Here is a 233,249-nt window from a genome sequence, read left to right as displayed (position 1 = left end):
CCCTGTGCAGCCTATGCAGAAAAGCCAAAGCCGGGAGTACAAAACTCTACTGGACCGTGAACTTCCCACGGGAACCTTCCCCCTGTGGGTTCCTTCAGCCTCTTCCCCACAAGGCTGTTAGCCCCCCCCCTGCAACTGAGCCCCCCAACGAGGCTGGGGGAGGGGGGACCAGAGAGAGGCCTTATTGTTGTCATAGTCCGTTTTATTGTATGGTCATATCAGTCCAAATAATGAATCCATGAAATGGGTCTATACCTTTTTAATCTACTTTCAGTCACCTTGGAATGACTTTTTAAAGGGTTTTCCTGTTATCTGTGTTAAATATAAAATTGTGATTTTATCAATTCCCCCTGATGACTCTGCATCATAGTCTGGTCCTCCACCTTTGGACCTTTTTGCCTCGTTGTTCTGTTGATCCCTTGCTAGGTGCAGCCCGTGTCTTCTTTATCCTGGGGGGGGGAGCCAAATGCCCCCCCAGGGGTCTTCCCATCCTCCTCTTTGCACGGGATCTCCAGTCGTGATTCACTTCCCCTCTGCCTTCCCCCTGGGGACCAACTTCCCAGCAATGTCAAGGAACGCCTTTTCCTTCCTCTTGCAGGGCGGGGTCTCCTTCGAGGAGGTGGCCGTGTATTTCACCTGGGGGGAGTGGGCCCTGCTGCACCCAGCCCAGAGAGCACTCTACAAGGAAGTCATGCGGGAGAACTTTGGGATCGTGGCCTCCCTGGGCGAGCGTCGTTGTCTTCTTCTTCTTCTGGCCCGTCTCCTGCATGCTCCAAGAGGTCCCTGATGCCCTCTCCCAGCAGGCATGCCGGTAGAACCCGGAGTCATAGATATGGCCCAGATTACTGGAGTGCTGGGTCGGGATAGACGTGAACTGGCACACAAGCCAGAATTCGGGCTGAACTCGTGCTGGTTTGGAGCTGTGTCTTGCAGGCCCTGTGGGAATGATCAACAAGGCTTATTGCTGTATTATCGCCCGCTGTTTATTCCGAGAGTTTAATCAGCTCTGCCGTAACATTTATGCACAAATATTATTTCATGGTAATTCAGAGTAACAGCTCTGCATAGATCAGGTATCAAAAGGGGAACACTGAGGGGTAGTCAAATTGTGGCCCTCCAGATGTCCATGGACTACAATTCCCAGGAGCCCCTGCCAGCATTCGCTGGCAGGGGCTCCTGGGAATTGTAGTCCATGGACATCTGGAGGGCCGCAGTTTGACTACCCCTGGTATAGACAGTTATGAAATTGTCATGCAATAACTTCTGATTCTAAGCTGTTTTTAAACCCGTTTCTCCCTCTTGATGTGACTACCGTTCTTCCAGGAGTCTCCATCTTGCCTCACACTGCGGAGTCGACCTGCTTTTCAAATCTGATGTTGGTCTGGCCGCAGCTGCAGGCTCCTCCCAGCCGGGAGGTTCTTCAGGGCAGGCTCACGTCTGACTCGGGCGGGACCAGCGACATCTCTGGGAAGGGAGCGGCACAGAAATGCCAATGCCCAGTGGAGGAATCTTGGTCCTTCCGCATTGTGTATTTGCAGAGGGGCCCAGTCAGGCTGGCCTGGAAGGGGTGGATTTTGGTGTACGTGGAAGAATGATGGTCTTGTGTTTTGTTTTCCCCCCTGACAAAAGGGCCTCTGACTGTCAAACCGGACCTTATATCGTGGCTGGAGGAAGAGAAAGAACTCTTTTTCTGTGGCTGTGAGGAACTGGAGGAAATGCCAGGTAGCTGTTCAGATCCGTCATGGGGCTGTGTGTGTCGCCCGCATTTCCTTCCAAGGATTTATCTCGTCTTGGTTATGTTTAGAGCTTCTCCTCGACATGCCTGAACTATGAATTCCAAAATGGCACCTGTAGATCTTGAACATAGAAGAAGAAGAGCTGTTTTTTATATACCACTTTTCACTACCTGTAGGAGTCCCAAAGTGATTTACAAACACCTTCCCCTTCCTCTCCCCACAACAAACACCCTGTGAGGTCAGGGAGGTTGAGCGAGCTCTAAGAGAACTGCTCTGTGAAAACACTCTTAAGAGAACTGTGACTAGTCCTAAATCACCCAGCTGGCTGCAAGTGGAGGAGGTGTAAATAATTGAACCTGGTTCTCCAGATTAGAGTCTGCTGCTTTTTAACCACGAACCACTCTGGGTCTGGGGATGTTGGCTTGTTCTCAACTGGTGTGGTGCCTTCCAGTCAAACTTAGGAACCAAAAGGTTGTGTGAGAGAAAACAAATTTTGAAGAAATAGATTTAACACCCCCCCGCCACAAATTATTACCCAGTCAACTAAAATTATATATCAAAAACAGTGGCCCATACCACCTTTAAAGTGGTGAATGTTGAAACTAGAAGGTCCTGAATCTATATTGCTTAATACATCTACATGATATTGGGGTAAACCCTTCAATCAATAACACAGGACCAATGAATCAATATATCCAGGCTGATCACCTTAAGCACTGAGTCATGTCTGACCCTTGGGGTGACGCCCTCCAGCGTTTTCATGGCAGACTCAATACGGGGTGGTTTGCCAGTGCCTTCCCCAGTCATTGCCGTTTACCCCCCAGCAGCAAGCTGGGTACTCATTTTACCCACCTCGGAAGGATGGAAGGCTGAGTCAACCTTGAGCCAGCTGCTGGGATCGAACTCCCAGCCTCATGGGCAGAGCTTCAGACAGCATAGCTGCCTTACCACTCTGCGCCACAAGAGGCTCTGATCACCTTAAACTGCATCAAACCAGACCAAAGGCCTTTCGACCTTCAAGGTCTTCCTTTGTGGCCAAACTTTTCTTTATGCATGCCCACGAGAACGTACCAACCTGTAGTAAAGCCAAGGCGGGTAGATTAGGAGGCATTCTGGAGATTTTGTGTGGCAAAAGAGTTGAGTTTTGTGAGAGCTCTCTTGACCTTTTTTAAGCACACCTATCCAAGGAAGGCAAGCTCATTCGTCCCTTCAGACCATGGCTGCTACAGCCATTTAGGCCCACCCTCGGCCTAGATCTGTCCACTTTTCACTGTCTGTTGAATGCCTCTTGTGATTCTTAGCATTGTTGGTCTTAGAGGTGCCTCCTTTGGTGCCAAATACCCCAGAGGAAAAGACTCCCATTCAAGGAAATCAGGATAGACTGGAAAATGAATTTTAATAGGGAGAAGCATCAAGTATTACATTTGGGCAATCACAGTGTGATGCATAAATCGGGGGGATGCCTGGCTTGACAGCAGCGCATGTGAAAGGGGCGGAGGAGTCCTGGTGGGCAACCAGCTGCACCTGAGCCAAGCGGGCAATAGGGCTCAGGTGATCTCAGGCTGCAATGCTAGGAGCATAGGATCCAGGGCAAGGAGAGTTAGAACACTCCTCTGTGCTGCATTGGCTAGGCCTCCTTTGGGAGAGTGTGTCCAGTTCTGGGCACTGCAGTTCAGGAAGGATCTTGACAAGTGGGAACGTGTCCAGGGAAGGGCCAGAAGGGTAGCTGAAGGGTGAGGCCCGTGCCTTGCAAGGAGAGCTTGACAGAGTTGGGTAAACGTAGCCCAGAGAAGAGGAGGGCAAGAAGGGATGGGGTAGCTGTGTATAACTACCTGTTGAAGAGGGAGTCCAGGACTAGTGGCCGTGAGTTCAAATTACTGGAAAGAAGGTTCTACTTAAATACTAGAAAGCCACCTGATGGAGAAGGCTGTTCGTAGATGGAATATGCTGGAGTCTCATTCACTGGAAGAGGTTGGATGAGCACCTGTCAGGAAGGTGTGGTTTTTAAGACCCTGAGAAGGGGGGGGGGCTAGACTGGATGGCCCTTTGTGGTCTCTTCCAGCTTTGTGTGTGGTTCTGATTCTGGACTCAAACTTCGTTCTGCCACTTCAGGCCACAGGGCTTGCTGTTCATGGGTTTGGTGAAGCAGTTAATTTTGCTCATTCCCTGATTTCAGGCTCTGGGGTTTGTGTTTGTGTGTGTTCATGTCGGGTTTCTTTTTCTTTCAGCAGGAAGTGTGCAGGAATCAGGGAATGACACAAAGGAGCATCCAGTGGCAGAGAAAGAAGACACATCTCCAAATGTGGAAGAGAATGCTGACTATTGCAATGCCCTGAGGGTGGAGGACAGAAAACACCCACCTGCTCGGAGGAGTAATTGTGGTCTTTTAAAGGGCAGTGACTCTCGTGAAATTCCACCCATTCCAGTAATATACCAAGGAGAGATTAGGCATGAGGGAGCTATAAGTGAGGAAAGGTTTTCTGAAATATCAGACCTCAATGTGCAATGGAATGCCTTTGAAAGAGAGAAGATATTTCAGTGTCTCAAGTATGGAAAAACATTTGGGTGGAAGAACCGCTTTACTTCCCATCAAACAATTCACACAGTGGAGAAACCATATAAATGTCTGGAGTGTGGGAAACACTTTGGGAGGAAGTACAGCCTTACTATCCACCAAAGAATCCACACAGGGGAGAAACCTTATAAATGCCTAGAGTGTGGGAAAAGCTTCAGTCAGAATGGAAAACTTACTATCCACCGCAGAATCCACACAGGGGAGAAGCCATATAAATGCCTGGAGTGTGGAAAAAACTTCTATCACAGAGGAAAGCTTACTCACCATCAGAGAATTCATACAGGGGAGAAGCCATATAAATGCCTTCAGTGTGGAAAAACCTTCAATCACAGTGGGAGCCTTACTTACCATGAAAGAATTCACACAGGGGAGATGAAATACAAATGCCAGGATTGTGGGAAAAGCTTCAATCACTGTGGAAGCCTCATTTCTCATCAAAGGATTCACACAGGGGAGAAACCATATAAATGCCTAGAGTGTGGGAAATGCTTCCGTAGGACTGGAAACCTTACAACTCATAAGAGAATTCACACAGGGAAGAAACCATATAAATGCCTGGAGTGTGGAAGAAGCTTCACTCATAGTGGAAACCTTACTTCCCATCAAAGAATTCATACAGGGGAGAAAAAATATCAGTGCCTGGAATGTGGAAAAAGGTTCAGTCAGAGTGGAAGCCTTACTTCCCATCAAAGAATTCACACAGGGGAGAAGCCATATCAATGCCAGAATTGTGGGAAAACGTTTAGTAAGAGTGGAAACCTTACTTCACATCAGAAAATTCATACAGGGGAGAAACCATATAAATGCCTGGAGAGTGGAAAGAACTTCAATAAGTGTGGAAACTTGACTCTACATCAAAGTATATATATGGAAGAAAGGACATGAGGCAGGGGGGAACCAGAGACAGGGCTTTATCAGTGGTGGTGCCTTGCCAGTGGAATGTTCTGACCACTGCTCACCTGTTGTCTATGTTATTCTTTTAGTTAACTGTAGAAGAGTTTTTTATACATATACCCCGTTTTTCAGTACCCAAAGGACTCCCAAAGTGGCTTACAAACACCGTTCCCTTCCTCTCTCCACAACAAACACCCTGTGAGGTAAGTGAGGCTGAGAAAGTTCTAAGAGACCTGTTCTGTAAGAACAGCTCAAAGAGAACTGTGACTGGCCCAAGGTCTCCCAGATGGCTGCATGTGGAGGAGTGGGTAATAATTTTTTCATTGTATTATTTCATAAATCATTCAAAAAGTCAGACACATGACATGTATATCCATACAAAGGGAATAAATATTTAATGTATAAATAAACAAAAAGCATATGAAGTACTTGATGAATAAGCCTCATCAGGGGAGGGGGAAGGAAGATGGAACAGGTCAGATCCTCAGACTCGGCCCACCCGGGAATATAATTTTTATTTCTTATTTCCATAGATATCCTACTTTGCAAACAGAAACCTATAGAATCTTATACCCCGCTTTTTAGTACCTGAAGGAGTCTCAAAGCATATCCCGAATGCCACTTTGTTGGTCTTAAAGGTGCTACAGAATGCCAACTTGGTTCTGCCGCTTCAGATCAACATGGCCACCCACTGGAGTCTATTAATAATAATGCGATTCCTCCCAAGTAAGTCATAACAAAATATTAATTTCCCTCCAAAAAACCATTCAGAGCTCGATTGGTTTCTCAAATGATTGTATTTCCGTTGTGGCATATATACAGTCGTCCTGAATCAAAAGGGGCCTTAGAGACTGTCAATTTTCCTGCTATTTTGCAAAGGATAGCGCCTGATTACCACAAAGTGTGTCAGTACAGGGTGATCAAGAACCCTGGCTCCAAAGGCCTGTGTTTCCCAGGTCCTCCTATCCACCAGCAGGGTGTTTTGTTTTTTTTCAGATCCAGGTTAGGAAACTCCTGGAGATTTGGGGATGAAACCTAGGGAGGAGGAAGGCCCACAGGAAGTTGGGTAAAGGCCAAAGGCGCCTCCAACATCTTACTATGAACTCCGCACATGCTCTGAGGAACCTGCTACAGCCTAGATGATGTGTGTTTAGCTTAGCTAGTTCAGCTGTGTTGCTTCTTATTTGAACATCTCTGGGCTGTGTTGCCTTTTCCCCCATCTCACCATTTTAAATACATACACACTTCCCCCCTTTTTTGCCTTTCTTTTATAATAAACTTTTTTCTGAAGACATATTTGGCTTTGTTGTTTTATTGTTTGGCTTAGTACAATGTATTTCCCTGGAATATTTCTCTGTTCCCCGTGTGCTAGAAGGAGAAGAAGAAGAGCGTTTTTTCTTTTCCCTATTATCTACTGCTCTCTGTCCAAAGCCTTTGGACCAAAGGAGTCCCAACGCAGCTTACAAGGCCCTTTCCCTTCCTCTCCCCACAACAGACACCCTGCAAGGTCGGTGGGGCTGAGAGAGGTCTAAGAAAACAGCTCTAAGAGAACTGTGACTAGCCCAAGGTCACCCAGCTGCCTGCATGTGGAGGAGGAGTGGGGAGTCAGCCCCAGTTCTCCAAATTAGGGGCTGCTGCTCTTTAATCCCATTCTGCTGAAGGTCTCAGCCTCTCTGCTCAGCTGTCAGCCCTCCATGTTAACTGGTTGGCCACTGTGTGAGTCAGGATGCTGGGCTAGAAGGATCACTGGTCTCAGGCCATTCCTAAACTTCCTCACCTAAAAGGAAGGTAAACTCTCTTGCCTTCTGGCTTTTTCTCAAGCTTTCTCAGCTCCATAACAATATCATTTTGTACATCATGTTTGAATGACGTGCAGTAATGGGCTTAAACTACAAGTACAACGATATAGGCTAGATATCAGGGAAAAAATGTTCACGGTCAGAGTAGTTCAGCAGTGGAATAGGCTGCCTAAGGAGGTGGTGAGCTCCCCCTCACTGGCCGTCTTCAAGCAAAGGCTGGAGACACACTTGTCTTGGATGCTTTAGGATGCTTAGGGCTGATCCTGCATTGAGCAGGGAGTTGGACTAGATGGCCTGTATGGCCCCTTCCAACTCTGATTCTGTGATTCTATGATTCTATGAATTCAACATTGTTTTCCCAGCCTCAACTCTGTTATACGTGATGCTGCCTTGTGCTGAATCAGCCCAGCAGTGGTTCTCCAGGGTCTCAGGCAGAGGTCTCTCACACCAGGCCTGCCTCGTCATTTTCCAGGGGCCATGAACCTGAGACCTTCTGTCTCTTCCACTGAGCCACAGATGACTCAAATGCATCTCCATCTTTGTCTTGTTTGCCTCTGTCGACTTCCTTTTAAAGCTCTGGTACCAAGCCAGCTAGTTTGCTTGAGGCCCCTGCCCCTCTGAGGCCTCAGCATCTACAATATACCTGATTAAACTTAACTGCATTCTTTCTGGTGACACTTCTGTGAGGGATGGCACTTACAAAGCAAGACTCAAAGGAACCGAGAACCAGGAGGTGGAGGTCCTCACTGAGCCAGAGGCTGCCCCAATCACTCCTTAGTCCGCAGCTGCTGAGTGGGAAGACTTATGAAGAGAGTAAACTGAGGGATTTGAGATTCCGACACGGAGACCTGCATTGCCTTAGGCCTTAGCTGTTGAACATCTACTCTGAGGTGATTTTGGGCAGGAAACAGTTTTGACTAATGAGTCTGGGGTGCAGACTAAGATGAGAGCAGTTCTGCACAGATGGGAGAACTGGGTGATTTGGGTAGTGGATCAAGACTCCCAGTCAGACCAAAGGAAGGGGAGGTATCTTTTAGGGAAATTTCCCAGGGAAATTAGCTGTGAAACCTCACTGCTTCAGATACCTCAGGAGTTAAAGTGAAACTGGTGTTTCAAAATAAGGGAGATTGGGTACTGGTAGAGGGATAGAGGCTTCAGAAAACTAGGGAAGTTCAAAGAACAAAGAAGAATACTGAAGTGTTTAAGAAAACACAGATATAAAAAATATCTCATTAATAACTAAGGAACTGAAGGGCAAAGCAAAGAAACCCCATTACTTGGTTGGTTCACTCTAGCAGTTATTGGCACAAAGATGGCTCTCTGACCTGAAAAGGTTCCCCAAAAGGTAGCCACGGATGCTGTGCCCTGATTATTCGCTCTTCTGGGGGGGGGAGAAGCAGGGAATGATGGAATTGTTGCACTCTTAAAGGGGTGGATCAAGACAGTCCGTCTGTAACAGCAGAGAGGAGTCCAGGAGCACTTTAAGGACTAGCAAAGTCTGTGGCAGTGAGTTTCTGCTCTCTGCTACCAGACAGAGTGAGCAGGGCCTGGCAAAAGCTCCTGCCTGGCCACACAGACTGTAGGGGGTGGCTGAGCCTTCCGGGAGGGCGGTATATAAATATAAATAAATAAATAAATAAATAAATAAATAAATAAAGTGTGGCGGATTCTAATCCGAAGACCCGGACTCAATCTCCCTCGCCTCTTCCATATGCAGCCGGCTGGGTTGCCAACCTCCGGGGGTGGGGAGGCTGGAGATCTCCACAAATTACAACTGATCTCCAGGCATCAATCCCCCTGCAGAAAACAGCTGCGGTGGAGGGAGACCGGTCTCCCACTGGACGGAGGCTGGGAAGGCAGGGAAGAGTGCGCACTGCAGTGGCAGGCTCTCTGCCACTACTCTCCCCCCCCCAACATTCATGGGCAACATGCATATTATTATTATTATTATTATTATTATTATTATTATTATTATTATTATTAGCAATATAACACAATACAGATCAGGGCGTTGCTTTGCAATCTCATGCGAATGCCTTCCTCTGCTTCCTCTTCATCAGCAGCCGCAGTGCCAAGGCTGCTGGAACCTCCGGCCTCGCACAACCCGGGGGCCTCCTCCCTCTGCCGGAGGGGTTAACACCAAAGAGCTGCCTTCCTAGAGCGGCGAGAATGACCCTGGGGCGGCCGCGGGGGCTCTCACTTCCGGTCCCTCCCCCGCCCGTGGGAAAGGCGCCCTGGCGGGATCCGGTGAGCAGCCTGGGAGGGGCGGGGCGGGGGTGCCGCAGGTGGGCGGGGCCGGGCGGGGAGGGGCGGGGCCGGGAGGGGAGGGGCCTCGGGGTCGCGCGGAAAGCCTGGCCCGGATCCGGAGAAGTCGCGGAAGGGCGGCCGGGAGGGGCGGGCGAGGGGGGAGGCGGGAGTCCGGCGTGGAGCCCTCCGGGGCCCCGTCTGTTTCCTTCCTTCCCCCCCCGGCTTAGGGCATTTGGTCGGTCCCTCCTCCCCTCTTGCTCGGTCCATTCCAGGGCCTCTGAGGATCCGCTCCTGGTTTTCCTGGCGCCGCTGCCCATCAGCTGGCGGTCCGGCCGCCCATTGTTCGAAGGGGTCCGTCCGGGCTGCTGCCCAGCTGATCTGTAGGGCGGGCAGGGGAGGGGCAGCGGCAGGGGGGGCCTGGGCAGAGCTCTGGAGGCCGGCACATGCATGCATGGCGAACTGGTAAGATGCTTGCAAAACGATGCATGGGCCGGAGAAGGCAGAGGAAGGAGCCCGGGGCCCATTCCGCACACAGAGGATAATGCACTTCCAATGTGCTCCAGCAACTGGACTGTCCTGTGAAGAACAGGAAAATCTATTTCTATAAAGTGCTTTGAAAGTGCATTATCTATCATGTGCAGAATAGGCCCTGGTCTCCCTGACTCCCAAGGCGAGAACTCGCGGGCGCTCCGCGCAGGAGGCTTGGAACGAGCAGGAGGAAGTCCTGCTTCATTCACCCCAAGTGTACTTAACGTGTGGAACTCCCCGCCACAACACCTGGCTGCAGCTGCAAGCACAGACAGCCCTAGGGGGGGATTGGATAAACCGCTGGAGCAGAGGGCCAGCAGTGGCCCTGAGCCACAAGGTCTAGATCAGGGGTGGGCAAACTGTGGCCCTCCAGATGTCCATGGACTACAAGTCCCAGCTGGCAGGGGGTCATGGGAATTGTAGTCCATAGACATCTGGAGGGCCACAGTTTGCCCACCCCTAATCTAGATGCAACACTCTGTGTGGGGCAGTCTTCTTGGTGTTTGCGGGAGTCAAAGTGGGAGGGCGTCCAGAGTTCTGGCCCTGCTGGTGGACCTCCTGATGGCCGCTGGGGTTTGGCCAGTGCATGACACAGATTTTGGGGCAGGATGGGGCATTGGCTGGACCCAGTGTGGCTTCTCTTCTGTTCTTATGTCTGGGGCAGGGATGCTGTGTTTCCTGAGAGCTTGGGGGGCATCAGTGGGAGGGCTTCTGGAGTTCTGGCCCTCCTGATGGCCCCTGGGTTTTGGCCACTGTGTGACACAGATTTTGGGGCTGGACCCAACATGGCTTCTCCTGTGTCATTATGTTCTCCTTAGGATGAAAGGCAAGAGGTTTTTTTTTTTAATTCACTTTGTGTTTATGGCCTTCCTTTCTCACTAGGACTCAAGGTAGATTTCAAAGTAGAGAAAGAAGTGTAATCCTGTACTACAGAACATCCAACGAACAATGCAACAGGACTAGGAATTTTTGTACAATTAAATGATGTGGACAGTAAACGGCCCGGCTTTGTACAGTGTGAGCAGCGCCCCCTGTGCCTAATCAAGTGTTTGTTTTGTTTTTTTAAATTTGGTTTTGACCAGCAGAGCAAAAGGAACTCTTTGGATTTCCTCTGAAACTGCCGGAACACCGATAAGAGATGGAAGAACAAGATGCGACTGAGCCTGGATCAGGAAGAGCTCCTGATGCCATCTTGGCCGGAAACAGCAAGGAACTCTGGGAAATATCAGCACAGAAAATCCCGGGAGAGGATGTCTGGGGCCCAGAAGCACAGTGCCAGCAGCAATTCAGGCAGTTCTCCTACCAAGAAGCCGACGGCCCCCGAGAGGTCTGCAGCCGGCTCCACGGTCTTTGCCGCCGGTGGCTGAAGCCAGAAAGACACACCAAGAAGCAGATGCTGGACCTGGTGATCCTGGAGCAGTTCCTGGCCGTCCTGCCCCCGGAGATGCAGGGCTGGGTGCGGGAGTGCCGGCCGGAGAGCAGCGCCCAGGCGGTGGCCCTGGCCGAAGGCTTCCTCCTGAGCCAGGCAGAGAATGTCAAGCAGGTGAGCCCTGGGGAGAGCTGAGGGCCCTGACAGAACTTTCCCAGTTCTGCAGAGTCTGTAAAACGGAGCTTTTCCATCAGGTCTTTAGTTGAGGCCAGGGTGAGTAAGATCTGTGATAGCCAGGTCATCAGCCGCCGGGTGCTCTTCTGGCCGTCACAGGAACTCTTAACCAGTAGATCATGCTGGCTCTGTAGGACGAATTTATACGACATTACAAATACAAAACGAACTATAAATTATTTCCATTATAAAAGAATGTAAAATATCCTAATCTCTTGACATCTCAAGGCTCAGAATCATAGAGTTGGAAGGGACCTCCTGGGTCATCTAGTCCAACCCCCTACACTATGCAGGACACTCACAACTCTGTCGCTCATCCATTGTCACCTGCCACCCCCTTGAGCCTTCACAGAATCAGCCTCTCCGTCAGATGGCTCTCCAGCCTCTGTTTGAAAATGTCCAAAGACGGAGAACCCACCACCCCCTGAGGAAGCCTGTTCCACTGAGAAACCACTCTGACTGTCAGGAACTTTTTCCGGATGTTTAGACGGGATTTCTTTTGAATTAATTTTATCAGGTTCAGCTGTGAAGTTCCTTTCCAGGTGCCCAGGCATCAGCCAGTCCGAGCAGATGAGACGGAGGTTAAGGGTCCAGTGGTCTGATTTAGCATGTGAGGAAGAGATGGTTTTATAACAACCTACTTTCCATGACCTGAAGGAGCCCCAAAGCGTCTTACAAACAGTTTTTCTTTCTTCTCCCATTAACGAACACCCTGTGAGGTAGGTGGGGCTGACAGGACTCTTAAGGGAACTGCTTTGTGAGAAAAGCTCTTGGAGAACTATAATTAGCCCAAGGTCACCCTGCTGGCTACACGTGGAGAAGTGGGGAATCGAACCTGGCTCTCCAGATTAGAGGCCACTGTTCTTTTACCACTGTGCCATGCTAGATCTCTGCTTCCGTGCGTCCATGAATAGATCTCATCCTTCTTACTCCAAATAGCCCAACCTTTTTCTAAAATGCTCCCCAGAGGGGTCTTCTAATCCCTTGTGGTTATTGTCTTCCCCATTCTGTTCCTTCTTTTACTTCCTTCTCCTTCCTGTTCTTCCAGGCACAGAATCTATCGGAAGTGGCCGGTGATTTCCCCAAGGTAGACAGAACTGGGAGAGACAGCGGGATGAGCCCAATTCCAAAAGAAATCACCTGGGAGGTTTCGTCTGCGGGTAAGGGCGAATGGGATTTATTTCCACTCCCAAATGTACCTGGAGCCTGTGGGCTCTGCCCCCTTGAGACTGTGTCCGAGGCCCTTGTCTCCAGCTGAAAGGTTCAAACCAACCAGCACTGGAACTTACTGCAACAAAAACCCCCTTGGCCAGCACACAACATTGTCAGGCCCTGCACTGGACAGCCCGATGCAGCCCAAGAGGCACATGGGCAGGCATTCTCCCACCATACACCCTGCCCCATCCTCTTAGGTCTTGTTGAGCACCCCGTGACCACCTGCGTTCTGAAGAGCAAGCCAGCCTTTTCAGTGGGGGCCCTTCAATCCCAGCATGCCTTCCCTGGGGAATCTGTTTTAGCAGGTTTTGCTTTTGACCACAGACTTAAGAAGACACTAGAGGCAAAGCCCACTGCACCCAGGAATACACCGGGCGCTAGCACATGCATCTGCACCGTGGCCTTTCTGCTTCTGTGTCAAATCAATTCGAGCTTTATTATGTTTAATGATGAGCCCTCTGGATCCGAACAGTAGCCCTCTGATTCCAGCCTCCTGTCTCGCACAGTGACCAACCAGTTCCTCTGCCTGCCCAAAAACAGGACTTAGAGGTTGAGGCCTTCATAAGAATGTAAGAAGAGCCCTGCTGGATCTGACCAGGGAGGGTCCATCTAGTCCAGCAGCCTGACTCACATGGGGGCCAGCCAGTTCCCCTGGAGGGCCAGCCACAGGGCAGGGAGGCCGAGGCCTTCCCAATGTTGCCTCCTGGCTCAGAGGCTTGGGGTGTCTCTCATTGTGGAGGTTCTGCTCAGTCCCCCCGTGGCCAGGAGCCATTAACGTCCCTAAATCTGTCATGGATTCCTGGCTCTCGAAGGCGGCTGATGCTGTCCTGCTTGAACTGAGCAAGCTCGCTTCTTGGCTTCTTCCTGGCATTGGTGATTGTTGTTGTTGTTGTGTGTTGGCTGTCTGCTAGCCCCAGTTTCCTTCCGGGCGTCCATGAGAGAGTCCATCTGCTCTCAAGTGTGCAGTTTTCAGGCCCCCCTGGGAGTCTCGGGGCTTTAAGAAGTGGATTCTTTCATTGGGCCCAGGCAGGCAATGTGTGTCCTCCTCTGTTTTGCCCCCCTTCCAGGTGAGGGAATGACTCCGGTGGTCTGTTCTGGGCCTTCCCTGCTTTGTGGCGGAACAGAAAGAGCTTCTGTCCAACCAGATCCGGTAGGAGCAGAGCTGTGAGCTGGGTGGCTGGAGGCCCCTTTCCCCTGTGCCAGAAAGAATCTTCTCTTTCCCCCCAGCCTCTCCTCTAAGCTGCCTGCGAGGAAGGCTTTGAGTGCCGCTATGTGCACGGAGGGAGTGCGGCTCAAGGGCCAACCTCTGCTTTGCATGCGCAAGGTCCCGGGTCCACTCCCTGGGGTAGGGATGTCAGCCTTCAGGTGGGACCTGGGGATCCTCCGGAATTATCTCCAGGCCCTCAGTGGACCCAGGATCCTTGAAAGGCAGCTCCCCGTGTGCTCAGAATGCTTCTTTTCCCCTCCTTTTCAGGACCTGGTGACCTTGGAGGACGTGGCTGTGGGTTTCTCGGAGGAGGAGTGGGCTCTGCTGGATCCGGGCCAGAGGAGGCTTCACCAGGAAGTCACGGAGGAGAACGGCCAGAATGTGGCCTCTCTGGGTACGGCTTCCTGGCGGAGATGAGGAGGGGAGGATTTCGGATCCCGGGGCACAATTTTCTCCCCTACCGCCTTGAATGTTGCCCCAACAAAATGTTTCCAGGAGGGGGGGGGGCTGCACTTTGGAAGCTCTAGAGGGCGGGCAGAAGCAAGGAAGTCAGCTGCCCCAGAGGAAGCATTTCTACAGGGGGATCCAGTCCCCCTTTTCTCACCTCGGGGTGCTGCCATGGTCTGCCTGCACCAGTTTTCTGGAGGAATGCCCTGAGGCCCACTGAGGCTGGCCCTTGCTTACGTAAGGGCAGCAGAAGAGCCCGCCTTGGATCTCCTGGCTGCACTGCCCATGCTGAGTATGACAGTGGTGTGACGGCTTCTAATCTGGCCAGCCAGAGTCACTTCTCATGCAGCCAGCTGGGTGATCTGTTTTCGCAAAGCAGTTCTGTCAGAGCTCTCTTAGCCTCACCTACCTCCCAGGGTGTCTGTTGTGGGAAGAGGAAGGGAAGACCATTGTAAACCACTGCTTTTGGGCGGTGAAAAATGGGGTATAAAAACCTGCTCTTCTTCACCCAAAGATACATATAAATATCATAAGGGAGTTCCTGGGGGTACGCCAAGCGAAGTGAAGCCGTCTTTGCCCTTGGACAGAAGACAGGGACAGAGGGAGTTGTACGGATGTCCCTGGTGAGGGGGTGCTAGCCTGTCAGTGGGTCACCTGATGTGGGGACTCTGAAGGCGAGCAGAGCGGATGGGTGGTTCAGAGCATTGCTCAGAACGGAGAGTTGGGTGAGGGCCAGCAGTATTAGGGGTGGGGATTTGGAGGGTGGGCTCTATGCCCTCGTACCCCCCGAAGGTCCCTTACCTCCCCAGGCTCCATCCCTAAATCTCCAGGTGTTTCCCCACCTGGATCTGGCAACCCCTCCTCCCCTCCCAGTGACCAGTGGGGCCTGGGACCCGTCGGCATGAGGGGTCTTAATGTGATCTTCTCCTCCTCTTCGTCCCTCACAGCAAGTGCCTTGCAGAGCAGAGAAAACTCTAGCGAGCACTATGCGGTGTCACCGGCCAGAAACGAGCATGAGGGGTGGGAAGAGGCCGTCTCCGGATATCAAATTGTCACCGCAAGGAAGGAGGATCGCCAGGTTAAGGAGAAACCCTACAAATGCCTGGAGTGTGGAAAGTGTTTTTCTGTGAAATCGAGCCATAAGAGGCATCAAGACGTTCACATCACAGACAAGCCACATAAATGCTTGGAGTGCGGAAAGAGCTTTCGGAAGAAGGACCAGCTAACTTCCCATCAAAGGGTTCACACGGGTGAGAAGCCACACAAATGCCTGGACTGTGGGAAGAGTTACAGTCGGAAGATAAGTCTTACTTTCCACAGAAGCATCCACACAGGGGAGAAACCGTATAAATGCTCCGAGTGTGGGAAAAGCTTTGGTCATAGTAGGCAACTGACTTCCCACGAAAGAATCCACAAGGGGGAGAAGCCCTACAAATGCCTGGTGTGCGGAAAGTGCTTTACTGCAAGTTCCACTCTGAATTCCCATCAGAGAATCCACACTGGGGAAAGACCGTATAAATGCCCCGAATGTGGGAAAAGCTTCAACCGGAAGGGAAACTTTGTTTGCCATCAGACGGTCCACACCGGGGAGAAACCATACAAATGCTCCGAGTGCGGAAAGAGCTTCAGTTACAACCGGAGACTTATCACCCATCAAAGGATTCACACAGGGGAGAAGCCTTTTAAGTGCTCTGAGTGCGAAATGGGCTTCAGGAACTACTCCTGCCTGACTTACCACCAGAGAACGCACACAGGGGAGAAACCCTTCAAGTGCTTGGAATGTGGGAAAGGCTTCAGTCGGAATTACTCCCTGGTTTTGCATAACACCGTCCACACAGGGGAGAAGCTGCACAAATGCTTCCAGTGCGGGAAGAGCTTCAGCCGCAAGCCCGACCTTATCCGGCACCATGAAGTCCACGCAGGGGAGCAGCCTTGCTTCCCGTCAAAGGGACCAGAAGAAGGGGAAGCCGTAGAAATGTTCACTCAGTGGCTGGAGTTTCTGTATTAACCAGGCCGGGATTATACAGCCCTTGAAGCCGTTCTGGTTAAGACGCGTTTGGTTCCCAGAGCAGACTCATTAGAATTCAAGAAGGATAGCTGTGTTAGTTTGTCTGCAGCAAGAGAAAAGGGCAAAAGGCCAGGAGCATGTGAAAGACCAATCCAATTAGTGGCACGGGTGGAGTTTTTTGAATCACTGTGCACTCCTTCGGGTAAATGCTCCTCCCCTGCCACAAATTTTGTTAGTCTTTTGTTCTTTTCTACTGCAGGAGTGCAAAGGGTTAAACAATGCTAAGGTAGATCAAGATGGGTAGGCATTTTATTTATTATTTTTATTTATTTTAATATATTTATATACCACCTTCCCTTGCGGCTCAGGGAGGTTTTGGTCTGTGTTGGCAGAAAAGAGCAAGGTTTCCGTAGCGCTTGAAAAACAACATTTGTGGCAGGGAAGGAGCTTTTGGGAGCCCCTGCTCACTTCTTCAGAGTTCAGGAACACCTGAAAGAATTACAAAATTTGTGGCAGGGGATGAATTTTTATGAGTCCCTGTTCACTTCTTCAGATACTGCGACTCACGAAAACTCCTCCCTTGCCACCAGTCTTTTGTGACGTTAAGGTGCTCCTGGACTCCGGCTCTTTCCTACTGCTGTAGGCAGACCATGGGCCTTCATGAGTCCTGCTCCCTTCTTCCTTTAGATCCAGGTAGGTTAGTCTGTCTACCAGTAGAAAAGAGCAAGCACCTGAAAGACTAGCCAAATTGTGGCAGCTTTTCTGAATTCCTGGTACCTGAAGAAGTTAGCAGGGCCTCCCACAGGCTCCTCCCATGGCCCAAATCTGGTCAGTCTTCAAGGGGCTTCTGCCCTCTGAAGAAGGGAGCAGGGTCTCCCCAACGCTTCCCCCCTGCCCCAATTTTCTTCTCCTTGAAGGTGCTTCCGGAGTCTTGCTCTTTTCTACTGCATTAGAATTCAGTGTGCTATAAACTGGGGATTCAGCCCTGTGGGTCTGAAGCAGCAGAACAAAATTGGAGTCCCACAAAGTTTCGTCCGAGGTGTGAGCTTTCGTGTGCAGGCACACTTCCTCAGGCAAGAGAGTAAATCCTTGTGGGTCCCAAAGGGGGCCTTGGACTCAAGTCTTGTTCTTTATCAAATGTGGGTGATTTGTCCTGTCTCTTTTCCACATGGCATGAGGGGAATTCTGTCCTATTCACAGTGTGACTTGAAAGGGGGAAAATCTTAACAGTTCTGAGATTCGGCGTCTCTTTGGCCTCCCCATTTGGTCTCCCCATTTCCGTGACTCCCTGGGAGCCCTTCTGCTATCCTGGCCGTGGGTTCCATGGTCTTCTTGTGGGGTGAGGTGAATGAGGAAGCGAATAGCCTTTCATAGGTCTGGTGGAACCTCCTTGTTCAGGAACAGTAGCCTTCGAAATCCCTCTGCCAGGGGACAGTGATTGGGGGAGTCTCTAGCTTCCGTGTTTGGCTTACAGGCATTCTGGGGGAGGGGACTGGGCTGTCTAACTGCATATTGGGCCAGATGGACCACTGGTTCTGGACATCCGTATCCAGACATCTGTATCTAAATCAGGCAGGGAGTTTGCAGCAGCGAGTGTAGCAGGAGCCCAGGGGCATTTTGGAGCCTAACCCGTATTTCTTCCAGCGTGAAAATGTACACAGGAGTAAATTTTGTTTGTTTCTCAAGCCTCCCTCGACTGCTGTGTATCTGCCCCATTTTCAGAAGTCTTCTATTCAGCCCTTAACTCCTCCCGCCCCCCCCCATTTTTTCTGCTAATGCTTCCCTTTCAGTTTGCTTTCAAGCTTGTGTAAGTCATATTTGTTTTCCCTTTTGCAGGATGGAGCCCCAATGAATAGGCTAGAGTTGAGTTCTGAGTAGGCCTGTTTAGGACCGCCCTCTTTGTTGTTCAGTTGTATATCAGGAAAACCTGATAGGACTCTGCATGCCTTGAAATCGTCGTGAAAAAAGCATATGAAAGCTCTTGCATGATTTCAAATAAAAATTACTGTGTATGAATTTCTTTTGGGGTTGGTGCCACAACTACGCACTCAGCCTCTGTCTCCGTATTCTGCGGATGCGCCCCCTTTTTCCAGCCCACCCTCCCCGCCCAGCCTTCTCTCTGTTCCTTCCTGAGGCTTCATCGCCCCCCCCCCCACTTTCCTTCCATGACTGGCAACCTCCTGGCCTCTGTTAATCACAGTCCACTTGAGCAACCTTTCCCAAGTGTGTCTCCTCATCTCACACAGTGAAATCCAGATATAAAGTGCATTGGAAGTGGATTGGAAGTGGATTATTTGGTGCTTTGGCGCATTCACATGCTAAATTATGCACTTTCGGTGCCCTTGACAACTGGACTTTACTGTGTGAAATAGTAAATCAGTTATTCTAATTTCCAGGTGTTAGAAAAATATTCACTGATTTATTTAGAGAATTTATATGCCACCTCTTTTCCCAGGTGACAGCAAGATTGTGGCTGCCCCACAAGCAGAGGGGCCCTGGCTCCATCAAAGATCCATCTAGTACAGCATCCCTCCTTGTACAACTGCCGGCCGCTTCTCTGGTTCCTCACCCAGCAATGGGGCACCGAGGCTGAGGCCGTCCCTGGGGTGTTGTACTAACATGAAGGAGCTGCTGTAATCTCCCGATCACCTGTTTACTTTGGGACACTCCAGGTGTGGTGCATCTCCTGCACTTCAGCACCTGGGTTTTGGCCACTGTGTGACACCAATTGTTGGACTGGACGGGCCACGGACCTGATCCAACATGGCTTCTCCTATACTTTTAACTGCACAGTGTGGATTGCCTTCAGTACAAACTGAGTGAGGGATCTCAATTCAGTAGACTCCCGGCTGATCTAGGAGGTTTGGCTGCCCTCCTGCAGAGCACAGCTGCCATGGAGCCCACAGTGGACACTGGATAGCTAAAACTGCCTTAATTGACAGCTCTGTTTCCAGAAACACAACTACCTGCATATTGGATTATATTAGTTAGCTCCCAATTGCTCCTGACAGGTAGGGATGCCACTCTATAGGTAGAACCTGGGGATCCCCTAGAATTATATCTTGGGCGGCAGAGAACAGTTCCCCTGCAGAAAAGAGCTACTTGGGAGAGTGGAGCGAGGGATGCCAGGCTCCAGGTAGGGCCTGGGGATCACCCGGAATTACAGCACTCTGCAGGGGGTTGGACTAGGTGACCCTAGAGGTACCTTCCCATTCCATGATTCTATGCCAGCCTCCGGGTGGGACCTGGGGACCCCCCCCCACTGGAATCAGAGCTCCTCTCCAGGCGGCAGAGAACTGGTCCCCTGCAGAAAAGGGCTGCTTGGTAGGAGGGTCTTCCCTTGGCGTCCTGCCCAGCCCCAAATCCACCCCCTCCCCAGGTCCCCCGGACTTTCCAGTGCAGGACTGGCCACCCTCCTTCCAGCAGCTGCTCCAGAGGAGTCGATCCAGCGAAAAGCGTCAACAGACACTTGGAGGAGCGGGTCCCTTTGGGCGGCCTAGAGGGGCTCCCTGCAAGGGTTAACTGGAAGGCGTCCCCATTCCTAGAGGGGCACCAAGGAAGGGGGCCACGTGGCTTTTTGCATCACTTCCCCTCCTGACTCCGTCCCAGGGAAAAGGTGAGAAAGAGGCCATTCCAGGAAGGGGAGGGGAGGGGACCTGCTGGCACAGGATAACACCCCCCCCCAAAAAAAAAGATGCATAAGCAAGAATGACATCCCCTTTGCCACATCTCTCCTTGCTTTGACAGGCCAGGCTCAGCACGAGCTCCCAGCTCCAAGCCGTCCCTATCCAAAAGAGCCTGGCAGGGGAGGGGGGCGCAGGGGGGGTCCAGGGGAGGCTTCTTTGGAGAGGGAGGGAGATGAGGGGAGAGCCGGGCTCACCTGCCCCTGGAGCAGGGGAAGGAGAAGGCCCTGATGCCACCCACCCTGGCAGCAGAAAGGAGCGGTGGGCAGGAACTGGGCAGCAGAGCCTCGGAGACGACGGCCTCCCTCCAGATGTGCAGCGCCAGCGGTTCAGGGAGTTCCGCTACGAGGAGGTGGAGGGGCCGCGGGAGGTGTGCAGCCGGCTCCACCGTCTGTGCTGCTGCTGGCTGGAGCCGGAGAGGAGCACCAAGAGGCAGATGCTGGACAGGGTGACCCTGGAGCAGTTCCTGGCCGTCCTGCCCCCGGAGATGCAGGGCTGGGTGCGGGAGTGCCGGCCGGAGAGCAGCGCCCAGGCGGTGGCCCTGGCCGAAGGCTTCCTCCTCAGCCAGGCCCAGCCGCAGGAGGACCACGAGCGGCAGGTGAGGGGGATTCCTCTGTGTTTGAGTCCTGATGCCCGGCCTTCTTGTACCTTGAAGGAAGGGCCACAGTGGGAGGGCTTCTGGAGTTGTGGCCCCTGAACTGGATGGCCACTGCCTTGATCCAGCAGGGCTTTTCTTACGTTCTTATGCCTGCTCTGTTCTCTTGCTGTTGGGGGTGGGGGAACACGGTGAGGGTTTCTGGACTTCTGGCCCTACTGACGGACCTTCTGACGGCCTCTGGGGTTTTGGCCACTGTGTGACAGAGTGTTGGACCAGGTGGGCCTGATCCAAAATGGCTTCTCTTGTGCTCTTATCTCGGCACTGATCAGGAACAAAGTTGCCCTCGGAATCTCCACGGCTCGCCCAAACATTTTCAAACCCCTCCCCAGTCTGCTTTCCTGTTCCTTGTCTCATTAGCCATGTCTTTCCGGGGTCCCCACTTCTGTTTCAGGTGCAGGAGGAGGGGATCGCGCAGGAGCGTTACCCTGGAGCAGCCTTTCCTGGTAAGATCAAAAGGGGTGTTGTTCCCACGAGGGGTTTTTCTGCAGTGTGCTTGAAAACCGTGGTGCTTTTTGGGAAAGACCATTCAGCCTCTCAGTTTAAGCATTACTTTGAATGAGCCTCTTCTTAGCTGAGCCATGGCCTTCCCAGGATAGGTCCCAGCCATGGTCTCCTCCCCCCCCCCCCAAGAAACAGAATTGCTGAACACGGGGGAATGATTGAGCACCTTCCAAATATTCTTTTGTCCTTCACAGGAAGTGCCGTGAATCCAGCGAGATGCTTTTTGCCATCTCCTTGTGGCAGAGAGGAAGGAGCTTTTGTCCAGTCAGATGAGGTAAGTGTGGAACCACGGATGATGCCCCTGTGTATCTACCCCCCCCCCGTCCTCCTAGATTGGGGACACAGTTTTTCTCTTTTGTTGGCATTTTTCACTGTGTCTGCCCCATTGTTCTTGCAGTGGTTAAGAGTGAAAACCTCTTAAGCTGGAGAACCAGGTTTGGTCCTCCATTCTTCCTCCAGGTGCCACCAGCTGGGTGACCTTGGGCCAGTCCCAGTTCTTTCCACCCCACCACCATCCCAAGGTGATAGTTGTGGGGAGAGGAAAGGAAGGCAATTGTAAGGTAGAGAAAAGTGAGACATAAAATCAACTCTCCTCCTGCACCATCTCCTTCTCTTCCTTGTCCTTCTCCTCCTCCTCCTCCTCCTCCTCCTCCTCCTCCTCCTCCTCTCTCTCCCTCTTGGCTGCTAACTGTGGTGCTCATTTGATAGGAATTTTGAAAATAAACATGTAATGATAGTCCTTTTGGGTTGCTCTTAGAAGGGGAAGGGGAAGAATTGTCCCATCACCTGTGTTGTTTTTCAGGGCCGGGTGACCTTGGAGGAGGTGTCTGTCCGTTTCTCGGAGGAGGAGTGGGCTCTGCTGGATCCGGGCCAGAGGAGGCTTCACCAGGAAGTCATGGAGGAGAACGGCCAGTGTGTGGCCTCTCTGGGTGAGGCCCTCCTTGCTTTCAATTCACAGATGCTGAAGGCAGAAATCACTTTCTCTAAAAAAGGACCCTGATAGAGCCAGCCTAATGTAATATTTAAAGAGCACCAGACCGCTAATCTGGAGGGCCAGATTTGATTCCCTGCTCCTTTCCCACATGCAGCCAGCTGGGTGATCCTGAGCCAGTCATGGTTCTCTGCAAACTGTTTCAGCCCCACCTCCCTCACAGGGTGTCTGTTGTGGGGAGAGGAAGGAAAAGGTGTTTGTAAGCTGCTTTATATTGAGGTATAAAAGTGGGGTATAAAATGCCAGCTCTTCTATCTTTGATTCTGGTTTTGCTTTGAGATCTTACTAGTCTTTGCTCTTTATTCCAGAGGCAGGAGGTCCCCAGAACAAGTTGGAGGCAGAAACACAACAGCTGTTATTGAAAGGGAAGAAGCAGAGAGGAGACCCTGAAACAAAACAAAAGAGGGGGAATGAAGCCCGGGAGATCCTGCCAGACCATGGAAGAATCAATTGTCCTGTGTGTGGAAAAACATTCAGTTATCAATCAGTATTTGATACACATTGGAGAATCCACACTGGGGAGAAACCGCATAAATGCTTGAAGTGTGGAAAGAGCTTTGGTCAGAAGGCACACCTTGAGCAACACCAAACAGTTCACACAGGGGACAAACCCCACAAATGCTTTCAGTGTGGGAAGAGTTTTGCTCGAAGGAACAGCCTTATTGCTCATCAAAGAATCCACACTGGGGAGAAACCCTATGTCTGCTTGGAGTGTGGAAAGAGCTTTGCTAGGAATATAGCCCTCACAGACCATCAGCGAATCCACACTGGGGAGAAACCATATCAATGTTTGGAGTGTGGAAAGAGCTTTGCTCAGAGAGGTAATCTGATTGTCCATCGACGTATCCACACTGCAGAGAAACCGTATAAATGCTTGGAGTGCAGAAAGGGCTTTGCTCGAAATACAGAGCTGACTACCCATCGACGTATCCACCAAGGGGAGAAACCATATAAATGTCTGGAATGCGGGAAGTCCTTCGTTGCGAGACCAGGCCTCCTTGTCCATCGACGAATTCACACCGGGGAGAAACCATATAAATGCTTGGAATGTGGGAAGACCTTTACTGGAAGTCCAGGCCTTATTGTCCACCGACGAATTCACACAGGGGAGAAACCATATAAATGCCTGGAATGCGGAAAGTCCTTTGTTGCAAGCCCAGGCCTTATTGCTCATCGGCGTATCCACACAGGAGAGAAACCATATAAATGCTAAAAATGTGGCCAAAGCTTTGCTCGAATAGCCAAAGGATTTCCTTTAAATCAGTGGTGGCCAAACTGGCTCTCCAGATGTCCAGACGTCCATGCTGGCAGTGGATTATGGTAATTGCAGTGCATGGACATCTTTACTCATGTTCTTATTTCACTATTTGTTAGGGAATTATTTATTAATTTCTTTAGAGAATTTACATGCCACTTCTTCATTCCTGGTAAAAGGAGGATAGAATCCAGCCCAGAAGCAAGAATGTCTGATGGACCTGGATTTTGACGACTGCGTGGTGCAGAATGTTGGGCTGGATGGACCATTGGCCTGATCCAACATGGCTTCTCTTGCGTTCTTATGTCGGAAGCAGTGATTTTTCTGTCTTCTTGGTGTTGGGGGGGGGGCAAGAGTGAAGTTCTAGCTCCACTGGTAGGCCTCCTGAAGGCCCCTGGGTTTTGTTCACCATGACCGTTTATGCACAGGACACTTTACTGCCCCAGTTCTCATGCAGGAGCACAAATAGGGGGCAGATGAGGTGCACTGGGCCAAATGCTCCCCCATGTGGGTGCAGGAAGAGGTGGGGCAACCTGCCATGACTAAAACCCCAGCCTGTAACCCAGCATGAAACCTCCAGTGCATAAACGGTCCATGTGACACAATTCTGGATAGAATGGGCTACTAGCCTGATCCAACATGGCTTCTGTTATGTTCTTATGTCTGGGGCAGTGATGCTCTGTATTCTTGGTGCTTGGGGGGCAACAGTGAGAAGGGTTCTGGAATTTCAGTCCTGTTGGTGGACTTCCTGATGGCCCTTGGGTTTTGGCCACTATGTGGCCCATAGCGTTGAATCAGGTGGGCCACTGGCTTCTCTTCCATTCTTAAGAATCTGAACATTCTTTTTAATGCTTCAAAGACTGGTTGTTCCGACTGACTCTGGTCAGGCCTGATTTAGATACAGGCCAGACTGTATGAAGCCTTAGCTTTTATCCGTCAGAGCCTTCACCTCCTGGCAAAAGGCAGACCTCCAAAATAGTTTTGTTCTTGGCAGAGTACAGAACTGAGAATTCTACAAGAGAAACTTTGCCCCCATTTCATCTTTTCGTGGAGAAGGAGGAGACGGCAGCTGAATCCTTGCATTGACTGAGCCGGCTAGAGAGTACCTGCTGTCTTCAGCTCTTCACTTATTTGCTGGCTTCACACAAGAAAACGGCACACCCCATGCTCGAATAAAAGAATAACATAAACTCAAACATTGTTCTTCTACTTCAGACCAAGCCAGCTACTCACTTCAGTTCATCCGAAGGTCACCCAAAACATCCTGTGAGTGACCCTAATACAGTGCTTCTCAGCCTGGGGGACGGGACCTCTTTGGGGGTCGAACGGCCCTTTCACGGCGGTCTTGGCAGAGCAAGCAGCTTGGCCGAGGGTGGGGGGTGCTGCTAATGTTGCCGCTCCTCCTGCACGTGGAAAAGAGTGAGATCGGCATGGTGGGACAAGAGGCAGAACTGAACTGGAAAAAAAAACAGTTTCTATACAATCCTGAACAATGGATCTTCATGCTATTGGTCAGTTTCGGTTCAATTTCTGCGAAAGAACCCTTGCCTAATTCTATGGTTGGGGGGTCACCACAACACGAGGAACTGTGTTAAAGAATTACAGCATTAGGAAAGTTGAGACCCACTGCCCTAATACGTTGTTTGTTAGGCTTTTTCATTTGTGTTTGACGTTCAACAATGTCATGCAATGCCTCTTGGGTAATTTTTCACATTCATGTTTTTTGTGAGTAGCTGTTGGCCTTTCTTGTATCTTGATGCATATATTCTTTCCCTGTAATAGTGGATGCTTTCCCAGCAGAGAGCCAGTGTGTTGTCATGGCACCCTTTAATCTGGAGAGTCGGGCTGGATAGCCGACTCCTCTTCCACATGCAGGCAGCTGGGTGATCTTGGGCCAGTCACAGTTCTCTGAGAGCTCTCTCAGTCACCCCTGCCTCACAGGGTGTCTGTTGCAGGAAGATGAAGGGGAAAGTGTTCATAAGCTACTTTGAGACTCCTTCAGGTAATAAAAAGCAGGATACAAAAAAACAGCTCTTGTTCAATAGAGTTTCCATAGATTTTCCATTGTTAAATAACGGTAGCAGTTTCTCTCCCTTGGTGCTATTGTACTTTTGATGAGATGTCCTTCCATTAAACATAATTGTTTATGCTTTTAACATAGATTGACTTAAGATAACGCTCTACGTTTATTTTACATAAATATACATGTAATAAAATAAAAATAAAATGGATAATTCTAAAGGAGAACAATTAACCAAGCCCATTAAAATGGCTGGACCGGATGCTGGCAAGGAATCTCTTGCCATGCTCTAGATGAGTTTCCCACAGTTATGCATTTTCAAACTCCTCTTCTAACCTCCTCAGCTCGCCCGTCTACCCAATGGGGTTCACAGTCTGGGTTAACTAATCAATGCAGCTCAATCTCAGTGTGGCCAAAATTGTGAAGGCCACAGACTGGGGGCCGTGAACAGACAAGACAGATCCTTCTGACTGCAGGTTCCTGAGGTCTCAAGCAATTCACATCAACTGCCCTCTAAAAATACGAGTATTGTTGTCTGTGATTATTTACAGTGCTTGCTGATACACCATCACTGATACAGGAACCCTCTCTGGCAGGGGCGGGGCTAGGAGGACGTCCCCTTTCTGCCTTCTGTAGAGACAGTCCATTTAAGGGTTAAAGGGACAGAGTCTCCTTTTCCTTGATTCCTAGAGTGACCCGAAGAGACATGAGAAGCTACACATGTATATATGTATGTAATGTGTGATGATGATGGTGTTATCCGTTCAGTCGTGTCCGACCACTTCTTTTAATTGGTTCATGGTCATCCCTGTATCGTCTTTGATCGTGTCCAGCCAGCGGATCCTTTGGTGACCACAGCAGGGGCTCATGGGTAGTGTAGTCCACGGACACTGGAGAGGCACTGTTTGGCCACCCCTGCCATAGAGCTGGCCTTCTGTAGGAGCTGCTTTCTCTAGGAGAACTGATCCTTGTCTGGGGATCAGTTGTCATGCCCCTTAACCTCCAGTCCCCACCTGGAGCTTGGCAACCCTTGAACAAGCAGGGAATGGCCGGTGGGCAGGAGCCTTCTCCCCCCCCCCTTTTCCCACCGTCTGCAGTTACTCCCGAGTAGTGACACTGGACTGGCTGCTTGCAGGGGAGATGCTTCAAGAGCCGAGGCAGGGAGCGCGTCCTGGCGGCGTCCTGGAGTGGCTCCCTCAAAGGGTTAAAGGGAAAGAGTTCCCATTCCTAGAGAGGCTGCCGCCAGGAAGGTCATGTGACTGGCCAGAGGCTTCCGGGGGGGGGAGCTGCCTGCCTGTTCCCCAGGCGGAGAGTCCAACCGGTTCAGTCGGAGGCGTCGCTGGATGGAGGGCCGGCGAGGGAGCCCCTGCGAAGGAGGCAGGCAAGGGGGTGGCCAGGGGGGGATTCAGGGAAGGCGCCTGGGGGGGGGGACGGGGACCTCCGTGGGGCACAAGGCCACAGAGCCCCCCCGCTCAGCAGCCCTTTTTCCCAGGGGGAGGGGAGATGGGCAGTCATTCCGGGGGATCCCCAGGTCCCCCCTGGAGGCTGGCATCCTGGCAGAGTCCCCCTCCCAAGCAGCCCTTCTCTCCAGGGGAACTGGTGTCTGCAGTCTGCAGAAGAGCTCCAATTCCGGGGCTCTCCAGGTCCAGCCTGTGGACTGGCAGCCCTAAGTCCCCCCTCCCTTTTCTCCAGGGGAACTGATCTCTTTAATCTGGAGATGTTATTAATCCCGGGGATCCCCAGGGCCCACCTGGAGATTGGCATCCCTGAGTCCCCCCTCCCAAGCAGCCATTTCCTCCAGGGGAACTGATCTGGCAAGGCTGGCATCCTAGCCTGCCCTCCAAGCAGCCAATTCCTCCAACTACCCTTCCTGTCTTTGTAAATAATATTGTTAAGCAGTTGGTTGGCAAAAACCCATCCGTGCCATTCCGACAAAGGGTTTTATTTCAGAAAGGATAGTGCTACAACTTCCCAAAAAGTTCCAGGGCTGAATAAAGCCAAAAAGCAGTGACAGGGTGGGGCAGGGGGCTTCATTTATTGAAAAAGAAAAACACACGACTAGGCTAACACAATCTCTGAGGAAGCAACATTTCTTTTTCCAGGAAAAATCTAATTCAGAGTGAGGATGGATTGGTTTTTTTTTTAACTTGAATTTGCTCTCCATGGAGGTCTTACTATTCTTTCTTTTACTCTAGAGGCTGATTGACCCCAGGACAAGGTCAAGGGAGACCCACAACACCATATGCTTGAGAAAAACAGCAGAAAAGTATCATTGGAACAAAATGGAAAAAGAGAGATTGAATCCAGTTCCCAGAATTCTAAATAGTTTGGTGCTTGATAGACACCAAAGGGTTGACGTAGAGGAGAATCAGGGAGTGTAAGGAGAGCTCTGCTGAGAATTGCATCCTTGCTGTTCATTAACAAATCCACACAGTGGAAAAAACATATAATAGCTTAATGTGTGGAAAGGACTTTTCTCAGAGTGACATCCATCTACTCATGAACAAATCCATACTGGGAAGAAAGCATATAAATCCTTGGAGTGTAAAATGAGCTTCCCTCAGAATTCAGAGGATACCTATCAACGTGTCCATGTAGAAGAGAAACCATATAAATGCTTGGAGTGTGGAAAGAGCTTTTCTCGGAGTTCAGACTTTACTACCCATCAACGCATCCACACTGGGGAGAAACCATATGAATGCTTAGAGTGCAGAAAGAGCTTTGCTCATAGTTCACAACTTAGATCCCATCAACGTATCCACACTGGGGAGAAACCATATGAATGTTTGGAGTGTGGAAAGAGTTTTACTCAAAGTTCACATCTTAAAGCCCATCAACGTATCCACACAGGGGAGAAACCATATAAATGCTTAGTTTGTGCAAAGAGCTATGCACAGAGTTCAGAGCTCAAAGCCCATCAACGGATCCATACTGGGGAGAAACCATATAAATGCCTGAACTGTGAAAAGAGTTTTACTCAGAGTTCACACCTTACAAAACATCAACGAACCCACACAGCGGAGAAAGTGTATAAAAGTTTTACCTGGAGTTCACAGATTGCTAAAAATAAATGTACTCTCACAGAGGAAAAACCACATAAATGCTTGGATTGTGCAAAGAGCTTCGCTCAAAGCTCAGAACTTATTACCCATCAACATATCCACCTTGGGGAGAAACCATATAAGTGCTTGGAATGTGGAAAGAGCTTTGCTCGGAGTTCAGAGTTTACTAAACATCAACGCATCCACACTGGGGAGAAACCATATAAATGCTTGGAGTGTGGAAAGAACTTTGCTCAGAGTGCACATGTTACCGTCCATCGACGAATCCACACAGGGGAGAAACCATATAAATGTCTGGATTGTAAAAAGAGCTTTGCTTGGAGTTCACAGCTTACTAAACATCAACGTATCCACACTGGGGAGAAACCATATGAATGCTTGGAGTGTGGAAAGAACTTTGCTCATAGTTCACAACTTAAATCTCATCAGCGTACCCACACGGGGGAGAAACCCTATGAATGCTTGGAGTGTGGAAGAAGCTTTGCTCAGAGTTCACATCTAAAATCTCATCAATCTGTCCACACTGGGGAGAAGCCATATAAATGCCTGACTTGTGCAAAGAGCTATGCTCGGAGTTCAAAACTTATATCTCATCAATGTATCCACACTGGGGAAAAACCATAAAATATGCTTGGATTTTGAAAAGACCTTTGCTCAGAGGTCAGAACTTACTACTCATCAACAACTCAACACTAGGGAGATTCTCTGTAAATGCCTGGAGTGTGGAAAGAGCTTTGCTTAGTGTTCACTGCATACTCCCCATCATTGAGCCCACACTGGGGTTGGGGGGAACCACCTAAACCCTTGGAATGTAGAATGAACTTTGCGCAAAACAGTTCTTGAGGTATGCCTAAGAACCCACTGAACATAGAAGTCATATAAGTGCTAGACCATATTTTGTATCAGAGAATTCACACAGATGAGGAACCATAGAAATATTTCCAGTGTTGCAAGATCTTCAGCTTCAACACCTATTTTACCAGACATCTGGAGCTTTTAAGCCAAATTAGGCCTCTATTCTACAGCTGTTAAACTGGTATAGGATAAGGCAGGGGTGTCAAATGTGAGGCCCAGGGGCCAGAACTGGCCTGTGCAGGGCTCTTACCTGGCTCACAAGCAACTGGTATGTATGGAAATATAAGGGATAATATAAGTTTTAATATAATACCTTTGGAGAAAACTTAGTCTTGCATACGATTAAATTATTGGGGCTTTTTATGAACTCCGCAGTAAATCAGTTGCTTTCACTGCTAGGAATCCATTGCTTTTGTTTGTATTTTGAGTAAAAAAATATATCATTAATCGGGTTTGTCTGTTCTTTATAAAGTTTATATCTCTGGTATCGGGTATTGCATTTCCTGGCACACAGCCTGGCCTGACAAAATGATATTTTTGGCCCTGAGCCTTCGGGGAGGGCGGTAAATCTAAATAAATAAATAAATAAATAAATATGTCTGATCTGGCCCTCGTAACAAAGAAATTAAGGCATGTTTTGTTTTCAACTAAAATATCTGAGATACAAGTTTTTTATAATGAGAAGACATCCTTAGAAGTGGAGTCGCAGACCTTGAAGATTAATAGATGAGCTCATCTCAGCTACCTGGTGACGAGTTGTAATCCGTGGCCATTTCCAGCCAGCACCTGGAGGATGGCAAGTGGACCTGATGAATAGGAAATTCTCTAAATCAGGGGTAGTCAACCTGTGGTCCTCCAGATGTCCATGGACTACAATTCCCAGGAGCCCCTGCCAGCAAACGCTGGCAGGGGCTCCTGCGAATTGTAGTCCATGGACATCTGGAGAACCACAGGTTGACTATCCCTGCTCTAAGTCAATCAAGGCAGTGAGCCAAACTAGAAGCAAGGCTAAGGGTAGATGCCTAGGAACTGGTTTAGGTGGCTCAAACCAGCTAGTCCAGCCAGAACCCACCCACCTCCCCAGCTTGATTCTAAGGGGACAGAAGATGGCCCCTTTTGAACCCAGGGCTGACTTCTTAGAACACCTGTAACCAATCACAAATGCTGAGGTGTGCCTCTTGTCTGGAAAAAGGACCTCAGAAGAGCCCTGCTGGATCAGGCCAGTGACGATCCATCTAGTCCGTAGCCACCAACTAGTTCCTTTGGATGGCCCACAACAGGGCAGAGAGGCAAAGCGAACCCCAAGACGGCCGTGGAACAGGAGTAGCGCTCGCTGGGCATTGAGTTTCTTGCAGGGTTAAAGGGGAGGTGTCTCTCCTCCCCTCCTAGGCAGGCTCCACAAAGCGGAGGTGTGTCCCAGTGGGCTGCGAGGGGCTAGGGACCCCCCGGGAGGATGGATGGTTTTAACAGGAGGGAAGAAAGAGAAGAATGTTTTCCTTTACAAAATCCTCTCCCTGCAAATGATGTTAAATTACCAAACTGTCATAATATCCAAATTAAGCCATATGATGCCATATGATAACCATTTGCTTTTGCCTTCTCTCTCTAGTGTCATGACCAGGGGTAGTCAAACTGCGGCCCTCCAGATGTCCATGGACTACAATTCCCATGAGCCCCTGCCAGAATTCGCTGGCAGGGGGCTCGTGGGAATTGTAGTCCATGGACATCTGGAGGGCCGCAGTTTGACTACCCCTGGTCATGATGGTTGTTCATGAGTCCGAGGAAGAGAATCGATCCTGGTTGGTCTTCCAGGAGCCTGACCGGACTCTGTTTCTGTTGGGCCCTTCAGGCCCACACGGCGACCCCCTTGAACATGACTCCCCGCTCGGGCTGGGCAAGGAGCCGCGCAGCCGGTGCCCGAGGAGCTCGAGCCAGGGAGCTCGGCCAGAAGCGTCTCTCCACGCAGTTCTGAGGGCGCAAGAGAAGCGTCTGCGGCGGAGGGTCCTCCTGGGCGGGGGGCTTCCTCCCTCCTGCAGACAGGGAGAGAGAGGGTTAAAGGGACAGAGTCTGCGTGCCTAGAGCGGCGCCCGTCCCGAAGGGCTCGTGACGTCACTTCCTCTGGCCCGCCCTTCCCAGGAGCCCCGGGCGTGCTCGGGAGAGGCGGGGCGGCGCCAGGTGAGGCCAGGTGAGCGAGGGCTCCTTTGTGAGATGCGCCGGTGGGGGGGGCTGCGCTGACCGCCCGCCCGTCGTCCTCTTGTTAGCCGGGAGACGCCGCTCTCCCCGGAGCCCTCCGCAGCTCTCCCCGAACTCCCTCTTCGGCACCTTCCCGTCCTTCTGGCCCTCCGCTGCGGCGCAGAAACCTGGACGGCGGGGCGGCTCTCCTCTCCCCTCCGCTGTGGCTCTCCGTCGTTTTGCTCCCTATTTGGGCGAGCTTTCCCTAAAGCGCCAGCTGTCCTGGCTGAGATCATGTGTGCCCCACTTTTCTCCCCACGGGGGCCCTTGGCGGGTTGCCGCGTTCTTCCCTCACCGGTTTGCCCCAAGAAGAGCCCTGCGAGGTGTGATTCGAATGCGTGGCCGTGTTGGTCTGAAGTCGTGCAGTGGAACCAGAGTCCAATTGGGCACCTTGAAGACCAGCCAAGCTTTCTTCGGGGCGTGAGTTGGGCTTGAAGGTGCTGCTGGACTCTGACTTTATCCTGCCAGGCATGTTAGCCTGAGGCTGTGCGTCTGGCCCAAGGCCCTGCAGCCAGCTGTTGTGGTAGGGAGGGGGCTCCAGCCTGGGCCTCCCAGGTCTAATTGGACCTTCTAATCTGGACAGGTCTTGCTGCCCCCTGATGGTTATTCACTCATTTCAGTTGAGGTCTGTTGTTGCAAAACAAAACAGAAATCCGGAAGGCTCACACCCTCGGTTCTCGTAGGAACTGTCATGACTCAGAGCTCATTGTTTTCTTTTCCAGATGTCACATATATGCATGTGTGTGTGGCAACATGCACGCCTACATGCACACATAAAATGTCAATCCAGAGCCCAGTCTTGGCTTTGCAGGAGCTCACGGGCCTGGCACATGGCTTTACAGAAGAATCTGGCAGAGTACGGAAGCAGCCCAGCGGTCCCGGGAAAGGCTGTTTGGAGAGGAAGGGAGGATGAGGAGAGAGTCAGACTCAGCCAGCTTTAAATCAGGAAACGGTTTTAATGCTGAAGAGGTTGGAAGCAGAAGGGAGTTGTGGGAAGGAACTGGGCAGAAGAAGACAGGAGACGACATCTTCCTTCCAGATGTGCAGTGCCAGCAATCCCGACAGTTCAGCTACCAGGAGGCTGAGGGGCCCCAAGATGCATGCAGTCAACTCCACCATCTCTGCTGCCAGTGGCTGAAGCCAGAGAGACACAGCAAGGAGCAGATGCTGGACCTGGTGATCCTGGAGCAGTTCCTGGCTGTCCTGCCCCCGGAGGTGGAGAGCTGGGTCTGGGAGTGCCGGCCGGAGAGCAGTTCCCAGGCTCTGGCCCTGGCCAAAGGCTTTTTCCTGAGCCAGGTGGAGGAGAAGAACCAGAACCTGCAGGTGAGAGGGATTCATCTTGGTACTCTGGGTGTGAGGGGTGGGGGCATGGGATATGATCAAGGTTACCATTGAAATTCACACTGATTACCCCAACTTTTTAAAACCCACCCTACTCGTTTCCTGTCCCCCCCCCCAATAACTCTCCCCTTTCTGTGATCCCCACCTCTGTTTCAGGCTCAGGAGATGTTTGCAAAGGAATATTACCATGGAGCAGCTTTTCCAGGTGAGATTGAAAGGGATGATGTTCCCTGTTGGTGGTCTCCTTGAGTGTAAGGGGGCTGCTTTTATGCTCCTCTATGGGAAAGAGGCTGTGCTTCAGCTTCTCAGTTTAGTCAGGTGCTTTCAAAATTATGATTGATCTTACTAGGTATTCAGTGCCAGGGTAGGAAAAATTTTGTCAGATAATAGGATTGGGTCATCCCCTATAAATGCCCATGTTTGGCAGTATTTACAGAAGCAGAAGGATGGGACCAGTGAAAAATACAGAATGGTCATGAAAGCAAAGGGGCACCTGTCTGGTCGTCCAATTCTAGCGTGGTCAGTAGATACACAAGGAGTCTTCAATCTTCAGATATCCTTTCTTTAACGAGCAGTATTCTTTCATGATTCCCAACACGTTTTGCTAGATAGCACTTTCTCTTGGGATTCCAACAAAAATAAACAAAACAATGGCTAGTACTAAAGCATAAACAATATTTGTAGTAAAAAAAAATTAAGCCATGTGATGAATACATACTGAAAATCAATACAATAGGATATTCAATTCTAGTAGAATATTTCTGCAGCCAACCACTGTAAACACAAACAAATATGTTAGGAAAATTATAGCTGTTAAAATCCAAGAGACCGCAAAAATGTAACATCTGATCTGATCCTGTTAGAAACGTACAAGGCTAATGAAAAACATGTTGAGCATTTGAAGTCTGGGGGTCAGATTGAGCCTCAGTGGTTGGGGTGTAAAGCTCTGCACCTAACGCCTTGTCCAGTGAATACAGTTCAGTTGTGTCCCTGAATGCAGGAAGCTGTTTGGGAGACACCTTCTAGTCCAGCTTCTCGTTCCCTGAGAGCCAGTTTGGTGTAGTGGTTAGGAGTGCGGACTTCTAATCTGGCATGCCGGGTTCGATTCTGCGCTCCCCCACATGCAACCAGCTGGGTGACCTTGGGCTCGCCACGGCACTGATAAAACTGTTCTGACCGGGCAGTGATATCAGGGCTCTCTCAGCCTTACCCACCTCACAGGGTGTCTGTTGTGGGGAGAGGAATGGGAAGGCGACTGTAAGCCGCTTTGAGCCTCCTTCGGGTAGGGAAAAGCGGCATATAAGAACCAACTCTTCTTCTTCTTCTTCTTCCCCACAGTTAGCTACCTAGAGTCCCTAGAAGGTTCACAAGGAGAGGACCAGATCCAAAGCATCACTCCGTAGAAAAATGTGTCTACACAAGGAGGTTCCACTGGAACACCTTGTCTGTGATGGAACCTCCATCCAAGGAAGAATCTAGAATGGCTTAATAACAGGGCAGGTCTGTTTCCTCATGAAGTGATTTCTGTCCTGTCAAGCAGCTAATGGCCTTATTTACTTGGCTGTGCTTTTGCCTTCCAATTTTTCCCCTTTATTCTAGAGGCTGAGGGTCCCCAGAAAAAGTCTGAGGGAGAAACGCAACACCATGTACTTGAGGAAACACAGCAGAAGAGATTCAGTAAAACAGAATGGAAGAGGGGGGATGAATCCTCTCCTCAAGGTCCTGAATGCCAGGTGTTTGAAAGTCATCACAGAATCAGCATAGGGGAGGAGCCTCATAAATGCTTGGAGAACGGAAGTAGCTTTGCTCCAAATTGCATGCTTGTTGTTCATCAGCAAATCCACACAGAGGAGAAGTCATATGAATGCTTAGAGTGTGGAAAGGGCTTTTCCCGCCGTGACACCCTATTTTCTCATCGACGAATCCACACTGGGGAGAAACCATACAAGTGCCTGGAGTGTGGAAAGCGTTTTGTCCGGAGTTCAGATCTTAAATCCCACCAACGTACCCATACAGGGGAAAAACCCTATGAATGCTTGCAGTGTGGAAAGAGCTTTGCTCAGAGCTCACACCTTTCTATCCATCAACGTACCCACACAGGAGAAAAACCATATAAGTGCTGGGAGTGTAGAAAGACTTTTGCTTACAGTACACATCTTATTATCCATCAACGTATCCACACTGGGGAGAAACCATATAAATGCTTAGATTGTGAAAAGAGCTTTACACAGAGTTCACAGCTTACAAAACATCAACGTATCCACACTGGGGAGAAACCATATCAATGCTTGGAGTGTGGAAAGCGCTTTGTTCGGACTTCAGATCTTAAATCCCATCAACGTACCCACACAGGGGAGAAACCATATGAATGTCTGGAGTGTGGAAAGAGGTTTTCTCAGAGTTCACAGCTTACAACTCATCAGCGTATCCACACAGGGGAAAAACCATATAAATGCTTGGTATGTGGAAAGAGCTTTATTCTGAGTTCAAAGCTTACTCTCCATCAACGTGTCCACACTGGGGAGAAACCATATAAATGCTTGGAGTGTGGAAAATGCTTTCCTCGGAGTGACAGCCTAAATGTTCATCAACGAATCCACATGGGGACAGGGAAGTGTCCAAATAAACAATTGGAATATATCTAAGAATTCACACATGGGAGGAAACCATATTAACGCTAAGCCATGTTTAGCATCAAAAATTCTCAGAAGAGAGAAAGCATACATAGTTCTAGCATTGGTAGATCTTCATCCTCAAAGCCAAACTTGAGGACATCATCATCGGTAGTTGTTTTGTTGGGCAGCGGTTGAACTGGTACTGCCTAAGGCACATTCAATTCTGTGTTAAAATATTTTGAATACAGTTTGCTATAAAATGTGAGTTATTTGTCCTGTCCTGTGAATCCATCTTATGGAGTCATGTCACAGACTCTAGTCACTAAGCCACCCTGGTTCTACTACCTCTGTGAGACCTTTAAATCTCCTTTGTTTTGTAAAGAAGGAGGTATCTTTCATTTTACGATTCTGGCAGCTGCAGTGCACATATCGTAACAGATCAGGGAAATGGTTAATATTTTATGGAATTGCTGTCCTTTCATGATCAATGTGACAGCAACAGAGGGTATAGTTTTCTTTTGTCTTAGTCATTGTTCTAACTGTTTTTAGGTAGAGGGCCCGCTTGGTGTCTGGAGAACTGGATTTGATTCTGCACTCCTCCACGTATAGTCAGCTGGCTGATCTTGTGCCTGTCACAGTTCTTTCAGAGTTCTCTCAGCCCCACCTATCTCACAGGCTGTCTGTTGTGGGGAGAGGAAAGATTGGTCATTGTACATCGCTTTGACACTGCTTTGAGTAGTAAAAAGTGGGGTACCAAACTAATCTCGTTAAACACAGTGGGGAACCTTATTGGGTGGAAAAGTGGTATATAAATGTTTTAGATACAATAATATCTAAAGGCTTCATGAAGGTTGCATTCACATTTGTCTTTCAGATGTACTGTTAGAACAACCTGCCAAGAAGAAATTGTAGGTAAAAAAGAACTAGCTCAATGTAGCATTTGCTTCAGAAAGGGGGGCATGGGTTCTTGTGGATAGTGTCCTCCTTGTGTCAGTGATTAGGGGAAGAGTTGCTGGCTTTGACCAGAAAGATCCTGGAGGATGTTTCTGCTGTCCAGAATCCAAACTGGCCTAATTTCTCAAGTAAAGATGCCAGTAAGGGGGACCCAGAATAGAACAGCTTTGGATAGGAGGAAAATCACACGGCCTCTTTGTCATGGACCAGCCAAGCCTAGGAGAGCACAGAGATACGGAAAACTCCTTGGAGGAAGAGGCAGCCAGCAGGCCTGTCCTCAGTCCTAAATGATTTGGTCCCCAGTTATTTGAAGGAGTGCCTTCTCCCATTCAGACCTGCCCAAGCACTGAGATTTCAAGGAGAGAGGCCTTCTTGGAGTTCTGTCTCTCTCAGAGGTGCAAGGGGAGGTGCCTTGCAGGAGGGCCTTTTCTGTGGTGGCCCCTGGACTGTGGCACAGCCACGCTTGGGTGACTTGCCAGGCACCTTCATTATATGGTTTTTGGCACCTGGTAAATACACACCTCTTCATCCAGGTCTTTGATATCCAGTTCCCTCGGTGAGCTGTCCTGCCAGGGTGTGAAAGAGGGAGGGGGTTATGTTTTAAATGTTTATAATGTAATTTAAATTATTTAATTCTGTATTGTGTGGTGCCCTGGGACCTTTGAGTGAAGGTTTGGGTATAAATTCCTATATAAAATAAACCCACAGACGCAATGCAGTCTCGGAGGGGCCAGACATAGATCCTCAGCCAGGAATCAGCACACTGGATCCTCAGCCTTCCAGCGTTATCAGTTCGCCCTCTGCCATTACCAGAGCCTTGGGAATTCTGTCAGAGAAAGATGAGGTGCAGCACAGCACCAGCCCAGCATCAACAGTGAGGATGAGTGCTTGCAGGAGCAGGACTGAGGTAGCCGGCAGGTGCAGGATGCAACACGTGACTGACGGGCGGGCGTGGCTGTGAGGAAGCAACTGTTAGCAACTGATCTGGCAACTGTTAGCAACTGATCTGGCTGCCGGAGTGGCTTCTTTTCCTTGACACTGGCTTGTACCTTTGTGACCTTGTTCTTGGATTTCTCTTTGGATCCAAAGCTGTGAGTGTCACCTGACCTGTGTCTGAACCTTGGAACTTATTTTGACATCAGACCCTGGAATTGCTGTACAAACTCTGATGTCTAGAAACCGCTTTTTGGTGCCAGCAAACAGGACACGCTTGTAGACTAGAAACAGCCTAACCCATATTAAAGAATATTATTCTAGAGACCAGCCAGGAAAACATCTGGTCATGGCAAGAATGTCCAGACTTCACAGAAGGAAGGATACAGTTCAAAGATGGGAGGTGAGTATCGGTTGAGGGCCAAGAGATATTCATAGATAGGAGAACCGCATAATAACTGTTTTTAGATAGACGTGGTTATGGTAAGAAGCTATAGGAATGAAAAAAACAGGTTTTATGTATTTTATGATGATGAAGACATTCATGTCTAGATAACTCTGCATGGGGCTTGAAGTTTTAAGATAGTATTAACCAAGAATGTGAACCTTTATTAAGGGAGACAGTGAAACGAAAAGTATTTGTTAGGTGGTGTTAACAATCTGTAAGTATGAGAAATGGAATGTATTGGGAACGTCTCCTTAAAAAGGACACCTTGAATGTCTCCAGCTTATATTTGGATAAGATTAGATGATTTTATGAGCTCATCCTGTACCAATGTAGCAGTAATGGACAGGAGAGTTTTCTTTTGAGTGGATTGTAATTAAAGATGCAAATAGTTATCTTGCAATAAAAGATCAAGTGGAAGCAAAGATCTAATAGTCTCACTTGTAATGTGAAGTAGGCATGCAACAGACAGAGTATTGGTGAGGCGTACCTCGTTCTGGGAATAAAATCATTTGATACAGGAAAGATAATGGGAAATGTAGAATTTCATAAGAATCAACCTACAGCTGACTCAGGCCTGAAGAGAAACTCACATAAAGGGAGGGAAGGGTGTATTAACACAGGATATGTTCCCCCAACCAAGGCTAGAAGACCATCAGCAGCTCCACTGGTCCCCACCTTACCAGAGATTTGGTCTTTCAGGGGCCATGACACCCTCCTTGGGCAAGGGATGCTCTGGGGAAGAGAACATTCCTCCACAGGACAAGCTGTTGTCGGTTCTCCAAAGTCCCTCCCTCTTGACTAGCCATTGGCCCATCCTTCTGCTTCAGAGTCAGAATCACACACAGAGCTGGAAGAGACCCCCAAGGACTATCCAGTCCACCCCTCTTCTCGGGGACTTGGAAACCACATCCTCCTAGCAGGTGTGCATCCAGTATCCTCCTAGAAACTTACAAGGAAGGAGACTCCTCCACCCTCCGAGGCAGCCCATCCCACCCACAAACAGCTCTCACCCTCAGAAAACGCTTCCTAATATTTAAGCAGAACCTCCTTTCTCATCATTCGAACCTATGGCGCTTAGTCCTTATGGCTAAAGATGCAGCAAACCAGTTGGCCCCCGCTTGGACATGGCCACCTTTAATGTAATTGAACGCAGCTAGCCTATCGCCCCCTCCCTGCCTCTTCTCCAAGTGATGCCCACCCAACCCTTCCCTCCCAAGGGGGAAATCAGATTTTAAAAGAACTCCAAACCCCACTAGCCTAGTTGGGGGTGCTACTCCTAGCCAGTAGAACCCACAACTGCTCATGGTATTATTTTATAACTAGGGACCAATCCCGTTGCATCCAGGAATACAACAGGCGCTAAATTGGGGATGGGGGGTGGTGGAAGAATTCGGTGGGTGGCCACTCCCTCCCCCCCCCCTTGCAGGGGCAGCTCCAGCAGGGATCTGCAGCCTCTGAGCCTCGGAGGAAGGTGGAAGGAGGAGGGGGTGGTCAGGGGTGGGGCATGGAAGGCAATTGGCTGGCCACTGGACAAACTAGGAAGCTGGTTGGAGGAGGGGGCACTCAGGGGCGGGACAGCTGCCCTGAGTGGCTGTTGAGCCCTGAGTGGCACTTAAGAAGTGACACCAGCTCCTCCTCCAAGCCCTTGCCAGAAACATGTTTTCATCATTTTAACTTTGTACAAGTCCTTGTAAGAGCCTCTTGTGGCGCAGAGTGGTAAGGCAGCGATATGCTGTCTGAATCTGTCTGCCCATGAGGTTGGGAGTTCGATCCCAGCAGCCGGCTCAAGGTCGACTCAGCCTTCCATCCTTCCGAGGTCGGTAAAATGAGTACCCAGCTTGCTGCTGGGGGGTAAAACGGTAATGACTGGGGAAGGCACTGGCAAACCACCCCGTATTGAGTCTGCCATGAAAACGCTGGAGGGCGTCACCCCAAGGGTCAGACATGACTCGGTGCTTGCACAGGGGATACCTTTACCTTTACCTTTACAAGTCCTGTAAGAGGCAAGCCACCCGAGCCTGCTCTGCACGCAGGGGCGGCCTAGAACGGAGATAACAACAACAACAACAATGGTTTTATTCTGATTTTATGCTGTAATGTAAACGGCCACGAGCTGGCTGGGCTGAGTGCGGCAGTCTATAAATAAATATGAGGAAATAATAATTAATAACAATCATCAAAGTGTAAGCTCCGGTTTCCACGCCCGCTTTGCCAGGCGCCCCTCTGAGGCAGGGTCCCCACCACAGGGAGGCCGTGGCCACCGAAGGGTTAAGGGCACCGAGCCGCCGCTCCTAGAGAGGCCTGGGCCGAGGGGGGCACGTGACCGGGCGCCTTCCGGGTCTGGCTGAAGCCGCGGCGGGGCGGGCTTGGCTGGCTGGCTGGCGGACTCCGGGAGGCAGGTGAGCAGGTGAGCAAGGAGGCGGGGCGGGGGCGTCTTGGGCCGGGGGGGGGGTCGCCGGGGGTCCGGCTGGTGCCTGCCTCGCTCGCCCCCCGGTTTGGGACCGTCCCTTCCGGAAGGCGGTAAGCAGAGCCCCGTCCTGCCTGCGCGGCTGAGCGGCGGGAGGAGCCCAGCAGGAGCCCCAGTCCCAGCGTCGGCCTTCAGGAGCCACAGCGCGCTTCTTCCACCCGCTGCCCGTGTCGGAGAGAGGCGTGCACACACACACACACACACACACACACACACACACACACACACACACACACCGCCCTCACCTAAACAGCAGTCTTGGCTTTGCAGAAAGCAGGTCGCCGAGGGGGCCCTTTCCTTTTTGCACTTTTTATTTTTTAAAAAAAGAAGAAACAGGCGTACAGAAAAGAAGCGGGGAAGAGGTTGTTTGTGGCAAACTGTTTGCGCTGTGTGTTATAATTAAAAGGTAGGTTGGTAAGCAGCAGATTTCCTCCTCCTCCAACTCCTCATCAGTCAAATGTTTAACATAATTCTCTCTGCTTCCTTATCTAAATCAGTACTTGTTGATACTGAATAGAATGAGTTGGTTTATATGCCGCTTTTCTCTACCCGAAGGAGTCTCAAAGCGGCTTACATTTGCCTTCCCTTGGACCTGGCTTGCCAGATTAGAAGTCCACACTCCTAGCCGTTACACCAAGCTGGCTCTCAGTTTACCAAATCTGTAACTTCTAATTCTTTATGAGATTATCTCTTAAATATATATATATGTTTCTCATTGTAAACAGGCACTTGCCTTTGTCAGGCAGCAGAAGAAGGTGATCCAGGTGAAGCCTGTTTGGAGAGGAAGGGAGGATGAGGAGGGAGCCCGACTCTTCTGTCCCTGACATGAGAAAAGGCCTGGCTGACACCAAGGCCAGAAGTAGAAGAGAGTTGTGGGGAGGAATTGAGCAGAAGAGCACAGGAGATGATGTCTTCCCTCCAGATGTGCATTGCCAGCAATTCCGGCAGTTCAGTTATGAGGCTGCCCAGCGGCCCCGGGAGGTCTGCAGCCGACTCCACCATCTGTGCCGCCACTGGCTGGAGCCGGAGAGGAGCACCAAGAGGCAGATGCTGGACCGGGTGACCCTGGAGCAATTCCTGGCCGTCCTGCCCCCGGAGATGCAGGGCTGGGTCAGAGGATGCGGGCCAGAGAACAGCTCCCAGGCAGTGGCCCTGGCCGAAGGCTTCCTCCTGAGCCAAGTGGAGAAGGAACAGGAACAGCAGGTGAGAGGGATTTATGACATAGGGGCGGCGGGGGGGGGGGAGAAAACAGAAAACAAACAAGAATACCCTTTAAATCCACACAGCTTTTTTAGACTCCCCCCCCCCCCGTGTGTGTTTCCTCTTCCTTTTCAGTCTCCCCTACTTCTTTTTCAGGCACAGGAAAAGGCCATGTGGGAGCATTTCTGCGGAGCCACTTTTCTGGGTAAGACGGGAAAAGGTGTCGTTCCCACTAGACGGCCTCCTGACGGTCTGTGGGCCACCTTGATGTCCCACAAAAGACACTCCCCTCCACGTTGTCCATTCAGAGGTTCCGTTTGGGGAAGTAAAAAGCCTGAGTCAACTTAAAATCCCTGCAAGATGATGGGACGAATCCAGTAAAAGAAGTGAAAACAAATAGGTCATATGGTGATAGCTAATGTCACAAATGGGGGGGGGGGAGTGTGTAGGGCTGATAAAGGGATACAAAATCCTCAGTTTTTAGGATCTCCTATTTCGGGGAGCCACCAGCTCCTGCCAGTCATTGTTTGACCAGAGTCCCAGAATTCCCTATGGAGAATTGCTCAACTCATCTCCCCAGCTTTCTGTTCCCATGCTCTGGGCAAGATGGCCTCCCATCACACCTTTGGATGGTTTGGTTATTTCCTTCCCGCCTAGAGGGATTAGCTGTAAAGGGTCCTATCCTTTGAAAATAAGAACTGTCCTGTGTGAACCTAAATTGGGCATAGGCGTGGGGGGGGGAGGGGATTGGACTTGCCTCTATCATGGCCTTTTGATCCCTGTTGCTTTTGTCCTCAGTGTCCCAGGAGTCCTATGATGCTGTGGGTTCTCTTCTGAAATAAACTATTGAGTTTTTTTATTGCCCAAGCTCTGAGTCTGCCTGTTTAGGGGAGGTTTACCACAGTGTACGACACCTTGCGGCATAGTCATGTTTGATGCTTGTAAGTCAAGAGCCTTTTGCTACCCAGATTTTGACATGGCATGTCCAGGATTGCTAAACCTCCAAAGGATGTTGGTGGAGGGGGGCAGTTGGGTGCTTTCAAAACAGTTTTCTCTGACTAGGTGTTAAATGCCAGGGCCAGAAAAGTTCTCAGATGATCTCGTAAATGCCTCTGACTTGGCACTCACTGGCCTCATCACTCCCTTTGAAAGTATGATTCTTAGAAGCAATTGTTATATATTATGAATAGTTTTAACAATGTTTTAATTTATACTCTCTTTCCAACTGGAATTCAAGGCAGAATATATATGTATGATAAAATAGAACCTTCAGACGGTCAGTGAGCAGATTAGAGGATAACGCCAGGCAGCCAGCCGATTACAAAACAGGATAACCCTCTTACCCCCTCCCCACCTCCTCCCGAGGAACTGAAATGCGAAGAGCCCCAGAAGTACAGGATGGCTTCCATGCCCCTTCTTTTACTTTCAGGTGGTGCCAGGCATTCTTTGCCGTCTCTGTGGGGCATAGAAGAAGTAGCTTTTGTGCAGCCTGATCGAGTAAGTGTGGAACTCTGGATCATGCCCCTGGGTGCCTCTCCTCACCTTCCCTTTATCAGGGAGAATCTCCTTCTGTCTGTTTTCTGTGCTTCTCGCTAGATAGCTACAAGTGCCCTATCTGGCCCAGGAACATCATGCCACAGTGATCCATGCAATGTTCCCCTCCAGGCTTGATTAACTCTCTCCACGTGGACCTTCCCTTGACCCTGCTCTGGAAACTACAGCTGGTCCAGACAGCCTATAAAAGGCCAGTCTTGTGGCAGAATTTCAGATCCAGTTCAAGGTTTTGGTACGAACCTTCAAGGCCATTTGCGTCCAGGCCCCACATATCTGAGAGACCACTTAACTAAACATGGAGAGCATTACAGTCAGCCAACGTGAACCGGCTGAGGCTCCCTGGCCCTAAGGAAGTAAGCTGGACCTTTTTGGCCCTGGCTCCTACCTGGTGGAATGAGCTCCCAGAAGAGACCAGGGTCCAGAACTAAGTTCTGCAGGGCCTGCCAGATGGAGCTCTTCTGCCAGGCCTACTGTTGAGGCCAGCTGAACACACTTAAGTCAACTGATTGCCCCCCCCCCCCCGTCCATCATATCTGCGGAAGACCCTAACTTCATCGGTGTTGATATTTTGTTAACTTTGTTTTTGATTTGTTAATTCTAAACTATTTAAGGTTATTATGGATTTGATGTAATTAAATGTCTTCAGCCTCTGTTATGCGCCACCCTGAGACAGCTACTTCAAGAGGGGCGGTATAAAAGTTGAAATATAAATAAATACAAATTAAAATGGAGGTTTGAATGCTGAAAGAGCCTCTTGTGGCGCAGAGTGGTAAGGCAGCCGCCTGAAAGCTTTGCTCATGAGGTTGGGAGTTCGATCCCAGCAGCCGGCTCAAGGTTGACTCAGCCTTCCATCCTTCCGAGGTCGGTAAAATGAGTACCCAGCTTGCTGCTGGGGGGTAAACGGTCGTGACTGGGGAAGGCACTGGCAAACCACCCCGTATTGAGTCTGCCATGAAAACGCTAGAGGGCGTCACCCCAAGGGTCAGACATGACTCGGTGCTTGCACAGGGGATACCTTTACCTTTACCTTGAATGCTGAACATCATCAGTTTATAATAGGCCTTAGAAGGGGAAGAATTCTTCCATCATCTGTGACGATAGAGGAGCTTGTTAAGTAATTTGTTTCTCTTTCCAGGGCCGGGTGACTTTGGAGGAGGTGTCTGTCCGTTTCTCGGAGGAGGAGTGGGCTCTGCTGGATCCGGACCAGAGGAGGCTTCACCAGGAAGTCATGGCGGAGAACGGCCAGAACGTGGCCGCTCTTGGTAAGGCTCCCCTGGCTCTCCATCGGCAGAGGCTGACGTCATTGCTGCCAAGAAGGACCCCAGCCCTGACGTGGCTGCCCTGGCCTCTCTGAGATGTGAAGCAGGCTGGTCCTGGTTAGCACATTTGATGGGAGACCACCAAGGAAGTCCAGGGTTACGGTGCAGAGGAAAGCAATGGCCAAACACCTTGACAGCCCTACAGGGCCGCCAACAGGCAGCAAAGTCTTGACAGCCCTTCCCACTGCCACTTTTTTTGTCACCAGGAGTGGCTGGTTTGAAAGTCTGAAGGTTGTTTATGGTTGGACTGTCTGGAAGTCACTGGTCTGCTTCTTTCCCCAAAGGAGGAGGAGCTCTGGTTCCCAAACGTGATCCTGTTTCCCTCTTGGAAGAAGCAGGCGATCCACCCATCCAAGAAGCAGAAGAAACAGAGAAATCTGCCGGTATCAGTTTATTCTGGGGTAGGAGTGGGTGTGACTCCTCTTGCGCTGAGGCAGCTGGTGGGGGGAGGGGAGGGGATTTCTCAAGAAGCACAGCCCACAAATGGCCAGGGAAGCTCTCTCAAATGTTAGTCAAACCAGGGAACAAAATGCTGTCTTGTTTGTGCCTCACCTTGGCGGGAAATATTTCTGTGCTGCTCGGCTGTAGTCCACATAATTTACTCCTCTCCTGCCTCTCCGTGGACCTGCTCAGCTTGGCTCAAAAATCAAAGCATCAGTGATCAATTTTTAAAGCCAGGGGCAGATAAAAGAAGAGTGACAAACGTCCTCTGTGTGGCCTCAAAACTGTCCCGAGAAAGACCACGAGACAGCTAAAAAGATAACCCTGTGAGAACAAGCTTGGCTGGAAAGGCCTGTTTTGGCCTGATTTTGAAATGAGAGGAAGGTGCCCTCCACGTGACCTTCAATGGGGACATGTTCCTGGGATGAGGGGCCACCACCCAAAATGCCCAGTCTCTGGTCTCCAACTGCTCCAGCCCTGCAGGCAGGGCCACAAAATGCAGGGTTTGGAAGGCCAAAATTATTGGCAGTATGAGGAAGAGCAAGGTGAGCTTTATAAGTTTGGATCTCGGAACTGGCCTTCATGCTTCAGGTGTAAACCTTTGCTCCAACCATGCTGTCTAGTGTATGCAGTTCTATGAGACACTTTCTAGTCCAGCCTCCCATCTCCCAAATCGGCCACCTAGAGTCCCCGGAAGGTTCACAAGAAGAGCAGATCACAGAGGCAAGGAGATTCCAGTGGCCCCCTCCCTGTCTGGCATGGGAATATCCTCCAAGAAAGAATCTGTACCTCATTAAGAGAGTATATGAAAGGCAGCCCAAGGTGACCTCTGCACACTAAGGAAAGCAACGTTAGTAAATGAGTTATTCAAATGCAGTATGTTTTAGATTTGGTTTTGTGAATGTTTCTAACGTTCTAACAAGAGAAAATTAGTCTAATTTTTATAAAGAAGATTTCTTTATGAAAGAGGATGAGAAACAATTATATTTAAACAGTTCTAGTAAGCCAAGTAATGGTAACAATGTATTGAATGAAAACAATTTTTGGAAAAGTTATCAGGTTAATACAAAATACATTATAGTCATGCTCCATTTTTTTTTAATCACATTTGCATTATGATCAGGCTCTGAAACAAATACCACTTTTCATATGTCCGTGAAAACATGACATAAAAAGCCAGGCAGGAGTTGTCTCCCCTCCAGGTGATTTCTGTCCTGTCATAACAAAGAGTCTTCTTTGTTTGAGACTGCTTTTGCATGAAACTCTTTGCCATCTTTTTGTCTTTATTCTAGAAGCTGCTGCTATCCACACCAAGTCTGAGGGAGAACCACAGCAGCCTCAGCTGGACAACAAACAGCAGGACAAAAACGCTGGAAAGAAGTGGAAAAGAGAGAAGGAATGCTCTGTTTTCCAGGGTGCGGAAACTGAGGTGTTGGGGACACATCAAGGAATTAATGCAAGGGAGAAACATTGTGAATGCTTGGGGTGTGGAAGAAGCTATGCATGGAGGGGAGGCCTTCCTGACTGTCAGCAAATCCATGGAGGAGAGACAGATAACTATTTGAAATGTGGAAAGAGCTTTGCTCAGAATTCCATGCTTGATGCTCAAGAAACCCACACCGAGGAGAAGTCATATAAATGCTTGGAATGTGGAAAAAGCTTTTCTCGAAGTTACACCCTAGCTACTCATCAACGAATCCACACTGGGGAGAAACCATATCAATGCTTGGAGTGTGAAAAGAAGTTTACTTACAGTTCACATCTTACTAAGCATCAACGTATCCATACGGGGGAGAAACCATATAAATGCTTGGAGTGTGGAAAGAGCTTTGCTCAGAGTTCACACCTTACAGCCCATCAACGTACCCACACTGGGGAGAAACCATATGAATGCCTGAAGTGTGGCAAAAGCTTTGCTTGGAGTTCACATCTTACTAAACATCAACATATGCACACAGGGGAGAAACCATATGGCTGCTTGGCTTGTGGTAAAAGTTTTGCTTGGAGTTCACAGCTTACGAACCATCAACATATTCACACAGGGGAGAAACCTTATGAATGCTTGGAGTGTGGGAAAAGCTTTACTTATAGTTCAGATCTTACTAAACATCAACGTATCCACACTGGAGAAAAACCGTATAAATGCTTGGACTGTGGAAAAGGCTTTTCTCAGAGCTCACACCTTATGGCTCATCAAAATATCCACACTGGGGAGAAACCATACGAATGCCTGGAGTGTGGAAAAAGCTTTGCTCAGAGTCCACAGCTTACTAAACATCAACGAATCCATACTGGGGAGAAACCGTACAATTGTTTGGTATGTGGAAAGAGCTTTGCTCAAAGTTCCAGTCTCGGTAAACATCAACGTATCCACACAGGACAGAAACCATATAAATGCTTGGAGTGTGAAAAAAACTTTGCTCAGAGTTCGCACCTTATGGCCCATCAACGTATCCACACTGGGGAGAAACCTTATGAATGCCTCGAGTGTGGAGAAAGCTTTGCTTGGAGTTTACAGCTTACTAAACATCGCAAAATGCACACAGGGGAGAAACCATATAAATGCTTGGATTGTCAAAAGAGCTTTGCTCGGGGTTCACAATATACTAAACATCAATATAGTCACTCAAGAGAAACCATGTAAATGCTTGTCTATATGGGAGAAGCTGTATAAATCCCTTGAAATGTGGAAAAGCTGCTGTTTTCATTGAATAACAATTAGAATCTAAAATTTTTGGTAAAGAAGAACATCCAAAGTATAAAAGACTGGTTTCAGGAGATTCATTGGCTTATGTAAAAGAGAAGCGTTAAAAGTTTAAGGCTTGAATCCCATTAAGTAGACAAGAATGCTTGAAATGCTTTATTTCATGAAGCAATTATGGAACTGCCTTCATCCTCGGAGCCCATCTTTGAACTTTTATAGTTTAGATGTTCTTTTATGTATAGAGTTTCAGTATTTAATTGTTATTCAGTAAAAACACTGAGGAGATTACATTTTGTAATGTTTTGGGCCTCTTGTGGCGCAAAGAGCCTCTTGTGGCGCAGAGTGATAAGGCAGCCGCCTGAAAGCTTTGCCCATGAGGTTGGGAGTTCAATCCCAGCAGCCGGCTCAAGGTTGACTCAGCCTTCCATCCTTCCGAGGTCGGTAAAATGAGTACCCAGCTTGCTGGGGGGTAAACGGTAATGACTGGGGAAGGCACTGGCAAACCACCCCGTATTGAGTCTGCCATGAAAACGCTAGAGGGCGTCACCCCAAGGGTCAGACATGACTCGGTGCTTGCACAGGGGATACCTTTACCTTTAATGTTTTGGGAAGGGCTGTAGCATCCTCACCTAACACATAATTATGTTTTTGTAATGTTTAAAATATCAACAGCCTCTTGTGGCGCAGAATGGTAAGGCAGCAGATATGCAGTCTAAAGTTCTGACCATGAGGCTGGGAGTTCAATCCCAGCAGCTCGCTCAAGATTGACACAGCCTTCCATCCTTCCGAGGTTGGTAAAATGAGTACCCAGCTTGCTGCTGGGAGGGTAAACGGTAATGACTGGAGAAGGCACCGGCAAACCACCCCGTATTGAGTCTGCCATGAAAACGCTAGAGGGCATCACCCCGAGGGTCAGACATGACCCAGTGCTTGAGTTCCCCTGGTCATGCCCCTTCCACACCCCAGAAGTCACACATTTACAGTGTCCAAAGTGTCACTAATAAAATAAAATGCTTATTAAATAAGAAGTCAGTCTCATTTTTGTGTGTGCAGTACCTTGCCTGAGCAAAACGAGGAAGCATCTTAACACTGAAACAAGGAAATATCGGAACCTTACCCAGCAGTTCTCGAGTGATATATTTGTGCGGCATTGCTTGCTGGAAATATTTTTTTCACTGAATAATCTCTGGATTATTCTCATTTCATAGCAAGATTTAAACAGGAAAGAAACAAGACTTTTAAAATTACTATGGACTCCGGGGAATGGGAGAGGACAGGAAGGCCTGCAGGGTCATTGTCCACAGGGTTGCGATGGGTCGGACACGACTTCGCACCTAACAACAACAACGCTTTATTGTATAAACAGACTTTGGCCATGCACAGATCGTTGGTTCCTTTCTGTCATATCGTCTGAAGGAGCACAATAAAACCAGAGTCCAGGAGCACCTTTAGGCCCAACCAGGATTTATTCAGGGCGTGAGCTTTGGAGGGCAAGCACCCTTCGTCAGACTAAGAACTGACCATCATGACAGTGAGAATAACTGTCATGATGGTCAGTTCTTAGTCTGAAGAAGAGTGCTTGCCCTCGAAAGCTCACGCCCTGAATAAATCCTGGTTGGGCCTAAAGGTGCTCCTGGACTCTGATTCTATTGAATTGACTGAGGACCCCTTCTTAGCAAGGGCTCCTTGCTTCTGACCTCCTTTCCCCTTCGTAATACCCCCTTTGCACTGATTAAAATGTTGTCTACTAGGGGTGTCCAAACTGTGGCTCTCCAGGTGGCAGGGGCTCATGGGAACTGTAGTCCACGGACCTCTGGAGAGCTGCAGTTTGGTCATCCCTAGACCATGTCACCCGTCTTGAGTGTCAAACAAACAATTGATACCTAATTGATACATAAAGAATAAAGTGTCAATAAATAGCGATGGGCTGGCCCCCCCTGTCCCCATTCCTCCCCCCAGTAAAAACCGTCTGGCCATGGGCCCGCCCTGACGCCCCCTCCCAGCCAGGCTCCGCCCCCCCCACCCCAAATTCAAGCCACGCTTCCCTGGGGAGGGAGCCGCGCAGCCGGGGCCTGAGGAGCTCGAGCCAGGGAGCTCGGCCAGAAGCGTCTCTCCACGCAGTTCTGAGGGCGCAAGAGAAGCGTCTGCGGCGGAGGGTCCTCCTGGGCGGGGGGCTTCCTCCCTCCTGCAGACGGGGAGAGAGAGGGACGGGGTGGGACTCCAAGGGTTAAAGCAGGGGTAGTCAAACTGCGGCCCTCCAGATATCCATGGACTACAATTCCCATGAGCCCCTGCCAGCGAATGCTGGCAGGGGCTCGTGGGAATTGTAGTCCATGGACATCTGGAGGGCCGCAGTTTGACTACCCCTGGTTAAAGAGACAGAGTCTGCGTGCCTAGAGCGGCGCCCGCCCCGAAGGGCCCGGGGCTCGTGACGTCACTTCCTCTGGCCCGCCCTTCCCACGAGCCCCGGGCGTGCTCGGGAGAGGCGGGGCGGCGCCGGCGGAGCTCTTAAGAGGCCAGGTGAGCGAGGCAGGTGCCCTCAGGTGGGCCCTTGTGCAGCAGTGCGGAGGCCCCATTTGCAGGCAGCAGTTGCAGAATTCCTCCGGGGATGGATGGATGGATGGATGGATGGATGGAGAGGCGTTTAAAACCTTCCCTCCCTCCCTGGCAGGAGCAGCACACCCGGGGGAAAGGAAGGGGCAGCGGCCTGGGGGCGCAGGTGGGTTTTCGCCAGGTGCCCCAAACGGTGCCATGTCGGTGCCTGGCTCCAAAGCCTGAGGACCCCCCCAGAACAGGCTCCCCGGCGTGCGTCTGGGGCCTGCCGCTCTCTCCAAAGCCTGGCAAAATGGCCCATTGGATGGCGTTTCTGGGTCACTCTTGCCCCTGCCTGGCCTTGCTGTGGGGTGGGGGTGGCCTGGAAGGGCAGACTTGGATTTCTGGAGGGTTCCTCCCCCCCCCCCCACTCTGCTGTGGCTCTCTGGAGACACAATTCGGGTTTGGGGAGTTTAAAAAAAATTCCTGCCAGTAAATCATTTCTGGATGCCTTTTGTACCTTGGTATACTTTGGTGGCCTTTCCTTTCTAATATTTATTTTATTTAGATTTCTATACTGCCCTTCCATACAGCCGTATGGGTGGTCTACATTATATATCATTTACACCCCCACTTTTGGGCCCCTGGTAGTTTACTGCATTTGATTCTCATATCAGCTTTCATTCATCAGAGCTCACTCCTTCCATTGCAGATAGATATATATACACACACACACACAACATTGTGGTCTTGGTTTTGCAGGAGGTCACAGGTCCAGCACTTGTGCATAGAGAAGAATCTGGCAGAGGAGGAAGGCGATCTGCTGTTCCGGGTGAAGCCTATTTGGAGAGGACGGAGGGATGAGGGGAGAGCTGGACTCAGCTGTCCCTGAATCAGGAAAAGGCATCAGTGCCACCCAGGCTGGGGGAAGAAAGGAGTTCTTGGGAGGGACCATGCAAAGGAGCCCGGGTGACGACATCCTCCCTCCAAATGTGCAGCGCCAGCAATTCCGACAGTTCCGCTACGAAGATGCCCAGGGGCCCCGGGAGGTGTGCAGCCGGCTCCACCGTCTGTGCCGCCGCTGGCTGGAGCCGGAGAGGAGCACCAAGAGGCAGATGCTGGACCGGGTGACCCTGGAGCAGTTCCTGGCCCTCCTGCCCCCGGAGATGCAGGGCTGGGTGAGAGGATGCGGGCCGGAGAGCAGCGCCCAGGCGGTGGCCCTGGCTGAAGGCTTCCTCCTCAGCCAGGCGGAGGAGAAGAGGCAGGCCGAGCAGGTGAGGGGGATTCATTGTGGTACAGTGTGCATATGGGGAGGGGGGCACTGAATGTGAACATAGATACTCCTGAATGCTACACAGATTTCCTCAGCTTTTTTAGCTACTTAAGTTTCTATATCTCCCCCCCCCCCTCGCAAACAAGCTCGGGACAGTTTACAATATACAATGGAAACCTCTATAAAAATATCAACCAAACGGCAGGCCCTGACTGATAACCTCTCATCCCCCAGCCATTTCCATTCACCATAAGGCTGCTCATTTTGTGGTGGGAGTTATTGGGTGCGGGAGGGAAGACAGAATGGGAGAGAAGAAGGGAGGGGAAAGAAAGGAAAGCAGGAGGCCCATCTGGTTCTAGGCCACCATGACCTCAACCGTAGGCCTGCTGGAAGAGTGCCGTTTTGCAGGCCTGCCTCTTGACTAGTGACTCGTTCCAGGCCCACAAAGACCGGGACTCCGGTCGAAACCAGCCGGGCTTCCTTGGGGCTGGGGATCCCCAGCATGTTGGCGCTTGCCAAGCGCAATGCCCTCCAGATAACACATTGGGAGAGACCGTCCCTCAGGCCCAAACAATGTAGGGCCTCAAAGGTCAACCCCAAGAGCTTGAATCTGATCTGGGTCTCCACCAGCAACCAATGCAGCTGGTTGGAGGGCAGGTTTAATATCAGCTCTTCTTGGGATCCCCATGAGCACCTTAGGGCAGGGGTAGTCAACCTGTGGTCCTCCAGATGTCCATGGACTACAATTCCCAGGAGCCCCTGCCAGCAGTTGCTGGCAGGGGCTCCTGGGAATTGTAGTCCCTGGACATCTGGAGGACCACAGGTTGACTATCCCTGCCTTAGGGGCATTCTGGACCAGCTGTAAGTTTGAGATCGGGATCAAGGGTAACCCAGCCTAGAACGGTGACCTTTGCATGGATGACTGGGGCTAGGGGTTCTGGGGCTAGGTTGCGTGGTCTTAGCTTCTCCTGACGAAGAAAGTAAAATGCCTGACGAGCTACAGTTGTGACCCAAGAGGGAGGCGTTGAAGGTCACACCCACGTTCCTGACAGTGAGCAAGGGTATTAACTGCTCCCTACCTAGACAGGCAGGCCACGCTTCCTCACCTGGTCCTTTCTCCCCCAGCCACAGGTCTTCGTAGGGTTAAGGCTCTAGCAGCTCTTTCGGAGCCCCCCAGGCATTTCTCATCAGTCTCCCCTTTCTGGGATCCCCTCTTCTGTTTCAGAGACAGGAGAAGATCGTGCAGGAGCCCTCCCACGGAGCCACTTTCCTGGGTAAGATGGAAAAGGGTTTTGTTCCCCATGGAGGACTGCCTTCATGCCCAGCAAAAGATGCTCCACTCCAGGTTCCCGGTTTAGAAATTCTGCCTTCTTCCTCCCTCCCTTTCAAATGTATTAAAATATATTATATGGGCATTCCACCCCGTGTCAAGGGGTGCATAGAGCGAGTTGCAGTAGTCTAATCCGGATCACCGTGGCCAGGTTAGCTGTCGACGGATAAGGGCACTGACTGCCGTGTCTGGCCTAGATGGTGAACCGCCTGGCGGGCAGTGCTTGTGGCCTGGGCCTCCACAGAGAAGGTAGCGTCCAGGATTGTGGGCAGGCTCCTGACTGTTGTGGGGAAAGGAAAGTGTTTATAAGCTACTTTGAGACTCCTTCTGGTAGTGAAAAGCAGAGTATAAAAACCAACTCTTCCTCTTCTCCCCCCTCCCCCCGCAAGGAATCACAGTGCAAAGGTCTTGGAAGTACAGAATGTTTCCCATTTTCCTTCTCATACTTATTATTTAACTTACTTGAATAATAATTGAATTGAATAATAATACTTACTTTCTTATACTTCCAGGTTGTTCTATATGTCCTTTGCCATCTCTTTGTGGCAGAGAGAAAACAGCTTCTGTGCAGTCTGACTGGGTAAGTGTGGAACTCTGGATCTTGCCCCAGGGTACCTCCCCTCACCTTCCCTAGGCCAGGGCGAGACTCCCTCCGTCTCCTCCCCGTGGCTGTTTTCTGTGCCACTCTTTAGTTAGAAAATGAAAGTGGAAGTTTGAACCCTGATTGTCAGCATCTTTCTATAGATCTTCTGGATCCAGCCCCTCTCAGGCTCTTGTCACCCTCCCTTGATCAAGGATAATCTTTCCCTCACCTGTTACCTGTGCTGCCTAATGGATACACCATTAAAACAGAGGCATGACTCTTGAACCTATAATATCCTATAATTTCTTCCATCTTTCTCTTTTCAGGGCCGGGTGACCTTGGAGGAGGTGTCTGTCCATTTCACGGAGGAGGAGTGGGCTCTGCTGGATCCGGGCCAAAGGAGGCTTCACCGGGAAGTCATGGAGGAGAACGGTCAGAACGTGGCCTCTCTGGGTAAGGCTCCCCTGGCTCTCGATTAGGAGATGCTGAAGGCGGAAGTCGTTCCTGCCAAGAAGGGCCCCGGTTAGTCCAGGCTTTTCCACTCTCAGGAGTTAAGCAAGGTCAGTCCTGGTTAGTACACGGGTGGGAGACCACCAAGGAGGTCCAGGGGTTGTGATGCAGAGAGACACGATGGCAAGCAACCTCGGTCCCTCTCTTGCCTTGACAACCCTTCAGCAGATGTTAGTTGCAACTTGATAGACTTCCCACCCCTACCAATAAGATCCCTGGCAGGGATCTTCCAATGGAGACTCTCAGTAGGGGAGTGGAGTGGAGTGGGTGGGCACCCAGGCAAAGGAGAAGGTTCCCCATAGTTCTTGGTGTCTGTGAGTATTAGCATGGAAGCTAAAATATTGGTTTCTAAACCAAAACGACATGGCTGAGATTTCAAAATTTTGTTGAAAAGAAATACCTTGCCTTGGCTCTGTAGAAAAGTAAACTTCAGGTGAGCTTCAAATGGGAGACGTTCCCCAGCCAATGGGCCACAGCTGAAAATACACTCTCCAGTTGCCACAGCTCTGTAGTCAGGACCAAGAACTTGGGGGCCGGATCTTCCTTGGGCGTGGAAAGTGCAGAAAGGTTTGTATATTTGGAGCTCAGACTGGCTTTCTGTTGTGAGAGTCCAAAGCTCTCTGCCTAACCCCCCTTGTCCAAGGAATGCGGTTCAGTTCTGTCCCTGAAGACTGGGAGCCATTTTGGAGGCAATTTCTAGTCCAGCCTCCTGTTTCCCACAGTGGCCACCTATCTTAATGGGGATTTTATTGGGGCAAGCAGTGGTATAGAAAATGAATGAATGAATGAATGAATGAATGAATGAATGAATGAATGAATGAATGAAATGAAATGAAATGAAATGAAATGAAATGAAATGAAATGAAATGAAATGAAATGAAATGAAATGAAATGAAATGAAATGAAATGAAATGAAATGAAATGAAACGAAACGAAACCCCTGGAAAGTTCTCAAGAACTGCAGGAGGTTATTCTGGGCTATTTCTGTGATGGAGCCACCCTCCAGAGAAGAATTGAGAGTTCATTTGTACAGGCCAGGATTTGTTTCCCTGTCAAGCGATTTCTGTCCTGTCATTTTCAAGAGCAGTTAATGGCCTTTAGTTGATTCTGCTTTTGACAAAACATTTTACCTGTCTTTCCTGTTTATTATAGAGGCTAATGGACTGAAGAAGTCCATGAAAGAACCAGGACTCCACGAACGTGAGAACAAAAAGCAGAAAATTGATGGAACAAAACAGAAGAATGGCAATGAATCAGCTCCTCAGGGTACTGAATTCAAAGTGTTTGATAGACACGAAAGAATTAACACAGGAGAAGAACCTCATAAATGCTTGGAGGATGGAAGTAGCTTTGCTCAGAATTTCATCCCTGCTGTTCATCAACCAATTTACAGAGAAGATAAATCATATAAATGCTTAGCATGTGGAAAGGGCTTTTCTAGGAGTGATACCTTATCTGCTCATCAACGAATCCACATTTGGGGGAAACCACATAAATGTTCAGAGTGCGGAAAGTGCTTTGGTCTGAGTTCACAACTTAAATCACATCAACGTATCCATGCAGGTGGAAAACCATATGAATGCTTGGACTGTGGAAAGAGCTTCGCTCAGAGCTCAAATTTTAAGTCCCATCAACGTATCCATACAGGAGAGAAACCATATAAATGCCTGGAGTGTGAGAAGAGCTTTGCTTACAACTCAGTCCTTACTACCCATAAACGCATCCACACTGGGGAGAAACCGTTTCAATGCCTGGAGTGTGGAAAGAGCTTTGCACGGAGTTCGCAACTTAAATCCCATCAAAGCATCCACACAGGGGAGAAACCATTTATATGCCTGCAGTGTGGAAAGAGCTTTGCTCAGAGCTCACGGCTTAATATCCATCAACATATCCACACAGGGGAGAAACCATATGAATGCTTACAGTGTGGAAAGAGTTTTGCTCAGAGCTCACGGCTTAATATCCATCAACGTATCCACACAGGGGAGAAACCATATGAATGCTTGAAGTGTGAAAAGACCTTTGCTCGCAGTTCACAGCTCAAATCCCATCAGCGTATCCACACAGGGGGGAAACCATATGAATGTTTGGAATGTGGAAAGAACTATGCTTGGAATTCACTGCTTACTAAACATCAACTGACCCATACAGGGGAGAAACCATACAAATGCTTAGATTGTGAAAAGAGCTTTGCTTACAGCTCAGACCTTACCACCCATCAACGTATCCACACTGGGGAAAAACCATATGAATGCTTGGAGTGTGGAAAGAGTTTTGCTCAGAGTTCACATCTTAAATCCCATCAGCGTATCCACACAGGGGGGAAGCCATATGAATGTTTGGAATGTGGAAAGAGCTATGCTTGGAATTCACTGCTTACTAAACATCAGCTGACCCACACAGGGGAGAAACCATATAAGTGCTTGGAGTGTGGAAATAGCTTTGCTCGAAGCTCAGACTTGAAATCCCATCAACGAAGTCCCCCATGGCGGGAACCGTACTGCCCATTGATGTATCCACACTGGCAAGAGAGCGGATAAATCCTTGGAGTATTCAAAGACCTTTCCTTGTAGTGGCAGCTTAACTGCTCATCAATGACTTCACACCAAGGGAGAAGGAACCATATAAACAATTGGAATGTGGAAGAAGTTTCACTCAAAAGCCATATCTTAAGATACAACTAAGATATAGGTATTTGCTTGGATAGCCCAGGCAAGTCTGATCCTGTCAGATCTTGGAAGCTGACCACGGTTGACCCTGTCTAGTATTTGTATGGGTGATCTCCCAAGGATTTGAGTTGAAACACTTGGGGGTATGACACAGAGGCACACAATGGCAAATAATCTCTGAGCATCCCTTGCCTTGCTGCCACCCAATCCTCGGATAAGTAATACTCAGGGGATAAATAAAATAAATGCTAACATTTTGCATCAAAGAATTCACAAAGGAGGTAAACCTTGCAAATATTTCTAGTGGTGCAAGATCTCCAGCCTCAACACCTACCCTACTGTTAAATCAGGCCTGTATTGTACAGCTCTTGTAGTCCTAGAATCCCAGGGTGGGAAGGGGCCATCCTGGCCATCTAGTTCAACCCCGTGCTCAATGCAGGATAAACCTCAAGCATCCAGAGTAAGTCTCTGTCCAGCCGCTGCTTGAAGGCCACCTCCTTAGGCAGCCCATTCCAGTGCTTAACTACTCTGACTGTAATTTCCCCCTGATCCCCAGCCAATATCATTCTACACGTAGTTTAAACCTATTACTGCAGGTCCTGCCCTCTGCTGCCAACAGGAACCTTTCCCCGCCATAGTGGTGTGGGTTAAAACATATTCAGTTCACAGCTGAAATATTTGGAAATATTATTTATTGTAAAATGTGAGTTATTTGTCCTACCCTATGAACACATCCGTTACAGGCTTTTAGGATTAATAGAATATGTTGCTCGGTTATGTTCTCTGCCCTGCCTGTTCCTCTCGTGGTATTTAATAATGGTCTGAGTACTGAATGAGCCGTTCTGCCTCTTGCCTTAAGGGCAGCCGTTATACTGGAAAAAGCAATTACCCTGGACACAAAATCGCAGGCCAGTTTTTATTTATAGTAAACATAACAGACCACTTTTATCCCCACCCAGCACAGACCCAAAGCAGCTTAAATGTTGTTGTCTCCTAACAACAGCATGTGTTCCGAGAGGTAGGTTACCTGGAGAATGAGTGACCGGCCCAGACTTAGCCTGCAGTTAGTCAGTCAGATTTATTGCATGGAGCCAAAAGCTACTGCAAGTAAAAATAGATGCAGATAAATGTAACAAAGAGTCATTTCCCTCCAGGTATCAAACTTAACACACTACAGTTAAAAAACATGTCATTTAGATCTAGGTTAAATTTGATATTTGTAGACAATGAGAATGATAAGACATCATAAAACCCAAGAGCCAGATGGTATGCCTTCAGAAGAAGTAAATTTTTCCTGAATTTCGTAGCAGCCAAGGGAAAAAGCGACATGTTGTCAGTGACTGAAGAGTTAATGTTAGAAAGCAAGGAAACCAATTTGTCCAAATTGGATAATGAATTGCAGCCTATTCGAATCTTGTCCACGAATTTGGGTCTTGGATCTGAATACAAAGGACAGAATAAAATGTACCAAATCCTCCACTGTGGGTTCTCCACAAAAACAAAAATTAATAATGACTGATAAAATTGTAACTGTGGGAACCCCATTCTAAGATTTTGATGTGAAATATGTACTAAATAAGAAATAAAATCTTTCATGAACTCTTTGGAAGAAACTTAAACCAGAGGGGCAAGTTTGACTGTGGTGTTGCATGTTTATCCATTGATTAAAGCATATTCCAGATCCAGTCATGTAAGACCGACCCTTCTGTCGGAGTCCTCAGTGAACCGTCTGGTGCCCAAGTCCGCTTGCAGATTTCATGGGCAGAAGTGGGACTCGAACCTGGACCTTCTAGAGCAGGGGTAGTCAAACTGCGGCCCTCCAGATGTCCATGGACTACAATTCCCAGGAGCCCCTGCCAGCATTCGCTGGCAGGGGCTCCTGGGAATTGTAGTCCACAGACATCTGGAGGGCCGCAGTTTGACTACCCCTGCTCTGGAGTCTAGTCAGGAACTCTTCAGTACTACACCATCCTGACTCTGCCCCCTGTAGGGGTGTAGAAGCAGCTCGTTGTTACAAATAGAGGAATTTGTTGATAAAGTTTGTCGCTACTGGGAGGTTTCCAATTCCCCTACTTTTTGTCACTGCACCTGCCTCTATTGTGCCGAAGCCAGTTCCACATTATATACAGAACTACATGATCCATGTAGATCAATGGTGTGTCCTCATCTGGAACACTGTGTGCAGGTCTGGTCACCTTAACCCCAGGAGGACAAAAGGCTGTTGGGGACTTCTCAGTTTAGAACAAAGAGGTCTAAGGGGGAACCCGGGAGAGATTTCTACAATTAGGGCCAATTTTGCATCTCTCCCTTCTGGAAGTTTCTATTTCTTCCATTGGCCATCGTCTCCCGGCAACAGTCACCTGAAGCCATGCTCAATTTCCCGTTTGTTTGGGGGTTATTTAGGGAATTTATATGCTGCTGCTTTAATCCCCTGAAGAGCAAGATCGTGTCTGAAAAATACAGGCTTCTGAGGAGGCTCATGGAGTGAGGCTGCCTCTCCCCCTTGCCCTAAGTTCAGTCTGTCACCACCCAAACTGGAATAGTGCCCTTCTGTTTATCTGCAGATTGGGGCACATGAAGGGTCTCTCTCTCTCTCTCTCTCTCTCTCTCTCTCTCTCTCTGCAGGCACCCACAAACGACAGAACAACTTGAGAGGAGCACTCTGAGCGCGGTCTGAGTTCTCAAAAGTGACCAGGTCTTTTTAAATTGGTACACAGCTTTAGAATCTAGAACATCTGCCTACAGGGAAAGACTATCACCACCTAAAGGCCTATGACATATCTAAGGAATGAAAACAAAACCTATGATCCTTCTTCCCAGTCATAACTCTGCATCCCATCTGCAGGCTGAACATCTCCGCTCATGAACCCCTGCACGAAGCTAGAGCAGGCAGCTAGCAGAGTGGGCAGGACCCCGATGCTTCCGCCTTCCTTTGCTGATCCTAGCTGAGCAGGAGACCCTTGCCCAGTGCTGAGATTCTAAAGGGAGACCCTTGTAGGACCCCGACACTCAGCCTCAGAGTCACATTAGAGCAGGGGTAGTCAAACTACGGCCCTCCAGATGTCCATGGACTACAATTCCCACAAGCCCCTGCCAGCATTCGCTGGCAGGGGCTCGTGGGAATTGTAGTCCATGGACATCTGGAGGGCCGCAGTTTGACTACCCCTGCATTAGAGCATGCCTCTTACTATTTTATTGTCTTGCTCCAGCAATGTGACTTGAGTACCCGGAAAGCATTCAGACTCATTCAGCATTTTGGAGATCTAGAAATGGGTGAAGGCATCTCAACTATTTGTTCCATTGTGAGTGGCTTGCATTAGCCAATGGGCTTGCTCTCAGGGTATCGAAAAACAGCTCTTCTTCCCCTACTCCAGTATTTCAGTTCGAGTATTTGTTGCTGTTTTGGAGATGAAAGGAATTGAACCTGTGACCTTCTGCAGGCCATGCAGATGCTCTTATTGCTGAGTCATGGGCCTAGGTCTATGAGAGAGGCAGAATGGGGCTGCCATTGAGGTCTCTGGGAACGTCTGCAGGAAACAGCGCTGCATTCCACGTGAGAAAAGTATTCTACAAGATGTGAAGTAATGACAGACACAAGGCCTGCTTCTCTCCCTGGGCTGGCTTGCTCAGCGCGATCTTTCTCCTGAGCTTTTTATTCAGTTTTACAGCTCAGAAAAAAAGCTTCACAATACTTATAGCTATGTACACGTTCCGTTGTTATCATCAGAGTACAAGATGCTGTATCCCTTAATCTTCACACAGGCAACTGACCCTGGAGGTCAGCTGATTGCAGGAGCCCTGTCCTTCTGGTGATTGCACAGAGACCAGAGATGGAACCTTTTGACCCTGCCCGGCCTGGGTGTGCCCAACAGCAAAGAGCAGAGACCAAATTTGGCAAATCTCTACAGAGATGAGGAAAAAAGAGATGCGCAATCAGCCCCTTGTTTGCAGTTGGAGTCCAGTGGCACCTTCAAGACCAACAACATTTTATGCAAGGTATGTGCATGCACATTTTGTCAGGTACAAATATCTGATGAAGTGGGCCTGCACACGAAAGCTGATACCTGGAAGTAAACTTTGCTGGTCTTAAAGGCACCCCTGGATTCAAACTGAAATGAAGCGGCCAGAAAATAGAGATGACAAAGGAAGACAGAGAGCTCAGGGGGGTGGGCATCACACTACAGCCACGTAGCACACAGCGACACTTGCCAGTTGCCTGCACAGGAACCAAGACCAGAACTATGGGGACACCACAGAACTGTGAGCCCAAATGTCCAAATCATGGCAAATGTGGTTCTAAAATATCTATTCCAGGCCAGGCAGGTTGCGCATTGGATGTCTGGTAAGTTCTCCCCACTCTGGCATGGCTTTCCAAAGGGGCAGTCCTGCCACCCCAAATCCACCCTCCCCACCCTCCCCCGGGCAAAGTCGCCTCTCAGGAAGGAGCAGCACAGCCCATGTCTGGGTAATGCTCTGTGGGGCTCAAGCCAGTGAGCCCAGCCACAAACCCCCCTGCTGCCTCCTGGGGGTTCTCAGGGATCACAAGACAGCCTCTCCCAGCACAGAGTCAGGGATCGCTCCGCATCCCCTCAGCTTCCCTTTCCGGACCGTTCTCCTCCGCAGTGAGGCTGGCTGGGCAAAGAGACCCCTCGGGGAGGGTGAAGCCCCCTGCAGAAGGAGGCAGCCCATCTCCCTGGCCTTCCCTGGGCAGCTTGGCCTTTGGATACATGGGGGAGGGGGGCAGGAAGGAGGCAAAACCTCACAGCCTGCCCTTTGGGAGATGGGGGAGGATGGAAAGGAGGTAGCCCATTCCCTGTCGCCTTCCCTGAGCAGCCTTGCCTTTGGGAGATCCGAGGGGAAGGAAGGGGGCAACCCACCCCCACAGCCTTCCTGGCCTGATATCTGGAAGATTTGGGGGGTGGGAAGGTGGCGGCCCACCTGTCCATGGCCTGGCCTTCAGAAGATGTGGGGTTGGATGGAAAGGTGGGGACAGTGGTGATGACCATGTAGACCTGTTGCATGGGGGTGGGAGTAGGAAGGACAGTGCCCCTCCAAAACAGCTATTCTCCCCAGTTGAACTGAGGCTTTCTTTCCCCCCCTCCTTCCCCTCCCCCTCTATCTTTCTCTGTCTCTTTCTCTGTCTTTCATGTTCCTGATGGTTTCCAGGCCCCCACCTGGAGGTTGGCAACCCAGCCGGCTCCCCATATGGAGGAGGAGTCACAATTTAAAACAAGCTCTTGTGATTGGAGTGTGCTCCTCTTTCACCTCTTTGCCACCCTGGATCTGGAGCAGGGAGGGGAGGGGAGGGGAGGGGAGGAGGGTCACGGTGCAGGCGCAAGGGTTCGCGCCCCTCGTATTCCTGGGTGCAACTCACTTTGCCTCCAGGATTTAATAATAATTGAAATGCTGAATGAGCTGTTCTGTATTCAGTGAGAAAAAGCAGATACTGTCACACAACTGTGTTCTCCCTTTTTGTGTGTGTGTGTGTGTGTGTGAGTGTGTGCGCCCCATGGTTGGTTTTAACTTTTGGGTTAGTTTCAAGCAGGGCGGGTATTCGTTTAAATTGTAAGGAACGATTCAATCAGCTGCATTTACTGTTGGGTGGCCATCCTGCTGGCTGTTAGGTGCTGCTCCCCTGCATGCCCCCCCCCCCCCCGCATATGCTGTCGCCTCATTTTCACCAAGGATCTTTGTCTCTGAAGGCTGCTTGTCCTTTTGCTGGGTTTGATTCTGCACTCCCCCACATGCAGCCAGCTGGGTGACCTTGGGCTCGCCAGGGCACTGATAAAACTGTTCTGACCGAGCAGGAATCTCAGGGCTCTCTCAGCCTCACCCACCTCACAGGGTGTCTGTTGTGGGGAGAGGATAGGGAAGGCGACTGTAATCCGCTTTGAGCCTCCTTTGGGTAGAGAAAAGTGGCATATAAGAACCAACTCTTCTCCATTAATATCAGGGCTCTCTCAGCCTCACCTCCCTCACAGGGTGTCTGTTGTGGGGAGAGGAAAGGGAAGGCGACTGGAATCCACTTTGAGACTTCTTCTTTTTGTGGCTGCCCACCAATAATTCTCCTTTTCAAACTTTCCACAATCTTCTAAGGCAGCGGTCCCCAACCTTTTCCAGGTTGAGGACCGCTTCCGGGGGTGGGGGAGAGCTGGTTGACGACCCACCGCCTTGAGGAATCCAGACACTAAGGTGGAATATTTTTTACTAAGGAGGAATATTTTTACCCTCATTGGTGCTCTTCCATCACTCTTGTCCTCATCATGTCTCTGCGTTTATTAAAGTCTGCCCTACCAAACTCTAACATACTGTCCTTGTAATGCAGTAAAAGTTACTAGAAAACAGGTTAACACAAAACTCAGGCAAAAGATTCTGAAGTTTATTTCCAGGACAGGAATATTCAGGAACACAGCATCTTAGGTGACTCTTGAGAAACTTTGAACAAGGCTTACAATGTTCAAAGATACTTTATAGAAATTCCACCCACCTCCAGCAACAGAATGTTCAAGACACAAAGTTCACACAAGAATAGAGTGATCTTCAAAGGAAAAAATATAGCTCATAATTCATAGCTCAAGATGAGAATAAAGATCCTGAGTTAGTGAGACCATCTGGCCTTCTGCCACGAGAACATACAGAGTGTGTGTAAGGGAGAAGGAATATTCATGAGCATTCAGTGAGGAGGACCCAGGGAATATGGTGCAGCAGGCCTGCAAAACATCCTGGCAGGGAGCCAAGGAGACAACGTACACGTATGTGTCTGACTGAACTTCCTTGACCCCCCAATCACAAAAGGAATTCTAGCAGGACATAGTCACTTCCCCCCACCTCCTTCATCCCGTCCTCCCAGCCACTGGTGTGTTGATCAGTATTGAGTCGAGTATGGCCAAGCCCCTCGTAGGTTCCCCTACCATTTGATGGTTTCTGCCATGTGTGGCTTTGTTGATGGTCAGTAAGCTGTGAACTCTGAAGACTTTCCACACTCCAGGCATGTATGCAGTTCATATCCAGCGTGGAATATCCCTCTGTGGATATGCTGATGGGATAGAAGATCTGAACACGGAACAAAGCTTCTTCCACACTCCAAACATGGTACTGGTTTCTCCCGTGTAGATACATTGATGTTTAGTGAGCTGAGAATTAAAAACAAAGCTCATTCCAAACTCCAAACATTCATATGGTTCTCCCGTGTGGATATGATAGTGGGATTTTTGGTCTGAACAAAGATACAGCTCTTTCCACACTCCAAGCATTTATGGGGTTTCTCCCGTGTGGATATGTAGATGGTATTTAATTTGTGAACTCTGAGCAAAGCTCTTTCCTCACTCCAAACATTTATGGCTTGTCCCCTGTATGGATACATTGATGGGGTATAAGTTGTGAACTCCAAGGAGAGATCTTCCCACATTCCAGAAATTTATATGGTTTGTCCCATGTGGATACGTAGATGGGATTTAATATCTGAATTCTGAGCAAAGCTCTTTCCACACTCAAAGCATTTATATGGTTTCTCCCCTGTGTGGATACGTTGATGAGCTTTAAGTTGTGAACTTCGAACAAAGCTCTTTCCACACTCAAAGCATTTATGTGGTTTCTCCCCTGTGTGGATACGTTGATGAGCTTTAAGTTGTGAACTTCGAACAAAGCTCTTTCCACACTCAAAGCATTTATGTGGTTTCTCCCCTGTGTGGATACGTTGATGGGCTTTAAGATGTGAACTCCAAGCAAAATTCTTTCCACACTCCAGACATTTATGGGGTTTCTCCCCTGTGTGGATATGTTGATGAGCTTTAAATTGTGAACTTCGAACAAAGCTCTTTCCACACTCAAAGCATTTATGTGGTTTCTCCCCTGTGTGGATACGTTGATGGGCTTTAAGATTTGAACTCCAAGCAAAATTCTTTCCACACTCAAAGCATTTATGTGGTTTCTCCCCTGTGTGGATACGTTGATGAGCTTTAAGTTGTGAACTTTGAACAAAGCTCTTTCCACACTCAAAGCATTTATGTGGTTTCTCCCCTGTGTGGATACGTTGATGAGCTTTAAGTTGTGAACTTCGAACAAAGCTCTTTCCACACTCAAAGCATTTATGTGGTTTCTCCCCTGTGTGGATACGTTGATGAGCTTTAAGTTGTGACCTTCGAACAAAGCTCTTTCCACACTCAAAGCATTTATGTGGTTTCTCCCCTGTGTGGATACGTTGATGGGCTTTAAGATGTGAACTCCAAGCAAAATTCTTTCCACACTCCAGACATTTATGGGGTTTCTCCCCTGTGTGGATATGTTGATGGGATTTAAGTTCTGAACTCCGAGCAAAGCTCTTTCCACACACCAGGCATTTATGCGGTTTCTCCCCTGTGTGGATATGTTGATGGGAGTTAAGTTGTGAACTCCGAGCAAAGCTCTTTCCACACTCCAAACATTTATATGGTTTCTCACCTGTGTGGACATGTTGATGGGATTTAAGTTCTGAACTCCAAGCAAATCTCTTTCCACACTCCAAGCAGACAAATGGTTTCTCCCCTGTGTGGATACGTTGATGGGATTTAAGGTGTGAACTCCGAACAAAGTTATTTCCACATTCCAAGCATTTATATGGTTTCTCCCCTGTGTGGATATGTTGATGGGATATTATTTGTGTCCTCCAAGCAAACCTCTTTCCACATTCCAAGCATTCATATGGTTTCTCCCCTGAGTGGATACGTTGATGGGATTTAAGCTCTGAATTCCCAGCAAAGCTCTTTCCACACTCAAAGCATTTATGTGGTTTCTCCCCTGTGTGGATACGTTGGTGGGATTTAAGGTGTGAACTTTGAGCAAAGTTCTTTCCACATTCCAAGCATTCATATGGTTTTTCACCTGTGTGGATACGTTGATGGATTATTATGTGTGAACTCCAAGCAAAGCTCTTTTCACATTCAAAACATTTATATGGTTTCTCTCTTTGAAGTGGTTTCTTTTCAATGTGGATGCAATGATGTCTAAGATTTGAAGTACAAGAAAAATGCTTTGTGCCAGATATGCATTTATATGATTTCTCCCTAGTATGGATACACTGATGTCCTATAAGGTCTGAATCATGTCCACACTCTAAGCATTCATACGGTTTCTCCCCAGTGCTGATTCCTTGATCAGGAAATAGGGTGTCACTCTGGGAAAGGTCCTTTCCACAATCTAAGCATTGATATGTCTTCTCCTTTATGCTGATTTGTTGATGAACAGCAGAGATGCCATTCTGAGCAGAACTCCTTCCAGACTGCATCCAGTGATTAGTTTTGTCCCCTGCATTAATTGTTCTGTGTCTATCAAAGACTTGGGATTCAGGACCCTGCGGAGGCCATTCATTCCCCCCCTTCCATTTTGTTGCATTGATTCTTTTCTCATCTTGTATTTCAAGTAGGTGATGCTGTGGTTCTTCCTGGGACTTGTCCTGTGGTCCATCAGCTTCTAGAAGAGAAAAGGCAAGTAAGACCTTCTGGATACAGCAGAATCAAGCAAAGGAGGACTTTTATACATAGGTATTTTCCTTTGCTTTCACCATGCGTATCTGTCAGATTTTCTTTGTCATTCTGCATTGACTTTCCTCCTTTCAATGCTCAATTTGCTTGTTGGTTGCTGTTTCCCTGGGTTATCTGAGAGTGTTTTTGTGTCAGTTTGTCTGTTAGAATCATAGTACTGATGGAGTGAGGGGTGAAATAATATTTTCTTAATTATACCTTGGTGTACCAGACTGTTTCGTAAGAGAAGGCCCAGGAATTTGTTCTTGACTGTATTTTGGAATACGGCCAATGTCAAGCCAACCTGTTCTCAGGGAAAGCAGTGATTGTCTATATGAATCATTTGAGCTTTACAGGAAGCTGGCATGGATACTATGTTGTGATCCTGTGGGATGTGCAAGGGGGTGGAGAACCTAAGTTATGTGTTTGACCTGAAAAGCAACATCTTTCCCTACCTTCAATGGATTATTATAAAGCCTCATGTATCCTATTGTTCCGCCTACAGATTTGGGAACTCCCCTGTGTCTATATTGCTGCTGCACTAACAATATACAAGAGGTTCTTTTTCTCTCAGCGTGATTTATTGGGGATGGGCAAAAGGTACCCTCACACACACAATACCTTTATTGGCATAAAGCAGATTAGCAAAAGTAGGCCCTGGGCTATCAGAATCATAGAGCTGGAAGGGACCTCCTGGGTCATCTAGTTCAACCCCCTGCATAATGCAGGACACTCACCCACTGTAACCGGTCACCCTCTTGAACCTTCAAAGAATCAGCCTCTCCGTCAGATGGCTCTCCAGCCTCTGTTTTAAAATTTCCAACGATGGAGAACCCACCACCTCCCGAGGAAGCCTGTTCCACTGAGGAAACGCTCTCACTGTCAGGAACTTCTTTACATTTGTTCCTATTGAATTTCAATTTATTCTGTTTAGCCCATTTCTCGAGCCTATCAAGATCATCCTGTATCCTTATTCCGTCTTATGTGTTTGCTATCCCTCCCAGGTTAGTATCGTCTGCAAATTTAATAAGCACCCCCTCTATTACCTCATCCAGATCATTTAGAAATATGCTGAACAACACAGGCCCCAGGACAGATCCCTGGGGCACTCCACTTGTCACTTCTCCAAGATGATGCTGAACCATTAACATGCACTCTTTGGGTATGATCTGTCAACCAGTTATGTGGAACTTTATCAAAAGGTTTACTGAAAAACAGATAAACTATGTCCACAGCATTCCCCTGATCCAGCAAAGTAGTCACTTTCTCAAAAAAAGAGATAAGGTTGGTCTGACATTACTTGTTCTTGCAAAACCCATGATGAGTCTTAGAAATTACAGCTCTCAGTTCCAGCCGCTCAAGGACCAGATGTTTGATGTTGTTCAAAAATTTTCCCAGTCACAGATGTCAAGCTTACGGGTCAATAGTTACCCATATCCTCCTTTTTCCCTTTCTTGAAGATGGGGACAACATTTGCCCGCCTCCAATCATCTGGCACCTCACCTGTTCTCCAAGAAGTGTCACAAATAATGGACAGAGGTTCAGAGGTGACATCTGGTCGGGGGGGGGGGGGTTGAAGAACTTGGAAGCACAGGTTGCATTTTCCTGAGTTATTCCTGTTAAGGGCCAAATGCAAGTCCAGCTTGCTTGCATTACTAGGAAAAGGGAGGTTCGGACTGCGCAGTCTCCTGTCTTCATAGGAAGCAAGACAAACCCTGCTTAGATCCCCATGAGACCCAGAGGCACCCACTCCTCAACTGAGAGGCTCCACTGGCAGACCCCCATCAGGGCCCTTATTGGCGATTGGGCTGGCCTGGGAACCACACTGAGCAGCAAGGACTTCTGCCTTCAGCATCCCTCAATCGAGAGCCAGGGGAGCCTTACCCAGAGAGGCCACGTTCTGGCTGTTCTCCTCCATGACTTCCTGGTGAAGCCTCCTCTGGCCCGGATCCAGCAGAGCCCACTCCTCCTCCGGGAAATGGACAGACACCTCCTCCAGGGTCACCCGGCCCTGGAAAGAGGGGGGGACACCCACTGTTTCCACAGGTAATGCCAGAATCCTTCCCTTTCTTAGGGCAAGGTAATAAGACACAGAGGCTCAGGACAACCCCGTCAGATGCTTCCTCCTTCGACCCAGTGAGCAGCTGAGGAAAAGAGACATGGGGGCAGGGGGGGGGGTGCGTCTCCCTTGCCTAGGGAGGGCGCAATCCAAAGTTAACCACTTACCCCATCAGGCTGCTCAGGAGCAGCTTCCTCTTGGGCAGAAGGGGGTGGCCAAGAACGCATCCCGAGTTTTAGGGAGTCACCTGGAAGGATTAAAAGGTCATTGTCCAGCAGTCTGTAGTTTCCAAATATGCGGCAGTTCAGTTCCAAGTGGGGAAAATGAGCTGATGGCTGCAACTACCCTTGTGTCCCTCTTTTAGATAAGACTTTTGCTTCCACACTTTTGACAAATCCAGATCGTTGTTGTATACAAAGCAGAGGTCTGTTTCTCTACAATTCACAGAATTAGGAAGGAAAGATGCAAGAAGGTGACAGAAACCCCCAGGCCAGAAATGCAACTCCCAAATCCCAGAATCCCTGAGCAGAACACCTAGAGAAAGCCCCCTTGTTCTGGGTGGAGAAACCGGTTACCGTCTTGACGTCGTACTGATGTGACACTGGGGGAAATGCCACCGACACATCCTCTTTGTTCTAGCTGGGTTTTGACCCTGATCCAGAATCCAATCTTTGCCACAGAGGCATAGGGGAGCACAGAAGGAGCCCCCCCTCTTATTCTGAGGGGAAAAGACCCCTTTGGCTCTTACCTGGAACACCTGCGTGGTGGTCCTGCTCCTGTGCAATCTTCTCCTGCAGCTGAAAGAGCAATGAAGTGGATCAGTCCAGACAGCGGGAAGCAGTGAGAAAGTGAGGAGGGGACGGGCTCCGAGGGGTTCTCCCCCTGCCCCCCCCCCACCTGCCGCTCGTGGTCCTCCTTTGGCTGGGCCTGGCTGAGGAGGAAGCCTTCGGCCAGGGCCACCGCCTGGGCGCTGCTCTCCGGCCCGCATCCTCTCACCCAGCCCTGCATCTCCGGGGGCAGGACGGCCAGGAATTGCTCCAGGATCACCCGGTCCAGCATCTGCCTCTTGGTGCTCCTCTCTGGCTCCAGCCAGCGGCAGCACAGACGGTGGAGCCGGCTGCACACCTCCCGGGGCCCCCCTGCCGCCGCTGCCTCCCCGTAGCGGAAGCCCCGGAACTGCCGGCGCTGCCTGTCTGCAGGGGGGCCCTCGTCGTCTCCCAGCCTCTCTCGCCCTGTGGCCCCACCGGCCTCGGGCCCTCCCCTCATAGCCCTGCTCGGTCCACAGCCTCCCTCCCTCCTGCAGAGCCCGCTCGGCCTCCGGGGCACCCAAGGGGGCAGGGAGCTCCGGGCCCAGGGAAGGAAGGAAGGAAGGAAGGAAGGAAGGAAGGAAGGAAGGAAGGAAGGAAGGAAGGAAGGAAGGAAGGAAGGAAGGAAGGAAGGAAGGAAGGAAAGAGAAGAAGAGTTGGTTCTTATATGCCGCTTTTCTTTACTCAAAGCGGCTTACGGTCGCCTTCCCTTTCCTCTCCCCACAACAGACACCCTGTGTGGTGGGTGAGGCTGAGAGAGCTCTGAGAGAACTGCTCAATCAGAACAGTTTTATCAGTGCCATGGCGAGCCCAAGGTCACCCAGCTGGCTGCATGTGGGGGAGCGCAGAATTGAACCTGGCATGCCAGATTAGAAGTCCTAACCGCTACAGGAAGATATGGTGGATAGGAAGAAAGGAAGGAAGGGAAGGAAGGAATGAAGCGTCCTGCAGGGTGGGCGGAGCGACGGGGCCCAACACTGGTCCTCCTCGACCGGGCAGCCTCCCCTCCCCTCCCCTCCCCTCCCTCCTGCTGCACCGGTTGGATGGCCCGCCTGGGAGGCCCAGCCAGAAGCCGCAAGTCCCTCTGGCCACGCCCCCGGCCTTCCTGTCGGAGGCCGCTCTAGGAACAGGGACTCGGTCTCCTTAACCCTTTCGGGGAGCTGCTTTAGGACGCCGCCAGGGAGGATGACTTGAACGGATCCTCCTTTCCTAGGTGGCTGCAGAATCTCTTTCAGATTTGTGGCACCTCCAGGTGGAGACGGGAGATCTCCCGGCATAAGTGATCTCCAGACCGCAGAGATCCACTCCCCTGGAGGAAGCAGCTCCCATGGAAGGGAGTTTCTATCCCCCCCAGGTCCCTCCCCGAGCTCCAGAAACCCCCCCCCCCTTCTCAGAGTTGGCAACTATACTTTCTTGCCTCTATGGAGTGATGCTAACCTTTGTACGTCCTATATTCTGTTCCACTGGGTTGCCTTGAAGATGAAGATTTATATCCTGCTTTTCAACACCTGGAGGAGTATCAAAGCAGCTTATAATTACGTACTTTCCCTTCCTTTCCCCACAATAGATACCTTGTGAAGTAGGTTTATTATCTATATTATTATTATTTATATTTCACCCTCCCCTGAGGCTCAGGGCTAAGAGAGCTCTGATAGAACTGCTCAGCAAGAAAAAAAGGAGATCATTAGATCGTGGAAACTCAGGGGAGCTTTTCCTTCTGCATCCCCTTCTAAACCCTGGGATCAGACCTGGTGGAATGGAAATGGAGAAGAGTTGGGTTTTATACCCTGCTTTTCACTACCCAAAGTAGCTCCAAAGCGACTTACAATTGCCTTTCCTCTCCCTGTGACAACAGCACTAACAGGACTGTGACTAGCCCAAGGTCATCCAGCTGGCCGCCTGTGGAGGAGCAGGGAATCAAATCCAACTCTCCAGAAGAGAAGCTGCCACTCTTAAGCCCCACCCCAAGCAGGAAGGGTGCACCAATGGCTCCTCCAGGGGGAAGGGACTGTCCCAAGCAGTAGCCCTCTCCTCCCAGGAGACCAAAGACTCTGGTGAAGAAGCTGACATCCCTGTAGCCCGGCTGAGGGGAACATACCCCATTCAAAGGCCCGATTCAGATTATTTTCTTCTTCTTGTGCAGTTCTGACAGTACAACGGGGCAACCAATCCTGTCACCACCTTTCTGAAGCTCAAGGACCGCTGTGACGGTTGCCTTTTGACACGTCCCCCCTCGGAAGTCCATTTCCCCTCCAAAATGGACGCTGTTCCCTCAGAGACTGAGACACTTTGCATCATGGTTGCCTCCGTTAGAAAAGGAAGCTCACCCGGCCTCTGTTGGTTCTTCTGGGCTTCATCCAGCCCCAGAACCTTCTGGGAATGTGGAAAGCCATCTTCTCTTTTTTAAAAGAAGAAACCCACCAATGGTCAGAATGGAACAAAGGCAAACAAACTGAAGACTTTATTGACAAAGAGGCCAAGGGTCACTGGCATTGAAGGACCAGCTTTCCTTCTTATTTATTAGAATCATAGAGTTGGAAGGGGCCATACAGGCCATCTAGTCCAACCCCCTGCTCAACGCAGGATCAGCCTCAAGCATCCTAAAGCATCCAAGAAAAGTGTGCATCCAACCTTTGCTTGAAGACTGCCAGTGAGGGGGAGCTCACCACCTCCTTAGGTAGCCTATTCCACTGCTGAACTACTCGGACTGTGAAATTTTTTTCCTGATATCTAGCCTATATCGTTGTATTTGTAGTTTAAACCCATTACTGCGTGTCCTCTCCTCTGCAGCCAACGGGAACAGCATCCTGCCCTCCTCCAAGTGACAACCTTTCAAATACTTAAAGAGGGCTATCATGTCCCCTCTCAACCTCCTTTTCTCCAGGCTGAACATTCCCAAGTCCCTCAACCTATCTTCATAGGGCTTGGTCCCTTGGCCCCAGATCATCTCCGTCGCTCTCCTCTGTACCCTTTCAATTTTATCTACGTCCTTCTTGAAGTGAGGCCTCCAGAACTGCACACAGTACTCCAGGTGTGGTCTGACCAGTGCCGTATACAATGGGACTATGACATCTTGTGATTTTGATACAGTCCCTGTTGATACAGCCCAAAATGGCATTTGCCTTTTTTACCGCTGCATCACACTGCCTGCTCATGTTTAGTTTACAATCCATAAGTACCCCAAGGTCTCCTTCACACACAGTGTAACCTAGAAGCGTATCCCCCATCCAGTAGGCATGCTTTGCATTTTTCTGACCCAGATGCAGAACTTTACACTTATCTTTATTAAATTGCATCATGTTCTCATTTACCCATTTTTCATTGTGTTCAGATCTCGTTGAACTCTGTCTCTATCTTCCGGAGTATTTGCCAGTCCTCCCAATTTGGTGTCATCTGCAAACTTGATGAGTAGTCCCTCCACCCCCTCATCTAGATCATTAATAAATATGTTAAAAAGTACCGGGCCGAGCACTGAGCCCTGAGGCACCCTGCTACTCACCTCTCTCCAGTCTGATGACAGGCAAGATTGAAGAGGATACCACTTGTCCTGCATAGTGCAGGGGGTTGGACTAGTGGTAGTTCCTTCCAACTCTATGATTCTATGAAACCCCAAATTCATCTGATTTATTAACAGTACAGATTATCTAATAGCCTGAGGTTGGTGACTAAGTACTTTGAAATGAAGAATTAAAACAATTCAAAATAAGCAAAAAGTTTGTTTTAAAATACAGTGGGAACAACTAATTCAGGTAACAGAAACAACTAAGACAATTTTGGGCATTAGTATCAAAAGCATTTAAAAACAAATCTATCCTATACGTGAACTGTCCCATAATACACTATTTCATGTAGGCAGGAAATGCTTTGGATAGTCAAGATTTTATTCTCGACTAGAGGCAAAGTCCGTTGCATCCAGGAATGCAATAGATGCTAGGCCACACCTGCACTGTGGCCCTCCTGGGTGCTGGCCCTCCTACCCCTCTAGAGCAAGAAATAGGGGGGAGGAGCACAGATCTCATTGGGTCACATGGAGCTGGCAGCCAGTCTTTTCTCCTTTTCCCAGCCCACCCCCAGGCCCCATCTCCAAACCTCAGGGAACATTCATAAACCAGGGGGTTAGGATGTCTGGGAATATCTTGGAATTGTTTGTATGTAGATTATAGCAATCCGCTCCCCAGGGGAAATTGGTTGTTTTGAGGGGGGCCTCTCCAATGACAGCTTATCTCTAGGCAATAGAGATCAGTCCCACTGATTTTCCTTGAGGTAAGAATTTTTTTGAGACAATACTACACATCGAGGTATGCATAAATGGAAATCTTTATTCTGATTTCACTTATTATGTTATACACGTTTGATGCTGTGTTTATATTTACATTATAGAGAGCCATTGAGGAAGAACTTATAGAAAAGGAGCAACTAGGGGCTCATTCTGGCTGACTACATGCTCAAACAGCTTTCACTATTAAAGTCACCATCGTCAGCTGAATAGTAATAAATATTTATATTTTTACATTTAGTTTATTCAGCTGCTCATGATCCTGGCCACCAGAATCACCAGAGACAGTCAGACCTTTAATTGATCTGTCAAAACTTTAAAAAGCAGCAGGTTCATGTGCCAGGCCCCCTGAAATCTTGAAGGCTTTCCCAGATTGGTGGTCCACACTTCTTGTAGCTTTACTTACAGTGATCAATAGATCCAGCCTGATGCCTAGTTCTGGTTCCAAGCTATAAAAAAGTGGAACATTCACTACCAAGCAACTATTGCCTCATTAGTCTGCTCTCAATATCCCGGAAGATAAGTGCCAGATTCTTAGCAAACAGACTTCTTGGGTGGTGAAACAAAAGATCTTAAACCCTAAACAAGCTGGGCTTTGCAAAGGGAAATCTATAATAGACAAGTGTGCAATTCTCTCTCACCTTGTCAATAAGACTCACAATGGTAAAGGTACCAAATTATATGCAGCCTTCCTAGATTTGCAAAACGTTTTTGATTGTATATCATGAGAGCTTTTTTGGGAAAAACTAATGAAAAAGGAAACTGGAGACTGCTATACATTATTAGGAAGCTTAATCGTTGATCAAACCGCATCAGTTTGATCAAATACACTGACACGCCCAAATTTTGCAGGGCTTTCCACAATTTGATGCGATCCACACAATCAAAAGCTTTCTTGTAGTCAGTAAAGCAGGTGTAGACAGCCTTTGGATATTCCCGTGACTTTTCCAAAATCAAGTGCAGGTTTGCTATCTGGTCCCATGCTCCCGTCGAAAGCCATCTTGAACATCTGGTAATTCTCTTTCAATGATTATTGATATGCATTGTTGTATGACTTTAAGCAGGATCTTACTAACATGAGAAATGAGGCCTATTATACGGTAATTGGAACAGTATTTTTAGTCACCCTTTTTTTGGTAGTGGGATAAACACAGATCATTTCCACTCATCTGGCCAGTTATTAGTTTCCCAGATTTTCTGGCACAAAGCTGTAAGGGTTCTGACTGATGCACATCTCAGCAGGTTATGATGTCAATGCCTGGGGCAAGGCCCATTCTCAAGGCCCATTCCACTTCCTCCTCAAGAATGCCCAGTTAAAGTTCTATTCCTTTTTCATTTTGAAGAGAACAAACTTCCATTCTACATGTGAACAGTTATTCTGTGTATTTCCACTACCAGTTCTTGATGCTCTGTTGTTTATCTGCGTATCCCTTTTTGTGATCTTCTTCTAACTGCTAGCATTTCTGATTCCAGCAAGCTTCACTGTCTATTCTTGCTGCCCTTTGAAAATGCACATTTAATTTTCTTGCTTCCTCCCTTCTGCCTGTAGTTTTTGCTGCTTTTCTATATTCAGCTATTCTTATAGTTTCATGTGAGACCCATTTTGATCTTTTCTGGCTTCCTTTGTGGTATTGCATTTAACTGCTGTTTCAACAACAGTCGAATGACTTTCCTGCCACAGTTCATCAGGCATCTTCTCTGCTGCGTCCAATAGCTGAAATTGATTAACTCCACGATATATGTGAGCAGAATTTTATTTACATAAATTTCCTTAACCCATCTGTCTTCTTGATAGCGGTAAGAGTACCCAACTAGGCTCTAGGAGATGCAGGTTCAAATCCCATTTCCAGCAATGTAATCTGCAGGCTACCTCTGGACCAGTCGCGCATTCTCAGTCGAACCTCCCTTTCAGCATGGATATTGTTAGGATAAAATGGAGGGAACCAGAACAACAGTAACTGCTTTCGAAGCATGCTGGGAGAAAGGCATGCTAAGATATAATCACAGAATAATATAGTTGGAAGGGACCTCAAGGGTCATCTAGTCCAGCCCCCTACACAATGCAGGATGCTTGCCAGAAATGTTGGATGCAGTATGGCATAAAGAATGACTGCTCTTGCTGTTAGCTTAAGTAGTGTAATGGCTGCTCTTTTTGCAGAAGGGAGAACAGCTAATCCAGTAGTCAAACTATTATTAAATACGGTGAATGGAGCAAGCAGAGAAGAGAGCCAAGTCCTGAACAGCATCATCTGGTAATCCTAAAAGTCCATGATACCCCTCCATAAGATGGGTAGAAAAATAGCTCCTCACATTTTATAGTAACATGGTATATATTCCAAATATGCCTTAACCAGTACACAGTCAACATCTGTACAGTACAGTCTTGATCTAACCCAAAATCTCCACATTATGATATCCATAATGCTAGGCAGAAGGCTGAAGCTCTTGCAACACTGGAAACAGGCATTCAAATGGTTTCTCCACAAAGTGGATAAGTTGATGTTTAGTAAGCTGTGAATTGAGAGCAAAGCTCCTTCCACACTCCAAACATTCGTATCGTTTCTCCCCAGTGTGTATAAATTGATGGGATTTCAGTTGTGAATGCTGAGCAAAGCTCTCTCCACACACTAAGCATTTATATGGTTTCTCCCCAGTGTGGATACGTTCATGGATTGTAAGGTCTGACTTCCAAGCATAGCTCTTTCCACACTCCAAGCATTCATTTGGTTTCTTCTCAGTGTGGATAACTTGATGTTTAGTAAGCTGTGAATTAACAGCAAAACCCTTTCCACACTCCAAGCATTCATATGGTTTCTCCCCAGTGTGGATAAGTTGATGGTATTTAAGCCTTGACTTCTCAGCAAAGCTCTTTCCACACTCCACACATTCATATGGTTTCACCCCAGTGTGGATACGCTGGTGAGTTTTAAGGTTTGAACTCTGTGAAAAGCTCTTTCCACACTCCAAGCATTTATATGGTTTCTCCCCAGTGTGGATACGTTGATGGGATTTAAGTTGTGAGCCCTGAGCAAAGCTCTTTCCACATTCCAAGCATTTATAGGGTTTCTCTCCAGTGTGGACAGGTTGATGTGATTTAAGGCCTGAACTGTGAGCAAAGCTCTTTCCACACTCCAAGCATTCATATGGTTTCTCCCCAGTGTACATATGTTGATGGATAGTAGGCTGTGATCTCCAAGCAAAGCTCTTTCCACTCTCTATGCATTCATATCGTTTCTCTCTAGTGTGGATATCCTCATGGGATTTAAGGTGTGAACTCTGAGCAAAGATCTTTCCACACTCCAAGCATTTACATGATTTCTCCGCTGTATGAATTTCTGGATGAATATTAAGCATGCAGTTCTGAGAAGAATTCCTTCCATGCTCCAACCATTGATGAGGTGTCTCCTCTATGTCCATTCCGCAGAATCTGCCTAGCATCTGGGATTCACCACTGAGAGGGGAGGATTTAGACTCCTCTCTTTTCCATTTTGCTGTCCCAGTTCTTTTCTGCTCTTTTTTCTCCAGGACGGAGTGTTCTGGTTCTTCCACAGACTTCATTTGGGGTCCTTCAGCTGCTTGAATAAAGAGGAGAGACAGATATGACCTTGAGGCAAAAGGAGAATCAAGTAAAGAAGGATATTAACTGCTCTGGATAATGACTAGATATCACTTGAAAGGGAATCATAGAGTTGGAAAGGGCCATACAGGCCATCTAGTCCCACCTCCTGCTCAATGCTGGATCACCCTAAAGCGTCCTTGGTCAGTATTTGTCCAGCCGCTAATTGAAGACAGCCAATGACTCATCATTTCCTAAAGGCACTCGATTCCACTGCTGAACTACTCTCTCTGTGAAACATTTCTTCCGCATATCTAGTCAATATCCTTCCTCACGTACTTTCAACAGGAACTTTCCCTGCCCTCCTCCAAATGACAATTTAGCAATTTAGTCCCCTCTCAACATTTCACCCTCTGTCTATAAACTCTTGATTTTTCTTGGATGAACTTCCATCACAAACAAGGCGGACCAGTGGAATCTCCTTGTGCAGAGGCAGTTCTCTCTCTGAGGAGTGATAGCCTTCGATCTGCTCTTCTTCTTGCATATCTTCCAGGGGCTCGGGGGGGGGGGATGGGAAGGTGGACTAGAAGGTGACTTCCCAAATCCAAGGACAGAACTGAACCGAATTCATGAGACACCCAAACGACAGAGATCCAATTTGGCCTCCCAACGTAGAAAGCTGACCATACTTTCCACTCCTTGCGTGTCCAGCCTCCCAAGGGCTGTGCTCTGGGGTCTGGACTGCAGACATACGCCAGGTGGAGAGAAGGGAGTGTGTGGGGGACCCTGAACTGAGGATATCCGCTGCCCCAGAAGGGTCACTTGGTGCTTACCCTTCTATAGAGCCAGGCCAAAACATTGCTCTCCTACTGGCCTTGAAATTGCAGGGCTATTTTTTGTTTAGCTTTCTTATGCTCTTCTAAACTAAGGATTGTTTTCGGAAATTCCTCGGGCAACTCAGCAGCTGTTTTACCGTGTCCTCCTGCCCTGTGGCTTTTTAAACAGATTTTTGGCAGTATTTAGGATTTTCTGGGATAGTTTAGATTTTTTGAACAAACTTGAGTTTTTCTGTGGTGAGGTAGCATATAAATTACTTCTTATTTAAAGCCAAGCGCTCTATAAACACCCACCCAATGCCCCATGAGCACAAAGAAGCCAGCAGTTTTGGGCAGGGGGAGGGGAGATGCCTCCTGTCTCTGCTGTGTTCGTTGACATTTGAAAACAAAATTTTCGCTTACACATGAATACTTATGGAGTCGGTTTGCAGAAACCCCACCCTTGCATGGGTAGGAGTCCACTCTACTCCCTCACCGAGAGTCTCCATTAGAAATCCACCTCAGGGCCCCTAGTGGTGGCAGTGGGAAGTGCTGCCAAGTCATAGCCCACTGATGGAGACCCCAAAGCAGGGGTAGTCAAACTGCGGCCCTCCAGATGTCCATGGACTACAATTCCCAGGAGCCCCTGCCAGTATTTGCTGGCAGGGGCTCCTGGGAATTGTAGTCCATGGACATCTGGAGGGCCGCAGTTTGACTATCCCTGCCCCAAAGGTTAGTTGAGGCAAGAAACGGATAGAGGTCGTTTGCTATTGCTCTGCAGGATGACCCTGGACTTCCTTGGTGGTCTCCCGTCCATGGACTGACCTGGACCAACCCCACTGAACTTCCAAGGCTGGAAGAGACTGGACCAGCCTGGGCCACCCAGGTCAAACCTGAGGTGCTTCTTGGCAGGAACGAGTTCTGTCTTCAGCATCCATCAATCATGAACCAGCAGAGCCTTACCCAGAGAGGCCATGTTCTGGCCATTCTCCTCCATGACTTCCTGGTGAAGCCTCCTCTGGTCCGGATCCAGCAGAGCCCACTCCTCCTCCGTGAAATGGACAGACACCTCCTCCAATGTCACCCGGCCCTGAAAAGAAGAACACACAAATTCCTCTATCTTTCCCTTCTAAAGGCACCTCAAAAGTTCTGTAAAATGCTGACATTCAGGATTCAACCCCCATTTTCATTTTCTATCTAATGAGCAGCACAATAAACAGCCAAGGGAAGGAGTCTGAAGGCGAGGGAAGAAACCCAAGGGCAACATCCACACTTACCCCATCAGGCTGAACGGGGACTGCTCCCTCTGAGCCACAAAGAGATGGCAAAGAATGTTTGGCAACATCTGGAAGCATAAGAAGTGGAAAAGAAGGCATTTGGTACTTCCAGGGTTCTTTGCACTTCAGTTCCAGGGGGACAGCAGGATAAGATTCTCCCTGTCTTGCTTCTTGATTGGAACTATCCTTGCATCTTTATTACAGACTAGTAATCAAGCCCATTGCAGTTCTAAATGCAATGGGCGCTAGCAGTGAGTGTGGGTTGGGGGGTGCTGGCAGGGGCCCGTGGAAGCGGACGTGCAGCCATAAATGACTAAACTAATTATCTAGTAGCAGGCATAACTGAATCATTCAAAGGGGTAATTAGCAATCAGACATAATGAGTACTGCTCCCATTTCTTGTCATCCTGAATTTAGCTCCATTGCAGCCTAGAGGATCTGAATTTTTTCCTCTCTTTTTCTGAAGGCATTACTGCTATATTGAGTGCATCAGCCCATATTATTACTCCCAATAGTTTAATTCTTCAGTGGACTGCAGACTTCTGATTTCTCCTGTCAAAGTCTCTCCAGGTCCCTTGGATCCTTTTAAACAGATATCTTCTTTTTTTATACCCCTCCCTCAAAAAACATAAACCCTTTATTCAGTGTAAATACAAACTTCATGATAGAACAGTGTAGCATTGCAGTTAAGCTCACCATACTATTGAGTACATAGATATGCCATACAATTAATATTCTGTAGGATTATAAGAAACAATCCCCCCCCCAAACAAAGCAGTAAAAATATTTACACGGAGTACTGTGATATTGCATCAATTATTTGCAAGGGAGATCCCACCCCCCTAAAGTGTAAAGTCTACTGTCGAAGCTAAAGTTTAAATTACTCTCCTCAAATTGTTCCATCATGATACAGTTGGCAAGCAAATGTTATTAAGTGCTTGCAGTTTGTCAGAAGTCTTCTGATTGTTTGGTAGTGGAGCAGCACTCAGGGTCTACTACCTGGCAAATAACTTCCTTGTTTGAACTTGTGCTCTGTCAGGCTCCTCTCAAGGCTTGATGTGGGTAAGACAGCGTTATTTATTGAATCCAAGTAATCCTTGTCCTGTCTTCCAACTTTAAAAAAACGAACAGCATCTAGTTTTTATCTTGAAGGCTTCTGAATCAATAATGCAGCTTGTTGTGCGGCGTGCTGCCCAATTAGGCAGAAAGAGGCGAGGGAGCTTACCGTCCAGAGGGGCCATTTTTGAGGATGGGGTGCAGCTACGCGGCGCCATTCTGCTTGCATTGGCAAGCAGGGTGTGGGCTCCTGTGGTGGCTGGTCATTGGGGCGCAGTGTTTTGGCAACGAAGTTGGGCCGACTGGTCAACGGGGCGAACTGAGATCGGGCGGCGGCTCTTCGGCGCGTTCGCCGCTCCGGCAGCCAGAAGGCCGGCGGCCCCCGCCCCCCAGGCTCTCTGAAGCCCTGCCCGGCCGCCCCCCCACCCCACCCGATGCTCTCTGAAGCCCTCTCCTGGCTGCTGGAGCGGCTGCGCAGCGTCTCCGATGCTGCGAAGCTGCTCCAGCAGCCAGGAGAAGGCCGGCCGCCCCCCCACCCCACCCGACGCTCTCTGAAGCCCTCTCCTGGCTGCTGGAGCGGCTGCGCAGCGTCTCCGATGCTGCGAAGCCGCTCCAGCAGCCAGGAGAGGGCCGGCCGCCCCCCCACCCCACCCCACCCCACCCCACCCTAGGCTCTCTGGAGCCTTCCTCTGGCCTGACGCAGCTTCAGGCCAGCGGCAAAGGAGCAACTGCGAGCCGCGCTGCGAGCCGCTGCGAGCCGCGCTGCTTCGCGCCTGCCGATTGGTCCCTCTGATTGTCTGTCATGAGGAAGGGTCCAATCTGGACCCTTCCTCATCCCGGACACATCCCGCCCCAGAACCCCTTACTGTCTTATTTAGTCCGTGGCGCCCGCGGCGCCACGGGCGGTTTACAGATAATTGTCCACTTCCAAACTTAAAAAGGAGAAACTCTGAAAGGCAGGGAACAGGCAGCTTCCACAGCCCAAAATATCTTTGCAGCTAGGCGACAGGGTGAGAGACGCCACTGACACGTCCCCTTCATTAGACCTCCATGCCTTCTTGACGGGCCAAGCAGACTTTTAAAAGAGGATCTTAGGTTATTTTGGACAATACTGTCCCTTCCTTGGCCCTTAAAAGAACGCAGTTTTGTGACCATCTGATGGCCACCTTCCCCTAATGTTGGTCAACTCTGGACATTCCCTGACGTCAGAGTCTCAGAAATTTCTATGGAAAAAAAGCTCCTCAAATCTTGTGCTTTTGTCATCCTTTTTATTAAACCAATGCAATGATTCCCCAATTTTTGACATTAATAATTTTCACTAGATTTTGGAAGCCAACTGGAATTCGTTACTGCATTTGTCCAGTTACCTTGCAGTGAATTGAAGCCAACCTCATATTTTTACTCCCCCAAACGGAATTTCTGAACTGAGAAGCCCAAAGGGACCATCTTTCTTGGGGCATTGAGGCAGCCCACTGACAGTCAGGAAAAACACCCTTTTCGCTCTTACCCAGAAAAGTGGCTCCAGGGTAATGCTCTTGTGTGACTGTTTCCGGTGCCTGAAAAAGAAATGGGGATCCCGTTCAGGGGACAGGGATGAAAAATGGAAGAGGAAACTGACAGAGGAGAGGTATGTATGAAAACAGCAGGGCTATTTGTGTGGATTGTATTTTTGTTCGCCTTTTGTGCCCCAACCCCAAACTAGATGAATCCCTCTCACCTGCTGGTCCTGATTCTGGTCCTCCGCCTGGCTCAGGAGGAAGCCTTCAGCCAGGGCCACCGCCTGGGAACTGGTCTTTGGCTGGCATTCCCAGACCCAGCTTTTCATCTCTGTGGGCAGGACAGCGAGGAACTTTTCCAAGATCACCAGGTCCTGCATCTCCCACTTGCTGTGCCTCTCCGGCTTCAGCCACTGGTGGCAAAGATGATGAAGTCGGCTGCAGACCTCTCGGGGCCCCTCAGCCTCTTGGTAGCTGAACCGCAGGAATTGCTGGTGCTGCACATCTGGAGGGAAGATGTTTCCCAGGATATTCCGTAGGATTCCTTCCCACAGCTCCCTTCTGCTCCTGGCTTCGGTGCCATCCAGGCCTTTTCCTGATTCAGGGGCAGCTGAGTCCGGCTCTGCCCTCATCCTCCCTTCCTCTCCAAGCAGCCTTCACCTGGACTGCTGGATCACCTGGACTCCTCTGTCAGGTTTTTCTATGAAGGCAAGTATCAGCTCTGTGACCTCCTGCAAAGCCAAGACTGATGTTTGGATTCAAATTTTACATATGTAAATATACACATACTTGCATGTATATGACATCGGCAACAGAGGAAGTGAGCTTTGATTCATGACCACTGAAAGCAGAACTAAGGATTTTTGTCTTCCATATTGCTGGTTTATTTTGCCACACTAAACACACACACTGACCCTGGCCCCACCAGGAAGGAAGGGCAATAAAAATATTTCTTTCTTCATTTATTTTAAATGAGTGATTCAACAGCAGGAGGGAGCTAGTCATGTTGTCGGATTAAATCTGGGAGCCCCAGGGCAGAACGTGGCAAACCCCCAGGGGAAGAAAAGTGGGGTCTAGATATTGAAAACATGGAATCAAGATGAAGAGCAAGTTCCAGAAAGCCCCATCGGCTCACAGAGCATAAAGTGTTGGTTGAAAATCCACTTCACGTCCAATTTGGGAAGCTTGACAGGTGACCTCCTAAGCGATCCTTCTGTCTCTACTTGGCACAACAGAATTCAGTCTAAGCTTAAAACAAATGGTTTAGACATGGTGTGTCAGGATGAAAAATATACACTTAAGACAATTTCACGGAGATTAGTGGACATGGAAATGAAAATGTCAAACTTCACCGCATGTAACGCTCGTTTCCCCTCTGCTCTGGGAGATCCTGCCAAGCCCTTCCCAGCATACTCGGGTGTCTATCAAGAAGAAGGGCCTTCTCACTGGCCAACCCTTTCCTCTCCACTGTGGGTCAGGCTTCAGCACGATGGGGGAGCGCGGCACGCGAGGAAGAATGAGAACGTGAAAGGGGCCTTTTCATCGAGGGCGCTTGATCTTCAAGGGGGGCTTCTGGAGTGGAAACCTCGTTTGAAACGGCTCCCGCTCATTGGGTGCGTGTTTCAATGGGGGCTTCTACTCTCGTGCAAGGGGATTCAGGGTTGCTTCTGCAGCCCGCTCAGGCAGGCGCCCCGCAGAGGCAGCAGCCCAGTTCCCCCCAGGAACAAAACAGCCTTTTGGTCCCGCCTCCAGAGCTTCGTGGCCGCCTCTTCTTCCCGGCCCCCGAGGAGGAGGAGGAGGAGGAGGATCCGCGCTCGGGATCCCAGGGAGAGATCCCAGGGAGAGCCCCCCAACCCCAACCCCCCCCTCCCCCGGGGACTGGAGCCAGGCCAGGCCAGGCCAGGGGGGCGGGAGGGGGGAGGGGATTGCCCAGGAAGGGGAGGGGTCCCTCCACGCCCCCCCCCCCCAGCGCCAAGGGAGGAGCCCTTCCGCGGCCTTACCGGTGGGACTGCGGGCCCCTTCCGACCACGGCGGCCCCAACAGGCATGGCCGGAAGCGGCGGGGCGGGGCGGCCGGAAGTCACGGGGCCGCTCTAGGCAGGGCGACTCCGTCCCCTTAACCCTTCCGCTGACTCTGCGCCAACCCCCAGGGAGCTCCGCCCGGCCGGCCTCGCTGCCTCTTGCCTGGGCGGCCCCCGGGGTGGGGGGGGGGGGGTGGGAGGGGCTTCTGGCCGGGCTCGCTGGCTCGAGCCGCGCCCCCCCCCCCCGCCGCTGCGCCCGCCCAAGAGGAGAGTTTTGTCACGTGCGGTGCTTCGGTGGGCCACACGTGCTCCTAAAGTGGGGTCCTCATCAGCCTATTTAGCCTATAAGAATAAACAAGAATGACAGACAGTCAAGTGTGGGGCTGGATCTTGGAGGGAAGGGGGGCAGGCCCTGCCTGGGGAACATGGAGTGGTCTGGTGGGATCTCACGGGGCCCCAGGTCGCAGGTACTCTAGGGCAGGGGTCCCCCACCGCCGGTCCAGGGACCAGTCCGGTCCTTAGATTAGTCGGTACCGGGCTGCAGCTCCTCCTCGTCCTCCACCCCGGCTGCTGCCTCGGGGGCTGCCCTGTCACTCTGCTGCCGGCTCACCTTGGGGGCTCTCCAGCGGCCACCATGGCTGGGGCTCCCCCTCGGCATGGCACTGCACAGATGCTGCTGGCAGAGCCCCCCAGCAGGAAGTCTGGGGCACCGGCGGGAAAGCAAGTGCAGCAGGGGCTCAGCCAGTGGCGACATCCCTCGGCAAAAGACTACCCCCCTCCCAGGCCTCAGTAAAATTGTCAAGCGTTGACTGGTCCCCGGTGATAAAAAGGTTGGGGACCACTGCTCTTGGGGGCAGCCTGGAGCCTTAAGAAATACAATAACCTCAGAGTCCAGACCAACAAAGATTTATTCAAGGCGTGAGCTTTCGAGGGCAGGCCCTCTTCCTCAGACTAAGTGCTTGCCCTCCATAGCTCCCGCCTTGAACTGAGCTCTGAGTTTATTGTGACCAATAGGCGACCTTGCTTGGGTTTTCGCAATTGACTGTGAGGCCCTGTGAAGGCCGGCTTGGCTTCAAAACAGAACAATTGTGCGTAGCCTAAACTGCTGGGAAGGAGGATGGAGAGTGTCTTCAACAAGGTTTCTCCTCCTCCCTCCCATGATCTACCCTTCTGTCATTCTAGCCCCCATGGGCTCCCTGGGTACACGGGGCCTGGCCTCTAGTCTACTAAGAGAGAGACCCCGCTCTGGAGTTTCTGTTTTTGCCTGGGCTGATTTAGTCATTTCCTCAGGGTAGACTCATCACATGGAGAACTAAAAACACGGCTGACTTAGGGGTTCACACGAAGAAAGATTTCAAGGAAAAGATACATTTACCTCCAAGAACCCACAGATGTGCGAACTGTCAGGCAGGTACTGGTTTTAATTGTGAGAAATCAGATTCTCAGGTCAACCTCAAGGATTCTATTAAATGTAACATTGCAAACGTCATTTATTTAATCTAGTGCCCCTGATGGTTGCTTTACCTTAGGCAATCTACCCGTGCACTAAAAATGAGAGTAATGCAGCATATTATTATTATAAATATACTAAAGCCCATTGTATATGCCAATAAAATGGGTGCTAGCATGCTAGCCGGTGGGCCCAGCCCCCTTCCCAGCAGCCCTCTTGGTGGCCTCCCCCCCACTGCCCCCGCCGGTGCTCCCCCCCCTCCCCGGCTTCACCTGCTCTTTTCCCCGCGGCGAAGTCTCTCATCCCTGCCCCCTCCTCCCCGGCTTCGGCACGGGGAAAGGAGCAGGGTTCCGCCCACATACCCGTTACTCTATTATTTAAACCGCTCCCACAGGAGCGGTTTACAGATGTCAGCAATAAAGAGCAAGTTGGTTTCATGTCGCTTTTCTCTACCAGGAGTCTCAATACGGCTTACAATAGTTCTTTTTGCGAGCTATTATACAAAGAATGCCAGTTTATTTTGTTATTGAATATAATCCACAACGTGAAAAATGAAGATCACAATTTTTCATTAAGCATTGTCACTGAATAGTTTTCTGGAAGTGTTTAAGGAACTGAGCAACGCTCTGGAAGTCTTTTGCTAGCATTAAAAGACATTAAGATACTCGAATTCTGCAGTGTTTGTGTTCTAGTTTCTTTCTCATTTCTGTAACTTTTGAACTGGATTGCCTTTGTGCATCTGCACACTGGGAACATTGGCATGGTTGTTCTCCTGTGTCAATTATTTCATCTGAATACAGGCAAGCATATATGTGATGTCTCACCTGGGTTAATTCTTAGGCGTACACTAAGATTTCTCTTTTGAATGAAGCTCTTCCACATTCTAAGAATTTATGTCATTCCCGCCCAGTACACTGTGGGTTTCTTGAGGGAGGGTAGACTGTGAAAAGTGAGCAAAGCTCTTTTCTTACTACAGGCATCAATGTCGTTAAAGAAGTGAACTCTGAGGAAAAGCCTTCCCAGCCTCTAGACATTCATATGGATTCACTCCAGTGTGGATACGTTGATGGGAATTAAGGTGTGATGAACTCTGAGCAAAGCTCTTTCCACACTCCAAGCACTCATGGTTTCTCCCCACTGTGTTTCCGTTGATGCGATTTAAGTTGTGAATTCAGAGAAAAGCTCTCTCCACACTTCAAGCATTCATATGGTTTCTCTCCAGTGTGGATACGTCGATGGAAATTAAGATGTGAACTCTGACCAAAGCTCTTTCCACATTTAAAGCACACATATGGTTTCTCCCCTGTGTGCATACGTTGATGGGATTTAAGTTGTGAAATGCAAGCAAAGCTTTTTCCACAGTGCAAGCATTCATATGGTTTATCACCAGTGTGGCTATGTTGATGGTATGTAAGTTGTGAACTTTGAGCAAAGCTCCTTCCGCACTCCAAACATTCATAGGGTTTCTCTCCAGTGTGGATACGTTGATGGCGTTTAAGGAGTGAACTCCAAGCAAAGCTCTTCCCACACTCCAAGCACTCATGTGGTTTCTCCCCAGTGTGGGTACGTTGATGGCATTTAAGGTGTGACCTCCTAGCAAAGCTCTTCCCACACTCCAAGCATTCATATGGTTTCTCTCCAGTGTGTGTACGTTGATGGGATTTAAGTTCTGAACTCTGAGTAAAACTCTTTCCACACTCCAAGCATTCATATGGTTTCTCTCCTGTGTGGATACGTTGATGGGATTTAAGTTCTGAACTCTGAGCAAAGCTCTTTCCACACTCCAAGCATTCATATGGTTTCTCCCCAGTGTGGGTAAATTGATGGTATTTAAGGTGTGAACTCCTAGCAAAGCTCTTTCGACACTCCGAACACTCATATGGTTTCTCCCCAGTGTGTACACGTTGATGGGATTTAAGATCTGAACTCTGAGCAAAACTCTTTCCACACTTCAAGCATTCAAATGGTTTCTCCCCTGTGTGGATACGCTTATGGGATTTAAGGTCTGAACTCCAACCAAAGCTCTTTCCACACTGCAGGCATTCATATGGCTTATCTCCAGTGTGGCTATTTTGGTGGTATATAAGGTGTGAACTCTGAGCAAAGCTCCTTCCACACTCCAAGCATTTATAGGGTTTCTCCCCAGTGTGGATACGTTTATGGTTACTAAGCTGTGCACTCTGACGAAAGCTCTTTCCACACTCCAAGCATTCATAGGGTTTCTCCCCAGTGTGGATACGCTCATGACATTTAAGGGATGAACTCTCAGTAAAATTCTTTCCACACTCCAAGCATTCATAGGGTTTCTCCCCAGTGTGCGTACGTTGATGGGATTTAAGATGTGAACTCCTAGCGAAGCTTTTTCCACACTCCAAGCACTCATATGTTTTATCCTCAGTGTGGATACGTTGATGGGATTTATGGTGTGACCTCCGAGCATAGCTCTTTCCACACTCCAAGCATTTACATGATTTACCTACTGTGTGTATTTGTGGATGAATGGCAAGCATACAGTTCTGAGAATCATTCCTTCCAGCATCCTGAAGAGAGGATTTAGTTTCTTTTTTCCATTTTGTTCCCTTGATTCTTTTCTGCTGTTTCTTCTCCAGGAGGTGGTGGTGTGGTTCTTCCACAAATGTCATTTCGGATCCTTCAGCCTCTAGAATTAAGATGAAAGACAGGTATGGCCTTCAGGGAAAAGGAGAATCAAGTGAAGAAGGAAATGTAGAGCTCTGGATAATGGCAAGATAGAAATTATTTGACCCTGTACTGATTAGCTCTTGATTTTTTCTTGCATTAAATTCCATCACAAACAAAGTGCACCAGTGGGATGCAACAGAATCCCTCTGGTGATCCTGATGGTAGCCGAAATTGGAGAAGAAGAAGGGAGCAGGGAAGCTCAGCGCAGGAAAGGAAAGCCTGGAGCCACCAGGAAACAGTATCTATGACCCCCTCCCCAGGCAAGCAGGGCCTGACATCCCAGCATGAAATTCTGATCAAGTGTTCCTCCCCCTTTGAAGAGTCCCTTTCAGGACAGGTGGCGATGGATAGCAGAAGGAGCCGATTCATCCCTTTCTTCCTTCCCTGCCCCACACTAACCCTCCTCAAGGACCATAGGGGGATGTGAAGTCTTCAGACAAGGAAACGTCTTTTCAAACTTTGGAAAATGCATGTTGAGTGTCTATAAATAGTCCCTATAAATAGTATTCTTGGTATTCTCTTTGTTATTGCCATTCTTTAGAACAGGGGTAGTCAACCTGTGGTCCTCCAGATGTCCATGGACTACAATTCCCATGAGCCCCTGCCAGCAAAAGCTCATGGGAATTGTAGTCCATGGACATCTGGAGTACCACAGGTTGACTACCCCGGCTTTGAGACACTCTATTCTGTGGCTGCTCTGAAAGACTCAAGAAGAGGCTGCTGTTGACATTCCATAATCTATGGAAGTCCTTCCCCCTCCTGCCTCACCCAGAGAGGCCACGTTCTGGCCATTCTCCGCCATGACTTCCTGGTGAAGCCTCCTCTGGCCCGGATCCAGCAGAGCCCACTCCTCCTCCGTGAAATGGACAGACACCTCCTCCAGGGTCACCCGGCCCTGGAAAGAGAAGCACACAAACACTCTTCTCAGGAAATGTCAGAAATCTTCCCCGGCTGAGGACAATTAAAGAGTCCATAATAACTCTGCTGACAGTCAGGATTCAAACCTCCATTCTCATTTTCTATCCAGTGAGCAGCCCAGAAAACAGCCAAGGGAAGGAGACAGAAGGAGACTCGCCCTAGCCAAGGGAAGGTGAGGAGAGGCACCCAAGGCCACGATCCAGAGCTCCACGCTTACCCAAGTAGGCTGCATGGAGGCTGCTTCCTCTCTGTCACAAAGGGAAGGCAAAGAATGTTTGGCACCACCTGGAAGAAGTAAGAGGGCAAACGGAAGGAGTTCTGACTCCCAGGCCTCCTGGCATCTCAGTGCAGAGGGGAAGGCGGGATAAGATTCTCCCTGCCGTGGCTCCTAACTGGAACCGTCCCGCAATCCCCACTTCAGAGCTTTTTGCTTCCACAATTCTGACTGATCCGAAGGTGAAACAATTCTCACAGGTGGAGCCGTGGTCTGTTTGTCCAGTGGAGTTGAGGAGGAGGGGCACCTTTCTTGGGGCATCAAGACAGCCCACCTCCCGTTATGAAAAACACCCTTTTCAATCTTACCCAGAAAAATGGCTCCAGGGTAAAGGTCCTGCATGGTCATGCCCTGAAAAAGAAAGGAGAATCCCATTAAGGGGACAGAAAAGAGAAACAGGAAACAGACCGGAGGGCAGGGGGGGAGGGTATTAAGGGCAGGGTCTATTTCTGTGGATTTTGAGAGTATTGTTCATATTTCCCACCCCACCGCTGTACCTAGATGAATCCCCCTCACCTGCCGCTCGTGGTCCTCCTGCGGCTGGGCCTGGCTGAGGAGGAAGCCTTCGGCCAGGGCCACCGCCTGGGCGCTGCTCTCCGGCCCGCATCCTCTCACCCAGCCCTGCATCTCCCGGGGCAGGACGGCCAGGAACTGCTCCAGGATCACCAGGTCCAGCATCTCCCGCTTGGTGCTCCTCTCCGGCTCCAGCCAGCGGCGGCACGGACGGTGGAGCCGGCTGCACACCTCCCGGGGTCCCTGGGCACCCTCATAACGGAACTGCCAGAACTGCTGGTGCCACACATGGGAAGGGAGGACATCGTCTCCCGGGCTCTCCTGCACAGTTCCTGGCCACAGCTCCTTTCTGCTCCCAACCTCGGTGCCGTCCAGACCTTTTCCTGATCCAGGGACAGGTGAGTCCGGCTCCTCCCTCATCCTCCCTTTGTCTCCAAACACGCTTCACCTGGAGCGCTTCATCACCTTCCTCCTCTGCCAGATTTATTTATTATTTGGCTTCTAAACCACCACTCCCAAATGGCTCATGGTGGTTTACAATTAAAATATAACCCCCAAAAACAATGTTAAAATTCTCAGTTATTCCCAACCTTTAAATTCTCAGTTATTCCCAATACAGGCAGGGGCCGGGGCAGTGACCTCCTGCGAAGAAGAAGAAGAAGAGGAAGGGTTGGCTCTTCTATGCCAGTCTTCTCTCCCAGAAGGAGTCTCAAAGCAGAGAGCCCTGATATGACTGCTGGGTCCAGACAGCTTCATCGGGGCCGTGGCAAGGCCAGGGCTGACTGCATGTGGGGGAATCTTACCCGACCCACCAGCAGGTAGATGACCTGCAACAGAAGAGGAAAGTTGTGATTCCTGACGGCTGGCTGGCTGGCGTAAGAATGGAGGGCTTCTGTCTTGCTCCAAGAGTCCCGTCCTGACCCCGGGCCAGCTGGGAAGGCAGGGCCATGGCACAGGGGCAGTTGACACAACCCTTGGGAGCCGGGAGTGGGAAAGAAGCCGGAGCCAACTGGGAGCCCGGGGGTGGGGGTGGGGGCGAGGGGGGGCTGGATGGCCCAGTCCTGCCGGGAGGAGGGGAGGCCTCTGAGGGGACTTGGAGGGGCCAAGATGGGCAAATGAGGGCTGGGAACCGCGTGGCCATCCGAGGGACAGAGAGCCCTGCAGGCCCAGCCCGAGGGAGGACGGGGGAGCCGCCCCGGAGCGCTCCGCAAAGGGCCAGGATGGGCTCTCACGGGGCGTGGTCCTCCTCCTCCTCCTCCTGCGCGGCTCCTGCCCTCGGGCCGCCTCCTTCTGCCGCTCCCCGCACAGGCCGCCCCCCCAGGAGCCCAGCCGAGCGGAGGTGGCCGGAGGAAGGGAGGGAGGGGGCTCTCCAAGACCCCCCCCACAGGCCGCCCCCCTCCCCGCTCCAAGGACAAAGACGGAGCCCCCCCCCCGTGCGCCTTACCGGTTGGACTGGCGGCCCCTTCCCCCTCGGCCTGACTCCTGCCTGGCTGGCTGGCTGGGCCGGGCGGAGGCTGCCCCGAGCCGGCAGGCGGAGGGAGACCGGGGCCGCCCCTCGCCCCAGCCCCAGCCCCGCGGCGCCCGCCCCTCCCCTCCCCTCCCCTCGGGCGGCTGGAGGGGGCGCTGCGCAGGGGCTGGGCGGGCCCTGGAGGAGGCTTGGGGGGGCGGGGCTCTCCCGGGGACTCAGATACTTTTATTTCTTATAGAACATAATACACAGAGGAAAAACTTCTTTTGTTGATGAAGTTTACTATTTTTCATTTAAACATCACTGAAGAACTTGTTTTCTGAAGATGATTGTGGGACTGGCAAGTCTCCTACCAGTTTACTAGCATTAAAAGACATGACGAGATTCTAATGGTGCAGTGTTGTGTTTCCGTTATTTTCTCATTTGTGCAACGTTTGTACCGGACTGCCTTTGTGTATCTGCACACTGGGAACATTGGCATGGTTGCTCTCCTGTGTCAGCTACCTGATGTTGTAGGGATTTGTCTAATCTTGTCTCTGCTCCTAGCTGTTGGGCACACCCGCGGCTGGGGCAGGGTCAGGAAAGGTCAGTCTCTGGTCTCTGTGTAATCATCAGGAAGGCAGGGTTTCTGTAAACAGCTAATCTGGAGAAACCTTCCTGGGTGAAGATTAAGCCATGTCTTGCACTCTGATAACAATGTACTGTGTACAGAAACAAACTCTTCTGTAAACTTTCATGGCTAACATGTATATTGAAAAGTCTGCTTTCCTGGGCTGAAAATAAAATCAAAGGCTAACCTGCTGGAGAAGGCGGGGAAGCTTCAAGCCAAGCTTCTACCAAGCTTAAGACCAACCTTCTTCAGAGCAAGCTAGCACAGAGAGAGAAGCAAGCCTTGTGTCCGTCATTACTTCATGTGTCAATGATTTGAGACATATCTTGAGATTTGTCTTTTGAGTTAAGCGTTTCCACACTCCAATAATTTATGTGAAGCCCACCCAACAAAGCGTGGGTTTCTTGAATGATAGTAGGGTGTAAAAAGTGACCAAGGCTCTTATCTCACTACAGGCATCAATATAGTTTAAGACGTGAACTCAAAGGAAAACCCTTCCCAACTTCTGGGCATTCATGTGGATTATCTCCAGTGTGGATACGTTGATGGGATTTAAGTTGTGAACTCTGGGCAAAGCCCCTTCCACACTCCAAGCATTTATAGGGTTTCTCCCCAGTGTGACGTTGATGGGATTTCAGGTGTGAACTCCAACCAAAGCTCTTTCCACACTCAAAGCATTCATATGGTTTCTCCCCTGTGTGGACAGGTTGATGGGATTTAAGTTGTGAGGACCAAGCAAAGCTTTTTCCACACTCCAAGCATTTAAATGGTTTATCCCCAGTGTGGATACGTTGATGAGATTTAAGGTGTGATCTCCGAGCATAGCTATTTCCACACTCCAAGCATTCATATAGTTTCAATCTAAGGTGGATATCCTGATGGGATTTATAGTGTGACCTCTGAGCATCGTTCTTTCCACACTCCAGGCATTTACATGATTTGCCTGCTGTGTGTATTTGTGGATGAATGACAAGGATACCGTTCCGAGAATCCTTCCTTCTACCTTCCAACCATTGATGAGGTCTTTCCCCTGTGTTCATTCTGTGGTATCTTTCTAGCACCTGGGATGAGGCATCCTGAAGAGAGGATTTATTTTCTCTTTTCCATTTTGTTTCCTTGATTCTTTTCTGCTGTTTCCTCTCCAGGAGGTGGTGGTGTGGCTCTTCCACGGACGTCAATTGGGGTCCTTCAGCCTCTTGAAAATATAGAGAAAAGACAGGCATGACATTCAGGGAAAAGGAGAATCAAGTAAAGAAGGAATGAACAGCTCTGGATAAAGGCAAGATAGAAATTATTTGAGAGGGACTAATCCTAACCCTGTGCTGATCAGCTGTTGATTTTTCTTGCATTAAATTCCATCACAAACAAAGTGGACCAGTGGGGTGCATAAGAATCCCTCTGGTGATCCTGATGGTAGCCCAAAGTAGAGAAGAAGAAGGGAGCAGGGAAACTCTGCCTGGAACCACCGGAAAAGAGTGTCTTTGACCCCCTCCCATGTCCTTCAAGGCCCGACATCCCAGCATGACATTCTAACCAAGGGCTCCTCCCCCTTTAAAGAGTCCCTTTCAGGAGGGGAGAAGGTGGCAATGGGTCCTGCAAGACGCCTAATAACAATGTGAAATGTCATTTTCAGGCATAAATCTGTTTTCTGTATTTAAGACACGTTTTATACCCATCAACCCGAAATGAGCTGAGAACTGCATGCATTCCCTTGCCTCCCCCTCCACCAAGGAACCAGAAGGATGTCCCAGCCCCTCTGATTCCAAGGGCAGCACATCAAGCAGAAATTCACCCGGGAAAACTCACCCACGTCTATCTTTCTTGGTTTGCCCTTCAGGGCTGTGCACATTTTTCTAAAATTCCGAGCCATACCAAGGCCAACATTGGTATGAGCAGACCGAAAACAGCAGAAGGACCCCACTCATCCCTTTCTTCCCTGTCTGCCCCACAGTGAACAGGCCATGCTGGTCAGGACTGACGTCCTTCGTGGGAGGAATGAGTTCTGCCTTCAGCCTCTGCCGATTGAGAGCCAGGGGAGCCTCACCCAGAGAGGCCACGTTCTGGCCGTTCTCCGCCATGACTTCCTGGTGAAGGTTTCTCTGGTCCGGATCCAGCAGAGCCCACTCCTCCTCCGAGAAATGGACAGACACCTCCTCCAAGGTCACCTGGCCCTGGAAAGAGAAGCACACAAACAAACTCTTCTCAGGAAACGTCAGAAATCTTCCCCGGCTGAGGACAATTAAAGAGTCTATAATAGCATGCTGACAGTCAGGATTCAAACCTCCATTCTCATTTTCTATCCAATGAGCAGCCCAGAAAACAGCCAAGGGAAGGTGAGGAGAGGCACCCACGGCCACGATCCAGAGCTCCACGCTTACCCAAGTAGGCCGCGTGGAGGCTGCTTCCTCTCTGTCACAAAGAGAAGGCGAAGAATGTTTGGCACCACCTGGAAGAAGTAAGAGGGCAAACGGAAGGAGTTCTGACTCCCAGGCCTCCTGGCATCTCAGTGCAGAGGGGAAGGTGGGATAAGATTCTCCCTCTCTTGGCTCCTAACTGGAACCGTCCCGCAATCCCCACTTCAGAGCTTTTTGCTTCCACAATTCTGACTGATCCGAAGGTGAAACAATTCTCACAGGTGGAGCCGTGGTCTGTTTGTCCAGTGGAGTTGAGGAGGAGGGGCACCTTTCTTGGGGCATCAAGACAGCCCACCTCCCGTTATGAAAAACACCCTTTTCAATCTTACCCAGAAAAATGGCTCCAGGGTGAAGGTCCTGCATGGTCATGCCCTGAAAAAGAAAGGAGAATCCCATTAAGGGGACAGAAAAGAGAAACAGGAAACAGACCGGAGGGCAGGGGGGGAGGGTATTAAGGGCAGGGTCTATTTCTGTGGATTTTGAGAGTATTGTTCATATTTCCCACCCCACTACTGTACCTAGATGAATCCCCCTCACCTGCCGCTCGTGGTCCTCCTGCGGCTGGGCCTGGCTGAGGAGGAAGCCTTCGGCCAGGGCCACCGCCTGGGCGCTGCTCTCCGGCCCGCATCCTCTCACCCAGCCCTGCATCTCCCGGTTCAGGAGGGCCAGGAACTGCTCCAGGATCACCCGGTCCAGCATCTGCTTCTTGGTGCTCCTCTCCGGCTCCAGCCAGCGGCGGCACGGACGGTGGAGCCGGCTGCACACCTCCCGGGGCCCCCCCGCCGCCTCCCTGTAGCGGAACTGCCGGAATTGCTGGTGCCACACATGGGAAAGGAGGACATTGTCTCCCGGGCTCTCCTGCACAGTTCCTGCCCACCGCTCTTTCCTGCTCCCAACCTCGGTGCCTTCCAGACCTTTTCCTGATCCAGGGGCAGGTGAGTCCGGCTCCTCCCTCATCCTCCCTTTGTCTCCAAACACGCTTCACCTGGAGCGCTTTATCACCTTCCTCCTCTGCCAGATTCTTCTGTGTTTATTTATTAGTTGGCATCTACACTCCCAAAAGGCTCATGGTGGTTTATAATTAGAACAGAACCCGATAAAACAATGTTAAAAATCTCAGTTATTCCCAACGTTTAAATTCTCAGTTATTCCCAATACAGGCAAATGCCGGGGAAGTGACCTCCTGCGAAGAAGAAGAAGAAGAAGAAGAAGAAGAAGAAGAAGAAGAAGAAGAAGAAGAAGAAGAAGAAGAAGAAGAAGAAGAAGAAGAAGAAGAAGAAGAAGAAGAAGAAGAAGAAGAAGAAGAAGAAGAAGAAGAAGAAGAAGAAGAAGAAGAAGAAGAAGAAGAAGAAGAAGAAGAAGAAGAAGAAGAAGAAGAAGAAGAAGAAGAAGAAGAAGAAGAAGAAGAGTTGGTTCTTCTATGCCGCTTTCCTCTTCCTGAAGGAGGCTCAAAGCAGCTTCCAGTCGCCTTCCCTTCCTCTCCTCCCCCAAGGGACACCTGAAAGCCGCCCCGGAGCGCTGCGCAAAGGGCCAGGATGGGCTCTCAGGGGGCGTGGTCCTCCTCCTCCTGCGCGGCTCCTGCCCTCGGGCCGCCTCCTTCAGGCCACGACTTCTGCCGCTCCCCGCACAGGCCGCCCCCCCCCCGGGAGCCCAGCCGAGCCCAGGCGGGCGGAGGTGGCCGGAGGAAGGGGGGGAGGGGGAGGGAGGGGTCTCTCCAAGACCCCCCCCCCGCAGGCCGCCCCCCGCCCCCCTCCCCGCTCCAAGGGACAAAGGCGGAGCCCCCCCCCCCCGTGCGCCTTACCGGTTGGACTGGCGGCCCCTTCCCCCTCGGCCTGACTCCTGCCTGGCTGGCTGGCTGGGCCGGGCGGAGGCTGCCCCGAGCCGGCAGGCGGAGGGAGACCGGGCCGCCCCTCGCCCCAGCCCCAGCCCCGCGGCGCCCTCCCCTCCCCTCCCCTCCCCTCCCCTCGGGCGGCTGGACGGGCCCTGGAGGAGCCCCCGGAAGGCCAGCCAGGCGCAGGGGGACGCGGGGGGGGGGCGGGCAGGGACTGGTCTGCCCGCCCCCGACCTTACCCTGCCCTGCCCTGCCCTGCCCTAGGCCGCAGGGGGTGGGAGAGGCTCTCGGGGAGGGCGGGGGTCATGGACCTTCCCCCCCCACCCCCCCCGGCCTCCTGGCCCTTCTCCCCAGGGGCCTCTCCCCCCCCTCCCGCAGAAGAGGCGAGGGGCTGCTTGGCCATAGGCGGTCTGGGCCCAGGATCCCTGAGGGGCCGCCTCCCCACCTCCCCTCCTGAGAGAGCCCCGCGCTCTGCCACCTCCAGCCTCCTGGCGGTCCCTGGCCCCGAGGAAGCCCGCCTGGCCTCCACCGGGGCCAGAGCCTTCTCCATCCTGCCCCCCCCCCCCCCGGTGGAAGGAGCTCCCAGAGGGGATCGGGGCCACGAGGGAACCCAAACAGATTCCTCCCGGAGGGAGCTCCTCTGCCAGGCATTGGGTTGAGGTCGACCAAACCATTGCTTCCAGTTGGCCCCCAAGCCCCCCCCCCCCTACGACCAACACTAATCGGTTTAACCCACTGGGTCCCAGTAAGAGTTGAGCTGAGGCTCTCACAATTTCTATTTTATGTATCATTGTTATTATCATGTTAAATTATTATTGTTATATTACTGCTATTATTGTTACTTGTTACCATGTGTTAATTGTATCCTCCCTGTTTTCTGGAAACTGCCCTGAGCCCTTGAGGAAGGCAGTATATAAATATAATAAACAAATAAATAATAAATAAATATTGCAGAAGGATGTGCTTACAGTATTCTGGAGTTGCCATGGGAAGCCCCCGAGACCCCACCGTTACCAACGTGTTTAGGATTGCCCTGGAGAGACCCGACGGGGGAAGGGAAGGAGAGCCAGACCCTCTCCCTCTCCCCTTTCCTGTCTTACTGCTGCCTCCCCCCTCCCTTCCCCCCTCCCAGGGTCTACCCTTCTGTCAGGTAGCCAGCACCCAGGAAGCCCCCCCCCCCGTGCAGGTGTGCATTCTAGCCCCCTTGGGTTCCCTCAGGCTTGGCCTCTAGTCTGCTAAGAGAGGGACCCCGCTCTGGAGTTTGTTCTCTGTCTAGCTCACTTAATCATTCCCTTAGGGTAGACTCCTTTCCTCACAGTAAAAACACGGCTGACTTGGGGGTTCACACAAAGAAATATTTCAAGGAAAAGACACATTTTCCACCAAGAACCCCCAGGTGTCCAAAGTGTCAGGCCGGTACACGTTTTAAATGTGAGACATCAGATTCTGAAGTCAAAATCGAGGCCTTTATTAAGTGTAACATAGCAAACGTCATTTACTTAATCCAGTGCCCCTGCTGGTTGCTGTACCTTGGGCAATCTACCCGTGCGATAAAAACGAGAGTGATGCGGCATATTATTATTATAAATATATATCAGCAATCAAGTCGGTTTCACGTCACTTTTCTCTACCAGGAGTCTCAATGTGGCTTACCGTAGTTCCTTTTGAGAACTATGATTCAAAGAATGTCAGTTTATTTTGTTACTGAATATAATCCACAAAGGGGAAAACTTCTTTTCTTAATGAAGTTTACAATTTTTCAATAAGACTTGTCACTGAATAGTTTTCTGAAAGTGTTTGTGGAACTGAGGAACACTCTGGAAGTCGTATACTTGTTTACTAGCATTAAAAGACTTGAAGAAAGTCTAATGGTGCAGTGCTGTGCTCCGGTTTCTTTCTCATTTCTGTAACTTTTGAAGTGGACTGCCTTTGTACATCTGCACACTGGGAACATTGGCATGGTTGTTCTCCTGTGTCAATTATTTCATCTGAATATAGGCAAGCATATATGTGATTTCTCACCTGGGTTAATTCTTAAAAAGGTATCTCTTGGGCAAGCACCAGGTCATGTCTGACCCTTGGAGTGACGCCCTCTGTCGTTTTCATGGCAGACTCAATACGGGGTGGTTGGCCAGTGCCTTCCCCAGTCATGACCGTTTACCCCCCAGCAAGCTGGGTCCTCATTTTACTGACCTCGGAAGGATGGAAGGCTGAGTCAACCTCGAGCCAGCTGCTGGGATTGAACTCCCAGCCTCATGGGCAGACAGCTTCAGACAGCATTTCTGCTGCCTTACCACCCTGCGCCACAAGAGGCTCATGGGTTAATTCTTAGGCATACATTAAGATTTCTCTTTGGAATGAAGCTCTTCCACATTCTAAGAATTTATGTGATTCCCGCCCAGTACACTGTGGGTTTCTTGAGGGTGAGTAAGCTGTGATAAGTGAGCAAAGCTCTTTTCTTACTACAGGCATCAATGTCGTTAAAGAAGTGGACTCTGAGGAAAACCCTTCCCAACCTCTAGACATTCATATGGATTCACTCCAGTGTGGATACGTTGATGGAAATTAAGCTGTGATGAACTCTGAGCAAAGCTCTTTCCACACTCCAAGCACTCATGGTTTCTCCCCACTGTGTTTCCGTTGATGCGATTTAAGTTGTGAATTCTGAGCAAAGCTCTCTCCACACTCCAAGCATTCATATGGTTTCTCCCCAGTGTGGATACGTTGATGTGAATTAAGGTGTGAACTCTGACCAAAGCTCTTTCCACACTTCAAGCATACATATGGTTTCTCCCCTGTGTGCATACGTTGATGTGATTTAAGTTGTGAACTGCATGCAAAGCTCTTTCCACAGTGCAAGCATTCATATGGCTTGTCCCCAGTGTGGCTATGTTGATGGTATGTAAGTTGTGAACTTTGAGCAAAGCTCCTTCCACACTCCAAGCATTCATAGGGTTTCTCTCCAGTGTGGATACGTTGATGGCATTTAAGGTGTGAACTCCAAGCAAAGCTCTTCCCACATTCCAAGCAGTCATATGGTTTCTCCCCAGTGTGTGTACGTTGATGGCATTTAAGCTGTGAATTCTGAGCAAAGCTCTCTCCACACTCCAAGCATTCATATGGTTTCTCCCCCGTGTGGATACGTTGATGGGATTTAAGTTGTGAACTCTGAGCAAAGCTCTTTCCACACTTCAAACACTCATACGGTTTTTCCCCTGTATGGATACGTTGATGGGATTTAAGTTGTGAACTCCAAGTAAAGCTCTTTCCACACTCCAAGCATTCATATGGTTTATCCCCAGTGTGGCTGTGTTGATGGTATATAAGGTGTGAACTCTGAGCAAAGCTCCTTCCACACTCCAAGCATTCATAGGGCTTCTCCCCAGTGTGAATAACTTGATGTTTATTAAGCTGTGCACTCTGAGTAAAGTTCTTTCCACACTCCAAGCATTTGTAGGGTTTCTCCCCAGTGTGGATACGTTGATGGGATTTAAGGGTTGAACCATGAGCAAAGCTCTTTCCACACTCCAGACATTCATAGGGTTTCTCCCCAGTGTGGATAACTTGATGTTTAGTAAGCTGTGAATTAAAAGCAAAGCTCTTTCTGCATACCAAACATTCATATGATTTCTCCTCAGTATGGATAAGTTGATGTTTAGTAAGCTGTGAATTAAAAGCAAAGCTCAATCCACACTCCAAGCATTTATAGGGTTTCTCCCCAGTGTGAACACGTTTATGCGATTTAAGATATGAATTCTCAGCAAAGCTCTTTCCACACTCTACACATTTATATGGTTTTTCCCCAGTGTGGATACGTTGATGAGATTTAAGGTGTGAACGCCAACCAAAGCTTTTTCCACATTCCAAGCATTCATATGGTTTCTCGCCAGTGTGGATACGTTGATGGGATTTAAGGTGTGAACACCAAGCAAAACTCTTTCCACACTCCAAGCATTCATATGGTTTCTTCCCAGCATGAATAAGTTGATGTTTAGTAAACTGTGAATTAAAAACAAAGCTCAATCCACACTCCAAGCATTTATATGTTTTCTCCTCAGTGTGGATACGTTGATGATGTGTCTTTTGAGCATCGTTATTTCCACACTCCAGGCATTTACATGACTTGCCTGCTGTGTGTATTTGTGGATGAATGACAAGGATACCGTTCCGAGAATCCTTCCTTCTAGCTTCCAACCATTGATGAGGTCTTTCTCCTGTGTTCATTCTGTGGTATCTTTCTAGCACCAGGCATGAGGCATTCTGAAGACAGGATCTTGTCCATTTTGTTCCCTTGATTCTTTTCTGCTGTTTCTTCTCCAGGAGGTGGTGGTGGTGTGGTTCTTCCACAGATGTCATTTGAGCTTCAGACTCTAGAAAAAATAGACAAGCAATAGTCAGCAAGAATAGCAACTATCAAAATGAATGTTGTTCCTAAAATCAATTTCTTATTTCACGTATTACCTATAGATATTAAAGACAGAACCCAGCAGCAGTGGAAAAGCTGCCTGAGCCAGTTTATTGGGAATGATTACAGAAGACCTTGGATTGCCTTTAAAGCTCTCCGAGACGAGAGGAGGTTTGTGAGTACCAAATGCAAAGCTGTATTTTCATGCATCTGCTCTAACTAGGATTACAGATTGGATTAAGAACCCTAAAATTAGAGACTTGCCTTATGAAAAGTATGATTTGGAAGAAGGATTGCACAGCTGATGTGGCCATTGATTTGAGCCCTTAAAAAAACAGATACACATCTCTGGAGGAATGTGCTTTTAAAAGAATGGTTGAAATATAAAAGAATAAATCCTAGGGTGTCTATGCTGAAATCTCCAGCTGAGGCTTAAGAAGGGAGGAGGGAAGCTCAGTGCAGGAAAGGGAAGGCCTCGCCCACATGGAGCCTCCGGGAAACCGTATCTCTGACCCCCTCCCAAGGCCATCAAGCCCCGACATCCCAGCATGGCATTCTGATCCATGGCTCCTCCCCCTTTAAAGAGTCCCTTTCAGGAGGGGAGAAGGTGGCGATGGGTCCTGCAAGACGCCTAATAACAATGTGAAACGTCATTTTCAGACATAAATCTGTTTTCTGTATTTAAGACACGTTTTATACAAATCAACTCAAAATGAGCTGAGAACTGCATTCATTCCCTTGCCTCCCCTTCCACCGAGGAACCGGAAGGATGTCCCAGCCCCTCTGATTCCAAGGGCAGCACGGCAAGCAGAAATTCACCCGGGAAAACTCACCCACGTCTATCTTTCTTGGTTTGACCTTCAGGGCTGTGCCACATTTTTCTAAAATTCCGAGGCACACCTAGGCCTACACTGGTGTGAGTAGACCGAAGACAGCAGAAGGACCTGATTCATCCCTTTCTTCTCTCCCTGCCCCACACTGACCCTCCTCAAGGACCATGGGGGGATGTGAAGTCTTCAGACAAGGAAATGTCTTTTCAAACTTTGGAAAATGCATGATGAGTGTCTATAAATAGTCTCTAGAAATAGTATTCTTGGTATTCTCTTTGTTATTGCCATTCTTTAAAAGAGTCGTTTCTTTGGCTGCTCTGAAAGGCCCAACAAGAGGCTGCTGTTCACATTCCGTAATCTATGGAAGTCCATCCCCCTCCTGCCCTCCGGCCTATGGATTTTCACCTCCACACATGATTCTGTTGCCCCTGAAAAACAATGAGCCTGTTCAGTCCTCCATGGGGAATTGGGGAGGGGTTTGCCTCCCATCTCTGCTGTGTTCCTTGACATGAATACTCAGGGGGCAGCTATGCAGAAGGCCCCTCCCTTGCCCCTTGGAAGACCCATACTAGTGGGGGTGGGTAAGAAGCACCATCAAGTCACAGCCACTGATGGTGACCCCGTAGGTTTGTGAAGGCACGAAATGGATAGAGATGGTTTGCCCTTGCTTGCCTCTGCATAGCGATCCCAGATTCCTTCGCGGTCTCCCATCCATAGGCTAACCTGGACCGACCCTGCTGAACTACTGAGTGCGGAAAAGACCGAACAAGCCCAGGCCATGCTGGTCAGTACTGACGTCCTTCGTGGGAGGAATGAGTTCTGCCTTCAGCCTCTGCAGATTGAGAGCCAGGGGAGCCTTACCAAGAGAGGCCACGTTCTGGCCGTTCTCCGCCATGACTTCCTGGTGAAGCCTCCTCTGGCCCGGATCCAGCAGAGCCCACTCCTCCTCCGTGAAATGGACAGACACCTCCTCCAAGGTCACCCGGCCCTGGAAAGAGAAGCACACAAACAAACTCTTCTCAGGAAATGTCAGAAATCTTCCCCGGCTGAGGACAATTAAAGAGTCCATAATAACTCTGCTGACAGTCAGGATTCAAACCTCCATTCTCATTTTCCATCCAATGAGCAGCCCAGAAAACAGCCAAGGGAAGGAGACAGAAGGAGACTCGCCCTGGCCAAGGGAAGGTGAGGAGAGGCACCCAAGGCCACGATCCAGAGCTCCACGCTTACCCAAGTAGGCCGCATGGAGGCTGCTTCCTCTCTGTCACAAAGGGAAGGCGAAGAATGTTTGGCACCACCTGGAAGAAGTAAGAGGGGAAACGGAAGGAGTTCTGACTCCCAGGCCTCCTGGCATCTCAGTGCAGAGGGGAAGGCGGAATAAGATTCTCCCTGCCGTGGCTCCTAACTGGAACTATCCTTCCATCCATATTTGCCTGATCCAAAAGTGATCCAATTCTTATATAGGAAACAGTGGTCTGTTTGTTCAATGGTATGGAATTCCGTGAACTGAGGAGGAGGAACCCTGAAACGTAGGGAACAGGCAATTCTCAGCGCATGGCTCCCATATCCCAGAATTCTTTACAGCCAGGCAACATGGTGAGACACGCCACAGACAAGAACCTAAAAAGGTCAACACAAGTGAAATGAACTTAAGCCTATACCCGGTGGAGCAGAATTAAAAAAAAAATATATCAGTATTTATTATTAATCAAGCTAAAAACTCAAAGCTTTTAGCATAGGCTCAATAAAATCAGGGCATGCCTACATACTAAAGCGCCCACTGACCAGACCTGCATCCTATTTGGGATTGGGAATGTTCCTTGAGCCATTCTCCCCTGCAGTCCAAAGATAAGCACTCTGAGACACGCATGGGTGCATGTGAAGCTCTCCTGTGTGTGTGAAAACCATGATTTACCCTTTTGCCATGTGGCCAGCACCCAGGAAGGCCACAGGGCTGGTGTGGGGGCTACTGCCCACGGGATCCCTGGGAGCAACAGGCTTTGCCTCTAGTAACAGATACTGATGGGTTACTGATTATAATAATCCCAGAATATCCTAGAGAATGAGGAGGCCAGTGATGTGAGCGGGCCAAACAGGGTATTTTCAGGATGATCCTCCTAGATCATTTTTGGACAACACTCTTACCTTAACAGAACAGTTTTTTTAACCACCTGATGGCCACCTTCAGCCAAAGTCCTTTTGAGGTCTGCCAGCACTGGGCATTCCTTGACGTAAGGCGTGTCGAAGCTTACGATACTTTCATTCTTTGTACTAAACCACTGCAGCGTTCGCCCAACTTCTGACATTAATCATCATCATGGGATTCTGGAGGCCGATTCAACTACCTTTGCTCTATTTGTCCTGTCATCTTGCAGTGAATTGAAACTGCTTTTTGGTTTTACTTTCCCAAACGGAATTTCTGAACTGAGAAGACAGCGGGGAGCATCTCTCTTGGGGCATCAAGACAGCCCACCTACAGTTATGAAAAACACCCTTTTCAATCTTACCCAGAAAAATGGCTCCAGGATAAAGCTCCTGCGTGATCGTCCCCCATGCCTGAAAAGGAAATCAAAATCCCATTAGGGGAAAGTAAAGAGAAACAGAAGACGAAACAGACTGGGGGGGGGGGGGGGGGAATTAAAGACAGGGTTAATTTGTGTGGATGTTGAGAGTATTGTTCATATTTTGCACCCCACCACCAAACCTAGATGAATTCTCCTCACCTGCTGGTCCTGATCCTTTTCCTCCACCTGGCTCAGGAGGAAGCCTTCAGCCAGGGCCACCGCCTGGGAACTGGTTTCCGGCCGGCACTCCTGGACCCAATTCTCCACCTCCGGGGGCAGGACGGCCAGGAACTGCTCCAGGGTCACCAGGTCCAGCATCTCCTGCTTGCTGTGCCTCTCCGGCTTCAGCCACTGGCTGCAAAGATGGTGGAGTCGGCTGCAGACCTCTCGGGGCCCCTCAGCCTCCTGGTAGCCGAACCGCCGGAATTGCAGGCACTGCACAGCTGGAGGGAGGACATCTTCTCCCGAGCTCTCCTGCACAGTTCCTGCCCACAGCTCTTTCCTGCTCCCAGCCTTGGTGCCGTCCAGACCTTTTCCTGATCCAGGGGCAGGTGAGTCTGGCTCCTCCCTCATCCTCCCTTTGTCTCCAAACACGCTTCACCTGGACCACTGGATCACCTTCCTCCCCTGCCAGATCCTTCTATACTTATTAATTATTCAGCTTCTATACCGGCACTCCCGAAAGGCTCATGGTGGTTTACAATTGAAATATAATCCCATAAAACAAGGTGGACATTCCCAATGATTCCCAATACAGGCAGGTGCTGGAACTGTGACCGCCTGCAAAGAAGAAGAGCCGGTTCTTATCTGCCGCTTTTCTCTTTCAGGGGGAGTCTCAAAGGGGCTTCCAATGGCCCTCCCGTTCCCCTGAATGCTCTGTCGAGCGAGCCCGGGGTCACCCAGACGGCGGCACGTGGGGGGGGGGGGAGGCGCGGGGAATCAGCCCGCCCCCCCCCGCAGGCAAGGCTGAGCGGCTCCAGGCCGCTCCCCGCAGAGGCCGCAGACCCGGCCCTCAGCCGCCCACCCCCCACCCCCCGGGAGCCCAGCCGAGCCCAGGCGGGCGGAGGTGGCCGCAGGAAGGGGGGGGGAGGGAGGGGGCTCTCCAAGACCCCCCCCCCGCAGGCCGCCCCCCGCCCCCCGCCCCCCGCCCCCCGTGCGCCTTACCGGTTGGACTGGCGGCCCCTTCCAGGCACGGCCGCAGGAAGTCCGCCCACCGGCCGCTCTAGGCGGGCCGCCTCCGTCTCGCTCCCCCTGGGACGGACTCCCCCGAGCGCTCCCTCCTGCGCCGCCCGCGGAGGCCGCCAGGGGGCGGGGAGGAGTCGGGGCGTTCCTTATAAGGAAGAAAAGGCGCCAAGCCAGGCAGGAGGAGGAGGAGGAGGAGGCGCTGCTGAGGAGGCGCTCCGGGCCCGGCTGCCCCCTTGGCGGAGGCCGCCCCATTTCTCCCCCTCTTGGCCTTGCCCAGCCCCCGAGCCCTTCGGCCGCGGGCCAGGGGCGGGCGGCGTCCACCCGGGCGCCCTTTTCGGGGCCTCTGCCCCCTCCAGATGCAGAGGAGCCCCTCGGAGGTCCCGGGCCTCCAGCCCGCCTCCCTCCCTCGCCCACATCGCCCGACTCCGGGCAAGAGGCTCGCCTCCAGAACAGCTGCAAGAAGTGAGGCTGGCTTCGCTTTCACTTTATCTTTTATTGCGAGCTGTCCTTGACAGTCACGGCAGCCTTTGCAGCCACACGCAGACAACGGAAAGGCATCCGTGACACGAACTCTCTTCCCCAAAGGGAAGCCGGTCACAAGCGAGGGCCCTTTCTGAGAGGCCCCCAATCACTCCCCTTTAGAGGTTTTTACAATCAGCTCCTAAAACCGCTCGCTCTCCCCCTGGGTCACGACACACACAAAGTTCTCTGCTTTTGAATATTGTCTTAAAATACATAAAAAATGAGGGATTGCTACTTTTTATCATTACAAAGAGTATCTAAAATCGTTATTACAAGTTTCTGTTGGGCCTCAACCAGTACACCTCACCTTTGAACTTTGGCTTCACTTCTGTGCTGTTTAGACATTCTTATCAGCCTCAGATGCCCACCCTCTTGGGCTTCAACAAATATCTATCAAATAAAAAGAGTTGGTATTTTTACCCCACAAAGAGTCTCAGAGCGGCTTACAATCACCTTCCCTTCCTCTCTCCACAACAGAACCTGTGAGGAAGGTGAGGCTGAGAGAGCTCTGAGAGAGACCTCTCTAGGAGAACAGCTTCTAATAGGACTGTGACTAGCCCAAGGTCACCCAGCTGGCTGCACACGGAGGAGCAGGGAAACAAACCCAGCTCACCAATTAGAAGCCTAACCACTACACCAAGCTGGCCCTTGGTACAAGTTAAATGGTTTCCAGTCCACGGGAAGCTCGACTCCCTTGCTGGCATATTCTGTGTGGTTCAAGGCCAGCAGCTTGGACTGTGCTCAAATAATTTGAACCAAGTGCCTGGTTCACACACAGGGTTGGAGCCCCTTCCCTCTGGGATCCATGGGGTGGAGAGAGTTGACAAAGAGCTTTTTCTCCCTCTCGTAGAAGACAGATCAGAGGCATCCAGTGAAGATGGTGGGCCAGAGATTCAGGATGGAGAAAAAATCACACAGAGATTGATTAAGAAGTGGAATTCACTACAAGACGATGGAGTTCTGGCTACAGGAAAGAGCTTTAAAGGGGGATCAGGTAGATTCAAGGAGGATAAGCCTATTGATGGCTACTAGCCCCAGTGGCTAAGCAGAACCTCCACATTCAGAGGTGTGAAATCCAGTTCTCCAGGATCAGCTGGGTCTATCGGGATTGAAGGGGAAGTTATGGCCCTATTCATTGTGCCAAGCACATAACTGCCACTGAGCAGCAGCCCCTGGAGAAAAGGGCTACTCTAGGCAGTGGGCCTTTGGAAAACTCATATGAAGCCATCCCAGGGAGGGATATTCACCTCACAATAACAAGAAGGGAGAACATCCCTCACTAGGAAAGACCAGATACTCCAGTAGAATAGGGATCTATTGTTGGAAACATATCCCCCTGTCAAAACATATTCCTTTTTATTAATGGGATTTATGCCGAGAAGAATTAGGATTATTTTGTGGTCCCTGTCCCCCCCCCCCTGCTGTGGATTCTTTGATGGCCAGTAAGCTCTTTCCACCCTCCAAGCATTTGCATGCCTCTCTCCCAGTATGGATTTATCAAAGGGCTTTAAGACTGTCCCTCCAACCAAAGCTCTTTGAGCAATCCAAGCTTTTATATGGCTTTTCCCCAGTGTGAATACGTTGATGGGATTTAAGATGTGAACTCTGAGCAAAGCTCTTTGCACAATCTAAGCATTTATAGGGTTTCTCCCCTGTGTGGATTCTTCGATGGGCAGTGATCTGTGAATTCTGAGCAAAGCTCTTACCACACTCTAAGCATTTATATGGTTTCTCCCCTGTGTGGATTCGTTGATGGGCAGTCAGCTGTGACCGCTGAGCAAAGCTCTTTGAACAATCCAAGCATCTATATGGTTTTTCCAGTGTGTGGAATCGCCGATGTGCTGTAAGGCTGTGACTCCAAGCAAAGCTCTTTCCACAATCCAAGCATTTGTATGGTTTCTCTCCTGTGTGAACATGCTGATGTCTAGTAAGATGTGAACTTGAAGAAAAGCTCTTTCCACACTCAAGGCATTTATATGGTTTCTCCCCGGTGTGGATACGTTGATGGGTCGTAAGTTGTGAACTTTGAGCAAAGTTCTTTTCACACTCCAAGCATTTATACGGTTTTTCTCCTGTGTGAATACGCTGATGTTTAGTAAGATCCGAACTCCGAGCAAAGGTCTTTCCACACTCCAAGCATTTATACGGTTTCTCACCTGTGTGAATATGTTGATGTTCAGTAAGATGTGAACTGCAAGTAAAACTCTTCTCACATTCCATGCATTTATATGGTTTCTCCACAGTGTGGATACGTTGATGGACCGTCAGGTGTGAACTCTGAGCAAAGTTCTTTTTACAATCCAAGCATTTATACGGTTTCTCCCCAGTGTGGATACGTTGATGATATGTAAGCTGTTTGTTCAAAACAAAGCGCTTTCCACAGTCTGAACATTTATATGGTTTCTGCCCTGTATGGATACGCTGATGTTTAGTTAGATCAGAACTCCAAGCAAAACTCTTTTCACAATCCAAGCATTTATATGGTTTCTCCCCTGTGTGGATTTGTTGATGGGCAATAAGGCTGTCCCTCCAAGCAAAGCTTTTTCCACATTCCAAGCATTTATATGGTTTCTCCCCAGTGTGGATTCGTCGATGGCTAGTAAGCTGTGAACTCTGAGCAAATCTCTTTTCACAATACAAGCATTTATAGGGTTTCTCCCCAGTGTGGATACGTTTATGTTTAATAAGTTCAGAATTCCAAGCAAAGCTCTTTTCACAATCCATGCATTTATATGGTTTCCCCTCTGTGTTATTTCTTTGGTGTGTATCAAACACCACAGCTTCAGCACCCTGAGAAGCAGAGCACTCATCCCTCCTCTTCCATTTTCTTCCAGTGTTTCTCTTCTGTTTTGTGTCAGGCAGATGACATTCTGGCTCTCCCTCAGATTTGTTCTGGGGACTGTGTGCATCTAGAAGAGAAAATAATAGTAATCCTTTTAAACAAAAGCAGAATGCAATATAGAAGGTATATAAATGACCTGGCATAAACCACTTGACTGAGAAAGAAATCCTGCCCAGTATTAATTGCTTACAGAGTTTTCCTTAGAGGGTAGTTCAGAATCATAATCACAGAGCGCTGGAAGATCCTATAAACGGCCACCTAGTCCTGCTCCACTTTCTCAGGGATTTAAAAATCACACTCTCCTGGCAGATGCTCATCCAATCTCCTCCTAAAAACTGCAGTGAAGGAGACTCCTCCACCTTCCGAGTTAGCATCTTTCAACTACGAACAGCTCTCACCTTCAGAAAATGCTTCCTAATATTTAAGTGGAAGCTCCTTTCCCATAATTTGAACCCATGGCTCCTAGTCCTCGTCTCGGAAGCTGCAGACTATCACATACAATATGGACCAGGTGGAACCTGGCAGTTATCTCTCTGAAAAGGGATGCTTTGGCTCTGGCTCCTCTTCTTGTGACTCTTCCAGGGATTCTAGGTGGCCACTGCGGGAAATGGGAGGTTGGACTAGATGGCTTTTGCCAAGTCTCTTCCAAAAATAACATCCACAGTCGTAGCTGGCCTCACCACTAGGGGAGAAAGGAGAGATGGGAGACCTGCTCCTGTCAGGCCTCCCCCACCTGGGGCTTAGTTTACTTATTGGACAGTGCATTTGAGCAGAGCTTCACACCTGAACTGGAGACCTGATATGACCTCCAAACTTATCAAAATTGACCGTACACCACCCACTATACAAGAGTAGCTTCCCAAGCCCTGCAATCTATGTCCCTCCCTGCAGGGCTGAGACAGGAGGAGACTGGCGACTGGGCATTTTCAGTGGTGGCCCCTCATCTGAGGAAGAATGTTTCCTGGAACATTCTTATCATTTCGGAACCGGGCCAAAACAATTATTCCCAGCCAGGCATTCTCTTAGTTGATAATTTTTTCATTTCTGCTAGGTTCTTCTTCTAACCAGAGGAGAGTTCTCGGGAGATTTTTGAGGTAACTCAAGGGTTATTTTATAACCTTCTTGTGCCCCTTGCTTTTAAAATTGATTACAGTTGTGAGCCAATTTGAAGAGGCCTGTGGCAAGGCAGGATGGAAAAAGCACAGTTGAGTTTTATACCCCGCTTTTCAGTGTCCAAAGGACTCTCAATGCAGCTTACAATTGCCTTCCCTTTCCTCTCCCCACAACAGACATCCTCTGTGAGGCTGAGAGAGCTCCGACAGACCTAGCAAGAGCAAGGTCACCCAGCTGGCTGCATGTGCGGGAGTGGGGAATCAAACCCAGCTCACCAGATTAGAAGCTCCTGGCTTTATGTAAATCAACGTGTACTATATTTGAGCACTGTGTAAAGATTCCCCACCAAGCTGAGGTACAAACAAGCCAGCATTTGTTTCTGAGTTAATTCACAATTTTCCTATTGTAGTGGTGTTTCCTCCTGAGAAATCCCTCCTCTCTCCATGTGGTGGCATTAAGCCCAAGAGGGGGTGTCTCTGCTTCCACCTCACAAGGAAAACTACGCCTGAAGATCTCACTGGTTCTTTTACTTCTTGGGCTGGCAGATCGCCTCCTTCTTCTATTAGCAAAATGGAATTTGGTTTGGGAGCCAGAAGTTTTCCTCTGGAGGAAAGAAACAGACCCGTGACTCCTAGACATTCCAGCCCTAAGAAGCATTCAGATTTTGGACCCAGGCTGTCTGAACCACAGCTGCTCACTGGCAAAAAGGAGAACTCAAACATCTGAAAGAGCCACGCAATGGGAAGGGGAGGGGGGCTCCGGCTGGAATCCAGAAGGATCCCGTTGCTGATCCTGATAGCGACCCAAAGTGGTGGAGAAACGAGGAGGGAACTTCAGGACTTCTAGTGAGTCCTTGAGCCAGGCCTAAGCCATGACACAGGTGTAAGTAGGATGAACACTGCAGGGGGGTCCCAATTCATCCTTCTGCCCCTTTGGCCCACAGCTATCCTCTTATAGTGCGATGGGTCTCTATACAAACAGAGACACTATTGTCATTATTTTAAAGGCTCATTTCCACGGCTAAGAGGAAGCACAGTTGATGTCCCACAAGGCATTATTGGAGGCCCAGTCCCCTCCTGTCTGGCCTTCTATGGTTTTTCATCCAAATGAAGATGATGTGGTCCAGAAGAAGAATGAGCCCCTCCAGCCTTCAGGAGATGGGTCTAAAACCCCGTCTCATGTTCCCTTTAATTGACATTTTTTGGCTGGCAATCTTTTGGCTGGCACACAAATAAGTTCAGGTTCCCTTCCCTGCCTGGGCTTGCAGGCACTGCTGAGAGTCTCCAGGGGCCTCCAGGGGCTGTGGTGGGAAGGGCCAAAACTCACAGCTGACATGGCCACCCTGTCGGGTTGTCAAGCAAGAGGAGCTTGCCATTGTTTGCCTCTAGTGACCCTGGAGTTCCTTAGAGGTCCCCCTTCCATGTCGTAACCAGGATCAACCCTTCTTAGCTTCTGAGAGCAGAAGAGACCGACTAGGCAAGCTATCCAGCCAGGAATGACTTCTGCCTTCCCTCTGGGCCTTACCCAGAGAGGCCACGTTCTGACTGTTCTCCTCCATGACTTCCTGGTGAAGCCTCCTTTGGCCCGGATCCAGCAGAGCCCACTCCTCCTCCGAGAAATGGACAGACACCTCCTCCAAGGTCACCCGGCCCTGGAAAGAGAGGGGGGAAACACCCTGTAACTTCCCAATCATGTAAGAACCCTTCTTTTTCTAAGGCAATCTAAAAAGATGCTGAGGGTCAAGGCCGAGTCCTTGAAAATGCTTTCAATTTCTACTCTGCACAGAGAACAGCTGAGGGGAAGAGAGAGAGGATCTCCCCGGCCTTCGGAGGGGGGGGAGCACCCAGCAGCACGATCCACTTACCCCATCTGGCTGGCAAAAAGTGGCTTCCACTATGCCACCAAAACAGAGTAGAGAATCCCTGGCACCCCCTGGAAGGACAAGAAGGGAAATGGTTGGCATTCTGTACTTTCCAAGTACTCTGCATCTTAAATATTTGTGTGTGTTTTTGGGGGTGGGGTGGGATATGGTTCTCCCTGTCTTGGCTCATAGCCAGCACTATCCTTGCATCCTTATTTTGGATATTTTTGGCTCTTCACAAATCTTGATACAGTTGCCATATGTGAAATAGTGGTCTGTTTGTCCTGTAGTTCAGAATTCATATAAATAAGTAGGAAGAGCTCTGAAATGCAAGGAACAGGCAGTTCTAAACCCACCGATAGGACCGCAGCTCCCATATCCAATATCTGACATATCCCACGTCCACAAATCTCTTTGAAGTTAAGCCACCCAATGAGAGAGGAGGCTTTCCCCTCCATTCTACAATCCCAGCGCAACGGTGTCATTTCAGCTTTCCAGGAATCTTGGTTCTTATACTCAAATATTCATATCCTATCTGATCAAGGTCTCTCTATCCCAATCTGAATTTCTAAAGGAAGAAGCTGGAGGGGAGCATCTATTGTGAGGCATCAAGGCAGCCCCCCCCCCCCGGCAGACAAGAGGCAGTTTGGCAGGAACGACACCCTTTCCCATCTTACCCAGAAAAGCTGCTCTGTGGCAACGCTCCTGAACGCTCTTTTCCCATGCCTGAAAAAGAAGCAGGGACTCCTGTCAGGGAGCACTGACAAGGAAAGGAAGAGGAAACAGGCTGATGGGGGAGGAGAGCATCAACAAAAGCTGGGGGAATCTCTGTGGATTTCAAAGGCCTGTTGTCCATATTCTTTGCCCCCCGCCCAACCTGGATGAATCCCCCTCACCTGCCGCTCGTGGTCCTCCTGCGGCTGGGCCTGGCTGAGGAGGAAGCCTTCGGCCAGGGCCACCGCCTGGGCGCTGCTCTCCGGCCGGCACTCCCGCACCCAGCCCTGCATCTCCGGGGGCAGGACGGCCAGGAACTGCTCCAGGGTCACCCGGTCCAGCATCTCCCGCTTGCTGCGCCTCTCCGGCTCCAGCCAGCGGCGGCACAGACGGTGGAGCCGGCTGCACACCTCCCGGGGCCCCTGGGCATCTTCGTAGCTGAACTGCCGGAATTGCTGGTGCTGCACATCTGGAGGGGGGCTGTTGCCTCCAGAGCTCTCCTGCAGGGCTCCTCCCCAGAGCTGCCCTCTGCTCCTAGCCTCGCTGGCATCAGGGTCTTTCTCTGCTTCGGGTTCAGCTGGGTTCGGCTCTGCCCTCATCCTCTCTCCCTCTCCCAACAACCTTCACCTGGACCAAGGGATCACCTTCCTCCTCTTCTAGATTCTTCTGTAAAGGAACTGGCAGATCTGCGACCTCCTGCAAGATTGAATCAAGATTGTGTGTGTGTATACACATAAATGGATATATATGGCATCTGCATCCAATGGGGTCAATTCCGGGCTCCTGGGAAGGGCAGACCAGAGGAAGTGATGTCAGCGAGCCCTCTCTAGGCACGCAGACTCCGTCCCTTTAACACTTAAGAGTCCGACTCTCTTTCTCTCCCTCTGCAGAAGGCAACCTCCCCCTTCCCTTGGGCTTTGCCTCATTTAGAAGGCAGAGGAGAAGGCAGGATCCGCCCCCCCCTTCCCCTCCCATCTGCTGCAGCCCCTTCCTTCCTGTGGGAGTCTCAGGAGGGACCCTCCACTGCAGAATTGGGGGCAGTCCCTGGAGGCAAACGAGGCACCCTCTGTGTCTCTTGGGGAAACGCTGCCTTCTGTTCCCTAAGAACTGCGTGGAGGATCCGAAGAAGTTTCTAGCTGGGCTTACTGGCTTGAACTACTCGGGCATCAGCTGGGCTGCTCCTTCCCAAGAGTTTGTTCTGGGGTGTGTGGCTTGATTTGGGGCAAGGGGGAGGAGGTGCATGGGAGGGAGTCTGGCTTCACGGTCTGGTGCCCACATCATCTAGGGTTACCAACTCCCGGTTGAGAAATTCCTGGAGATTTGGGGGCGGGGTCTTGGGAAAGCAGGGTTAGAGGAGGACAGGGACCCCACAATGGGATGCTATGTAATAGAATGTGACCTAAAAAGCTGTCATTTTATCCAGGACAACCGACTTCATTATTCTGGAGCCCATTTGCAATTCCAAAGGAATTTTAAAATTTGTTACCTGTTTATCAGTGATAAGGCCATATATGGTCCTGTCAACCATCCCTCCTCCCAAAATTGTCAGTAATGGGCCAGGAGGGGGGGGCGGGGGGGCCTGAATAGAGCTAGGCTTTCCTCTGCATGGGAGCAAAGCCTGGACCTTGGCCAGCTCAGCTCCTCTTCTGTCCACCAACTGAGATGGAGCCAATGTACCTACTTGTAGGTTTTGCCTTCTATTTCCTTTTCAATAAAATCCTGCCCAGGTGAACATCTGCAGAGTTTATTCTGCAAGTTCTCTTAAAGGAAAAATCCTGGCACACGTCGGTGGCAGTCCCAGTTTCCTGTCTCTTGCTCTGTCTCCTTAAGCTATTCCATTAAATAGGAAAATAGCTTTTGGGGCAACAAAGGCGGCATGAAAATTGTCTACATGAAGCAACGTGTGACTTCCTAGCCAATAAGGAAATCAGAACATGAATACAAGCTTGGCTAAAAGGTAGAATGAAAGAATCAACAGAGGGCCTCAGTGGGGGGGGGGGGGGAGAGCGTAGAATTAGTGAAAGAAGGTCAATCAAATCAAAGTAACATCCAAGGTGATCTTTTCAGTACATACTTGTGGCAGGAACTGAAAACAATTTTATAGGCTGGACACTATTGAAAGCATGAAAAATCACAGTAGGATTTGAGTTTCCTGATGACATTAGACAACAGAGACAGCAATTCTGTGGGTCTGCTAAAAAAAAACCTACGTAAGTTTATTCAACAGGAAAGAAAAAACAGCATTTTCAGAGGTTGGAGTGCAATCTGAATGATATGCACGGGCCCCTCCCCCCCCCTAGGCCTTCTTATGCCCTCCAGAAACACCCCCATCTCCCCCCACCCAGGCTTCTATCTAAGGGACTCCATTCATTTTTGCATTGCTTATAACTGCTTATTGGGTTTTCTTCTTTGAGTTGCACAGTTTCCTGTGGAGCTTTCCACAAGGAATGGGGAGGCGACTGTAAGCCGCTTTGAGCCTCCTTCGGGTAGGGAAAAGCGGCATATAAGAACCAACTCTTCTTCTTCTTCTTCTTCCAGAGAAGAGGCATAGCTGTCCTCTACATGAAGTCATACTTTCCTACTGAGTGGGGATATCGCAGCGCACCTGCAGGTGGCTAGCAGACACAAGGGGAGTCTGAGCAGGGGACGGGGAGGGGAATGGTGGAAGAATTAAACTCCCAGAAGAAACAGTGATGAGGTGAAGGAGGAGCGGGCTGGAAGGAGAGAAAGAGGGCACACAGGACAAAAAATAACAGCATGCTGATCTCTGAAGTTGGCCCTTGTGGAGGCAACGGCAAGGAAAGATAGATGTGGAAGACGGTCCTGGAAACCTGAGATGTGCTCATTCATGACATTTCATGCTAGTTTGGAGACAGGATGACAAGTTAGGTAAAAGGTCACCATCCTCCTGGTGAGAGATGCACAAAGCAACTGTTGTTTCTACAAGTTTATTGTTATCTCAAAACTATATATTTCTGACACCCCTTATGCTTCGGAGTTGAGATCTGTGCTCAGGTCTCTTCAACAACTAAAATACAAGAAAGAGAGAGAATCCTGGAGTGGGAAGGAGCCACACAGGCCATCTAGTCCCACCCCCTTCAGCCGCCGCCTGAAGACGGCCAGTGAGGGGGAGCCCCCCACCTCCTGAGGCAGCCCCTTCCACTGCTGGACTACTCTGGGAAAATCCTTTTCCTGATATCTAGCTGATTTCGTTCTCCACATAGTTTAAACCCATCACTGTGGATCCTCTCCTCTGCTGCCAACAGGAACCCCTCCCTGTCCCCCTCTAAGTGACAACCTTTCAAATACTTACCCCCTCTCTACTTCCTCTTCTGCCGGCTCAACAGTCCCAAGTCCCTCCGCCTTTCCTTCTAGGGCTTGGTCCCCAGGCCTGGGGTCCTCCTCGTCGCTCTCCTCTGCCCCCTCTCCCTTTCTGTTTCTGCCTGTTGTTTCCCATATATTGTTGTGTTGTTTGATCTTCCTGGTGAGGCCTGGGAATGATTTCCCCCCATGCTACAGGGCTCAGTTTCCCTGGAAGAAACAGCCTCTGGACTCAACAGCATTCAGAACAGCTGAGGCCTCTCCCCTGCCCTCCCCTCCCCTGCCCTCCCTTAGCTCCTCCCAAAATCTCCAGGGATTTCCAAACCCTCCGTTTACCACCTTGGCTCTGCCTCCTGGCAGAACAGCCTGATGAGCCACCAGCCTCAGAGATTATCCACTCCTGACAACTGGATGCAAAACCAGATAGAGAACCCACGTCAAGCTCTGCCTTTCTCCCAAAGGGGCTTCTGTTGCAAATGCATCTGGCCCAAGGGAAGGCAGCAACATTCAGTGGCAAAATCAGGATTAAAAACCGGACTGCCTTGACAGTCACTTTTGCCCACTAAGCTACACTGGCTCCAACCTGGGTTCCCTGGAAGATGACCTAGCGCAGACATTTTAAGGTTTTGGTGCGCCAATTTTCATCTTGGCACAGGGCGGATAGATCTAATCTCCAGAGGCCAGGTCTACCACTGGAGGCCTGTGCCAAGTATGCCTCTTGTTTGGAGGCCAGGTCTACCTGGTAAAAACATGGGACAGGTAAACCTTTGCCCCGTAGGATAAAACAGTGGGCAGACCCACAGCAAGAGGGCCTGTGGGAGTAACAGCTGACTTACATGAAAGTGAAATGTAGGCTTGTTCACAACTTGAAAGCTACTGGCTCTTTTGGCTCACAAAGTAAAATTTTACCCACAGCACCCCACAGCTTAGACTCAAGGGAACACTGGCTCCAGCATCTAAAGCAGTTGTTCCCCTGCATGGACCCTGTAAGATCAGGCTTAGGGTTAAAAACCTTGCATCCTGGAAGAATTTCTGCAGCTTTTCCCCTGGTGTACATCTTGTAGGGAGTAATTCTGACTGAAGCCTTTCCACACACCATGGATTTCTATGGTTTCTCCCATGTGGTTTCTTTGATGGTAACTAAGACAGGAGTAGTTGCTTAAATGCAGTTTTGCACTAAGAGCATTTATATGGTTTCTTCCCTGTCTGAAATCCTTGATGGGCAATAAGTCTTCTGCTGCAGCTACTCTGAGTCTTTCCACATTTGAGAGTATTCACTTCTCCCCAGCTGAGCTCTCTGATGGAAATAAAGGGTTGAATTCAGAGTAAAGTACATTGCAGAAACCAAGCACTCTTGATTTCTTTCACATGGATTTGCCAATAGTATTAAGGGTATGACTGAACAAAGCTCTTTCCACACTCAAAGCATTTATACTATTTCTATTGTGTGGATTCTTTGGTCTTCCACAAGATATTCCTTCTGAACAAAGGTTTTTCCTCACTCTATTTCGACAGTTCTTCCCCAGTGTGTCTACACCAATGAATAGCAGTGGTGCAATTCCAAGCAAAGCTCTTTTCACTCTCCGAACATTGATAAGATTTCTCCCTTTGGTGGATTTGTTGATGGCCAGTAAGGTCTTCCTTTCAAGCAAAGATCTTTCCTCACTCCTATCATTTATATGGTTTCTCTCCTGTATGGACTCGTCTATGCGCAGTAAGTGTGTCACTCCGAACAAAGCTCTTACCACACTCCAAACATTTAAATGGTTTCTCCCCTGTGTGCATGTGCCAATGGGCAGTAAGATGGGCACTCCGAACAAAGCTCTTTCCACAGTCCAAGCATTTATATGGTTTCTCTGCTGTGTGGATTTGTCGATGGGCACTAAGGTTGTCACTCCGAGCAAAACTCTTTCCACACTCCAAGCATTCGTATGGTTTCTCTCCCGTGTGGATTCTTCGATGGGCACTAAGGTTATCTCTCCGAGCAAACCTTTTTCCACAGTCTGAACATTCATATGGTTTCTCCCCTGTGTGAATGCGTCGATGGGCAGTAACGCTGGAACTGTGAACAAAGTTCTTTCCACAGTCCAAACATTTATATGATTTCTCCTTTGTGTGGGCTTGTTGCTGAGTGGTCAGGTCTTTATTCTGAACAAAACGCTTTCCACTCTCCACGCATTTATATGGTTTCTCTGCTCTGTGGATACGTTGATGGGCAGTAAGATTGTCACTTCGAACAAAGCTCTTTCCACAGTCCAAACATTTATAGGGTTTCTCCCCAGTGTGGATTCGTTCATGGCCAGTAAAGGCCCCCTTTGAAGCAAAGCTCTTTCCACACTCCAAGCATTTATATGGTTTCTCCCCCGTGTGGATTCGTTGATGAGCAGTAAGGTTGTAACTCCGAGCAAAGCCCTTTCCACACTCCAAGCATTTGTATGGTTTCTCATCTGAGTGGATCTGTTGGTGGGCTGTAAGGTAGTTGCTCAAAGCAAAACACTTCCCACATTCCAAACATTTATATCTCTTATCACCTGAGTGGATTCGTTGATGGGCAGTAAGGTAGTTACTCAGAGCAAAACTCTTCCCGCACTCCAAGCATTTATACGGTTTTTCCCCAGTGTGTGTATGCCAATGGGCAGTAAGATGGGCGCTCCAAACAAAGCTCTTCCCACACTCCAAGCATTTATATGGTTTCTCCCCTGAGTGGATACGCTGATGGGCGGTGAAGTTGACACTCCGAGCAAAGCTCTTTCCACAGTCCAGGCATTTATATGGTTTCTCCTCTGTATGGATTCTCCAGTGTGCATCAAATAGCTGGGATTCAGCGTCTTGAGAAGAGGATTCATTTCCAGTCTTCCATTCTGTTTCCCTGCTTCTTCTCTGCTGTCCTTCTTCCCACTCGAACTGTTGTGGCTCTCCTTCAGACATATTCTGGGGACCATCAGCCTCTGGAATAAAGAGAGGAGACTATCAAGGAAAGAACTGCATTAACTGCTCTCGATAATGTTTGGACAGCGATCACTTAAAAGGGAGAGAAAACCTTTCACAGATTAGCTTCCTTCTGATTCTTCCTTGGAGGGTAGTTCCATCTGGGGCAAGGGGACTCAGGGGAACCTCAATCTTTAAGGTTGTCAGTGGGGCTCTGCTCCTCAACCTTCCAGGGTCTATTCTGGGCCACCTTGGGAAATGGGAGGCAGGACTAGAGGGACCACTGGCCAATCTCTTCCGGGATTAAAAGACATCACAGAGCTCTTTTTGCTGGATATACAGGGGGAAGCATGGATTTACACATAACTACAGAGACCCAAGGAGACCCCCCACACACACACTGGTACAGCGTACTGCAGGGGTCTTGAGCCAATCCCACTTTTCCAGACTCTTCCGCATCACAGGGCTGTTGGTGCAGGTAAATGGAATAACCTCACCAATGGTGCTCCCATTCCTTCAAAGAGGAGGGTTAATAGAAGCCAATAAAGAAAAGGCTGGCTGCCCTGCAACACATCACCAGCCCTGGACTCTGACATGTTAGTAGATTGATGTTTTAATGGGAGTTTTAATGGGGTTAGTTGTTGTGACCCGCCTCGAGCCTGTCGGGAGAGGCGGGAAATAAATATAAATATAAATATAAATATAAATATAAATATAAATATAAATATAAATATAAATATAAATATAAATATAAATATAAATATAAATATAAATATAAATATAAATATAAATATAAATATAAATATAAATATAAATATAAATATAAATATAAATATAAATATAAATATAAATATAAATATAAATATAAATATAAATATAAATATAAATATAAATATAAATATAAATATAAATATAAATATAAATATAAATATAAATATAAATATAAACATAAACATAAATATAAATATAATAGAGAATGTGAAACCTGTGCAGGACAACATTCGGCCTTCCCAGAATGGTGACCTCAGAGCAGCTGTTTTATTACAAATCAATCAATCGATCAATCGATCGATCTTCAATAAAACTTTGTTGGTCTTAAAGGTGCCACTGGATTCCAACTTTGTATAATGTATAATTCCAATCTTAGTGGACTTTATTGCTCAGTTATTTATGCATCTTGAATCACAGAATTGGACGGAATCTCCAGCTTCATCTAGTCCAACCCCCTGCAGAATTTGCCCTTTCTGGCAACTAAATGTCCTCTAACTACATGTTATATTTGCAAATTAACGTCATTAATCCTCGTATATATATGCTAGTTTATTGCCATTATAAACTGCCTTAAAACTATTTCAACTATAATCGCCCATCCTGACTCGAACTGGCCTTTCTGTCAACACCTCCCCACTTTCCTTTAGATCACGGCTGATGAAATTCTGTTCTGCTATATCTGAAGAAGTGGGCTTGCTCACTGGCCTTACAGGTGCCCTGGACTCAAACTTTGCCCTGAAACTTTAATGCTGAGGACTAGTGCAGCGCGTACTGTTTTATGGCATAGTGAATGATCGTTTTTGTGACAAAGTCTGTATCTGGAGAGGCAGCAACTAAATAAACCCATGTTGAATGCTGAGGACTATACAAATATTTCCACCTTAGCTGAAGGACAAACAAGCCAGCCTTTTTGTCCTCATTTTTGCTCCTCTTTCACATTTCAGAACACTTTCGCAGACACTCTCTGGCTGTTTCCTCACGAGATATCACTCCTGTCTCCAGCAGGTGAAATAATCTCAAAAGAAGTCCTATCCTCTTCCTACAGAAAAGGAAGCAGATACCTGCAGGTCTCTCTCTCCCTTCTGGGCGGATTTTCCCAGAAAAGCGGATTTTCTACCTCTTCCACTGGGGATATGGAATCAGGTTGGAGAAGCAGAAGGCTTTCTTTGGGGGAAAGAAAGAGGCCTGTCACTTCCACACATTCCAGCATTAAGAGACATTCAGAGTTTAAACCAGCCTATATGGACCTCGGCCCTTTCACTGTCAAAAAGAAGGAATGCCAAATTTGTTAACTCCTGAACCATGTGTGCAACAAGAGGGAAGGCGAAGGCACTACTGCTTGGAGCCAGGAGGACCTGGTGGCCCAGCGTGAAGAGGCAGCAGCCATCTTCTGAAAAGGCCTTCATCCAGATATATCTCCAGGATATCTTAGCTCCCTACGAAGGCCCACAAGAGCTGCCACCCCAGCCTGACACCATCTCGTGTGGCTGTGACTGAGGGCTGCTGCCTAACGGCTCTTCTGCCTTGGAAGAGACACCACAATCCTACTAGGAGAGGATAAGGAGGTAAGCCATCACCAACATGCTGAACGCCACTCACAGCCACTACACCAAGCTGGCTCTCAAGCTGGGTTTTATACCCTGCTTTTCACTACCCAAAGCAGTCTCAAAGCAGCTTACAGACACCTTTCCCTTCCTCTCCCCACAAAAAACACACTGTGGCAGGTGGAGCTTAGAGAGCTCTAAGAGAACTTTTGAGAACAGTTCTAAGAGAACTGGGACTGGCCCAAGGACACCCAGCTGCCTGCCTGTGAGGGAGTGGGCAAGCAAGCCTGGTTCTCCAGCTTAGAGTCCATCAACCACTACGACATGCTCGCTCCAAGGAGACGATCGCTCCTATCATTGTTCTTACGAGGAGCCGTTTCTCCCTTCAGCCTCTTTGAATTGAGGAACCGGAGAGCCTTACCCAGGGAGGCAACATCCTGATGATTCTCCTCCATGGCTTCCTGGTGAAGGATTCTTTGGTTTGGACCCAGCAGAGCCTACTTCTCTTCCACAAGATGAACAGACACTTTGTCAAATGTCACCAGGCCCTGAAAGGAGACAAAAACAGAAGCATGTCTCTTCACACTAATGCAAGGCCGCTCACCTGGAAGGAGGACGTTGTCTCCCTGGTACTTTTATACCATTGCTCCAATCAGTTCCTTTCTGCTCCCTGCCTCAGGGCCTCTCCTGGCTGCCACATCTGCTGGGACCAGCTCCCTCCTCATCCCTAGGGTTCCCAGCTCTGGGTTGGGAGATGTCTGGAGACTTTGCTGGAGACAGGAGAGGGTGGAATTATGCACAAGGAGGGACCTCCATGGAGTATAATGCTGTGGAGTTCCCCCCTCCCAAGCAGCCCTTTTCTCCAGGGGAACTGATCTCTGTACACTGGCGATAAACTATAATTCCAGGGGATCCTCTGGACCCACCTGGAGGCTGGCATCCCTACATAGAGCCCCCCTCCAAAACAAGGATAAAGGGGAAACGTGGGTTCTACCCAGCAGTACGTCACAAAACAAAAAGGAAAAAATGTCAGATGATTAAAAAATAGATTTCACAATGTTTCTAGGTGGTTTGCCATGTAGCCATTGTCAGGGGAAATCTATACAAACACAGTTCTATATATTTAATATATACGGGACAGAGTTGCTCTGCTGGGCCTACAGCTGAGGCCTACAGATCAGCCTCGCCTCCTTAAGCAGTCATGTTGAACGCTTATAAAATATACACCTGATCCTGCCAACTACTGTTCCGCTCCAGCATTTCTGTCAAGGCAGGCAGAAGCTCCTATTCCGGAGAGGTAATATTACAGGGACGGATTTTAACCTGATGTAATAATTTTACAATTTTAATAAATCTGCTGCATTTTTATTATGTTTTATATGTAGTGCTATTTACCTCATGACTTTATTGAAAACCGCCCTGAGTCCTGGGAAGGACAGTGTAAAATATTAAAATAAAATAAACACATAACAGAAAAACCCCATAATAAAATTATACAAAAATTACGAAAAACAATACTTAAAGGACCAAATCAAGACTAAATACCTGTCACTTTCCTACACTTACACAGTGTGGTGTTGAGGTTAAGAGCGGCAGCTTCCAATCTGGTGATCCTCCACATGCAGCCAGCTGGGCGATCTGGTGCTAGTCACAGCCTGTTAGCTGTTCCTGTAGAGCAGTTCTCTCAGCCCCGCCTCCCTCCCAGGGTGTCTGTTGTGGGGAGAGGAGGGCAAGGAGACTGTAAGCCGCTTGGAGATTCCTTCGGTCAGAGAAAAGTGGGGCATAAAGGCAAACTCTTCTATGCTTTGTATGATAGATACACAATGGACATGAAACAATAAAAACATAGACTAGATATGAAGTAAACCGGCGCCCTGTCGCTACTCCTCGCCCCTCCTCCCCCAACAGTCCCCAAGGATCTCCTTCCTCCTCCCTGCAGAGGCGCCTCTGCCCATGTGCAGAGGGCGGCCGGGCTGCTCTGCGGGGGGACCCGCCAGACCTTCAGGCTGGAGGCCCCGCAGAGGGGAGGGGAGGGGGGCGGGCGGCGGGGGCGAGCCGCGCATGCCGGGAAACGGACGCCGGACCCCCCCCCCCGCACGACTCCCGGCAGGCAACTCTTCCGCCGGAAGGAGCCGCGGTGGGTCACGTGGGCACGCTCTCCCTCGCGTCCGCTCTAGGAACCGGGACTCGCTCCCTTTAACCCTTTGAGTCCCCCTCAGGCGCTGCGGGCCGCGAGAATGGGCTCGTAGGGCGGGTGCCAACCTCCCGGCAGTCAGCGGGAGAGGGAAACCAACTGCGGCGGCGCTCCAGAGGAAGGGCTCCCACGAAGGGGCTTCTGAGGTCGGGCCGGAGAGAGTTCCCGGACCCCCGCCCTGACCCTCCTGCTGCCCTCTGGTGGTCGGCCTGGGGGGGGGGGCGGGGGGGTTCTCTTTCTGCCGGGGTCTTGCTTTGCTGGGATTGCGATTTGATTCCTATATCTTTGTAACGGGGTTTTAAGGACTTGTGTGACCCACCATGAGCCGACTTCGGGAGTGGCGGGAAGTAAATATAAGAATAAAAATATATTAAAGAATAAAGTGATAAATAAATAATATGTATGGCCCTGTGGCCAGAATATATTAGGAATTTTCAATATAGAGACATATTTAATAGCCAAAAGTCCAAAATTAGTGACCCGGCCTGGCCAGAATCAAGAGGTGACCCAAAGAAGAGTGTGATCCCGACTAGGCTAAATGCGAATTATCTTTTTTCTTAATGTCCAACAATCCACACCAACCAGATTCTAGCCAACAAAAGTTTAGTGACTGATGTAACCATTTAGGTACGCTGCTGACCAAGCGACCTCGGCCAATCGGGTGTGTTGCCATCAGGAGGCGATGTTGTGGTTACCCGCCCTGAGCCTTCAGAGAAGGACGGGTTACAAATAGTTTTTAATATTATTATTATATTATTATTATTATTATTATGAACTCTGAAGCTGCCCAGGGTCCAATTCAGGAAGCACCTTCTCCCACCCATGGGCCCTGGCATTAAAAAGATGGAATAACTAGATAAATCTTTATTTGTATGGCCCATCCTTCCTAATCACCTCAGGGTGGAAACAACATGAATTAGCAGTCAGCCAAAATATAAAATCATTATATATACATTCAATAAAGCACCCTATTACAGTAGCGCCCACCCTTGGCCTTGAGACTGCTCGCCCTCGTGACTTTCCAGCCTCTGTGCTCACTACCTCAGGCTCCCAGGGAGAGGTTCTGGCTGGGCTGCAGCCTGATGGGTCGGCAAAGAGGGGAGCCCCCCCCGCCACCCCCCTGTGGAAGACCTCAGCTGGAGACTGGGGCAGGCAGACAGATCAGGGGTTCATCTGGGCAGGGAATGGGGTAATGAGAAAGGCATGTTCAGCTTTTCCCGTGAAGTTCATGACATCTTTGCTCTATTGACTGTGGTTGCCCATCCTCATAGACTGGCCAGGAGTCACCTAGGACTGCTCACCCAGCGTGTGCGTGAAGTGGTCTAGGACAGGGGTAGTCAAACTGTGGCCCTCCAGATGTCCATGGACTACAATTCCCAGGAGCCCCTGCCAGCATTCGCTGGCAGGGGCTCCTGGGAATTGTAGTCCATGGACATCTGGAGGGCCGCAGTTTGACTACCCCTGGTCTAGGAAGACACTGTGGAGTTCTTCCCCAAAGCAGAGCAGCTGCAGCACAGCTGGACTGGCCAAAAGGAAACAAAGGGGACCTAGAGGTTATGGTGGCCACCATGCTGTGCACTGGCCCACAGCCCCTCCGCCAGAGGGGAGGATGCTCTCCTGCCTTCAACTGGGGTAAACAAGGAGTGGGTAATTTTTTGAAAACCTGCAAGTCTATTTGACGGAAGGCAAGAGAAGCCAGTGAATGAGGCTGAACACAGCTGAAATAATGGCCAAGCTGGTCTTCCTTGCAGTACATATTTGTGGTGGTAGCTGAGAATATTTTAAAGGCTCTAAGCTTCATTTGAAGGCATGAAAAAGCATGTGGTCTGTTCAGTAGGTCTTAAAGACACCTTGGATATTACTGAGTTTCCTGAGAGCACAATACAAAACGAAGAAAGCAGTTCCAAGTGGGTCTACTCAAAAACAACAGGGCTTACTGCCAGGAAAGGAAAGCAAAGGAGTATTCACAGATAGCAGGGCCAAGTGGGATCAGAAGCAGGGCCGCCACCTGCTCTCTCCACCCCACCTCCACATCTGGACCTAGGCTCCTAGCAAAGGGTGCTTGGGACTTGACTATTTTAGTTGTGTCGTGTTTTGTGCAGCTTCCAAGAGAAGAGGATTATCATCAGTTTCCTAAATAAACAGCAATTTCCTTCCACATGAGGTGCCTGGGGTGGTATTCTGGTGTGCTTGAAGGAGGTCAACAAATTCAAAGAGATCCTGAGCCTTGGGGGGGGGGGGGAGGTAGGGAAGGGAAGGTCCCCGGAGGAACACAGAGATGAGGGGAGGGAGGGAGGAAGAAGTTGGGATTAGGCCAAGAGAGTGCACAGAACTGAAAGAAGGGCCAGCTGACCTCTGAAAGACCCACCTACATGGGCAACTTCAAAAAGAGCTACAGGCAGAAGAGTTTCTTTAAAACAAGAAGGCTGCCCACTCACAACACCTCAGGCCAGTTTGCACACTGAATGAGCAGTTCGGCCTAGGGTCGCCATCTTCCTGGTAGGGGCTGGAGGTCTCCTAGAATAACTGTTCTCCTTGCTACAGGGATCGATTCCCCTCAGTGAGAAACGTCAGGCCAACAATGTGTTTACCCTGAGGTAAGAGGAAAGTGGCAAAAATGGAGATTGGAAACTGGGCTTCCTAGACAGACCCCAGACCCTCTAAGGCACATCGGTTCTGATAGCCAAAGGAAGTCTTTAAATGCTCTTTGTTTTCAAAGGAAGGGGATATTTTCTAGATTTTCAAAATCTCCTAGATTTTGCTGCTTTTCTCCCCAAGAGGAACACAAGACAACTTAAATTGTTCCGCTCTCCTCAGTTTTATCTTTACACCCCCCTGAGCCTGGTAGAGCTCCTCTTCAGAGGCCAGTCTTCAGTGGTAGAGGGGAGGCGAGTTGAACCTGGATCTCCTGGACTTTAGTCTGACATCCTAACCCCTACCCCGCACTGGGTGGCATGGGTCAGGAAACTGGCTACGACCCTTGTGCTTCTGCACCAGGGAGATCTCCCTCGGTTTCAGTCAGTGCTGCTTTAACTTTTCTTGCTTCACAGGAGTACGTCTCGCCTTCCATGACAAAGAGCAGAGAAATGTTGTGTAGCTAATCTGAGTCAGGATGTTCCGATTGTGGCCTCATTTAGCACCAAAACTCCAGCCTCTGAGCAGACATTTCTATGACTGACTGTTTCTCTTGTGCATTAAACAAGAAGTATAGTCGTTCCCATCTATGTACATAATCCCCTGGAATGTCAGGCTGGTGGTTAAAGTTCTTGTACACGAAACACTTTCAGTAGCCTTTCCCCTGGCGCAGACTGCGAGGTATAAAACGAGGCAGTAATTACTGGAGGCAGTAATTCTCATGGAAGACTCTCTACCTCCGAGCATTTCAACGATGTCGCCAGCGTGGAGCCCTTGATGGTAACTGTGCCAGAAGCCCATTTCCCTCTCACAGCATATACATGGTTTCTCCCCTGCATGAAATCAGAGGTCTTCCTATGCAACTGCAGGTCTTTCCACACTTCGCTTGATAGGAATTAAAGCTTGAATTCAGAGTAAAGCATGGTAGAAAAACAAAGCATTTTTATGGTTTCTCTTAAATGGATTTGTCAATGGGTATTAAGGTTGCTCTTTACAAATTCCAAGCATTTATATCACTGATATTTTTTGGATTCTTTGTGTTTCAAGAGATGTTCCTTCAGAACAAAGGTTTTTCCATAATGGAACCATTTATATGGTTTCTCCCCAGTGTGGATACTGACAAATTCCAGGTGAAGCTCTTTCCACATTCCAGACATTTATGTCTCGTTTCTGTGTGGATTCACTGAGGCCAAGCAAAGTCCTTTCCACATTCCTAGCATGTATATGGTTTTTCTCCAGTGTGGATTCGTCTATGCGCAGTAAGCGTGTCGCTCCGAGCAAAGCTTTTTCCACACTCAAAACATTTATATGGTTTCTCCCCTGTGTGCTTATGCCAATGAGCAGTGAGATGGGTGCGCCGAACAAAGCTCTTTCCACAGTCCAAACATTTATAGGGTTTCTCTGTTGTGTGGATTTGTTGATGGGCACTAAGGTTGTCACTCCGAGCAAAGCTTTTTCCACACTCCAAGCATTTATATGGTTTCTTCCTTGTGTGGATTGGTTGATGGGCAGTAAGGTCTTTACTCTGAGCAAAGCCTTTTCCACACTCCGTGCACTTGTATGGCTTCTCTCCTGTGTGGATTCGTCGATGGGCAGTAAGGTGGGCACTCCGAGCAAAGCCCTTTCCACACTCCAGGCATTTATGGGGTTTCTCCCCTGTGTGTAATTGTTGGTGGCCACTAAGGGCTCCCTTCCATGCAAAACTCTTTCCACACTCGAAGCATTTATATGGTTTCTCCCCTGTGTGGATTCTTCGATGGGCAGTAAGGTTGTCTCTCCGAGCAAAGCTTTTTCCACAGTCCAAGCACTTATATGGTTTCTCTCCTGTGTGGATACGTTGATGGGCAGCAACACTGGCACTGTGAACAAAGCTTTTTCCACAGTCTAAGCATTTATATGGTTTTTCCTCTGTGTGGATTTGTTGATGGGTAGTAAGGTCTTTACTATATGCAAAGCTCTTTCCACACTTCAAGCATTTATATAGTTTCTGCTGTGTGTGGATTCGCCTATGGGCTGTAAGGTTGTCACACCGAACAAAGCTCTTTCCACACTCCAAGCATTTATAGGGCTTCTCGCCTGTGTGGATTCGTTGGTGGCCGGTAAATGCTCCCTTTGAAGAAAAACTTTTTTCACACTGCAAGCATTTATATGGTTTCTCCCCAGTGTGCATTCTTTGATGGGCAGTTAGGCCTCCCTTTAAGGAAAAGCTTTTTTCACACTGCAAACATTTATATGGTTTCTCCCCTGTGTGTGTATGCCAATGAGCAATAAGATGGGCACTTCGAACAAAGCTCTTTCCACACTGCAAGCATTTATATGGTTTCTCACCAGAGTGAATTTGTTGATGGGCACTAAGGTAGTTACTCAGAGCAAAACTCTTTCCACACTGCAAGCACTGATATGGTTTCTCCCCTGTGTGTATTCTCTGATGGGCAGTAAGGTTGTCACTGCGAGCAAAACTCTTTCCACAATCCAAACATTTATAACTTTTCTCATCTCTGTGGATTCGTTCATGGGTAGTAAGGTAGTTACTCAGAGCAAAACTCTTTCCACACTCCAAACATGTATACGGTTTCTCCCCAGTGTGTGTATGCCGATGAGCAATAAGGTGGGCGCTCCAAACAAAGCTCTTTCCACACTCCAAGCATTTATAGGGTTTCTTGCCTGAGTGCATTAGTCGATGGACAGTAAGGTTGTCACTACGACGAAAGCACTTTCCACACTCTAAACATCTATATGGTTTCTCCCCAGTGTGGATACGTTGATGGACAGTAAAGTTGACACTCCGAGCAAAGCTTCTTCCACAGTCTAAGCATTTATATGGTTTCTCTTCTGTGTGAACCTGGGATTCAGTACCCTGAGAAGAAGAGGATTCATTTCCAACTTCCCATTCTGTTTCAGTATTTCTCCTCTGCTCTTTTTCTTCAAAGATGAAGCGTTGTGCTTCTTCCTTGTATGTATTCTGGGGAACATCATTCTCTGCAATAAAGAGAGAAGACCATCAAGGAAAGAACTGCTCATGATAACAACTATAAGAAGAATCCTGCCCCACATCAATTGGCTTTTGATCTTTCCCTGGAGGGAAATAGAGCCTCCCTATTTGAGCAGTTTGGCTACCAGCAGGACAGTTCCAGGGAGAGGAAGTCGGCTCTACTCCTCCGATTCCAAAGCTTCCGGGGGCTGTAGCTGGCCACTCTGGGAAATATGCCAGAGTAATGGAGAGAAGGGAACAGAACCTTAGATCACAAAGCCAGGCAAGTCCCTTGTGTGACCATAATTTACAGATTGATATTCTTACTGAATAATGATTACAAACTTTTTACAACTTTTTACTGGCAGAAAGACTTTTTTAAAGTCATTCCTGTGATTTTCTACTGAAATTACAGCTGAAGGACAATGTTAGAAAAGTTCTAGGTATACTGAATACTTGGAGGCTTTTCGCACGCCTTCAAAATCGCACAATGGTCGCCAATTGAAAACGCTACTGATTTGCCATTATGCACAACGTCGTTGACAATCTGCCACACACCTGAAACCGATCCGCAAAAAGCGCTTCCTTGTAGCGCTTTCAGGGAAATCCCCAAAAGTGGATTCACCCTCCGGAAAGTGCTACACTCCTGCAACCAATCTGCAACACTAGCGGGAAAGTTCTGTGCGTTACCATTGTTGTGGTTTCTACAAAGTCCCTCCCCCTAGCTCTCTCCTCTGATCTTCTGGCGAAGCGATCGCCATTTTTTTTTCTCCGAGTGAGCGAAGTTCAACCCACCAGCAAGCCTGTTTAGAGGCTTCTCTGGCTTCAGTCCCTCCCCAGAGCTGTTTAGTCACTAAGCACAAACAACGTTTGCTGATGTATTTTCCCTTTATTTTTTACACTGTTTTCAGCCGAAAATCGGGCCCGTGAGGGGGGGGGGGGATTTTTTTTTTCACTCGGGGGGAGCATGACAACGATGAAACGACAGCTCAAACACCATCTGCTAGCTGGATGGGTCTCTCCCTTGCAATGAATCAACTCAGATTCGTTGCAATGGGTGTGTTTTTTTTTTTTAAACCCTTTCTTAAAGGGAAAGGGGCTGTTTGGGAGCATGCTAACGGCTGCCCATTGGCTGCTTGACGGCCCGGGGCGGGACGAGCTTGGCAATAGCGCTTCCTTTCTAGCGATTTTTGCTGAGACCGGAAGCTTGTGGGAAACGATAGAAACGCGACTGGATTCCACTACAAAGTCAGGTGTGCATAATGACGAATTGCACTATTTTAAATGGCGATTTTTCGTTCAGCAAACAATTTGCTACAAGGATCCCGGTGCGGAAAGCCCCTTGGAAAAACATAATGAAAAAAAGCAGCAAGGATCTAACAGAACTCTTTGCTTTTCTTATCTTTGAAGTGGCTTTTCAGCAGGGCTTTGAATTTGATTAGTCTTTATATCTCTAGCTGCTTTATGCTCTGATGCTCTCTTGAGGATGGTTCTCTGAATATTTATAGGACACCCAGTGGATGCTTCATTATGTCCTTATGCCCCTGGGTTCTTTAGAGTTCAATGCTGATGATTTATATAGGGATTGCCGTGTTTATGGCATTGTGGATTATTGTTGTGAGAGAGGGTGCTGGTCAGTCAAATTTATTGCAAGTAAAAAAAAAGGGGTAGAAACATGTAACCATAAGTAGTGATTTCTCTTCACGTTCCATACTTACACTCTAAGTTAAAATACAATTAAAATGCATTATATTAAACTGGTATTGAAAAAATTATCCTGATTTAAATGTAACTACAATCTATAAACAGTGGATACAGTTAAGCATTATAAAACTAAAGAGCCAAAAGGGATGTTTCAAAAGAAGAAAATTTAACCTGCTTGCAAGTGACCAAGGGGCTAAGGGAGAAGGGGAGGATCTATCCTGCTGCCAGGTACATTTTAGTAATTGTGGTTTTTTAAAAGTTTTCAAATTTTATCTTTGTGGGGTTTATGATTGATGGTAACCCGCTGTGAGTTTTGAATATCAAAAAACCAACCCCCCAATTTGTCCAAATCAAATCTCGAGAACAATAACCAGTAAAAAGGGCTGTCAGCATATATTGTAATTTTTACTTATTTATTTAATTTCCATTGGGTAACGGCCCTTCTGAGGTTTAGATGAGGAATCTGTACTCAATGAGAAGATCTTTAAAAACCAACAAACTGGGGACAGATTACCCAGATGAAAAACCTCCCTTTTGGACTGTCTACCCCCATGGCCATTCCACTGTACAATCCTCAATGTATCCTTAGGGCAACAGTCTTTTTAGTTTATGAACTCTCCAATTAGCTTACAAACAAATACCTAGGGAGCCCACGACTCATGCAGAAGTTTCTTCCTTGCCTGAGTGTGGACCTGATCTGCTCCACTCGCCCAGAGAGAGTCCCTGTGAGATGAGCCCTTCTAGCATCCTTCTTGGAGGGAGCCCCTTCTCCCTTCAGCCCCTGTGAATCATGGGACAGGGGAGCCTTACCCAGAGAGGCCACGTTCTGGCCATTCTCCTCCATGACTTCCTGGTGAAGGTTTCTCTGGTCCGGATCCAGCAGAGCCCACTCCTCCTCCGAGAAACGGACAGACACCTCCTCCAAGGTCACCCGGCCCTGAAAAGAGACCCCCCCCCATAAAGGATGTCCTCTCTCCTCACACTAATGTAGCAACTCTTTCCAAAAGGACTGTGTACCTTCATTTTCTACTCAGTGAGCAGGGCTGCAGTGAAAGGACAGAGGGAGAATCTCACAGACCTAGGGCAGGGGGGGGGGGGGAGGCAGCCGGGGGCATGAACTGCCGTTCCACTCTTACCTGCTCTGGCTTCATGGTAGCTATTCTGTCACAAAAAGATGGCGTCTCTCTTGTTTGATGGCATAACCTGCGAACAATGAAATGGTACTTGGAAATCTAAGTAAACAACATCAACTGGGTCACGCTGGTTTGTGTCAGGTTGAGCCAGCTTGGTGTAGTGGTTAGGAGTGGGGACTTCTAATGTGGTGAGCTGGGTCTGATTCCACACTCCCCCACATGCAACCGGCTTGGGTGACCTTGGGCTTGCCACAGCACTGAGAAAGCTGTTCTGACCAAGCAGGAATTATCAGGCCTCTCTCAGCCTCACCTTCCTCAAAAGGTGTCTGCTGTGGAGAGAGGGAAGGCGAATTTAAGCCGCTTAGAGACTCCTTCGGGTAGAGAAAAGCAGCATAGAAGATTCTTCTCCTTCCCCCCCCCCAAGAAATATAAAACATCAGTGAGACAAGATACACCTGTATTTTGAGACTATATCTTTGATCATATATCCTGTGCCTCCCTCACCTGCTGCTCCTGGTTCTTCTCCACCTGGCTGAGGAGGAAGCCTTCGGCCAGGGCCACCGCCTGGGAGCTGCTCTCCCTCCCGCATCCTCTCACCCAGCCCTGCATCTCCGGGGGCAGGAGGGCCAGGAACTGCTCCAGGATCACCCGGTCCAGCATCTCCCGCTTGCTGCGCCTCTCCGGCTCCAGCCACTGGTGGGAGAGACGGTGGAGCCGGCTGCAGACCTCCTGGGCCTCCTGGTAGCAGAACCCGCTGAGCTTCTGGCACGGCGTGTGTGGAGGGGGGCCCTCGTCTCCTCCCTGCAGCTCCCTTCTGCTCCTTGCTTCACGGGCATTGCACCCCCCCCCTTGGCTTTCGCACGTGCTGGGAGCAGCTCTCCACTCATCTCCCACCCCTTGTTGCCCAAAGAGTCCCCCTACCTGGGCTCACCTTCCTCTGCTGCCAGGTCCCTCTGTGGAGCCAAGGGCTGGGAGCCCTGCAGAGGCGCCTCTGCCCATGTGCAGAGGGGCTGGTTTGTGGCAGAGCCCTGAGAGACCCAGCAGAGATTCGGGGGGGAGGGAGGGGAGGGGGCCACAGAGCTCAAGGGAAACCTTGCAAGGGAAATACAATTTAAAGGCTTCTCTCTTCTTTGCCTCTGAGGATGCTGCACCGGCTTCCTCCCTCCCCTCCTGGCAATTTCCCCCCTGGGGCCCTTCCGGCGGAAGGCATTCCAGTGGGGCGGGGCTATGGCCAGTCACGTGGCCTTCCTCCCTGGAGGCCCTTCTAGGAAGCGGGACTCGTTCCCTTTAACCCTCCGGGGGGCCCCCCACCCCACCCGCAGGGGGACAATATTCGAAGCCCCCTTCCTCCACTGGCCCTATGGCAGGGGGGTCAAACTGCGGCCCTCCAGATGTCCATGGACTGCAATTCCAGGTATTGAATTGTAGTCCATGTACATCTGGAGGGCCGCAGTTTGACCCCCCCCTGCCCTATGGTCCCTCCTTCTCTCCTCCTCCTCCTCCTGCTGTTTCTTCCTTCCTCCCAGAGCCAGAGTAACTCTGAGTAAGGTGACCAGAGCAACTCCCAGAGTAACTCTTTGCATTCGCTTATTATTATTATTATTATTTTGGCCACAACTCCTGAAATGCACTCACCCTCCTTTGCCTTCTGAAGTTCTGCATGATTATCAGTGGGCACATTCAAGAGATAAGAACTGGAAAGGAGCAAAGAGCCCTGGGAGAAAAGGTGGTCGAAAAGAGCAATGAGTATAAACTTGGCTAGGAAAGGACAAACTTACTTGGCTTCTTGAATGTCCCCTCCTCTGCATTCCTTTCCAGACAGTCTGGGCAAAAACTGTGCACATGAAGATATATCTTCACATCGAAAAGGATAAGAGATTCACCCCCCCCCTTTTTTTTTTAAGGAAAAGGGAAACTGGGAAATCAGAGTGGAGATGTGCATACTTTCTTGTGGAACTTCAAGGTGGCTAATGGTATTAAAATATTCATTTAAACAGTGCCTTTCGGTTGGCTTCCCTTTCTCCCAGGGTAAAGAACTATTTCCTTTTGTCCTACTGCCTAACAGCTTGATTGGATGCCCTCACATTATAATATTTTGGGAGAAGCAGGAAAAATGCTCTTTATCAACTTTCTTTCCACTCCTTGCCTAATTTTATAAACTGCTCTCATGTCACTCCCCCCTCTACTTAGCCTCCCAATGTTACTGTTAATAGTTATTTATATATTATAAATGTGGTTTTGTAATCTTTGATGCTTTATTTGAAAGTTGTTAATGTTACAGTCTATATATCGTTCCATGTAAGTTATATAATGTTCAATGTAAACCGCCCAGAGCTGCAAAGAAATGGGCAGTATAGAAATCTAAATATATAAATAAATAAATACTTGTCTCTTTTCTAAGCTGAGCAATTTCAGAGTCTCCAGAAGGAAGGGGCTGCAAACTCCCCCCCCCTATAATGTTGCTCGCCTTCCTCCATCTTTTTTCCTGCCCAACGCCCTTACAGTAAGAAATGAGGCTTGCCAACTCTGCATTAGGAGAATTTTTCGGGAGGGGGGGCTGGGAGGGACCTCAGGGGCGCCTAATGCTAAAGAGTCTGCCTTCCACCCCAGCCTCTTTCTCCAGGATAACTGATCTCTGCAGTTGGGAGATGAGGTGTAATTCCGGGAGATCTCCCGGGACTGACAGGAGGTTGGCAACTGTCAATGAATGCGGGAAGCAGCCCCCCCCCCCGGTCCTTTCCCACGGCTCCCTCCGGTGGCCCCGCAGTCCTGGCCGGGGAGGGAGGCTGGCGGGGAGTTCCCTCGAAGGGTTAAGGGGAAGAAGTCCTGCTTCCTAGACAGGCCGCCAGAGGGTGGCCACGTGACGAGCCGCAGCCGCGCCCCTCCCGACTATTGGCGGAAAAGCGGGCTCGAAGGGGACCCGTGACGTCACCCGCGCGGTTGCCCGGCGAGGAGGCGGGGCCGCAGGAGCCGATCGAGCCTCCGCGGAGAAGCCCAGAAAGCGCCCAAGGACGTTATTGCCCCGCCCCGCCGCCCTCTGCACATGGGCAGAGCCGCCCCTGCAGGAGGGAGGGGGGAGGGGGGCCTCTTGCGGCATGAGCGGAGAAGCCGGGAGGGGCCCTCATGCCAACCAGGCCGGGAGCACAGGGCGGGAGAGGCCGGGAGACGACGGGGGCCCCCCACCTGCAGACAGGCGGCGCCGGCCGTTCCGCTACCAGGAGGCTGCTGGGCCCCGGGAGGTTTGCAGCCGGCTCCACGGACTCTGCAGCCGCTGGCTGGAGCCGGAGAGGAGCACCAAGAGGCAGATGCTGGACCGGGTGACCCTGGAGCAGTTCCTGGCCCTCCTGCCCCGGGAGATGCAGGGCTGGGTGAGAGGATGCGGGCCGGAGAGCAGCGCCCAGGCGGTGGCCCTGGCCGAAGGCTTCCTCCTCAGCCAGGCCCAGCCGCAGGAGGACCACGAGCGGCAGGTGAGGGGGGCACAGGAGAGGTGGTCAGGGAGAGACCCTCAACATACAGAACACACACCTTGTCCCGCCAAAGCCTCAGGTGTCTTTGTGGAGGTGAACAAATCTAGCAGGTCCAGAAAACGTGACACCCCCCCCTGCAGTTCCAGTGAGTCGGCGGCTACTGAGATTGACAAAGTTTGTTGATTTTTATGCTGTTGTTACTATTCTATTAAACCATGTTTGTAAACCGCGTTGTCTTCTACCCTGAGTTTCCCAGGAATGGCAGACTACAAAGAGTGATTGGCCGTCACGTGGCACAGAGTGTTGGACTGGATGGGACATTGGCCGGGCCCAACAGGGCTTGCCTTATTTTCTTATGTACCCCAATTTAGACATTTAGATTGGTCCCTTGCCGGCGGACTGACACTCGGAGGGCCCAATTCGGCCCTCTGAATGTCAGTCCGGAGGAAGGGGCCTATGGGCACCCTTCCTCATCACGGGCAGGGCCCACCCTCGCAGCCCTTAACCGATTATTTAATCCGCTCCGCTAGGAGCAGGACCAATCAGGGTGCAGCCAGTGTTGCTGGCTGCACCCTGATTGGCCCTATTCCAACTTGGACAGCTGGACATGTTCCACCGCCCAGGCTGTTTCACAAATATATAGAGGAACCATGGATAAGGATATAGATATACTATAATATGCAATAGGTATAATGCAAGACACAGTAGATATAATATGATACAATGTACCCCAACTTTTTTGAAATTCTTTCCCCAGCCTGTCTCCTGTTCCTTGTCTCATCATTCTCTTCTTTCTGGGGTTCCTCTTCTGTTTCAGGTGCAGGAGGAGATCACGCGGGAGCATTACGCTGGAGCAACCTTTCCAGGTGAGGTCAAAAGGGGTGTGTTTCCCAGGGGGTGTCCTCCTTGATGGCAGGTAGTCTGCTCTTCTGCCCCCCCCCCACATGCTGTTTAGGAAACATGCTCCACTCCAGCTTCTCAATGGAAAAGATTTCTTGTCAGTACAAGGAATCCTGTGTCTAAGCCAGCATCTTTCGTTATGCCCGTGGGTCAATATGCAGCGGACACGTCACCCCCAGTGGTCCAGAAACAGACATGGAAAAGACAAAACGTCTTCCAAGTACCTCTTGATCCTTCACAGATGGTGCCATGAAACTGGTGATGTTTTCTTCGCCATCTTTTTGTGACAAAGCAGCTACCGTGAAGCCGGAGCAGGTAAGCGTAGAACTGCAGATTACACCCCTGGGTGTTTCCCCCGACATCTCCCTCGGCCTATCACTGCTCTTTCCTTTCAGTGCTGTCCTGCTCAGAAAGTGAAGTTACCCCGTAAAATTTTGAATGCAATTTCGTTAGAGCATCTAACTAAATTGCTACCTTAGCTTGAGGAGAGGGACCTTTCATTTTCCCTCTTTTCAGGGCCGGGTGACTTTGGAGGAGGTGTCTGTCCATTTCACAGAGGAGGAGTGGGCTCTGCTGAATCCAGACCAAAGAATGCTTTACCAGGAAGTCATGGAGGACAATCGTCAGAACGTGGCCTTTCTGGGTAAGGCCGCCAGTCCCCTGTCCTGTGACTCGCAGGTGCTGAAGGGAGAAATGGCTCCTTCCAAGAAGGACATTGTAGGGGAGTGGAGTGGATCAGGTTCACATGCAGACAAGAGAGACGTCTGCAGGCATTGTAAGATAACAGGACAATTTGTAAACTAAAAACAATCCTAAGGGCCATGAATAGCCATGGAAAGATAAAGGCAGAGAGCCAAAAGGGAGGGTTTTCAGTTGGGCCACCTGATGGGGTCTTCTGAGCTCCTTCAAAGAAAGGTATTATGACACAGTTTACTAATTTGACACTAATTTACCTTTTCTTTATATCTGTACTCTTATGATCCTTGTCTGAGGAAGAGTGCACACACCCTTTGATTAAATCTTTGCTGGTCTTAAAGGTGCTATTGAAATGAAATTTTGTTGTGCTACTTCAGGCCAACATGACTACCCACTTTAGAAGAAGAAGAAGAAGAGTTGGTTCTTACATGCTGCTTTTCTCTACCCGAAGGAGGCTCAAAGCGGCTTACAGTCGCCTTCCCTTTCCTCTCCCCACAACAGACACCCTGTGAGGGAGGGGAGGCTGAGAGAGCCCTGATATCACTGCCCGGTCAAAACAGTTTTATCAGTGCCGTGGCGAGCCCAAGGTCACCCAGCTGGTTGCATGTGGGGGAGCGCAGAATCGAACCTGGCATGCCAGATTAGAAGTCCGCACTCCTAACCCCTACGCCAAACTGGCTCTCCACATTAATCCACATAGACAGATTTTGAAAACCTATATAGACAATGGAATTCTACTGAAAAGTTAACTTAAAAAAATAGGGATTGTTAGTAAGCATTCAGCTTTTTGTGGGCCTATCTTGTCCAGGTAGGATTGTAGCATCCTTTTAAAGGGAGAGGAGCCCTTAGTATATCTGCATTAATTCATTCATTCAATCATTCAATAGTTCAGCTTCTATGCTGCCACTCCCGAAGAGGCTCATGGCACTTTGCAACACAGATATAAAACCCCATAAAAATATTAAAATTCCCAGTTAACCCCCTCGATGGTGAAACTCCCTCCCCATTACCGGCTCACAGATCAGCTGGAAGCCTCAGGGAAATCTTCATAGGAGGAGCTGATGATCTACGTGAGGGGCCCTGATCTTCCTTGCCTCAACTGAAAAGAGCTCCATTTTGCAGGCCCTGCGGAAATGAAAACTCTGACAGGGCCCACGGCTCGCCTGGGAGCTTATTCGATCAGGTTGGGGCCAGGACCAGAAAGGCCCTGGCCCCGGTCAAAGCCGGGCAAAACCTCCCTTGGGCCAGGGGCTTCCAACAAATTCAGACCCAGGCTGCAGATGGCCTTGAAGGTTAACATCAAAACCTTGAAATTGATCTGGGCTGCAAGTGGCAACCAATAATAACAGTAATAGCAGTTATACTTTTATTTTTGTAGCCCACCTTTCTTTAGGGTGGGTAACAACAGAAAATACAAAAATAATTTAATTTACAAAAATCAATTGCTGTATAAACTTAATTTGGAATATGTTATTATAAACCACTTCCAAAAGCCTTAGGGGGGTTAATTTCAATTGGGCAGTTTTGATATTTTGTGGGTGGGGCTTCTCGGGCAGGGAGACCCTCGCTTCCTCGGTCCTGGTTTCCTGGCCTCAGCTGTAGGCCTGTCGAAACAGCTCTGTCTTCCGGGGCCTCTGGAACTACTGACGACACCTTAGGCGGTGTCCAGCGGGGAGGCTGGGTCTGGAGGCTCCGTCTGGGTTTAGCCTTTTATTTACTTATATATATATTTCCCACCTGGCAGCCAGGAGAGCCCAACTGTGTCTGGAAGCCAGGCAGGAGGGGACTGGAAGTGTTTTGCCATTGCCTGTCTCTGCCTCACACCCTTGGAGTTCGCCCGTCCGCCCGAGGTCTACCCAGGGCCGACCCTACCTAGTTTCTGAGATCTGACGGGATCAGACTGGCCTGGGCTACCCAGGCTTCCCTTCCCTATACTGAAGTTCCCTTCTTCTTCTTCTTCGCATCAGGTCCCTAGATCCTTCTGGATGCAAGCAGTAGCACCCTGCTCTCCTGGGGCGTATGTGTTTCAGGAGTTTTAAAAAATCCCATTCCTTCTTTTTGGCAGCAAGAGGGGTGGGAGTTCATATAGGCTGGATTAATATGTAAATGCTTATTAGTATTTATTGATTTATTATTTATTTAATTTGTTGACCACTGCTCTTGGGCCAGCCAGCTCGTGGCAGTTTACAACAAGTAAAATACAATAAAGTGCAATAAGACAATAATCCAATACAGATAGAACTACACTCCAGGGAAAGATCAGAAGCTGATTAATGTGATAGTATTCGTCTCCTTTTTCAGTAATTTCTGTCCTGTTGTTATTGAGAGCGCTTAGGGTACTTCTTTCCCTGACAGTCATCCCTTTAATTGCAGAGGTTGATGGTCCCCAGAGTACATCCGAGGGAGAACTACAGCAGTTCCTCCTGCAGGAAAAACAGCTGGGAAGGAACACTGAAACAGAATGGAAGATGGGAAATGAATTTATTTCCTCTCAGGGTGCTGAATCCCAAGTATTTGATGCACACAGGGGAATCCACACAGGGGAGAAACCATACAGATGCTTGGACTGCGGAAAGAGCTTCGCTCGGGGTGGCAATTTTAGTGCCCATCGACGTATTCATACTGGAGAGAAACCATATAAGTGCTTGGACTGTGGGAAGAGTTTTCGTCGGAGTGATAACCTTACTGCCCATCGACGTATCCACACAGGGGAGAAACCCTATGAGTGCTTGGAGTGTGGGAAGAACTTCGCTCGGAGTGACAACCTTACCGCCCACCTGCAAATCCACACAGGGAAGAAACCATATAGATGCTCGGCATGCGCAAAGAGCTTTGCTTCTAAGGGAGCCCTTACTGCCCACGAACGAATCCACACAGGTGAGAAACCTTTTAAATGCCTGGAGTGTGGAATGAGCTTTGTTCGGAGCACCCACGTGACTGCCCACCAACGAACTCACACCGGGGAGAAACCATATAAATGTCTGGAGTGTGGAAAGAGCTTTGCTCGGAGTGACACACTTACTACTCATCAACAAATCCACACATGGGAAAAACCATATAAATGTTTAGAATGTGGAAAGACTTTTGTTCGGAGTGATAAACTTACTGCTCATCAACGAACCCACACAGGGGAGAAACCATATAAATGCTTAGAATGTGGAAAGCGTTTTCCTCAGAGTAAAGACCTTTCTATTCATCAACTTATCCACACTGGGGAAAAACCATATTTATGTTCAGATTGTGGAAAGAGCTTTGCTCAGAGTTCACACCTTGCTGCCCATCAACGAATCCACACAGGCGAGAAACCATATGAATGCTTTGAGTGCGGAAAGGGTTTTGCTTGGAAGCGGACTCTTATTGGTCACCAGCAGATCCACACAGGGGAGAAACCATATCAGTGCTTTGAGTGTGGAAAGAACTTTTGTCGAAGTGACAACCTTATTGCCCATCGCCGAATTCACTCAGGCGAGAAACCATATAAATGCTCAGACTGTGGAAAGAGTTTTGCTCGGAGTGACAACTTTAGTGCTCATCGACAAATCCACACTGGGGAGAAACTTTATAAATGCTTGGAGTGTGGAAGGAGCTTTGTTCGGAGTGCCCGTCTTACTGCCCATTGGCATATACATACAGGAGAGAAACCATATAAATGCTTGGAGTGTGGGAAGTGCTTTGCTCGGAGTGACATGCTTATTGCTCATCGACGAATCCACACAAGAGAGAAACCATATAAATGGTAGGAATTTGAAAAGAGCTTTCCTTCAAAGGGAGACCTTAGTGTCCTTCAATCACATAAGAGTGGACTTATATAAATGCTTGGAGTGTGGAAGGAGCATTACTTGGAAGGAAGAACTTACATGCCATTAAAGAGTCTACATGGAGAAGACAAATGCCTGGAATGCTGAAAAAATTCTGTGTAGACTTATAACTGCTACTTATCAACACAGACACCCTGTGGAGAAACCATTTAAATGTTTGGGATATGGAAAAACGTTTGTTCAGAATCCACACAGTAAGCAATATAAATGCAAGAACTTTGCTCAGAATACACACTTGGTTTATTATCCATCAACAAATTCATCTGGGAGAAACCACGTGAATGCTTACCTTGTGAAGTGTGCTTTACCCTCAATTCCCATCAGAGTGTCCACGTAGGGGAGGTATTGATGCTCCAAGTGCGGGGAAACTTGCAGTTGCAGTGGAAGATTTATTTATTGTCCATCAACAATTCCATACTTGGCTGTAACCGCATCAATGTGAAATAGGGAAACAACAAAAAGTGGTGGGGAGGGGGGGGAACCCAACCTGAAAATCAGGTCAGCCTGACCCAGCTGAGCCGCACAATCTCAGCTTTGCTCTTCCCATCCAGAGCTTGGCCCATGGGCTGGACGGGGTGGGGTGGGGGTAGAACTCTTTACAAGAATTTAAGCCCCGTCAGATTAATTGTAATGTATGGGGGTTTTTAGGGGGGTTATGGTATTTTATTGTATATTGTATTTTATTTTATTATTGCTGTGAACCACTTCAAGACCGTTGGAGAGCGGCAGTATACAAATTAAATAAACCAAACAGTGGCAGCCAAGGCTGACTCATGTGAAACCCGAAATATTCAAGCAGCAGGGACCAAGAGAGGGGGAAACATTCCCATCGAATGCTTGCAGGGGCTCATGGGAATTGTAGTCCATGGACATCTGGAGGGCTGCAGTTTGACTACCCCTGGTCTAGCAGGTGGGGTAGCCCCTGTTTATAGCCCAGTTTGCACTCTGCTATCCATAAATGGCGTTTTGTTTCTTCTTTCCTGGGAGTAAGCCTTGTGGAAGCAACTTGAGTAGGTCTTTGGTTAAACCCACTTAGGGTCAGTGCTCTGAGGAAGCTCAATAGGATCCAACATGTCTTTAACTCCTACTGACCAGATCGTATGAACTTTTATGCTCTTTCTGCTTTCAATTAAAGCTAACAGCCTGTAAAACGATTTGAGGTTAATACCACAAATTCATACCGCAAAGATCAATTTGTCAAGTGTTTCAACTTTGGTTGAAGTTCTTCCACGACCTTCCCTTCCACCTGTTCCCTCCCGTGACCTTGCCAGGAGTTCCACTTGTGTCTCTTGTCGGTGAGAATCTCCAGGCCTGCCTGCCATCTGGCTCTCTGAAGGACCTGCTGGGTGAGAGTGAGAAGAGTCCAGTGACCATCGCACTACACTGACCTTGAAGAAACGCCTGACCCTGCAGGGTGGAAGGACAACGTGGGAGGCCAACAAAGCTTTATTCCAGGGACAAGCTTTCATGGGCAAGCACACTTCTAAAGATATAGCAATCTGGAGAGGCAATATCTGAATGTGTGTCTGAAGACTGGGTGCTTGCACACAAAACGTATATCTGGAATAACACTTTGTTGGCCTCAAAGGTGCCCCTGGGCTCAAGCGTTGTTCTGCTGCTTCAACAGGGCTGAACTGTGTGCCAATACGGAACTGGCTGACAGCCTGTTGGCTGTTTTTTTGAGCTTCCCTACCGTACAGGGGAAGCAGCTCTGATCCAGCCGTGCCTGATGCCCTTGCACACACTGCGGTCGCCCCGATTGCCTTTCCGCAGGACTCAGTTTCCACTGCATGTATTCCTGACCAGGTTTCTAAGCAGGGAATTCTTCAGCCAATGGCAGTCTGGAAAGGAAAGAGAGACTTGGAAGGATCTTTGGAGATCATCAAGTCCCACCCCAGTGTCAGTACTGGAGCAGGCAGCTTGTAGGGCATTCCCAAAAGGGATCCCACTAGACTCCTACTAGCTATTCCGGGGCTGGAAGATTTTCTTTCCAGTTGTATGCCTAGAGCAGGGATTCCCAACCAGGGGCCTGAGAGAGCTCCAGAGGGGGTCCGCGGCCTTTCCCCTCCTGCCTTAATGGACTTGGCCACCTCGGCCCAGAGGGCTCAATGGGTAGGCCACGGGAGTAAGAATCAAAGGGGGGAGCTGCTTGGGCATGGTAGGGGGTGGGGGGGGGGTTCAGGCTGCCCCTCAGCTCCTGCCCTTCTTCCTGGTCTGCATGAGGCAGAGACACTGTAGCAGTCCTAAAAGTGACTGAGAGATTGAAAAGCAGGCAATATGTTACTTCTGGGGGTGTGGCTGGGAGGTGTGGCTAGATGACGTCACTTCTGGGGTCCTTGAAGGCTGAAAATTTCAGGGGCTCCTCCACAAAGGTTGGAAAAGGCTGGCCTAGAGCATCACGCCCAGAAGAAGCCGTGGAGCCCGCCTGCCTGCCTGCCTGCCTGCCTGCCTGCCTTCCCTGCACCCCCTAAACCAAACCAGGCCCATGCAAGGATGGTCTTTGGAGGGGGCCACACAGACAGTGCCCAGGAAACGCTCTCTAGGTGGCTCAAGTCAGTGAATCCAGCCAGAAGTCGCTCCACATCCTCAGGGCAGTTTCATGGATGATGGGCAACAGTTCTGGGTTAGGAAACCCCTGGAGATTCTTTGGGGTGGGGAGCCTGGGAGAGCCCTCAAGGGCGTCTGATGCTGAAGAGCCAGCCCTCATAGGAGCCCTTTCTCCAGGGGTAATCAAACTGCGGCCCGCCAGATGTCCATGGACTACAGTTCCCAGGAGCCCCCTGCCAGCATTTGCTGGCAGGGGCTCCTGGGAATTGTAGTCCATGGACATCTGGAGGGCCGCAGTTTGACTACCCCTGCTCCAGAGGAACTGATTCCCATGGTTTGTAAAAACCTTCTAATTCCTGGAGGTTGGTCCCTTCCCAAGGCCTCCAGTTGCTCTCAGTCCGGCCCTTGGAGGGAGCTTGCAGGGGGGGTCCTCGAAGGGTTAAGGGGAGCAAATCGCCCTTCCTAGAGAGGCAGCCGAGCAGAAGGACCACGTGACCCACCGCGGCCACACCCCCTTGGGCGTTCTCCTGCAGAAACGTGCCGTTTACGGGCCCCAGAGACGTCCTAAAGCCCCTCTGGGCAGCCAGAGAGCCCTGGGGGTCTGCAGAGCCTCCCCGGTGAATCTCTGCTGGGAGATCTCCCCGGCTGCCCTCTGCACATGGGCAGAGTAGCCTTTTCTGGCAAGGGCTCCGGAGAGCAAGGGCTCCTGCAATTCTGGTCGCTCTCTCAGTGGCCCAACCGGCTGCCCTCTGCACATGGGCAGAGTTGCCCCTGCTGGAGGTTCCAACCCCGGCCCTTGACTCCCTAGAGGCATCTGGCAGAGGAGGAGGAGGACAGTCCAGTGGTCCAGGTGGAGACTTCTTGGACAATAAAGGTGGACAATGAGGGGAGAGCCGGACCCAGCAGAGGCAGCAGCCAGGAGGGGCCCAGAGGCCACTCTTACTGGGAGCAGGAGGGAGCTGTGGGGAGGAGCCATGCAGAAGAGCCTGGGAGATGACATCTTCCCTCCAGATGTGCAGCGCCAGCAGTTCCGGCAGTTCAGCTACGAAGATGCCCCGGGGCCCCGGGAGGTGTGCAGCCGGCTCTATCGTCTGTGCCGCCGCTGGCTGGAGCCGGAGAGGAGCACCAAGCGGGAGATGCTGGACCGGGTGACCCTGGAGCAGTTCCTGGCCGTCCTGCCCCCGGAGATGCAGGGCTGGGTGCGGGAGTGCCGGCCGGAGAGCAGCGCCCAGGCGGTGGCCCTGGCAGAAGGCTTCCTCCTCAGCCAGGCCCAGCCAAAGGAAGACCACGAGCGGCAGGTGAGGGGGGCACAGGAGAGGTGGTCAGGGAGAGGCACGTGGATCTTGTATCTCTGACACTTTAGATTTCTTGTTCGGGGGGAACAAACAGGTGGACGAGGGTGACCCAGTAGAGGTTGTTTGCTTACAGTTCTGGAAAGCTATTGATAAAGTTCCTCATCAGAGGCTCCTAAGTGAACTCAGCAGTTCTGGGATAGGAGGGCAAATCCTCTTGTGGGTTAAAGACCTCCTATGCCACGCCAAGCTACCAGCACCCTACTTGGCCCCAGAACATCCAACCACAGTGATCCAGGCTTCTGCAGGGCTCTCTATGTAGGCTGGAAACTGCAAGTGGTGCAGAATGCTGTGGCCAGGATCCTCACAAATACACCGTGCAGGGCACGCATCCGGCCAGCACTCCAAGAAGTCTGCTGTCTCCCACTTGGATTCTGGATCAGGTTTTGGTGCTCACCTTCTAGGCCATACACGGTCTGGGCCCTGTACAGCTGAGAGTCTGCCTCTTCGCCTATGCCCCCCAAAGAGCCGTACGTTCTGCCACCACCAACTGGGTGGTGATCCCTGGCCCTAAAGAAGCACGTCAGACCTCAACCAGGGCCAGAGCTTTCTCCATCCTGGTCCACACCTGGTGGAAGGAGCTCCCTGAAGGGATGGAACTTGAACAATTCTGTAGGGCCTGCAAAAGGCAGCTCCTTCACCAGGCATTTGGTTGAGACAGACTGACCAAACAACATCTGTGGTCCCCCAGACACCCCTCCCATTATCATGATTCAATTTATACCCTCGACGTTATATGTAAACTGCCCTGACCTCATGGAAAGGTGGTACAAAAATATAATGAACTAATATAAAATTAATTAATGGAAAACTTAGCCAAGGGCAATGGTACAAACTAAGTTAAATTATTATATTAGTGTCTGAACCTCCAGTATTAGGACATTTCATATTCTTCTAAATAAGGGTTTTCTGGGGAAATACACTGGGAATGTTTTTGATTTCTAAAAATAAACTAATTTTATTTGTTTTGTACAATATCTCTTGGCTCCCCCCCCCCCCAGTTAGAGACTGGTGTGCCTCTTTGCTTCATGGAATCCTATAATCATGCTGTTGGAAGAGACCTCCAGGGTCATCTAGTCCAACCTCCTGCAGAATACAGGAAATTCACAACCCTCAGTGACCCTGATTCCATGCCCAAAAGATGCCCCCCCCCAAAGAAAAACACAACAGAATCCCCGGCCAGTCGTGGCCTGGAGGAAATTTGCCTCCAAACCCCAAAGTGGCAATCAGCTTTTCCCTGGGCCTGCAAGGAAGGGCCACAAGAGCCAAGCACAGACACAGCCCTTCCTGCCCTGCTGCTTACCATCTGCCCAAGTTCACAGAATGAGCATTTCTGCCACGGTTCCCTGGTCTCATCTTCTCCCACATATTGGAAAGTCCCCCCCCTCCAGGTTGTTCCTTGTCTCATGACTCTCCTCTTTCTCCACTTTTGTTTCAGGAGTGGGAGGAGATCAAGCAGGATCCTTACCCGGCCGCAACCCTTCCAGGTAAGGTCCAGCGGGGCTGTCCTCCTTGAGGGTCAGTGGGCTGCCCTTCTCCCCCCCCCCCCTCCATGCTGTGTGGGAAAGATGCTCAACTCCAGCTTCTGCCTTGAAAATGGTCCCTGGCAGTCCTCGGAATCCTGTGCCTGAACCTGCATTGTGAGTTTTGCCCATGAGCCAAGATAGACTGCCCCTCCCCCAACCCCCAGTCAAGGAAGAGAAAGGGAAAAGCCAGAATGTCTTCCAAGTACCGTTTCATCCTTCACAGGTGGCGCCGTCAAGCCAGAGGTACATCCTTGGCCATCTCTTTGTGGCAAAGTGGCCACTGTGAAGCCAGAGCAGGTAAGCGTGGAACTACGGATCATGCCCTCCCCTGGGCCTGTGAGGTGATCCCTCTGGCCTCTCCCTGCTGTCCTGCTCACTGAATAGAAAATGCAGGTTCAGCATCCTCTCAGGCTGCCCTCAAAAGGAAAGTGTGAGGTTGCAGGACACCCTGTTTGGGGTCACTTTCCAGGGCCGGGTGACCTTGGAGGAGGTGTCTGTCCATTTCTCGGAGGAGGAGTGGGCTCTGCTGGATGCGGACCAGAGAAACCTTCACCAGGAAGTCATGGCGGAGAATCGTCAGGAGGTGGCCTCTCTGGGTAAGACCCGCATGTGCCTTGATTCACAGGGGCTGAAGGGAGAAACGGTGTTTCTTCAGGTTGGAAGGAAGTGATCCGTGGGTGCTGCAGGGCTTGGGGCTGGGTCCAGAACTGTTCAACATTTTTATCAATGATCTTGGTGAGGGGATGGAGGGACCATACATTTATGGGTGACACCAAAATGGGAGGAGTAGCGAACACCCTAGAATAGCGATCCCCAACCTGTGGGCTGCTGACCACATGTGGTCCTTCGACTAATTGGAGGTGGGCCCCGGACGCCTTCTCCCCCCCCCCCGGCCCTTGACTTCATCCCCCCCAGCCCTTTACAACACACTTCATTGTTGTGGAGTGTCTGTATCTTATTTTGAAGGGATGTTTAAACATGACCATAGCGATCAGAGAGCGTTAGGGCAGTGGTTGAGAGTAGAGGAGTAAACTACCCCCCCCCACCGGGCCCCAGTAAAAGGCGTTGAGTGGTCCCCGGTGATAAAAAGGTTGGGGACCACTGCCCTAGAAGATGTTCAACGAGATCTGAACATGCTGGGAAAGTGGGCAAATGAGAACGAGATGCAATTCAGTAAGGAGAAGGGCAGAGTTCTGCATCTGGGTCACACAAATGAGAAGCAGGCGCACAGACGGGAGAGACACTGCAGCAGTGTGTGTGTGAGCAAGATGTCCTAGTCCCTGTGCTGTATACCACGTTGGCCTGACCACTTCTGGAGTCCTTTGTGCAGTTCTGGAGGCCTCACTTCAGAAAGGACATGGGCAAAATGGAGAGGGGGCAGAGGAGAGCTACGAGGATGATCCGGGGCCTGGGGACCAAGCCCTAGGAAGAAAGGCGGAGGGACTTGGGGGTGTTCAGCATTAAGAACAGGAGGTTGAGAGTAGACAGAATTGCTGTCTTTAAGTATTTGAAAGGTTGTCGCCTAGAGGAGGGCAGGGGGCAGTTCCTGTTGGCAGCAGAGGAGAGGACACGCAGTAATGGGTTTAAACTATGTGTAGAAGGATACCAGGTAGATATCAGGGGAGGAAAATTCACATGCATATTTTGTTTTATTTATTTGTATTTCAGTTTATATACTGCCACTCCTTTAAAAGGCTCTAGGTGATTTACATAATAATAAAACCTATAAAACATGATAAAAACCCCAGTATTAACCCTTGATGCCAAAAAAGCTCTCCCCACCGCTCTACAGAATGTCTAAAACCAAATATCCAGGGACATCTTCCTAGGGGGAGCCAGATTACCTCGGTCAGGGGCCCTAGATCTTCCTTATCCTGGCCTCAACCCAAAACCTGATGGAAGCTTTCCGTCTTGCAGGCCCTGTGGAGCTGTGAAAGCTCTGACTACATAGTCATTCAGCTGTGGAATCAGCTGCCTAGGGAGGTGGGGAGCTCCCCCTCTCTGGTGGTCTTTAAGCAGCAGCTGGACAGATACTTATTAAATATCCTTTAGGCTGATCCTGCACTGAGCAGGAGGTTGGACTGGATGGCCTGGATGGCCCCTTCCCCCTCTAGGAGTCTGTAAGGAATTCCTCTCCCAGAAAGGACAGTAGAAGGCCCTTTCTCTCGTAGGAACTCTCAGTAGGGGCATGGGGTGGATCCAGGGGGACTTCTGCATGAGTTGTGGACTCCTCAAGTATTAGTTTTGAGTGTTTAAGGAAAGGACAACATTCTTGCTTGCTCCATTGACCTGTGCTATCAGCAGTCCTAGGCCTTCCTTCGTTTCAGACAGGAGGGTCAAGTGGTCAGCATACAGAGGATGGGAATCATACAGGCTGGCTTAAAATCTGAATGTGTCTTAGTGTTGGAATGCGTGGAAGTGACAGGCCTGTTTCTTTCCCCCTCCAGAAACCCTTCTGCTTCTCCGGCCAGACTCCATGTCCACAATGGACGAAGCAGGAAATCTGTTTCTCCAGGACCCAGAAGAAAGAAAAAGATCAGCAGGTATCTGGATCCTTTTGTCTTGAGAAAGAGTTGGACTTCTTTTGGGATTGTTTTGCCAACTGGAGATTGTATTGATATATTTAATTTCTGCACCCCATTCCCAGCAGACCAGCTCAGAGAGGCATACAGCATCTCAATCACATAAAATGGATAAAACAGTTTGTTTATTAGATTTTTACACTGCTCTCCTATATGGCTCGGGTGGGCTACATACAACATTGTGGGTATTACATGGAACGACCTAAGCACAGAACAGAGATTTTGACTCTCAACAATAATCCAACAGTGATTTAAATTAACATAATATCGATGAATTAAGTCAACAATAATATAACACGAACAACAACTTAGATAAACCCCCAGAGAGTTCAGAGTGGTGTAGGCCATGGAGGAGGTGTCTGAGGGGCAATTAATTCAATTAATAATGAATAAAATCAATTTATAGTATCAAATGATTTGGGTACCAACTGGTAGCACGAACCATCCCAGTTCTTATGGTTGTTCTGAAACATGCTTTGGAAGGGCCACCACTGAGAAGGCCCAACCACTGATGACCACCTTGGGTCACCTTGTGTCACAGGGCACAGGGAAACAGGCCTTAACTGAGGAGAAAGCAGCACAGCAGAGACAGACCTTCAAGTATCTGGGCCCCATTTAAAGCATTCAGGACAATGACAACACCCACAAATTGCCCCAGTTGGTCTGGCTAGACCATAGAATCATAGACTTGGAAGGCACCTCCAGGGTCATCCAGTCCAGCCCCCTGCACAATGCAGGAACTTTCAACAATCTGCCTACCCACAGTGACCCCAATTTCATGCCCAGATGATCCCCCCCCCCACCAAAAGTCTGCAGCCTGACCTGGAGGATATTCACCTACCATCCCAGAATTAGTAGTTCCCTAGGTATGCAAGGAAGGGCCACGAGAGACAAACACTGTCACATCCGTTCCTGCCCACCCACTCACCATCTGCTTAACTTCATGAAATCAGCCTTTCTGTCAGATGGCTCTCTAGCCTCTGCTTAAAAACTTCCAAAGATAGAGAACTCGCCACCTCCCAAGGAAGCCTCTTCCTCAGGAACAGGCCTTAACTGAGAAGAGAGCTGTTCAGCGGAGGCAGACCCTCAAGCACCCGTGGCCCATTTAAAATATTAAGAGCAATAACAACACCAAGAACAGTGTCACAGTTGGTCCTGCTAGACCAATAACATTTCTTCTCTTAGGCTGTGGTCCTTCAGAGAGGAATGGGGTTAGACTGCGTTTCTGATGAGTCCAGGGCAGGTGCCGTGTGTCAGAACCCCCGACATATTTCTTCCCTGATTATATCTCTGCTGCGATTTATTGTGCCCATCTAACCTGACTCGTATGCCCTGATGTAACCCAGATGCTTTAGTTTGACACCCCAACGTTGATTTCTTGCTGTTGTATTTTATGCTTACCAACCTCCCCAAACATTCCTCACCTCCTCTCCCTTATTGCCCTTTATTTCCCTCCCTGTTGGTACCCTTAGTCCCCAGGTCTTCCCGTCCCTTGATGGCTGGACTGTTATCTCCAAATTATTACTTCTTTTGAACTGTGCTTGGTTTGAGTTCCCAGGGGAAGGGGAGCCCCCTCAAGCCCCTATATTCGGTACCCTGTGCTTTGTAGGTCAGTTCTGACTATGCCTTCAACGTAGATACATGCATTTCTAATAAAGAAACTTTAATTCAAAGAGTTTGCTTATTTAGAATCAAAGTATCTCACACTGTGTCAGTGGAAGGTAAGTCTTTAGGTTTCTATTAATTCTCCATGGTTATTCTGCTCCTCTCTTAAAGAGTGGAAGCTGCATTTTTGAGATTATTCCTTTTACCTGCACAACAATCCTGTAATGTGGAAAATGCCAGCCAAAGATCCCCTTCAATGCAGGGTAAAAGTGGGGAGCTGAACTTGGGTCGCAATACTTCAGGTGTAAAACCCTCTCCCCTCTGTCTGTCCAGCAGAAGGAATTTTGTAAAGTGTTTGAATCTAGGCAAGGACAGGCCGGGTGTTCTTGTAGCCTTGCCTCCCATTTCCCAGAGCAGCCGAGGAGAATCCCTGGAAGGTTGAGGAGCAGACCCCAATCCTCCCCCTGGCCCTGCCCTGCTGGCAAGCAGCCTTCCGAGAGACACCGTTTCTTTGACAGAATGACCTCCAGGGAACCCTCAGAATCCAATTCATGTGGGGCAGGATTTTTCTCGCGTTTGCAATGATTTTTCTTCCCTTGTTATGCAGTTAATGCAGTTCCTTCCTTGATGGTCTTCTCTCTTTTCTGCAGAGGTGGACAGTCTCCAGAATGCATCTGAGGGAGAGCAACAACAGTGCCTCTTGGAAGAAAAACAGCAGAGAAGAAAGACTGGAACAAAAGAATCCTCTTTTTCTCTGGGTGTTGAATCTCAGGTCCTTGATAAGCACGGGGGAATTTACACAGGGAAGAAACCATATAAATGTTTAGAGTGTGGAAAGAGCTTTCGACAGAGTGACAGCCTTACTGTTCATCGACTTATGCACTCAGGCAAGAAACCCTATACGTGCTTGGAGTGTGGAAAAAGCTTTGTTGGGCGTGTCCAACTTACTGCTAATCATCACATGCACACTGGGGAGAAAGCAAATAAATGCTTGGAATGTGGAAAGAGTTTTGCTCACAGTATTACTGCCCATCAACATATACACACAGGGGAGAAACCATATCAGTGCTTGGAGTGTGGAAAGAATTTTACTAGGAAAGGAGACCTTACTGCCCATCAACGGATCCACACAGGAGAGAAACCATATAAATGCTGGGATTGTGGAAAAAGCTTTGCTCGGAGCAACACACTTAGTGCCCATCGAATAATTCACACAGGAGAGACACCGTATAAATGCTTGGAGTGTGGAAAGAGCTGTGCTCAGAGTAAAGAACTTATTGCCCATCAACGGATCCACACAGGGGAGAAACCATATAAATGCTTGGAGTGTGGAAAGAATTTTGCTTGGAAAGCAGCCCTTACTGCCCATCAACGGATCCACACAGGAGAGAAACCACATAAATGCTGGGACTGTGGGAAAAACTTTGCTTGGAGCAGTGAGCTTATTGCACATCAGATAACTCACACAGGGGAGAAACCATATAAATGCTTGGTGTGTGGAAAAAATTTTGCTTGGAAACGAGTCCTTGCTGCCCATGAACGGATCCACACAGGAGAGAAACCATATAAATGCTTGGAGTGTGGAAAGAGCTTTGCTCGGAGCTATGCGCTTACTGCCCATCAAATAATTCACACAGGGGAGAAACCATATAAATGTTTGGAGTGTGGAAAGAGCTTTGCTTGGAAACGAGTCCTTGCTGCCCATGAACGGATCCACACGGGAGAGAAAGCATATAAATGCTTGGAGTGTGGAAAGAGCTTTGCTCGGAGCTACGCACTTACTGACCATCGCATCATTCACACAGGGGAGAAACCATATCAATGCTTGGAGTGTGGAAAGAATTTTGCTCGGAAACGAGCCCTTATTGCCCATCAACGAATCCACACAGGGGAGAAACCATATAAGTGCTTGGAGTGTGGGAAGAGCTTTACTCACAGTGCCAGTTTTACTGGCCATCGACGTACACACACAGGGGAGAAACCATATCAATGCTTGGAGTGTGGAAAGAACTTTGCCTGTAAGGCAGTCCTTACTGCACATCAAAGAATCCACACGAGAGAAACCAAATAAATGCTTGGAGTGTGGAAGGGCTTTGTTTGGAGCACTCATCTGGCTGACCATTGACAAGTCCTCACAGAAAAACCATATCAGTGTCTGAAGTATGGTAAGTACTTTGCTCATGCAAACCTTACTGCTCATCAACAATTCCTCACAAGGGACAAATGATATAAATGTTCTGACTGCGGAAGGAGCATTGCTCAGACATATACAGCCTTAGTGCTCCTCAACTAATCTATACAGGGGAGAAACCCTATAAATGCTTGGAGAGTGGAAGAAACTTTTCTTGGAGTAAATACCTTACTGCCCATCAAGGAATCCACACAGAGGAGAAGCCATATAAATGCTTCCTGCCCTGGTACCAAAGACTGCTGTCTGACATTGGCCCAGGAAGAAGATCTCAGCCAGACTCAGGGTTGATGTGAAGGTAAAACAGGGGAGCGGAACTATTCAAGTTGTGTGTCACCATCACTTCTGGCTGTGACTTTTTTTGCTTTCCTGGTCCTAGTTTGAGACTCATTTCACTGGGATCCTCTGGGGAGGCTGTTTTGGTATATCCTATATATTGCTGACTTTATATATGTATCCGTGGTGTCCTTGTTAACCTTCTTTCTCCTGGGCTTATGTTAGGTTCCTCTAGAGTAGCCTCCCCTTTTGCATCTGGGCATCTTGCTGTTAGTCTTTGAAAAAAGGTAAAGGTAAAGGTATCCCCCGTGCAAGCACCGGGTCATGTCTGCCCCTTGGGGTGATGCCCTCTAGCGTTTTCATGGCAGACTCAATACGGGGTGGTTTGCCAGTGCCTTCCCCAGTCATGACCGTTTACCCCCCAGCAAGCTGGGTACTCATTTTACCGACCTCGGAAGGAGGGAAGGCTGAGTCGACCTTGAGCCAGCTGCTGGGATCGAACTCCCAGCCTCATGGGCAGACAGCTTCAGACAGCATGTCGCTGCCTTACCACTCTGCACCACAAGAGGCTCGTAGTCTTTGAAAAGACCTGGTGAATTGACATCACATGGCGGTTTTCACGCCTGCAGTGCAAGGACACTCTTAGCAGTAACTAGAGGGACAGTTCTAGAATGTCCCCCGTCTGGCCCTTGATCTATTTCCTGTGTTCTTACTGCTCTGGACGCTTGATGCTGGGTGGTTTCTGCCATTTGAGTCTGATCTATTTGGCCTTTGTAGTGTGGGTGCTTTTATGTGTTCCTTGCCCTCTTGAAGGGACTGCCTGTGAGTCGTAAATCTTGCCCTTGGCAAGAGAGCCTGTGCACTCATTGGCTCACGAACGGAGCCAGTTGGGATTAAAGAGCTTGGAATCTCCAGTTCTCGCCTGATTCCCTATGGCCCCTGGGTTCGGGTCCATGGACTTTGTTCCTGCCATCATATAGAAGTTGCCATCCCTTTTATGTCTGTGGGAATTCTCTGTTAAGGTTTTGCATTGAAGTCAGAATGCTCTGAACAGACTCATTTGCATGTTTGGTCCTGCCCCGTTCTTGGTGTTACCCTGACAGGTACTCCTGTCATTCTGCCCTGTGCCTGGGTGGAGCCTCACATGGCATTAAAAAATAGTGTCACGGCCTCACCCTTTATCTTTAGCAAGATGCCTGTCTATGACCGTTTATGCACGGGGAACTTCACTGCCCCGGCTCCCATGCAGGAATGCAAATCGGGGGCAGATGAGGTGCGCCAGGCGAACTACTTCTCTGTGTGGGTGCAGGAAGAGTGGGGCAACCTGCCATGGCTAAAACTCCAGGCTGCAGCCCAGCATGAAACCTCCAGTGCATAAACGGTCTGTGTTTATGCACTTCTTTTGCTACCTTATCAGATTTGCTAATGAACAGCTTTTAGCTGGATCGTCAGAATCTCCCCTGCCTGTTTTTCTCATCCATTTTGATCTGCAAAATGTGGAACGTCACACTGCCCTGTTCCTCTTGAGTAGAAAAACAGCACAGATTGGAAGGATGAAAAATATCTCCCTCTTTAGATAACAAAGGGCATCATTCGAATAGGGTCCTTCAGAGGTCAGCTAGCCCTTTCAATTCTGTGCTATTTCCTGATTCCCCCCCTCTTCCTCCTGCCCCTCACCTCTGTGTTTCTCCAGTGACCTTCCCTTTCCTGCCCCAATATCCAAAAAGCAGAAAAAATGCTGTCCCTTTGAATTTGGGCCCAGAATCGGGGGAGAGGGTGAGAGAGGGTGGCCTGTGCTGAGGGTCCAGCTTGGCGTCCGGGGTCTCTTGAGTGCCATTTTGTTCTTCTTCCCTGGGAGTGAGCCCTGTGGGATGAAGGGGAATGGGGCTTTGAGTAGATTTGCCGCCTTTGTTGTCTGGTGCTTTCGGGAAACTCCGCAGTATCCAACAGTTATTAAAGTCCGACTAAACAGGCCTCTGATCTTCCATGCTTCCCAGTAAAGTGGATAGATAGCCTTTCAAATGTCTTCAGTTCCCACCAGAAATCTGCCCCGCAAGGATCAGCTTGGCCAGTTTTTCAGTCTCCTGTGTATTCCAGTCTCCCCTCTGCGGTCCTTCCTGGAGCTTCATTTGCCTAGCCAGTTTGGTGTGGTGGTTAGGAGTGCAGACGTCTAATCTGGCGAGCTGGGTTTGAATCCACACTCCTCCCCCACATGCAGCCAGCTGGGTGACCTTGGGCTCGCCACAGCACTGATAAAGCTGCTCTGACCGAGCAGGAATCTCAGGGCTCTCTCAGCCTGACCTACCCCACAGGGTGTCTGTTGTGGGGAGAGGAAGAGGAAGGCGACTGTAAACCTTATTGCCCATAGATGAATTCACGCAGGGTAGAAACCTGATAAATGCTTGGAGTGTGGAAAGGGGTTTGCTTCAAACGGAGAACTTACTCTCTACCAGTGATTCCACACAGGGGAGAAACCGCATAAATACTGGAGTGTGGAAAGTGCTTTGCTCATAATTCAGATCTTATTACTCATTGAACTCACACTGGGGATAAACCATATGAATACTTGGAGTATAGAAAAAGATTCGCTCATTCACACATTGTTGTTGTTAGTTGCTAAGTCATGTCTGACCCATTGCAACCCCCTGGACAATGATCCTCCAGGCCTTCCTGTCCCCTACCATTCCCTGGAGTCCATTTAAGTTTGCACCGACTGCTTCAGTGACACACCTTCAGTGACACACCAGTGACACACATCGACAAATCCACACAGGATAGAAACCTTATAAATGTTTGGAGTATGGAAAGAAATTCTCTTGTAAGGAAGACCTTATTGGCCATCAAATAAAAGGACGACACAAGGAAGACATATAAAAGTTGCAGATCCTCAGGTGTTCTAATAGGTAGTGTTTCCAATCCTCATTTGGCACTATTGTTGTCTTATCTTGAGCTAGACACATTCTCAGAATAACTTTCCAAATAGGGTTGTAGTGAGAAAAAAACAAACTAGTTTTCCAAGGGACGGATCCCTGTAGCATGGAGAAAAATTATACCAGGAGCCCTCCAGAGCCACTGCCATGAGATGTCACAATGAGGGGCAGTATATAAATTACATCAAGAAGAAGAAGAAGAAGAAGAAGAGTTGGTTCTTATATGCCGCTTTTCCCTACCCGAAGGAGGCTCAAAGCGGCTTACAGTCGCCTTCACATTCCTCTCCCCACAACAGACACCCTGTGGGGTGGGTGAGGCTGAGAGAGCCCTGATATCACTGCTCGGTCAGAACAATTTTATCAGTGCCGTGGCGAGCCCAAGGTCACCCAGCTGGATGCATGTGGGGGAGCGCAGAATCGAACCCGGCATGCCAGATTAGAAGTCCGCACTCCTAACCACTACACCAAACTGGCTCTCTCAATCAATCAATCAATCAACCAACCAATCAATCATATGAGAGCCAGCATTTCCACCTATAAGATTCTTTGCAGTTAACACCACAAGTCTGTTCTTCAGAGGTTAGCCTGGAATTATTTCAGTTTTGTGTGCACTCTCTCAAATGCCAGCCTGCCCCCCCCCTCACTGGGTTCCTTCTGGCACCTTCATTCTTCTACCTTTTCCTTCCTTGTATCTGCTAAACCCCTGTAGACGTACTGTAATATCTCCGGTCAGTTGGAAATTATGACGGGATTTAGAAAACTAATATGCCTCTACTCCAGAGAGCTGCACGAGCCATCTCACAACAAAAATAAAAACGAAACAGGTAAAACAAATGGCCAATGAGGGGCCTAAGAAGGGGAGGGGCCCCAAGTGGGCGTGTCCACAGCTCTGCTTCCCAACCATGGTAGAAGAAGATCCTGTCACTTCTGGGGTTTCTCAAAGCCTGAAGAATGTTTCAGGGAATTCTAAATGATAAAAAAAGTTGGAAAAGGCTGTGCTAACCGGTATGAAACTATAAAACTCTTGCTAAAAATACAAAAGTGTGTGTGTGTGTGAGAGAGAGAGAGAGAGAGAGAGAGAAACGGACGGGAAAGAGCAACATACACAGAACAACCTTGAGTCCCTTGAGGGCATCTTTAAGACCAAGAAAGTTTAATGCTGGGTGTCTTTTCCTGTTCAGGAAAACTTGTAGCCAAAACTAACTTTGTTGGCCATAAAGCTGCCCCTGGACTCAAACTTTGATGTCTGCGGCATCAGATCAACCCAGCAACCCTCCTGAATCTAACCCCACGCGCACTTTATTTATTCACATGGTCGAGGTGCTCGAAGGGTTAAACCGAGAGAGTGTGGAATCCCAGAGCAGACCAGAGAAGCCATTGGAAGAAGAAGGTGCCACTGGAAAAGGTCATTTCCTCTTCCTTTCCTTTGTGGCTGAGAGGTGAGGGCTTTGCTGCCTGGACTGGCTACATGACTGTTTTTGCACCGTGTTGTTTGGAAGCCAGAAATAAACGACTCACAGGTGTGGTGCTCTGCGGAGCATTATGTGCATGTCTGGCAGGAATGTTTGGGAGTGGGAAAGGGGACCCCCGTTGCTTGGAGCCCAAGCGCCTGTTTTGCACTCCTGTCTTGGGTAAGTGACTTGGAAACCCAGCCGGCCAGCGTGGAGAACATTAAGTGGGTCTATGTGCTGACTGGTGCCTTGCCTCCAGCACACCTTTAATGCTCTCAGTGTGTCGCTGGTATTTAGACCACCGAAGAAGGCCCTCAGGGCTGAAGCACATGCGGTCTAGGGCAGGGGTAGTCAAACTGCGGCCCTCCAGATGTCCATGGACTACAATTCCCAGGAGCCCCTGCCAGCGAATGCTGGCAGGGGCTTCTGGGAATTGTAGTCCATGGACATCTGGAGGGCCGCAGTTTGACTATCCCTAGTCTAGTGTTTATTGTAAGCGCAACCAATATTTTGGTATTGTGGTTAGGTTGTTGTGTGAAAGATCGAAAGTTGTGTCATGGCAACTGTTGGGCCATAGAATCACCAGGAGTTGTTTCATAGGATTTTGGGGCTGGGGGTGACGTTCGGGTCTCACCCCGTGCCACCTTGTGTATTTATCTGTTTGTTTACTTATTTATTCATTTCGCTCTCTTCCTCTCCTACAGTTCCGTGTAAATTCCCTTCCTCTCTCAGGAGAGCTTTCAGAGTCTTACTGCTTTATGTCCTCTGCTGACTGTTCTGTAATGTAGAAATGACTTGCTAGTGGTTGTTGTGGGTGAGTCAGGGATTCGAACACGGGTCTCTCCAGAGTGGGTTCTAGCACTCTCCGTTCCACCGTCTTCTTTGGGTCTTTTATTTTAATGTATTTCTGTTGTTGATGCTCCATGGGTATTTCTGCACATTTTAGGTACTTTTTCCTGTTGAGCTATAGCAGGTCTTCTGGTCTAACTGTGCAACTACGGATGTCAGGTCTAGGAGGGGGCCCCTTGTGAGCCAGCTTGGTGTCGTGGTTAAGAGTGGCAAATTCTAAACTGGCAAGCCGGGTTTGATTCCTCACTTCTTCTCCACATGCAGCCAGCTGGGTGATGTTGGGCCACTCATAGTCCCCATAGAGCTGTTTTCACAGAGCTGTCAGGGCTCTCTGACAGGGTGTCTATTTTGGGGAGAAGAAGGGAAGGTGATTGTAAGCCACTCTGAGATTCCATCTGGTAGTGAAAAGTGGGGTATAAAAGCCAACTCTCCTCTCCAGATGCAACTTGCCCTTCCCCAATTAACACTCCCTGAAACAGTTTCCTGTATCAGTGATGTCAGCACATTGGGGTGGTCAAGGGGGAAGGTGACATTCTGGGGTTTGGGCAAATCTCTGTGGTTAGAAGCTAATTCTACCATAAAGTTTTTGCCCCAAGGCCAGAGTGTCCCTGCCATTGTGCCAACATCATTTCTGGGTGACATCCACCCATCGTGTTAATTTTTGTTGAGGACCGACGTGCTTCTTTGGGGCCAGGGATCACCAGCCAGTTGGCAGTGGCAGGGCGTGATGCTCTTTTGGGGGTGTAGGCAGAGAGACGGCCTCTCAGGTCCACTGGGCCCGGACTGCGTATGGCCCTGAAGGTAAGAACTTGCCTAGAATTTCCCAACACGGAGTTGGTGATTGTAATAATAGCCCTTGATAGACCATGAATTTCACTGTCCTCCTTAAAACGCTGTCTAAGTAGCCTTCATGAATAACGATGCAAAACCTGACTTTCTTTTCTTTCCTTTTTTGGCTTCTGCATGTTCTCTTGTATACCTAGGTATCCAAGTTGGCATCGTGCCTCCTAGAAGACCTTCTAGCATGATCCTGATCTAGAAACCGCTATGCTCAGCCATGCCTTGTGGGCCTTGTAGGACCATCGAGAGTGTGGATAAATAGCCCATGCATTTCCACTGTAACCCCCGCCTCAGCATTTCCAGTCAAATACACATCTCTACACAGCTGAAGAGATCCTCCCTCCAGGCTTGATAGTAAAGGGCATCATCATGAGACATAAAATGCTCCCAGAGAAAGGGAAAACTCCCAGTGTGGATATCCAGGGCCTGGGAGGCACGAGGGAGGCACTGGATAAGGAAGGCCAAGGAGATCTTGAACCCATCGCCGGGACTGAGAGTGCCAGAAGAGACGCTCCTGAACTGAACTCTGGGGATGAAGATGATTTCATAAATGTGAACGTCCCAGAACAGGTTGCAGGTGAACCAAGTGAGAAGAGGCTGAGACCACAAGGTTCTCCCGAGGTTTTGAAACCTGTACAGTCCCCAAAATCTGGATGGGGAACCCCACCACCTTCGGAACTGTGGGATGATCCTAAGGCCAGCCTGCAGTCCTCTGAGGGAGGTTCAGAGGCTCACCAGAGCTTCAAAGGGCTGGTGGGCATTAGTGGAGAAGCCATTGAGGACTACAGAAGAACGGGGGCCAGAAACACAGACGACCACAGGAAGAAGGTGAGGGAAGATCTCCTGAGGGAAGACCTGGTCACTATGGATGTGCAGCGGGCGCTCTTCAGGGAGTTCCGTTACCAGGAGGCGGAGGGGCCCCGTGGGGTCTGCAGCCGCCTCTGGTACCTCTGCCACCGCTGGCTGAGGCCTGAGAGGCACACCAAGGAGCAGATCCTGGAGCTGGTGATCCTGGAGCAGTTCTTGGCCATCCTGCCCTCAGAACTCCAGAGCTGGGTCCAGGCGGGTGGCCCTCAGACATGCGACCAGGCGGTGGCTCTGGCAGAAGAGTTCCAGCCTCGGCGGCGAGAGGCCGGACAGCGGGAGAAGGAGAGGGAGGTGAGCCTGTTTTTGCGGCGCAGTCTGACCGAGGGGCCGAACTGTTGGCGGAGTAAATATGCAAGAGAGGTGCTTAAAAGGGAAAAATAGTTTTATGGAAAGAAACAAACTTTGTGAGTGGGAGTCCGTTCTGTGCGGTCGCTTCTGGAGGCGGGCAAGGGAGGAAGAGTGCTTGAAGGAGCAGGAAGTCTCCAACTCAGCCAATCTGGACATAGGAGGAGATTATTCGGAAAAATCACGAATTTCCCCACCTGATTTTGCGAAATAACTTCTCCTCTGATCATCCCTGCAGGATATGCTTCATATCCTTCTGAATCACGCAACTGCGGATCTTGTATGGTCTTTCTCACTCTGTCTGCTGCTCCGTCTCGCTTCCTTCGGAACAGTGGACATGCTCTTCTTTGGGGGCAGAACTCTATGGTTTGAAGCAAATTCCACCATAGAGTCTTGCCCAAAAGCTAGACCCCCCCCCGTGTCACGGAGCTCCCAGAATGTGCCCCCATCTTCCATTGGCAGCCTGATTCAGACTCACAACCGTAATGGGGAATTGGGGTGGGGACAAGAACTTCCAAGTTGTGTCAGTGTGCAGCGTGATTTCTGGCGCAAAACTGGAAGTGAGGCCATTGCATCTCATGGGGTGCTCCAAGGGGCCGAGAGGAAGCAGAGCCAATCCCCGGCAACTCTGCCGACCCTTGAGGGGCAACCTGGCCGAGACCTTTCTCCAGCAATGCCAGCTGCTGCCAGCTCACCAGCTAGGGTACAACAGGAGCACGATGCCACAGAGTTCACCATCACAAGCTTCCGTTTTCTCCAGGGGAACTGATCTCTGCAGACTGGATGAGCGGCAATCCCAAGGGATGCCCAGGGCCCACCTGGAAGCTGGCATCCCTAGCTTGCATTGGCAAGTCACAGGCATTTTTAATGAGCCATTGCTTCTGAGGTGAACACTCACCTGTTCTCCAGTTCAGGAGACTGCAGAGGTTGGACCACAAACCTTCTATGGCCCCTCCAGTCCCAACAATCTGGGTCACACAGTGGACCAAAACCCAGGGGCCATCAGGCGGTCCACCAGCAGGGCCTGAACTGCAGAAGCCCTCCTACTGTGGGCCACCCCCCCCAAGCCCTAAGTATACAGAGCCTCCCTGCCCCAGACAGACTCTTCCACCTAGTCCTTGTGGTTAAGAGCCCCTCATGGGCCAGTGGAGCAGCCACTGATGGGCCTCCTTCGCCTTGCCAGTCCCTGCAGCAGTGAATCCCCCCTATTAATGGGGAGAGGCCCCTTGGAGGGAGGGATCCTGCCCCCTCTGCCCTTGATTTTTGTCTAATTTGCCTACACCTGGGTTGTTGTTTTTTGGGGGGGGGCTTCTCCTGGTAAAGTTGGCACAGTGTTCTGAACGGGATGCTCCCTGCTTTGTTCCAGGGCCTGGCACTGATTCAGGAGAGGGCTTCGAATTTCCCCGCTGCAGAGGGCCCTTGGCCGTCCAGGGAAGAGAAGCAGCCTAGCCTCACGGCCAAGCAGGAGGATGAAGGCGAGGCCTCGAGGGGTAAGGAGACCCTGTCGGGGGGAAATTCCTCTGGATTTGGGAGTGGAGACGGGAGAGAACAGGGGTTCAGGAGGGCAGAGACTTCAGCCTGGGATCATGCCCATCCTCCAAAGCATCTGGAGTGTAATGCTAAGGAGGGAGAGATGCCAGCCTCCAGGCAAGATCTGGGGATCCCCTAGAATTGTAGATCATCTCCAGACTACAGACATCAGTTCTTATGGAGAAAATGGCTCCTTTGCGGGTTAGACTCTGTGGCCTTGGACCCCACTGAGGTTCAGGGATGCCAGCCTCCAGGCGGGACCTGGGGATCCCCCAGAATGGTAGTTCATCTCCAGACTACAGAGATCAGTTCCTCTGGAGAAAACAGCTGCTTGGGAGGGTGAACTTCCTAGCATTATACTCCACTGAAGGCCCCCCCCGAGTCCTGCCCACGCCTGGCTCCACCCTCAGTCTCCAGGTATGTTCCATCTGGTGAGCTTAGATGGAGCCCCCCCTCCCAAGCAGCCCTGTTCTCTTTAGGCTGGAAACGAGCCACAATTCCAGGGGATCCCCAGGGCCCACCTAAAAGCAGCCATTTCTCCAAGGAGCCAGAGATAATTTTGTCATTCTGGAGGGATCTCCAGGCCCCCCACAAATGCAGAGGAACTGACTGGCTGCTGTGTGACACAAGACACTGGACAGACAAAGGGCCCTGCTGGATCAGACCAGCATCCCCTGGAGGGCCAACAAAAGGGAATAGAGGCCGAGGCCTTCCCCTGACGTCGCCTCGTGGCTCTGGGATTCAGGATTAGTGCCTCTGAACGTGGAGGTTCCACTCATTCACCATGGCTGGTAGCCATTAATAGGCTGATCCTCCATGAACCTACTGAATGCGCATTTCAAGCTGTTTATTCACTATACCCTCTGGCAGCAACTTCCACATTCTAGTCCCTCTCCACGTAAGGTGGCAATAAATCCCAGGGAAATACCTTTCTGTGGCTGGCATCTCTGAGATCTCGAGCCTCTGCTGTGCTGGATGCCAACTCCATATAAGGCATCTCCATATAGAAGGAATTGGCTGGTCTGAGTTTGTCTTCTTGTTCCCCTTCGACAAAAGTCCAGCTTTTCATCGACTTTCTTCTCCTCCCCGTAACAGGCAGCGAGTGGACAACTGAGAGCCGGGAGACGGATCCGGAGTTGGGAAATCCACATCCCATGGAGTTGCGCGGAGCCACCTGGGGGCGTTCTCCCTGGCCCCCCGAGGATGCAGAAGCTGCAGCCAGTCCAGGTGGCCCTGAGAGGGATGGAGAAAGCTCCCTGGACCCCAAGGAGGTGGAAATCTTTCCTTATTTAGGAGGAGATGAGGACCAGACTCAACCGGTAGCTGTCAAGAGGAGGCGAAGAAGCCGGGGCAAGAAGACCTGCGGGGTGTGTGGGAAAACCTTCAGTCGGAGCACAGTGCTGGCCGCGCATCAGCGGACCCACACGGGAGAGAAGCCCTTCATGTGCCAGAACTGTGGGAAATGCTTCAGCTTCAAATCCACCCTGGTGGCGCACGAAAGGACCCACACGGGAGAGAGGCCCTACACGTGTGACCAGTGCGGGAAAAGTTTCACGGTCAGCTCGGTCCTCACCAGACACTACCGAGTCCACGTCGAGAAGGAGCTCTTCCGCTGCTCAGAGTGCGACAAAACCTTCGGCCAGAAGTCGCAGCTTCTAAACCACCAGAAAATCCACCTGCGGGAGAAGCCCTACAAGTGCTCTCAGTGCGGGGAAGGCTTCACCCGGAGCTCCAGCCTCAGGAAACACGAGGGGTCCCACACGGGGGAGAAGCCCTTCAAGTGCCCGGACTGCGACAAGTCCTTCAACACCTCCTCCCAGCTCGTGAAGCACCACCGAGTGCACACGGGGGAGCGGCCCTACACCTGCTCAGAGTGCGGGAAGAGCTTCAGCCAGTGGCAGATCCTGATGGTCCACCAGAGGACCCACACGGGGGAGAAGCCCTTCAAGTGCGCCACCTGCGGGAAATGCTTCTCCGACCGGGCTGTCCACATCCGGCACCAGAAGGTCCACACGGGGGAGAGGCCGCACCTGTGCACGACCTGCGGGAAAAGGTTCACGCACCGCACCGTCCTGGTGAAGCATCAGAAAATCCACGCCAGAGAAGCGCTGAACTTGCTTCGCCTGGAAGAGGAGCAGAAGCAGCGGCAGCAGCTGCCTCCGTCGTCGCCAAAGGAGGTCCCCTAGAAGCTCAGCGGCCCCCGATTCATAGAGGGGCAACCGATGATGGTTTTGCCCACGACCGCCCCTGCAGTGCGGAAACGGCTATCCGTATCCCTTCCCTGCGTATCTACCACTTGTATGACACGGACGAGACTTTTCCTCTTCTCCTTGCAGTTGGACATTTCACAGATGGCTGGTTTCGCCGTGTCCCAGTGCATGCCAATAAGCTGTCCACAGGATCCCCAGTTGACCGTGGCTGCCCCCGCAGGATCCCTGATCGACTGTGCTGATCGACTGTGCTTGCTCTCACTTGAAGCGCTCGGTTTGGTGGGGGTTCTGATGGATGTTGGTGGAACCAACCCGCCCCGCGCTTGCTTCTCTAAACGATGCACTCCAAACGAATAAAACATTGACACCGTTATGGGGCGGGCTGGGGGAAGGGGTTTGGTCTCTGCATGGGGGGGGGGGGGGCAGCTGTATGGATATGAGGGCATTTTGCTTTCTTGGTTAGGCTAAGACCCTTCTGTGCATATTTTTTGTTTGTTTGTTTTCCTCTGTGCCATTCTGTCTTGAGGGAGGGGTGTTTGTTGGGAAGGGTGAGGCAGATGACCCCCCCCCTCCTGTTTCTTTGCATTGGATTTTGGAAGCTGCCTTTGCCTTGTGGCCCCCTGATTGTAACACTATTATATATCATGAAAAGCTAATTAAAAAAGAGATAATGAAGTGCCTAGAAATTAACATGAGCATGAGATGGTCTTTTGGGGGATGCGGGAAGGGAGGTGCTAAGCACTCTTTGATGGCCATCTTCCACAAACTGACCTGACATTAGGATCCTGCTGGGTCAGGCCAGGGAGGGTCCCTCCAGTCCTGCCTCCTGCCTTACATGGCGGCCAATCAGTTCCTTTGGAGGCCAGCCACAGGGCATAGATCAGGCTCATAGCTAGAGATCTGTTGATAGAGGGGTGATTTCTTTTGTTAAGGGGGCAGTAAGGAGGCCAAGACTCACCATGGGTTGCCAACTCCCAAGTGAGACACACTTTGTCTTATGCAGAATCCAAATACATTCCATTAGGAATTGTAACTTGACTAGCCACAAAATTATATATTTAGTAGAGATGTTAAAACATTCCCCAAAAACATTCACAGCTGTGTGCCGATGCTATTATTAGTGTTGTTTTTTATATTTCTAGTTAATAACAATGCTTGAAATACTTGGTTTGAAGAGGAAAACTAGCAAATCCATGCTTTCTGCTGCGGTACAGAGCACATATGTGTGCAGGCACAGTCTTCCTAGTTCCCACAGGGTCTCTTGGCTCCACCTTCTCAGGGCTGCACCAGCATGATGCACCCGCCTTCCTTCCTTCCTTCCTTCCTTCCTTCCTTCCTTCCTTCCTCCCTCCCTCCCTCCCTCCCTCCTTCCTTCCTTCCTTCCTTCCTTCCTTCCTTCCTTCCTTCCTTCCTTCCTTCCTTCCTTCCTTCCTCCCTCCCTCCTTCCTTCCTTCCTTCCTTCCTTCCTTCCTTCCTCCCTCCCTCCCAGGGCTTCTGCCCCAACTTCCTTTATCTTCCTTGCACTTGGTGGCATGCTTCTGGCAGCAGATGGGGTCTGGGCTTCTAGGGGCAGTTAAGTGAGGGGGCAGGGCAAATTGGGCAAACTACCCCACACAACCACGGCTCTGGCCCTGATGGATCTGGCTCATCTAGTCCAGCATCCTGTCTCATGCAGTGGCCATACAGCTCCTCTGGAGGTTCAACCCAAAGGAGTCTCAAAACGGCATACAATCACCTTCCCTTCCTGTCCTACCCCACACCCTGTGAGGTAGGTGAGCCTGAGAGCTCTAGCAGAACTGCTCTGTGAGAGCAGCTCTAACAGAATTCTGCCTGGCCCAAGGTAACCCAGCTGGCTGCAAGTGGAGGAGAGGAGGGGAATCAAACCCAGTTCTCCAGATTAAGGCTGCTGCTATTAACCACGACCCCGAGCTTTGCACCCATTGGCCCTATTTTTCCACACTTAGTGACTGGTGTGCTCTTTCTTTTCTCGAAATCGCTGCCGCCTGATATCCATAATAACCCGATAAACACCAATGAGAGGCCCACAGGGTGTGACCCGCCATGTAAACTACGAAAGATGGCGAACAGGATATGAATATGCTTTGGCAGTTGGTCAGACCTGTTTTTTAAATGGGGCCCAAGACCAGGTCCCAAATAGGATTGTGGCGCAGCCCGGCAGACTTTTCCATGTGAGCGTCGTGCTCTCCAGGGAGATGCGACGGAACTCTTTGCACTCTCCCCAGGTGCGATGGAGCGGGCCGGCGATTGCCCAGAGTCGCGGGGCCTCCTTGGCCTCCTTCTGCGCTGCCTGCGAGAGACGCGCAGCGATGCGGATTCCGGACTGCCGGGCAGCTGTCGGAAGCGCCGGCCTTGGAAGGGTTAACCCGACCGAGCTTGGCTTCCCAGACGGGAGGGGGGAGGCGTGCGCCCTCCCTTTTGGGGCTGAGCCCGGGGTCGGGGCGGCCGGGGATGCCGCTCGGGGCACGGGCTAAGGGGCTAAGGGGCTTCTGCGCACCGATGCCCTGGCACGAGGGGGGGGGAGGCATGCCTGGGGGCTGCAGGGAGCACGAGCCGCGTTGGGGGCAGCCTGGGGGGCGGCGGGGGGGGGGGCGGGCGCGGGGGAGGACAGGCAGGAGGGCCGGGGGGAGGGGGGGGATGAGTCGGGAAGGTTCAAAGGTTCCCCCACCGGTTTTTGAACATTGTGCTTTCTAATAGCGCATCTCCCTTGACAGACAAAAGAGCCAGGTGCGCTATGGGGCAGCTCTGAGTGGGATGTCCCTTCCTGTTGTGTCCTTCCATTTTGGTCTGCCTCTGTCGCCTCCAGGAGACGCCCCTCTTAAACCTGCAAGCCTGTCTGCTGAGAGACCCCAGCACTCCTCAGTGCCACTGGAAAAGCCCCATGGGTCTTGTGAGGACTAGATATCTGGCCCTGCGTAGCTAACCACAGTGCAGGTATTTGGGGGCATCTTGAATGAAACACAGAACTTTTTCAGGTGAGAAGACCACCCCTGACTTCAAGGTGACGGCTAGGCCGAGGTACAAAATGGCGACACCTCCAAGCGATGGTCTCCCGTTCCAGGCGTTCCCGGGAGAAAGGAGAAAGGTCACGGAGCAGCCGCAGGAACAAGGCCAAGGTGGGCTGGAACGTGGGGTGGTGCCCAACAGAGCAGCTCCAGCATCTCCTGAATTCAGGAGGGGAAATGAGTTTGTGAAGAGGAAGGCCCTTGAACAGGATACTGGCCGGCCAAGCGAAAGGCAGCTGAAGCCCTTAGGATTGCCCGAGTACCTCAAGCCGGTTCGCTTCCCTCAGCCAAGACGGAGAAACCCTCAGCTCCCAGAACCTGCACTTCTGGATAACGCAGAGGCTTTCCTGGCCTCCTTTGAGGGGGTGGCTGATGTTTTCCGGAGGCCCCAAGGGCTGGTGGGCCTCCATAGAGAAGTCCAAGGGGAATACAGAAGGATGGAGGCCAGAGGTATGAAGGACTACTGGAACATGAGGGCAGACCTCTTACGAGAGGGATTGCTCACGACGGATGTGCAGCGGGCGCTCTTCAGGGAGTTCCAATACCAGGAGGCCGAGGGGCCCCGCGAGGTCTGCAGCCGCCTCTGGTACCTCTGCCACCGCTGGCTGAAGCCCGAGAGGCACACCAAGGAGCAGATCCTGGAGCTGGTGATCCTGGAGCAGTTCCTGGCCATCCTGCCCCTGGAGGTCCAAGGCTGGGTCAAGGGAGGGGCTCCTCAGACTTGCGACCAGGCGGTAGCTCTGGCAGAAGATTTCCTGCGGCGACATCAAGAGGCTGGGCGGCTGGAGCAGGAGGTGAGTAGGTGTTTCCGGGCAAAGATCTGTACATTTAGAGGAAGTGTGGTGAGGTGGTTAAGAGTGATTGGCTCTAATCTGGGGAACCGGGTTTGATTCCTCACTCCTCCTTCACATGCAGCCAGCTAGGTAACCCTGGACTAGTTACAGATCTCTTAGAGTTGTTCTTGCACAGCAGTTCTCTTAGAGCTCTCTCAGCCCCACCTAGTTCACAGGGTGTCCGTTGTGGGGAGAGGAGGAGAAAGGTGTCTGTAAGCCACTTTAGAACTGCTTCAGCTCTTCTTCTCTTCAACTGGGTGTAATCCAAAAGAAGAAGAGCTGGGGGTAGGGTTGTACCCCGCTTTTCCTGTGTGTAACTCTGCCATACGATGGAGGGAGGGATGTGCTGCAGGTGGATTCCAGGTCTTATACGACTAGACAGCAAACATTGATTTCCATTTAAGGTAACACGGGACAGCTGAAGAAACAAAATTCAGTACTCTCAGGGCCCAGTGTTCTGAATCCTTGCCCGCGTCCTGAATGGGGTCCTTGATGCTGTTTCAGGGGCCAGGAGCAATCCGGGAGGCGGCCGTGAATACCCCTACCTCTGAGCGCCCTCCGAGTGCAACTGAAGACAAGGGGTTTTGTATCATGACTAAGAAGGAGGGCGATGGGGACACCAGCACAGAAGGTAAGAGGGGCCCTTGGTGCATACGCTTGTCCTCCTCTGGCTTCAGTGGTTTTGTCTTGGGGGGTTTGCTGAGGTGGCCAAGTCTCCTAGTGCAGGCTAGGTTCCCCTGCTTTCTAGACTCACCGGTCTCCTCCCCCGACCCAAAATAAATAAATAAATAAAACTACCGCAAACTCGGAAGGACGTCCCAGTGTGCTGACATTCCCCGGAAGTGACATCAGCATGCCGGGGGCAGGGAGTGGGGTGATGTCTGGTTTTTATAATAATTATTTTTATTTCATTCTTATATCCCGCCCTTCCCTACTTGGCTCAGGGCGGATAACATTGGGTTAAACCATTCTATAAAACATTTTAGAAATGCAATGTATAATTCAGATTTCATTTAAGGCTGCCTCAACTTTACAAATTAATTGGCTGGATGGGTTAAGCAGGGAGGCCAACATCTTCTCGATGTTAAATTCCTGGCCTCAGCAGCAGGCCTGCTGAAACAGCTCTGGAACAGCACCGTGGGCAACACTGTACAAAGCGAATTCTGCCATAGACTTTTGCCAAAACGCCGGAGTGTGTGTCCCCCGATGTCTCCAGTGTATCAACATCTGTTCTGCGTGACATCAGCAGGTTGGGGAACTCCCAGAAAGAGCCCCCTCATCTGTTGCTGGAAATTTGACCTGACAACCCTATCTGTGGTCCTTGAGATTCATTTAAAACATTTCCAAGCTCCACATAGGGCCGCCCTTGAAGACTGTCTGAAAGCAGCTGGTACAGGATGCTGTATTGACTAGAGTGGATTGTATGGACCAGATCAGTCCAGTCTTCTTCCATCTATGCTGGCTTCCGATTTGCTTTGGGATTCAATTCAAGGTGTTGGTATTGAAATTCAAGCCCTATATGGCTTGGGGCCAGCCTACCTGAAGGATAACCTTCTCACATCCACATCTGCATCAGCTTCACTGTGGGTGCCCTTTGCCATCTAAGACTGCCAGCCTCCCGGTGGGACCTGGGGACCCCCTGGAATTACAGCTCCTCTCCAGGCAACACAGGACAGTTTCCCTGTAGAAAATAACTGCTGAGTTCCCCTGGAGAAAGACTGTTCCTTTTTCTGTTATCCTTTTTCCCTTTTTGTTTTCATTCTCTGCCAGAATGACATCCAGATATGACATAAATGTATTTCATTTGAATTTTATTTATGGAGCTCAAATATATAAAAGTATTTAAAACAATAAAACAGCAGAGAGGGCCACTTTTTCTATAGCTCACACATATATACATTAGTCATATCCTGACATCCAAAGACCCAACGTATTTCAACCTGTGCAGGTCTTCCTCAGAGGTCAATATTAAGCACACACAATTGTTTTAAAAACACAGAGATATACATAATATATGTTTTTATATCATTTTTCAATCACCAGGGTGGTAAGCCAACATCGTGCCGATGACAGTTTAAAACCAAAACTTCAGATACTTCAGATCGCCCTAATTCTTTTGATTTTATTTATTTTATACATATTTATGCCACCCTCCCTTGTGGCCCAGGGCAGAGCCAGCCAGTATGACAGGATGCAGCACAAGTCCATAACTGCATCATCAACAAAAACAATTTAACCACGTACTGTTTAACCATTAGCATTTTGACCATAACCCTGCAGATATGTCAGGTCAGAATTGCCCCCCCCCAGGTGGGTCCAGCTGGCAGATCTGATAGGAGGGAGGTCTGGAGAGCCCAGTAGATATGAATGCTTTTTGTATACAAGTGAAAAGTGAAGCATTTGGACACAAAGTCTTAGGAGGCAGTGGTGAGTTTTACACATTCAAAAGAATTGGGGTGATTTGAAGTTTATTTTACCTAGCTCTCAACCTTCTCAATCAAAGCAGGATTCTAACTACTCGTCTAAAAGAATACTTTAATCTGATCAGAAGGTCTAACTTTCCTGGTTAAAAATGGAGATAAAGTTTTATCCAAATGCCATCGTAAAACGGGAAACAAAGTGGTACACGTAAAACAAATTCTATATAGTTTTGTCCACAGGAGCAGATTCTATTTAAATAAGGAATATTATGATATCTCCCAGTAAGCAATGCTGAAGGTAGAACATTTAACCTCACTAACATAAAAGCTCTTCTCTGTTGTGGATTAATTAGGTGATAAAAATATGGGGCTATGAGCACTGAACAAGGCAGAATTCCTAAACTAAGAGGAGACCATGTTTTAACAGCTGCATGGATCAATTCTGTACCCAAAAGGGGTACGTAAACCTCTCCCCCAGCTCCCCAAAAGTCAATTGTCTCTGCATTTTATTTTGTAAAAGGTTTCTTGTGTATCTTTGTGTGTGTTTTTTAATTCATACTACTTTTCTGCAGCTTGGACAGCTTACAAAAATTTAAATAGTGAAGAGAGAGAGTGCCAGTGTAGTGAATTATTTAAGATTCTTGGACTAGTATCTGGAAGACCCGGGTTCAAATCCTCACTGGTATCATGGTAGCTCACTGGGTGACCTTGGACCAGTCACACTGTCTTGACATAGCCTACCTCACAAGGTTGTTGTAAGGATACAGTGCAGGAGAGGAGAATGATGTTAAGCCCTTTTGGGTCCCCATTGGAGAGAAAGGTGAAAAATAATTGATTAATTTATTTTCAAGTAGATTTTTATAACTGCCTCTCCCAGAAATGCTGGCTCAAGGCGATGCATAACATCTGTAAACAGAGCCATAATAAATAACCTTAAGGCAATAAAAACACAATTAAAACGATTAAAAGTTACTCATTGCCTGCTACAGAAACCCACCATGCTAGATTAATTAGCTGTTTTATTATACCTCTCTTTTCACTACCCAAAGGAGTCCCAAAGAAGCTTACAAACCACTTTCCCTTCCTCTCCCCGCAGCAGGCAGCCTGAGAGACTGATGAGGCTGAGAGAGAGCTCTGTGAGATCTGCTCTGTGAGAACTGCTCTAAGAGGCCACCTAGCTGGCTGCATGGGAGTAGTGGGGAATCAAACCCAGTCCTCCCAAGAAGAGTCTACTCCTCTTAACCACTACACCACTGTGTCTCTCAAAAATCAAATTACTATATTTACAGTCTTCTGTAAAGGTTTCTTGTTTTACTGTGGGTAAAAACATGCCAGTTTCATTGCATGTTCTTCTAGGTGACAGGCCGATGACAGAGGACAGAGAGAATAAACCTCTACTACAAAAGCCGGAGCTAGTGGGAAAACATGGAGAATCTTTGGATAAATCCACCTGGCGTCAGGAGGATGGAGAGGCGTCTGGAACTTGGGATGGCTCGCAGAGGGAGAGGGGAAACTGTCTCGATTCAAGAGTGGGCGTTTTCTTTCCCTACTTAGCAGACAGCGCGGCCATGAACCAAACCAGAGTGGTGAAGAAGAGGAGGCGGAGAAGCCGGGGGGCGAAAGTCTGCAGCGTGTGCGGGCGAAGCTTCAGCCGCACCACCGTCCTCGTTGCGCATCAGAGAACCCACACTGGAGAAAAACCCTTCATGTGCAAGGACTGTGGGAAATGCTTCAGCTTGAAATCCACCTTGGTGGCACACGAAAGGACCCACACGGGGGAGAGGCCCTACACCTGCTCGCAGTGTGGGAAAAGCTTCACGGTGAGCTCGGACCTGACTCGACACTACAGGATCCACATCGGGGAGAAGCCGTTCCACTGCTCGGAGTGCGACAAAAGCTTCAGCCGCAAAACGCAGCTGCTCAACCATCACAAAGTGCACATGCGCGAGAAGCCCTACAAATGCTCACAGTGCGGGGAGAGCTTCAGCCGCCGCTCCAGCCTCATGGTCCACGAGGGGTCCCACACGGGGGAGAAGCCCTTCAAGTGCCCGGACTGCCACAAGTCCTTCAACACCTCCTCCCAGCTGGTCAAGCACCACCGAGTGCACACGGGGGAGAGGCCCTACACCTGCTCCGAGTGCGGGAAGAGCTTCAGCCAGAGGCAGATCCTGATGGTCCACCAACGAATCCACACGGGGGAGAAGCCCTTCAAGTGCGCCACCTGCGGGAAATGCTTCTGTGACCGCGCTGTCCTCATTAGGCACCAGAAAGTCCACACGGGGGAGAGGCCGCATCAGTGCGCAACATGCGGGAAAAGCTTTTCTCACCGTGCCGTCCTTGTTCGGCATCAGAAAATCCACACGAGAGAAACTCTGGGGGGGCTTGGCCTGGAGGAGGAGCCATCCGACGAAGCCTATGAAATCCTTCCTCCCCCAGGGCCTTGATTCTCAGGGCGGGTTGAGATGAGCCTGTGACTTGGGAATGTTCAGCCTGGAGAAAAGGAGGTTGAGAGGGGACATGATAGCCCTCTTTAAGTATTTGAAAGGTTGCCACTTGGAGGAGGGCAGGATGCTGTTTCTGTTGGCTGCAGAGGAGAGGACACGCAGTAATGGGTTTAAACTTCAAGTACAACGATATAGGCTAGATATCAGGGAAAAAAATGTTCACAGTCAGAGTAGTTCAGCAGTGGAATAGGCTGCCTAAGGAGGTGGTGAGCTCCCCCTCACTGGCAGTCTTCAAGCAAAGGTTGGATACACACTTTTCTTGGATGCTTTATGATGCTCTGGGCTGATCCTGCGTTGAGCAGGGGGTTGGACTAGATGGCCTGTGTGGCCCCTTCCAACTCTATCATTCTATGATTCTATATCTTAATGTTGGTACACGTGAATAAAATTAGAGTCCGGTCACCCCTTAAAGACCAACCAAAAAATGGCAGGGAATGATTAGTGGAAGCATTACTTCTTCAGATATAAGTAAGAACATAAGAGCATGGGAGAAGCCATGTGGCATCAGGCCAATGGCCCACCTAGTCCAACACTCTGTGTCACACAAGGGACAAAAACTAGTTGTTGTCGGGAAGTCCATCAGTGGGGCCAGAACTCTCCCACTGTTGTCCCTCAAGCTCCAAGAATACAGGGTATCACTGCCCCAGACATAAGTGAAGCCAAGTTGGGTCAGATCAATGACTCATCCAGTCCAACACTCTGTCTCACACAATGTCCAAAACCCAGGGGCCAACAGGAGGTCCACCAGCAGGGCCAGAAACCCTCCAGAAGCCCTCACCATAGCCCCCAAGCACCAAGAAGGCAGAATGCTCCATCAATACCTTCTGGCTAATAGCCACTGATGGACCACTGCTCCAGGTGTTTCCCCTCTCAAAGTGGATTGTAGCTGCCGCCACCCCTTGCTACAGTAAATTGCACGTGTTAATGACTCGTTGACTGAAGACAGATTTCTTTTTATCTGCTCATTCATTTTCTTGAGTGCCCACAAGGTCTTATATGCATCCAGTCAGATGGGCTGTTGTGAAGAAGGATCTGTTGGCTTTTCTTTGTCACCCCACGCCTGACTTCTGACCTGGACATAAGGGCTGATGGATCTCCTTTGTACCTGACAAAATGAGCTTAGAGTCTAATCTGTTCTACATAATATATTTCTGGTAAGAGCTTGGAGGCGGAGCGTGTCTCATGGCTTAAGTGCCACTCAGCACTTAACACCCACTCAGAGCAACTGTCCCACCCCTGAGTGCCGCATCCTCCTCCTCCAACCGGCTTGCCTGTCTGTCAAGCAGGCAGCCAATCGCCTTCCGTCCCCCACCCTTGACCACCCCCTCCTCCTTCCCCTTCCCTCTGAGGCTCGGAGGCTGCAGATCCCTGCCCCTGCCAGTGAGTTCCCTAACAGCTGCCTGCAGCCTTTCCAGGTCCTGGGGGGAGGGGGAGGCCATCTGCAGAATTCTTCCACCCCACTCCCCCAATCTAGCGCTCGTCGTATTCCTGAATGCAACAGGCTTGGCCCTTAGTAATTATTATAATAAAAATAAAGTTATTATTATATTTTTATATCCTGCCTTTCCCTGGTCGGCTCAGGGTGGGTAACTGAAGTTAAACCATCAACTCAGTAATAAATTACACATATATAATAAAACATCCATCTAATATAGGTTTACATTAAGTTTTACAATTACTTTTAAAAACCGCCTCTTCTTTCCTATTTAGGTATTGCTGAGGGCGGAAGGGCATATTGGCTGGATTGCGATGGCTGGGTGGGTTCTCAAACTGGGAAGCCAGCATCTTCTCCCTGGTCCTATTTCCTGGCCTCAGCCATAGGCCTGATGGAACAGCTGTGTCTTACAGGCCCTCTGGAACTGCTTCAAGTCCTAGTAGGCCCTCACCTCACCAGGGAGAACCTTCCATCAAGTAGGAAAAGCCCTAGCCCTGTTTGAGGCCCGGTTGACCTCTTTGGGGGCAGGGACCCTGACCCGATTTTGGTTGCTCCATCTCAATGCTCTTTGGGAGGCATAGGGAAAGAAGCGATCCCGTAGATACGAGGTTCTGTGTAGACTCACGAAAGCTTTTCTCCGGGAAAATTGTGTTGGTCTTTAAGGTTCTACTGGACTCACATTTTGTTCTGCTGCTCCAGTGTGCTTGGAATCACATGTGAATCCAGAAGGATGCACCATGTTTACTAAACATTTGCATGGTAACAGGAACCCAGAGAGGCAGGTCACTTTCCCCCAGCCATGAGGCCTGGCTTTCCATGTACGGGCCCATCACAATGTGGGAAATGGTTGTGCAAACTCACTCGTGAATCCTTGGTAGCTCTTGGCAATGATGGACAACTACAGGGGAAAAACTCAGTGAAGCCAATGGAACCGCTGTCGCCATCAACATCTTTAAACTATGCACTACAGTGAATGAACGGAGCATCTATTGGGTGACGGGAGGGTGTGTGGTGAATCCATCAAAATTATGCATGCGTGCCTTCCAGTCGAAGGATGTGTGGTTCAAAAGAAAAGAGTCTTGCTAAATGCAGCATTTCTGTACATCACTGTGCCATAGTCTCCCCCTCTTTGGTGGACAGGGTTGCCAACTCTGGGTTGGGAAAGTCCTGGAGATTTGGGGGTTTGAGCAGGACTCTGATGCCAAAGCAGCTGTTTTCTCCAGGGGAAACAATAATAACAGTTTTATTATTATTATTATTATTATTATTATTATTATTAATATTCTGCCCTTCCCTAGTTGGCTCAGTACAAAATAAATTACATGTGTAACAAACATTCAGTTTGAAAATAATTTTAAATCGTCTTCCAGTTTAAAATTGCTACAGAGGGGGGCTAGCCAGCGTTCGTTTTGTTGGCTGGATGGGTCCCAAGCAGGAGGCCAGGAGGACCTGTTGGGTATTATTTCCTGGTCTCAGCTGTAAGTCTGGTAGGACATCTGGGTCTTACAGGCCCCGTGGAACTGATCAAGGTCCCCCAGAGCCTGGTCTCCTAAAGAAGAGCACGTCACCTGGCCAAGGCCAGGGCCGAAAAAGCCTTGGCCCTCTTTGGGGTCAGGGACCCTAAGCAGATTTCAGTTGATCAATCTCAATGCTCTTGGGAGGGCATAGGAGATCTCCGTTGTAAATCCAGACCTTCAGGGCCCACCTGGAAGTTGGCAAGCTTGTGTGCAGGTAAGACTGATCATTTTCAATGTTGTTTTGTTTTGTTTGCCATTCGCAGTGTATTGTGTTCATTAGAGAAGTGCCTCACATGAATGAGAAGGACTAACATCCCACTTATAAATCTACTCTGGCTTCCACATCTGGAGGCAAACCAGTTGACAGGAACAACAGTTTGTCTATTCAGGCAATCACGTCCGGTTGGAGTTAGCACAAGAACTGGAGTTAGCACAAATGATGCATGTGAACCCATGAAGCAGCCCTGTACTGATTCAGAGCACCAGGCTATTGAGGTCAGAGTTTACTCAGAACATTGCCGGCCCTCCAGGGTCTCGGGCAGAATCCTTTCCCATCCCCTCCTGCCTGGTCTTTTAATCTGGAGATGCTTCCGGCGATCGAACCTGGGACCTTCTGTGTGCCAAGCAGAGGCTCTATTCCTCAGCCACGGCCTCTCCCCTAAATGGGCTTGTTCTTACTATGGTTTTGCCAAATGGGTAGCAAACTCTGGCTTCTTGAGGCAGACACAGCGTCAAAGTGTGCTTCCCAGGGCAACATATGCAAAGTGACTCTGGTGTGAGCCAGTGCAAATTGTACAGCAAAGGAACTCTGGATGCGACTGCAGATTTCCACAAGGAATTGGTGCAACGCCATGACTGTTTTTTTTGTGATTTGATAAGGCCTCTGCCAGTTTCTTGGCATTCTTCGCCTCTCGGAAGGGCGGATGCCTCTTCTAAAACGGTCCTTGTTACTTTACACATTTTTTTTGTAAGTGCATGACTTAAAAAAAGAATTGTAAAATGCTATAAGGACTTGCTGTCTGCCTAATTGGGGGGCCCCTGCTTAACCAATGAAAAAGGCTTTAGTCAGTGGGGTATGAACTGGTTAGTTTTTTTTTTAATACCCTGCTTTTCACTACCCAAAGGAGTCCCAAAGCAGCTTATAAGCCCAACTCCCTTCTTCCCCTCGCCCTGTTTGAGGCAGGGACAGAGAGATGTCTAGGGGTGATTTTGTCTATGGCGGCTGTCAGGCGGGACTGCCAGTCCTCCACCAGCATCAATAATGAATCACCAGGAGGCATTGGGTCCCGCAGAGCATTCCAGAAACCAACTGGATCCATAAGCCTCTGCAGGCGGGCTAAAATGTGCCCTTTGCCCAGGTGGTATCCTGAGCTGAGCCCGCACAGTGGTCTGTCCATGGAATGGCCAATGATGCATCCAGGACCACCTCTATCCCAGCACCCAAAATCAAGTCAAGGGTGTGGCCTGCCTGATGGGTGGGCCCGGCAACAAATTGCAACAGCCCTAGTGTCGCCATTTTTGGATCCACTGAATAATGTAAGGCTGGACACCATCTTGTAAAGCCCATGCTTTCCCAGTACCTTGCTGGGAAGCTGCCTTGCAGGTTTGTTGCGAGAATAAAATGAAGGCAAGCTGTTTAGGAGAGTAAGGTGAGGCACAAATGAAATAATTTCCTTACATGCCTTTCACAGATACACAAATGTGAATAATACAGGCAGAAGTCCAACTGAGGCAGTTTTCCTACTCATAATGGGCAGTAGCAATAGGAAAAAGTTGTTTTTTTAAATTCCCCTCATTTGACTGATTCTTTAAGTATAACCTCCACTGGGAAAAAATTATGCTGCTCTAGGTGGGAAGAGTAGGGAACAGAGGTCCAGAAAGGGACAAGCCTCAGTAATTTCCATTTATTCCTAGGAGATGGCTGGTGCCAACCTCCTGGTTCTGACCCGGAGCAGCCATTTGGAGACTGCGTTGGCTTGGTCTTGGGGGGCCTATGCCCAGCTGGAGCGACTACTGCCTATTCTGACTGGTGTTTGTCTTTTGCCCTGAAAAAAAGAAGAACAAAAGTTCCCACATTTATGATACAAATGGACACAAAAGACTCGAAAAAGCTGGCTTGTTTCAGGTCTCTGGTCTGAAATAAATCAAACTGGTGTTTCTTCCATGGCCTCAGCGCTCTGTCAATGGCGACGTGTCTAGGCCAGTTCAAATGGGATGTGTGGATGGCTGGGTTGCAAACTCCAGGCCGGGAAATTTCTGGGGACTGAGGAGGGGGAGGCCTGGGGAGGGAGGGAGGGTCCTCAGCGACATATGACGGCCATGGGGTCCCTCCTCCAGTGTGTTGGGTTTCCACATCCTTGCATCCAAGCCCCCTTCATATTGAGAGGGAAGAGTGGTGCATGATGGGAGAATCTCTAACTGCTCTGCTTGGTCAGCTGGAGTCAGTCATCAGAACCTCCCGGCCAGTCTGGGCCCGTTTCTCTCGGCTGGTGCGTCTGAGACAGAGTCGGTGCCTCAAAGCTACTGTAAGAAAAGAAGTGTTTTACGAACAAAGTTTACCTCAGGCAGAACGTGTAAGATTGAATCTGTTTGTCATTACAACTTAACCAACTTGAGGGGGGAAAAGCCGTCAGCTGCACAAGAAGCGTTCTTCATGTCTGTTCACAAGACAGTAAACATGTTGAACAGTTACTCAAAGAAAACTTAACAACTACTTCAAGAAAAAGAATGACTACCCATGAAAAACAGCCGACCTTAACCAATGCAGCTACATTGTCTCAAAACAAAACTTCCCTGCTTACTCTGCCTGGGATTCTATGAAATCTAAAAGCTATCACCAAGGTTTATTTTCATGCCCAACAAGCAGGGGTAGTCAACCTGTGGTCCTCCAGATGTTCACGGACTACAATTCCCGTGAGCCCCTGCCAGCAAACACTGCCAGTTTGCTGGCAGGGGCTCATGGGAATTGTAGTCCATGAACATCTGGAGGACCACAGGTTGACTACTCCTGCAACAAGGATAGCACGAACCTAGCCTGCAATTCAATTTTTACAACCCACAGCATCCATTTCCTCCTGGGGAACTGATCTGTGTTGATCAACTGATCAGCTGTGATTCCAGATCTCCACCCCCCACCCCCCACCCCCCACCCCCCACCCCCACCCCGCAGAGGTTGGCAGCTCTACTCAAAAGCCTCCTACTGAGGTAAATTGAGCAACTGGGAGGCCAGTTCAAATGCACCCCTTACAGGCCCCAGCCTAGATCTGGGGGGGTGGAGCCTAAGGACAGGAGGGTTTGGGGGAGGGGCCTAAATGGAGTATAATGCTGTGGAGTCCATGCTCCAAAAACAGCCATTTCCTCTGTCACCTGGAAGTCAATTGTAATCCCAGATCTCCAGCCAGCCCTGGAGGTTGGCAACCTTACCTCACCCTGAAGCAAACTGAGAAACTGGCAGGACAGTTCAACCATTCCCTGGGTTATGCAATTCCTGGTGATTCGAGGGTGGGGTCAGAGAAGGGCAGAATTTGGGGAGGAGGTAATAAATATGGCGTAATGCAGGGGTAGTCAAACTGTGGCCCTCCAGATGTCCGTGGACTACAATTCCCAGGAGCCCCTGCCAGCATTCGCTGGCAGGGGCTCCTGGGAATTGTAGTCCACGGACATCTGGAGGGCCGCAGTTTGACTACCCCTGGCGCAATGCCATTGTGTCCACCTTCCAAAATGGCCATTTTCTCCAGGTGAACTGATGTCTCTGGTACCTGGAGGTCAACTATAATTGCAATCTCCAATCTCCAGCCTCCCGCTGCCAGAGGTAAATGAAGCGGCTGACAGGACTCAGCTTGTGGTAAAACAAGCAATTAGCAGAAGCAAGAAATGCCATTCAAGGCATGTGGTTACCCCTCACCATCTCCCCCCCCCCCCCCGAATGATTTTAAACTTTGTGGAAAGTTTGTGACAGCAGACCTGCAGTTCAGGAACCATGAGGTGGCCAAAATTCATTACACAGTTTTGTTCACGAGCCAATTCGTGCCTATCCCTGGTTACATCTGTGAGTTCCAGTTAGTGTGTTTCATCAAAGCAGGAAAATCAGTTTTCATCAGCTCATATGTCCTACAAAACACCTGTACCACTTTGTCCTTAAATTTTATGCAGCTTATTTAGAAAACACTGCTACTTGATACCTGAAACATGGTGTCTGGGCTTTGATACCCCACTTTTTACTACCTGAAGTGGCTTTCCCTTCCTCTCCCCACAATAGACACCCTGTGAGGTAAGTGGGACTGGGAGAGCTCTGGAAGAACTGCTCTGTGACAACAGCTCTAACAGTACTATGACAAGCCCAAGGTCATCCAGCTGGCTGTATGTGGAGGAACTGGGATACAAACCTGGCTCTCCAGATTAGAAGCCACCTCTCTTAACAACTACACCAAGCAGGCTCTTTTTAATTAAAAAAAATTATTTTTTCTGGATTGTTAGGCCTTTTTTCTATCATTTTTATTTGGTGCTTGGCTACACGAAACACTTGAAACAGTCTAAGGAATACTTTTCATACTTTTAAACATATCAGAACTGATTTTCTCAAAACTAAATGTTACAAAAGGCACAGAACCCAAGCGGTGGACATTTCTGCACATATCTAAAGATCACCACGGTCCAAATATAAAGGTTTGGGTCAAGTATGAGGAGAGATTGCTTGGGCACAATTTAGTGGGAAATTCTCCTGCACAACTGCCACTCCTTTCACGATGTTCCTTCCACTTGATATATATTCGTACCAGCTTCAATGGATACTAGTTTGTTCTAGGGGGGGTACACTAAAGAGCTGTTTTCGACCTTTAAAGCCCTAACCAGTTCAAGACCAAAATATCTGAAGGACAGCCTTCTTGCAAGATCCTGACATAAATCATCCAGTGAGGCCTTGATCTGCAAGAACTATTTTGTCTGGCAGACACATGGCGGGGCCTTTTTGGTGGCAGCAACCAACTTGTGGAATGGTTTGCCCCAGAAGATGAACTTGGAAAGGCACAGTAAAAGCAGAACAGATTTGTTCAGTTTCTATTTAATAGTTCTTCTTGCATTTTTAATCGATGTTCTTTGGTTCCACTTGGTGTTTTTGTCTGTTTCAGCACGGAAGGACGGTGAGAGTGAGGAACATAAGAAGAGCCCTGCTGGAAGTGTCCCCCTCAGTCACCAGGGCCCTTGAAGGTAGGGGCCCTTCTATCTTGGCATAGGGATTTTTAAAAAACAACTATGATTTCTGTACGCTACCTTAAAAACACTGGTAATTGAAAGACAATAAATGTTTTAAAATTTAAAAGGTTCTTGTACAAGGATCGACTTCTAAGGGACCATTAATTTCTCTATCATCAATCCCATCCTACATAATTTATTTGGTAGTTTATCGACTGGGAGTTCTGCTTAACGCCACTGGTGCTTGTGTTTGCATTTACAGAATCTGTGTGGTTGGCTTTATGATGCTCAACAAAATTTGGCCTTGTATAGAAACTTTCCCCGCAGTACACACATTTGTAAGGCTTCTCCCCTCGATGAGTTTTCTGGTGTGTAATGAGATTCGAACTCAAGTTGAACCTTTTACCACAGTCTGAGCACTGATAAGGCTTCTCTCCCGTGTGGGTCCTCTGATGTCTAATGAGGCCCGAACTGCAGGTAAAGCTCTTGCCACAGTCCAAACATTCAAAGGGCTTCTCTCCCGTGTGGATTCTCTGATGCACGTTGAGCTGAGAACTCACACTGAAGAATTTCCCACAGTCTGAGCACTGGTATGGCTTCTCTCCTGTGTGCGTCCGCTGGTGGGCTATGAGGTTTGAGCTCAAGGTGAAGCTTTTCCCACAGTCGGCGCAGTTGTATGGTTTCTCACCAGTGTGGATCCTCTGGTGTCTGATGAGGTTTGAACTGCAAGTAAAACTCTTCCCACAGTCTGCACAGTCGTATGGCTTTTCCCCTCCGTGGGTTCTTTTGTGCGCATTGAGACTAGACCTCAGGTAGACGCTCTTCAGACAGTCCGTACATTTGTACGGTTTCTCACCTGTGTGGATTCTCTGGTGGGCACTGAGGCTAGACCTCACACTGAAGCTTTTCCCGCAGTCCGAGCATTTGTATGGCTTCTCCCCCGTGTGGGTCCTCTGGTGCACAATAAGCTGGGAACTTGAGTTGAAAGTTTTGCCGCACACCGTGCATCCATAGGGCTTCTCTCCCGTGTGGGTCCTCTGATGCCTGCTGCGGCTGGAACTACAGCTGAAGCTTTTCCCGCAGTCCGAACACTCGTACGGTTTGTCCTCAGTGTGGACCCTCTGGTGCCTGATAAGGCTGGAGCTGCAGTTGAAGCTCCTCCCACAATCGGAGCATTGGTACGGCTTCTCTCCCGTGTGGATTCTCTCATGCGCAAGGAGGTTTGAGCTCTGGCTGAAGCGTTTCCCGCATACCGAGCACGCGTAAGGTTTCTCACCCCGGTGTGCTCTCCCATGCGCAATGAGGGTAGATTTCTGGCTGAAGCTCCTCCCACACTCTGAGCACTTATAGGGCTTCTCTCCGGTGTGGATCCTCTCGTGGGCAATCAGGCTCGATTTCAGACTGAAGCTCTTCCCGCACTCCGAACACTCATACGGCTTCTCTGCTGTGTGGATTCTCTCGTGGGCGATGAGGCTGGAGGTCTGTCGGAAGCTCCTCCCGCAGACAGAGCATTCGAACGGTTTCTCCTCCGTGTGGATCCTCTCGTGGGTAATGAGTGTCGATTTCTTCCCAAATGTCTTCCCACAGTCAGAGCACTTGTAGGGCTTCTTTCCCGTGTGGATCTTCTCATGAGCCATCAGGTTGGAAGTGCTGCTGAAGCTTTTTCCACACTCGCCACATATCAAGTGTCCTGTGCTGGTGTTTTTATCATTCAGTACATGAAGAACAGGTTCAGTTTGACTCCTTCGTGTAGGAATTCTCCCCTGCCTTTCAGTTCTCTCATTTTCCAAAATGCCATCCTGCTCAGAAACTTGGAGAATGTCTGTGTCTGTTTTTCTTAACAATTCCCCGGACAGTTCTACTTGTTCAGAACTTTCTACATCAGAAGTTCTTCCATCTTTTTGGTTTTTTTCCTTCTCAGTCATTGGCATTTGACCTGACAAAACAAGGAGAATAACGACAGGTGTGACACCCACAGAACTGCAGGCACTCAACATTCAAATCAAGAAAATGACATCTCCCATTTGCACAGGAAAGGAGGTGGCTGTGATTCAGCTCCAAAAGGTTCCCACACTGGCTTATCTGGACTCAACTGGCTGAGACAGAAGGGGTCTGGAGACAGATCACTCCTTTTTCTAAAACAAGGGTTCCCAACATGGTACCCAGGAGTACTACAGTGCTCACTGACATTTTTAGGAAACTGAGAAGAGCCTTGCTGGATCAGACCAATGGTTCATCTAATCCAGCATCCTTTCTCACACAGTGGCCAACCAGTTCCTTTGGATCCTGCAAATCTGGAAACTGCAGGAAGATCTAAATAAAGAATATTTACAGCCTGAAACTGTAAATAGTGAACAAATAAATGGCTGGAGAGACACAGGAACTGAAGTGACTTTTCTCAAGCTGGTAAATAAAAATCAGTATTTGCCAGGACGGTCCTACAAAAAAGGCATAAGTGGCCCAGCATTTCAAGTGGAGTTAGCTTCGCAGGAAAAGAGACAGTGAGACTTTGGAACTGCAGTTGCCAGCAGTAGGACTCAGGCATCAGAAGGATGGGCTATCACCTGCCAAACAACAGACTGTGCTAGCCAAGGGGTGTCTGTGGCCACACACATTCCTTTTGAAGGGGCTTCTGAAGATTTGATTGGCTGTGCAGATTTTATAAGACGTTGCTTTGCTAGGAGCTGTCAGCGCAAAAAAAAGGGTAAGTGATGTAAGCAATTTTCTGGTTGGCTCCACCCCCTGCAGCATCTGTTTTGTGGCTATGACCACTAACCTCTGTTAGAATTCCAAAAGTGACCACAAGCTCAAAATGTGTAGGGACCTCTATTCTAAACTATTGTTTTAAAAGGTCTGTCTACACAATTTAACATTGCCCTGCTCAATTTTGCAAAAAGGATAACTAAATAACCTTAGGAAACTAGCAGTCCAGGGAGAAGGTTAAGTCTGAACCCCTCTTCTTGACATGCTGACTTTCTATATGCAGTGAAATTTTATTTGATGGAGAAGCATCCAGTCCTCTACAGTCGAAAGTGGTACTGCCCAGCCAAGGACTGATCAGGAGTCAGCGTGATGTAGTAGTTATGTGCAGTGGACCCTAATCTGGTGATCTGGGGCCTGCCACAGTTCTCTCAGAGCTCACTCAGCTCTACCTACCTCACAGGGTGCCTGTTGTGGGGAGAGGAAGGCGATTGTAAGCTGTTTTGGGATTCCTTTGGGTAGTGAAAATAAGGATATAAAAACCAACTCTTCTAATCTGGAGAACTGAGGCTGAATCCACCCTCTTCTACATGCAGCCAGCTGGGTGACCTTGAGGCACAATTCTTTTAGAGCTGTTCTCAGAGCAGTTCTCTTGGGGTTATCTCTGCTTCACCTACCTCGCTGGTTGTCTGTTGTGGGGCGAGAAAGGGGAATGGTTTGTAAGCCGCTTTGGGACTCCTTCATGTAGAGAAAAGTGGGTTATTAAAAACAGCTTTTCCTCTCTGTAAGATCTCACCCACATTTACTGTAGGACGGTTTTGTTATGATAAAAAGGTATGTATTATATAAAGAGTAATAATTTCAAGGTTTTGGCAGCTGCAGGGGAAATTATGGCAGCCACAGGGAGTAGAAGACTGAGCTAGAATTGGGGGGGGGGAGGGGAGAAAATGAGTCTCACCATCACAACCCAGGAGTGCGGCCTGAAGGGCGGATCCTTTCTCTGTGAGTAGGCTGGAACCCTGTTCAAGTTCTGCTGAAGCCAGTCCAGGCTTTGGAACCACGGTGCCTTCCGTGCTCGAGAAAAGAAAGGCAGAAGCATTAAAATCAAGCCACCTGCCATAGGCCACCTTTCCGGCCTGCAAGAGACCTCTTGACCTCTCTGCCAGTCTCTCCTCCTCCAGCTCTGCGGGCAATTCTGTGACTCTCTGCTTCCGGAATATTTCCCATTTGGATCAGTCCCAAGAGCCCAGTTTGCTCTCTCCTACATGCAAACACACACCAGTCCCCCAAGGGCTTGTGCTACCCCCTCTCTGCCACTGGGTCCCAAGTTCCACCTTTCCTTCTGCCCAACAGGACCTAGATTGTAAGCCTCCACCAGACGACACTGTTGAGAGTTGCAGGGTAAAAATCATGTGTGTGTGAATGAATGAATGAATGAATGAATGAATGAATGAATGAATGCATGGAGGGAGGGAGGGAGGGAGGGAGGGAGGGAGGGAGGGAGGAAGGAAGGAAGGAAGGAAGGAAGGAAGGAAGGAAGGAAGGAAGGAAGGAAGGAAGGAAGGAAGGAAGGAAGGAAGGAAGGAAGGAAGGAAGGAAGGGACGGACGGACGGACGGACGGACGGACGGACGGTCAGAACCCTGAAGCCTACGTCGGGTGACTATATATGCAAGATCTGAGGTGCTTAGGGAGTTTCTTGAGTGGGGGGACTTTTAGGCAGGGAGGCCAGCAAGCATTGAGTGTTCTTGTTCTGGCCTCAACCACGGGTAGAACCACTCTGTCTTACAAGCCCTGATGAATTCGTTAAGGTCCCACAGGACCCTGATCCCATCAGTGTTCATTTTCACTACCCACAGGAGTCTCAAAGCAGCTCACAATTGCCCTCCCTTCCTCTCCTCACAACAGACACCCTGTGAAGTTGCTGGGGCTGAGAGAGGTAAGAGCTGGGACTAGCCTGAGGTCACCAAGCTGCCTGTATGTGGAAGAGTGGAGAATCAAGCCGGGGGCTCCAGAATGGAGGCCTCCGCTCTTAACCAGCACACGAGGCGGCTCTTGGGCTGCAGTCATTCCTTGTGTCCAGCCTCCTGCCTCACGCAGGGGCCCACCTGTTCCTCTGGAAGACTAAGAACAGGGTACAGGGGCCTTGGCCTGGAGTTGCCTCCTGGCTCTGGGACTCAGAGGCCTCTGCATGTGGAGGTTTCCCGCAGTCACTGTGGCTGGTGGCCACTAATAGGCTTCTCCTCCATGAATCTATCTAATCTGCTTTTAAAGCTGTTTATTCCCGTGGCCCTCTTGTTCTCCCTTCACCTCCTGGGTGCAAGAGAGAATGCCCAGTCCTGCTGCAGAATCGAGGGGAGCTTCCCCTTCCCAGCTCTGATCTCCTCCCTCAGAAATCACCCCGTCTTCCAGCAGCAGACCTTGACCCAGACCCCCCCCCTCCACAGCATTCAAATGCAACACAGAATATAAACAGCGAAAGTCTGGATCTTACCCATTTCTGAGGCTGCCAGTTTCCTGGGGGGAAGAAGAAGACATCATAAGCGAGATTCTGAAAATTTGCGAAGGAACTTAGGAGGCTGCCTTAGACCTTCTGAGAATTTATTCACAGAGAAATTCTGATTTTGTGTGTGTGTGGGGGTGGGGGTGGTGGTTTCAGGGCTGTGCCCTACAATTAGGCTGCCAGCCCCCCAAGCAGAAAAATATATTCTAGAACCATCATTCTTGCCTCAAGAGGCACCATCCTGTCCCTTTCTTGCAAACAAGACAATAGCAACATTGTTTGTTTTGGTCTCCACGGTCCTTTCTGTTTACTTTTTTTCTAAATAAGTAGGTTAAGAATTTGGTTACATTTTGGTTTAAGATGTGGCCCTCCTTAGGCACTGGGCATGTTAATGCGGCCTCAACGTGCCAAAAGGTTGGTGACCCCTGTCCTACATCATGACAACTTTAAATAATCAAGGATGTCCCCAGATCTCAAGTATTACTTGGCCACGCCCTATGATCTATGAGTGGCATTTTTGCTGCTCCAGGGTTTGTTTACATAAACAGCCACAGGTAACACACAATAACAATTTAAGAATATTGGATCACTCTGTGTCACACAGTAGCCAAATCCAGGGGGCACCAGGAGGTCCACCAGCGGGGCCACAACTCCAGAAGCCCTCCCACTGTGGCCCCCCAAGCACCCAGAAGACAGAGCCCCCCTGCCCCAGTTAGAGGGTTCCAGCTGGACCTGGCCTACCCCCAGGTGGGCCCTGAGGCTCTCCTGAAATTAGTGTTCAACTCCAGGGCACAGCAATCAGTCCCCCTGGAGAAAGGGGCTGCTTTGGGGGGGAGGGTGGACTAGAGATGCCAACCTCCAGGCGGGACCTGGGGATCCCATCTCCTGACTACAGATATCAACTCCCCTGGAGGAAAGGGCTGCTTGGGAGGGGGGACTCTGTGGCCTTGGACCCCACTGAGGGTCAGGGATGCCAGCCTCCAGGTGGGGCCTGGGGATCCCCCGGAATTCCAGCGCTCAGAGCTCAGCCCCCCTGGAGAAAAGGGCTGCTCGGGCGGGCGGATGCCAGGCCCCCTCCGCGCCCCGCCCGCCCTGTACCTGTTCCAGGTGCGCCGCCTCCATCTCCCCCCGGCCCCAGGGCGGCCCCCGCTTGCAGACGGGCAGAGAGGCAGGTGCTGCGCCCCCGCTCGGCCTCCCTCCGCTCGTCGCTGCCCTGATCCGCGCGGCGCCCCTCCTCTCTCCCCGGCTCCCCTCCCGGATGCAGACGCGCCTTTCCTGCCGCGGACGAGGCCCACGAGCGCGGCCCGGGCACTCCGGGGCCCTCTGCCGGCCGCGCCGACCCCGAAGAGCCCCCCCCCCGCGTGGCTGGCGCCCCCGGTGCGGTTGCCAGCCTCCAGGGCGGACCGGGGGATCCCCCGGAGGGGCAGCGCCACGCAGACGGCAGCGATCAGGGGGGGGGGGGCAGAGCTAACCAACGCCGCAGGCTCAGCCCACGGCAGGCTCCGCTCCCGGGCGCATCTCCCCGCCTCGTGCTGCAAAGTCCAGGGGCGAGAGGGCCTCGCGAGGGAACCAGAGAGGAGCGCCTCCCAAAAAGCCCCGTCTCCGGACCCCCCCCCCCACCTGAGGCCGGCCATGCAGAGCAGAATCCCTCAGGGAAGAGGACCGGTGTGATTTGGAGATCACTTTGGGAGATCTCCAGGCACCACCAGGAGGTTGGCAATCCTAGCAAGACCTGGGGATATATTTCCCCAGGCTCAGACCTGGCTGCCAAGAAGAAAGGAATCCTTGTGCAGGCCCAGCACAGCCCTTGCACGGGACCCAGGCGGAGTCGCTCTCTCAGCTAGGGATGCCAGCCTCCAGGGGGGACCTGGGGATCCCCTGGGATTAAGGCTCAGCTCCAGACTGCAGAGATCGGTTCCCTGGGAGAAGAAAATGGCTGCTCTGAGGGGCGGAGTCTGTGGCCTGGGACACAATCCTCTCCCCTGCTTGACTGCCTGAGTCCCTTTGTCCGCAGCAGTCTTCCCCCAGTCAGGTTCTGCCTGTGGGGCTCTGAGGAGGAATTCTGAGAGGAGGGAACTGGGAGAGCCAGCGGGGAGTGCAGGAGATTCAGCTCTCCCTCCCCTTCCTTTTCCACCGTGTGTGAATTTGACAATAACAATATATATATATATTTATTCCCCCCCCCTCCAACTGAAGTAACCCCTCGGAGGCTCTGGAGGAGCCCTGTGGTTATTCATAACTCTAGCCAGATCCGTGGAACTCTCATTACTCATATCCTGAGAGGCCTTGTTGGGAGACACACATATGTGGGTAAATTTGGATTTAGACTTCTGTACTAACTGAGGGAATACGTTATTTTATTTATATTTGTATGTTATATGCTCTGTTTTACCTATACCATCTTACTTTTTTTACCATTACATATTTATTGTACTAAATGTATTATTGTGAAATCCATTTTTAGTTGCTGGTCTTAGACCATAATCACAGTCAATCAGTCAATCATATATGGCCTTGGCTAGGTGTGTATCCCTGATTTTGAGATACACATTATGACCCATCTGCTGTCTGTGGTGTCCTGAGGGCATTTCCAGGATCCTCAGTAGTCCGTCCCGTGTGGATTCTCTGATGGGAAACAAGGCTTCTCCTCTGAATGAAGCTCTTCCCACACTCCAGGCATTGGTACGGCTTGTCCCCTGAATGGATTTTCTGATGGGATGCCAGATTCCTTTGTTGACTGAAGCACCTCCCGCACTCAGAACACTGGAAGGGCTTCTCCCCCGTGTGGATTCTCAGGTGAGATGAAAGGTGAGCGCTCTGAGTGAAGCGCCTCCCACATTCAGAGCACTGGTAAGGTTTCTCTCCGCTGTGGATCCTTTGGTGTGAGGTGAGATATGTGTTCCGACTGAAGTTCTTCCCACACTGCAGGCATCTGTACGGTTTCTCCCCGGTGTGGATTCTCAGGTGAGAAGAAAGGCTTGTGCTCCGGCTGAAACTCTTCCCACACTTGGGGCATTTGAACCGCTCCTCCCCTGTGTGGATCCTTTGGTGGGAAGAGAGCTGAGTGCTCCAACTGAACGCCTCTCCACAATCGAAGCATTTATAAGGTTTCTCCCCTGTGTGTATCCTTTGATGGGAATTCAGATCTGTTCTGTTCCCAAAGGTCTTCGCACAATCGAAGCATTTATATGGTTTTTCTACCAGGTGGATTTTTTGATGGGACAACAGGTTGCGACTCCAGCTAAAGCACTTTTCACACTCGGGGCATTTATAGGGTTTCTCTCCTGTGTGAAGCCTTTGGTGTGAATTGAGATGCGTTCTCCGGCTGAAGCTCTTCCCACACTGGGAGCATTTATATGGTTTTTCTCCTGTGTGAATTCTTTTATGTGACGTGAGAATTGAGCGGCGGCTGAACTTCTTCCCACATTTCTGACAGGCATACGGCTTCTCCCCTGTGTGCATTCTCTTGTGTAATGTAAGGGCGGTGCTTTGAGTAAAGCTCTTTCCACACTCCGAGCATTTAAATGGTTTTTCCCCGGTGTGGATTCTCCAGTGCGTATTAAAAATTGATTTATAAGTGAACGTTTTCCCACACACAGGGCATGAGTTCTTTCCTAGGGCTGAGGGGTTGCCCCGGGATTCAGCCCCTGAAGAAGCAGAGGAGTCCTCCCACCTCTTCTGTTCTGCTTCAGGTTTTCTTCTTTGTAGTTTCTCTTTTGCAAATGTGACTGCATCCAGTGAAATTGGGCATAATTTCCCCTCTGCTTCAGTCTTCCACCCGTTGCCTGCTGGAAGAAAGAAAGGAAGCTGAGGCGAACGTAGCTTTAACACCCGTGCCTACCAAAGCTTCTGAATAGTCTTCAAAGGCAGACCCAGATAGATTGTACTGCAGCAGCCTAGCCTAAGTGTGATCATAGTGAGACTTCCTGTGCTAAAGGAAGAAGAGGAGAAATAGGAAGACAAAGGAGGGGGGAAAGGAAGAAGTAGGAGGAAGAAGGACAGGAAGAAGGACAGGAAGAAGGTGGAAGAAGAGGAAGAAAAAGAGGAAGAAGAGCTGGGTTTTAATCCCCCGCTTTTAACTACCTGAAGGAGTACCAATGCGGCTTCCCAACTCCTTTCCCCACAACAGACACCCTGTGAGGTTGGTGGGTCTGGCAGAGCTCCGTGAGCACAGCTCTAAAAGAACTACGCTAGCCGAAGGTCACCCAGCAGGCTGCGCGTGGAGGAGTGAGGAATCAAACCCGGCTCTCCAGATGGCAGCTTGACACTTTTTATGCGCTACACCAAGGTGGCTCTCTTAGCACTCTTGCTGTCTTTAGGTAGCTGCTCGTGGTACTTTCCTATATGGCAGGGCATACCTCTACTAATTGTTTTTGGGGAGGCTAGCTGCATCAAAGGCTATGATCACTACATGGAAACATGGAAGTCTGGAGCAATTCCGTTCAGCGGGAAGAAAGAGCAAAGGGGAAAACCGCTGGCCTGTGTTCTTCTGCGTGTGACATTCCCGGGTCTCTGGTTGGTCTCCACAGGAGAAGTGAGGCTGGGCTAGAGAGGCCACTCTCTCTTGTGGGAGGGCAAGGAGCAAGTCCTTTTCTCCCGTTCTCACAAGACAAGAACCCACGGCCTCTCGGTGGAATGAAGGAGCAGGAGGCTGAGAGCAGACTGGAGGAGGTCCTTCCTCACCCAAAGAGGAGTTGATACTTGGGGGTCACCTGCTCTTCACTATCAGAAGGAGTCTCAAAGTGGCTTACAATCATCTTGCCTTTCTCTACCCAAAAAAGACCCTCTATGCGGTAGGTAGGTATGGGAGCTCTGACAGAACTGTTCTGTGAGAACAGCTCTGATTAGCCTAAGGTCACCCAGCTGGCTGCATGTGGAGGAGGAGTGGGGAGTCAAACCTGGCTCTCCAGATTAGGGGCTGCTGCCCAGATAGCGAGGAAGAAAGAGGCTTACCCAGAGTGGCCACGTTCCCACAATTCTCCAGCATGACTTCGATGTACAAGGCTCTCTGGTCTGCATCCAGCAGGGCCCACTCCTCCTGGGTGAGAAGCACAGACACGTCCTCCAAGGTCACCAGGTGCTGTGGGAGGAAGGAAAGCGCTTATTCCCCCCTGGTTTTTAAAAAATCCTGTCCTTCTTCCAAGGAGCTCAGAGTGGCACTGGAAGTTCTCCTCTCCTCCACTTTATCCTCCCAACAGCCCTGTAAGGTAGTCTGAGAGAGAAAGAGACAGTCAGCAGACAGACAGCAGGGCCCAAACTTTCCAGCAAGTTTACAGAGAAGAAGGGATTTAAAAAGGAGTTCACCAGGTGTAGTTGTGGCTATTCTCCAGTAGCTCTCTAAGGTAAGACTTCTTCTCCTGGTGCACAGAAGTCTGGGGCCAGTTCAGGAAAGACGTCTTCTGAGAACCGGCTTGGTGTCGTGGCTAGGAGCAGCAGCCTCTAATCTGCAGAGCTGGGCTTGATTCCCCACTCCTCCTCCTCCTCCTCCACGTGCAGCCAGCTGGGTGACCTTGGGCCAGTCCCAGTTCTCGTAGGGCTGTTCTCTCACTCAGCCCCACCCACCTCCTGGGGTGTCTGTGGTGGGGAGAGGAAGGGAAAGGGGTTTGTAAGCCAACTGGGCATTCCTTTGGGTAGTGAAAAGTGAGGAATAAACAAGCCAGCTCGTCTCCTCCTCCTCCTCCTCCTCCACCCAGGATCCAGGCCTGCTTCAGAGATGCTCCTTACATGATGAAAATTGCTTCCTGCCATACTCCTAGATTAGCGATCCCCACATGTGGTCCTTCGACTAATTGGAGGTGGGCCTTGAAGGACGCCTTCTCCCCCCCCCGGCCCTTTACTTCATCCCCCCCCCCGGCCCTTTACAACACACTTCGGGTGTCCTTGTCTCCCATCCCTCCCAGATGGGACTATCTCGTTGCAGAGAAACAAGCTCAGGGTTCCCATTGATTTATCATTGTCATGAGTTAAAATTTCCATGAAAATAAAATGTTCCTTATGTTCATGGTGGTGGCGTGTCTGTATCTTATTTTGAAGGGATGTTTAAACATTACCATAGCGATCAGAGAGCGTTAGGGCAGTGGTTGAGAGTAGAGGAGTAAACTACCCCCCCACACCGGGCCTCAGTAAAATTGTCAAGCGTTGAGTGGTCCCCGGTGATAAAAAGGTTGGGGACCCCTGCTCTAGATGACCTGACCTGGGTAGTCCGGGCTCATCTGATCTCATCAGACCTTGGAAGCCAAACACAGTAGGTCCTGGTCAGCGTTTGGAAAGAAGATCACACAATTGGCTCCATAGCCTGATTCTGCACTGAGCAGGGGGGGTTGGACCAGATGGCCTGGATGGCCCCTTCCAATTTTAGGAGTCCTTTACTCTCTGTACAGGCAGGCAAGAGCAAACCACCTCTGAAAACATCGGCCTTGAAAACTCTGCAGGCTCATCGTAAGAAGAGGAAGAAGAGCTGGTTTAGTACACCCTGCTTTTCACTGCCCGAAGGAGCCCCAAAGCACCCCACAACATACTCCCCGTGAGGGAGATGGGTCTGGGAGAGCTCTGTGAGAACAGCTCTAAAAGAACTGTGACTGGCCCAAGGTAACCCAGCTGGCTGCGCATGGAAGAGGAATCAACCCCAGCTCTCCAGATTACAAGCAGCTGCTCTTTAACCACTACACTATACTGTCTCTCAGTTGAAACTTGACAGCTGAACCATAAAATGACGCAAGGGTTCTTTGCAGAAATTAAAACGAAACTGACCAATGGTGTGAAGATCCACTGTTCATGATTGTATATAAATTGTTTTTTTCCCGGGGTTTCTCAGCTCAGCTCTGCCTCTTGTCCCACTATGCTGGTCTCGCTCTTTTCCGCTGCTCCAGACAGACGAACGCTCTGTCTTGATCTACCCCACAACACTGTTGTGTGGATGGCACCCCCCCTGGCCAAGTTACTTGCCCTGTCACAACCCCTGTGAAAAGGTCATTTGTGATCCCCAAAGGGGTCCCGACCCCCCCGGTTGAGAACCACTGATCTAGTCTCATCTCCTTAGCCTGAACTCATATTCCCCTCAACGGCCACCCTCACCCTCAGTATTACAGGTGGTCAATATGAGTAGCGCAAAAGGCACCCGAGAGGTGGACAGAGAAATCCTCTGAGGCCCAGGGAGGCACCCGGGGGCCTTTCCCACACTTACCGCCTCCGGCTGCCTGGACGCCACATCCCCTCTGCCCGAAAGAGATGGCGCGGAATAGAACTCCTGCCTGGCTCCTCCATCTGTGAGGGACAGAAAGGGAGTCAGAAGGCGTCCTGCCCTTTCCTAGACAGTCCAGCTCATTGAACGCACACGCGAAGCTGCCTCGTACTGAGTCAAGGGCACTATTGGCCACTCAGGCTGGCAGCTGCTCTCCAGAGGAGGTGCCAGGGATTGAGCTTGGGACCTCAGATGCTCTTCCCCTAAAGCTCAGCCTTCCCCTCCTCCTGTGAAACCAAACCATTCTCCCCATATCAGCCCAAGGGTGCTCCGTAGAGGACCACGTTGCAGGTAGGAAACCTGAAACTCTTGAAACAAACTTTCTGTAACATACCGGCTACAACAACAACAAGCCAGAGAAAGATGGAAGGCAAAGATGGGAGATATGGAGGCAAAATCCTGGCAATGTGGTTACAGAAGGTTCCCCCGAATACTACACCTTCCTATTCATATTGTGAGCAAATTGTCTTGGAATATGGTCTTCGCAGGAAGATGGTGCAGAAGACCTGCAGCTCAGGGAAACACTGAGCGGACAATCTGGATGACAGCAATCACAGAATCAGGGGATCTAAAAACAGAGTCAGTTTGGTGTAGTAGTTAAGAGAAGTAGTTTTTAATCTAGCAAGCCGGGTTTGAGTCCTCTCTCCTCCACATGCAGCCAGCTGGGTGACCTTGAGCTAGTCACAGTCCTGATAAGAGTTGTTCTCACATAGTAGTTCTGACAGGGCTCTCCCAGCCCCACCTGCCTCATAAGGTGCCTGCTGTGGGGAAAGGAAGGGAAGACAACTGTAAGCCGCTTTGAAATTCCTTCTGGTAGTGAAAAGCAGGGTATAAAAGCCAGCTCTTCTTCAGACTGCATATGCTGGCAGAGTTTGAATAGGCAAAGGAGTCAAGCACCAGACTGCTTAAAAGTAAAATAGTTTTTACTCAGAAGAGTAACAATTTATGAATAGAAATGGAAGAGAAAGAGACTGAACTAACTGTTCTGATTATTGTCTGCAGTCATTCTTCTGCTCAACTTCTGTTCTGGAGGCAAGCAGGGAGGAAGTATGCTCAAAGAAGTTTAAGAGCTTAACCTTGTTAATCCAATCAGGGCACAGATTCTAATTCTGCTAAATACACATCTACTCCTGTGCCCCCTGCAGGACACTCTTTATAGTCTAATCAGTTATGCACACTGCAGATCCAGTCCAACAGATTTTAGGCTGTTGAAGAAAGACATCCGGTGGATTGAGGCTGTCTTTGATCTTACCCAGCAAGAGGGCTCTTGGGCCAGGCTCCTGAGGGACCACCCGGAACAGCAGGTTTGGCCTGGGGTCTTCTGGATCTGACTTGGGGAAAGAAGTCGCCCCGCTGGCAGAGGGTACCGGCACCTGAAACAGGAGTGGAGAACTGAGGAAGGGGAGAGAAATCAGAAATGGAGCAGGCAAAGGGCCAAGGCATTTCTTCCCTTCTTTGGACTTCTAATAGGTCTAGGCAATCCTTAGGGATTTTCAAGATAAACTTTGTTCAGAGTCTGTCCCCAGCCCAGCCCTGTAGCCAGTCGAATCTCTCTCGCCTGCTAGCCCCCCCCCCCTGATCCTGATTAGCCCAGCCCAGCCTGATCCTGGCAGATCTTGGCACCTAAGCAGGGCTGACCCTGACTAGTCTTAGGATGGGAGACCTCCAAGGATTGGGGTGGCAGTTCCACCAGGGAACACTAGGAGGGGTCACAAGGTGGGGGCAGGCAATGGAGAACCACCTCCAGATGCCCCTTGCCTGGCTCCTAGGCTGTCCTCACACCTCCTGGCTACGCTCCGCACCATTCCATAGGATTACATAAGAATTACCTGCCGCTCGTGGTCCTCCTTTGGCTGGGCCTGGCTGAGGAGGAAGCCTTCGGCCAGGGCCACCGCCTGGGCGCTGCTCTCCGGCCCGCATCCTCTCACCCAGCCCTGCATCTCCCGGGGCAGGACGGCCAGGAACTGCTCCAGGGTCACCCGGTCCAGCATCTCCCGCTTGCTGCGCCTCTCCGGCTCCAGCCAGCGGCGGCACAGACGGTGGAGCCGGCTGCACACCTCCCGGGGCCCCTGGGCATCCTCGTAGCGGAACTGCCGGAACTGCCGGCGCTGCACATCTGGAGGGGGCCCCCCGTCGTCTCCCGGGCTCTCCTGCATGGTCCCTTCCCACAGCTCCCTTCTGCTCCCAGCCCCTGCGATAACTGAGTCCGGCTCTCTGGTCATCCTCTTCAAACTGTCCCCACCTGGACCCCAGGTTCACCTTCCTCCTCGGCCAGATCCCTCTGCCCAATCCAGGGCAGGAACGGGGATGTCCTGCGGAGCTGACCCTGCTTATTTTCTGCTGGACCTCTGCCACTGTCAAAAGCCCGGAAGAAAAGCCTTTTGGGTTAAAACAAACAAACAAACAAAAAAACCCAAAAAGAGCCCCTCAAATCCAAGTCCTCTGATGCCACCCACCCTCCAGTCAAAGCCTCTGGCTACACAGCAGGTCATGCCCATCACCTGCGGAGCTGGCAGGCACCTTTGCCCAAGGAAGGAAGGGAAGGAAGGGAGGGAGGGAGGCCACCTGGCCTTCCTGGAGGAGGCCACTCTAGGAATGGAGACTCCTTCTCTTTAACCCTCTGATGAGAGAACCACTCTAGGGAGCCCCCCCCCCCCGGACTCTCTGCCTGCCTTGCTGGGGAAGATGTGCCTCTCGCAGCATCCCTCTGCCAGCATCCAGGCCAAAGTCACGACTTGGGAACAGGGGCTTCCGCCCACTTGCCCTTCTCTGCTTGTTTGAGAGTTGCCAACTGCTCCAGGTGACGCCTGGGGATCCCCAGACCAAAGGGAGCAGCTCCCCTAGAGAAAGCAGCTCCTAGGGAAGGCAGAGTCCCAGTCACTGGGGTCCCAGCCCCAGGACGCCGGGAATCTCCCCCCCCCCCCCCCGAGTCTGGCGCCAGCCGTGCTTCCTTGCCTCTCCGGCAGGACGGTGAGCTTCGTAGATGAATAGGGACGCCAGCCTCCGGGGGCCACCGGAATCACAGCTTACCAAGGGGAAAAGGGCTGCTTTGGAGGGGGGACGAGGGGGGCCAGCCTCCAGGGGATCCTTGGAATACAGCTCATCTCCAGGCGGCAGAGATCAGTTCCCCTGGAGAAAATGACTGGCTTGGGGGGGAGAGTCCATAGCATTAGACTCCACTGAGGTCCCTCTCTGCTGCAGATCCCACCCACTCCTGGCTCTGCCCCCAAAGACCTCAGGTATTTCCCAGTCCACAGCTGGCAACTCTATGCACCTACCATATTCTATTCCAGAAAATCGCCCTGAAGAAGTGAAGCAGCTTTTCTTTCTTTCTTTCTTTCTTTCTTTCTTTCTTTCTTTCTTTCTTTCTTTCTTTCTTTCTTTCTTTCTTTCTTTCTTTCTTTCTTTCTTTCTTTCTTTCTTTCTTTCTTTCTTTCTTTCTTTCTTTCTTTGGGGGGGGAGACCTGTGGCTCAGTAATAGAACATCTGCTTGACATGCAAAAGGTCGCAGGTTCAATCCTCAGCATCTCCAGCTAAAAGATCAGACCGGAGGTGATCCAAAAGACCCCGGAGAGCCACTGCTGGTCTGAGTAGACAGTGCTGATCCTCCTGGACCGAGTGCCGAATTCAGTCAGAGGCGGCTTCAAGACAGCGTTTTGTTTGTTCTTCTTACTGCATTTCCCAGGCACTGGCTGTGCTGCTGCTCCTTCCCCAAGGGGAGCCTTGTGAACTAGTTGTGGCTTAGCTTGGGGTGGGGAAAGGGGGTGTTCCTGCCGCCCCCAAGACGCTTGGGGTGGAGTCAGCCCTCATGGGCAGTAGATCCCATCCTTCCCTGCCTGCAGCCTCTTCCTGGCATCTCATTCTAAGGGCACGAGTACAAGACCCAAAGGGAAGCAGGGCATGTCTACGTCTGATCAGGGGTCCTGCTGAGATTGCCCTGGAGGATGGACCCAGGGGTCAGACTAGATGGCCTCCACGGTTCCTCTCAAGTCTGGTTCCCAGCCGTGCTACTGACTGAAGAATTCCCTGCTTAGGAACTTGGTCTGAAATACATGAAGCATAGATGTCCTGCATTTTGTCGGATGAAGTTCCTCCCCCGCAGAAGCGGTCTATGTTGGATACACTCGAAGTATTAAAACACAAATATGTGAGCATTGCAGCTGCTTCCTCTGGTCAAGGACTGGTTTGGCCTTGGGCCTCAAGACAACCAGCTCTGCTTCTGGGTGCTGGAACAGGCCCAAGCTCATCGACCTCAGCAGGTCAGACGCCTAAAAATGAGAGAAGCCTTCTGGATCCATAAATGGAAAACACTTCGGCCCTTTGGAGTGAATGAAGACATAGACCGGCAAAGTGAGCAGCAGTGCCCATGTTTTCTTTATTTGTTCTTTCTGGATCTATCTTTCTTTTCCCCCCCTTCCCCCTCTCCCTTGCACACTGAGATTTTTCTCCTCCCTCAATTGGGAACAATGGCTGATGGCATCATTCTGTTAACTAATATAAAAAAGATCCAGAGTAACAGCATTCCACCTCCTCAGCATACTTTGGAGAAAGGCTGGCTCCTATGGGACACTCACTGAACACTGGAAGAAAGATGTTATTCTTGGGCATTGTACTGCTGGGCAACTTCATAAGTATCATAGGGGAATTGCTAATAATCATGTACTTATAAACTTTATAGGTCCTCATCTGGACCAGGGCCTGCTTCAGAAACATAAGAGGCCTCAAAGAAGTTTATCTGGCTTTCTGGTCCACAGAATCAATTAGTAAGTATGCTTATAAGCTTTTTGAAATAGTTTCCCCATATTGATTTATATTATGCTATTATAACAATTTTTCTTCTTTCCTTTCAGAGGTCCTTAGTGTCCTACATAGTTAACATATTAAATCACTGCATGTAAAGGAGCCAACTGTATATTTAACACTTCTGTTCCTGTATTTTATGTCTGCTGCTTTATTTACTATTTATTATGCCTGACCATTGATAAAGGCAGTGATCCCGAAATGTGTCTGGCCACTGGTGGTATAAGCATGAACATATATTTGGATTTTAATGAAGCTATAGTCCAAGCCTTGGGTTTTTAATTTTAATAAATATTAATGTTCAGATTTACAACATATTTTACCCTACAGAGGATGGAGCACATTTTCCTAATTTTGACTCCTTTTTGAGTGGTGTTCTTGACTTGAATCAGGATATTTTCCCCTTTTTGTTGTGAACTCCCAAGAATAACTGCAAGGAACTTGATTTTGAAAGAAAAGCAAGGCGTTTATTTCTCTTACAAAAACTATACAAGAAACAGAATTTGAAAGAGAAGTCTTCAATTTGAAAGATTCATTAAATATTTAGAATATTTTTTGCCTCAAACGGCTATTATTTTCTTCAACCTCAAGGCAGAGCCTAGAGTTCTGCTGGAATTACAAACGACCTCCATCTACAGAGTCTGAGATCGAGGGAAAGGTGGCTTTAGCAACCAGACTGTGGCATCAGGTCCCCACTAGCCTCTCTCCTCTCCGCAGGCATTCTCCCCCCACCCAAATCTCTTGGAATGTCCAAAGCCGGAGTAGGCAGTCCTCAGGGTAAACTGTAACCGAGTGAAATCATTGTTACTGTATGTGCTGGAGCAAGGTGAGGGTGATTTCAGTTCAATTCAAGAGGCTGTTGTATTTGTTTGCACAACGGGCTTTACTTCTAGTTCTTATATTTGTTCTTACCCTCGCTGGACCCTGAGATGGGCATTAAGGATTTTATTTATATATTTATTTATTATATTTATTCACAGTAAAGAAATCTGGTCAAACCAAGCATCACAGTTTCTATGTGGATTCATTGAGGCTGACTGAGGGTGTGACAGAGAAAAGCTCTTTCCATACAGCAACAGATGTTTTTCGTCACTCCAAGCATTTGTAAGCTTTCTCACAAGAGTGCAGATGCTGATGAGCAGTAAGACCGGAACTCTGAGCAAAGCTTTTTCCACACACCAAACATTTATATGGTTTCTCCCCAGTGTGGATACGCTGATGGGCTGTAAGATGGGAGCTGCGAACAAAGCTCTTTCCACACTCCAAACATTTATATGGTTTCTCCCCAGAATGCATATGCTGATGGGCAGTAAGATCAGCACTCCGAAGAAAACCCTTTCCACACTCCAGGCATTTATATGGTTTCTCCCCTGTGTGGATACGTTGATGGGCACTAAGATGAGAGCTTCGAAGAAAGCTTTTTCCACACTCCAAACATTTATATGGTTTCTCCCCAGAGTGTATATGCCGATGGGCAGTAAGATCAGCCCACCAAACAAAGCTCTTTCCACAGTCCAAGCATTTGTATGGCTTCTCCCCTGTGTGGATACGTTGATGGGCGGTGAGATGAGAACTTCGAACAAAGTTCTTTCCACACTCCAAACACTTATATGGCTTCTCCCCTGTGTGGATACGTTGATGGGCAGTAAGATCGGCCCTCCAAACAAAGCTCTTTCCACATTCCAGACATTGATATGGCTTCTCCCCTGTGTGGATGCGTTGATGGGCACTAAGACTGGAGCTCCGAGCAAAGCTCTTTCCACACTCCAAGCATGTATATGGTTTCTCCCCAGAGTGCGTATGCTGATGGGCAGTAAGATCAGCACTCCAAACAAAGCTCTTTCCACAGTCTGAGCATTTATATGGTTTCTCCCCAGAGTGCATATACTGATGGGCAGTAAGACGGAAGCTCTGAGCAAAACTCTTTCCACACTCCAGGCATTTATATGGTTTCTCCCCAGTGTGGTTTAGCTGATGGCTAGTAAAGGCTCCCTTCCAAGCAAAGCTCTTTCCACACTCCAGGCATTTATATGGTTTCTCCCCTGTGTGGATACGTTGATGAGCAGTAAGTGTGAGACTCCGAATAAAGCTCTTTCCACACTCCAAGCATTTATATAGTTTCTCCTCAGAGTGCGTATGCAGATGGGCAGTAAGATCCAAGCACTGAAATGGTTTCTCCCCTGTGTGGATGTGTTGATGGGCACTAAGACTGGAGCTCCGAGCAAAGCTCTTTCCACACTCCAAGCAAGTATATGGTTTCTCACCAGAGTGGATACGCTGATGGGCAGTAAGACGAGACCGGTGAGCATAGCTTGTTCCACACTCCAGACATTGATATGGTTTATCACCTGTGTGGATTCGTTGATGGGCAGTAAGGTTTCCCTTCAAAGCAAAGCTCTTTCCACACTCTAAGCATTTATATGGTTTTTCCCCTGTGTGGATTCGTCGATGAGCAGCAAGTTTTCCACTCACAGGAAAGCTCTTTCCACATTCCAAGCATCTATATAGTTTCTCCCCAGTATGTATACGCTGATGGGCTCTAAGATCTCCTTTCCAAGCAAAGCTCTTTTCACACTCCAAGCATTTATATGGCTTCTCCCCTGTGTGGATTCGTCGATGAGCAGTAAGCGTGTCACTCCGAGTAAAATTCTTTCCACATGCCAAGCATTTATATGGTTTCTCCCCTGAATGGATTCGTCGATGAGCAGTAAGACTGGCACTCTGAGAAAAACACTTTCCACATTCCAAGCATTTATATGATTTTCCCCCTGCGTGGATTCTCCGCTGTGTTTCAAACACCTGGGATTCAGCACCCTGAGAAACAGGCCATTCATTCTCCCTTCCCTGTTTTGTTCCAGGGTTTCTTCTCTCAGGTTTTTCTTCCAATGGGTGCTGCTGTGGTTCTGCCTTGGACTTATTGTGGGAAAAATCAGCCTCTAGAATAAAGGAGAAATATCATCATGGAAAGAAGTTATTAAACCGGAGATAGACAGAAAAGAATGCTCTATAAAGGGAGACAATTCAGCCCCTGTGAATCATGGGAGAGAAGAGCCTTACCCAGAGAGGACACGCCCTGACGATTCTCCTCCATGACTTCCCGGTGAAGCCTCCTCTGGTCTGGATCCAGCAGAGCCCACTCCTCCTCCGTGAAATGGACAGACACCTGCTCAAAACTCACCAGGCCCTGAAAACAGGAAGGAAGGAAGGAAGGAAGGAAGGAAGGAAGGAAGGAAGGAAGGAAGGAAGGGAGAGAGGGAGGGAGGGAGGGAGGGAGGGAGGGAGGGAGGGAGGGAGGGAGGGAGGGAGGAAGGAAGGAAGGAAGGAAGGAAGGAAGGAAGGAAGGAAGAGAGGGAGGGAGGAAGCCCTCTCTCATCATACAAATCTTTCCCTTTAAGGGCAGTCCAAAAGCAGAAGATGAAAAGTGGGGTTTTTATACCCCACTTTTCACTATCCGAAGTTCACCCAAAGTGGCTTACAAACCCCTTTCCCTTTCCCTCTCTGCAACAGATGTCCTAGGTGGTAGGTGGGGCTGGGAGCCCCCTCGAAGAGCTCTATAGAATCATAGAATCCTAGAGTTGGAAGGGGCCATACAGGCCATCTAGTCCAACCCCCTGCTCAACGCAGGATTAGCCCTAAGCATCCTAAAGCATCCTATGCTCAGCCAACTCCAACCAGCCAGTGCTTCCTGGCTGCAAGAGCTACATTTGGCGTCAACCAGGCTCAGGACCTTCTCTGTCCTGATCCCCACCTGGCAAAATTGCCTTCCAGAAGGGATCTGGGCCTGTTGGAGCCAGCCCGGTTGTGCGGGGGCTGCAAAATGGAGTCCTTCCGCCAGGCATTTGGTTGAGATCAGCGGCACCATCGACGGGGCCCCAGACTCCCCCACCCATTCTGACGTGGCCCAGTCTGATCTGAACACTCCGCAGGGTCATGATCAAGGGGCTAGGCACAGTTGAGCCATGATCAGTCGAATGTTCAATTATGGTTGTCGAATGTCTTGAGGAGGTTATTATTACTGTTGATGCTGATGATAAAGTTACCAAACTTATTTATTTAGATTTTTATTTCCTGCCACTCCCGAGACCAGCTTGTGGAGGGTTACAATAGTCCACAATTAAAACCCCACTAAAATTAAAACAGGACATAAAATTACAGCCTATAGAAAAGAGAACGTGGCGGTATAAATCCACCCCCCCCCCAACATCATCCAGTGGGGAAATGGCAAGGGGGGGGCCATGACCCCCGTCGTAGGTGACCCCGGCAGACAGCTTCTTAGCACCAAGAGTATTAACCACACATGTTCTCTGTAAACTGCCCTGAGCCGCAAGAGAGGGCGGTGTATAAATATAAGAAAATGAATAAAAATAAATAAATAAGAACTGCTCGGAGAGAACAGCTCTAAGAGAACTGCGGGTGGCCCAAGGTCACTCGGCCGGCCGCCTGCGGAAGAAAAGTAGGGAATCAGGCGTGGTTCTCCGGATCAGAGCCCGCCGCTCCTTAAGCACTGCACCACGCTGGTTCTACTGTGGTTGGCTGCTGGAGCATTTGAACCATCCTGAGGTGCCTGCCTTTTGTGTCAAGAGCTCAGGGGCTGCAGTGAAAGGGAAGAGGAAAAACCTCTCAGGCCCAGGACAGGGCGGGGGTGGGGGGTGGGGGGGAGGGGAGGCACCCAGGGGCACGATCCGCACCTCCACACTTGCCTGCTCTGGCTCCACGGAGGCTGCTGGGTCACAAAGAGACGGCGAAGAATACATTGCCGGCTTCATGGCACCACCTGTGAAGGACAAAGGCATCCTGGGGAGACATCCTGTCCTTTTCACTCCTGTTCCTTGAGTGGGGTCGTGGGCAGAACTCAAGAGGTGGGTCCAGGCAGGAAAACTCCTTTTTAAAAGAAAGTCTATTTTGACCTGAGAAGCAGGCCCTCTTTCCCACACAGGAGCAGGGGGACGTAAATGCAGCCCCCTGACACTCAAGCAGGACATCAGGTGCAAATGACTTACCTGGAAAGGTTGCTCCAGGGGCACACACCTGTGTGATCTCTGCCTGCACCTGAAACAGAAGTGGGGATCCCCCCAAGAGGAGATGGATGAGAATAGGAACAGGACACAGGACAGCGAGGTGTTCTAAAAAGGGTGGGGCAATCTCTGTGGCTTTTGCGGGTCTATCCTTGATTGTACATCCTGTGCCCCCCTCACCTGCCGCTCGTGGTCCTCCTGTGGCTGGGCCTGGCTGAGGAGGAAGCCTTCGGCCAGGGCCACCGCCTGGGAGCTGCTCTCCGGCCGGCACTCCCGCACCCAGCCCTGCATCTCCGGGGGCAGGACGGCCAGGAACTGCTCCAGGGTCACCCGGTCCAGCATCTCCCGCTTGCTGCGCCTCTCCGGCTCCAGCCAGCGGCGGCACAAACGGTGGAGCCGGCTGCACACCTCCCGGGGCCCCCCCGTCTCCTCGTAGCGGAACTCCCTGAACCGCTGGCGCTGCACATCTGGAGGGGGGCCGTCGTCTCCTGGGCTCTTCTGCAGCTTCCTTTTGCTCTCAGCCTGGGTGGCATCAGGGCCACTCCTGGCTGCCGCCCCTGCTGGGTCCAGCTCTCCCCTCATCCCTCCTTCCCCTCCAAAGAATCTCTACCTGGGCCCAGGGATCACCTTCCTCCACTGATGGAGTCAAGGGTTGGTCTGTGAATTTCACTGCGGGCTCTGCTGGATCTGGAAGCCTTCACCAAGAAGCTAGGACCTCCTGCAGAGGCAACTCTGCCCATGTGCAGAGGGCAGCCAAGTGGGTCTGCAGCAGAGCCCCTCAGAAAGCAACCAGAGTTGCAGGGGGGATCTCTCCAGGGTCCTAGGGAAGTCTGGCAAGGAAAGAGCATTTGATGACTATTTGCCTTTTCCAAAATTCTACGCCCGTTGCCAGCCTCACCTCCCCACCCCTCCCCTCCGGGCAACCAGGTAGGTGACGTCACTGGACGGCTTCATTGAGACTTTTCCGGAGGAAGAAGTCAGAGGGGGCCTCTCTAGGAAAGGGGATTTGTTCCCTTTAACCCTTCGAGGGAATCACCCCCTACAAATCTCCCTCCCAGGTCAGGACTGGGGAGCTACTGGAGACCAAGGGAAGGGGGGCTTCTGCCCATGTGAGTTCCTTGCTAGTTCGAGGATTGCCAGCCTCCAGGCAGAGCCTGGGGACCTCCCAAAATTTCGACTGACCGCAGAGATCTATTCTCCTGGAGAAAGGGTCCTGGATGAAGGGTGGACTCTCTAGAACTGAATGCCCAGGTGCCCCCCCCCCCCGATCTCCAGGGATTCCCTAGCCCAGAGTTGGCAACCTTGCTTTTAGGCCTCTGAACATGCCTCCAGAGGTCCATAGGCACCACATGCTGTTTTGAGGATATGGAGCAGCTTCTGGCTGGGCTCACTTGCTTGAGCCAGCTAGAGCATTCTGCATGCCCCCTTCCTCTGAAGACAAGACTTGGATTTGGTTTGGAGAAGGGGCCCTGGCTTGGGGGAGCCTTTCCAGTGAGGAATGACTGAAGAGTCTCGAAGTTTTCAGTTTAGAAAAGAAGGGATGAGATCTGTGAAGGCTCACTCTGTCAATGGCTACTAGCCACAGTGGCTGAGGGGAAGCTCCACTTTCAGAGACACAAAACCTCTGAATCCCAGGGCCAGGAAGCAACATCAGGGGAAGGCCTCGGCCTTGGTGCTCTGTTGTTCTTCCTCAACGCCTATTGGTCAGCCTCTGTGTGAGACTGGATGCCGAACTAGATGAACTATTGGTCTGACCCAGCAGGGCTCTTCTGAGGTTCCTTGGAAGGCCCCGGCCTCTCTGCCCTGTGGCTGGCCCTGCAGAGGACCTGGCTGGCCCCTGGGGGAGACGGGAGGCTGGACTGGATGCTGGACCCTCCCTGGCCTGACCCAGCAGGGCTCTTCTGAGGGTCTTCTCAGGGGAAGGCCTCGGCCTCTCTGCCCTATGGCTGGCCCTGCAGAGGAACTGTCTATCCCCTGGGAGAGACGGGAGGCTGGACTGGAGGGACCCTCCCTGGCCTGACCCAGCAGGGCTCTTCTGAGGGTCTTCTCAGGGGAAGGCCTCGGCCTCTCTGCCCTGTGGCTGGCCCTGCAGAGGAACTGGCTGGCCCCTGGGTGAGTCAGGAGGCTGGACTGGAGGGATCCTCCCTGGGCTGACCCAGCAGGGCTCTTCTGAGGGGCTTCTCAGGGGAAGGCTTCGGCCTCTCTGCCCTGTGGCTGACCCTGCAGAGGAACTGGCTGGCCCCTGGGTGAGACGGGAGGCTGGATTGGAGGGACCCTCCCTGGCCTGACCCAGCAGGGCTCTTCTGAGGGTCTTCTCAGGGGAAGGCCTCAGCCTCCCTGCCCTGTGGCTGGCCCTGCAGAGGAACTGGCTGGCCCCTGGGTGAGACGGGAGGCTGGACTGGAGGGACCCTCCCTGGCCTCACCCAGCAGGGCTCTTCTGAGGGTCTTCTCAGGGGAAGGCCTCGGCCTCTCTGCCCTGTGGCTGGCCCTGCAGAGGAACTGGCTGGCCCCTGGGTGAGACGGGAGGCTGGACTGGAGGGACCCTCCCTGGCCTCACCCAGCAGGGCTCTTCCGAGGGTCTTCTCAGGGGAAGGCCTCGGCCTCTCTGTCCTGTGGCTGGCCCTGCAGAGGAACTGGCTGGCCCCTGGGTGAAACGGGAGGCTGGACTGGAGGGACCCTCCCTGGCCTGACCCAGCAGGGCTCTTCTGAGGGTCTTCTCAGGGGGTGGCCTCGGCCTCTCTGCCCTGTGGCTGGCCCTGCAGAGGAACTGGCTGGCCCCTGGGTGAGATTGGAGGCTGGACTGGAGGGACCCTCCCTGGCCTGACCCAGCAGGGCTCTTCTGAGGGTCTTCTCAGGGGAAGGCCTCGGCCTCTCTGCCCTGTGGCTGGCCCTGCAGAGGAACTGGCTGGCCCCTGGGTGAGACAGGAGGCTGGACTGGAGGGACGCTCCCTGGCCTGACCCAGCAGGGCTCTTCTGAGGGTCTTCTCAGGGGAAGGCCTCGGCCTCCCTGCCCTGTGGCTGGCCCTGCAGAGGAACTGGCTGGCCCCTGTGTGAGACGGGAGGCTGGACTGGAGGGACGCTCCCTGGTCTGACCCAGCAGGGCTCTTCTGAGGGTCTTCTCAGGGGAAGGCCTCGGCCTCCCTGCCCTGTGGCTGGCCCTGCAGAGGAACTGGCTGGCCACCATGAGGGAGGATGCTGGACTAGAAGGATGCAGACTGTTCTGATCCAGCAATGGCCTCTTTATGTTCTGGGGTGTGAAGGGTGTGTCTATAGGGTGACCTCATGCTATCCCGCATGCTGTCAGAACAATTTATCCTGCACAGTAGCGAAGTTCAGTTCAACTCACCCGCTCGTCACTAGTTGAGAACACGGAGCCAATTCATTGACTCTTCATTGTCTGCAAAGAATGCAATCCTCCAGAGGGAACTGATCTCCGCTGTCTGGGGAGGAGCTCCCATTCCGGGGGATCTCCAGGTCCTGCCTGGAGGCTGGCATCCCTGGGACCTGCTGTGTACAAAACCCTTGCTGACCCTCCGAGCTGTCCAGGGGGCGGGAGAACCGTGGTCTGGGGAGGAAAGAGCTCCGCCGTCAGCCTCCCTGCCCTGCCCTGCCGACTGGCCGGGAGCGAACGGGCTCTGGCTGGCCATTTGGGGGGAGAGGGGCTCTGAAGGGGTTAAAGGGAGCATCGGTCAAGGCCGCGGTCCTAGAGAGGCCTGGAGGGGCGTGGCCGTGGAGGTCACTTCCTGCTCCGCCCCTAAGCTGCATGGCGGGAGCGGGGTGGGGGCGGGACTGAGAGGGGCAGGTGATTGGCCATCCGGTCTCGGGGCAAAGCAGCCGCCCCGCACGCTGCCTTTCCAGAGGGGTCTTCTAGGGGTTGCCAGCTCGGAGTGGGGAAATGCCTGGAGACTTTGGGGGCAGAGCAGGGGGCGGGCGGGACTAGAAGAGGGAGGGGCCCCGTGGAGTCTGGTGCTGTGGAGTCCCCCCTGCAGAGCAGCCCTTTCCTGCAGGGCAGCTGACCTCTTTAGCCGGGAGAGGAGCGGTAGATCCGGTTCATCCCCAGGTCCCACCAGGAGATTGGCACCCCGCCTGGCGCTGACTGTCTCCAGAGCCATAGGGTTGAGTCCAAGCCAGGAGCCAGCATGGGGGCAGGAAAAGAGCTGGGGGCCAGAGGACTCTGGGAGAGAACAAGGCCCGACCTCCTCCTGGGGGAGGACCCCATTGAGCTGGATGTGCAGCGCCAGCAGTTCCGGCAGTTCCGCTACGAGGATGCTCAGGGGCCCCGGGAGGTGTGCAGCCGGCTCCACGGACTCTGCAGCCGCTGGCTGGAGCCGGAGAGGCGCAGCAAGAGGCAGATGCTGGACCGGGTGGTCCTGGAGCAGTTCCTGGCCCTCCTGCCCCCGGAGATGCAGGGCTGGGTGAGAGGATGCGGGCCGGAGAGCAGCGCCCAGGCGGTGGCCCTGGCCGAAGGCTTCCTCCTCAGCCAGGCGTTGGAGCAAAAAGAGCAGGTGAGGGGGTTTCATGCCAGAGAGACAAAAGTGTCTGAGAACTGCAGTGCTTCCTCAGGCATCTTTTCACAGATGAGATTTCCCTCCCTCTCCAGGCAGAACCCGGTTTGATTCCCTACTCCTCCTCCACATGCATCCAGCTGGGTAGCCTTGGACCAGTTCAAGTTCTCTCAAGGCTGTAGAGCAGTTCTCTCAGAGCTGTCTCAGCCCCATCTTCACAGGACCCCTGTTGTGGGGAGAGGAAGGGAAAGGGGTTTGTAAGCTGCTATTAGACTACTTCGTATAGTAACAAGCGGGGTATAATAAAACAACTTAGGGGTCAAACATGGCAAAGGGCCTTTGTCTGGGATGTAAAACTCAGAACAGAAGAGAATTGTTGGATTCGGCCATCCAATTCATTACTATCTGTTCGAAGCCTCCTTCTCTTTAATGTCACTTAACTGAAGGAAGCCCAGACCAGATGCCAGCCCCACTGAGAGCAGCGGGGGGTGAAGTGGGGAAGAACCCTTCCCTTTATTTGACTCCTCTCTGTGTCTCCTGCCTGGCATTTCAGGGGCGTGGACCATTCATGGAGGCGTCTGCTGAGTCAGGAGAAGATCCGCCCAAGACCTGCCGTAATTCACAGTTTGGGGCCGTCAAAGAGGAGGACTCAGCGTGGGACACCTCCCCAGGTGAGGGCTCCGTGGGCCTGGCCTGCTGCAAAGGTCCCAAGATGGGTGACTTGTCTCTTGTCTCACACCCCAAGATGCCCAAAACCGATTGCTGTCGCTGGCCCTTTGGCCTGTGTCTGTGAATCTGGATTTGTCCTTTTCTTCCCAGGCTTCAGAGCGGCCTCCCCAGCGCTTCCCGGGCCGTCTGCTCTTTCTCCTGGAGCGGCAGCATCCGCTCTGCGGCCGGCTCGGACCGAGGAAGGCCCCGTGTCCTTTGAGGAGGTGGACGTGGACTTCACCCGGGAGGAGTGGGAGCTGCTGGATCCCGGCCAGAGGGCCCTGGCCATGGAAGTCACGTTGGAGAATTTGGGGAATGTGGCCTCTCTCGGTAAGGGCCCCTTTGAATTCATCTGTGCTGAAATGAAGCCTCTGTCAGAGATTCTTAGAAGAGGTGGGTTTGCAGGTCCCTTTGGAAGAGGTGGGTTTCCCAGAGAGGATGCTTCCTGTCTGCCCTTGATGAAGAGGATGTTTCCCACTGGGCTGGCTCTCAGTCAGTGCTGTAAAATGTGTCTTTCTGGGTGGTGTCGTGCTTATAGTTTGCTTTGCTTCAGTTCTGGTTTTAGATTTCTGGTGGGTTTTATAGACTGAGTATTTGCTCATTGTTTGTGGAAGGTCCCATCTGGTCAACTGTATTGACCCAATTTGTACAAATCCACCTAGGAAAAGGGGGCCTGTAAGGAACTTCCACAGTCACTATAAACAGAACACAGTTTGAGTCTGTGGGGCCAAGGTTAATTCAGAGCTTGTCAGAATCCTCAGGTTTTCTGCCATGATTGTATTCTGTTCTGTTGCTGGTCAAAGTATTGATCTGGCCTGACCTGTTTTTGCCCTGATATAACACCCCAAGCTTTAGTTCAACACCCCAAGGTCGATTTCCTGCCATTATGTTTTATGCCTCCCTAACCTATTAAACACTATTGCATCTTGGCTGTCCAGCAATTGGTGCTCTGTGATGTGTTCCAATCTAGGCAGAGATTGTCCAGAGATCCCTCTAGTCCCACCTCCCATTTCCCAGAGTAGCCCAGTATAATCCCTGGAAGGTTCAACAGACAGAGCCAAAGACTCTCCCTGGGGTTGCCCTCCTGGCCACCAGCCTCCAGAGAGATACTTCCTCTCACTCCGGAAGTTCTGTTGGGTCCCCTTCCCTGTCACTGAAGTAAACTTTAAGTAACAATCCAAAGCAAGTCAATGTATGGCAGGAAATGTCTCCCTTTGCAGTGAACCCTTTTTCTGTCATTATCGAGAATAGTTAATGATGGCCTTTTCCCCTTCTTCTAGAAGCTGATGATCCCCAGAATAAGTTCAAGGAAGAACCAAAACAGCACCCATTGGAAGAAAAACCCAAGAGAAGAAACGCTGGGACTAAACAGGGGAGGGACAATGAATGCCCTGCTTCTCAGGGTGCTCAATCCCAGGTGTTTGAATCAGACTGGACAATCCACACCGGGGAGAAACCACATAAATGCTTCCATTGTGAAAAGAGCTTTGCTTGGAGTTCACAGCTTGCTAATCATCTTCATATCCACACGGGGGAGAAACCATATAAATGCTTGGAGTGTGGAAAGAGCTTTGCTCAGAGTTCAAATCTTTCTATTCATCGACGAATACACACTGGGGAGAAACCATATAAATGCCTGGAGTGTGGAAAGAGCTTTGCTCAAAGATCACAACTTAATGTCCATCAACGAAGCCACAGAGGGGAGAAACCATATAAATGCTTGGAGTGTGGAAAGAGCTTTGCTCATAGTTCGCATCTTACTGGCCATCGACGAATCCACACAGGGGAGAAACCATATGAATGCTTGGTGTGTGGAAAAAGCTTTGTTTGGAGGATGAGTCTTACTAGCCATCAACGAATTCACACAGGGGAGAAACCATATAAATGTTTGGTATGTGGAAAGAGCTTTGCTCATAGTTCACAATTTACTGGCCATCGAAGAATCCACTCTGGGGAGAAACCATATAAATGCTTGGAATGTGGAAAGAGCTTTGCTCAGAATGCATATCTTAGTGTTCATCAACGGATCCACACAGGGGAGAAACCATATAAATGCTCCAAGTGTGGAAAGACCTTTGCTTATAGTTCACAACTTACTGGCCATCAACAAATCCACACAGGAAAGAAACCATATGAATGCTTGGTGTGTGGAAAGAATTTTGTTCATAGTTCACAACTGAATGCCCATCGAAGAATCCACACAGCGGAGAAACCATATAAATGCTTGGTGTGTGGAAAGAGCTTCGCTCAGAACCCATATCTTATTACTCATCAAAGAATTCACACAGGGGAGAAACCATATAAATGTTTGGTATGTGGAAAGAGCTTTGCTCATAGTTCACAATTTACTGGCCATCGAAGAATCCACACTGGGGAGAAACCATATAAATGCTTGGAGTGTGGAAAGAGCTTTGCTCAAAGATCATACTTTACTGTCCATCAACGAATCCACAGAGGGGAGAAACCATATAAATGCTCTGAGTGTGGAAAGAGCTTTGCTCGTAGTTCATGTCTTACTGGCCATCGACGAATCCACACAGGGGAGAAACCATATAAATGTTTGGACTGTGGAAAAAGCTTTGTTTGGAGGATGAGTCTTACTAGCCATCAACGAATTCACACAGGAGAAACCATATAAATGTTTGGTATGTGGAAAGAGCTTTGCTCATAGTTCACAATTTACTGGCCATCGAAGAATCTACACTGGAGAGAAACCATATAAATGCTTGGACTGTGGAAAAAAGCTTTGTTTGGAGGATGAGTCTTACTAGCCATCGACAAATCCACACAGGGGATAAACAATATAAATGCTTAGATTGTGGAAAAAGCTTTGTTTGGAGGACCAATCTTACTGGCCATCAACGAATCCATACAGGGGAGAAACCGTATAAATGCTTGGATTGTGGAAAGAGCTTTGTTCAGAGGATCCATCTTATTGCTCATCAACGTATCCACACTAGGGAGAAGCCTTATAAATGCTTGGACTGTGGAAAGAGCTTTCGTAGGCACTTCTATCTTAGTGCCCATCAACGTATCTACACCAGGGAGAAACCAGATACTATGCAAAGAGTTGTGTCGATCTTATACCCAATCTTCCTATGCAATGGCAAGAAACTATATAAATGCTTGGAATGATGAAAAAACCATTATTCAGACGAAAAATCTTATAAAACACCAAAGAATCCATAAGGTAGAATCCATAATGCATGCCTGCTACATGGAAAGAGCTTTGCTCAGTCACACCCTTAATATTCCACAACAAATCTACATGGCAAAAACTATATGAAGTGTGGTTGTGTAAAGTGCTTTATTCTGAATTCAACCCTTAATCCTGATCATAGAATCCAGAAAGGAGAGAAATAAAGGCTCTGAGCATGTGAAGATATATTACTGTAGTTGAAGACCTATTGCCATTCCAGGAATTCATAGAGGGGAGAAACCCATTAAATTCTGATTGGGGGAGTTTGTGTGAACATTCCATACAGAGTCCTTGGGATCTATGGTGATCCCTCTAGCTGGGGGCCAACCTAGGAGCTTGCCAGCCGCTCACTGCAGGAGTGCTTCTGAGGTAGAGCGGTCAGAGCTTCACAGTATGGTCTGTGAGGCCCAGGTTCGAATCCCCACCTTCCTGCAGAGACTCATTGGATGATTTTGGTCCAGTCACAGAATTTCTGCCTTACTTACTTCAGGGGCCTGTTTTGTGGCTAAAAAGAGGCAGAGGAGGAAATTGGCCCCGCTGTGGAGAAAAACAGGAGAAATCGGGGGGGGGGATAAAAAAGAACTGAAGACGGGAGGCAGACAAAACTCAGGTTGGGGAATGGCTGAGAGGGAGGGAATGGGGTGGGGGACAGGGGAACCCCCACCCAAGCCACAGCCTTCCTAGGCGGGGGGGGGGGGGGCTTAACAGAGAGAGAGACACAGAAAGCTCAGTTGGCTGTTGGGTGGGAAGAAAATTGGGTTCCCAAAAGAGAAGACCTGGTGATTGGGGGGTGGGGCCTGAGGAGGGGAGGTTCAGGATGGGGGCCTCAGGAGGGGGTCATGAGCGAGACTCCATCCATCACAGCAGCCCAACGATAGGAAACGCTGCCTAGGTGGCTCAAGCCAGTGAGCCTGCCCAGAAGCTGCTCCCTATTCTCCAGTTCCATCCCATGGAGACCCCCGGATCTGTCCTTACCGGCCAGCGCTGGGGGTGGGAAATCCCTGGGGATTGGGGGGCGGAGTCTGGGGGGAACCTAAGTGGGGTTCCTAAAGCCAGAGAGTCCCCTTTCTCCAGGGGAGTTGACCTCTACGCTCTGGAGGGGGTCTCCAGGCGCTGCCTGGAGGTTGGCAACCCTCAAAGTAGCGGGGGACCCCTCGTGGGCGGGAGCCCCCCTTTCCCCCGGTCTCCAGCCGCTCCCCAGTCGGGCCTTTGGAGGGTGGCTTGCAGGGGAGGTTCCGCCGAAGGGTTAATAGGAACAAGTCCCCCTTCCTAGAGAGGCCGCCGAGGCGGAAGGGCACGTGGCTGCCCCCGCCCCGCCCCTTGGCTTTTTTCCGGCGGGGAGAGGCTCGTGGGAGGTCCTTGGGAAGGCGCCTGGAGGAGTCTCTGCGTCATATCCGCCCGGCAGGACTTCCCCTCGAGGCCGGTGGAGCGTCCCCCGGAAGCGGTCTGTGGCAGATCTCTGCGCATGTGCAGAGTGGCCCAGTGGGCTGCAGAAGGTCCCGGCGGAGGACAGTCCAGTGGCCGAGGGGGGCCCGGGGGGGGATGAGGGGAGGGGGAGGGCGAGGGCGGGGCCCAGCAGGCGGGGGAGCCGGGAGGGGCCCTGATGCCAACCAGGCCGGGAGCACAAGGGAGCTGCAGGGGAGCCCGGGAGACGACGGGGGGCCCCCTCCAGATGTGCAGCGCCAGCAGTTCCGGCAGTTCCGCTACGAAGATGCCCCGGGGCCCCGGGAGGTTTGCAGCCGGCTCCACGGACTTTGCAGCCGCTGGCTGGAGCCGGAGAGGAGCACCAAGAGGCAGATGCTGGACCGGGTGACCCTGGAGCAGTTCCTGGCCCTCCTGCCCCGGGAGATGCAGGGCTGGGTGCGGGAGTGCCGGCCGGAGAGCAGCGCCCAGGCGGTGGCCCTGGCCGAAGGCTTCCTCCTCAGCCAGGCCCAGCCGCAGAGAGAGCAGGTGAGGGGGTGGCAGTGCTTCCTCAGGCTTCTTTTCGCAGATGAGATTCCCCCCCTCCCTCCCGCCCGGCTGCCTTTAATCTGCACATATCCTTGGGCCAGTCCCAGTCTCCTCAGAGCTCTCTCAGCCCCACCTTCTTTACTTCAGGCCTGTTGTGGGGAGAGGAAGGGAAAGCGGTTTGTGAGCTGCTTTCAGACTCCGTTGGGTAGTAAAAACGGGCTCAGACTTGGGAAAGGGCCTTCGTGTGCTTTCGTGCCCCATCTGGGTTATGACCCAGGATGTAAAACTCCGGACATAAGAGAAGCCCTATTGGATCAGGCCATCCAGTTCATTACTGTCTGTTTAAAGCCTCCTGCTCTTTAATGTTATTTACATGTGGGAAGCACAAGAAGATCCCAGCCCCACTGACAGCAGCAGGGAGTGAAGAGGGGGAGAATCCTCCACTTTATTTGTCTGACTCCTCTCTGTGTCTCCTGCCTGGCATTTCAGGGGCGTGGACCATTCATGGAGGCGTCTGCTGAGTCAGGAAAAGATCCGTCCAAGACCTGCCGTAATTCACAGTTTGGGGCCGTCAAAGAGGAGGACCCAGCCTGGGACACCTCCCCAGGTGAGGACTCCGTGGGCCTGGCCTGCTGCAAAGGTCCCAAGATGGGTGACTTGTCTCTTGTCTCACACCCCAAGATGCCCCAAACTGATTGCTGTCGCTGGCCCTTTGGCCTGTGTCTGTGAGTCTGGATTTGTCCTTTTCTTCCCAGGCTTCAGGGCGGCCTCCCCAGCGCTTCCCGGGCCGTCTGCTCTTTCTCCTGGGGCGGCAGCATCCGCTATGCGGCCGGCTCGGACCGAGGAAGGCCCCGTGTCCTTTGAGGAGGTGGACGTGGACTTCACCCGGGAGGAGTGGGAGCTGCTGGATCCCGGCCAGAGGGCCCTGGCCATGGAAGTCACGTTGGAGAATTTGGGGAATGTGGCCTCTCTCGGTAAGGGCCCCTTTGAATTTAGTTGATCGATGCTGAAATTAATTATTCTACATTATTGATGTTTGCAATTTACCAAGGCTCTGTCAGAGAGGCTACTTCCTGCTCACCCTTTGGAAGACGTGGGTTGGTAGATCCTTCCTGTCTGTCCTTTTAACAAGACGGGTTTGCCAGAGAAGATGCTTCCCCTTCAGAATTAGTTCAGCTCTGGCAGGGCCCTGTGGTCAACTGGGAGTTCATTCCACAAGGTGGGGGCTGGGATGGAGAAAGTCCTGGCTCTGGTCAAGGTCAGTCCAGTTTCCCTGGGCCCAGGGATCACCAGCTTCTTGATGTTGGTGGAGTATAGTGTGCTCTGGGTGCCAGGATAGAGAAAGCCCTTGCTCTGGCAAAGGAGCCAAGGGATGAGTCAGGTTGTCCGTCCATTGTGAGGAAAAGATGGGTGTTATCCCAGTCTGAATCTCCATATCAGCTGGGCAAGAGGGTGTGTAAAGACACTGAATAGGATTGGGGAGAAAACTGCTCCTTGCAGCACTCTACATAGGAGCTGCTAGCATTGAAATGGGTTCTCTCTTACTGCGACCCTGAAGGAAAGAGACTGGTCATTGAAAGGCTATCCATTGTATTCCAGAGTTGGCGAGGTGGTGACTTAGTAGCTTATGATCTACTGTGTCAGATGCTTTCCGTGATGACCATTTCCCTTCATTCTAGAAGCTGATGGTGCCCGGAATAAGTCCAAGGGAGAATCACAACAGCACTTATTGGAAGAACAACTTGATGGAAGAAACCCTGGAATGAAACAGGAGAGGGGCAACAAATTCCCTGCTTCTCCAGGTGCTGAATCCCGGGCGTATGAGAGACAGTGGAAAATTCACACAGGGGAGAAACCACACGTATGCTTGGATTGTGAAAAGAGCTTTGCTTGGAGTTCACAGCTTACTTTTCATCAGCGTCTCCATACTGGGGAAAAACCATATACATGCTTAGTGTGTGGAAAGAGCTTTGCTCAGAGTTCACAACCTACTGACCATCGAAAAATCCACATTGGGGAGAAATCATTTAAATGCTTGAAATGTGGAAAGAGCTTTACTGGGAAGGGAGACCTCACTGGCCCTCAACAAATCCCCACTGGGGAGAAACATAAATGCTTGGATTGTGGAAAGTGCTTTGTTCGAAGAGACAACCTTAGTGCCCATCAACGAATCCACACAGGGGAGAAACCATATAAATGCTTGGACTGTGGAAAGTGCTTTCTTCGGAGCTTCAACCTTAGTGCTCATCGACGAATCCACACAGGGGAGAAACCATATATATGCTTGGAGTGTGGAAAGAGCTTTGCTCAAAGATCACAACTTACTGTCCATCAACGAATCCACAGAGGGGAGAAACCATATAAATGCTTGGAGTGTGGAAAGAGCTTTACTGGGAAGGGAGACCTCAATGGGCATCAACGAATCCACACAGGGGAGAAACCATATAAATGTTTGGATTGTGGAAAGAATTTTGCTTGGATTGGCACGTTTACATCTCATCAACGAATCCACACAGGGGAGAAGCCATATAAGTGCTTGGACTGTGGAAAATGCTTTCTTCGGAGCTTCAATCTTAGTGCTCATCGACGAATCCACACGGGGGAGAAACCATATAAATGCTTGGAGTGTGGAAAGAGCTTTGCTCAAAGATCACAACTTACTGTCCATCAACGGATCCACAGAGGGGAGAAACCATATAAATCCTCGGACTTTGTTGTAGCAGAAAACTTATTGTCCTTCGAAGAATTCATACAAGGTAAAAACACTTCAAATTTTCAGAGCATAAAATAGACTTCAGCAACTACTTTAGCCTGACTTACCATCCAAGAAGCTAAACTGGGACAAAGTGTACAAATGCTTGGAGTGTGGAACAGGCGTCATTCGGAATACTCCCTGCTTGTGCATAACCTGGTCCACACCAGGGGAAGAGCTGCATACAGACTTTCAGGGTGGGAAAAGCTTCAGCCATAAGCCCCATAATACAGTTCCCTGCTGTGGAATCCTCCTGCTCCTTATCAAAGAAGGAAAGCCAGGGAGTAGCTCCTGCAGATACAGGTGGTTGGGAGAGGGGTCACAGGACTTTGTATAAACTTATACATTTGTTTGCCAACAAGTATAATATTGACTGCTGTGAGGGAAGGAAGAAAGGAAGCATTAGTAGCAAAAAAAGCGCACACATCTTCTGATGTGGGGAAGGGGGGAGGCCTGGGAGGAACCATTGGGGGACATTGGGGGATGGTGGTGAGAGGAGAGGAATAAAGAGAAAGGGTTTGAGGTACATATCTGCTTGAACCCGTTCTAGCCTCCATCCCTTCCCCCAAGATGCAAGGGGCGAACTAAAGGAATCAACTCCAACTAGGGTGTTGTGCAATTATATAATACCTTTACCATGCAAAAAATAACACTGAATGGAGAGAGCAAGTGGTTACAGCGTCCAGGCTGCAGGTGTGAGCCCGAAGGACAATTTAGTCTGGGGCTTAACTGGAAACACATCCTTTTGCAGAAAGATCCATTTGAGGCCTGTTTGCAGACACAGACCCGAACCTACGTTTTAGAGAGCAGGAGAAATAAACAAGTGAGCCCTTTCCCCACTACCCATGGCTCATAAAACCAAGAGATGAGAGGACTGGGAGCCCTCTTTGGCAAAGAATGAACTTGTCCTTGCCTTCAGGGATCTTCCTGGGGAGCTTAAAAGAGATGGTGGTTCAGCCCTTCTAGAAGAAGCCATCATGGCACCCATGAGACCCAGACAGCTACTGCCCCGTCTCACATCGCGTGTTTCTAGGAAAGATTGGTTGAGCAGGTGGCCATAGGCCAAATAAAGGCATGCCTAGATGGAACACCGGCCCTGCACCAATTGCAGTCTGGTTTGTGACCTGGCCGTGGAGTAGAAACAGCTCTGGTTGCTCTTACAGATAAGCTCTGAGGCAGGTCAGCACTGCTTTAGCTCACCGCCTCATGGACACAAGGTCAGAACGGAAGTGGCAGGTCTCCTTTCTCCAAGGTTGACTACTGAGAGTTGCCCTCAGGGAGGAGTAGGACGTGATTCTTTCCCCAATGTTATTTAACATCCTGGTTCTGAGAGATGGGCTTGGGCATCTCCAGTATGTGGATGACACCCAGCTTTTTCTGTTAATGAGTGATCGGCCGAGTCCTCCACCTGAATATTTGGCTGAGTGACTGGGAGCTGTGACGGACCTTCAGCAAAGCCACCTGAAGGTCAATCCCTTGAAGATGGAGGTCCTGTGGCTGGAAAGGAAGGGTCCAGGAAAGCAAGCGTGTCTCCCCTGCCTTGACAGAGTCCAGTTGACAGCTATACAGACTATCAAGAACTTGGGAGTGACCCTCAACGTCTCCCTTGCTATGGAGGTGCAGGTCACAAAAGTTGAATTTCCAGACTGAGGCTCTGTTTTGTGTCAGATAAGATTTTGTATGATTAAAAGTTGACTGGAGCACCATTGTCTGCTGGGGCAAGTGAGATTCCCTTGGTCACAATTTATTGGAAATGATTTCCAATCATAGAGTTGGAAGGGTCCTCCTGGGTCATCTAGTCCGACCCCCCGCACTATGCAGGAACAACCCTTTCGCTCATCCACTATCATCTGCCACCCCCTTGAACCTTCACAGAATCAGCTTCTCCGTCATATGGCTGTCCAGCCTCTGTTTAAAAATCTCCAAAGATGGAGAACCCACCACCTCCCGAGGAAGCCTGTTCCACTGAGAAACTGCTCTAACTGTCCGGAACTTCTTCCGGAATTTCTTTTGAATTAATTTAATCCCATTGGTCTGTCCCTCTGGGGCAAGAGAGAAGAACTCTGCTCCATCCTCAATATGGCACCCTTTTAGATGGCTATCGGATCCCCGCTCTGTCATCTCCTCTCCAGGTTCACTGCCTGCCTTCCTGGGAGAGATTCAGTCACCTGCAGCTGAAGCTAACTGAACAGAGTCGCTCTCTTCCTGCACTGCTTCTCCTTCAGATGTGCAGAGTGCTTGTAAACAAGGATGTAAAAACCTCCACAGTGCTAACTGGTCATGCAGCAGCCTCCCCTCCCAGACTGTCTCTGAAATCCCTTTGCAGGCACACACGGCATGCCCTGAGCTGATCCCCCACAGAATAAGATGGCCAAATCCTTCTTCAAACTGGGGAGGCCAGAGATCGAACCTGGAACTTTCTGCATGCCGAGCAGAGACTCTACCAATGAGACGCAGCCATTCCCCAAGTTGCCTCCAGGCCAGTTGGCAACCCTAGCTTTGTGCCCCCAAACCTTTCCCTGGCACAGGAATAGATGCATTGGCCTTGAAGGTGGTCTCTACTCTCCTTTTTTCCTGCCTGAGACCAACGGGGCTGCCCAGAGCTTCTCTCCGCTGCTCTGTTGGTCGTCTCTGAGGGCAGCGCCCCTCCTGGGCCTCGGGTAGGTTTGGGAGGGGGAAAGAGGAAGGGGAAGGTCACCTTCCAGGCTGGGAAACTAGAGAGCTTGGGGAGGGCTGAGACCTCAGTGAGGCGGGGATAAGGCCACCTCCAAAGCAGCCCTGGAGCCTGGCATCCCTGGGGCCTGCGGTGTGCAAAACCCTTGCGCCCCCCCCCCGAGCTGTCCGGAGCTTGGAGAGAAGGAAAGAGCTGCGCCGTCAGCCGCCCTGCCCTGCCCTGCCCTGCCCTGCCGACTGGCCGGGATCTCTGGCTGGCTGTGTGGGGGGAGAGGGGCTCTGAAGGGGTTAAAGGGAGCATCTGTCAGGGCTGCACTCCTAGAGAGGCCTCCAGGGAGGAGGGGCGTGGCCGGGGAAGTCACTTCCTGCCCCGCCCCTGCACTGGTTGGGGGAGTGGAAGGCGCAGGTGAGTGGCTGTCAGGTGCTGCCTGGGGAAGGGGTGGGAGTTCCACCCTGGGGCAAGAGAGCCGACCTTCCCCCCACACACACTTGGGGTCCTCAGCAGCAGACTCACCCCCCCCAGCCCCCATTCTTCCCCTGGGAGCAGAAGAGGCGGAAGAGCAAGAGCATTGGCCCCTGCGGCAGGGGGCTCTGGGGCACCTACAGACGGTGGGGGGGGGCCCTGGAGCCAGCTGGGGCCCAGAGGACTCTGGGAGAGAACAAGGCCCGACCTCCTCCTGGGGGAGGACCCCATTGAGCTGGATGTGCAGCGCCAGCAGTTCCGGCAGTTCCGCTACGAAGATGCCCAGGGGCCCCGGGAGGTGTGCAGCCGGCTCCACGGACTCTGCAGCCGCTGGCTGGAGCCGGAGAGGTGCAGCAAGCGGGAGATGCTGGACCGGGTGACCCTGGAGCAGTTCCCCCGGGAGATGCAGGGCTGGGTCCGGGAGTGCCGGCCGGAGAGCAGTGCCCAGGCGGTGGCCCTGGCCGAAGGCTTCCTCCTCAGCCAGGCGTTGGAGCAAAAAGAGCAGGTGAGGGGGTTTCATGCCAGAGAGACAAAAGTGTGTGAGAACTGCAGTGCTTCCTCAGGCATCTTTTCACAGATGAGATTTCCCTCCCTCTCTAGGCAGCCTCTTGAGAGCCAGCATGGTGTAGTGATTAAAAAGTGGCAGACTTTAATCTGGAGAACTGGGTTTGATTTCCAATTCCCTGTCCACATGCAGCCAGCTGGGTAGCCTTGGCCAGTCCCAGTTCTCTCAGAGCTGTAGAGCAGTTCTCTCAAAGCACTCACAGCCCCACCTTCCTCACAGGACATCTGTTGTGGGGAGAGGAAGGGAAAGGGGCTTGTAAACTGCCTTGGGACTCCTTCAGGTTGTGAAAAGCAAGATATACAAACCAGCTCTTCTTCTTCCAGGGGTCATATTAGGCAAAGGGTGTTTGTGTGCTTCCCTGCCCCATCTGGGAAGGGACCTTGTGCTCCAGATGCCAGCCCCACTGAGAGCAGCGGGGGGTGAAGTGGGGAAGAACCCTTCCCTTTATTTGTCTGACTCCTCTCTGTGTCTCCTGCCTGGCATTTCAGGGGCGTGGACCATTCATGGAGGCGTCTGCTGAGTCAGGAAAAGATCCGTCCAAGACCTGCCGTAATTCACAGTTTGGGGCCGTCAAAGAGGAGGACCCAGCGTGGGACACCTGCCCAGGTGAGGGCTCCGTGGGCCTGGCCTGCTGCAAAGGTCCCAAGATGGGTGACTTGTCTCTTGTCGTTCTCCCCAAGATGCCCAAAACTGATTGCTGTCGCTGGCCCTTTGGCCTGTGTCTGTGAGTCTGGATTTGTCCTTTTCTTCCCAGGCTTCAGAGCGGCCTCCCCAGCGCTTCCCGGGCCGTCTGCTCTTTCTCCTGGAGCGGCAGCATCCGCTCTGCGGCCGGCTCGGACCGAGGAAGGCCCCGTGTCCTTTGAGGAGGTGGACGTGGACTTCACCCGGGAGGAGTGGGAGCTGCTGGATCCCGGCCAGAGGGCCCTGGCCATGGAAGTCACGTTGGAGAATTTGGGGAATGTGGCCTCTCTCGGTAAGGGCCCCTTTGACTTTAATTGATTGATGCTGAAATTAATTGATCTGCATGACTGTTGGGATTGTACCAATTGTTCCTGTCGGCCCTTTAAAGAGGTGGGTTTGTAGATCCTTCCTGCCTGCCCTTGATGAAGAGGATTCCTCCCACCTGGCTGGGGCAAAATGGAATGATTCAAGAGGGCTTTTCTGCACAGATAGACTTCAAGTGGGTGGCCATGCTGGACTGGTCGAAATGTATTGGCAGAGAGTAAATGAGGAGTAAATTCGTGGACAGCGTATCTTGGGTGTCTTCCTGATGCTGTTACTTACTCTCTGCCAAAACGTTTGGATGGCCTATTGCTATTTCAGGTTGTCTGAGGAAGTTTGTCTTCACTCCAAAGCTGAACCCAGAATTAAGCTGTGTTGGTTTCCAAGGTAACCCCAGACTCCAACTTTGTTCTTCTGCCCAGATATTAGGGTGGTTCTGTGCAAAACTGATTCATCAAGTGACTGGGATACGTTACTCGGGACCATGTTCTCTCTTGCTCTCTACAGTTGTGTCTTTCTAGGTGGTGTTGGGTCCTCTAGTGTGTCGTGCTTAGAGTTTGCTTTGCTTCAGTTCTGGTTTTAGATTTCTGGTGGGTTTTACAGACCCAGTCCCAGCTCATCGCTTGTGGAAGGTCCCATCTAGTCGACTGTATTGACCCAATTTGTACAAATCCACCCAGGAAAAGGGGCCTGTAAGGAACTTCCATAGTAGAAGAAGTAGTCTTGGCCCTTATATGCCACTTTTTTCTACACGAAGGAGGCTCAAAGTGGCTTACAGTCACCTTTCCTTTCCTCTCCCCACAACAGACCCCCTGAGAGAGCCCTGATATTCCTGCTCAGCCAGAACAGCTTTACCAGTGCCGTGGTGAGCCCAAGGTCACCCAGCTGACTGCATGTGGGGGAGTGCAGTATAAAAAATAATAAAATCAGATTCCAGTCAGGCACCTTTAAGACCAACAAAGATTTATTCTAGTCATGAGCTTTCGAGTGAAAGCACTCTTCCTCAGACTGTGAACTCCCTACATGACATTTTTGTGCTACTTCAGACCAACATGGCTACCTATTTGAAAATATCTAGAATAGTTAATGATGGCCTTTTCCCTTCATTCTAGAAGCTGATGCTCCCCAGAATAAATCCAAGGAAGAACTTAAACAGAACCCATTGGAAGAAAAACCCAAGAGGAAAAACCCTGGAATGAAACAGGAGAGAGACGATGAATGCCCTGCTTCTCAGGGTGCTGAATCCCAGGTGTTTGAATCAGACTGGACAATCCACACCGGGGAGAAACCATATAAATGTTTGGAGTGTGGAAAGAGCTTTGCTACATGTTCACACCTTACTGGTCATCAACGAATCCATACCGGGGAGAAGCCATATAAATGTTTGGAGTGTGGAAGGTCCTTTCTTCGGAATTCACATCTTACTGCTCATCGAAGACTCCATACTGGGGAGAAACCATATAAATGCTTGGAGTGTGGGAAGAGCTTTGCTCAGAGATCATACCTTACTGGCCATCAACAAATCCACACAGCGGAGAAACCATATAAATGCTTGGTGTGTGGGAAGAGCTTTACTCAGAGTTCATACCTTACTTCTCATCAACGAATCCACACAGGGGAGAAACCATATTTATGCTTGGTTTGTGGGAAGACCTTTGCTCATTGTTCACAACTTACTGGCCATCGAAGGATCCATACTGGAGAGAAACCATATAAATGCGTGGAATGTGGAAAGAGCTTTGCTCATAATTCATATCTTAGTATTCATCAACGGATCCACACCGGGGAGAAACCATATAAATGCTTGGAATGTGGAAAGAGCTTCGCTCATAATTCATATCTTATTACTCATCAACGGATCCACACCGGGGAGAAACCATACAAATGCTTGGAGTGTGGAAAGAGCTTTGTTTGGAGCACCAGTCTTACTGTCCATCAACAAATCCATACAGGGGAGAAGCCCTATAAATGCTTGGACTGTGGAAAGAGCTTTCGTCAGCATGTCCATCTTAGTGCCCATCAACGTATCCACACCAGGAACAAACCGTATACTATGGAACAAGCTGTGTCAATTTTATAGCCCATTTTCTTATAAAGGGGCGAGAAACTGTATAAATGCTTGGAACGATGAATAACCATTATTCAGAAGAAAAATAAAACACCAAAAAATCGATAAAGCAGAAACCATAATAAATTCTTGCTGTATGGAATGAGCTTTCCTCAGTCACAAATCTACATGGCAAAAACTATACGAAGTGCTGTTTGTGTAAAGTGCTTTACTCTGCATTCAACCCTTAATCCTGATCATAGAATCCAGAGAGGAGAGAAATAAAGGCTCTGAGCATGTGAAGATATATTACTGTAGTTGAAGACCTATTGCCATTCCAGGAATTCATAGAGGGGAGAAACCCTTTAAATTCTCAGGGGGTAAAATAGACTCCAGCAACTACTTTTGCCTGACTTACCATCCAAGAAGCCAAACCGGGACAGTGTACAAAATCTTGGAGCGCGGAAGAGGCTTCATTAGGAATACTCCCTGCTTGTGTACAACCCGGTCCACACCAGGGGAAGAGCTGTATGCAGCCTTCCAAGGTGGGAAAAGCTTCAGCCACAGGCCCAATGGTACCAGCCCTCCACAGTTCCTTGCTGGGGAATGGTCCTGTTCCTTATCGAAGAAGGAAAACCAGGGCGTAGCTCCTGCAGATACAGGGCGAAGCTGATTGGGGGAGGCGGGAGTTTGTGTGAACATTCCATACAGAGTCCTTGGGATCTATGGCGATCCCTCTAGCTGGGGGCCGACCTAGGAGCTTGGCAGCCGCTCACTGCAGGAGTGCTTTGGAGGTGAGAGGCCTCCTACCAGCAGCTTCAGACCTGAAAAGGGCCATTGGTTTGCAGAAAACTGCGAAATCTCAGCCAGATGCACTGGGCCACATAAAAAATCCAAAAATGACTGTCCCTTTAAGGAAGGGACTCTCTCTGTGGATGCCTTCCAAGGCTTGCTTCTGTCAGTCAGCACAAGGGGGAGGAAGCAGAGCCCTCTGCAGACCCGATTTGGGGCCAGGCATAACTGAGCTTGCAGTCTCCCAGCTGGGAAATGTCTGGAGATTTTTTTGGGGGGGATATAATACTGCAGCTCATGCCCCCCCCCCCGAGGGACAGCTGTCTGTTGCCTGGTGTCCATCTGTCTGGCAGATCTCCAGGTCCCACCCGGAGGTTCCAGGCAACGTTCCTTATTTTTTGTTTGTCCCTTGCTGGGGGAGGGGGGCACCCTGGGGCCCACCGGCGACCCCTGAGAGGTGTGATGCCGCTAGGCCTGCCTCCTTCCTAATGTTCAGCAGTATTATTATTATTATTATTATTATCTTTCGATTTATTGCCCGCCACTCCCTTACGGCTCGTGGCGGGTTACAACATTTTAAAACCCCCAATAAAATCCATTAAAAACCCTCAGCAACAATTACAATATAACATTATCGGTTAGCAAGCTAACCTGGCAAGATAGGCTAATCAACCTCCCCCTCCTACTACAAGCAGGTGGAGAGGGGATACTGATGGTACTAATCCCCAATCTCAATCCCAGGTCCCGAGTCCCTGGGGGGGGGGCATAGATGTTAGCCTCGTCCTCAACCGTAAACCTGGCGGAAGAGCTCCGTCTTGCAGGCCCTGCGGAATGATGGAAGATCTTGCAGGGCCCGCAGCTCTCCCGGGAGCTCATTCCACCAGGTAGGGGCCAGGACCGAAAAGGCCCTGGCCCTGGTCGAGGCCAGGCGTGCTTCCCTGGGGCCGGGAACGACCAGCAGATTTTCTCCCGCAGAACGTAAGGCTCTGCGGGGGGCATAGGGTGATAGGCGGTCCCTCAGGTATGTGGGTCCCAACTCGCGTAAAGCCTTGAAGGTTAAAACCAAAACCTTGAACCGGATCCGGGCAGTAGAAGGCAGAGCGGTCAGAGCTCCACAGCATGGTCTATGAGGCCCAGGTTCGAAGCCCCACCTTCCTGCAGGGACTCATTGGATGATTTTGGTCCAGTCACAGAATTTCTGCCTTACCTGCTTCAGGGGCCTGTTTTGTGGCTAAAAAGAGGCAGAGGAGGAAAATGGGGGGGGGGAATAAAGTAGAGCTGAAGACGGGAGGCAGACAAAACTCAGGTTGGGGAAGGGCTGGGAGGGAGAGAACGGGGTGGGGGCTGGGGGAACCCCCCACCCTGGGCACAGCCTTCCTAGAAATATGTATGGAAGGGGGGGGGGCTTAGCAGACAGACACAGAAAGGTCAGTTGACTGTTGGGCAGGAAGATTGTGTTGCCATCTCCAAGGAAGATAAGACCTGGTAATTGGGGGGGGGGCTGGGGAGGGGGAGGTTCAGGGGGGGCCTCAGGAGGGGGTCATGAGCGAGACTCCATCCCCCACAGCAGCCAAGACGTGGGGAGCACTGCCTAGGTGGCTCAAGCCAGTGAGCCTGGCCGGGCCCAGCAGGTGGGGAAGCCAGGAGGGGGCCTGATGCCAACCAGGCCGGGAACACAAGGGAGCTGCAGGAGAGCTCGGGAGACGACGGGGGCCCCCTCCAGACGGACATTTTATTTACTTTGGGGGTGGTTTTCCTGTGCCTGGGGGGAGTTCTACTAGCCCACCCTCTGGGGGACACCCAGATAAGACAGGAATACGATGTGTCACCACCCCCTTCTCGAAAAGGAAATGAAATGCCCAGTAACTGTTCATGTGCTCCACACTTGGGTACGGAGAGATTCCCGCCTTGCTGTGTCCCAGAACTGGAAAACTAGGGAGACCAGGCAAGAAACCACATGGAAGTCCAAGAAAGCACCAAGAATGCAGAGCCGCACTGCCCCAGGGGTGAGAACGCAAGAGAAATAATAGCAGCAGCAGCAGCACCTAGAGCTTTAAGAAACAAATAGCCGTCCCTTTCCAAACTTCCACTCCCACCCCCAAATCTCCAGATATTTCCAAACCTGGAGTTGGTAACCAATATATATATATATATATATATATTGCTTCCCCACTAGAGGGGCAGAAACGCAATGTTGGTCAAACAAAAGAAAACCTCCAGCCCCCAAGAACACACAATCCAACCGCCGGCTTAGGGAGGAGTCGAACGTCAGCGAGCGTCTGGAGGGAATCCGTATCCTATTTTGGGTAAATCAGACACACGCCTTTTGAGAAATGCTTTACTATTTCGAGAGCCTCTTCCTGCTGGACAAAGTACATGTTTTAAAAGAGAGATCCTCCAAATGGGAGGGAGGTTCCAGTTCTCCTGCAGAATTATTCCTGGTTACTGCAATTGTACACAAAGTGTGAGTGAGTTAAATGAGATTTCGGCATGGTTAACAGCATAAAGAAAGGCCATCAATCAGCCAGCAGGACAAGCAAAAGCGGCTCTTCTGGGAACAGAAATAATTTCTTAGGCAAGAATGTCCCTTCTTGTCTTCCATGCTCCTTCCAGACCAGCCAAGGTCCTCTAAAAGCCTATGGAGGCTGCTGCATCTGACTGGGTAGCCTCAGTGGAAGAGAGAAAACGCGAAGGACTATTAGTGAGGGGGCTGAACACAAAACAGCCAGGACCAGAGTGCCTTTGTACAGATCCCTGGAGCCCTAACCTGGATCGCTCGGGGCAGTCAGATCTTGGAAGCGAAGCAAGTTCAGTTCTGGCGAGTCCTCGGCTGGGAGACCCCCAAAGATCACGGTCTCTGCACAGAGGCAGGCAGTGGCAAACACCTTCGGCCTGGAAACCTGATGGGCTCCCCATACATGTCACCCCCACCATATTCCTGGTGAGCCCCCACTTCCAATGATACGCACAGTTCTGGAAAACATCGGGGCACCTTTAAGTCCAATAAAGTCTGGCCAAGGCTTTTGCAGGGCTGTCGTGAGGCTCCCGGACTGTGGGCCCGAGCGGCCCCTTTCGCCAGTCACTGCAGCTGACATCTTCAGAGGGAGGACACGGCAAGATGGGCATCTCGCCAGGCCCAAAGTGCCGACTAAATGAACAGCTGCTGGGCTTTTTATTTAATTCTCGGGGGAGGGGAGCTGTGACGCATCACATTCCGGTCTTATTTGGGAGTTTCCCAGGAGCTGGACTGGAACCAGGAAGCTCCTTTCGCTGTGGCTGGGTGGAGGTCATTAGAAAGTCCACCAGTAAAGATTTTGCCTATTTTATGAACCACTGTGAGATGTTTTTAGAGTCCCTTTTTTATTCTGGTGCTTTTTAGGGCTGGTTTTGTTGATTTTCAGACTTTTGTTGTTGTTGTTGGAACTGTATTGGTGTTTGGGAATTTTAATGGCTCCTCTGTACAGCCTAACACAGTAAGTAAAAGACCCAGCAACTGTTTACACACTCCACACTTTGGCCTGGAGACATTCCCATCGACCTGGGATGCCAGCCACAGTCACCAGCAAAAGGTCAGGGATTACAACTAACATGCCACACTGGCCACGCAGCCCGGAAAACCCACAAGGTTTCATGTTCCCACGTACGTCTTGCAAACAAAACGCTTCTGCCCAGAATAAAATTCTGCCGGTCTTCAAGGTGCCCCTGTACCCGTACTTTGTTCGGCTGCTGCAGACCAAGAGGCCGACCCCCCTGAATCTGGGTCCCTCCATCTGAAATAGAGCGATGTGGCCTGGAAATGGTGCAGACCAGGAGCAGAAAGAGCAAACTCAGGGACACCCAAGTGAAACTGCCCAGCAGGAGGCCCAGAAATGTACAATTTCAGATAACTCATCATGACCCAGGATGACCATCTTAGCTCACATCTTACAAGGAGAAGAGTCCTCAGCCCATCCCGGCATTTCCATGAAATGCCCCCAAGTATCAGCCAACCTCGTAGCTTTCTCAAAGCAAGAGGTATTCAGAGGTGGGTGGGTGGCCACTGCCTGGACCTCCTCAGTGGTCTCCCACCCAAGGACTACGCAGGGTCAGCCCTGTTTCATTTCCAAGATCTGATAAGATCAGGCTAAGCCTGGTCCGGACAGCGTGGTGTAGTGCAGAAGTAGGGCGGCATCTAATCTTTGATTCCCTGCTGTTCCAAATGCAGCCAGCTGGGTGACCTTGGCTCAGTCACAGTTCTCTCAGAACTCTCTCAGCTTCACGCACCTGTGAGAAGAGAACGGCCATCAACCCTCCTTCGAGTAGTAAAAAATGGGGTACAAGAAACAGCTCTTCTTCTTCCAGTAAGACAACCTTAATCAGCAGGGCTATTTTTAAGAAGGTTGTGGAAATAAAGTCGTACAAACTGGGTGGCGTCCAGAGGGGGGCGCTGATGCTCTCTGCAGTTCTGGCTTAAGGCGTGGGGGCTTGAGCACTGGGGCTGCAGAGCACAATGCGCAGGGGATTCCGGGCTCGACCCTTTGCTCTCTCTGTACCCCAAGGCATGGTAGAGTTTTGCCGCTGCATGGACTCTTTGATGCGACTTCAGATTGGTCCTTTGGTTGAAGCGCTTCCCGCACTCGGAGCACTTATAGGGCTTCTCCCCCGTGTGGATCCTCTGGTGCCTGACCAGATTGGAGATGTTACAAAATCTCTGGCCGCAGTCAGCGCATTTGCACAGCTTCTCCCCCGTGTGGACTTTCTGGTGTGAAATCAGCTGGGCGTTCCACCGGAAGCTCTTCCCGCACTCGGGGCATTTGTACGGCTTCTCTCCTGTGTGGATCCTCTGATGCCGAATCAGATTGGACGTGTTCAGAAAGCCACGATTGCAGTCCAGGCATTTGTGTGGCTTCCCTTGCATGTCGGGTGTCAGACGCGCGGCCACGTGCTTGCTCTGGCGGGAGCTCTTCCCTCTCCCCAGACCCTGACTCTGTTTCTCTGCCGTGTGGGTCCCTTGGTGTTTCACAAGGCTGGCCTTCTGACTGAAACCCTTCCCGCACTGAGGGCATTTGTACGGCTTCTCGCCCGTGTGGCTTCTCTGATGGGAAGTCAGGTTTTTGCTCTGGCTGAAGCTCTTTCCACACTCCGGACACGTATAGGGCTTCTCGCCCGTGTGGGTCCTCTGATGCGCAGTAAGGTGTGCTTTCTCCCGAAAGGCCCCGCTGCACTCCGAGCATATGTAGGGTCTTCCCCCTGTGTGGATTCTCTGGTGGACATTAAGGCTCGATTTCCTGCTGAAGATTCTGGAACACACCGGACACTTGTTCCTTTCCTTTCCAGGATGGGTTTCTTGAGGGATCGGGGTGACCTGCAAGGCCCCTCGTGGAGACGCACAAGATGTATCTGGCGGGTTCTGCGCTCGGCTTCCCTCCTGCGTCTTTGTTCCTTCTCGATCCGTCCTGCTTTTACCCACCTCTGGCCACCAGGCTCTGCCTGCCAAGGCCCCACAAGGCTCTCGCTCTCCCTCACCTCCCTGCCGACCACTTCCTGGGGGTGAGAAAACAGAGCACAGGTAAGCAGCAGAGCCTCCGGCCAGGGAAAACAAAGCAAAACTCCATCTTTCTGAAAGCAGTTTCTGCCGCCTCGTCCCTGCCAAAGATTCAACCGGAAGGCAAATTCAACCACAGATTGAACAAGCTAGAGAGCCATGCGGTTGGAGAGTGGGGCTTTCCTCGGTGGCCTTAATGGCCAATCCATTCCTGTCCAGTCCCCTGTGGCAGCCGTTTCCCCAGGCCCCCGGGACGGGGGGTAAACAAGCAACTGAGCAGTGTGATAGTTTTACAACATTACAACAACCTTTCTGTCATGGATGCTTTAGGCTGACCCTGCATTGAGCAGGGGGTTGGACTAGATGTCCTCTAGGGACCCTTCCAACGCCAAGATTCTATGATTCTATCAAGAGCTCTGAATGTCCAGCTTTCAATGAGTGGCCAAAGAGAAGTCCCCAGTGTCTTTCACCCTCTGTCTCTACAACAACAGGGATTCCCAGCCAGGGGTCCCCAGGTCAACGGAAGTGCCCAGTGCTCTGCTTTCACAGCAATGCCAGGAGTGGTTTGAGGCTGAGGGCACTAAGGCAGGATAGACGGGAAAGGCCCTCGTGGACCCCCAAGGCTCCAGGCAATCCTGTCCGGGAAGCCCTGCTCTAGCGAAGAGAGAGAGGTTTGTAGCCCTTTTCAAAAAGGTTCAGCCTGTTTCCTGTATTATTTTTTTGCTCTACATGCAAAGAAAAAAGAGGGGGGACACTGTTCTTTCTAGGGCCGATTCTGAGGAAGTCCTCCAGCCCCAAGCTAAGAAGGGGCCTCCCTCCTCGGTACCCACCTCCTGCTGCCTCTCTTTCCTTGCAACTCCATGCAGATGTCGTTTCTTCTTCAGGTCTGGGAGTCAAAAGTTCTCCTTTGGGAGAAACAAAAGGAGGTGAGTTCCTTCTGGTACTTCTGGCTGAATAAATATTCCAAACCAGCTTTGCTTCGTGTCCCTTCCTGACTTCTCGAACAAAAGCCAGAAGGCTGGAGGCGGAGACTATGACCCGCACAGGGGTGTAGCAAGTGGGAGACCCGAACATGAGCCTGGAAGGGTCACCTGATCCTTGGAAGTCCTGCTCCAAACTTGGGCTGAAGGGCCGGCTTAGAATGCAGTGGTGCCAATGTACCTACAGGATTTGAAGGAGGCTGTATTTTCCGTCTTGGCAGCTTAATTATAATATTAATATTCCATTTTACATTACGTTCTACCCTACAGAGGCTTGAGCCTCTTATTTAGACCCTTTTTGGGGGGAGGGGGAGTTAATTCATTTCAACATCTGTCAACTGAATTCAAAGGGGCCCTTACCGAGAGAGGCCACATTCCCCAAATTCTCCAACGTGACTTCCATGGCCAGGGCCCTCTGGCCGGGATCCAGCAGCTCCCACTCCTCCCGGGTGAAGTCCACGTCCACCTCCTCAAAGGACACGGGGCCTTCCTCGGTCCGAGCCGGCCGCAGAGCGGATGCTGCCGCTCCAGGAGAAAGAGCAGACGGCCCGGGAAGTGCTGGGGAGGCCGCTCTGAAGCCTGGGAAGAAAAAGACAAATCCAGACTCACAGACACAGGCCAAAGGGCCAGTGACAGCAATCGGTTTTGGGCACCTTGGGGTGTGAGACAAGAGACAAGTCACCCATCTTGGGACCTTTGCAGCAGGCCAGGCCCACGGAGCCCTCACCTGGGGAGGTGTCCCAGGCTGGGTCCTCCTCTTTGACGGCCCCAAACTGTGAATTACGGCAGGTCTTGGACGGATCTTTTCCTGACTCAGCAGACGCCTCCATGAATGGTCCACGCCCCTGAAATGCCAGGCAGGAGACACAGAGAGGAGTCAGACAAATAAAGGGAAGGGTTCTGCCCCTCGTCCGTCCCCCCCCCCCCGCTGCTCTCAGTGGGGCTGGCATCTGGTTTGGGCTTCCCGTACATCCTAAAGCCCTAAAATGCTCCATGCTGACCCCTGGAAGAGGCTGCCTAAAGAGGGGGGAATCTCATCTGCACAAGAACGGGGCAGAGCAGCTTTCAGAAAAGACTGATATTTTCAGATATTTTTGTCTCTTTTGGATGAAACCAACTCACCTGCTCTCTCTGGGGCTGGGCCTGGCTGAGGAGGAAGCCTTCGGCCAGGGCCACCGCCTGGGCACTGCTCTCCGGCCGGCACTCCCGCACCCAGCCCTGCATCTCCGGGGGCAGGAGGGCCAGGAACTGCTCCAGGATCACCCGGTCCAGTATCTCCCGCTTGCTGCGCCTCTCCGGCTCCAGCCAGCGGCGGCAAAGACGGTGGAGCCGGCTGCACACCTCCCGGGGCCCCTGGGCATCTTCGTAGCGGAACTGCCGGAATTGCTGGCGCTGCACATCCAATCCAATGGCATTCTCACCCAGGAAGATGTTTGGCCTGGTTTCTTCCCAGAATCCTCTGCCTCCCAAGTCTTTTCCTCCCCTCATGATGGCTTCAGCCCCTCTAACTGCCACCATCTGTAGGTGCCCGAGTGCTGTCTATTGAAAGGGCAAAGGTTCTTGCTCTTCCACCTCTTTTGCTCCCAGAGCAAGAAAAGGGAAGGAGGAAGGGGAGAGAAGATTCTTCTGCAGGGAATCCCCAAGCCGAGGGGTGTGTGTCTTTTCTGATGCTGTCAACACAAACAGAGGCAAAAATGGATAGTTTCCACTGGCATCTGGAGCTTCTCCCTGGGGAAAGAAAAGCCAGCCTAAGAATCAGAAGAGCTTCCAAGTGTTCATTTCACACCCTCTAGGGCTGCAAATTCTGGGCTGAGAAATTCATGGCGACTGAGGGAAGGAGACATGGGGAGAGAAGGGAGGGCACTCAGCTGGGTCTAATGCCCAAGTACCTATTTTCTCCAGGGGAACCAATCTGAAGATCAACTGTAATTCTGGGAAAACTCTAGGTCCCTCCTGGAGGCTGGAAACTGTTTCTTGGACACACCCCAGGAACCTAGATTCCAGGGATGGACTCCCTGACAATATCCCTGGACTATCCAGGTTGCCACAGAACCATTTGGTCTTATGTTATTAGCCACCCCCTGCCTTGTCCTGCTGTGTTCACACCTGTGGTACATCTCTTTCTTTCTCTTTCTTTCTACATATTTATCTGTTTGGAATCCCCTGGAATGACAGCTCCTCTCCATACGACAGAGATCACTTCCCCTGGAGAAAACGAATGCTTTGGGGGGGGGGTGGATTCTGTGGCCCCCTACCCCAATAAACCACATTCCACTTCTTTTCTTTTTTTTTATTCATACCCATTTGAAATCCTATTTTGATTTCCGGTTTCTGAGTCAGTTTCCCTGCTAAATTCACACACCCTGGGGCAATGGATTCCAGAGCAGGAATCAGAATAACATTTAACGACCACGCATGTTATGTGGGGGACCAAGTGAGACAAATGGCCTTAAGGCTCTGGCCTGGGGGGGGGGTCACCCAGATGGGAGCAACAGCTAAAGGCAGGATGCCCTCATTCCAGGCCCCCCCCCCATCTTGCAATGAGGAATCATTTTCCCCAACTCTGGGGTCCCCCATCCACTCCAGGGGGGGAAATCCCACTCTAGCCCGACCCCAGAAGCTAAGCAGGGTCCTCGGGGGGGGGGGGGGTGACCTCCCAGGAATAGCAGGGTCGTGATGCGGGGGGGGGGGGAGCAGGCCACGGAAGACCCTTGCTTGGCAGCCAGGCCAGATCTTGGCACCTCCTGGCGGCATGAACACCCGCCCTGCGAGGCAGGCACAAATACCCTGCAGTCAAGGGCACTTCTCCCCCCCTGCAGGGAGATCCTGCCCGAGAAGGGCCCCTCCCCCCGGCGCCCGGTCCCTCCTGCCCTCCCCCCAGGCAGCACCTGACGGCCACTCACCTGCGCCCGCCCAGACCCCCCACCAGCACAGGGGGCGGGGCAGGAAGTGACTTCGCCGGCCACGCCCCTCCTCTCCTGGAGGCCTCTCTAGGAGTGCGGCCCTGACCGATGCTCCCCTTAACCCCTTCAGCGCCCCTCTCCCCCCACACGGCCAGCCAGAGCTCCCGGCCAGTCGGCAGGGCAGGGCAGGGCAGGGCAGGGCAGGGCAGGGCAGGGCAGGGCAGGGCAGGGCAGGGAGGCTGACGGCGCAGCTCTTTCCTTCTCTCCAAGCTCCGGACAGCTCGGGGGGCAGCGAGGGTTTTGCACGCAGCAGGTCCCAGGGATGCCAGCCTCCAGGCGGGACCCAGAATGAGAGCTCCTCCCCAGATGCCAGCTGGGTTAAGAGTGGCCGCCTTGACTCTGAAGCGCTGTTTTGATTCCCCTCCCCTCTACTGGCATTCCATGGCCCAGTCACAGTCCTCTTAGGGCTGTTCTTATAGAACAGTTCTGTTAGGGCTCTCTCAGCCCCACCTACCTCACAGGGCGTCTGTTGTCCAGAGGGGAAGGGAAGGGTGTTTGGAAGCTGCTCCGGGACCCCCCTTGGGTACCATAACCCAGCTCTTCTCCCTTCTTCTTCCCTGTCCAAGACCCTGGGAGCCACTTCCTGCCTGAGCACCCAAAACTCACCTGGACAGACCGAGGGGCCAAAGCAGCAGGACAGTGTCCGAGCCCAGGGGCCTCTTTAAGACCAACACGGCTTTATTTGAGCTAGAAGCTTTTTTTTTTTGTGAGGTATCTGAAGAAGTGCGCATGCTTGCAAGAGTGTCTCCCTTGCACAAAACTTGGTTGGTCTTAAAGGTGCCTCTGGATCCAGACCCACATGAATGTGAGCCCGTGCAAGGCAGCTTCATGCATGCGGGTGTATTCAGGGAAGGGGGGGCGGGGGGATCCTGGTGCATCGGGAGAGGGGGTGGCATGGTTCTCAGAAGCCCGGCCCATTCCTTGTCTTCGGTTCCCCTGCTTCTGGGAAAGTCGGCAGGTACCGAGTCCCATGAGAAGCCCAGCCCCTAGAGAAGGAAATCGCCCGTGCAGTTGGGGCTGGGTTGCTAAGTAGCTCATTCCACACTCATTGTGTGCCGTCCCCTCTGTGGTTTCAGTAAAACCTTGATAAAGAAAGAACAGGAGCCATCCCAGCCAGGCCTGACGATTCCAGCAGAGAACACCTGTTGCTGTCCAGGTGGCAGCCACGTTTTATTCCCCTGTTGGACAGCCAACAGCCGGGCAGAGGGGCCAAGGCCTTTGTAATGACCTCAGAAGAACCTTGCTGGGTCGGACCAGGGAGGGTCCATCTAGTCCAGCCTCCTGCCTCACACAGTGGCCAACCAGCC

The 233,249-nt window shown here is 50.3% G+C and overlaps 14 protein-coding genes and 1 pseudogene across 20 annotated transcripts; 8 read left to right on the top strand and 7 right to left on the bottom strand.

Annotated features, from left to right (window-relative positions):
• Positions 1 to 10,282: 10,282 nt before the first annotated feature.
• Positions 10,283 to 29,731, top strand: LOC143833809 (uncharacterized). The gene is given in 16 exon segments (XM_077330036.1): positions 10,283 to 11,322; positions 12,431 to 12,542; positions 13,665 to 13,747; positions 14,072 to 14,198; positions 15,199 to 16,252; positions 16,947 to 16,952; positions 17,177 to 17,300; positions 20,007 to 20,540; positions 20,992 to 21,043; positions 21,296 to 21,375; positions 21,904 to 22,030; positions 22,401 to 23,412; positions 26,465 to 26,570; positions 27,729 to 27,849; positions 27,852 to 29,056; positions 29,058 to 29,731. Coding segments are annotated over 16 exon segments (5,262 nt in total). The 5' UTR covers positions 10,283 to 10,917; the 3' UTR covers positions 29,172 to 29,731.
• A 1,653-nt stretch (positions 29,732 to 31,384) lies between these two features.
• On the top strand, positions 31,385 to 38,229 carry LOC143834062 (uncharacterized). 2 transcript variants are annotated; one of them, XM_077330620.1, is made up of 4 exons: positions 31,385 to 31,469; positions 32,239 to 32,839; positions 33,014 to 33,062; positions 34,457 to 38,229. In XM_077330620.1, exons 2-4 carry the CDS (start codon positions 32,426 to 32,428, stop codon positions 35,500 to 35,502), a joined length of 1,509 nt encoding a protein of 502 aa, XP_077186735.1. In that variant the 5' UTR covers positions 31,385 to 31,469; positions 32,239 to 32,425; the 3' UTR covers positions 35,503 to 38,229. The 2 variants fall into 2 exon arrangements, with proteins under 2 accessions (XP_077186735.1, XP_077186736.1); XM_077330621.1 differs by having other exon boundaries at positions 31,386 to 31,459.
• Positions 38,230 to 40,112: 1,883 nt separating this feature from the next.
• On the top strand, positions 40,113 to 58,026 carry LOC143834159 (uncharacterized). Its single transcript, XM_077330763.1, has 8 exons — positions 40,113 to 40,214; positions 41,000 to 41,477; positions 41,610 to 41,679; positions 42,904 to 42,971; positions 44,164 to 44,290; positions 44,632 to 44,748; positions 46,081 to 47,382; positions 54,978 to 58,026. The coding sequence occupies exons 2-8, from the start codon at positions 41,067 to 41,069 to the stop codon at positions 56,258 to 56,260; spliced, it is 3,378 nt and encodes a 1,125-aa protein (XP_077186878.1). The 5' UTR covers positions 40,113 to 40,214; positions 41,000 to 41,066; the 3' UTR covers positions 56,261 to 58,026.
• A 4,728-nt stretch (positions 58,027 to 62,754) lies between these two features.
• LOC143833808 (uncharacterized) lies at positions 62,755 to 83,371 on the bottom strand. Its single transcript, XM_077330034.1, is given in 17 exon segments — positions 62,755 to 63,495; positions 63,497 to 63,596; positions 63,599 to 63,654; positions 63,656 to 63,727; positions 63,729 to 63,821; positions 63,823 to 65,836; positions 67,771 to 67,897; positions 68,113 to 68,192; positions 68,694 to 68,742; positions 68,843 to 69,445; positions 73,434 to 73,476; positions 75,453 to 76,602; positions 78,362 to 78,488; positions 78,676 to 78,743; positions 81,239 to 81,287; positions 81,449 to 81,958; positions 83,228 to 83,371. Coding segments are annotated over 16 exon segments (5,199 nt in total). The 5' UTR covers positions 81,860 to 81,958; positions 83,228 to 83,371; the 3' UTR covers positions 62,755 to 63,338.
• Positions 83,372 to 85,193: 1,822 nt separating this feature from the next.
• On the bottom strand, positions 85,194 to 94,768 carry LOC143833807 (uncharacterized). Its single transcript, XM_077330033.1, is given in 12 exon segments — positions 85,194 to 85,833; positions 85,835 to 87,356; positions 88,166 to 88,292; positions 88,533 to 88,600; positions 88,898 to 88,940; positions 89,106 to 89,546; positions 89,906 to 89,929; positions 91,642 to 92,375; positions 93,225 to 93,351; positions 93,559 to 93,626; positions 93,924 to 93,966; positions 94,132 to 94,768. Coding segments are annotated over 12 exon segments (3,765 nt in total). The 5' UTR covers positions 94,552 to 94,768; the 3' UTR covers positions 85,194 to 85,685.
• A 2,101-nt stretch (positions 94,769 to 96,869) lies between these two features.
• Positions 96,870 to 113,712, bottom strand: LOC143834140 (uncharacterized). The gene is made up of 7 exons (XM_077330746.1): positions 111,644 to 113,712; positions 111,425 to 111,473; positions 110,751 to 110,818; positions 110,411 to 110,537; positions 106,458 to 107,840; positions 100,173 to 100,191; positions 96,870 to 99,659 (listed from the first exon to the last, which is right to left on the bottom strand). The coding sequence occupies exons 1-7, from the start codon at positions 112,058 to 112,060 to the stop codon at positions 98,039 to 98,041; spliced, it is 3,684 nt and encodes a 1,227-aa protein (XP_077186861.1). The 5' UTR covers positions 112,061 to 113,712; the 3' UTR covers positions 96,870 to 98,038.
• LOC143834108 (zinc finger protein 483-like) lies at positions 100,894 to 104,531 on the bottom strand. Its single transcript, XM_077330708.1, has 6 exons — positions 104,389 to 104,531; positions 103,384 to 104,004; positions 103,168 to 103,216; positions 101,891 to 101,958; positions 101,522 to 101,648; positions 100,894 to 101,088 (listed from the first exon to the last, which is right to left on the bottom strand). Exons 2-6 carry the CDS (start codon positions 103,795 to 103,797, stop codon positions 100,952 to 100,954), a joined length of 795 nt encoding a protein of 264 aa, XP_077186823.1. The 5' UTR covers positions 103,798 to 104,004; positions 104,389 to 104,531; the 3' UTR covers positions 100,894 to 100,951.
• Positions 113,713 to 116,457: 2,745 nt separating the features above from the next.
• LOC143834150 (uncharacterized) lies at positions 116,458 to 132,005 on the bottom strand (annotated as a pseudogene). The gene is made up of 5 exons (XR_013229733.1): positions 131,593 to 132,005; positions 130,665 to 130,731; positions 130,339 to 130,465; positions 126,055 to 127,832; positions 116,458 to 117,614 (listed from the first exon to the last, which is right to left on the bottom strand). The product of XR_013229733.1 is annotated as an uncharacterized LOC143834150 (transcript).
• Positions 132,006 to 133,605: 1,600 nt separating this feature from the next.
• LOC143833990 (uncharacterized) lies at positions 133,606 to 140,306 on the top strand. The gene is made up of 5 exons (XM_077330436.1): positions 133,606 to 134,128; positions 134,946 to 134,994; positions 135,270 to 135,343; positions 135,545 to 135,671; positions 138,098 to 140,306. The coding sequence occupies exons 1-5, from the start codon at positions 133,757 to 133,759 to the stop codon at positions 139,462 to 139,464; spliced, it is 1,989 nt and encodes a 662-aa protein (XP_077186551.1). The 5' UTR covers positions 133,606 to 133,756; the 3' UTR covers positions 139,465 to 140,306.
• Positions 140,307 to 142,587: 2,281 nt separating this feature from the next.
• LOC143834143 (uncharacterized) lies at positions 142,588 to 176,111 on the top strand. The gene is given in 12 exon segments (XM_077330749.1): positions 142,588 to 143,387; positions 144,880 to 144,928; positions 145,191 to 145,264; positions 145,437 to 145,563; positions 147,415 to 147,510; positions 149,805 to 151,209; positions 151,211 to 151,249; positions 151,428 to 151,560; positions 154,104 to 154,180; positions 161,791 to 162,537; positions 163,110 to 163,117; positions 170,540 to 176,111. Coding segments are annotated over 12 exon segments (3,993 nt in total). The 5' UTR covers positions 142,588 to 142,970; the 3' UTR covers positions 171,361 to 176,111.
• Positions 155,968 to 161,792, top strand: LOC143834096 (uncharacterized). The gene is made up of 3 exons (XM_077330687.1): positions 155,968 to 156,068; positions 157,832 to 158,846; positions 161,526 to 161,792. Exons 2-3 carry the CDS (start codon positions 158,058 to 158,060, stop codon positions 161,721 to 161,723), a joined length of 987 nt encoding a protein of 328 aa, XP_077186802.1. The 5' UTR covers positions 155,968 to 156,068; positions 157,832 to 158,057; the 3' UTR covers positions 161,724 to 161,792.
• Positions 176,112 to 178,841: 2,730 nt separating the features above from the next.
• On the bottom strand, positions 178,842 to 194,890 carry LOC143834002 (uncharacterized). 3 transcript variants are annotated; one of them, XM_077330470.1, is made up of 6 exons: positions 193,834 to 194,890; positions 193,257 to 193,377; positions 191,948 to 192,027; positions 189,718 to 189,844; positions 187,352 to 188,552; positions 178,842 to 181,242 (listed from the first exon to the last, which is right to left on the bottom strand). In XM_077330470.1, exons 1-6 carry the CDS (start codon positions 194,224 to 194,226, stop codon positions 179,739 to 179,741), a joined length of 3,426 nt encoding a protein of 1,141 aa, XP_077186585.1. In that variant the 5' UTR covers positions 194,227 to 194,890; the 3' UTR covers positions 178,842 to 179,738. The 3 variants fall into 3 exon arrangements, with proteins under 3 accessions (XP_077186585.1, XP_077186584.1, XP_077186583.1); XM_077330469.1 differs by lacking the exons at positions 187,352 to 188,552; positions 189,718 to 189,844; positions 191,948 to 192,027; positions 193,257 to 193,377; positions 193,834 to 194,890 and adding exons at positions 183,221 to 183,328; positions 184,756 to 184,778; positions 185,863 to 186,268 and having other exon boundaries at positions 178,842 to 181,498; XM_077330468.1 differs by lacking the exons at positions 187,352 to 188,552; positions 189,718 to 189,844; positions 191,948 to 192,027; positions 193,257 to 193,377; positions 193,834 to 194,890 and adding exons at positions 183,221 to 183,336; positions 184,756 to 184,778; positions 185,863 to 186,187 and having other exon boundaries at positions 178,842 to 181,498.
• Positions 194,891 to 195,458: 568 nt separating this feature from the next.
• On the bottom strand, positions 195,459 to 231,918 carry LOC143833806 (uncharacterized). The gene is given in 12 exon segments (XM_077330032.1): positions 195,459 to 197,922; positions 197,924 to 199,740; positions 199,862 to 199,988; positions 201,493 to 201,578; positions 201,805 to 201,853; positions 202,000 to 202,425; positions 226,833 to 227,998; positions 228,830 to 228,904; positions 229,340 to 229,558; positions 229,707 to 229,824; positions 230,102 to 230,707; positions 231,883 to 231,918. Coding segments are annotated over 11 exon segments (4,623 nt in total). The 5' UTR covers positions 230,498 to 230,707; positions 231,883 to 231,918; the 3' UTR covers positions 195,459 to 197,778.
• On the top strand, positions 205,611 to 217,664 carry LOC143834144 (uncharacterized). The gene is given in 7 exon segments (XM_077330750.1): positions 205,611 to 206,324; positions 206,878 to 206,995; positions 207,144 to 207,362; positions 208,313 to 209,654; positions 209,656 to 209,770; positions 209,772 to 210,053; positions 214,085 to 217,664. Coding segments are annotated over 7 exon segments (3,330 nt in total). The 5' UTR covers positions 205,611 to 205,958; the 3' UTR covers positions 214,973 to 217,664.
• Positions 217,927 to 222,266, top strand: LOC143834069 (uncharacterized). 3 transcript variants are annotated; one of them, XM_077330638.1, is made up of 4 exons: positions 217,927 to 218,012; positions 219,123 to 219,240; positions 219,389 to 219,607; positions 220,749 to 222,263. In XM_077330638.1, the coding sequence occupies exons 2-4, from the start codon at positions 219,138 to 219,140 to the stop codon at positions 221,714 to 221,716; spliced, it is 1,290 nt and encodes a 429-aa protein (XP_077186753.1). In that variant the 5' UTR covers positions 217,927 to 218,012; positions 219,123 to 219,137; the 3' UTR covers positions 221,717 to 222,263. The 3 variants fall into 3 exon arrangements, with proteins under 3 accessions (XP_077186753.1, XP_077186752.1, XP_077186751.1); XM_077330637.1 differs by lacking the exon at positions 217,927 to 218,012 and adding an exon at positions 218,272 to 218,574 and having other exon boundaries at positions 220,752 to 222,266; XM_077330636.1 differs by lacking the exon at positions 217,927 to 218,012 and adding an exon at positions 218,272 to 218,574 and having other exon boundaries at positions 220,749 to 222,264.
• Positions 231,919 to 233,249: the final 1,331 nt, after the last annotated feature.

This window comes from Paroedura picta, chromosome 3, assembly GCF_049243985.1.
Source record: "Paroedura picta isolate Pp20150507F chromosome 3, Ppicta_v3.0, whole genome shotgun sequence".
Taxonomy (NCBI): Eukaryota; Metazoa; Chordata; class Lepidosauria; order Squamata; family Gekkonidae; genus Paroedura; species Paroedura picta.
This window is presented reverse-complemented; position numbering and strand designations above follow the sequence as displayed.

Coding starts and splice junctions, on each gene's coding strand:
- LOC143834062 (XM_077330620.1), top strand. CDS start 32,426: ATGAGGAGAGAGTCAGACTCAGCCAGCTTTAAATCAGGAAACGGTTTT. Junction 32,840..33,013: donor AGAAGAACCAGAACCTGCAG/GTGAGAGGGATT, acceptor CCTCTGTTTCAG/GCTCAGGAGATGTTTGCAAA. Junction 33,063..34,456: donor CCATGGAGCAGCTTTTCCAG/GTGAGATTGAAA, acceptor CCTTTATTCTAG/AGGCTGAGGGTCCCCAGAAA.
- LOC143834159 (XM_077330763.1), top strand. CDS start 41,067: ATGAGGAGGGAGCCCGACTCTTCTGTCCCTGACATGAGAAAAGGCCTG. Junction 41,680..42,903: donor CTGCGGAGCCACTTTTCTGG/GTAAGACGGGAA, acceptor TTTTACTTTCAG/GTGGTGCCAGGCATTCTTTG. Junction 47,383..54,977: donor TCAAAAGAGCTTTGCTCGGG/GTTCACAATATA, acceptor GCAATGAATCAG/CTCCTCAGGGTACTGAATTC.
- LOC143834108 (XM_077330708.1), bottom strand. CDS start 103,797: ATGAGGGAGGAGCCAGACTCACCTGCCCCTGGATCAGGAAAAGGTCTG. Junction 101,959..103,167: donor TCCTGGAGCCATTTTTCTGG/GTAAGATTGAAA, acceptor TACTTCTTCCAG/GTGGTGCCAAACATTCTTCG. Junction 101,089..101,521: donor CCAGAACGTGGCCTCTCTTG/GTAAGGCTCCCC, acceptor ATTGTTTTTCAG/GGGCAACAGAATCATGTGTG.
- LOC143834140 (XM_077330746.1), bottom strand. CDS start 112,060: ATGAGGGCAGAGCCGAACCCAGCTGAACCCGAAGCAGAGAAAGACCCT. Junction 110,819..111,424: donor CCACAGAGCAGCTTTTCTGG/GTAAGATGGGAA, acceptor TTGTCCTTCCAG/GGGGTGCCAGGGATTCTCTA. Junction 110,538..110,750: donor CTTTTTGCCAGCCAGATGGG/GTAAGTGGATCG, acceptor CTCTCTTTCCAG/GGCCGGGTGACCTTGGAGGA.
- LOC143833990 (XM_077330436.1), top strand. CDS start 133,757: ATGAGCGGAGAAGCCGGGAGGGGCCCTCATGCCAACCAGGCCGGGAGC. Junction 134,995..135,269: donor CGCTGGAGCAACCTTTCCAG/GTGAGGTCAAAA, acceptor GATCCTTCACAG/ATGGTGCCATGAAACTGGTG. Junction 135,344..135,544: donor CTACCGTGAAGCCGGAGCAG/GTAAGCGTAGAA, acceptor CCCTCTTTTCAG/GGCCGGGTGACTTTGGAGGA.
- LOC143834096 (XM_077330687.1), top strand. CDS start 158,058: ATGAGACATAAAATGCTCCCAGAGAAAGGGAAAACTCCCAGTGTGGAT. Junction 158,847..161,525: donor AGCGGGAGAAGGAGAGGGAG/GTGAGCCTGTTT, acceptor TCCCCGTAACAG/GCAGCGAGTGGACAACTGAG.
- LOC143834002 (XM_077330470.1), bottom strand. CDS start 194,226: ATGACCAGAGAGCCGGACTCAGTTATCGCAGGGGCTGGGAGCAGAAGG. Junction 189,845..191,947: donor CGTCCAGGCAGCCGGAGGCG/GTAAGTGTGGGA, acceptor TTCCTCCCACAG/CACCTGGTGACCTTGGAGGA. Junction 181,243..187,351: donor ACTACTGAGGATCCTGGAAA/TGCCCTCAGGAC, acceptor AGGACACTTGAT/ATGTGGCGAGTGTGGAAAAA.
- LOC143834069 (XM_077330636.1), top strand. CDS start 218,434: ATGCTGGACCGGGTGACCCTGGAGCAGTTCCCCCGGGAGATGCAGGGC. Junction 218,575..219,122: donor CGTTGGAGCAAAAAGAGCAG/GTGAGGGGGTTT, acceptor CTGGCATTTCAG/GGGCGTGGACCATTCATGGA. Junction 219,241..219,388: donor AGCGTGGGACACCTGCCCAG/GTGAGGGCTCCG, acceptor TTTTCTTCCCAG/GCTTCAGAGCGGCCTCCCCA.